Source organism: Liolophura sinensis, chromosome 6 (assembly GCF_032854445.1).
Source record: "Liolophura sinensis isolate JHLJ2023 chromosome 6, CUHK_Ljap_v2, whole genome shotgun sequence".
NCBI lineage: Eukaryota > Metazoa > Mollusca > Polyplacophora > Chitonida > Chitonidae > Liolophura > Liolophura sinensis.
The window spans coordinates 39,341,363-39,629,720 of NC_088300.1; the positions used below are offsets into that span (position 1 = coordinate 39,341,363).

Below are 288,358 nucleotides of genomic sequence, written 5' to 3' on the forward strand. Positions count from 1 at the left end.
AATTGTCAATATTTAGAAAAAGAGGAATTACAAAGACTATGGAAATATTTTTGTATATTTATTTTTACTGGTTTATTTCAAAAAATCTTACAATTATTATTATTTCTGTCTTGTTTTCTGTATCCAATAAATTGGCGTGTGTGTATGCCTTATATGCCTCGTTCGAGAGATCTCCAGGCACCATACAGAAAGTTCCCTCCAGATACTAAAATACATGAACAATGTCTCCCCAGTAGAAGATGTAGCTAAATGAGATCAAGTGAGATGTTAAGCAAAGATGCGGAGAAGGTGAATTTCTCATCCTCGCTGGATATCCTTTTAAAGTTCACAGCGGAAGTCCACGTGTCCATCGTACACCTGAAATCCGTATTTGATACTAACACATTGTTTTCAGAAGAATTGGCATGGTAACGCACTGAAGCTCAGACTGTCTGGCAATATGATTCTTAAGTACTGACTCCCCTAATATGAAATGCAGTGTTCAACATGTTTGGTACTGTGGTTTCAGGCATGTTAGGTTGTTTTTGCACTATGAATTTCTACACTGTTAGCTTGCGCCTAATTAGAATATAGCAGAATTTTGCCTGATTTTGATAGAACTGAAAACTTTTTGGCAGTGTTAATTCCCACTCTCCTGGAGGTTACCAAGGCAAGAAAGTGCCATGACTTCACTTCAAGCAACCACAGCTAAAAAATGGCAGTCATACTAGGGTGATTTCTTTGTACAGAAAAGTGCAAGCTGCATGTGGTGGTATGGCATTGTACCACACAAAAGTTAGGGGATATATATTTTAAAAGTTGAAGCTGACAAATTTACTGAATAAATAGTAAGGAAAATCAATGCGGTTGTGCAACATACACTTCTTAGCATGTTCCGTAGTAACACACTGACGTCCAACATGTTAGGCACTATGGTTCGTGGCGTGTTCCATAGTAACACACTGACGTTCAGCATGTTAGGCACTATGGTTCGTGTCATGTTCCATAGTAATACACTGACTTTTAGCATGTTAGGCACTATGGTTCGTGGTATGTTCCATAGTAACACACTGGCGTTCAACATGTTAGACACTATGGTTCTTAGCATGTTCCATAGTAACACACTGACGTTCAGCATGTTAGGCACTATGGTTCGTGTCATGTTCCACAGTAACACACTGACTTTTAGCATGTTAGGCACTATGGTTCATGGTATGTTCCATAGTAACACACTGGCGTTCAACATGTTAGACACTATGGTTCTTAGCATGTTCCATAATAACACACTGGCGTTCAACATGTTAGACACTATGGTTCCTGGCAGGCTCTGAAGGTATGGCGTACACATGGACTTATGCATTGGTATTTAACACGTACGAGGCGTAATTAATGTCAACGATTTATTATTTATTGTTTATTGGAAATAATATTTTATTTCTTCATTTCATTGGTGTTTTTCACTGTAATCAAAAATGTTCACATTCACAACTGTGGTAAGGTTTAGGCGAGGAAACCAAGAAGCTCTGAGGGAAAAAATACCGCTGTTCGTACACTGTTCCTGCTCAGGCCCGCAATCTATTTATTTATTCCATTGGTGTTTTACGCCGTAGTCAAGAATATTTCACTTATACGACGGCGGCCAGCATTATGGTGGGAGGAGCTTGAACTCACAGCGACCGCATTGGTGAGAGGCTCCTGGGTCATTACGCTAAGCAACTGAGCCACGAAGGCCCCCGGCCCGCAATATACGGAGTGGAAGAGCTGGTTGTCTCCATGTAGATCCCATTAGTCCGTATAAGCAACACCTTCCTTCTGTATTTTCCCATGTCTATTAGAGTGCATGTTTCCGAACACCGTCATAAGACGTCTTTGATTCAAGAACTTTTCACCTATATAACTGCAGACAGTTTTCTTTACGGAGGAAATAGGAGTGCCCGTGAGAAACCGTCGAATTTTGGCAAGACATTGATGAAATTCCCCACGAATGAAATACAGATGTGCTCAAGATATTGGTGGAAGACAAGTGGTCTTGTACGAATGCTAGACAGAGCGGGGGTACACACAGAAATATATCCCTTATACAGAGAGAGACACAGAGAAATCCGTCGCGTATACAGAAATACACACATAAATCCATCGAGTACACAGAGACACACACTGAAAACTGCCGACCATACACAAACACACAATGAAAACTACCGAGCATCTGGAGATACACACAGAAAACTACCGAGCATCTAGAGATACACACAGAAAACTACTTAGGTTACAGACAGACACTGAAATCCGCTGAGTTTAGTGAGAAAAACACAGAAATTATATAGAATTAATTCGGCTGTCGGAGGAGTTACATCAATCTATTTGATTATTTAATTGGTCTTTTACGCCGAACTGAAGAATATTATATATATATATAATATATATATATATATAGCAGAGCAGAGCAGAGTATATATATATATATATATATATAGCAGAGCAAAGGGATATGTATATATATATGTATATATATATATGACTGAATGTCGATGAGTTTGTTTGAAAAAGATGCCATTTTTGCATAAGAGTACACCGAAGAATATTATTATAGTCTGTTTCCTTTACCCAGTCGCTTATATTCAGCTGTCTGTAAAATCAGTCATACTCGTTACCAAAATTGCCTTCGTTAGTGACACGAACCACCACAATCTCTCCGTAGTGACATGTGGCATGTTTGTATTATTGCAAGAACAAATGCAGTTATTATACTTATTCTAATTCATAATGTTAAAGTGGATAGGCTTGGTTCCAACACCAAGAACTCCTTGCCTCGTGTGATGTCATAGTTATTCAAGAACAAATGGCCTGCTGGTCAATGGGCGTGAAGAGTAATTTATTTTACAACATCTGCACCAACATGCGGTTAGAACAAAAGTTTAGGTAACTGGTGTCAACCTTTGTCAAAGATATCGAATTCTCCCCAGTATAGAGCATGCCATTGAGTTTTTTAAAATAATTATGACGTCACCCGAGGCAATGATTTCTTTCCGTCGAACCCGAGTTTATGCAGTTTAACATTATGAATAACAAAAAGTGTTCTACCTCCCTTTTCTGTGCAAGAATATGAACATGCAACATATCCATGTGTAGAGCTTGTGTTGTTACGTGTCACGAACGACAAGCAAGATTTTAGCGAGCAATTTTACAGATAAATGTAGCTAAATATACACGACGGGTTACAAGAAATGGATTACAGCACCCAGTGCTATTCAATCATAAGCGGAGGCCATGGCTAATCTTGTATCCCGAATGTTCTAGATAAATCAATTCATGCTAACCCTTACAGACATGAGGTGTATACGTTATTGTGAGGAATAGATGAGATGTATATGGGATGTACGCTTCATGTACACCTTAGTGTGAGGTATAGATGAGGTGAACACCCCATCTGTATTATCTGAGGTGTACTCTACCACAAGTACACCCTGTAAATCAGATGTACCTAAGGTACACCTTAGAGACTTTGAAATTTAAAAACGAAATGAATGATGTCCTCAGATGCACCTAGAATCTTTGAGAATTTTTGAGCGGTTTTTGAACACAAGATAATGTACCTCAACTCCGCCTCAACAAGTTTGAAAAAAATCAACACTTAGAAGATGGCACAGCTTAGAAACTTTGAAAATTTAAAAAATTGATTGATGCACCTTAGTCACATCTTAGAGATTTTGAGAGGTTTTAATTATAATTTAGAGGTACACCTCAACCACTTTTTTTTAAGTTTTAATACAAGAGACCAGATTCACATTTTACTTCAGACAAAATTGTGAGCACAAAATACTTTTGTGCAAAAATGTTTTGCTTGTATCTCAGCTATACCTCAGGTGTACCTCAGATATACATAGCTAGTAACAGGTTGATATGTTTCTCACGAAGGTCTTTGATAGGACGTTGGCTAAGTGACGTCACCCAAACGGCGAAAGGTCGCCCTGGGCTGAAATGAGATCCATCACCTGAGCTGTCAGTGGGACATCAGTGAGAGCAGAGGAGATTTCATAACGAACACACGCTTACTAAAACTTCTATTTATCATAAGATAACATAATAACATGATGTAATTAAATATTATTAAAATTCTGAGTGCGTAACTAAAATAGAAAATGTGACTGACAACGTAATAAATGCACGTTTTTTAATTTCTTTTGACTGGTTTTTAACTCGACTTCGAACAACTGTTTCTGTCAAATCACGCTTGTCTTGCGCTTGTATCGAGCCAATCCCAGCACTGTTTCTGTCATGTCACACAGATCTCTTCCTTGTAACAAGCCAATTCCAACACCATTTCTCTCGTGATCAACGGTCTAAAACCTCAATTGAGGTAAATTAACAGGTAGTCACCGGTTACGTGTGACCATTTGCCAACTACTACAGTGTCGTTGCTGCTCTGGCTACTATGCTGTACGTCTTTTACTGCATTCCTGCATAAAACAGGACTCGGTTGGTGGACTAGGCATCCCCGGTGCCTGACCCCTTTACATTGTTTTAATGTTACTGTATATTAAATATGATGGAAATACAGCAATTTGAGTAATTCTAGACCAGTGACGTCTAATAAATTGTAAATAACATCACTGCATTTTTTTTCTACCTAATTCTGCTCAAGTCATGGAGCTAGGGGTCGTGTAATTTGCTACTAATTATGCATTTACATGAACAGTTAGAATAAAACCCTAAATGAGGTAAATTGACAAAAGGCCATATTTCCCCGATTTCGTGTTACCATTTTTAAGCTATCACACTGTCGTTGCTGCTCTGGATTTACTCTATGCTGTACGTCTGTTATAGTATTGTTATAGTATAAACAAGGTATCATATACACACGTTTTAATGCAATTCAGTGGTGATAATCAATGATTATGCATTATGTAGTTATGATTATGATTATGAATATTTAACTACTGTTGATAATGTTTTCTTGCGGCCTTTGGTATATAGTGACACTATGTGACATTTACCACGGTCACTAAGTGCAGTCTGGACTCAACCCAGCTGTCATCACTATTTGGGTTTACCTCCCTCAGAAGTGGTTTGATCAAGGAATGGTCACTTTGATGTCATTTTTAAGCTATCTATAAATTCACAATGTGTTCAAGGCTAGCTTTCTGATTTAAATACGAACCATTTGTGTGGTCAACCTTGGGAACGGCTCTGTCCTCCACAGGGTATACAAAGAAATTCGGTTTAATAAAGAATGAGTAGTTGTTTGGCATGGAAACTGTGCGTTCGTCTTATTATTTTTCGTTTTGTTCAGCTACATAATGTGGCGGAAAACCTAAATCCCGACTCAAAGCAGAGATTACTTTCACATCTACATTAACATGGCACATGGAGGAGTCAGACCCAAGCCTTTCGCCATCTGGCAACAGAAACTCCCATGAACCGACAGTCAGTCACACTCCATCCCATGACGATTCCTCCAGTGTCCATCTTGAGCTTGAGACTTACTTAAATTTCCCCTTACTAAGAAACATGGATACCGTGGCGGGATATCCTGGTAAATTTTATACAGGGCTTGCCCGCAAACCTGTCATTGGTTCCTGAAGGAAGTCCTACCGGTCACCATTCAGCCCTTACACCAGCGAAAATGGGGGAAGCGTATGGCTAACGGACCCATGTGTAAGGCACCGCCATCTGTGTCCCATCGCCGATGACCAACCCACATGCTACCTTGAAAGATAAGCTGTCCAGCTTGAAAGACCAACAAGCCCAAATTCCCGCACAGTTTCAGAAACTTGGTACAGGGGCCTGGGGAAATTCCGTGTCACCGATGCCCATTTATAGAGGGAAGAATTTCAATGGCGAACAACATAACTAATTAAATATTCGGAACAGTTCAGTGACTGTATCAGAGCCCACAGGTAAGCAGAGAGTCCAAGTGTATGTGTTACCTGACGCTTCTCACCCTTTTACTCTTGACTTTCATATTTACACAGTAAAGGCATAGGTTTTATATTTGAGCGAAGCGTCATCAAACTTCGTGTTAAGAAGCCTCTATCTATCGCTCCCAATTTCGAACTTATTACATAGTGTAAAGTACCTGGTCGACTACCCATGGGTACGCCGGGCAAATGTTTTAGTTCTGGTCAATCTAGTGATATCATTGTGTCAAAGTTTTCATTAAAGTCTTGAACCTCACTAATGAGATGATATATCTTCTAGATGTCGCGTGCTTGGTCAGTTTGTTGCCCTCAATAGTGAGTAAAGCTTAAAGACCAAATGGTAAACATCTGTGCCACGACAACTCAATCCTTTTTGGTTGAGAATCCCAGTCCATTGATCACTAAAGTTTCGAAATATGATTTTTGCTTGTCATCATCTCCTTGTCTGATCTCTTCCTTGTAACAAGCCGATCCCAAATCTGTCTTTACCATGTGACTCTGACCTCGTCCTTGTAACAAAACGATCCCAACATTGTTTCTGTCATGGCATGCAGATCTCGTCTTTGTAACAAATCGATCCCAACACTATTTTTGTCATGTCACGTTGATCTTGTCCTTGTAACAAACCGATCTAAAATTGTTTCTGTCTTGAAACAAGCCAATCCCAATACAAGAAGATCTTGAGCATGACCCGTCCCGCGTCCTGCCTAACGAGGCGAGTATGCAAAACTTTCGACCACCGCTGGAACACAGATAATCATGAGTACTTAAGAAGGCGCTATATTATCGCAGAAAACTTTTATTGACTCACTAGCACAGTGCGTTGTAAACAGGTCGTTAGGCCATACCACTTGTCATGCACTGCTAACTGTCATTCGCTTGTTTCTTTAAAATATGGATATCGGTCGAGAAAAACTGTTAAGAGGGTGAAAATGCTATAGCTCATTAATGAAGAGTCCGGAGAGAATAAATGACAAACGACTGACACATTAACCTATATTACCGTGAAGGGGCCTGCTAATGAGTGTCGCCTGCACGGTCTATTACGTACCCACAAAAATGTAGTATGCTAAACATCATCTCCTTAACTTTCCACTGGCTCTTGGCTTGATCTTTACAGAGCGGAGAACACGTCTTTACACAGGCAGAAGGAAAGAGGACAATTCGAGTGATGGAGTTTAAATTTTGAACTCCAAGAATGAAACACAGATCTTGTGAAATAAAGTCAGTTATAGTTTATCTGACAAATAATATATGAAGATAAAGGTCATGAACGGCATAGAACAACGAGTATGAGAACCAAGCGAATTCGGCAATTTTCAGTTTTCAAAAGTTTTTAATTCTTCTTCTTCAACACACACTGTGCTCACTCTGACCTCAATAATATTTCAGCCATGTTGACATTAGTTTTGCCTGTGCATGATATAATGGTTCAGTAATGTACAGATAATAATTTTGATTCAAAGAAGCATCTTGTCTCACATATGTCATTATCGTAGTGATTATTATGAATTCTAATAAGCTCGGAAGTTACCTTTAACACTAATTATAATAGCTGAAAAGATTCAAAACCCCAAAAGGGTAATCAACATCCAACCATACAATCCATCTGCATGGTCTGTATTGCCACAATACACACGGATACAAAGTCAGCATACGCCCGTGCTGATTGTTTTGGGTAACTACATATATACTGTCCTCATTTTCAAATTCAACCAGGATAGCGTCTGCAACATATAAGACTGCGTTATTTCGGACAAATACCTTTCTGAAAATTCACAAAAGCAAACCAGTAGTTCTGATAACATCTTAACCGTCCCTGTAGATAGGAGAGCACTCAGATTAACATCAGCATAGCAGAAAGCACTGAACTTAGTATCAGGATTAATTAATACGAAGACGCCATAGGATAATACCACAAGCCTACACACAGAAAGAAAAAGAACATAAGCTCTTTTCGGTCACATAAGCCCCGAGGCCCTCTAATTACAGATTTTACATGTACTGTAGGATACATGAGACAAAAACAGCGCCCTGCTCGGTGATGATCAAACACGACGCATTATTAAGCGGAAGAGTTCCCATCCATTTTTCCTCTATACGCCCACAACTTTACCTCTCAGTCTCTTGACATCAGACTATATATATATATATATATATATATATATATATATATATATATATATATATATATAGTCTGATGTCAAGAGACTGAGAGGTAAAGGTAAAGTGTTATTTTGGGATATAGCACATGTAGATTGCCATGAACGCAAGTACAACATTTTGTACATTACAGAAGTCGTCGTCGAGACAGTGTCTATACACTAGGGAATTGTGACCCTAGATGTAAATATTATTCAGCGCTCGCTTTAAAAAAAATCCTAGCAGTCCAAATAGCTAAACGAACACAATGAGAAAAACACGAACAGATTTGTTGGAAGTAGTAAATCTGCATGCATTTCCGGTTAGAGGTTCAAGCCATTCATGCATGAATCCCCATCGTATCTTTCGGGATTATTAGTGGATCAAACCATTCAGGCTTGAATCCCTATTATATCCGTTGGGATTATTATTATTATTAGGGATTCAAGCCACTGAGACTTGAATCCCTATTACATATCTGCTGGGATTATTATTCTAACTAAAATTGTGTACCGTTTTTTTTTTTTTTTAGAAAACAGGGAAATAGCTAATTTAGGTGAGGACCTGAAGTGTACACGTTAACTTCTGGACACTTTTGATCTCGTTACTTGGCCACCATGTTGGGTTTTGTGCAAATCGAAAAAAATCTTCTCCAGAAGAGCCGATGCCATTGGGCTGGACTGAAACTACAGTTGCTCAAAGCCTATAGCCATGTTCACTTTGCTCATAAGAATTTTCTCGGCTGAAAATGCTCATAGCTAAGAGCGCTGATTGGGTGTGTTTAATTTGTTTATTTATTTGCCGTACGCAAGAATATATCACTTATACGAGGGCAGTCAACATTAGGGCGAGAAGAAACCGGTCAAAGCTCGGGGATCGAAACCCATGGCCACTGCGCTGGTTGCTTGCAGACCTTTCTACGTACGACCGGAGAAGACGCCAGCATGATCGAACAGGTTGTTGGGTGTGTTGTAGTATGTACTAACGGCATTGTACGCAATACAAAGGAGACTGAGTTTTCTCGGTTGAAAATGATACAAACTCACTAACTGTGTGTGTTTATTTAATTTGTTTATTTGGTGTCTGTACTTTTACACGGAAACCGCAATTTCGCCCATGTTTTCAGGTCACGCGACAGAAAACTGGTACAGCTGTAAAGCTGAAAATCGCTGAGTGAGAATGGTCATATACATGTATGTACTGCAATGCTGAAACTCGCTGAGTGAAAATGGTTATATATGTGCTGTAAGGCTGAAAATCGACGAGTGAAAAGGGTTATATATGTACTGTAGAATTGAAAATCGCAGAGTGAAAATGTTTATATATGAACTGTAGTGCTGAAAATCACAGAATGAAAATGGTTACATATGTACTGTAAGGTTGAAAATCGCTGAGTGAAAATGGTTATATATGTACTGTAATGCTGAAAATCGACGAGTGAAAATGGTTATATATGTGCTGTAATGCTGAAAATCGTTCACCCCTGCTTTAAAAAACGCAGGCCTTGCAGTCCATCAAAAGTTATCTAAAGGCCGATTAATTACATTTGGCACATTTACATCTATATGCTATATGGTGTACAAAACAATGTACTGATTGCTTAGAAGAGTGTATCGTATAGATTCCTGGGTGTGGCCATGTTTTATATGGTTGACGAAAACCTAAAATCCTGATCTAAGACCATCTAAGCCATCCTACGAACAAAAAAAAAAACACTTGCGATGAAATCTAAAACAACAGCAGTGTTGTTTTCATTCAACACAAAAATTTGTCACTCCAACACCAACATGTGTTAAATATATGTAAAGTACACCTGTTTGTGTTACAAAATAGGAAAAGATAATGTGTTACGATGTGTTAATTCAACACAAGACACAGTTGTCCAAATATGACACAAGACTTTTGATGGAAAGAATACAAGTGGGAGTTATACAACACAAGTGTGTTTTGTATGTACGAGATTGCCACCAAGGCTCGTAGAGATTCTCTCTCCGTTCGTTCGTAAGCCTCCCTTCGAACCCGAGACGAGATTGCCATCGTGTATCCGAGAACTAACGTTGGAGACCGGAAAATCATAAAAATTCCCTATTGGAGAATGGAGTTGAACCAACACATCGACTGTCTGCAGGATGGCCGCTGTTAGTGGTCATGACCTGAATATTACCGTTGCCGGACAAATAAACCCAGATATTAAACCATTGTAACCCTCGCTGGTCACACACAATTCAGCAAATCTGGTGCACTTTTGTGTGAGTTTTTGCGACACCTGTGACTTGAGCTCCAGTATCGTTTCAAGTCATTAAGCTTTCAAAAATACATCTAAAAGCCGACAATTGATCTGAATGCTGCTCTACCGCAAATGTCGAATGTTGTAGCCTGGACATAAATCCTTTTGTTTATGCCACGTATGCAACTTTATGTGCATGCGCACTGATGCGATCACTCAAAACAGTTATCTCCTTTGTTTATCTATTTATTTGGATGGTGTTTTACGCCGCACAAAAGAATATTTCAATTATGTGACAACGGTCAGCATTATGGCTGGAGGAAACCAGACAAGACCCTGGGAAAGCAACCGATTATACACAGGCTGCTAACAGACCTTCCTACATGCGACCGTAGAGGAAGACAGCATGAGATGGATTTGAACTCAACGAGCGCATTGTTGGGGGACTCCTGGATCATTGCGCTGCACTAGCACGCTAACGAATAATTCCCTGTTGAATTGGAGCACATTGCCAAAATCACGGCTATAGTACTATATAGACCAGTAACACCATCAACGCACATGTGCACGTAGCTAAAGGTGGCAGCAGGACTACTTATGTGTTACAACATCATAGAGCACATAACCACATGCAGCCTTTATACACAAGTAGATTACACAGCTACCGTAAGATAATGATATGGTTGGCGTGTTTCCCGCGGGAATATACAAGAGATATATTCAGCATTTTGACGGACATACTGTATTCATTGATGAATACGAACCCTATACAGACCCTGGGCCCTGAAATACAAACACGATAGAATAAATCTGAAAAGGCCATCGTTTCACCTGACTGCCCACTTAAGCGATTGTATGACGGTGACAGGTAAAAACCTGTTTCGTATAGAAAATCATATATACAAAATGTCATCCAATGACATGCATTTTTGTTGATGTACATACTGGGTATATACGTTTTACAGTCTCTTTAGAGGTGATATATTCTACTGGAAATGATGTCAAGTTAGGTACGCTTGCTAGGTGGACGGAAGGTGTTGGACAGCAGCACCATCAGAGTTAGTCAGGTGAGATGCTATGCAGGTGATGTAATTGCACATTGCGTCAATCTTTGCTTACCATAGGCACACGAATAAGGTGTCTGATGTGTAGGCCTATGGACAAATTGTCTGGTGTGTAGGCTTACAGACAAATTGTCTGGTGTGTAGGCCTATAGACAAGGTGTCGGGTGTGTAGGCCTTTAGACAAGGTGTCTGGTGTGTAGGCCTATAGACAAGGTATCTGGTGTATAGGCCTATGGATAAGGTGTCGGGTGTGTAGGCCTATAGACAAGGTGTCTGGTGTGTAGGCCTATGGACAAGGTGTCTGGTGTGTAGGCCTATAGACAAGGTGTCTGGTGTGTAGGCCTATGGACAAGGTGTCTGGTGTGTAGACCTATGGACAAGGTGTCTGGTGTGTAGGCTTAACATATGCAATAAGAAATCTATGTATGGAGTATAAATTGAATGTTTTGATTTAACCAGCCTTCACGTTGTAACGTTGTTTGTAAATCCTATTATATATTCATGTGCATAGACTAGAAATTACTCTGGTGATGTAGACACGTTTAGGACAAAGAAGCGTGACAGCTTTGTCTTTGGTGGACATCACCAGTGGGTTGTTTCAGGGAGGGTTACCAAGCATCATCATGTCGATCTTTTATTCGGACAAATGACACGGGTTATATATTTACACCTGGATGTGAACACTGACAAACCCGTGACGTGGTGGTCTACACTGCAGCCTCAGCTTTCAGCAGGTTCTGTTCAGTGAAACGCATGCTGAGTGACAACGCAGTTGTAATTAAAACGCAGTTTGTGATACGTAGTTCAAAAAGACATGCTGAGAGTGGATTTTGTCATAAATTATTAGTTTTGTAACATTTTGTTAACTTCGTAATATCAGCAGATACACTCTGAAAATCGAGTCGAATCACAACAGAATGTATTTTATTGGCATGCAGCTCATAAAATAGTCTTACTTCCTGATAAGTGTTATTGTCAGTGAACTAGATACATCAAGAAAAGGCTTACGACAATATCAGTTTGTTTGCAAACCTGTGTAGATATACCCTGATCGATCATATATCGATGGCGTGGATGTACATTGGAGAGTTGATGCGTATGGGGGAGTTGATGCATATGGGGGAGTTGATGCGTATGGGGAACTGAATGCGTATGGGGGAATTGATGTGCAAGGAGAAGTAGATGTGCATGAAAGAGTGCATGCGTATGGGGGAGTTGATGCGTGTGAGAGACTGTGTGCGTATGGGGGAGTGGATGCGTATGGGAGAGTTGATGCGTATGGAGGAGTGGATGCGTATGGGGGAGTGGATGCGTATGGTGGACTGAATGCGCATGGGAGAATTGATGTGCATGGAGGGGTGGATGTGCAGGGAAGAGTGGATGCGTATGGGAGAGTTGATGCGTATGGGGGACAGAATGCGTATGTGAGAGATGATGCGTATATGGGAGTGGATGCGTATGGTGGACTGAATGCGTATGGGGGAGTTGATGCGTATGGGGGAGTGGATGTGTATGGAAGAGCGGATGCGTATGGAGGAGTGGATGCGTATGAGCGCAGGTGAGTGCTCGTTTGTCGAAAGAATCATATGAGACTGTCAAGCTGCATAATTGTTCCTAAAACCACCTGTGATCACTGGTGATGGTAATTTATATATCTGCTGCGTATTCAAACAGGTTTCAAACTTAGCAGTATTACCGTATTTTAAAAATTAATAGCGGAGTATGTCATGAGAACACCATGGTGATGTAAATACCTCCCTATATTTACAAATGACATATACCCTGGTTTGATTTAAAATTTTGCAACTTTTCATTTATAACATTTGCAAGTGCATACCTTGTTGCAACTCTTATTGAAACCATTGCTGCATTGCTGTAATGCTTGATGAGATCATTATTTCCATAAATGTTACATTGGAAATAATAATGAAATCATTATTTTAATGAGCATTGCAATGGCAACCCTTATTGAAATATTACCGATTTTATTTCACTAAAGCACATTTATAGGCCGTCTATTTAAATATCTATTATTGTTAATATCACTATTAAGGTTATATTATACTAGAACGCGTAAACAATTTCAAATGTAGCATTTTCAGAAACAAGGTTTACACAACAGTTGACAGCAGTTTAAGTAGTAACTAGTGTCGCCCTTCGTACAGTTCAAGGTTGAGTTCCTCTAACTGGGGAGACAACGTTGTGTGTTTCATTAGTGATCTGCTAACAGATAAAGGAGACCATTCAGTGAATTTTCATACTAAAATATTATTTCAGTAAGGGTTGCCCTTACTTATTTCGTTAAGGGTAACAGTGTAACGCTTTTTGAATACTAGCAATTATTTCAATACGAGTATTTATTCCGATAAGAGCTGCAACAATGTCAGGATCTTGGCAAGATGGGACAATTACAAGTTTTGGACTAAAAAAGCAACAGCAAGATGTCTTTATCGTCATAAATGACGGATGTATCCTAAAACAACAGCTAACACACCACTAACTTCTGAACGAACGCCAAATTAGTTACACTGTATATTCATATCGCATCCAGTATTCGTCAGATCGTCTTCTGTTTCTTTCAGCGCCATCATTCTTCGAGACTTGATAAACTGCGTAGACCAACCATTATTATGTGTGGAAAACTGATTTCCACAGTCTTCTTCCTACTGGCCATATTCGTCCTTGTGAATGCTCAGTTAAAATGGAGACTAGAAGACGACGGCCAATCAGTGGCTCCAACACGACGCCGGGACGCGGGGTTAGGCTATGAGCCTGAGAGTAATGTTTTAGTTCTGTTTGGAGGGAAAGACATCAACAATAAACACCTTGATGACACCTGGATATATTCCATATACAGTGGTAAGATGTAATTAATAGAAATAACTAATAGAATATCTGAAGAAACACCTATGGGGGTCACCGCTTTTCAACTTTATGATCTTCAGTGCAGCATTCCCTGGGAGAACCACCTGTAGAAGTGTTCATTCTATCCATATATTTATATTCATAACACTAGTAATGACAACTATTGATGTAGGTTTGCTGTTCGCCGAAGAGAAAATAAACAGGTCAATGTGGGTAAAAAATTGGAAATTTTAAGCTTGAATCATATTTAATGCAACTCAATGTTACATGTAAAGGCAGTACCGGCACGTTTGGTGTCAATGACAGTAATAAGAAATAATATGATTGACATGTTTCAACAGCCGAGTGACAACATTGGTAGGTATATTTATTTATTTATTTATTTATTTATTTATTTATTTATTTATTTATTTATTTATTTATTTATTTATTTGATTAGTGTTTTACGCCGTACTCAAGAATATTCCACTAATACTACGGTCGCCAGCATTATGTTGGAAGGAAACCGGGCAGATCCAGGGGGAAACGCACGACCGTCCTTGATAGGTATGCATGCATCTATCGTTGACCAAAATTAAAATTTTAGATCAAAAGAAATTGGCTCTGATTTCCTGAAATATTTTACGTATATTATTTTGTTGCGGTAATGAAATTGGACACGCTTGGATGTATGACCAGAGCTTTATTTACATCCGTGCCACCACAGGAGCCTTACAGCAGTATACAGAACCTGATGTCTCGCCACAATATTCTGCATTTGCCAGTCTGTGAAACACCGGGGAGCATTTTTCTACTACACTAGCGTTTTCAGTCTGGCAATCGCGAGGATAGGTTAATAAACATAAAATTAGCTGCAGCGAACCGGCAAACAGTATCGTTGAAAGACGTTGACCGGCGTAATATATAGCAAGGTTCAGTGTTTTTGCAATATAGTTACATCAAGAAGATCGTTGTAAATAACAAAATAGATTGCCCGGCTTTAAGTGTTCGAGGACCTTTGGTGACAGTAAATGGTCGATGACGCTCCTGTGGCCGTTTGCACAGTCTATAGTTCGTTGACGACATTGAATTATTTGGGGTTCAACAACAATCAAGCAATTGTAATAGGGGTGGGGTCAACACCAAAGCTTGTTCATGAGTACAGATTGGCGACGGTTAGTTGGTTATTCATTTTGTTTATTTGGTTGGTATTTTAACCAGGAATATTCCACTTAGCCGTACTCAAGAATATCCCACTTAGACGACGGCGGCCAGCATTATGGTGGGAGGAATCCGGACAGAGCCTGGAGGAAACCCACGACCATCCGCAGGTTGCTCAGACCTTACCACTTACGACTGTAGAGGAAGCCAGTATGAGCTGGTGAGAGGCTCCTCGGTCACTACGCTGCGCTATCGGGCTAACCGACTGAGCCACGGAGGCCCCTCGGTTAGTTAGTTACCCCTGGACCATTTTGAAAGGCAGCATGCCAGTTTACCTATTTAGCACAGCGATTTAGAATACACCTTTGAGCCAAATCTTTTGAAGAGCTGGTTGGTTCTGAAGTGTATGGAAGCCGGTTAAGGCCATCGTCGTCCTATTGTACTATCCTTCCGGCGTCGGCCGATGGACAGAAACGATGGAACGACATTACATTACGATGACACGATAGTGCGAAGCGATGACACATTACTGCTAAGCGATGGAACGATCCTAACATCGCTTCTTCCATCAGTGTCATCGCTTTAGATAGTACTATCGTTTCGTCGCTTTGATCCATCGTCCCATCGGCCTTACGAAAAGTGAGGCTACTGGTGCATGACGGGATTTTATGTCAGATACATGGCCGAACGGCTGTTCTTGTTTTATATCTTGTTCCAAAGTGTTTATATATACAATACATGTATATATATATAACCTTGATTTATGCAAAACTGATAATATTTGTTGTTCCAATTATCAGTTATCTGTAACATTAATATACAGTGTAAACACGTGGAAGTGAACACACGCTGAAGCTCGTTGTAATGATCTGTAACGACAACGTGGCACAACACCAAATTTGCACCTACAAATACCCGTATTGTCACTAACTACCGCAGTACACCTGAAATTTGAGATTTTAGATTGCCAGACATCAGTTGTTTTATCCCCGTCTACACACGTTTTTACTGCTACATTGAGCTTCAAGATCACACATAATTCCAAAACTGTCTTTCACTTATCTGTATCCGCCAGAAAAGCTGTAGGCAGGAGTACAACGGGGAGTCCCCGAATGTGCGCGATCTGCAAAGCAGCAATTAACATTTTTCTCTACTTTATGTGGAGGCTTTTCTTCTCTTTAACACGGGTATAGAGAAAACCGTAATCATAAAAATTCTGTTAATGTTTAATGATTGAATTTCCCAGTTATTTTTAAGTTTCACTTAAGACTGCTTTGCTATCCTGGAGTCGGAAATTATAATATTATGAGATTGGGCTACAATATTTTTTCAAAAGCATACTCCAAGATAAAGTCAAAATCAACTTGAGTCATCTATGTTTTACACTCTATAGAATTTTAGACAATATCAAGTCGAGTTTGATTCCACACATACCCTGCACATTTGAGAGTTCCTATTATGGTCGCCTTGGGCGTTTGACTGACTTGTTAAATAGGTCGACATTCTAAAAAATCATTAATATGTTGTGTTAAACTCAAATGTGACGACATTACATGTCTTGAAAGTTTAATACTTCCGTGGAATACAGTTTCATTGCTCGAAATTCAGTCACCATCAATACATCATGTGATTCATGCTTTATAATCAATTTCACTATTTTAACTTTTTCAATTAAGTACCATACATTAGGTAACAATACAGGTGTCCACTAGAGACCACTATATACTGTTTAGCAAACGTGTGGATCCTTGAGAGGGAGGGAAGCGATGGAAGGATGGCAGGATGGCAGGATGGAACGAAGTGATGGAGCGATGGAGCGAATTGCAGTATTGTTCCATCGATTTCGGCGATGGAATCATAGTACGAAGTCTGGAATTGTCTGTGTGCTTTTTTTTATTATTTTACGCGCATCCGTCAAATAATGTTTTTGTTACCCAGTATTGTTTTTCACAGGACGATGGCGCAACGCTACATCAACTGACCGCCCGCCTGCACGACGAAGTTTTGTGTACGGGTCTGTCGGAAAACGGTTCTTCATCGCCACAGGTGAAGGAAAGCCCTTGCTTAACGACATCTGGGAATTCAACTTCACGTAGGCATCCTACTTACATTAGGATTGGCTCAACAGCGTGAAGCCCAAACAGCCCGCTACAAACCGGTTCTAAGCTGTGCACTTGTTTCCTATGACCTGCCTATCTTTTAACAACCAGACCAAATAATTAGAGCACAAAAATACGAAGTGACTGTGAAGAAAACTTAATATTACAGGTGGACTGACACCTCTAATGCCCGGTGGGACACATGACTGTGAGACTAGCTGTTTGGCTACCAGTTTTAGCTTTATTTATTAACTTAATCAGTGTTTTTGTGCAGCATACTCTGTACAGAATAATTAATTTATATGACCAGGTTTATGGCCAACTTAGCAAAATCCCGATCCAATCTCTTCCCATTTCATTTTACTTGAACTTATTTCAACGGTACCCGCAATTCCACTGGTTCAGACAGAAATGCTACGGCCATACATAGTAAGAAAACGAAGCTGTGTTGAAGCCTTACTGTTCATCTGTACCGGAGAATACATACATTTTTATCAGCTCATTTACATGTATCGTCATGAGTAATATAATGGTTATACAGGTTTGAATCTACATGGTTCCATTGCTGTACGTTTAATTAAGGCATGATTCGTTACTTTTAGTTAGTCATATGTAACAGACTTGTGAATCGTTAAATTAAGAATTTTACCTGTTGATTAATATGTTTGATTGAAAATGTGTCGATCTTTGTGTAGTTTGTCGAAATAAACCATGGAGAATATTCACCGTCGTTGACGTAGCAGAAGTATAAGATAAGAATAAGATTGGCGCTATACATTGTCATGCAAACTGAACAACACCAATCTCTTTTGATAGGTTTTGCAATACTTTTGCGTGATATATATATTATCATTCATTTCAACTACGCTGTTTTACTAAATATTTTTTCAGATCGGAGTCGTGGAAACAACTCCCACAGTAAGTAGAGCGCATCTTATCAATACACAGTGGAAATATCGAGCAAATATCTATTGTGCTTTTCCTGAAATATGTAATGCAATCTTATGCAATCATTCAACTGAATCAAATAAAGGTTAAAACGTATAAATTATTTCAGCTTAAGGGGTTAAGGTCTTCGGTTTTCGGTAGGTGGCGTAAACTCCGATAGGAGGCCTCACAAAATAGGGATATTTCTCTGCAGTGAATGTCTTCTTTAGCACGTTGTTGAGTAAAAAAACAAGATAAGCAAGTGACCGTCACGTAAACAGTCTTTATAATATGTTGTTTTATTTTTTACTTTTTATTTATTTATTTATTTATTTTTTTGGTAACACTAAGATTTAAACATCTGTTTAAACACGTCTCTAAGGTAAATTAAACATGCAAAGAAACTAGAAATGTAAAAGCAGTTTCTTTATTTCCCAGTTAATTTTCAAATGGATAATACTTCCTTATGTTTTTCAATCACAGGAAAACTTGCGATACAGAGTCACAAATTCCGCAGCCAAGGTATGGCGGAGCAGGCGGTATTCACCCTGATTCCGATCAGCTATACGTGTCTCTGGGTTTCGGCAAGGTGCGCTACTTTGACACCTTTGTCTACAATATTTCAAAGAAATGCTGGAAAGAAGGTAAAACACTGTGCAAAACTCAGCTTCAAAACTAAGACGAAACGCTAAGTGATGGTGTTACATTTTAGTTTTCAACCTCTGCCAATCTCTTGTGCCTATGAACTCAACCTCCAAGGACATTTGAAAATAATTTTTGTACGGTGGGTAGATCAATTTGGGGCCTTTGGTATAGATATTTTTTCATAATAATGTTCCATATTATGATTTGATGCATGTCTAATAAATTTGTTTGAATGTAAATTTGTTGGTGGTATCCAAACTATTGCAATAAAAAAAATCTGAATTATGATAATGTTTAGGAATATATTATAGATATAAATATGATCAAAATACGGCAAAGACGATATATACCAAGGGTCAGTCCCAAATACCCACCATACAAACATTTTTTAAAAGAAAAATCGGAAAAAATATTGATTATTATATTTACAAATGATTTTTCACATCTTTTTTTGTCTGACGTTTACTTCATTTTTACACTTTCTCCACCTTTAACTTTGATGATGCCGTTAATGAACAAATGATACAGTTTCTCTTTATAGCACATGCGCCGCTCTGTACGCTCGCTTTACATCACTGTAAATAATAGACAACGTTGCTGTTTAGAGCTCGACGACACACGTGGGCTTGTTTAGACTTAGACTAACTAATAATGTCCTTGCATGGAACTATAATGAGCATTTTCTAATAAAATTACATTCAGTATCAGTTGTTTATACTTTACATAAGGAGAATGTAGCAGATATTGATAGAAATAACGGTGAGGATAATGTTTTCGCGTGTTGTAGCCACTTGCTGCTTCATGACCTTGATCACAGTGACCATGACGTTGTTCAGGACATGTGAACAAAAGTGTTTACTGCAGTCATTTAACGCGAGCGTATGGAGTGCGGACTAGCCACATTACTAGGCTGTGTTGCATTATTTACTAAATACTTTCAGTGACGTCAGGGGCTTCCAATGTGTACAACCCATCCTACCCGCATGCTCGATGCCTTCACGGTGGGGCTATGACGGATAAAAACGAGCTGGTGATATTCGGCGGTTGTCTTGGGTGAGGACAGAAACTGACATCTTGCTGGGACGTGCTTACAATTGTTTTCCCTTATAAGCTTATTCGGCCTGTTGTTAGTTTCACAAATTATCCAAAGTTAAGAACCAAACGGCTATATTTATCAAAGAATGAATGTTATCTGTTACCGAAAAGGGGCCTTTTGTGTAATATCGGATGCAGGATGATGAAGTAAACTGAAAATTTGACAAATCCCACAGGGGAGGGGGTGTAGCCGGCCCCTGCCCAACCGGAGACACGTGGATGCTAAGGAAGGATACACGCGGTGACATGAAGTGGACTGAAATGGAGTATTGTCCTCTGCCCAGGTAAAGGAGGATAAGTATAGCTTTTTTTTATTGAATTTGGTATTTTATGCCGTACTCAAGAATATTTCACTTATACAACTGCGGCCAGCATTATGGCAGAAGAAAACCGGGCAGAGACCTGCTCAAAGACCTTCCCACTTAAGACATAAGCTGGACTTGAACTCAGAGCGACCACATTGGTGAGAGGCTTCTGGGTCATTGCACTGGGCTAGCACGCTAACCACAGACTCACATAGGCCCCCGTTTTAAAGTACAGGTTAGTACATGAGATGTGTGGGCCAATCTTTTTTTAGCTTTTGCACCTATAAACAAGTGGGTTCGAAGCTGTGTAAATCCACACCGGTGTCTACTGTTACACTGTTTCTGAGCCACATTGTCAAAGAACACCGAGAGAAATTATTTAGATATGAATCCTGCTGAATCCAGCAGGGTCTGTCTTCCGTCTTTCTGTATGACAAGAGTAATGAACAAAAAGTATCCGCTCAGTTCACTGTGCTTATTACGTATTAGATCTCAAATACCAAGTCATAAACTGTGTGATATTTTTACAATATTCCTAAACTCCTATCACTGTTGTGAAATATAGAACACATTAACATTTCCAGGATATACACAACAATGGCCAAGTTACCATCCCCAAGCCGTAAGGCCGTGTTATACGGAGGAGTAGAGAAAAGTAAACAAGTTCTGACAGTAAGTAAAATCCGATAAATCCGCTAAACATCTCACGTAAGACACATGTAATTAATCCAAAGACTGAAATCACTTTGTACTCAGCACTTTGTTATTCCATCACCAAGACAATCAATAATATATTGGTCCTGATGAAGACATAATGAAATGCTGAAATATTGGGTGGAAAAGAATCGCATTGCTTGCGTCCACGAAGAGTAATTTGGGAGACTCGAATGCTTGATACAGTGAACAACAAACATAAAAAGTAGTATACAAACCACGATGCAAAGGAAAGCAAATGCCAAAGGCCGAACAGAAATGTTTATTTATGTCATATATGATGGATATTGTCGCATTGTTGTACACATACATTACTGAATGTTGCATTCCTGCGTTCGTCAGATATTACCTTGTACATTAAACCTCCTTGCCTTCAGTTGATTCTCCTCTAACAATGTTTTATGTTTCGTTCACCTTTCAGACAAGTGAAATTCCACCCAATGAGATCGCCATCTTTGACTCTCTCAGTAAAACGTGGACTTTAAAACAGACACAGGTATAAAGATCTTCACCCCACAAGATCAGATACTCAAACACACTGACGCATTACTCCCGTGCTCAAGTATGAGGATCAGGTATCCACACATTACAAGACCAGATACTCACACTCACTGACGCATTACACCGTGCTCAGGTGTAATGATCAGGTATCCGCAATTTACAAGACCAGGTACTCACATACACTGACACATTACCCCGTACTCAGGTATCAAGATCAGGCATCCGCATATTACATTAGAGTGCATGTAATGTGCCTCCTTGTTGCAGGAAGGATTTACATCGCTCACGGAGACGGCTTACCGAGCCGTTATACTGATACGGGTCAACCAGCCGCACTATCCCCTTAATGCTGAACGCCAATCGAGGGGTTACAACTTCCTCTTTTAAGGTCTTAGGTGTGACCCCACCCAGAATTGACCCTGGATCTACCGTCTCCCGAAGCGGACGCTCTACCAACTGTCCTTACAGGGCCGGTACTCACACACAGAAACATTAGCTAGTGCTCATTCATTCAAATGAGTTATCCGCACATTAGCAAATGAGTTATCCCCACATTAGCTAGTGCTCATTTATTTAAATGAGTTATCCGCACTCCGCATAAAAGACCAGTATAATTCACTCACAATGAAACATTACTTTAGTTATAAAGATTAGGCAACACACAACACCAGATGCCCAGGTATAGTGAACTGGTATCTGCATCTTACACCAGACCAGACACTCTCACACAATGACACATTACCTTTTGCTATTTGCTAATACTCTGCTGTGAATGTGATAATCATATCAGATTGTTTACTGCTCAGCTCCATTTTTCCTAACTGCCATGCCTGAGGTTCGAGACTTGTTATTCATAGTTTTAGTTATTTATTTTTTTTTTGATAGTTGATATGGAAAAGAAGAGACTGTTTAGAGTTACTTGCAAACCATCCACCCATCGCAACAGCGATTTGTTCTTGAACAATGGGGATCCCTTCCTACAGTATCGTTTTACGACAGCCGAGTAAGATCCCCACGCTGAATGACGTTGCCTCTAATGACGGTCCTGATAAATTATCTGTTCACACAAAAGTGATAACGTTGACTCCTTCCTCGATATTCTTAATTCCTGGCATGCTAAAATATCTTTTTTATGGAAATCATTGATCACCATCTAAAATTTCTTGATATACTTGTTATTCAGAAAGAAACTTTCATAAGTACTGATATCTATAGAAATCCCACCGATACACAGCTATACCTATTTTTTCCTATAACCATGCAAGGCATACTTGTGAATATATACCATATTCACTTGCTAGACACATTTACACTACGGTTAATGAAAAAATACCCGTGAGCTACGACTAGAAGGACTTAAGATTGCCTTACAGGCAAGAGGCTATCCAATGTGCACTCTACTTTCCACCACCCTGATGACCGAGTAACAGGGTATAGCCGCGTATACGACCTATGTGATAAATAAATGCATAATTAAAATTATCGCCAAGATGTGTACATCGCATTTGTATCCCTCCAGTTTTGGGATTCAGTCGAGTGTTTTTGTAATGAAACAAATATAGAGCACCATAATACAGATCTTTAATCTTTCGTAAAATGGAAAGTTTGTCTTTGTGTTGTTTACTTTTAGGAAAAGAATTCCCCAGATAGGCGAGCCTCGGCTGTCATGGTAACAGTAAAAGAAGGTATTTATATGTTCGGGGGAGTTTCTATGGAGAGGTATGTGCAATTCCTTTATACCTTGTAGTTATTTCTTTGACATCAGAAATGAAAAGGTCTTTGAAAGCAAAGGTAAACATGGATGGAAAAAAGTACAACAATATAATAGGTCTTTAACTAGGTGTCTGCCAGGCAAACTAAAATGTTAAATGTTTTTTAATCAGTTTGCTTGTATCTTCCATTCTCATGAATTCATTCATCATCCGCAACAACCCCTTGTCAATTTTAGAAGCATTTTTACATGAATGTGACAATCTGATATACACAGTTACCGAACTAGAACTTTAAGCTACAATCATGTTTTTGCTTCATATCGTCATTTATCAAACATCAAGAGTCTGTGAGACTGGAGTGTACAAATTGGTCGTACGGTTGGTCATGGAGTGTACAAATTGGTCGTACGGTTGTTCATGGAGTGTACAAATTGATCGTACGGTTGTTCATGAAGTGTACAAATTGGTCGTACGGTTGGTCGTGGAGTGTACAAATTAATCATACGGTCGGTCATGGAGTGTACAAATTGGTCGTACGGTTGGTCATGGATTTCCCCCGGGCTTTGTCCGGTTTCTTCCCACCAATTGCTGACCGCCGTCGTATAAGTGAAATATATAAGTGTAAAAGTACGGCGTAAAACACCAATTAAATAAATATATAGATCGAGACTGACAGGTAATTTACACGTTAACTAGCAGTCTGTTTCCTGCGTTTTACCTACCTCATTGTCCCATATGAACCTTATTCACATTGTATATTTGAAATTGTCACTGTTAATGTTTCCTGGCCGTTAGATAGCACAAGTTCGAATATATATATATAATGTATACTGCTGTAATCTTAATATGTTCAGGTACTGCTATATCCCACTCTCTACCCAAATATACATGTAGCTGAACGTTTACATTTGACCATACAAGACTCTTGGTGATTTAAATTATGTTTATTAAATCACTACTTTCTTAAAGCAAATAGGGCTGTATGTCTACTGCGGCAAGCAAATCTAGATTGCATCTTTTGAGTAAATGTTTCTGTATGGGTTTACTTCTGACCCTTAAAATTTACTGAGATAAGTATTTACCTGCACATGTACTTTACAAAAGTAAACGTATGCTTTTATGAGAAGTGAAACTTTACTCAATGTGTAATATTGAATCAATATTGAATCAATATTACAGATAGATTGAATCAACAATATTGAATCAATATTACAGATAGATTGAATCAAAAATATTGAATCAATATTACAGATAGATTGAATTAACAATATCGAATCAATATTACACAGAAGTTGATGGTGTATGTGAAAACATTACTGAATTGAATATCTCCTTTGACAACAGTGGCGGGCTGATGAACGACTTGTGGCTACTAGAAGGGGATGCGGACAAATCTCCCACGCTCGACACCTGTAACCGGTTGTTCATTAACCACATTGCGGTACACGGAATACTGATGTTCCTGGGATGGGGAGTGTTTCTCCAGCTTGGGGCCTTCGTTGCCATGTACTGCAGGGGCAGCAGCAGTACTTGGTTCCGATTTCACTTTGGACTGCAGGTAACTCGAAACTGTCAAAGTTGTCTGTAACTTTAAAGTAAGTTTAGTGTAAGATATAACACCTACAACGGACACATGACGTAGTTTAGCCAGCAGCAGCTGTGTTATAATAAAATAAACAGTGCAAGTCTACTCCATTGTGTTAGACCAAACTGTTCACAGATTGTAAACTGAAAAGTGTTGTTAACAAAATTGTCAGTTTTCACCATCATTTTATGCTAAACATAGATTTTTATAAATCTATGTTTAGCAGGGTCATTTCCAATGTTCACTGATATCTTGAAGAAGGGTTGTACTTTAAGGCGTTGCCCTTTTCACGTGCGAGATAAAAGATTCACAGCATGGCTATGTTACTAAGATCGGGTATCCATGACCATTATGGCGTCCGGCAGGATTGTCTCCCTTGCACGTATACTGCTTGGTTAAATGGTTTATGACCATTTGAGACGTCATCATTTTCTGTATTGCCTACCCAGTTCAAACTGTTTGAAATACTGACCATTGCACTTTCGTGTGTCTCCAACAGCACACCCGGCAAATGTGAAGCCGATAGGATGAATAATTATGGAGATATGGAGTGTCACACGCTCTGGGATCACGAAGCGATCTCAGACTTAAGTGAAAATTCTAATCATTACATTTGGCATGTTCATTTCCGTTATTTTAGCCGAAATTTACTGTACAATAACTTTAGCAGAATTTACGTTGACAAGCAATATTTGACCTGGTTACATCAGAAATAACGTATTTATAAAGATTTGAAATTTTGATTTAAGTCTAAAATCGCGTCATGATCCTGGGACCATATTTTTTTTATAGTTAAATGGATAATCCGTTGAAGTTTCAGGCATTTATTGTTTTTTTCAGAAGGCCACAGTGAATTAATACGTTTGCAAATCACATGTTGCTATTCCTGTCCCGTGGGAGAATACCTCTACTAAATTATCTCTGAACTGTACGAACTTCCTAGTTGTCCAATCCTACCGCAAATTCCATCTAGCCGACGTAATCGATATATAACAACCCCAAATCGCTTAGTCACAAGAACATACATCAGACTGAATACTGAAACCGAATGACGCTCCAAATGCGTTTTTGTCTACATTGGGAGATAATAAAGAGATTTACATTTTTGACTGTATTATATAAGTTTCAACTAAGTCCAGACCACATCCGGATCTTCTCGCATTCTTACCACTGCATAACTGCAGTATTGTAAATATCCATTCATTTATTACTCACTACTTGCTGAGCACTTGCTTTATGATTTCATTATGTTTATGGAATAAAATATGTAATATAAAATCTTCCCTTTCCCCCCAGACATTTGGCCTACTCCTCAGCCTAGCGGGCTTGGTATTCGCTGTTTTATCCGTTGATATCTTCAAGACTCACTTCACCCAGGCCCACAGCGTCATCGGCCTAATCGTGATGATAGTGGGATGTCTGCAGCCTTTGAATGCGGTTTTGTAAGTATTTTGCTCGTTTCTCAATCGCATGCATCATCTAATATATTTTTTAAAACCATTTCAAATCGACGATTTCTGCATCGTCATCTTTCATTGTTCGGGAGGCATATGCGAAAGACTCTTTCCAGTTTACATCAAAGCTTTTCGCCACACTACAAAGAGCGTGTGCATGTAGCTGACTGGCCAATATAACACTAAAACCTCACTGTGGGGCACTTCAAATAGCGGGACATAGTTTGTGGGGTTCGAGCCTGGTCTTGGATATCGAACGGGATAACCCTTTTCATTCTTCCCGGGTTCTTGGTGACAATAAACAGTCACTGTAGTTTCCTCAATCCATAAAACTGATCGCCATCGCCTGAACCTCATATGAAGATTTTTTGTACAGCATTTAGCACTTTTAAATTGAAATCTTTGACTGACTCAAAACACTATCCGTAGTTTACTAATCTGCCGTCTGAGAACAGTCAGAGCGGGACATAAGGGTTTGAGATGATAGGTCTTACAAGTGGCAATGTTTTACATTTGAAACATTTTTTGTTGTACAAATATGTAGGTAAATACATGCCGTTGCAAAGGTGACCTACTATTGTCTATCATTACAGCCGGCCACATATTAGTAAGGTGAAGACAATCAAGCGAAGAGTGTGGGAATTCTTTCACAAGAATCTAGGCCGTATTGTTCTGCCTTTGGCCACTGTGAACATCACCCTGGGCATGTTTGTGGGTGTGGTGCCTCGTCCAATCTGGATCGCCTGGGTGGTGTATTGGGCAGTCCTTGCCTTTATGTGCATTCTGGCGGAGCTTTGTAAAATGCGACGCGTCAAAGAATAAAGTTTTACAGGCATTCTCCTTAAAAATCATTTAATTAAATGTTACGACATTAAAGCACAGAATTGTGTCACTGAAATGGGCCACCGGGTACTCTTTTGACTTGGGTGAGCGAATAAATAAAACATAGCTTTTTGTTCATACAAATTTATGTGTAATAAAAACAGAGTAAGTCCCATTGTAAATACATGCGAGCGAATAAATGACAAATGACAGAGAAATATATGTACTTTTGTTCTACATATCAAGTTTTTAGAATACGCTTTACAAAATGTAAGGAGAAAAGCTGATGCAATGAATTTCTTATAACGTTAACATCTTTGATCCGAAGATGCTGTTTTGGGGCAACATCTTTTATTTTATGGGTATCCAGTGCGCTTGTATATACTAGATATATAATGATAATCCTGAACGAAAAAAAAAATGAAAAAAAGCATATACTGGGTTTGCAATAAAACAGAAGCATTTTTGGCTGTGTTTTAACTGTGTTAAATACTTACACACTAGAACAAAGTTTGGATGATTCTGGCGAGATACATGTAGAGTGTGCAGGTGGAAAATACCTTCATGTTTATAGCCCAGTATAGCTTGCAATTTGCAGACCAACACAAAAGCAGTATCAACATGTGAAGATATTCCAAGGAAGGCACATTTGAGAATGCAGTCGGGGCCTCCGTAGCGCAGCGTAATGACCCAGGAGTCTCTCACCAATGCGGTCGCTGTGAGTTCAAGTCCAGCTCATGCTGGCTTCCTCTCCGGCCGTACGTGAGAAGGTCTGCCAGCAACCTGCGGATGGTCGTGGGTTTCCCCCGGGCTCTGCCCGGTTTGCACCCACCATAATGCTGGCCGCCGTCGTATAAGTGAAATATTCTTGAGTACGGCGTAAAACACCAATCCGAAAAAAAAAAAAAAAAAAAAAGAATGCAGTCTTTTCGTTTGGTTCTTCATATATATTTATTTGTGAATTTAGGCCTTTATTAAGGCCACATTGTTCTAATATATTAACCACTGTAACCCACCACTAGCCCTGGACCATTAGGATCCAGGTTCGAATCCAGCTTCCTTCTTGTTCGGCCGTGACAAGAAGGTTTGAAGTATAAGACAACACCTGTTTATTGTTTGCTTTCAATAAAAGACTCGTATTCAAAGTATCTTAAACCGACATTAAAAATTTTTGGAATTTTTTCAAACAAATTTTCAAACAGTTTAATGAAACTTGATTGTGACAGGTCTTCAACGCGTCGCCATTATCGAGAGCATTGTGACGTCACGTATACTCTAGCTCTTCAGTGTCGGAGGTACTTTCCGTATTATCGGCTGGGCAGTATAGGTAGAAAAACAGTTGTAAATGTTGGCGATGAAAGCCCAACTGACCAGCCACTTAATCATAGACTATTTCTAGAAATTAGACACCCAGGAAATGCATTATTTCTTCCACCGCTAGCACTGTTGGTGCAGTCGTGCATATGAACGTCTGTCAGCATCCTCCGGATGCTCGAGGTTTTCGCCCTGGATCTACCCGATTCTCTTATCATAATGCTGACCGCATTTGTATAAGCGCAATGTGCTTTAGCAGACCCAAACGCAGTAAACTCTCGATTTCTAACGGTTGGTACGGTACAGAAAATCTACTACCACTTACAAGGATCGTCAGCTGATTATATGCGGATTCCTCAGTTGCAATGTACGGTAGAATGTACGCCACTGGGGAAGGGTTGACATGCGACCCAATTCAAATTGCCTGTAGACGGGCTGTATGGTTCACGTCGCCGTCTCCCTCAGGGTTTATGCTGGCGACTTCCCCCCCCCCCCCCCCCCCCCCCCCAGTAGATGTGTACAAAATTACAGCAGCATTGTTGTAAGCTTGAATTCACGTTAAATTGTTAAAACATGGAAACAAATCTGAGTCCAGCTGAGGCTAATGACATTAGCCTTCTCATTCAGGTGCGGGGCCTCCATGGCTCAGTTGGTTAGCTCGCTAGCGCAGCGTAATGACCCAGGAGTCTCTCACCAATGCGGTTGCTGTGAGTTCAAGTCCAGCTTATACTGGCTTCCTCTCCGGCCGTACGTGGGAAGGTTTGCCAGCAACCTGCGGATGGTCGTGGGTTTCCTCCGGGCTCTGTCCGGTTTGCACCCACCATAATGCTGGCCGCCGTCGTATAAGTGAAATATTCTTTAGTACGGCGTAAAACACCAATCAAATAAATAAATAAATAACATACAGGTGCACGTCGCTGGTTCGTTGTCTTTCGTTGTGAACAGTGTCGCTATTTTACGCATTAAATAAATATTTGGGAGGTTGAACTCGGTACATATAAATTTGCTTGTATGGCGTTCGTCTGATCCGAACACATGCTATACGGTAAAACACATGTACATATATCAGCAGGTATGGACCATCAGAGTGGAGAGATAGGATTGATATATTCTTATCAAAACTTAGCTGTATAGCTGTGCTCAATAACCATTAAGTCAGTGTTAAAGAGATACAGCTGCATGGTTACTTTTTAAGGGCCAGGAATTGTATCAACTCTGGCCATTATATCCGAAGTGCACTGGTGGTAGATTGTAAAATCAGCTTTCTTGCTGACCTAGTTATCGCGGAGAAAGCACCACGGCTCCACATCGCGCTTGAATAATTTTAGTTTTATAAAACTAGAGAAAAAAAACACCATTGGTGTGTAAGAAAGAAAACTGAACCGAATTAAAATTCTTCAGTCATATCAGTTATGATAAAATTAGAAAAAAACTTATTACTTCGGAAAATTTAATACAAACGCTGTAGGATGAGATACAGCGATGAGACACTCCGAAGTGAAAACCAGAAAGTACGAAGTGTTGCCAGCTTCACATTGTCATCGCTGATGTGGATTACTTTCTGTGATGTAGCCTACTTTTTCACATTCTAATTCAAAATGCCATTTGAAAAGTCAGCACCATCTAGTGGTTTTGGAAGTGAAACTCTAAGTCCCCGGGATATACTGACACCCGCCACTGCCCACCTGTTTTCGTCTCTTGGCATATATTGTACTGACGTCTTAAGGATGGTAAAGTAAATTAAATGTTAAACAACTACATATGTAACTCTGGAATACACGACTAACAAAAACTGTTGGAAGACGTTTATGTCATTTTCTGTGGCATTTATTTTAAGTTGGATTCAGAGCAACAAAAATATATAATGGTGCATTAAATAATAAAGGGACATAAAGGAAAAATCTACAGCTTGTATATTTGACGTCAACATGTTAAACAACATGGCAAGCAGTGATTAGTTTTTAAATTAGAATGAAAGTGTTCTGATATGTAAAAAAAGTTTACATTACACCATACGAAAACGAATGCTTTTGCTCAAATTATTTCTTCATTTTCATTTATTTCATTCACTAAGTGCTGGACGTGGTAACCCTACGTTACCTTATACACGCAATCATCTTAGTTTTGAACCAGCCATATTAGACAGGTATAACCCAAACTGGGCTGCTCTAATGTCGGTAACAAAACTTATGCCATGGACAAAGTGCCGGCGCCCTGTCCGAAGCCGTAACCGCTTGGGCCGAATTGCTTACCGTAACAATCTGAAACACGAAATCATACACTAAGATCAACTCAGTGGATCATAATACCGTTAGAATACATTATATAAAGTATACGGAAGTCCATTTGTTGGGAGGACTTTATAAACATCATGAACTTTGTTATATCCTGTGTTCTTCCTCGTTATAATTTTCTTATTTGGAGACATCCTTGTCAGACAAATGTATAAACTAAGGGCCTGTCTCACAAGGCCATTTTAGGATAATGTCTAAAACTTTAATCTTCAAAAAACAAAATATTTGAAGCTAAACGCTGGAACTGAAATTGTACTACCAGAGCATGGAATACAGCAGCTAACATTTCTCTTTTGAGGGCTGTGGTCATCTCTGTGACGACTCATTGCACTGCACAAGTCTTTTTTAGAAAAACTGTGTTGGGTAACCATGCATTCTGCAAATAATGTGGATTAGAGACGGTTGAACTTACTTTTACAGTAGATCTCGGTTTCGTGTTTGTTAGTATTGGTAGAGTCGAGAGACTTGTGGCAGGTCGCGCAGTTAAAGCAGGTCTTGTGCCAAGGCTGAAACCGAAAAACACAACGCTGTCAAATCTCTGCTTTCACTCTTCTTCATATGTAGTCTGAAATCAATCTGAAACAAGATCTGTGGACTCCCATATTGTAATAAAATTCCTCAGTGTAATAATTATTACACTATTGGTAGAGCTTGCCAATCGTAAAGAGCTGGACTACGGACATAGAGATTCTATTTCAAATCCTGATGAGTGAAGAAGAAAATTTTTAAATGGAAACAGAGAAATTAGTATGTCACGCGAACACCTGATACGCATCACTTGAGCACGTATTACGCGTCACCTGAACACCCGATATGTCAGTTGAACACCTCTGATCCGCTAGCAAAAAGGGTGGGTACGAATGATGAATGACCCGCGGCAAACAATGGAGCAAGTATCGCAAAATGGGCAGAATGCACTTGACCAAGGTTATTCATAACGTAATAATTGTTAACCTATGGGCTGCAAGTGCTATCTGTGATGTAATAATGTTACACTATGGGAGGCACTTTCTACCAACAAGACATTACGAATAGCAAGTTTTACCCAGAGTGTAATAATTTTTACATGACAATATTTTATTACACTAATCTACAAATATCATAGGTCATTCAGAGACCTGTTGATTGGTTGACAAGGATTATGAGTGTGTCGACACATACATGTGTCCGGCATCAACTCATCATCCTGGCTGGCATGTATTCCTTGTCGAAAAATGTCAGTTTTAACATATTATCTGTATATTATCTGCACAGTCGACGTTTTCAAAACATTTTCCTCGTTAGCACGTTGGCCATGATGACATATTCCTGGGTGTCGATCCATTATCCGAGACATTTCTAGTGTAAACGCTTTTACCGTGTTGGTACATTACTAGTATTTACGTTAGGCACACATTGCTCAACTTTACTAGTGTCGACACCTTCCCGGTGCACAAAGAAATTCGAAAAGCTTGTTTCACTCTGGATGACCATGGTATTAAGGTTAGTAAAGATATACATCAGTACGACTTACCACGGTGGACCCAATGGCCTTCTCGGCGTCATAGACTCTCTTGCCACAGCGCGGGCAACCTCCCTCTACGGGGCCAGCCGTCGAGGCACCAACATGCACTTCAGTGGGACGGTTGCTGGAGGAACGAGAATGAAGAATTATAAACCGTTTCGTCAAAGTAAAAGGCTCGTTTAATTTGTATCTTTGAAGCGGTTCTCGTGCTGTATGGTTTGGTAAGTGGTGAAGCGCACCTTTCGACACACTAGAGGGTATTGTAAAAGCGTTTGTTTCTATTACAGGTAGATTAAAAGATATCAATTTAGATTTAAATTTAAATCAAATTTAAATTTCTGACTACCATGTGCTATGGTACACAAAACAAAACAATCATTACCGTTACACAAAAGTGTAGTTTTAGCCCAAAAATGAAAATATACACCAATATACTCTAACAGCAAATGTTGGCAAACGAGTGCAAAATAGTTTCATTTTTCGAATAATTATCTTTAGCTATAAAAACTTGAGTACATTCAAAAGGGGGGTCGTCGTAATATTGACTATAACTTTTAACCATTAAGCATTTTTACTGAGGTTAAATACTGCCAACTTACGACATCTCACTTTCCTTGTTGCCAAACTGACCCCCAGTGTCCATGCTGAGTGCGCCTGCGCCGCCGCCGAAGCCGTAGCCCTTTGGCCCGTACTTCCGGCCGTGACAACCCTTACAGTAGAGCTTGTCTTCGTGAGTGGCACTGTTTGTACTGTCAAGCATCTTGTTGCACATGTCTGGTAAGAAAGCAAAGATACATTTTTGAAAGAATAATCAATTATGCATAATCTTCAATGTATTATTAAAGGAACAAATTCATAGGTGTATGTATACAAGAGAGCTACATGTAGACGACTACGTCGTACACGGTCATATTGTCTCAATATCCATTCTTCCAGAAGATAGCTCTAGTTGGCTGTTTCCTGCAATGAGTATTTGGACCGAACCCCTTTGATCTATCGGGAACGTTAGATCTCTGGCTACTCGGCAATAACACACTGACCCACCAGCTGCACTCACGGTGGGTATGTGCATGTCTATCAAACTTAATGTACATATATGTGGTGATCTACATAAGTGTTAACTACATTCGGACTATACAGCTGTTTGAAAGGTATTAGGCGTTCAAGCCTTTGGCTGAACAAAACAAATTAGCACGTGAACTTGCGTGAATAAAGATTTTGGGTGTCAGTGGTCATATTGGAATGCATAATATCTCTTAATGATAAGTGTGCGTGGGCCATACCTAGTGCCGATTGGCGCATGTGTTAACCAATCAAACATGTTCATTCATAAGTCTATCGGATGTATGTATGCTTCTTGGTTACTGATTGGACTACAGAGTACACCTATCATTATTCGTGTTAAATTAAAATGAATATATTGTGTTCTCCGAAAGATTGGTTTAAGACACGCGCGATTACTAATACAGTATACAAGCAATATACCAATCATTTACATTGAAACTCTCTTTATGCACTTTAAACCTGAACTCGGCATTTGAACATTTGCAGTCTTACCACATTTGAAGCAGAACTTGTGCCACTTGTAGCCTCCAGCCAGCCTCTCCTCCGCAGCATACACGGACTTCCCGCATTTCGGACACTTGGGAATTTCCTGAGGCTTGAACGGCATTTTCAGTCAGGAGAATACGACCTGTGATGGAAATACACACAGAATAACAGTTTCCCAAAGGCACTTTTGGCTAGCGATAGATAATAGATGTGAAAGACTCTAAAATGGTTGAAGTGCTGTCTCGCTCCCATTATCAGGCCCTTGACCAGTGAAGTTGCGCGCTCCAATCCAGCTCTAGCTGTTTTGGCTGCGGCCTCACTTCAGGAAAAGGTGGGTGCTTTACTTCAGATACTCTGGTTTCCTCCAACCAATAAACCTGACCTAAGTCAGGCGAAAAAAGTGAAAAATAAATGAACAAGGCATTAAACACCAATCATTATAAATAAGTACAAACATGAAAGAAACTGTATTTTGCTATTCTGCTGACTTCACTCAGAAATTCTAAGAAATTTTTTAAAAACTAACGAAGACAACTCGAAGCACAATGTGCTTACCTTTTTGAATGAATGATTGAATGATAATGGCTTAACACCACATCGATTACCGTTTTGAAAGAACTTGTTTAAATGCATGCTAACAAACATTTAAGCTTTCACACTATATATACTGTCTACATACATAAAAGGTAATGATTAAAATCTCAGAAAATATTGCAGTTAAGACATGCAAATAGGGAAAAGTAGCAGTGAATGAATGAATGAATGAATGAATGAATGAATGAATGAATGATTGGTGTTTAACACGAAACTGGCAGTATTTCTGTACACTATCCAAAATACCTTGTAGAGCACAGAAATCTATTTTAGTACATGACTTCGTGTCTTTCTGGAGAAAAATATAGACCATGTATGTAAACAGACGGGAGAAACTTTAAAATACTGTTAACACATGTGCGGAAGAAACAAGTAGAGATTCCTGTCCAGTTCAGAAAAAAACCTTTTGGATGAACGCGGCAATATCGTGAAAAACCCTTGCCAAAATAGTTTATGCTGCTATGATAAGCGGTATTTTGTGTTACAGACATTGGATGGAGTTGCATCGCCTTGCATAACGGTCTGTAGCACGGACATGTACTACTCCAGTGAGTAGCATGATGCTCACTCTCATGCAACCACACACACGTACTGGAGTTGCATGACACTCAGTCTCTGTAGCACGGACACGTATTGGAGTTGCATGACGCTCAATCCCCGTAGCACGGATACGTAGTGGAGTTGCATGACACTCACTCCCTGTAGCACGGACACGCACTGAAGATGTATGATGCTCACTCCCTTTAGCACGCTCACGTACCTGAAGTTGCAGAACGCTCACTCCATGTAGCACAAGCACGTACTGAAGTTGCATGAAGCTCACTCCCTTAAGCACGGATACGTTCTGGAGTTGCATAACGTCCACTCCCTGTAGCACCGGCGCGTTTTGGAATTGCGTGACGCTCACTCCCTTTATCACGGCTACGTTCTGGGGTTGCGTGACGCTCACTCCCTGTAGCACGGGCACGTACGGAGTTGCATGACGCTCACCCCCTTTAGCACGGATACGTTCTGAAGTTGCGTGACGCTCACTCCCTTTATCACCGCTACGTTCTGGAGTTGCGTGACGCTCATTCTCTGTAGCACGGGCACGTACTGGAGATGCATGACGCTCACTCCCTTTAGCACGGATACGTTCTGGAGTTGCGTGACGCTCATTCCCTTTAGCACGGATACGTTCTGGAGTTGCATGACGCTCACTCCCTGTAGCACAGGCACGTTTTGGAGTTGCGTGACGCTTACTCCCTTTAGCACGGATACGTTCTGGAGTTGCATGACGCTCACTCCCTTTATCACCGCTACGTTCTGGAGTTGCGTGACGCTCACTCTCTGTAGCACGGGCACGTACTGGAGATGCATGACGCTCACTCCCTTTAGCACGGATACGTTCTGGAGTTGCGTGACGCTCATTCCCTTTAGCACGGATACGTTCTGGAGTTGCATGACGCTCACTCCCTGTAGCACAGGCACGTTTTGGAGTTGCGTGACGCTTACTCCCTTTAGCACGGATACATTCTGGAGTTGCGTGACGCTCATTGCCTGTAGCACGGACACGTATAAAAGATGCTTGAAGCTCACGCCCTAAAGCACAGACACGTATTACTCCAATGAGTAGCCATGAGTCACTCCCTGTAACATGGACACGTGTTGGAGTTGCAAGACGCTCTGTAGCAGGGACACGTGTTGGAGTTGCATGAAGCTCACTCCCTGTAGCACAGACACGTATTACTTCAATGAATAGCATGATGCTCGCTCCTTGTAGCACGGGCACGTATAGGAGGAGATAGGAAAGCGATATAAAGCACCAAGTGAGCAAGTGCGGTGTTTTTTTTCTTCTGTGATATAATAAAACATATAGTGTATGCTGGGGAAAGCGATGTCAGGTAAAGTGCTGACAATTCCTGATATCTTATCCTTTAGTATATATGAATTATCAGTATACAAGTTGATTCCTGGCTCACTGGGAGAGTAAGTATTACAGAAATTGTCAATGAAAATCGTTTAGAAAACATTTCTTTTATTCCTGATTTCTACACAGACAATAAATGGTCCACTCAGAGCAAGTGTAGAGTTAACTGTAAATCTTAAACGGCTTCTGTCAGAAATGTTGCCTAGACTCTGTATTGTCTGAATATATATGTCCTGAAGTATAATTAAACAAAGCATGCAAGTAGATAACCGCTTCACTATGTGTGGCTATGTGTGGAGACAGAGTGGGTGTTGGAAGGTGGGGGGATTTCTGTATCAAAGATAATATACGAAAACTTATACTCGTATTACTCCGATAAGTATTTTACAGCAGTGGCGGTGTGTGCCACACAGCAGCGGCGGTGTGTGCACCGCGATAACCGCACTGGCGGTGTGTACCACACAGCACTGGCGGTGTGGGCCACACAGCACGAGCGGTGTGTGCCGCACAGCACTAGCAGTGTGAATGGTGCAGTTTAAACTGTAAATAGTGAATCAACCACAGATGTTCCAGTCTGTGCTTTCACCTCTCGATTGACTGGTGTGCTGCCAACGGTAATTAACATTTTTTCTTGCCTTAACATAAAACACAGATTAGGAAACAGGCAGGAAAGTTGTGTGCAGTGCGCTTTTCAAGATGTGAATTTGTGTTTGTGATTGCTGTATCTATCACTATTGCAAATGAGCAGTTACGGCAGCATGCAAATGTCTGTACAGCATGGACCTACGTACATCTGAGGCTAAGTACATCTGGTAAATCTCAACTGTCTCAGTGCATATTCTGATGGTGGCCATAAAAATACGGAATCGAAAACACACCGGTGTTAGCAAAGCAGTCATGTAACGACGAGGAGTCTTTTGGTGTGTATACATACATACACTATGTCTTCTTGTACCAGGGCGAGTCCATGCCGCCAAAGTGTTGCCGCCACTGAAGTAGCCCAATCATGCCGAAGACACCAGACAAGACATCTCAACCAATCACATTACTCTGAAACAGGGCCAATCTGTCTTGTTGCTGCTTCGCTGAGCACCAAGCCGCCAGCCAGCATCAAGTACCACATTTGACAGTTTTGTTACTTCCGACACGGGTTTGATCCCGGATCATCCCTGGTGGATATTTTATAACCGATAGGTCACCGAAGTCAGTATATTTGTGAGTTCTGTGTAGATTTACTTTTCAGTCAAATAGATTCTCCATCGACATACAGCTGTATCAGCGACAATTTTCACCCGAATCTGCAGATTTAGCTATTTGGATATGTCTATGGAATATTTACAGACTGAGAAAACAGGAAGGCAATGGTTTGTTGAAGGACCATACAAATTACAATACCTTATCTATCTTAATCGCCTTTCGGTTAATTTAATTTCAGCTAAACGAATTTCATTTCACTATTGAAAATAAACAGACGTAAACAGTCTATGATTGTAATTATAAGCAAGGTAGAGGTTACCTATGATTCCACAGAGTTTACTAAATGCCATTTATCAAACACAAAACAAAACTCTGATATAAGAAGGGAAGGTTGTGGTTTCTGTGGTACTCCTGATTAATCATAGCGCCAGTTGTCTGCTATGGTAAAAATTGGTGAGTAACGTGATGTCGGTATAGAGAATTGTCCAGGTGTGAGGAGGGGAGACTAACCACATACGTTGGCAGGGAGCTGAGGGAATTATGACAGGCTGTCTCTATTGGGAAAGAATTCCTTTGAGCCACCATCAGGTATATTAAGCAACCTTTGGCGTTCCCGATATCGCTGATGTATAAGCTTACAATGTGGCTGGGGTGAGCACTGGCTCGTTGTTGATAAGACATGCCAGACATCCTGTGATAAATTTAGCTTGTAATTCTTAACAAGGTTCAGGCTGACCGCTTGGCCAGACCACGTGAGAAAGCCGACACGACGATAGATGGTTCAGTTCAAGTCTAGATGTACAGTTTTATAACGACAGAAAGACACCAAAATTTGACTTTCAGTACTTTTGTCCATTGTAATGGACGACTGATTAAGGTAGATGATGCAGGTAGGCCGTTTTTTTTAATTTATAGGAGTATGCTATACAGAAAATAAACATAAGTGGGATGCTCTTGAGAAGATTTTAGAACTTGTCACAACGAAACAGATATAATTCTATAATTCTTTTATTTGATTTCATGAGGTATTTTATTTGCCACTGATATATTTTATGGGTTGAAGCGGAACGCATAGATCCCACTAATAATTCCCACCCGATTGATCCACGCCTAAAATCTGAAGCTGTAATCGACTCGTAGCAACATTTACACTAATCCCAAATAAAAGCCAAGAAATGTTAACCGGTCACGTCTTTTTACTTCAACAACCTGCCAAAATATAGGTGTATATTTTCAATACCGTAAACAAGAAATTATTTTCACTATAATTTTTTGTTCAATGGTATCCGCTTAAAAATTGAAGACCCCGTAAGTTACTAAGTGTAATGATATTTGTCTTACCTGGCGTTGGGGATACTTGCGCAGTCCACGAGCCTGAGGTATAGTTAAACCACAGCCCAGCTTCCCTATAGACATCTTCTGCACACGACTCTTGAGAAGCAAGCGTCCAATCGATGATAGACTTTACACACGGCACTTTAGAATTTCTTAGACAAATTGATGAGATGGACATTTTGGGAAATTTCTTTTAGACTTTTGCACACAGTGCTGCGTTACTTTATAACCTCAGTCTCATGAGCTCCCATCGAACGCGTTTACCGTGCACCTAGGCGCCCGTGTGTAAACAAAACAGGAGTCACGTGATTTGTTTAGTTTGGCACACGACATGCGATACCTCGTCTAATTTTTTCTCGCCCGACATGCTGTCGGTCCGAAATACGAGCAGTGTGCGAGATGATACTGCCTGTGTTCTAAATTTACCACGGCTCTGATACTGTCTTAGTCAGCAAGCATCTTGCCTCGTTTCCAGATGTGTGTCTGTGAAAAGCCGATCCGACGGCCAGTTCCTGCTGTGAATTGGAGGATAAAAAGAGATAACATCTCCAAACTCACGCCAGTGGAATTTTGATGAACAGTCAGCATCTAAAAGAGGCGTTGTCTTGAAGTGTGGCAAGAAGTGGTGTAACTGCCATGTTTATTGTTAATTTAGGTTTTAAGCTGATTCGGGAACCAAACTCTCTAAGCTGTCCATGTATTGATGAAGACTATCTATATCACCATGACAACGATTTTGTGGCGCTGAATCACGTTTGGTTATACTCCTGGGTAAACACCTGTGATATACTGAACGTGGTAAATTCTGACACCTGCTTTTATTTATTAATTTATTATATTCACCAATATAACCAGTTTCATATCAGAGTATCGTGCATGTCATGGCTTCGTGACATCGCCCTCCCAAGAATACTCAGGTGACCACAGGAGGGTACTGAAGTTTTTATTTTCATTTTCCTCTACTGCTACTTGTACAATTTTGTTTTCACACATACCCATATGGGTTTATTTAGCGTCGGGCGTTTATCCTTAAGCGTGTACACACAGGAAGCGGAATAATATTATATTTCCTTTAGCCAGTCAGCTATATTTAGCTGTAACAACATTTTATATTTTACGTAACAACACAAGCTCCACATATGGATATTTTGGAAGACCATATATTCTTGCAAAGAAAATGAAGTTTGAACACTTTTTCTTACTCATAATCTTAGAGAAACGAGACAGCACCTGGTTAAAATTAATTCAATGGAAAGCAGGATACTCAAGCTTTCTAAAAAGTATCATACTTTGTTATTTTAAGGACATTTCACCGAATAACATCTAGAACAAAATGACAATACTGCACAAATGGCTGGTGAATCGAGGCAGCGGATCCTATAGCAGTAGGCCTACTGAGACACGCTGTTCAAATTATACAGATACGTTTTTTGTCGTTCATTTCAGCGTTTAGTCAGCAGTTTCTAAATAGTAATTGTCAGCGCAAAATTCATTTGGGATGCCGAAGGATTAGAAGACGACATCTCACCGGACAACGCTTAAAATTAATTAAATCTTATGGCCTTTTTTTCTCTGATTTATTACAACTGAAGAACTTAAATTTTGCTCCTTCGTCTACGTACAAGGGGTGTTTTTCTGTTTGTTTTTATAAAGTACAGTAAAATTATTGAAACGCCGTGTTCAAACCGAAGCGCTTTCTCTGACGTCCGCGATAACTAGATCAACACTGCTTTCATCTTAGAAGCCACAGCCACAAAATTGAAGCATGAAAGCCAGCGACAGTCGAAAACCTGCATCAGTCTCAGTGGTGCTTAGATTTATTTCCATTTGTTTCAGAATTGAGCATGAGTCTAGTACATCAATTATATTGTAATTTCGTAAACATTTGACGGGGATCAAAATCACCAGCCCAAGCCCTCTGGGGGCTACGACCTGAACAAGGAAAACCCCGGCCGTGCATCTAAGGCTCGATGGAGTTCCTTGTAAATGATATAGTAGGCCTATTGTATCAATAGTTCAAGCTGTGGAAAAAATATTCTTCCAGTATGCCCAATTTTCGAGAAAACTATATTCATCACTTGGGCCTTCATCGCCAGTACACAGCTTTTATCTGCCACAGCCTACTGCTTAGACTATTATACGGAAAATACCCTCGATGCTAGAGTATAAAGGCACTCGAAACGTGACGTCATCTTGCTCTCGCTAATCGAGACTTACTGAATGTGTGTCAAGCGTAGTTTCACTAAACTTTTACCGGGTTGAGAAAAAAGTCTAGAAAAATATTTAATGCCGGTTTAAGATACTTTGAATGGTAGTCTTTCAGTGGACATAAACATTAGTCAGGAACTGTCTTTCACTTTAAGCATAAGCTCGGCTTCAACAGTGAAAGTCATGCCTGTTGCTACCTCGTTTGGCGCTGGGAGAATAGAGCAAAGAAACAGGACTGGTTGACCCGATGTCAGTATAATGTGACTGGGTGGAGCGTCATGGCTGCGTGACGGTGTCATCGGCATGATACTTACGTGGCTGCAGCACTTTGGCGGCATGGACTCACCCTGCCACAAGAAGACAAAGCATATGTAGTCCTACATACACCAATATGACTCCTCATCGCCATATGACTGAATGATTGTTAAGTAAGAAGTTAACCCCAACCATACATACATACATACATACATACATACATATGTATAGCATTAATGAACCATATCCACCGTGAATTTCGCTTGTGGAATAATTTTCGAGACATGTTATAACTAGTGAAAAGCTACACATGCATTATGTAACATACTAAAACTATATGTCTACAAGAAAAGATTTTCTTATGTTTTCAAGTTTGACGGAAGTTATACGGGGCAGATGGGTTAAATGTCTTTCGCAAAAGTTGTGTAGGTGCCAAACAGTGTAGGCTAAAGGGACGTGTGCTAAATCTCCTATTTCCTCCCTCTACCTCACCCTAAGCGAAAAACCCCGAGACCAGCATCATTTAGTTGTAAGACTTGGTTACTCTACCAGTTCAAACTACCGGTACTTCAGTCTGAACCGGTTGCTCAGAGCAATCGATGTATGTTTAATAGTTATTGAACATGTATGTTTAATAGTTACTGAACTGTGTACAAATAAACCCCCTTTTCTTGCAATGAGGTGTCAATTTTGGAATCGCTATAGATGGTACAGGGAACTGAATATAGGCCCCAGTGTTCAGAAATCCACTTGACAAAAATAACCGCCACCTTTGATAAAGATGTTACAACCACGGAGAACGGATAATATTTCGGGGGAAAAGCGCGAAGAAAGCGTTAAATACTTAAAACTATTTACACCAAGTAGAAAACCTTAGCACCAGAGAGAAAACTTTTACACTAAGGAGAAAACGTTTACATCATGGAGAAAACGTTTACACATGGAGGAAACGTTTACACCATGGAGAAAACGTTTACACCTTTGCACCGTAGTGATAAAAGAAAAACTTAGGCCGCAGAGTAAGCGATTGCACGAAAGAGAAAACCTTTACACAGTGGAGAAAACCTTTATACAGTGGAGGAAACCTTTACACAGCGGAGGAAACCTTTACACCGCGAAGAAAACACGTGTACCCAGATAAAAAGTTTATACCTTGGAAGAACCAATTATATGTTTTTCAAAATTTATAGCTGGATTTATGAACTTTTATGTTTCTTGTTTCTGGATTCGAAGTTGTGGCACCATTGTCCAGTGGGCGATCAGCTCATCAATATGTATAGTACTGACCGTATTTAATTGCTATTTTCGTTTATACATGTATAAAAAATCATATATAAAAATCGTATATAAAAATGGTATATAAAAACCATATATAAAAAATCGTATATAAAAATCGTATATAAAAACCATATATAACAATCGTATATAAAATCATTCCATTTGTTCTCTATTAATTATTTTTATGTCATAATGTTTGTTTTCACCTCGTTAGCCGTCAGATAAGGCAATTAATGTGCAATTTCTCTCTCAACACTATTTACCGTCTTCCCCTGTTTACAAGGTTCTACATGAGAACAAAGCCTTGATGGATGTGAAAGAATTTTATTTATTGAAAAATACAAGCATGTATTAAATGGAAATCGCCGTCCTTGATTCGTATTTAACATATAAAACTATATACTTTGGCCTGTTTATAAGGCGTGACAACCATATAGTATTTTACTGGGATTATCCTATTTGATTTCTGAACTGTGTTAAATGTAAGTGTATAAATTCAGGTCTTTGATCACTGCTTCTGGCTTTGCGTTGTTAAGCGACCAGTGATATCAATTAAACACTGACCATACTGTAAATAAACCATGTTAAATAGATCATACACCCATAAACATGCCTTTACACCACTAGCACTCAGTATCCTTGATGAGAACGAAAATTAAAAACTGCAGTAGGAATACAACGATGTAGAAATTTAAGAGTGTATACATATATTTATATATATGTACAAGACATCCTGGTACAAAATGTGCAGTAGGTGTCCAGGTGCATCATGCGCATGTCTGTCACCGTGCCTGCCATGCGGGCTGAACTGACCAGGGCATTATAAAGACGTAGGCCCTATCCAAATAATACAGCAATTAAGCAAGTACACCCATGTTGAGACGTGTCTAGAACGAAAACTGGCACACACCAACACTTACAATCTTCGTTCAACCAAAAGCCTGCGCTTACAAAAATAATACAAATACATTTTAAGACTTTTATTCAGTGAAATTTCTCTCTACATAACATAAATTGGTGAAAAACAGAATTCAGCTATCGGTAGGATTTGGAGGATATTGGTAGGATAACACATGGCATCTAATTTAATGCTTACACCAAAATGATCAAAGAACATGCATGTGAAGATGTTGCATTTATTGGCTTTTTGTCTCAAATATGATTCCTCGTAATGTACAAGTGAGATACTTGCGATTCCATGAACTTAAAATGTGCTTGTCTCATCCAACGACCGACTGGTAACTCCACATTATCGAGTTAGAGGATAAAAAATCATATAATATATCGAACACTTCATTCAAGACAGCTGATTTGTTGTCGGTGATAAGTGAAGCTAAATTAACGTATTTCAAACATGTGTGAATTATTTAAGTGTGAGCTGCATTGAAACTGAAAACGCGTGATATTGTTTGAAACAGTCGTGTGTATTTGTGATACACGGTGCGTGATGTCTGTTTGTGGCATGGTGTTGGCAAGATCTTAACAAGTATACTCGGTGCGGATTCGCGTCGACAAAGGAATACCGCGGACAGTGATGTTAGTTTTAATGGATGTAGTCAACTATATATACTTTCGCTGTTATAGTTCGAAATAATTATTCACATTTATATCACGCCATACTCAAGAATTTTTCACTGATATCATGGCGACACTATACATATATATTACGTATGGATAGAACAAACCGGAGTGTCCGGTGGAAGTTAAACATAATCGCCTTCAAATAAATGATGTTAAGCACGACGTGAAGCCCCAAGCACACGCTCAAATAAATGATGTTAAGCAGCAGGTTAAACCTCAAGCACACACTCAAATAAATGATGTTAAGCAGCAGGTTAAACCCCAAGCACACATTCAAATAAATGAAAAGTTCTTAAGCACGGTGTTAAACACCAGCACATCCATAAATGAATCAATCTATCAGTCAGACAACTAACAATGCATACAGTAGAGGCGTTCAGCTCATTTTCTGAGTTTCCTTCCTTTTTTTAATGAAACGGTAAAAAATGCTATGAAATACATATGCATGTAAGCCTTATATGATCTGCCCAATATATGAACCGTTCAGTAAACAATTGAGGGGAGAAAACTCTTCCCGCTTTACTAAACAGGTACACACCATCAACCAATAGGCCTCCTCTGAATTATCTCCCGTGTTACACGACAGCGACTATAACGTAACGCCAAATTAGTTTTTGAGGCGTGAAAGTACGAGAAGTGGGCTCTCCCCTGTTAAAGTATGCAATATGAAGGTTATGTCACGACACTGACAAATATTTCCTAAGCAACAGAGTGTGTAAACAGCATTATATATATATATATATATATATATATATATATATATATATATATATATATATATATATATATATATATATTATATTATATTATATTATATTATAGAGTCGCAGAAATGTCGGGAGATCTTAAATGAGGTACATATTTTTCAGCGTAAGAGTTCCCCGAAGCTGTTTATTGTATTTAACTAGGGCTAGAAGTTTAAAATCATCTAAGAATGGACATCAGCAAAAGAAACGATATTCCCCTGTAATATTTTGATGATCTCCAAAGCTGTGTATGACGACCATAGTAAGTTGAGTATGCGCCCATACATACTGGCCTACCATACATTAATATACATGCCTGTGTACTTTTGGTTGGGTCAGGGTAAGATGATACAGGAGCACAACTTGCCCTGTACTCGTGTCACATTCCCGGTTATCCATGTCACATATATTTCAGCAGTTTTACAACAAACCCAGATTTCCGCCTCCGTAAACAAGCATCACCATATCCAGTGACGTGTGTGAATGGTATTGTCGCCATTGATTGGCTGCTTGGAGACAAAGACGTCACTGCGTGTTTACGTGTACAATAACTGTCCGTTTTTGATTCGCATTTTCCGAGAGCTGCTGACTAAGGCTAAGACAGAATTTATACTACTGACTTGTGTGTTAAAACCGTCAGGGTCAAACGCGTATCAAATGTTAAACCGAAATTTGTCGATCAGTCTAGTGTAGATACATCATTAATGGGCTGCATGAGATTTGAACACTGATTAATGTTCATACAGCCAATCATGTTTAGGTCTTTTGAACTTGACCCACTGTTGATTGACCTCTGCACAAAATGTGACATCAGCAGGAGATATATTGCTGATTTAATTTAAAAATTAATTTTAAAATGTGCTAAGGCAATTTTCCCCACGGGTAATTGTTTAATGTCATACAATTACAGACATCTCAAGACAATCCGAGCACACACTCAAAAACAAAACAACCCAAGGCGATTTATCTTTTTTAATTTTTTTCAGAAATCTAAATTGTGCCCATGTCAAGATAAATTTATTGATTTCATTTTTGTTTAAGGACATAATCAAGAAGTTTTCCCTTCGGTCAGTTTTATGGGTGGAAGCAAGAGCTGTTCCCGCCCCAATCCACCTATCACTGGCAAGTTACTGAAGGACTCCAACATGCGACGTACTGTTATGCACACCACGCATACTAGTGGACAAACCTATAAATTAATTCACCTCGTCGTTATATGATTCAAAAATTGTCAACTACGATGTAAAACCACAGGCCCTATATATATACTTTAAAAAAATACAAATATATATATACGCATTGGTGGAAGAAATGTACAAACACGTATATCGTTTGTCTCGGATTGAAAGACAAGCGTCCACTACCTGCTCCCATCTCAAGATATTTTCATTCATGTATTTTTGTAGAAATACACATTTTACTTTATCAGTGTACATATATTTATTTATTTATTTGATTGGTAATTTACGCCGTCAGTGTATATATACTAGTATATAAGTTTTGATTTCATTGTTGTTTAACACCACACACAAGATTTTGCCACTGACATGTTCAGATAAGGAGGCAACTTTCACACTATATAACATGACTTGTGGGTGACCAGTGTTTCCCACCCGCACGCATTACAGTACTCGCGGCTTCCGTTGTTGACTGAGTGATAGTTACTATCCCCCCCCCCCCCCACCCCAACTTCCGTTGTTAATGCGCGTAAGCTGAACGGAATGACCGAGTGATTAGCCATAACAGTATACAATCTCACAACGTGTTTTCACTGTCCTGACTTTGTACCATGTCACTACCATAAATACAATGGCTCACACTGTGTATGTATAGGAGTACATTATTGAACGGGAGATACACTGTACACATGTGCACCGATGAAATGTATTGAATATGCCCATTGTGATATACAAATGCCTGATCTGGAGTGAGAAATTAAGGCAATTTGTAGGCTTCTTTAGCCATCACTATAAACCACCAAATTTAGCCATCACTATAAACCACCAAATTTAGCCATCACTAGAAACCACCAAATTTAGCCATCACTAGAAACCACCAAATGTAGCCAACAATATAAACCACCAAATGTAGCCAACAATATAAATCACCAAATGTAGCCAACAATATAAATCACCAAATTTACCCATCACTAGAAACCACCAAATTTAGCCATCACTATAAATCACCAAATGTAGCCAACAATATAAATCACCAAATTTACCCATCACTATAAACCACCAAATTTACCCATCACTATAAATCACCAAATGTAGCCAACAATATAAACCACCAAATTTACCCATCACTAGAAAACACCAAATTTACCCGTCAATACAAATCACCAAATGTAGGAATGATATCTCAAAGTGATATCCGCCAGGGTTGACTATTGATAAAAAAAAAAAAACAAAAAAAAAAAACGTTAAACAATTTTTTCGTAGCTTTTGGCGTAAATGAAGTTTTCAATCTTTATGGCATTTTAGCCTATACTCAAGTCATTTATATATGTAAGCAGAAAATTTACTAATAAATGGATTTTGCGACGGTTGACCTATCCAGACCTATATCCAAAGGAACTACTACTATATATACATGTATCTGTCGACGTACACATGCAGAATCAACTGGATATGATAGCGTTAACGTGTAATCAGTTATGGATGCATGTATATACATTTTGCCATGCCAAGGCCAATTAAACAGTCAAGTCCAGCCGTCAATGGAATTATAAATATAAGCGTATTCATGGATGTTTTGAAGGTGACAGGCAATACAAGACATCCTGGTGCAAAATGTGCAGTTGGTGTCCAGGTGCATCATGTGCATGTCTGTCATCGTGCCTGCCATGCGAGCTGAACTGACCAGGACATTATAAAGAGGTATCCAAATAATACAGGAATCAAGCATCCATGTAGAGACGTGTCTAGAACGAAAACTGATATACTCAATGGTAATTCATCGATCTTCGTTCAACTGAAAACCCACGTTTGGAGATCGACCATACTTAAAAAAACATAATAACAACACAACTTTAAGACTCGCTAAGCGGAATTTCTCTCTAAATAACGTAAATTGGCGGGAAAACAAAACAAGTTATTTCTAGGATAACATATCGCATATAATTTAATGTTTTATACCAAAATAACCAAAGAACATGCATATGAAGATGTTGCCTTTATCGGCTTTGTCTCAAATATATGATTCCTCGTACTGTAGCCTACAAGTAATTTAGTTGTGATTGCCGGAACTTATGATGTGCTTTTTTGTGTTTGTGTTCTTTTTGTCTTTTCATAGGGGCCATAATATATAAATCAACCAAAGACGGTCTCCAAGGTATCGAGTTTCAAACATGTATGAATTATTTTATTGTAAACGCTTAAAACGCGCGATAATTTGACAAAGTAACGATATGAAACAGAGTAATGTCTGTTTGTGGCATGGCGCAAAGAAACACAGTGCATGATGTCTCTTTGTGGCATGGTTTTGGCAAGATCTTAACAAGTATACTCGATGCGGAAGCACTTCATAGGAATACCGTGGACAGTGCATGATGCTAGTTTTAATGGCTAAAAATTTATTTATTTATTTATTTATTTATTTGATTGTTTTTTTTACGCCGTACTCAGAAGTATTTCACTTACACGATGGCGGCCAGCATTATGGTGGGAGGTAACCCACAACCGTCCGCAGGCTGGCTTAAACATTAAATGGCTTCTTAACATTATAGCTAACTTGCATTGATAGACATTGTCAAGTAATGTTTAACAGGGCACATCTTGGGTAGAAAACAATATGTGGTATGTCTACATTATAGGTTTCTAAGCTTCATATATACACTGAGCCAAACGGGTTGATGTGGATGTATTTTATAGAACTTGCATGAGAACACATAAAACACTTGTTTTTTGTTTTCAGTAATGTTTGATGATATAAATAATTTTCTTATTTCGGCAAAGAACTGAAGGAAGAGTTTGATACAAATCTCTTATTACAACGTTCACATTTCCGTTCTGCTCTCTCAGTTCTGTTGCCATGTTTACCTGTTTCAATTAGTTGTCTGTGAGAAGTTTTCAAGTTCAGTTCTGTGATATACGGGAAGATTCTTAAATGGTTTATAAAGTATCATGTAGAGAATCCGAGCTGAGCATACAAATCAGCCTGAGTTAGAAACAAATCTATCATTAGTAATTTAAAGGCGGCAAAAAAACACGTTCCTTTGTTGAATAAGGACACAAACTTCTCCAAACCCAGAAATATTTAACAAATATCCGACTAGTCATATACCCAGTTATCAAATTTGCATTCACACTCTAGTTTCATATATATAAATGTACACTACTATAATTGTACAATTTTCACTGTTTAATACTTTAATCTATAATTTCACAGTTCTACACAATCTTGAGTATACTGAGATTCTGCGTATAATTCACCCTAAACAACCGCACTTAACAGTTTCCCAGTATTTTCAGGTAAATTTCAAATATATCATCGTTCATATATGTCTTAAATTCAGTTCAGATATAGATATAAATAACTAAATAAAAACAAATTATTTCACTTAACTACATGTGCCTTTCCACCATACAGCATTGAATTTACCTATACACACACATATACAGACTAAATGCGGAATATAATTAAGGGCCTAACCATGCTTTCGGTATTCCGATAGCTCAGTTTAATTTATCTCCAACACTTGCAGGCCTACATCTAAAGGACCGACATAGCCCCGAAAACCAGAATTAATGGGTAATACAGACGTTGCCATTTAAGGAGAGCTCGGAGGTGTGGGGCATTGTTCAGGTATCAATATAATCATTGGAACGGTGACGGTAATCTGACTTAACAAATGCATGCCATTTTTATCACACTAATGCAATTTGAAGCGTGTCAAATGAATCTCACCGGTATGAAAGGAACATTATCAAATGCCTTGTACAAACTGTGTTACGCGCCGTACTCAGGCGTATTCAGTTATGCCTTTGATTCACAACAAAAGACTACTCTACAATATTACATTACTCTCACGACATGAGAAAACAAGCGGTTTTATTCAATCTGGAAGCACTTTCAGTTTCATGCTTAAAACGTGCTAACATTCCTCCTGTGACGAAAATCAGCGGGAGGTAAAAGGAGCCGCCGTCTATGTCACATGACATGACATCACAAGGCCGAAGGTAGCTCTCAGAGTTTGTGTACAAGTGCCCTACGAGAGAAAAACTACGATTTCTTACATGTGTTTAATGGAGTTATGATACTGGCAGATTTCTTGATTTAACGACACAAATGGATGTCACTAGCGATGGTCAAGTTCTCCACGACGTCTGCAGTGAGTATATGTTGAATGACTGATAACTGATAACTTTTTCTCGAACTTGCCGTCTTTTCGTTCCGCCCCACTCGGTCAGTACAGCCGACCCTGCGCCAAGATGGCCACCGTCCACGGAATTTTAATTGGTTAAGATTAAAAAAAAAAATATAAAATAAAAACTTTTGTATATGAATATGGAAGTCAGAGCTGCTTGTCTCTGAACAACATTGTTTACCTAACTGTCGATATTGTTTTGTTCATAAGTAGGCCTGGTACAAAATAAGATACAGATATGTACGTTGTTACCGTTGTGGGTTAGTTCACAGTGAAGATATTATCATATGCCCAAATCATGTCGTCAGCGTTGTCGCTGTCACAGGGTCATTTCAAAGCTTCAGCTAGCTATTAACATGTCATGTTTTCATGTTACGTGTTCATGTTACAACTGGATTATCTTACAACACCAGCGTGTCGTGTATAATAACAGTTACGTACCGGTACATTATAAACTACGTGTTGATATAGGTAAAGACATGAGACCTTGAAATATATAGAATATGAAGCAAAACCCTTTAGCACTATCTTGTACTATTAAAAATTGTGCGCAATATACTGATGATAATTTAATTGCCCAAATATGAAGTCGTCATTACAGCCTTCGTTTTTCTGGCATACACTACTTCTTTTTCTAGTCAAGGGTGACAACATGTGTAGGCCTAGACATGGCTGGGTCCCCTTTAGCCCAGTAGGATAAATTGTCAAATTTCGGAAAACAGTCAATTACTAATGTGCCTTGCCCATCCAGCCACTCCTTTAATATGCTTAGGGCCATAGGTACCTGACTATTAAAATCCTGAGAGGTGGATTTTTCCCAAAGGTAAATACCCATCCATATTTATTAAAGTCCCCCTTTTTCATCCAGGGCTGTTGTGTGTCTAGATACATACCTTTTGGGGACAACTGTGCTTGTACCATGTTGAAAGTTTTGCACATTTCATGAAGTTTGTTATCTGCTGATACCCTTTGACACATATATTATAATATAATAATAATATGTCAATTTGAAGGCAAATCTGCATAATAACCAAACCTTGTCTATGTGCAAAGAAGATACAAAATCTGATGGTATTCTGCAAGGAACTTATTTTAAAATATGTACATATGTGTGAAAACAACTTGATGAAAGACTTGGGTTATACATTTGTAACCGTGTTTACATTGAATCGTGTTGTAATGAAGAGCGTATACAGTACATAATAAGCTTAAGATGTAAGACCTGATGTATTATTGATGTTTTCCTAACCTAATATATTATCCTTTAAGCTATCGTTTTAGCTGTGTTCTATAATAAACCTGAATATTTGTATCATTTTTCCACTGACATTCTGCAGTGGATAGGAAATGTAAAATTAACTTTCGGCAAGGATGCTACATCAAAAGAAAAGTACATAGTGTTAATAGAAAAAAAGGGACTGGTACATGCACATATTATGATTCTTGGGACAAACGTATTTCCTATGTGCACATGTACATTTACTGATTGACAGGGTATGGAAACACATTTATTTGGGGTTTACTGACCCCATACATTTCCATATTTTGTAACCATGTAATGAATATATCTCACAGACGACCCGTACAGGTAGACTGTGACCTGTTTCTTGAAACATGGGAGTGTGGTGTAATGTGGGGCCTTGGTGGCATAGTGGTTAGCAGGCTAGCACAGCACAATTACCCGGGAGCCTCTCACCAATGCAATCACTGTGAGTTCTGGTCCTGGATTTCCTCCAGTTTCCTCCCACCATAATGCTGGCTTCCATCGTATAAGTGTAATATTCTTGAGTATGGTGTAAACTCTAATCAAGTAAATAAATAAATTGACGATGTGACATTTGATTTGTCTCATACTTTGTGATGGTAGATCACATTGCGACCATTTTACCATTACATTGTCCCCATTGTTGAGTATATTGTTTAATAGTATAATGAACAAGTAAAATGCATTTCCATGCAGTTTTGCTTCTTTACTTCTTCATTACTCCCTGGGATCATGCAGAAAAGTATGAGGGGTTGTGTAGTCAGTTTAAGGGATTGTCAAACCTTACTTGTGGTTGACAGGATTATTGCCCTGTATTCTAACCTTAATTGTTTTATTGTGCCCGTGCCTTGTCATTGATTGCACAATAAATTAAAGGAGTGTTGGGTAAAGACTGTGTGAGCAGACCTAGACATTTCCTTACTCTGGCTTTAGCTGGCCTGCTTTTTTGTAGCAGCTGTGTCCTGTTCAAATTTTGTGTGAATTTATAACAGGAAACCAATATTTGCCGTAAGCTAAACAATGTGTCTGACAATTAGTGATTTCATGAGATTGATCACAGTTTGATTCAGCGACGACAATGTTCTTGATTCATGCTGTTTATTCCGTTGGTGCACTGTGGGTGCATGTCGGCTTGCGGGGAGAGCTGAGGCTGTTAACTGCTTTGCCTCCTCAAACAGTTACCTGAGCTTCTCCTCTTGGCCCAGTAGAAAAACAGGCAGGACGTCTTGCTTCTCTTCCCACCGTTTTATTGATGCATGCCCCACTCCTAGATAGTGTTAACTTTCACAATCCTGAGCCTGTGCCACTGACTGAGCATTGGCAATCAATAGTATCCTAGGGATTTCCTATAAAATTCTCTCCAATACATGGCTGTGTGAGATTTGGCTCCTAAAACACAGGTAATTATAATGATCAAAAGAGTTTTGCAAATATTGATTTGGGCTGAACTACATGTAGCTTGAACATTTTCAGAAAAAAATATATAAGCCAAGAAACAGTAGTGTCATAAAAATCCTTGGAGAAGCCTTTTTTGCAAGCTGGAGATGGGAATTATCTCTATTATGGATGGAACATAAACATGTATTTTGGTCTTATATTTAAGAAGTTGGGCCTAGGATGGCCCATTTGGCTGCCACTCAAGAGTTTATGTTGCTGCAGCTAATCAGTCCATGACTATTGAGGGTGCATGCTTGAGCTGCAGATTTAACTTAGTAATTGTGTATAATTCCTGATGATAGAGGGTGTTGCCAAGTGTCTTTCAACCATAAATGTTACTTATTCAAGTAGGAATAAAACTCCCATCAGATAAATTAATGGATTTTATAATACATCTCCAGCAAACATGCACTGGTAACCTCATACTGTAGACTTACCATGTCTATAAGAACAAGTTATTTTCACTTAATAAATGTGTGTAAATTTTTATAGTCATTATTAATACATGTACAGTAATACATGAAATAATGAAATAAATTGACTAAAGTGTTGCATATCTCCATGTTAAATTTACATTTACAGTTTATGTTAAGCAGATATTTATGTGTGTGTATATATATGTATACACGAAACACATTTATGTTTGTATATATATATATATATATATATATATATATATACACACACACGAAACTATACATATACATGTATACAAAACATTCACACTTATAATAACATGTACCTGTACAGAACTAGAGGATGTGAGCAGAAGAACTTGTTGTACATTTCACAACTAAAAGCAGTAAGGTACATATAGTGTGATGTTTGATTTTATATGTGTACGTGTACATCTAAGATCTTGCTGTATCAGTGGTGGCTTCAGGTTAGGGGATTTCTCCACTAGGCACTGTAGTCATGGTAGTGGTTCTGCTAGATGTTCATCACTTGATTATAAACAAAGTTGTGCATGGTCATACAACTTCTGTCATTATTCAGATAATGGATAAATAAATGGAATATCAGTAAATACAATTGGTTTGAATGATGTTTACTTTTTACGTTGTTTGGTACATGTACGTGTCTCATGTATTACGGTATGATATGTTTGTCTACATAATGCTGATCTATTTAAATCTAGAATTTTGTGACATTCCAACAGGTTATGTGTCACAGTCATGTAACAGATCAGGCAGTCTTTATGATAAAAAATTCAGAGCAATACATGTACATGTACAGCAATGATGTGCTGTAGCAAAGCTGTGTCACAAAACATGAAATATGTACATGTACAACAGTGATGTGCTGTAGCAAAGCTGTGTCACAAAACATGAAATATGTACATGTACAACAGTGATGTGCTGTAGAAAAGCTGTGTCACAAAACATGAAATATGTACATGTACAACAGTGATGTGCTGTAGCAAAGCTGTGTCACAAAACATGAAATATGTACATGTACAACAGTGATGTGCTGTAGCAAAGCTGTGTCACAAAACATGAAATATGTACATGTACAACAGTGATGTGCTGTAGCAAAGCTGTGTCACAAAACATGAAATATGTACATGTACAACAGTGATGTGCTGTAGCAAAGCTGTGTCACAAAACATGAAATATGTACATGTACAACGGTGATGTGCTGTAGCAAAACTGTGTCACAAAACATGAAATATGTACATGTACAACGGTGATGTGCTGTAGCAAAGCTGTGTCACAAAATATGAAATATGTACATGTACAACGGTGATGTGCTGTAGCAAAACTGTGTCACAAAACATGAAATGTGTACATGTACAACGGTGATGTGCTGTAGCAAAACTGTGTCACAAAACATGAAATATGTACATGTACAACGGTGATGTGCTGTAGCAAAGCTGTGTCACAAAACATGAAATATGTACATATACAACGGTGATGTGCTGTAGTAAAACTGTCTCACAAAACATGAAATATTTACATGTACAACAGTGATGTGCTGTGGCAAAACTGTCACAAAATATGAAATATGTACATGTGGTTGATTTTTATGATGGATGAAATATTAATGACTGGCAGTTTGCTTTAGCCATTCCAGCTTTCTTCTCTCATATTGCCTCACCACTGTCTTAAAAGAGAAAGATTCTTGAACAAAGGGTTCTTCATCAGTCTGATTATGTGATAAATAAATACATTTATACGTTTTCCTGTAGGTACTGATCTGGGAATTGACAATGATGCCTTGGAGATACAGACACTGGAGCAGTACATTTCGGAAGCAGAATATCTTGGCCTGTGAGTACCTTTAGAATTTTTCCCGCTTTAAATGGATGCGTCAACAGCCGTTATGAATTGTATAAAGTAAGCAAATCTTGTGTAGAGTTGCGTACAGAGACTTTTCCATCATAGCTAATAGGTTTAGGAACAACGAGGTAGCGGCCTCGAATGCAGCTCTCCTTCATTTAACTGCTTCTTTAAGTCAGGTTTGGTTAGAAACATGTAGATGTATCAGGCAATGGACTGACCATGATAAAGTCACTCTAAAATATTTGTACATGCAGGCATGCCATTCATTATGTTAAGTCATCACCCATAAGATCATGTCCAGTCAATATCTGAGAGATCTACTGTGCACTTACATTACATGTTCATGTAGGTTGATTTACCTGTGTTACGTATTTGTTTGTACACTTTTATCTATATGTGGCTGGTACAGATTTGTTTTTTGTGTAGATATAATTTTGTGTGCATGATAAGAAACATTTAATGATAATAGAAGTACAGCCAGTAGTGTAGTTTCTGCAGACTGACCTACATGTACATAGCTCTTGACAAGCCTTCAGGGCAGTCATTATTAATTCTTTCTTAACTTAATATAAATAAAACAAATTACTTCCACCTTAAGAAACACCGTGAGGTAGTAGATACATGGCTGTATAAGACGTGAAAATTCTTAAGGTGGTGTGTTTAAGTTATAATCCTAATTTTTATGTTTGCTGGCATTATTTAGACACTGGTATGAACATCCTTATCTTAAGGACAAATATTGTGCTTTTTAGTTGGAAGCATACCCTGTTCTTGTCTATATATATATATATATATATATATATATATATATATATATATATATATATACCTGTGTACATGTATGTATATATATATTAATCTTGCATCACATTTACATGTATAATGAATAAATATTGTATTTGACCAAATACTGTCCATGGCTAAGGTGCTCATTTTCTCGGATTCTATTGAATTTCTTTGCTTCGGGAATGTACATGAGGGGCTTCCATGGCTAGGCTGGTTATAAGGAATGACACAGGAGGCTCTCACCAATACAGTCCTTGTGAGTTCAAGTCCAGTTCATGCTGACTTCCTCTCAGGCCGAACATGGGAAGGTCTGCCAGCAACATGCAGATGGTGGTGGGTTTCCCCTGAGGTCTGCAAGTTTTCCACCCACCATAATGCTGGTTGCCGTCAAATAAGTGAAATATTCTTGAGCACCACGTAAAACACCGATAAAATCTAAAATAAACCTGTGTACATGGATACATATTAACAATCTCCATTTTATTTATGTTTTTAATTCTGCGAATGACAGTTTGAATGTCCATGTTGGATGATAAAGTTTTGAGAGAGAGAGAGAGAGGAAAGATTACTGTGTATGTTAATTATTTAACAATGAAGCCTTGTACTGTTTGATTTATACTACATCTCTTTTCTCTACATTAAACATAGGCAAATCAAACAGCAGTTTTTTTTGGTTTTTTTTGTTTTCCAAGTAAAAGTTATGCTAATCTACAGTGAATTGCCCAGATTAAAAAAAAACAAAGAGGTTATTAGATCGTAGTTGGTGGTTTGTCTTTTCAAGCTGCCTTAGGATATTGTGTTGAAGATAAGCAGAGGGAGGAAAACACCATGGGTAGAGGTACATTAAACTTGTAATGGAAGTGTATGTGGAAGTATTTAGCATTATATCCCCTGTCTGCTGAGAGCAGTTCATGTTCTTACCCACATAGATGAGTCTTTTCAGCTTAGTGAGCCTGACCTATTTTCCAGCAGATTTAAGTCAGGTGTGTTAATATTCACATATGTGTGTGTATATACTTACATGAACAGGTACATGTAGACATACATGTATAGATGTAGGACATACAAGTAATCATTTTTGGTGTCATGCAGTAGTTAACCATCATACATACACAAACAGCATTGCTCTGAAATGGGTAGGCCATATGTTCCCAGTAGTTATACTGTTTATAGAAGCCTCTCTGTCATCAATCCAGAATATGTGTATGTTTGCTTGAAACCTTTACAGGTATAATTTACATGTGTATTGGAGAAGATAGAAAGTGCCCTATTTAATTATACTTACACTTATTTTATGTGAAAGATAGGCAATTTTCAGTATTACAACTGTTAGTAGAAAGTTTATTTTATTTGATTGGTGTTTTATGCCGTACTCATGAATATTTCACTTATACAAGGGCGACAAGCATTATGGTGGGAGGACATTGAGCAGAGCCCTGGTGGAAACCCATGACCATCTACAGGTTGCTGGCAGAACAGTTTATCAGTAACACCAAGATACCTGAAGGAAATCATACACGGACAAGCTGTTGTGAGGATTTTCCTCGGTCAAATCTATAGAAACTGACTGACATTAGTTGTGGATGCGTACCTCTGCAAAATGCCTGCGTGGGATTGGTGTGTTTTAATGAAAAGCCTGTATCTACAAAATGTGACTGTTCTTTATTCCATCCCATTTATACAGTAATTGTCTGGAAAGAACAGCACGAAATGGGATACTGACTTTTTCAAAAATAGTATCTTACGTTATTTTATTAAGTAATCCAGTGAAGTAACATTTGGTACTGTAGGTTGACAACATGTACATGTATCTAAAGAAACAAAGTATTCTGCATGTATGTGTATAAAGTAGATAGAAGAAGGAGGATCTAGTGATGTGAATTGCTATCTCCTTGTAAGCTGTAAACATGCCCCCTCAAGGCTAGGATTTTTCATGCCAAGCAATTTGCATTGTGCAATGTGATTCTCGTACCAGGGTTCAAGCGCAGTGCACTGGCTGTCACTTTATGACCAGGCTTAAGGCAATAAAATCTTTAATTTTAGCCTCAAATTTTCAACAGAGGAGGAAAACTGTCTTCGGTCATTCACATCATGACACACTATTCCTATGAAACCAGGGCCAACTTCCTCTTTATTGCTTGTTAATTAGGTCACGGTCACAATGATTTTTGAGCTGAAATTTTGTTTATGAATAGTACCTACCTGAGGATAAATGGTTAACTTCGATAAGATTTTATAGTACATGGCTCGGGATGCTGCTTCCTTTACAGTATGATAAACAAAAATGACATAAAGCTACATGTATATACCATTAAGACAGAGATACAACGTGAATAGTTACATGTATACATATACATGTACACACTTGACCAAGCAAAATTTGAAACTTCTACATATGCAGTTTAATGTGACAAACTAGGTGCTATCTTCATGTAGTTATTGATCCGAGTTTAGTTGTTGGCTCAAGATTGTTTTTCCCACACTGCCCAGTTGTGGAGAGTGGCTATTTATAAAATGAAACCATAAACTGCCACACTGCCTAATCGTGGAGAGTGGCCGTTTATAAAATGAAACCATAAACTGCCACACTGCCTAATCGTGGAGAGTGGCTATTTATAAAATGAAACCATAAACTTGCAAAGTTTTCTCACTGTTAAAGTATGCCTTAGAAATTTTAAAGCAAACGAATAGATGTACATGTACTGGAAAGCCTGGTAAAACTGAAATGTTTTGATGGTTGGCTGTCCATTATATTCTTGTTTGCATTCTGCTAGATGCATTAATTTTGAGATTGTGGGCTTATATAGCAACAAAATTTTATTATATTAACAGACCAATCAAGATAACTGAACTGTTAAACCAAATTGCTCTCCTTGATAGTGTTAAATATCTGGGATATTACATATACTGGAAAAAGCCAGATTACCATATAGATATTAATGATACTTTGGCCGGGACATTCCCTTAATCAGGTTCGGTGTCCAAAAACTGTCTTCAGAATTATTGAGATATGCACATATTCTGGAACTTTCTTGTACAGGTATAAATCTTAATTCATACATGACATACATGTAACTAAGTGAAATGTAACATTACATTTAATTTATGTAAATTTGTGTAAAGATTTATGTAACACAAGGTGTAAAATACATGTACTTAGTCTTGACAGTTGTTTTTGACAGTTTTGTATGCATATTTATCTTGTATGCACATATATATGCATGTGTATATATATAATATTCTTCTTCTAAATGTGACTTCTCACAAGATGATGAATGATGCTTATCTCATTTTCATAATATACAACAAATATACAGGTTTTATATATTTCAGAGGAGGTTGAGAAGCCACCTCAGACATGCTTTGTTTACTCTGCGATGCATTAGTCAAGAAGGGTGTGTTAATTTACTTCATTTAAATTTTATTTCCGCCATGCTTGAGTGCAGCTAAACATTACGGAAGTCTCATGCAAGGAGGACATTGCCCTATGCCCATATATGAAATGTGTGCTGTTAGAGGAAGCGTAGAGAGCAGAGGATGACTTTGTCTGGTTAAGCCTGTGTATAATTGAAATCTAATGGAGTGTTAGTGTGAGCACTGTGCCATATCTTTGCCCTTAAGATGCTCAACAGATCAGATCATACAGTCTCTGTGACTATTAGTTAAACTAATCAGACCTTCTCAGTTCAAGCGAGATCAGACAGGATTTTTTTCCCTTTAATACAAGACCTGTTCTGTGTTTTTTTGGTTTTTTTTTTCTTTTTTTCAGTTTAAGATCTAGACCGATGAAGTAGGCCTACATGTAGATCATTTGTGAGGATTTAGCTGTTTTGTGATGGATGCACATGTTCCCTCCTTTTGGGAATATCTGACAGTCTAATTGAGAACCTTTTACTACTTTGTCTGTTTGTTGTGTACATTTAGATGTCCATGGCATCACTTACTTGTGCATGTTTTAGATTTGCTTTATACCATTTGTTAGATTTAGACAGTTCAAAGACGTGCAATATGTAGAATACTGCTAATTTTCTTACACGTAATTACATGTTCATTTTTTGGTAAAGAAATATTCTTTATCTTCATGTACACATGCATTTATATACATGCTGGCGTGAAAAGTTCATCGTTTCTGTTGGTATTGGGTGTCATAAATTTGAGTGCAAAAATTCAAATGCGAGGCTGACGAAAACCTTTGTCATTATCTTACTGTTAAAATGTGAAAGCCCTTTGTCATTATCTTACTGTTAAAATATGAAAGCCCTTTGTCATTATCTTACTGTTAAAATGTGAAAACTTTGCTTGCCCATATCTCACATTGTACAATAAACCTCATGGACACCTATGTAAATGTAGATAGGTTAGATGCATTGACCGCTGGGAGTTGTGAGGTCTCCTCCAGCACTTCATCAAACATGGTCTTTGAAGGCTACCCTAGAACAATGCCAGGAATTACACATCCACTGTCTGACCTTGGTCCTTATGGCTGGACAGGTCCAGCTGAACAAAGGCCTCTGTCATCTGGCTAAATTGGCCCCATGTTGAGCTGATGTGTGAGTTGTTATACAAACTTTGGTCTGATCCCACTTTGTATGAAATGCATGGTGATTCCCCCTATTCCAAGCTGGGTTATCACACACAAAACTTGAGAGTGAAGCAGCCTGCCATCAAGTTTGGCCAACAGCTCTAAACCAATCAGGGAGATACTGGTTTAGTGTATATATGCATCTGTAATCATGGTGAGGCAGAGATGAATTTGATACAGCTAGAGGTTGTGCACTTTATGCACTCAGTGCTTCAGGCCTGTTTTGTGACTTTTGCAATGGTCTTATTTTGAAATTTCTAACTTCTGTTAAATGTACATGCACGTGTTTACAAAAGACAACTTTTTAAAATATAGAGAGTAGGTGTAAGTCCATTTCCTCAGCGAGAAAGTGATTTCATCAGCTTGTGTTTCATCTTCTTTCGAAAGCTTGTAAACATAGGCACAGTTTTAAAAAGAAATCACAATTACCAAGATCTTGAGTTCAAAGTGGTTATAAAAGTTTAATTCAAATGTGATGATTTGAGAACTTTACACCTTAAACCTCAGAATGAATCGATCTTTCTATTGACTTGATTTTCAAATTCTTGACATTGAATTGTTGAACCATGTTAGATGAGGTCTATTCCAAGTTCATACAGTCATAGTCCACTCTTTAGAGAGACTGATCTACTGATCACTTGCATTTCTCATTTATCCCCTGGAATAAGGAAATACCTGTTGACCCACATTCTATTATTGATGGACCACCTTTAAATGCTTTCCTCTTAAAATAGCTTTTGTTGACTTTGTTCCTAAACAACAGAAGGTTGACCAGAGGATGCGAGATGTGAGCTGGCCTGCTGTGGTATGTACATGTAGTTGCACTGTAGTTGCACTGTAGTGTTATTTAATGTCAAATGCCTTTGACCGCGAGCTTCTGCTTTCCCTCTGAGTGGTTTAATAATAGGCTAGCACCAGTATACGTCTACCGAATAAAATGTTCACTATTGACACAACTTCTGTTTGTCTTGAAGAAACTGAGCATTGGTTGTTCTTTATTTATCTAAACAACATTTTACGTACATGTACATTCAACATGTCCTCTGTATTTTGTCTTCATTATTGTTACCACACTTTTCAGTGGTGAGATGATTAAAGAATAAACTGGACTTATTCTGCAGTTACTTCCAGTTTGGTACTCACATATAAAATCATGTGTTGTCCAGTGATGGTTTTTTTAATTTCATATTAACCTGGTTATCCCTGGACATGCATAATTTGTCATTCGTATGAAGAAAACCACAATGTTTAGTCCATGTCAGATCTGCTAAAAAAAAAAAAAAAACTAAAAACCCCAGTTCATACGGGTATGGCTTTGCCCGTTGGTATCATTGGTATACAACATCATTGGTATACAACATAGCTGCTAAAATATTATGGTTTACTTAAGTATTTTCACTTGTACATGTATCTAGGCTGTCGTTCAAGCCAAAAATCTTGTCATTGGAGGAGCTGTAATCAGAATCATTGGGAAAGAGGTGTAAGCAGTGGTGTAATACATTAAGGCTACATGTAGTTGGGCTCTGAAGGACTGTTGTAGAGTGAGTGCCTGGGGTTTAACGTCGTACTCAACAATTTTTCAGTCAAATGACGACGAAGGAATCCTTAGGGTGCATGTACGTGTAATGTGCCTCCTTGTTGCAGGACGGATTTCCACCCCTCTTTTATCTAGTGCTGCTTCACTGAGATGACTTACCGAAGGCAAGTAAGCCGTCCTGCCCGAGCCATTATACTGATACGTGTCAACCAGGCGTTGCACTATCCCCTTCATGCTGAACGCCAAGCGAGGAAGTTACAACTTCCTCTTTTAAGGTCTTGGGTGTGACTCGATCAAGGATTGATCCTGGATCTAGCGGTCCCAAGACTGTTTTAGAAAAAGGCATCCCCATCTCACCCAGTTGACCAGAATAAACACATCTGGTTGGACCTTATCACAAGTATATGTTAAGAAGATATTTTCTTCTTATGGACCTGTCAACCTGTATATTTCATCACTTCACATTAAAATCATGCTTGTATCTAAAAGGCTCTGAGTATAATCTTCAGTGAAGTTACATGTATGTACCAACTTGAATATCATGAAACAATAGTGGATTGACTGATGAAAAGCCATAAACTGGGACAGAGTGGTGATGTGGTGTGAAGCCTCCAGAGCATTACTCTACTATAACAGACCTGTATTGTAACTAGTGGAGCACTTGGACTAAGACCTGGAGGCACCATATGGCTTCCTGCTCCACATCCTTCATGTGTACACCGTGCAGAGCTATTGCTATTTGTACATTAACCCTTATTCACTGTACCGGTACTGACAAGTAACCAACATATATATATCATTCATATTGGAAAGTGTAGTAACATTGAACAGTTTTGGGTAAATGCAGTTTTGAGTATTGTAAACTGAAAACATCATTTTGATAAAGCTGGTATAATTAAACTGACGTGAGTCTTATTAGACCAAATGGCGATTCTCTGCTTCGGCAAAGTTATTAGTTGGCAAATTTTTATTTAATCAAAGCATCGCTGATTTGCATCTGTGGACCATGAGATTGTATTAGAGACAGAAGAAAAGGGGTGTTACGGAATTCCAGTGTAAAGCGAGAAGAAACTGACACAGTTTTGGACAATACAAACCACCATGAGGCACACTGCACTAGCTGCCATAATAACCTTAGTATATATTTATTCATTGGATTGGTGTTTTGCTCTATGCTCATGAATATTTCACTCATATGATGGCAGCTAGCATTATGGTGTGCGGAAACCGGGCAGAGCCCAGAGGAAACCCATGGTCATCCGCAGGTTGCTGACAGATCTTCCCACTTATGGCTGGAGAGGAAGGAAGCATGAGCTGAACTCACAACAACCGCATTGTTATCATTGCATGCAATAGAAATATTACACATGCCTTAAATTTCCATGGCCTATTAGTTAGGATGCTAGAGAGCCTCTGACCATGGCAGTCGCAGCTTGTGTGCAGTTCTTGTGCGAGTTCATACATTTTAAACAAAAAGGTTGAGGGATTATGGTGACTTTTACTTTACAGTGTAGATGATAATTAGCTCTGCAAGAAACACCAAAGACCAAATTTTATTTAGTTAAATGCCATTGATACTAAAATTATTACAGATAAATCGGTTCCCATAGCAGAAATTGTTGAGAACAGAATAAACGTTTTCCAGTTAAAAAGTACACGGGACCAAAACAGTGTTTCCCAGCAATTCGAAATCCTCATGAGTGCAGTAACCTGCATATGGTCATGGATTTCCTCTGTGGTTTGTGCAGGTTCCTCCCTTTGTAATGCTGGCTGCCGTCTTATCAGTAAAATATTCTTGAGTGTGACTTAAAAACATCAATGAAATAAATAATTAAATAAATTAATTCGTTTGATGCCAAGCAAAGCCTGTCAGAGTATCTTTCCTCCTTGTCATTTGTCCATGCACGTGCAGTATTCTAAATGGTGCCAAACCACTGGTAAGCTTTATAAGAAGGAATTAAAATACATGTACCAACTAGATTTACATATAACTAGCACTCAATGACTTTTTGTGACAACATTGCGGCTACATGTACGTGTAGCTTTTCGGAGAGCATGACATGCGTTATGAATTTAAGGGAGTGTATAATCACAATGAAAGAACTGTAAATAGATATGATCAAGAGATGAAAGCGGCCTCGATGGCTCAAGTGATAGAGCGTCCGCTTCAGGGGTGGTAGATCCAGGGTCAGTCCTGGGTCGGGTCACACCTAAGACCTTAAAAGAGGAAGTTGTAGCTTCTTCGCTTGGTGTTCACCATTAAGGAGATAATGCAGTGACTGGTTGACACGTATTGGTATAAAGGCTCAGGTGGGGCGGCTTACTTGCCTTCAGTAAGATAAAAAGAGTGATGGAAATCCGTCCTGCAACAATGAGGCACATTACAGGTACATGCACTCTTTAATAGGAATCCTGCATCATCATATGACTGAAAAATTGTTAAGTGCAGCAATAAACCCTAAGCACTCGCACTGACTCAAGATATGATAATAGACCTAACATATACTCATGTATCCTGCAGGTCCCTCCATTGGGTTGTTTTCCCACAGCCTGGAATATGTGCGCACATTTTTCAGAGCAGCCATCTAGGAATAATCTGGGGGCCAGTATATAAATGCTCTGTGATTGGTCATTATTTGCACACAGAATAGCAAATCAGCATAGGGTGAGACAGAGGCTTATACTTATTTAGTAAACATGTTTTCTTTTGCTCAGAAACATTTCTAATTTTGTACTCATAATTTTGTCTGAAATAAAATGTCCAAATCTGATCTCTTGTTTTAAAAAAAGTAGCTGAGGTGTACCTGAGGTACATGACCACTGAATTATACTCAAAAACTCTCAAAGTTTCTAAGCAGTACATCATTTAATTTTTTAGGTGTAGCTATGGTACATCTTCTAAGTGTTGATTTTTTTCAAAGTTGCTGAGGTGAATTTGAAGTACATTATCTCATATTTAATAACTGCTCAAAAACTCTCAAATTTTCTAAGGTGTATCACCTTAACCACAGTGTACACTTCATATTAACGTGTACACGAGGCGTACACCTCATACACGTCATCTATACCTCTCACTGAGGAGTATACCTCATGTCTGTAAGGTCAGCTTCTTGAGGCCTTCATTTGTTATTGCATGTGTAGCTAGCCAAAATCATGAATTCGTACAGCAAATCCTCTAGCTTTTAATCTTAGACATACATACATTTATATTTACCTCCCGGAATTCTTCACTTTGTACATTGTACCTTGACAGACCTACAGTACATGTACAAGCGTCCGATATTCTCTGCCAATTTCTTTTGTGCCCTAAATTGGTTTATTTTCCATCCACAGTTCCATGTTTGTTAAGCAGAAGTACATACACAATTGTATTCACCAGCCTCTTAGACGATTTTGAGGTTGTATGTGATGTAGGTGCTTCGAACGACCACGGTTATTTCGAGCTGTATCATATTCATGTTTGCTTCCTCGCATCAAGGAAGAAAAAAATCAATCAAACACATTTGGGAGAACTCTTAAACAGCTCTAAAATACATTTCCTTCACATTTGATCTGGGATTACAGGGTTATTAATGATTATAAATTATTTGTTCACATCTAATTGTTCACCAAGGATTTTGCACCCAGATGCTAGCTTTCATATTTTAACACTATTTTCCATAAAGTGTGGAGAAATTGGGTCTAAGTTGTGGACTTGGCCTAATGAACCGGTGCATACTGTACTTCTGGAGAACAAACTTTTGGCACAAGTAAATTTATTTATACTGATCTGGCATATACTGTGCACTGTGCATCTAATTTTGTCAGCTATTCTGTTTCCTGCATAGCCAAGATGCCCTTTAATTACAGCACACAAGAAGAGGGATTATGTAAGAGTTCAGTATTTGTGCTGGAGGTCTGTGATAAGGGATTATGCTGTGGGTGAAAGTGTGTACAGTACAGACAGGTTGGTGTAGCCAGCAAATCTGTGTGTATGTGGGGGGTGGGGGAAAGGGACAAGTGTTTGCGTGGATGTGACCAGGTCACTGCTCCACCACCCTGCATCGCCCAGCCAGTTGACACTTTGCAATATGCAAACGTGAAAAAATGTCTAAAAGGCGTCATCGGTCTGCGTTGGTATGGATAGCTTCCCATGTGGGAAGATGAAAAACTGACCATGTCAATAAAGTCCAGAAAGCAAGCAGACCTGCAGTGGACATGCTGGGAAGACTTTGGTCCTGCTAACCACTTTCTTGACCCGTACCTGCTTACATGGATTTGTCAGGAACCACATTGGATGAGAGGTTGATCTGTAGAGAAGAATTGTGTTTCTTGTAAAACCGAGTGTATATTAACAAATTGGCTTATCAATGTGAAAATGCAATGCTTATCAGCAGCTGATGGCTGCATTTGTTTACATGCATTGCTGGTTGCAGTTTTTGAGGTGTACGTATTCACAAATATGTGTATGTACACAGCTACATGTAGAAAATGTCTTATGTATGTGTTGTGTATGTAATTCAAATATTTTGATAGATTGTTAGGGTTCAGGAGTTATCAAGCAGCAACTTAGTTAAGATTTTTTTATTTGTTGTAAATTTATTAGCAATAAAATTTATGAGCCAGTGTTCTGACATGTACCAAACTTTAAGATACTTCTCTGGACTGAAAAATTGCAAACAACAGAAACAGTCAAGGAGTATCTCCTTCTTTACAAGTTTGCAGTTCGCTCTCAGATCGCTCTTCTTAAAATGCTATCGTTACATGTCCTGGGTTTTTCCCAGGGCTCTGTCTAGTTTTCTCCTACCATTATGCTGGCCACAGTCATAAATTTATTTATTTATTTATTTGATTGGTGTTTTACGCCGAATACTCAAGAATATTTCACTTATACGACAGCAACCAGCATTATGGGGGTAGAAACCAGGCAGAGCCCGGGGGAAACCCACGACCATCCGCAGGTTGCTGCCAGACCTTCCCACCTTTGGCCGGAGAGGAAGCCAGCATGAGCTGGATTTGACCTCACAACTGGACTTGGTGCACAGTTGTAAAAGTGAAATATATTATTGAGTACGACATAAAACACTAATCAAATAAATATGTCTTGATATTGTCTTCAAACATTGTTATCCCTGTTTTTGTTTAATTTCAGTCATGTAAATCAGCTTGCTAACATTAATGCTTTTGCCATGTTTGATAAAAGGTGACCTTGAACTGCAGGAGGAGATCAGAGTTTGCTATATGTTTTGGTGAAAAGTACACAAAATGTATGGACAATTGAGAGATTCAGTCCAGGCCTACTACAGTTGGGTCAATACAAATGACACAAATTCTGACAGCACAAGCAGGAGACTTAAACTAAGACTTCAAATTCTTTACACCACAATTGGCTATCGCTTAATAATGTTGCAACCCTTCTGTTTGCACGCTGCACACAAGGGTAAAACAACTTTGTAACTCTTGGAAATCTCTGCTTCCTGCTCTGCTTCAGGTGACCCACAGTTTTTTGCAGATTTTTCTGGAAAACAGTGAGGAATAGAAGCTGTACACAAGCAGCGTGTCACAGTTCATTTTGATGTGTGTGAAAACAACACCTTGCAGAATGTCACCTGTAAATAAACACAAGGACTTAATGAATACTTGTCATCTTAATGGTTACTGTATTTTGGTACTTGCCAGCCAGGAATATCTACAGTTTCAATTTTGAAATCAAGTTTATCTAACTGGTAATACATATATCAATATTCATTGATGTGTTTACACCACAACCAGTGGTATTTCAGGCATACACCAGCTTGTTTTTGAAACAAATAAACATTACTTAAAATATGGTTACTTATGTATTTTGAAAATAAGTTTTGTCGCTACAAGAAGATTGTTAAAAGTCAATATCAGATACTGTTCCTAGCATCTCTACCTTCAGGCATAATGTTAGCGCCTCAAATGTAGTGGTGTCTTCTCTTCCATTTTTTATCTTCCAAGAGATATGTTAATGGACGAGTGCAACTCCAGTAGTGAAACTAAGGACCATCCTGCTTCACAAGGGAATTTGTTTTTCCCACCTGTGAGTGCTGCCACTATCTGTTTAAGGTTCAGGATGGGCTTTTGTGCTTCGTCACCAAACACTTTGCCAAGCGGAAAACTTTGATGAATTTTTTTTTTAAGAACTGGGTCACACTCGCCATGCGCTGGAAGGCAGAATGCTTCCGCTTAACTTGCACAGATGCGGCTGCGAAGGGAGACAACCACGTGGCATTTAGCCTATGACCGCCGTGTACAAAGGTCTGTTTTGGCAAATTTAATACGACAGACAAAATCTGGCTGTGTTAAAACTCTGCGCAGTGTCGTTTTGCTCTCAAATGTTTTAATTCAAGCAGAAATAAAAACAGACTGCAGAACCACGTCAAACACAAGTTAACTTATGCCGATTTTCGCCCAATCCCTAAAAAAAAATTGTTCTGAACAGTCTTAGCAGTTCTCAGCATCAGTAGCGAGTATGTCAGTACACACTAAGTATTACTCTGTGAAGCAGGCGTATTAATGGCCTTGGGCAGTTTGGTTCATGCATCAATGCGTAGTGTGTTTACATTGTCATTTCCTCAAAAATTCAGAGCAATATAAGGTACAATGTTAAAGCTTAACATGAGCTCATTGATGTATAACTTGTAGAGCTCAGCACCAGCCATAAATCTAGCGTCTGTACAACCAGGTTCCATCGCAGAAATTTAATTACACAAACAAAATTTTGCTACTTTTTCTTACATGTCTTGTCCATGCTAGAGTGACAAAATTGTCGTCGTAACATAAGTTTGCAAGATGGAGACTAGGGTGTCCTCTCAGTCTGAGGAGTTTGACTCTGAGGATTTTGACTCTGAACAGTTGGGTGGATTTGAGAGGTAAAGTCCCAGTATGCAGAACTGATATGTTTTCTCAGATTATTTCAGAGTCCAACAGATTCTGGTAACTTTGTCTCTGGGAATCCATGGGAATTTGATTTCATATTTCTGTACATGTATATTGAAATTATTCTTAAATGACTTTTATTAAGGTAAATAAGATATACGTAAGCTGTATCAGTGGTAAATATCTAATGCTTATCTAATAAAGGACTTCATTTAAAATAATAATAATTTTTTTTGGTACAGTTTTGTTGAAAATCTAGACGCATTTAGATTTCAGTAACTTTGATGTATGGGAATGTCTTGGGAACAGGAATCCTGATGCATCTTTACATGTGGGAAACTTATTTTGTGTTGTAGTGAGCATGAGTGTGAACATCTACAGTGTACATGTACTTGTATTATTGTCAGTCAGAATGTATTCCTAAAGCTTGGCATCAAATATTGGCATATTTGTTTTCTATCCATTATAATCATGACATGATCTAAAATTCATCCAGGGGCCTCTATGGCCAAGGACTTTGCGAGTTCAAGTCCAGCTCATGCCTGCAACCTGTGGATGTTCGTGGGTTTCCCCCAGGCTATGCTTGCGTTTCTCCCACTATAATAGTGGTGGCCATCCTAAAGTGAAATACTCTTGACTAAGGCATAAAAAAAAAAAATCAAAATAAATCATACTATAATTCAGCCAAGCAACGAAAGCCCAGAGTGGAAGGTGAAAATGAAATTTTATAGATGTGGCACAAATTTTACTATTGATGTATGTAGAAAATGTGAGCCTTAGTGATATATGTCAGTTTCATGTTGCATGTACATTACATATATATTTCTACACTGACTTAATTCTGTACCAAATTATAGGACAGACTTTTTCAGAGTTGAAAATACTGCATGCTCCAGTGTCTTTCATTAGATGCATACATGCATGTACATGTATTAAGCAAAACAATTCACAAAGATCACCAAACTGACCTCATGTGTCTTGTCAGATATCATTTGGCACATGTATGTTGCTGCTGTATAAAGGGAATAAGTCCAGCTGAGGAGTCTTGGCTCTAATTATTGACAGAAAAAAGTCAGCTGGCACTCTTTGTTCTCCTCTCAGGATTTCATACAAATCAGGCTTTTTGACATTTTTTTTTGACTGGTTGTTTATTTAGACCACAATTTTGGCAACTGAGCTCAGAATATACATGAAGCTGTCTGAATTGACGTACATGTACATTATACATGTAGTAAAGCTTAAGCAATATACATGTAAAGGCACGTGTGTATGTGTGTCTGTGTGTATATATATATATATATATATATATATATATATAGGAAAAAAATAATCAGATGCCTTCTCAACTTTCTACATTCTGTTTTATTCCAATTGCAGTTTCAAACTTCATTTTATTTTCAATATTACTGCATATTACTGAAGTTGAGAAGGCGTTTTATTATTTTTTCCCTGTGTAAATTCTCCTCACCAGGGGATCTTTCTCTATTTCTTCAAATATATATATATATATATATATATATATACATACAAGTAGTGTTTTCTTCCTAATTTAGAGATTGTTTCGACTTTACAATTATTAAGAAAATCAAAATGTGAGCAATGCACTTTCAAGCTTTGTCAAACTTTTGGTATCAGTAGGTAAGATAAAAACAAAAATGATGCATCCTGACTATGTACAGACTTATTTAGCTTCATCATGTACTTGTACATGGTTCAACATGTTTTACAGCAGGCTGAAATAATGAAACTTTGTAAAGCCACTTTGTGGTTTTTGATTCCTGTCCACATAGGTAAGAAACTGACTTCAGTAAGTCCCTGGCCTAAAGAAAAGAACCTCATGGACTGTCTTTTTGTGCCAGCTTTGCAAAGTAGTCTCCCTTGATACGACCCCCCCCCCCCCCCCCAACCCCATGAACTGGAGTTTTGCTTCAGTCCATGTCTTAAAGCATACAGTGTACACCTGTTGTTACCACAGCTAATTACCTGAATGCATGACAATGTTTGTTTTCCTAAAGAATTTGCCAATTTGTTTATGGCAAAGTGAGATGTTTGCGGAAGAAATACTGCCCCATAGTGTAACACTTGAAAACATCAATGGTTGTAGACATGGAGGAGCTGACTTCATATTGGATTACACTGTTCATGCAGTCTTGTAGGAAACCTAGTCTTTTGAACTGTTGCACAAGTCAGTGACTGTAATACACTTTTTATACTGAACTATACATATACTTGTGCCATTGTCTAGTGCTAGTGCTTTAGGATAGGGAAGTTGTAGATTTCCTGGCTTATATTGTAAGCAAGGTATTTGTGATGTGGGGTATTGGTGACGATAAGCACTTGAAAATGCTAGAGTGACTTGTCGTGCATATCAGTATGTCTCATGTAGAAAAGCTTGTGAGTAACTTGCCAAAGGTGGGTGGTTTACCCAGGGGACTGCAGTTTTCCCTGCCCATGAACTGACTGCTTTCATATTCATATTATGAGTACTGTTTTCAGTTGTTATTCTTCAGCTACGTATAGTTGTCAAAACACCATGGTGTAGCCCAGTATTATGATGTGGAGTTGCACGTACTTGTGGGTGAATACTTGTAGATGTAGTATAATAACTTGATAGGCAGTACATGTAGACCTTCTAATTTCTGCTAATTGTTGATCCCGTGAAATGACGTGTGTGTGCAAGTCAGCCAAGCGTTTCATTCATCAGAACGTACATGTAGCTTTTGTGGCTGACCTTGTAATGATGGCTACAGGGCTTTGTACCGTGTCACCTACACTTCCTTTTCAGGTCTTGTTCTACAGTCTACAGTCCATGTCTGCTCCACATAGCTCCATCAATGGACTGTATTAAATACATGTAACATTGCTGCAAGGAATAAAAAGTTTTAAGATTAATGTTGTTGTTTACGTAAGTTTTGTTGGTGGGTCGTTTTTTATTTGGCAAGTATATGTGTGTAACTGGCACTCTAGATACATGTACAGTAACCATTTGTGATCACGCATCAGGCTGTTCCATTGATGTGCTGTATGCTAATTTGTGTAAATTTCAAAATTCGCTACACATTCTCTTGTGTATAAAAATCCATGTTGTTGTATATGTTATTAGAAAGGGTGATGAAGTGTACATGTATCTCAAAATGGACTTTGTGTTTAGAAATCTGTTTATAATCTTTCTGCCATATCTATTTTCAATTTTTGCTGTGAGTCATGAACATTTTGAAATGTCAAAAGAAATTTCCAGTTGTAATGCAGGAAACCTTATTAAAACTTCAGGAGATTGGACACATACTAATAGCAAGGAATTTGTCCACTGTGGCCTTAACTGCGTTATCTGTTCTGATGGCACATCTTTACAGCATATTACATGTACTGGTGCAATATATATCAGACTGTTCCATCAACACATAACATTTTATGGAGAGAAATAAGTTCAGCAAAATTGATGCACAGTTTACCATTTGTTAGGGTTCACTTTTAATCCAGATTAACTGCCCAATTCAGCAGATTATGTATATATTATTTGACTTAACAAGCAGTTTAAGTAAGACATTGCATGTTAGCAAATTCATTAGGTTAATTTAAAGTGAATCCGATTAACTAAGGTTAAGGTAAACTACATGTATAATGCAACATGTCATTGAATTGACATGGCAAGAATTGACTGCAAATTCACCTGTGTTTCACAGATTTTGATATCACAAGGCAGAGGTGAAGGATAGATTCAGTAGTGATCAAGCAGAGGTCTGTTAAAGTACAAATTCAACAATAAAAACTTCAGATATTTTAAGCAGAAAATCATTGGATTTGCTCAAATTTTTGGTCATTTGATTGCTTAGACAAGTCTGTGTGACGGAGACAACGCGACCCTTTAAAGTTGCTAGTTTAGTAGTATATTGGAGATATGTATTGTAAGCACAGCACATCAGCAGTGTACATGTACATGATTAAAATGACTCATTATTGTGATCTAGGCTTAAAGAACTCGGCTAAAGTTTGGCATATGAAATTGCTCTTTCAAAAGAACATAAAGATCTTAAGATCGTTAAATTTTAGTGATTAGAAATTACGAACACTGTACAAATAATTGTCAACTGTAAGGTGTAAGAATCATTCAGAATCAAGCAAAATATTTTCCCTGAAAAACCAAAAAAAAAAACCAGATAAAAAATCTTCTATGGGGAGATACATCTGGTAAAGGTGATATACAGGTAGTAAAATATACATGTACATATATGTATGATTATGGTAATAAACGTTCTCCATACGTGTGCCAGCACGCATATAAAGGCAACTATGTCTGCCTTCAGCTGTTTTAATTAGCAAATGCTAGTATTCCTCATGTTAAGGATATGTACATGTGGTTACAGAAAGTCGTGTCTGTGTGCTTGGCCTTCAGATAACAGTGTATATGTTTCTTTGGGGAGAGGGAGGTGGACTAAGGGGAACAACTCTGGATGAAGAGCCACATTATAAGAATCTGCTTGAAGTTACATCCCAGAAATCATTAAATTGATCTCCCTACATATATATGTTTACATGTACCATAAATATTTGTCTCCTGCATACCATTAAAAGTATATGTCTTTGACTCTTTATGCAACTAACAGATACAGCTGTACTTTGGTATACAGATGGCATTTCTATGTCATCAACACATCATGTTGTTGACTTAACTTGTGTATTCATGTGAATAAGAGACATTCTGTAATTATCTTCACTTTTAGTAATGCTCAGTCTCTGACTGTGACCACTGCAACCAGTTTGAATTATGATGACGTCAGCAGGGGTTCATAGAAGTCATTTTTATGTGTACGGACCCCCACTTTCTGGGTGAAATTGAGTTTTTCCTTTAATTGAAAGTGAGTTTTTTTTTTGGTTTTGTTTTTTTTGTTTCGACCAACCGTTTGAGATACTAAAATTGAATATTTTTGTACTTTACTTGATTAAAGTAATTATTACTGCTTATATATCAACTCAAGCTGGCCTCCTAGTTTATACTGCCAACTGATAATTGGTATGATACCAGGCCAGGTAAGTGTGAAGAACTGTCCAGAAAGCTTATAACCTAGTCTAGATTGACTGAAACTCACAACATGAGCAATTGCCACATCATTTTAAAAAATATTCATTAGTCATGAATCAAGACTGAATGATCATGCATTTCTGGCTTATGGCAGATGTGGTTGTCACTCTCAGTGTATGGGACATGTCAGAAATGATCTAAAGAGGAAAAAAAAACACTTGAGAAAAATGAAAAAGTCATGTAACACCTTACATGTATACTAGAACCTAACCTGAATAGTGCATCCAGATGAATGTTCTGTGCATAATCTAAATTCTCTTGAACTATTATCCTTAGTGGTCAAAATAAACATTCATATCTGGCAAAGAAGGTTTTAATTTAGCTGCTATTTATAAGCCATTCATCAAACTTCATACTCCCGAAAACAAAACCTGGATGCTTGCCTTGATAGGAGCAGAATATATTAGCGCCATCTGACGTCAGGGGGAGACATTCAGTGAGACCGTGTGGAAGCCGAAATAAGTCGAATCATTTTTGAGGACTGAGGCTTACTATGTGTATGTTTGATTTCATACGCCCCACCAGTTCCGAGAATTACCTTCTTAAATCTAATCATTGCACAAGGTCAAGAAGATTTCCGTGAAATGGAGATAACTCGCAGAAATTTGGATATGTTCATATTGAGTTTATGTAAAGGTGTGAGTGTGTATTTAAAAAATACAATCTCTAATTGAATAAATATAACCAGTTATTGAGTTGTTTATTCAATAGACGGACCGAATATCTAGACGATTTCAGTGAACCCCTGGTGAGTTATAAGTAAGAGGGGTGGGAACAGATCTAAACAGGCGTTGTAGATATATTTACGACATGCTTGGTAACACCATTAATCAACTTTTAATCTGAAAGCTGAGGCCATGATGGGATGCACGATATTGGAGCGACCAGAAACATGTTATCTCATTACTCCATGTACGTGTACATATGTTTAGAAGGCAAACGAGGGTTAGGATGACGTCTCGGGTTATATTAAACCCGAAAATGACCCTGTCTGGATTCATTAAAACTGATAAAATGTTGGCGCTTTCTATTGTCTCAATGAGTGCAATTTTGCTTACTTTGAACTTCCATATTTAGGTTGTGCAACATTACAATAATAAAAAAATTATGCTTTTTAAAACTTTCTGTGGGATACTTTATCCCTAGTGCTGTCTTGTCTTTTAAAGAGGTATTAAATTGGCATTCTTTAGACAAGCTTTATAAAAGAAAGCTTTTGACTTAAAACTTCAAATGTATGATTGTCACACGATGATGCACATTGTTCATGTATGTCAGCTACATGTATAAATTTTGGAACTAAATTCATGTCCATGTATTTGTCATACATGTCCATTCTTACTGCCCTAGAACATGGATGCAGTTAAAACTATGCACTCTATGACATTTCATTGTGGGTAGCTGTGGTTATTTCTCTGAGGTAGTGGTGGTCCATTTACCTGAGGGATTAGAGAGAAATGTGCTTACAGTAGGACATGACTAGCTAGCATTGTAGTATGGTTAGGACAACTGGTCTTTCATGTAAGGAGGAATGTAAATGACTCACTTCTCAGGGCTGCGTGAATATGGACATCTGGCATTTATATATGTACAGGTATATATTGAACAATTAGGAACCAAGCTTTACGCACCAGTCATCATTATGTTAGAAATTTACAACTGTTAACACTGCACTGTCAGAGTTCTAATTTCAAGTGTTTCTTTGCCAAGAAAGTCTTGATACATGAAGCTTTTCTGACTTAATGTTATTGGGAGAAGGTGATGATCCATTAACCCTTGTAGGCTGTGTGGCAGAGAAAGACCGGTCTGCCCTGGCCTTGTTGGTTTAGAGAGCCTGTGTGTGTTTAGGGGTTGTGTGAATTGACAGACCAGAGTGGTGCTGCTTATAAAGGTACCAGCTGGGAAGGTACACCTATTGATGAGCCATGGGGGGGGCCATGTGTTTTGTGTTCCCTCTCGGATAAGCGCCTCTCCTAACAAAGGCAAAAGAAAGATTTGTGCTTCGCAATTTGCTAAGCATTGGTGAAATTTGTCCATGTTAACTTGGCTGTATGTCTTTGGAGATAGGCGTCCAGACCAGTTAAAGGGCAGGCTGTGGTGTGATCTGGCAGGATTACTCAGTTTCTGTCTCTCTCAAGTGTGGGGCTGTTATCTCCTAGCTCTTACGGAAGACTTGCTAAGGAAGTGTACCTGATATTTTTTACCCACTGAAGGTTGATAAGTGATCATCACTAGGAGTTTCGTGCTTCACAGTTTTTGTTCATCGCGTCTCTTGTATTGGCCTGCTGAACAGTTTGAATTTTAAGTTATTCTTTGTACCAGAATGATACATGAAGGATTTATTTGTTACACCTACTGGAGTGGAATTCACATGGACAAAGATTGAGAGGGCAGTTTGATTTCCTGATAACACAATGCTCAGGTAAGAAGGATCTCTCTTTGTCAAGCACTGTAAATGTAGGTGGTCTGATAAGGGAAATGGGAACTGACTCAGAAGGGTTATTTGAATGGTGTCATGCCTCATTGCATTGCGGCACTGGCATTTTAGACGGTCTAAAGGTGATAGGGGTGTTCACAGTTCAGCAAGTATTAAAGAAGTAGCTACATATGCATTTAGGACAAGGAACTTCAGTATTATTGGAAAGGAATCAGAATTCCCTCCCCACCCCTTCCAAAGTGTACATGAATTTTGGGGGCCATTTTATTATTTATTTTTCTTTTAATAATCTTGTGTGGTGTAAAGGTTGTTTCTTCCGTTGCCTGCTATGTTGGGGATTTTTTTCTTCTGTTTTATAGATTCTGTTTTTAGCCTGAATTGCGTGTAGTGCCAGATTTACATTCTAGCCTGACATAACAGTTCTCACAACAGTGCCAAATGGAACCCTATGCATTCGACATCAACAGTACCCAGACAATCCATGATATTCAATAATAAAATGTTCGGTATATGTGCATGTTTGCCAAACCCCGTGATTAGGAGTGATTACTTTTATTCACCCACAGCAAAGCCTTTCCTGATTGTCCATCAGATACATGTAAATGCAGTTCATTTGGTGGATGCAATATTATCAACTGTTATGGTGATAACAGATAATCAGTGTAGGGTATGAAGTATTGCAAGAATTTGTGGGTTGCTATTGCAAGGACAACTTCATCTTTTGGTCCATCATGTGATGCAATTTCATATCATTCAATGATGTCTGGCTGTGACTGGAAACAACCCATCAACTATCCCTGGTGTTAAAAATTTATCAGTCTGCTTAAAACAAGGTGATATTTTTCTGTTATGTAAATATCATATTTTGTAGAATATGGTATAGAAAACTAAATGGTGGCCTCCCTTGTGAGTGTCAATGAAAGTAATCTGTCCTCTGCAGCTGCCAGTCAGAATAGTACAACAGACAATTAGAAAAACATTTTAGCCCACCAAGCCTGCAAGTATCAATGGGAACATGTTTAGTGGGAGTGGTTTGTATTTGTATTGCTGGTTTGTCGATTGCTCAGTTCAGATAAAGGTGTTAATGTTTACAGGGATCTTTGTGGTCTCTTACACCAATCAATAAATAAAATAAGTAAATGAGTGTTTAAATCCCAGTATCTTGTGAACCATTTACATGTTGTTGTTATATGAGAAGATTGACAATGTACATATAATAATGTGCAACAGCACATGCATATTTATGTAGCAGTTGCCAGTGTTGACTCTAAGGATACATTATTGATCATGATTTTATTGTTCATACATACATATACTTTTACAAGTATGCTATCATGATCAAAGCATTTTCAGTTGTTGGCTGTTAGATGGATATTAAAGTGAGCCTCACCTCAGATCACTGAATAGCTTTGACCTAATTTACATTGCCTGTGTAATGGTTGAAAGATTTCACTACGTGGGTCACACAAGGATTCGAACTCGGGCCTCTGTAGCCGAAGTCCAGCGCTCTACCAACTGAGCTAAAGGGAAATTCCCGCTAGCTACTGCTAGTATGAGCACTGGAAACTGCTCCCGTTACACCTGTAAAATACTTATACTTCAGGAAGAGAGGAGCCAAGATCGTGTTGTGATGCATGAAGTTTAAGGGTGAAATATCTTGTCCTTGTGTGGATGTGTAAAATGCACCTACTGTGAAAGGATCAGTAAAAGGATACCTTTTCTGTCGACCAAAATTACCTTGGCATTATTGGGTTATTGATTGTCACTGACAGCTTGGGAAAAATCATGCCAATGACTTGATCCCTGACACACTAATGACAGGGAAAAAATTGTCCCTGCACCTGACTGTCATTGCACCTGATTATCCTTGCACCTGACTATCCTTGCACATGACTATCCTTATGGGTTAACATGGGTTGTCCCAAACAATACATTTCTGGGCGCCAAAACCAGGGGCTCAAGTAGGGGCCGCAGGCTGGGGATTTTTTGATGATGTGATAGGTTTGATGTCTTTTTAATTTTCAGCCTGTTACTACAAAATTTAACATCTACATGTACATGAATCAGTTTCAGTTTATCACAATGAGACTAAACTAATTTGAATAACAAATAGTAAATTCACAGAGTACATGTAGATTTAGTAATAGCTGCCTGCTCCCTGTATAAAACCAAGGCGTGCCAGCTTTTTTCTGTGATACACAGTACTTTACACTGTACACTATTTTTGGAATACGACGAATCCGTAAATCGTAAATACATCCTTGCCTGTGCTTAGGGGACAAAGTTTTGTGCTATTACTGAGATGCGCAGGTTAACATGCAGATTTAAGGAGGCAGACATGCAGATTTAAGAAGGTAATCATGCAGATTTAAGGAGGCAGACATGCAGATTTAAGGAGGCAGTCATGCAGATTTAAGGAGGTAATCATGCAGATTTAAGGAAGCAGTCAATAAAGTTACTCAAGGTAGATGGTTATGTGAATATCATTATGTGTTAAAAGGATGTTTGGTTTTAAATGAGGACAGTGACAGACTTATGTGAAGGCATGCCATCTTTGAAAACTGTAGGTGGTGGATGCAACACAGCATGAGTCAATTTAGTCAAGCCTTGTCGGCAAAATTAGGCAGTCTTTTTACCATCTTGGCTATGAAAATCACGGCTGACCACTGGCTTGTCACAGATGCAGCCATTGACAATTGAAGTCGACTGCTCAACGCTACGTGTATACTTTCAAATGCAATTCATTTTTTATCTGAAAATTTGAGTTTTCTTACCAGAAAAACACTTAATTGGTTTTTTTTAAACTGCAGTATTTTCAGTTTTTAACTGAATTTTACTACCAAGTACAGAGGTTTAAAATGGATGAATCGAGATACGGACTTCTTTTTTTTTTTCTTGTGCTAAATAATTCATTTGTTCATGTTTGTGTGTGTTTTTTCCGTACACTTCTGAATACGTGTACAAGTAAATGTATGCATCAGTATAAAGAGTTTTTGCACTTACAACTATGAGATGAATGAAAAAGTACAGCATGTAAAATTGCCACGGAGCAAATGCAATGTAATTGTATTTGTGTTTTTTCTTAATTACAGAAATTTGACAGATGAACCAATCCAGGCATTAGCGTTTTCCAGTGGGCGACCTCATGACACATCACTGCCGGACCCAACCTTGACGAGGGTGGGGCTACGCCCAGGGCTCCATCAGCCCCACCCCACCCAGCAGCTGGCCTACTGCACAGAGGCTAATGGGGTTGTAGGTTACACCTCCCCACACATTAATATGTAAGTGGACTATATTTTCATTTTCATTTACTTGGATGTGTTTTGTGTTCCCACAACAGTTCTGTCATGATTTAAGAAGTAATGTTCCTGCAGTGGGTGACGAAGTTCTTATTTTAGGTCGAAGGCGTAGCCTAAAATTTTTTAACCTCGTTCCCCTTTTTGACTATAAAACTGCCGCTAGTCACCCATAGCAGGAAATGTTATTTCTGTGTCATAACCGTCCCCAAAACGTCTAATGTGGGTAATCTTGTAATTAAATACAGATAATTCCAGTCATCTTTACACTTTCACACCCATACGATGTAGCATTGGAAAATCTCAGTAAAGTTATTCTAAATTGCATGTGGCCTTAGTACATGCTCGATCTTTCTGTGACGAAATTAGCGTCACTGGGAATGAAATACAAAGTTGACAGTTGTCTGCTGTATACTTAATACTACATATGTTTAACCTTTCGCCGTCACAGTAGCTTTCGCCCAGGATGGAGTGATATTAACAATGTCTTGAGGCATTGTTCTGTTACACATGACATGTGATATCTCTCCATTCATTTCTGTCAGCGAAAACAACATCCTGTTTTATGATAGATTCGCCCGTTTTGTTTACAGCACCAAACAAGTGTTTTGCCACATCACAAGGGAGTAAAACACGAAATTTATAGTCTTTGATTGTCATTTTTATATGCAATATGAAAATATCCGAGGGTTATAGAATTATTTATTTATGTACTAGATTGGTGTTTTGCACCTACTCAAGAATTTTTTCACTCATACAGTGGCAGCCATCATTATGGGTTTTGTTATGATAGTTTGAATGGGATGATAAGTCTTGACAAGACATAATGTATTTGTACCAGTTTATAAAGTGTTTGTAGTTTCACAGACCACTTAGGAATTAATGAGTTTATTACCATGTTGGGTATAGCCTCATAGGCTCATGTACTGCACAGTTTGTACAAACATTAAAGATCTATGCTAAGCGGGTAATTCTGTTAGCGCTGTTAAATATAGTCACCTGTTATCCCGGAAACAGCGATAATATTATAAACATTATTTTTGGAAACAGTATTTTGTTTTCTGGAAGTGGAAAAGAAATTAACACTAGTCACACACATTCTGGTTTGTAGGTTTGTTGAAAAGGGTATGTATGTACATGTAGGGGAGGAAAAGTGACTTGATTAAATGAGAAAAAAACTTAAAATTATGACACTTATAGGTTGAAAAGAGCACATTTTTTTCTGTCTTGTGGTGCCTGCTGCACAAATTTGCGCTTTACATGTAAAGCCTGAAAACAGTAAAGCTGGCTTAAATCGCATCCGCCATCTTTAACACCCTGTAATTTATGCTGGGGGTGTGTTGCCTCTCAGCCAATGGGAATGGTTAAAACTGGCAGCTTGTTTGTTTTAACTTGGAACCCACATCCAATATTCTGGTTTCCCGATCGTCAAGCAGAAAACGAACTGTACTGTTCGCTACCGTCTGGGAAGAAGAGTTCCACTGGAAATATATGAACTGCACTTTGGCGGTTTCCAACCTCAATTCTCCTCCTAACACAAAAGACTTCAGCACTAGTTCTTAGGCAAAGTGGAGTCGCCCACAGCGGATTTTGGCGCCTGACTTCATGTATACTTTATCAACTTGAGGTACATTCTAGAATTTTTTTTAAGGCATGCACCTGGGAGAAAATGCACACTCTTTTCAATGGTATTTGTTTGATATTTAAGTTTTCTTCTCCTTTAAGTGCCCATATGAGTACATATCTGTATTTCGAGATTAGCATGATTTTGCAGCCATGTCTTTTTTTGTGTACATGTATAGATACATTTATCTCACGCTGATGATTAATAGCATGTCATTCAGTATAGTATTACCTGTTCTTACCTGTGTATACATATAGTTTACGTGATCAAGTACTTGTACCAGCTGTTTTACTGTACTGCATTTCAGACATGTCAAGTAGCGTACAATTCGAGAGAAGGATAAATAAATATGAACAAGTGTGACCAGACTTGTACACAAAGATTAAATAAGCCTCCTCATAGATCTGTGTCAGTGGTTATGCTGTGTGGGATCTTATTTGAGTTTATAGGCCTGTTGAGGAGAGGTCTGGTTTATTATTGTTTTATTGAGTATCCTTGTTTGATTGTACTTGTTTGCAGGGCTGGGTTATACCAGGCACCAGGCACTCGTCAGCCTGCTGACTTCAGCTCACCTTAACTCTGCTACACATTATTTTCCTGACGCTCTTCCCCTCCCCCCCCCCCCCCCCTCTGGTGGCTGTTTGGCTGGTGTTGCTTTTCACACCTAGCAGTATTGATTAAGACTGGACTGAGTTAGACCTGGTTATAGCTGTCCCCGTGTCTCACCACGTCCCAGCAGCCTTTTGAGTCCGTAAAGCGCATGCCTCTTGTTAGCATTGCTTGACACTAGCCATAAATGAGCCCAATCTTGCAAAACATTGACAAACATGGCTTAGTGTTAATTGTTAAATCATTATTTACCCCTGAGCTGATCAGTTCTCGGGTTTTCTTCACTTTTCTCTCACTGTGTGTGTGTGTGTGATGTGCTTAGAATACTTTTCTGATGTCTAAAGGGAACGCACTCAGCAAAGCTTCAGTCTGGATTTACTGGGTTGGCTTGAACATGGATTTATATTCTACCTTCTACTGGAAAGAGGTGAGAACATGGTCACACTTTTTGTTTGGATGCTTGCCATGTAGGCTAGAAAATTTGTTTGCAAACTTGTTCATGTGACAGGAACTGATATGACTGAAATGAAGCTATTTAGCATGATTGTCTGAATAGTCCTAGGGAGAATGTTTTGTGTGTTATGGAAGCGATGAGCAAAGTTTTGCAGAACATTATTATACCTTTAGATGTGTGTACAAAAGACTGTGGGAATTTATCAGACAGATTTTATTGAACATGTTCAGATAAGAAGCCTGAAGTAGTGACACAAATTTTGGGTCATTCACCCTATGTTAGCTTTGGTCGGACACATGTACTGTACCTTGCAATTTGCAATAGTGTCCTCCACTATTACATGCATGTGTACTGGCGGTCAAGTAAATGTGAGCCAAATGTTATGGCATAAAATATGAGTCAGAGTGATCAGTATTTTAGGGATGGGCTTTATATTGCCCTACGTGTGACTGTGCTGATGAAGTGTTGCATGGTTTCTCAGAGTACATATTTGACTTTTGCCATTCCATTTCAGACAGCTTTCTTTAAAAAACTTATAGTTCATAGGCATGCGTGATAATGTACGGTATTTTGTGTTTAAGGACACAAGGGGTAATAATGACAGACAGAAGTAATACTTTGAAGTTTAATGTATCTGTCAGGAAAAAAAAGTATGGTGTGTGTTTTCTGAGCCATTGTGCCACATTCTTCATCTTCACTTGAAATGTTTTGTCATGATGTCAAAATAAAGTCTGTTACGATTGTTGTAGACGTTATTAGAAGGGGGAAGAAGAAAGGGAATAAGAATTTGAAAAAAAATGTCTGCGGCATTCTATGTGTAGTTGACTTTCATGTACATATGGGCATTGATTCCATAGATAATGGTGCATCTTGTCCACACTGCATGGCTTAATACCATCTCCCATCTTGTTTTGCAACACAAGATGTCTGGCCATTTCATACATAGGGTGTATAAAGTTTTTCTTGTTGATGGTCAGAATAAAAAGGCTGATTGTGGAATGTTAACCAGCTGTGATATGTGATGAAGTAAGAGTGGAGAGAGGTGGAAGCTGTCAACCATCCCCCATGTTGGAGAGGGGGGGTGGGTATGGGGAGCAGAGAGCTGTGTACCCTGTGAAGCTCTGTGTACAGTAACGAGGATTGTCAGAGCTTCTTCTGGCATTCCTCGCTTCCTCTCTTCCGTTGGCCATCTTCCGTCTCTCTCTCGTCTGTTTGATCAGATGACTCTTTTGTTGTCAGCTGCAGCCTGGCAGTTTGGATGGCTGCAAGCACTCCTCGGGCGTGCCATATTTGAACATGGGATGCTAGTCTCCAAGCTCCTGGTCACTTCAAAACACGGGCTGAGTGTCCCCCTGGTGCTGATTTCTGTCACTATCTCTCCTTTATGGTTCCTTCAACACAACCGTTCTGCCATGGAATACTGCCACTAACGTCTGTACTCCTCTCCTTGCTGGTGTTTGTGCATTACCTGTAACGAGCACCAGACTCGCTTCCCTGGAGGATTTACTTCTAAATGTATTTATGATTAATTAGTGGAAAATTGAACTCACCTGAACAAGTGGATATTGAGGTTGCTTAATTTCTTTCTATTTGTGACACATGGCATCATCAGTTTATCCATTACTATATGGGTAAGTGGATATTTTCTGCAATGTTTTCAAACAGGTACACTGCTTGCTTGTTATGTTATTTCATAAAATATTTTGCAGTGCCTTGCAATTTAAAATTGCATGTCATGTGATTGAAATACATGTACGTGTATGTGTGCATGTATATACCTGTATCTTGTGAATTTTCGCCCTGCATGTGTCTCATCAGACAGATTGAAAAAGTTGGTATTGGTGTTTCCGGAGATGTGTCAGAATGTTGGTTTGACATCTCTGAATGTGGATATTTAGTAATTTTCATGGACATACATGTTATTTTACAGCACTTGTTTAAAATTCATTTGTGTATGATGTAAGTTGCTATGTGGGCAGCTCTGCACCTTGTGCATGAAGTATAGCCATTAGCCATACAGTGATGCAAAATTACAAAATGTACGTCCTTAAACCAGAGACCTGTAAAGGGACTTCACAAGGGACTTACATTAAAACATACATCACAAGTGTAAAGTATTCATTTTCTGCTCATTTCTTCTCACTCTCATCTAAAATTTGATAAGTGAATTATGTATGTGTATATGTAAAACGCGTGTACTTGTATGCCTTCATGTATAAGGAAGACAAAGACGATTTCTCCGCAAATATAAAAGAACCTGTGAGAGAAATCTCGCAACATTTTTCCATTCATAAATTTACAACAGTGTTTCTGATAAATATTGTACATGTATGTGCATTTTGTCATATTCATTCTCAGCGTGCATACATGATAATACATAATCTGCATGAAATGTCGGAATTGAATCATACCAAAAGTGTACTTTACTGTGAAGAAACGGTGTCATATACAGAGTTTATGATTGAATAGCGTCCATGTGAACAGGCCATGAGGCATTATTCAGCTGTTCTCATTTCTGGACATCATATGCAGCGTCCACAAAGTTTCCTCAGATTAGGCCCATGCTGTTAAACCTGAATCCATTTTACATTTCTAGGCAATAGCTATATATATGTACATGTGGATGTAGATCTATAATATGAGGTAAAGAATTAATGTTCTATACCTTTTTTAATATATTCAATAAGTTAAGAAAACAAGAAATTATGTATGATGCGTGTTATGTTTAGATGAATGGGTGTGAAGAGTTCTTTTTAAAGATTTTTCTTCAGTATCTTTTTTTTTATTTTTATTTGAGGAGAAAGGATTCTTGAAACTAATTTGTAATGGTGAATAATTGGGACCACCTCTTATGTTCTGAGGATATGATGCATGGCTAATAAATTTGTCTGTATTGACCAACTTTTTTTTTCTTTTGAGAAATTTGCTAAAACAGAATTTCCTTAATTGGGAACATTATTATTGATTCTGTGAAAAAATAGAACAGTCCATTTCTACTCAGCTCCATTTCTGTTGTTTATTACTTTCTTTTAAGACTGATACAAACAAAATTTTGCAAGTGACTTTTATATGGTAGATACATTTAGATTCTAATAGTGGAGCCTGTTCAACAAGATACTCAGAATTTCCAATTATACAAACAGTGGCATTGAGGCTTTTGAATTTTTTTGAAGCTTTTGTTTCCAGATGTTATGCCTTTTCATTCTGCAGTGCTTGTGACCTTCAATTGTTCTTAATGACTTGCTGAAGTTCACATTCGTTAGAAAAGTTTGCATACTGTGTCAATGTACATAACCGAAGAGAGCATGGGTGAATGTAGTGGAGCTCTCTGCAGGCTGTGTGCCCAACGTGCAGTCCCTGTCAAGCTACATTTATGCATATCCATGATCTGTCCTGCCGGTGAAGTCTGCGCACGATAGCACGCGGTAGAATTTGGTGAAGCAGACCTGAGTAGAGGTTAGTTACACAGCCCTTTGCTAAGGACCGTGGTGCCAGGCTGTGGGCTGGTACCGTCCCCCCAGACTTCATAGAGCTAATGTGGGACGGCTCACTGACTGTTTACACAGTGACTGGTTGAGAAACTTCACTTTAAGCCTTCTACTCCAACAGAAAAATATCTACCTGGACATAAGCTCTGGCTGGCTCAGTGCCAAGCTGAGATTGATTCAAAAAGTTCTGAGTTACTTACTTTCCATATATTGGTTTTAAGCTTCAGTTGTGTTTGTGCTGGTCATAAATATGGAAATAGTGAAATATTAATGGTAAAAACATGTACAAGGGAGATGCACAAAGCCCTATTATCCTATGAACATCATTAGGTTGTTCATGCATATGATATGACAAGGTTGGAAGTTTATGATGTATATATGTAACCTGACTTACTAGTTGGAACTGTTTTAAGAGGTTCAGATAAAAAAAATGAGCTAACTTTTGACTTCCTTATTATAGTGGTTTCTGATGCTCAACTTAACAGTTTATGCCAGGAAGTACATTGACTGAGATACACACGCTTTCTAATGCCAAGGCTCTTCTATTACTGTAGACATGAAGATGTTCTGAGCAGAGAATATCATTTCAAAATCTGAAGTATTTGTGCTGGATGTCCAAAAGCAGTTGCCACCAGCTTTAATACATTAGGTGGGGGAATTATGTAGAATGACATTCATACGATTAATGATTTGTAGAATTTGTGGGATATTCCTGTTGGTAATCAGCCACTCATATTTGGGTCTTCAGTGCTATCTAATCACCAGCTGTACATATGTATACATGTATATACATGAGTATGCAAGCAGGCGACCTTCTGAAGTTGAAAAGGGATCTAACAGACTTTCAAGAGCTTGGATCACCCCAAACACTTCGTCTTAAGTAGTACCTCAAAGTAGACTTTGGTCATGTCCCCAAAATACACTTGTTTGTCATGCATGTACATGTTATTCTGAACTGCACCATGAAACATGAATCAAGTAAATGAATCAATAAAACTACAAGCATCTAAGTTTTGTCAGATGACATAATAGCTATTATACATTGAACCTCTATATGATATTACCTGATTTGTAATACTGCATTTCCATGTGTATGTCTTTAATCTGAATGAGTAGTTGGACAGGAATGATAGACATTTGTCTGTCTGTCTGGTCGTGCAGCTTCTCTGCCAACCAGCCAGTCAGGCCAGCACTTAACTGTTGTATCGGTCCAATTGCTCTTACCGACAGAATGGTGTGAAGCTCACAAATATTATGAGACATACTTGAAACATGTACATAGTACTTAAAGCTTTTTTTTCTTATTGAAATAGGTGGATTCTTATTAGATAAGAAATACATGTGCTGATAGTCATTTGCTTCTCTGAGTGAAAAGCATGTTTTGGACTCTTTCTCCGTGTAAATTTTTTGCTTTCAAAAAATGTTCAAAATGGCAAAGGACAGATTTGTACTACCTGAACTATAAATGGTACAAATTGAATGTTCATGCATGTTTTCAGATGGTGTGCATATATTTATTTATGTTGTGTAAGAGAATTCCCCTGAATGTGCACACGACATTAGTGAGAAATCATTGTTGTTTTTTAGATGGTGTACTTCATGAATGTGCATGCTGTTACTTTAGTTAGAAATCTCTTCTTTTTTTTTTTTTTTCTTAGATCATGCATAGATTGTGAAATTTTTTTTAGAAATCTTTTCACTCATTAGAATTTCTATTTTTTAATGCTGTGGATTTGGTCATAACCATCAAGGTAACCCCCCAAAAAACTTTCATATCCTTTAACGGAACTGTAAAACTTCTGAGGTCTGTTGTCATAAACGTTTTCAGTGTCAACTCGTAGACTGAGTTTGACTGTGAGATGTGCAGGATCTGAGATGACATTACCTGATACTGCTCCGCACTGTGGTCAGAGAAAATTCCTACAGAAATGTTAACTGTTGACCTTTTCAATATGCATCCTTTTGTTCAGATCTATCTTTATGTTAGCTGACTTCATATTAAGATGTGGCTCTCTGCTGTAAGTTAATGAGGTTGAACCATCGCAGCTTTTCTCACTCAGATCATTCCATTGGGGTACTAGATTTCCTACCACCTGGGCATCAGGCTGGTCTTGATGGTCAGCTATGAGTTTGGTTGGGTCTGTAAACCTGTTGTAGTCATAGTGTGTGTGTATAATGAAGGCTGCTCATGCGGTTGTGTTGTTGAAATCCCTGTCCACTGACCATATTGCTGTGTATTTCCTCAGGCCCCTGCCGGACAGTCCGCCCGAGTCCGAGGGTTCCGAACCGTACTCTCCTCCTGATGGTCACAGACATTTACACATTCAAGGTAAGACTTACATGTAAATTATCAAATTACCCTGTGTTTTATGTGAAAAAGGTAAGCTGTGGAGACTAGTGAGTGATCCCAAGGATGAGATACTCATACACTTCATCACTTTCCAGGACCGACTAATTCTTCTAACTACGTTACAACACAGGGACAGAACCCCAACAAAACATGAGACAAGCTTACATAGGGACAGGACCCCAACAAAACATGAGACAAGCTTACACAGTTACAGGACCCCAACAAACCATGACACAAGCTTACACAGGGACAGGACCCCAACAAAACATGAGACAAGCTTACACAGTTACAGGACCCCGACAAACCATGACACAAGCTTACATAGGGACAGGACCCCAACAAAACATGAGACAAGCTTACACAGGGACAGGACCCCAACAAAACATGAGACAAGCTTTAAACTGAGGATTTTGCAGTACATAGATACTTAGGAATGACAACTTCTGTATAACTGTATTTCTGTTAGAACTCTTCTTCTAAATGCCACTTACAACTATCCAAATTTTTGCAGTTTACTGCTGTACATTGTGCTTACAGAAATGGACATATATATGGTCATGATTTGACAGTAATGGTCACATTGACATCTATCAATGTTTTTCCCCCGAACACGGGAGAGTGAATGGTGCATTTCCTTTTGATGAAGAAGCTGTATGTATTCTGTTAAATTTTGTATATCTTTGTATTAAACATGTGAATGTGACCAGTAAATTGCAGTGAAAATTTGAGTCGCTTTTTTTTTGACAGGTTTCAGCAGTGCTAAATGCTAAAGGGATTTTCAGTATTTTGAAAAATATATCTGTAATCATGCACAATTAAAATCTGCATATTCATGTAAATGTATCTGTGATTTCTGCATGTTTTATTTGTGAATACCATAGTTATTAACTGTTTCAGTGATAACTGACCTGTATTTGCTTACTTGATCTGGGACACATATATATGGACACATATATATTAGGCCATATGTTACGTATCAACCTGGTACTGACGTACCAGTTCATGCAAAGTTTGTTTGTTAGACAACCTCCAAGTGTTGGACAAACTTTTATACAATGGGACAGATACATATAATACATGTATATATCTCTACATCCACTTGTGCCAAACTTAACCCAGTTTTGGGCGAGACTTGATCCCCAAACATGCATGTAAGCAGGACAGATGACAGCAAAAAGAGGTCTATATTTAGAGTTGGGGTGTAACAGGGTCTATAAGATAGCCCTGGGTAAATAGACCGACAAGGATCTGAGCTTAACTGTTGACACTTCATTGGCAGAATGATCGTTGCAAATAGCCTAGATCATCACAAAAACCACAGGAAGAAATATTTGTGAACCACAATGATTACCTGTGCTTCCAAGAAAGAGAAATTTACTTAATGGATTCCTTTTTACATGTAATATATGGAAATATCCGGACATGTGTATAATAATATATATATATATATATAATTTTTTCCTTTGATTAATGCTACGTGGGTTGAGATATTGTATGTTGGACTGAAAGGTACCAGACTAACCGTGTCAGTACCACCTGCCTTCAATCACCAGTGGAAGGTACCTTGAATCATATCTCCGGGTTTATTTTGATGATCAGTGTTCACGGCTCTACCTGTCCTAATACAACTTTTTAAGTGTAGCTACTGTGTTCTGAGGCCAGGCAGTGGACTGTGTAGTTAGAGATGCTTAGAGGCCTGAATGGCCAGCTAATGACAGTGTGCTCCTGGAGATACCAGCCTTTCTCCCTGGTGGTGTTTGTCTCTGTGTCACCAGCATGTCAGACAGAACATGTCTCCACTGATGACCCTTGATAACAGCACAGCTCTACAGACATGTGGTCAGCGTCCTGGGCAGTTCTCTTCCATTGTCACACTGGAAACAGTAGCCACAAAGAGTGACTGGTGTGATTTTTACATTCCCAACACTAGGTTCAACCTGTATCTTCAACATTATCCACAGCTTGCATGTACCTACTTTCCAGGGCTACATTGTTATTGGAGAATTTCATACCATTGTGTTTGACTTTAATTCTTTCTGTTTGAGGTAGGTGAAAAAGAATTTATGCTCTGATGCTGTGAACAAAGTATGTGTACATGTGCATGTAGATGTCAGTTGTTCTATATGAAGTGTAAGACTTATAATATTTTCAATAAATGCTTTCATCGGTAACTTTGCCATATGGTAATGAAATGGTATCATGTACATTGTACATGTCCATGTTTAAAGGGAGAAAAATCAGTGTGAAGTGCTTAATCTTGGAGTGATCATGCATGTACTGTACCCAGTTGATTTAAGGATGTACAGGTTGATATGCAGAGATATGTTTGAGATAATTTCTGTTGTCTCTGATCTTGACACTCCATTTCTAACTGTTCCAAACTTTTATTCATTTAACTCATCTTCTTATCAGGTCTCCTTTTCACTTAGTGTGCAAGTGTTGAAATCCATTTTAAAATTGTAGATTGGAGACCTGCATGTAGTACCAGAATATTTCTGAGATTCCTGTTGTTCCATACTTGCATTGGGATAACATCATTGTCAGTTCAAGGCTGTGAATTCTGTCAAAGAGCTGGGTATTGCTGTAACAGCTGATGTGATTGCCAAGCTAACAAATCTGAGGTGTCTTCTTTAGATGGAGGAGTGTTACAGAATATTTGTTGATGGCCTGACTCTGATCTTGTCAAATCTTTGTCAGGAATGGGCCTATGCTGTAACAGATTGAGATGAAAGTGGGCTTTGTTTGCAGATGCCCAGAAAAGGAAGGGAGACATAACTTAGTTGGGTGTGAAGGGCTTTGCTTTCTTAGCTCAGCCAGCAACAGTCGTGTTTTAACAAAACTGTGCATAATTATTTTGAGTCAGGGATTGTAGGTTGTGTAAGAGTGACCCATAATGGATTAGCTACAGACTGTGAAGCTTTGCTGCTCTATTCTGTCAGATTTGATTCACACAAAACAACCCTATTGAAGATAAATTTGCCGTATGTTGATCTTCAAGTAGAATCTCTCTGCCATGGATTGTCTTATTACAAAATTCATGACTTAGTGCCTTGTGTATTACAGTTAATGTTGAAGTAAATGTAATTTGGAGTGGTTTCTTAAAAAGTACAAGTACTTCATCAACCAAGCTTTAAACACCAATAGGGAAGTTTGGAGTTCAAACTCTCCTGCCTTCATGGGTAAAAATGGTTATTCTGTTTCATGTTACTTGTGAAAAATGTTAGGCTACGTTTGTAGCCATGAATTCACCGATCACTTGTCTCACCGTGTTCATAGGTATAGATGACACCTCACCATTGTTTGCCTACTTTAAATGATTTTTGGCGTAACTTCTTTCAGACTCCCATGTTATAGTAATTGTGATCCTGCAATAGTTGCTTAACATTTTGACAGGTCAAATGAAAGAATAAACAGATGTTTGGTCTGTGATTATGTGTAGTTTAAAATACACGAGGATTGTTGAGTTCATTTATTCCGTTACTATGCTGTGAGGAGTGTTTATGTTTTTTAACATTTTAGTACTCTTTACTTACACGTACATGTTGTTTGGTTTTAATCTGATAAAATAAAGTACAAGTATGACAGTGAGCTTTTATTACATGCAGTAGGTAAGAGATCAGAAATTTGAAACTATTGACAGGGCTTGTGTGGAAGTCACTTCCTGAAATGTATATTCATCAGGGAAGCTGAACATGTTAGTTCAGCTTTATTTACTTCTGTAGGTAAACTTGCATTGACATGCTTTTATCTTTTCATGAGGAAGTACATTAGAAGTTTTAGTTATTAATGTAATCAGTTTTGGATGATGTAAGTAAAAAAAAAAAAAGTGGGTTCCTTCTAGGGAGTATTTTCATACAAGGTACATGTATATTGTTATGTAGGCATGTTTATTACCTGAATTTAAGGCTCTTGGATATGACCATGTGCCGGAAAGTTTTAAAGCCATTTTTCTGTGAGAAGAACAGACCAAGGTTTGGCTGGTCCTTGTTGTTCCCTGACCACTGGTTTTTGAGGATGTGTACTTTACATGTATAGCTGGCTAAACATCTGGCTGTTAGCTAAGGCTCTCTGATGTTAGGAGGTAAAGGTGATTTTGGCGGGCAGTCTGTTCTGACAGGGCCAGCATTGCTGGCTGTGTTATGTGGTTCCCTGCGACTCCACTTCCAGCTATCTTGGCCTGGTACAACTATGTACCTAGAAGACAGGGGAGCAGGCCGGAGGCAGCCTCTGATCACTGCCGACTGTTGACACAGCTAAACCTCTCACATCCACAGGAGGTCACATTAAGTGTGAAATGTACACGGCAGGAGCCCTGGACCACCAGCCGCAGAATTAGGCAAACCGTCAGAAATTGAGGGAAAGCCTTGTTGTTGTGTAGATGTAATATTTTGAACAAAAGTTTTGAATATTTAGTAAAAGGAAAACAGAAGAAGAAAAAAAGCAATAGTTACAACTACTTTATGACTGTTCCAAAATATTTAGTGTAAAAAGTGGATTACCTCTGCATGCTCAAAACAGCATTCAGGTTGACTTAGAGGATACCTGAAAAGGAGATCTGAAACAAAGATAACTTTTCTATGCCAAATAAAGAAAATTGTGCCCAGAATTTTTGTTAAAAAAAAATCGTTTTGGGGGTATTTTTTATACCTGTTCATTACCCCTTTATGTTATACATATTTTCCGTCAATGGTCAGAATTCTCCATTGTTGATTTTGCTCGGAACTCGGTGAACACCCCTGAAATGCCCTGAGCCCGGTAAACTGTGTCGCTATAGTGTGGATACGGTGTCATGTATACCGATACCACATGGCTTCTTCGGGACAGCCTAGTGCCCCCTCTGCGCCCTTACATCCGCTCCGATTAAATGTGTTCCCCATACTTCTGCCCCCATTCAGCCAGACTCATTCAGTCCATCCTCCACAGAGTTCTTTTTGAAACAGGGATCATCGTTGACGTCACCGCTGCAAGCCACTTAATTTCCCGACTGGCCACTAGAGCCTTAAGAAAACTGTACTTTGAAGCCATTTTTATCCCCCAAAGCGAAAGTTGAAAAATTTGTTCATCCTGTTATATGATACCACACATCATAATATGCACATTAAGAATTAAAACCAAAGCATATCATGTATCCTTAAGCTGTATCTTTCAGAAGATTTAAATTGGGGCAGTATGATTTGCCAAAATTTACACATAAACTAAGACATGACCTCCAGATATGCATAGGGTTATTTTTTAAAATGATTTTTGCTTTGTATATTGCTCAGAAGAAGACCCATTTTTTTTACAAACTGCAAACAAGATATTTTTTCAAATAATGTGTAGGTGGTATTCTTTTGTGTTTTTCCTTTATGGTACAATATCCTGGAGGACAACAGTTCCTTTTGCCAGGTTTATGGAGTCTCTGCATCTGGTTAAGGGGAGATAACCAGTTACAAACTATCATGTTCATTTAGTTCAAATATCCAGGAAGATTACATGTAGTTATTTCCCTTCACATTCTCATCTTCAAATCACCTACTTGAACAAAATAAGTTACATAATTTGACCCATTGTGACAACCTGTAATACAAAAGGTCTGGTGAATCATGTGATTTACTGTAAATCACATACAATTTCACCCTACCTGTATATGAACTGTAGTACAGAAGGTCTGGTGAATTATGTGATTTACTGTAAATCACATACAATTTCACCCTACATTTATAGGAACTGTTGTACAGAAGGTCTGGTGAATCACATGATTTACTGTAAATCACATACAATTTCACCCTACCTGTATAGGAAGTGTAGTACAGAAGGTCTGGTGAATCACGTGATTTACTGTAAATCACATACAATTTCACCCTACCTGTATATGAACTGTAGTACAGAAGGTCTGGTGAATTATGTGATTTACTGTAAATCACATACAATTTCACCCTACATTTATAGGAACTGTTGTACAGAAGGTCTGGTGAATCACATGATTTACTGTAAATCACATACAATTTCACCCTGCCTGTATATGAACTGTAGTATGGAAGGTCTGGTGAATCACGTGATTTACTGTAAATCACATACAATTTCACCCTACCTGTATATGAACTGTAGTATGGAAGGTCTGGTGAATCACGTGATTTACTGTAAATCACATACAATTTCACCCTACCTTCATAGGAACTGTAGTATTGAAGGTCTGGTGAATCACGTGATTTACTGTAAATCACATACAATTTCACCCTACCTGTATATGAACTGTAGTATGGAAGGTCTGGTGAATCACGTGATTTACTGTAAATCACATACAATTTCACCCTACCTTCATAGGAACTGTAGTATTGAAGGTCTGGTGAATCACGTGATTTACTGTAAATCACTTACAATTTCACCCTACCTTTATAGGAACTGTAGTATGGAAGGTCTGGTGAATCACGTGATTTACTGTAAATCACATACAATTTCACCCTACCTTTATTGGAACTGTAGTATGGAAGGCCTGGTTAAATATCCTGTCGAGTTAAAGATGGTTAATTGTAAATCACATATCATTTCAACTTTTTTACCATTTTAGTACAACAGGGCAAATAGTTTTTGAAAAGCTCGGTGAAATTATAGATGGTTTTCTGGTGCTTGTTTCACAAAACTTGTGTAGCCTTCTTTGGTTTGTTAGGCGGCTAGCCAACTACCCTAAGTAGGCTTTCAAAAATTAACAGTGTCTAAGGCTTAGCTATCTTACCATAGCCTACTATCAGATTGCTTAATTTTCTGCAATTTAATTACCAGAATGATAATTGCAATGATAATTGTTAAATTGGCTTCAAAATATAAATAAATTAAATATAAATAAAATAATACAGAAAAAGGGTAACTTCTTCTTTTTCATTTTTAACACAGTTTGCAAACAAAGGACAGTAACTCTCAGTAAAGACCTTCATTACTGATAGGAGCTGATTTATTCCTATTTTTTTCAATCAAGAAATGAACTTTCAAAATAGGACTCATAACACTTCTTTTGACAAATATTTTCTCTTGCCCATCTTTGGATGTGATTATGGGTTTTGGGCTATATTTCAAAGTCTAAGACAGAAGTGTAGTGGATAACCAAATATTTTCTTTGTAGAACATGTTAGACAAAGCCTCTAGTCAGCTGAGTTAGCACTTTAGCCTCTGCCAGCAATTTACCTCTGCCAGCACTTTAGCCTCTGCCAGCACTTTAGCCTCTGCCAGCACTTTAGAAACTATTCCATGTGGAAGGAGATTTATATGTTCATTTAAGTTAAGTCTGCTAATATTCTGGTTATTCTGTTGGAGGCAATGTGTCATAGCGTCTCGGATTAGGTATACTTGCCAGTATGATTCATATTAATTTGAGGCCTCCGTGCTAGTACAGCTCAATACTCAGGATTTGATCGCTGTTTGATCGCTGTGAGTTCAAGTCCAGCTCATATTGGCTTCGTCTTTGGTCGTATGTGGGAAGGTCTGTTGGCAAACTCCAGATGATCGTGGGTAGAACCCGGTTTCTTACCCACTATGATGCTGTCTGCCACCATATAAGTGAAATATTCTCAAGTTTGGCATAAAATACTAGTCGAATATTTGTAACAAATATGTCATATATAATCCACATCATTTTATTTTTTTAATTCTGCTTACTTGCACAAAAAAAGGTATTGTACAATAAATTGCTTTGCTTCATTTTTCTGGACAGATTCCAAATCCAGCCTGGCCAATGGGATGAGTGGTTTGTCCCAAGTGCAGTCCCAAGTTCCAGCTCAACCTACCCCACAACAGCAGCACATGTATTCACCCCACCACCGACAGCATCCTGCTCCCCACACTAAAGGTTTTACAAGTTACCTGAGCAATGAGCCACCCAAACTCAACCATCTGCCCAGCAGCACCCAGCCATCCTCAGCGGGGTTACAACAGATGCCTCATCATTACATTCACCCTCCAATCCTACCACCTCATTACAACACTGCGGGGTGAGTATTTCAATTACATGTATATACATGTACATACGTTCTTGTATATTCTGAACTTTCAGAGTTAGAGTAAGTAGTGTCTGTATTTGTTAGGAATGGAAATCCCAGGGTGTCAAATCTGTGGTTCTGCTTGGCTGAAGCTTTGTTTTCACGAATAAGAATCAACTTCACAATCAGGCTGGAATCCTAGGGAAGGGTGTGGCTTTTAATCAGAAGATGTGTCACATACCTGGCTAATGTTCGTGGTTTACACAGTACACTGGTCTCTTTCACCCATAATCCTGTGGTCTTTGGATTGAAAAACTTTTGAGCCAAGCTTATAACACCAATCCATGGTTAAGAGCATGAATTCATGTGTTAAGTGTGTTAAGTGCATGAATTCATGTGTTAAGTGCGGGAATTCATGTGTTAAGTGCATGAATTCATGTGTTAAGTGCATTGAGTGCATGAATTCATGTGTTAAGTGCGTGAATTCATGTGTTTAACTGACATCCTGAAGGTTACTTAGCCCATGTGAATGTGTACACGTGGGCTGGCAGTGTGATGATGTTTGTGTAGTTGAAACAGAATTGTCTGCAGTGTTCTCTGGTTTGTCTGACAGGCTCCCTCAGCAGCAGGCTGCCCCACCCCAGCCACAGCCTAAAAAGAGGAAGCATTCAGACTCCCCCAATAACACGGTCACAGGCTCCATGCTGAGTGCCATGAATGGCGTCTTACCAAACATCAAACAAGAACCTCCAGGTAAGGTATAATAAGGCCACTATATGTGAAACATTTTCCCTGAAAATTATAGTTCTAAAACTTTAAGTGAATGGGAATTAGTCACAGATAAATGAGAAATTGCCGCCTGGTATTACTGTTCAGTCATCTTTGAGTACAGCACTAACACAGACGTTAATCAGTGGAAAGTTTCACAAAGTGATTTTGGAGTTTTGGCCTAAAACAGTAATCCAAGTCTCAGGGAGCACTATGGATAGTGAGCGTATACATCCCGTACAATTGGCTGTTATCTTGTGGTAGGTTATCTCCCTGACTGTGATGATGACTACAGTTCTTATGACATGGGCGATTCCCCAGGCAGCTTTCTGGATGGTACCTACCAGGTCATCAAATGGCAGGCCTTCCAGCCCACAAAGTGGTCTAACTTGTGTGATGAAAACTGCAAAGAACTGTAAGTGCACATGATCTAAGCTTCTGAGGAAAACTGACATGCTAAAAATCAAACTTTTTTAAAAACAATTTTAAAGGAGTTTTTAGGTATAGTATTTCCTAATTTCTAACCTTCTTTCTTTAAGTACCACATAAATCCCTATAAGCATACATACATATATTTTTTTTTCTTAAAAGTACATTACACGAACAGTCTTTTGCTTTAATTTGCCAAATGTGAAGATCTAAGCATGTTTTGATTGTGGAATGATTTGTGCTTTTCAGCCCCACTCCCAGCTATAGAGTGGACAGATGTGAAGATCTAATCATGTTTTGATTGTGGAATGATTTGTGCTTTTCAGCCCCACTCCCAGCTATAGAGTGGACGCAGACAAAGGTTTTAACTTCTCGGTACCCGATGAAGCCTTCGTCTGTCAGAAGAAGAACCATTTCCAGGTGACAGTACAGATGGGGATTGCAGGTCACCCCAAGTATGTGAAAACACAAGATGGCAGCATTAAGAAAGTGGATAATTACTTTCTGCATTTCCATGGGATCAAAGTGAGTACTGTATTGCAACAAACTGGTTGAGCTGAAGAAAAGTTTCCTCCAAGTTCGAATGATTAGTATAAGTTCATATGTACTTCTGTTTTTGTAATATAAGTTCATATGTACTTCTGTTTTTATAAGAGTAGTGAAGTTTGCTTGAGGGAACTATTACTTTTGATTTATTTATTTATTTATTTGATTGGTGTTATACGCTGTACTCAAGAATATTTCACTTATACGATGGCGGCCAGCATTATGGTGGGTGGAAAACCCACAACCATCTGCAGGTTGCTGGCAGACCTTCCCATGTACGACCAGAGAGGAAGCCAGCATGAGCTGGACTTGAACTCACAGCGACCACATTGGTGTGAGAGACTCTTGGGTCATTACGCTGCGCTATTGCGCTAACCAACTGAGCCACGGAGACCCCTATTACTTTTCATGACTTCTGAGTAAATATTGATTTCATGTACAGAAAAGTAACATATAGCAACATGCACTTGGACATATTTACCTGTACAGCTATGTTTTGTGAAGAAAACTAATACATGAAATTGAAATTCCTGGTGCAGGCAGAAATGATTTTAAGGGCCTGTATTAAGCCAGCTTTTCTCAAGAAGACAGAGAAGACCTGCACTATAATTGGATTTTTCCATTTCAGATGGAGTCCCCAAGCCAGCTGATAAAGATTGAGCAGTCACAATCAGACCGAAGCAAAAAAGCATTTTACCCTGTGAAGTAAGACAACGATATGACGCATCCTGACAATTTTGTCAGAGTAAAGTGTAGTAAATTGTACCATCAAAAGTACCGATGACGTTAACGCACAAAGTCATCTTGATTTCGTTGGTTTACAGCGTAGCAAAGCAAAATATTTTTACTCCCTGCGAGGTAAGACAGTGATAATGGTCAGGGCAGAGTGTAGCAAATCAAAACATTTTTACTCCCTGTGAGGTAAGAGAGCGATAATGGTCAGGGCAGAGTGTAGCAAAGCAAAACATTTTTACTCCCTGTGAGGTAAGACAGTGATAATGGTCAGGGCAGAGTGTAAGCAAAGCAAAACATTTTTACTCCCTGTGAGGTAAGACAGTGATAATGGTCAGGGCAGAGTGTAGCAAAGCAAAACATTTTTACACCCTGTGAGGTAAGACAGTGATAATGGTCAGGGCAGAGTGTAGCAAATCAAAACATTTTTACTCCCTGTGAGGTAAGACAGTGATAATGGTCAGGGCAGAGTGTAGCAAATCAAAACATTTTTACTCCCTGTGAGGTAAGAGAGCGATAATGGTCAGGGCAGAGTGTAGCAAATCAAAACATTTTTACTCCCTGTGAGGTAAGACAGCGACAATGGTCAGGGCAGAGTGTAGCAAAGCAAAACATTTTTACACCCTGTGAGGTAAGACAGTGATAATGGTCAGGGCAGAGTGTAGCAAATCAAAACATTTTTACTCCCTGTGAGGTAAGAAAGTGATAATGGTCAGGGCAGAGTGTAGCAAATCAAAACATTTTTACACCCTGTGAGGTAAGACAGTGATAATGGTCAGGGCAGAGTGTAGCAAATCAAAACATTTTTACACCCTGTGAGGTAAGACAGTGATAATGGTCAGGACAGAGTGTAGCAAAGCAAAACATTTTTACTCCCTGTGAGGTAAGAAAGTGATAATGGTCAGGGTAGAGTGTAAGCAAAACATTTTTACTCCCTGTGAGGTAAGAAAGTGATAATGGTCAGGGCAGAGTGTAGCAAAGCAAAACATTTTTACTCCCTGTGAGGTAAGACAGTGATAATGGTCAGGGCAGACCGTAGAAGATCAAAACATTTCACCTGTGAAATCAGATAGTGATAATGATCAGGGAAGACTATAGCAAATGAAAACATTTTACCTGTGAAGTTAGATTTTGCCCTACACCTGTCAGTGTTGATGATTTTGTCAGATCATATTGTACATGTGCCATTTGTTACCTAAGGATATTAGTTGGTTTCAGAAACACTGTAGATGTAGATGTGAAATGTTTTCTAGACACGTGATCCTCTAGATAACAGTGCAGTTTAATAGTCGGAGTTATATAACATGCTCGATTGCAGAGTATGGTGCAGTACAGTGGCAAAGTGTAACCTCTGCTTTAAATACCATTATTTGTTAAAAATGTGAATGTATACGTGAATATCGTGCAGCTGGCTTAATGTTCATATGTGTCACTATAGCTGTTTTTGAATCGTGCACAGTTGTTTAAATATGAATAGAGAAAAAAGAGAGAAATGAAAGGGGTGAGGAAGTACGAAGTCAGTAAAAAAAATACTTGTCAATGAAAAGATATGAAATCTTTGTTTCTCAACACGGATCATATGTTTTAGGGTGGATTTACCAGCTGACCAGTTCACGAAGATCACAGTTGGAAGATTACACTTCAGTGAAACCACGTCCAATAACATGAGAAAAAAGGGGAAGCCTAACCCTGACCAGCGTTACTTCAGACTAGTTGTCTCCCTTCATGCTCACAGTGGGGACCAGTCTTGGTGTATTGCCTCGCATGTGTCTGAGAGGATCATTGTCAGAGTAAGTTTTTCAGGACGGTCTCGCTGTCAATGAACGCCTGTGCTACTTCTTATCTTTTTGTGCATAAGCTTAAGACATTTTGACAGAAATAACTTGTTTCCAAAACTTTATTGCATATAGGTTTCGTAATAGGTGGTGCATTTACTTTTTGATTTGAACGTTCCATAAAAAGTTTAATTTAAATTTTTAAAGACTATTACACCTTGTTAAATTGAAAATATAAGGCATTTGAACATATTGGAACCCCAGTGTTCCATTGATAATTCAACTAGATTTTTCAAGCTTTCCATTCAAAGACTCAAGCTTAAGTATCGAGAAATTATAACGTATGGTTAAAATACATGAGAAAATATGTAAAATATTTCAGACCTACTTATTCAAAATCATTTTATGCCTCTTATTTGCTAAAGTTTGCTTTTCTGCTGACAGGGTTTTATTATTTTATTAAAATGCCCGTAAAGCAGTTTATTAATATATTATAGGTGACAAAATCTCAGACACAGTACAACCCCCAGGTTCTAATGTTTTAAATGTGTTAATAGTGCTTTTGTGCTGCTCTGTTTAATATTGACCACGGATACATTGTATGAGGTATACTCACAGAAATTCATATTCACATGTGTGATAAATTGTTTTCAGGCATCAAATCCTGGTCAGTTTGAGGGAGATGTGGATGTATTGTGGCAGAAAGGTCACACAAATGACTCGGTGTACCATGTGGGACGTGTTGGGGTCAATACAGACCATCCTGATGAGGCAGTCACTGTACATGGCAACTTGAAACTGACAGGTCACATTATCCAGCCCTCTGACAAGAGAGCGAAGGATGATATCACAGAGGTAAGACAAGATTTTCCTTTTGTAGGGATAGAGTTGTGTGAGAATGCTTTTTGATAGGCAAATCCACCGTTAACCATCTCTGTGAATGAGATTTGAAGAAAATGTGCCGCAATGAGTGACTATATTTGGGAGGACACTGTTGTTGTTGCTGTTATGGATTGTGCTCATGATCATGGGGTGCATTTTTGAAACGTGCACAAATATTACTACTCATCGGTCATTTTTTGTCATTATTGGATGGGTGTAGGGAATAAAGTAAAATAAAACATGAGCAATTTTGTCCGTCTTACCGTGTGTCCGTGTCTTGTGTAGGTGGATTCCAAGGAGCAGTTACGGAATGTGTCCCAGATGCGCATCTATAAGTACCAGTACAGTGAGGATTTTGCCGTACATGCTGGCCTGGAGGAAGAGGACCGTGGTGACACTGGGGTTATAGCCCAGGAGGTGTTAGAGGTGCTGCCTGATGCAGTACGTGAGACTGGGGATATCATGCTTCCTAATGGATCACGTATAGAAAATTTCCTCGTGGTCAATAAGGGTTTGTTCCCATGCACAATCCTTTTTCACATGTCTTGCTTGCTTGTTAATTGGATATACCTTTTCTCGCACAGTCAAGCAGGATTTGATATTGTTCTCTTGTAATACATAAGTACTGTATTAACAGTTAAATCATGACCACCAAAGACAATGTACAGTAGACTGCTCAGGTTTAGCCTGAATGGCTTCAGGTAGCAAACGTTCTTCATTTTGGGGGGCCTCCGCGGCTTAGTTGGTTAGCACGCTGGCGCAGCGTAATGACCCAGGAGCCTCTCACCAATGCGGCCGCTGTGAGTTCTGGAGTACAGCGTAAAACACCAATCAAATAAATAAATAAATAAATTCCTCATTGTGCCAGACTGCATGTGTGTGTGTTTGGATGTCACTTAACGAACTTAATATAAGTACTTCATGAGTTCTTAAATACATGGTAATCAGCCCTAAAATTGACCGCCTAGTAAAACTAAATTCAGCGTATGAAGAACTTTAGTCTGATGTAGCCATATTCTTTTAGAATTATTAAAAAGTGCTGAATGCTGTTCATTCATTCAGTTAAAACCATCTTGATAGACTAGCATGTTAAAATGTGACGTTTTGAAAAACTCCAGGAAACTCCTGTGAGTGCCCGCTTTTCGCCTATGTAAGTCTTGGCACCAAACTTCATCGTAGGTTTGTTTTCCTGGCAGTGTTGTGATGTAATACTTTCGGTCAAACATAATTAACAATTGAATTTCATCAACAAGCACACATGCATACATACATATATACATATTCAATGATTTTTCAGTTCCTGATGTGTTTCACACTTTTTATCTCAGGACCGGATATTTATGGAGAACGTAGGGGCAGTAAAAGAATTGTGTAAGCTGACGGATAATCTTGAGATCCGTATAGACGAACTTGAGAAAATGAACACTAAGCTTGCCAAGTTGAAGAGATACGACAGTTTGAAATCCACAGTTAGCACCAAGTCAGGCTCCAGCATGAGTACAGTACGGTATGTATTTTAATCCTCATGTAACTACTACCTCACAGTGTTGAACAGTCAATTTCCAGTCATGTTTAATTCTTTGTGACACATGTCCTGTAGTTATCTCCCTTTACTGCCCAAATGTCAGATGAATGTACACACGATACACGTTAGAAAATCTATTTAGATATGGAAACCTAATTTATGTTCTGTTGACAATCAGTCAACCTAACCTTCCTCTTGTTACCTAGTTTCTTAACTGTTTTTTTTTTTAATGTTATCCTTGTCAAAAGATTGTGTAGCTTGAAAAATATATTCAAACATTTCCTGCTTTATTTTTGAAGCAGAACAATATAGTTTCTGTCCATTTCTTTACCCTCATGCATCCTGTAAGGAGTTGAAGGTCTGTGAGCAACCTACAAATTGTCGTGGTTTCCCTCTGGCTCTGCCGAGGTTTTTTTCCACCATAATTCTAGTTGCCGTTGTATAAGTGAAATATTCTTGAGTATGGTGTAAAACACCAATCAAATAAATAAATAAATAAATTCTGTTGTGTTGGCATTAAGACGAATAAATGAACAAAGATTGAGGAGGAACTTATGAGTTGTGTTGTTAGTGTCCTAACTATGGCGGCAGTTTGATATCCACATGGTGTTCTGTTGACAGGGGAACTCTGTCGGCCTCAGGGAGGAAGTCTAATCAGAAGAAGGCCCCAGCAACTCCCCAGACCAGAGAGAAAAACTGGTGCAGTAACAAATTCATCCAGATCACCATCATCGCCCTTATCCTTATCATGGCCTTTTGGTGAGTACACCACCATGCCATCACTAGACTTAGCCTCAGGGGAGGTAACCATTGTTAACTAGTGTGATGCTCCATTTTTATACGTCTGCCCTTGGTCAGAGCATATAATGTTATTTTGTCTGTATTCATATCCAGGTTATAACTTCAACTGTTTTCTGCATAGAGCTTTAATTTTTGGTGGTCACTTTCATACACAGATAACAATGTGTCGCGATCTACATTTATCCATTCTGTGGTTGCCATGGTCACCAGATTGCTATTTTCCTGATATCGACTCCATTTCTTTGCGTCATGCCTAATATTTGCCCAGTTTCACTGTTTCTTTGGTAACCAGTTTGCCATCAGTCTTACATATACAACATAAATAGATATGATTTCGTGCCTGGGCTACAACTCCAGTTGTTTTCCACTTTCAGTTTTAAATTTTGGTAGATACAGATACAGATGTGTCACAACTCAGATTTGTTAATTTCCGCAGTTGCCATGGCTACCAAATTGTGGTGTTGTATGTACTATGTTGATACATCCAGCTTTGTGTCCTACAACTCCAAATGGGGGCCTCCGTGGCTCAGTTGGTTAGCGCGCTAGCACAGCGTAATGACCCAGGAGTCTCTCACCAATGCAGTCGCTGTGAGTTTAGGTCCAGCTCATGCTGGCTTCCTCTCTGGTCGCACGTGGGAAAGTCTGCCAGCAACCTGTGGATGGTCGTGGGTTTCCCCCGGGCTCTGCCCGGTTTCCTCCCACCATAATGCTGGCCGCCGTCATATAAGTGAAATATTCTAGAGTACGGCGTGCACCAATCAAATAAAAAAATAAATAAATACAACTCCAATTCACTTCGATATATTGGTGAATGCATAGATACAGACATGATGATCTATGGCATCTCACATATGTCAGTTTGCACACAGTTGTCCTGGTAACATACCTATCATCAGCACCCCTGAAGATTCCCTTCAGGGATTATACTCACTGCTTGTCTACATTTCAAACAGATGTGTTTGTCGGGGCATAACTCTTGTCCATTATACCCGAGCAGTGATTCCTTTCAAACAATTGAAAGCTGTGTAAAGCATTGTTAATTATAATAAATATGGTATTTGGCCATACATTTTGCCTCAAAAGTGCATTTTAAAAGCAAATAAATGTCATAAAAATTAATTTTGGCGCTCAAAAATTAAGTATTCTTCAGTTGAACTGAAAGAGGCAAAATTTGTGCTTAAGAGATTATCCCGAAGAAATCAGATTTGCACAAAGGAAACCCGATACCCTATTTCTGGAACCTCCCCGCTTGTTGAAGAGCTTCCTGGAAAGTATTTTATCTAGCTTGTTTTTGACTGTGGTGCTAATTTTTGTATGGTTGGTTTGCCAGCAACAGGGCTTCGCAGAATTGTAGCCATAGAAATTACCTCAATATGCTGCTAAAAGAAATTCAAATTTTTTGAGTTGGCTCAGCTATATACAAGTTGGTGGGTTGCATTTGACTCTAAAGTAAATGCCTGTAGACCTATATTTTCATACTTTAAAACAAGAGCACCCGGTTTCCTTGCACCATAATCCTGGCCGAAGTTGTAAAAATGAGTGAAATATTCTTGAGTACTGTGTAGAACATTAAACAAATAAATAAATAAAATAAAACAAGCAGGTTAACATGTGAAATGGTTGAAGAAATAGGATGGTAGCAGATCATGGATACATGTGTAAACAAGAGCAGGTTAACATGTGAAATGGTTGAAGAAATAGGATGGTAGCAGATCATGGATACATGTGTAAACAAGAGCAGGTTAACATGTGAAATGGTTGAAGAAATAGGATGGTAACAGATCATGGATACATGTGTAAACAAGAGCAGGTTAACATGTGAAATGGTTGAAGAAATAGGATGGTAGCAGATCATGGATACATGTGTAATACTGATTTGATCTTTATTTTCATACTGACAGCCTAGTCTCCATCACTGTGCTGTATATCTTAGAACGGCACAAGGCCCCGTCTTCAGCTGGCAGTGTGAAGCAAACACACAATCCCATGTAAGTACCACCTTTCAGTTCAGATTTACAAAGTGTGGGAGCATATTTGTGTATTGACTAGTGGTGTTAGGCCAGTGGAGCATATTTGTTTATCCAGCATGAGACAAAATGCTCCACTTTTCATTGGACAGCAGTGGTCACATGGGGTACAGATGTATTCTCGGATCCTGCAGTTGACGTCAAATGTGTCTGCTGAGTAGGTTATCTCCCTTTGTTGGGTTGTGACTGCTATGGTCACACCGCTGAAGCGATTCACCTATGCATTCTGAACTCAACTGATTTTTAGTAAATTAAGGCTTCCTGGTTTGTAATATCACAGGTTTATTATGTCCATCTTGTTAGTCTTAAATAATCGACTGTTTGATAACACAGGTACTATGTACTTGTATCTAACGATTCTAATTCTTCTGCAGACAAACTGGTCACACATTGAATCCATGGCCCCATTCATCAACCACCACGACCAGAGCCACCCCGGGCGGGGGTACCTCACCCCATGATTCAATAGCAGGAGCATCATCAAAATCAACTTCACCCTCCTTCTCTCCAAGTAAGTTATCCATTTTCTCTTTATCTGGAACAGAGAGAGTTTCAAACCATGTGTCAGTTGTCATTTGTCATGCAAGAATTACCTTTTATATAAGACATCAAGGCTCTTATTGTATACATGTATAGTGCATGATAAAAGGCATTGTGAATGATAAAATGTGTTCCTGTCAAAACAGCTTTTATCTCATCTTTTAACTTCTCTGATACCTTTTCTGTTTGCGGACATTAGTGACATATTGACTGTCAGGCACAGAATTGGTGCTACATAAAGTTTATCACCAATGAATTATTCTTTCTTTGTAGCAACTAAGAAACAAAGTTATATGCCTTTGCCATCTGGCTGTGTTGAGGGGTGTGAAAATTTCTGCTGTCCAGCACCCCAGGAAGATCAGCCTGGCCCAGACAGTCGATTTGCATTTCCCGATGCTAACAGTAAGTAAGGCACTTGAAGGTCACATGTATAATATAAGTGCTGTGGGTAGTCATTTACAGGCAGAACATGTACTATGCTAGGCCTTGGACTTGTTTGGCCACGTGTGAACAAACATTCATTGAAGACCTGGGTCACAACCTATGTCGTAGTGCATATGACCATAACTTCTGAGTACATGTATATGCTGGTTCCTGGGTCACAACCTACATCAGTAATGCACATGACCATAATTTCTGAGTACATGTACATGCTGGTTCCTGGGCCACAACCTTCATCAGGAGTGCACATGACCATAAGTTCTGAGTACATTTATGTGCTTGTTCCTGGGCCACAACCTACATCAGTAGTACACATGACCATAAATTCAGAGTACCTGTATATGCTGGTTCCTGGGGCATAACCTACACCGTACATCCTGCTAGAGCTTTAAAATTACGTTTTCAAAATTTGTATAGGTATGTAGAGAGTAGTTTGCATTGATGACCATTAATTACACATACCATGCCATTGCCCTTAATGCTGAAAAAAAAAAATATTCTCTGCTTTATCAGTGTGAGCTGATTGTCCAAAGTATTGTCCAAAGTAGGAAACAGAGTTGAAATTTTGATGGACAGAGACTATTATTTGCCAGATTTCATTAGGGGGTGATCAGAATGCATTTCATACCTTTACTTCAGGTATATATTATTGAGTAGCGGGTCAGGTATATGACATATACAGTTGATTGACTGGATTTGAGATCATCTGACTTTTTATGAAAATGTCTTCTCTTTCTCACAGGAACTGCTGCCAAATCTGGACCGGGTCCTAGTGTGTCACCCACATATGAAGTTGGCACTGTAAGTATTTTTGAAGACCTGTTGAAAGGAATCTTTCATTTGTCTCCCTTTGAACTGGTCAGCAAACAAATTTTGTATACTTACATGTAGTTGTGATGGCTACATGTATCATTGCTATCTTTCGTTTATTGACCATAGCATAGTGGCCAGTTTATTAATCGGTAAGAGACAGATCTCTGATATCAGCTCAAACCATTCGGCAAGACGTTTTCCAAAAAAAAATTGGAATTATGATGTCTGCTGATATTAATTTCTTGTGTGTTAGGTGTGTTATGACAAACAAATAAATAAATACAAATTTATTCCATGATCTCAAGCTGTGACATCGCTCTCAGAATAGATTCATTTGGAGCCTAATGTACATACTAGTATTACATGTATATACTATATCTGTGTTTGTTACTAACAGTGTATACAAATTAAATCCATTGCTAGTCACCTACAGAACATAACAATAGTGTCATTGTGTTTGATTGACTCTAGACCCAGCCCATGAAGGTTGCAGTAGTGACTCTTCCCAGTGATAACCACCATCCAGTGGTAGTTGTCAACAACAACCCACCTTACAATGTTGTGGGTCACATCAACAGAAACTACCTCCTTAGGCGGCGAAAGAGGGATGAAAATAACGGTATGTCGATTGAGGTACATGTATGCACATGTAGATACATGTACCTGCTAAGTTAGATTTACAATGTTTGTAAATAATATTTTCTGAAAAGAGAAAAAAAGAAATCATGTCGTCATCATATGGTTACATAATTCAAAATACCTTAGTTTGTTTGAAACCTTCTTGCAAGAGTTTAATGGATTGGTGCAGGATACCTTGTGTAATAATATGTAGAATCGGAGTGTTCATTTTGAATGTTAAACTATGGGGTTTCTGTTTTCAGTACCGGTGGATATCCGATTTGAGAGGTTGAATTACACAGTCAAGTGTGAAGCTTGCAGGGACTGTCAGAATAACTTCACCTGTCACATCCCAGTCAGCAAGACCTTCAACCCCGAGATTGAGGTCACCCTCCAGTTCAGGTGAGCAGTGTACTGCTAGTTAACCTGCCAGGGACTGTCAGAAATAGGCACCGTGCTGGATATCTAACTTTCATGGTCCAGGGATCTTGGTGAAAGGCACTCATGGGGAAAGCCCAAGTCATCATTCCATGGTACTGTTATTCAGCATGATTCAGTGTGCTCATTTGTGTGTACACAATGTTCATTGTAAATCTACCTGTTTTGTTGAGGGGGTGGGGGTGGTGGGGGGTGGTGGTATACTGGAATCACTCTATCTGTCCATCTGTCTGTCTGTAAACACCATTTTGTCCATGCATCACATCCCAAACTACAGCGCTGTTTTTTTTTTTTTTACGAAACTTACCAAAAATCTAAATGTTTGGGGATGGAAGGGAGGATATTTCGGACATCCAAATTCTAGTTTATGGTTTTTATTTTGTGTACAGTGTGGAAGGACATTACACAGTGTCCTTGTGTGATCATTCATCAGAGAGAGCTTGTGGGACGTCCAGATCAGACTTCATCAATACCCCGCCTGACATTTCCGATGGTGCACAGGTAAAGTCACATCACATGTCTCTGTAACTCATTTGTGAAACTGTCAGTGGTCTTTGTCTTAGGTCTATGGAAATTTTGTAAGTTTTGTCTGGAATTTAATGAGCTATTACAGTTTTGGGAAGGTTTGCAGTAGTATTCAGCAGAATTAATCACAGTGGAAATTTACATCATAGTTTTTGAATACCATTTTAGCAAATTGTTACTATCTTTATTTTACTAGTTTTTTTTTATTTATCTATTTATTTGTTTATTTGATTGGTGTTTTACGCCGTTCTCAAGAATATTTCACTTATACGACGGCAGCCAGCATTATAGTGGGAGGAAACCGGGCAGAGCCGAGGGGAAACCCACGACCATCCGCAGGTTGCTTAAAGACCAACCCACTGTTTTTTTTTTTTTTAAATAAAACAGTAATATTAAATAAAACTTTTCTTGTTATTGGTATAATTTTCAAAAGAGATATAATTATATCACCATGATCCTTTGTTTTTTGTGTTTTATAGCAAACCACTGTGGCATGGAAAGTTCGAGCGGGATATAACTTCAGATCACAGCTGAGATTTCGTGTTTCAACATCGGTATGTTTTGCAGTTTGAATATATTTTGAAATAGTAGGATCGGAAACTGTTGTTAATGGTGATAAGAGAAAAAAAATTAATCTTAAGGACTGTTCACTGAATTCCGTCATGTTTGAAACATGCTCCGGAATGCTCAACCAAAAATCTTCCATGTTAGTAATTGTAACTATTGAGGTGTACAAGTGCTGTTGTTGATGTAAGGTTCATTTATGATAAGGCCAGGTTAGTCTAAGTGCAACGGGCAAAAGGGCCTTGGTTACAATAAAGAAGTGCACAGTAGTACATTTGTTAAAGACCACTTGTCGTGCACCAGTAGGTCATTCAAGTCTCAAAGTGGCAAAGTTCATCAGTTTCTTGCCAAATATTGGTGGTTTACTGCAGACGCTCCACTAATGAAACTGACTGCCATTGTATAAGTATAAAATTTTTGTAAACAGCAAAAATTCAATAAATCACTCACCCAGCCCCCCCCCCCCCTCCCAAAATCCCTACTACACTCACCCAATCCCACATGTGTGCACATCTGCAGGTACATGCATCTTGCTGTATATCATTAAATGAGTAAAGCAACCCTGGTGTTGGTAAATAATGAACATTGAAAGCGTTAAAAGCGTATGATGCTTTATCTTTTGTGACAGGAGCAGCCATGTACAGCTTTGCCAGGAAGAAGTGAACCTTTCCTGGAGTACAACCTGATATTCACTCGTCAACCATGTGACTCACACACGTCATAAACCGTCTAAATCAAACTCGCATCAAAATGAAACTGCTGGCTGGATAGTGTATGAAAGGCTCACGACAGGTGAATCATAGCCCAGCATCATTTAGCTCTGAACAAAGTGGATGTGCCTTTGAGAATAAGAACTCTTGTGCTCTGAAAGGGAATGCCAGCATGCTCGCTTCCTGTTTCTGTGTCTAGGTTTGTAAATCATGTTGGATAAGCATCAAATTTTGTACATTTGCTACCATTTTAAAGGTGTATGGTTCACATGCCATGTAAATATAATTTCACTGATAGAACCATATGATATATTTTGTTGTTCATGTGATCTTTTGTTTTTTGGAGACATAAATTATGTAATTAAGACACCATATCCTTAATCCGGTGTCATTAAGAATTTGTTTTCATTGTATTAGAACTCATCATATGTTGACTTTATTACCCTCGAGATGTATTCTGTGTAAATGTAAACACGTATATATGTCTATGATTCGCATTCCACAAGTATGTCAGGGTTCATTGCAAACAGAGTATTACACTTGCTTTTCTCATCATTTACTCATTATGTTGAAGATTAGTTGTTTGAAGTAGTGAAATATGTGACCGTTTACGTAGTACTGTAATATTCAGGTAATTGCTGCTGTGTCAAACAATAAGCATTTAGAATGTGGAACGGTGTGTGTAAAAATGTTGTTTTGTTGAAGAGATGCATGTCCGTAAATGTTGAAAAGTTGAAATTGGTGAAACCACAGCTGGCTATATTTCAACTCCTCAAAACGGTTTAGACTACACTTGGAGCATGCCAGTGTTTTGAAGAAAGGCTGGAAGAGTTATATACATTTAGTTTCTGCAAAAAAAAGCTTTTATATCACATTTGTTCCCCATTCTGTATGTGTAGAGTGCATGTAAACTTTATTTGTAGTATATGATGTTTAGTAACACGTATGGCTAGCAGTGAATGGTGCTGGACTATGACCTGTATACTCTGGCTGTCTAAGCGTGATCAGATAGTGCTATTAATACTTACACTTTGGAGAATTACATGTCAAGATATTCTTAAGACATAAGAATGGTAGATTATTGCTATAGTATTTATATATTTTGTATGATATTAATATTCTGTAATTTCTTTCTATGTTGATGAGGTGGTTAAGAAGGGAATTGCAAGTTTACGTCAAGTGTAAGAAAGATAGTGTTTTCAAGTTTACAATTCAGCAAAACACTTCCTGGCCATTTTGATGTTAAATACTGAGTAGACTACCAGAATTTCTGTGTGATCACATGACCAGTGATGGAGGACTCAGTTCACGTGAAATGAATCTACAGGCACATTTTGTCAAAAATATAGGACCATTTCTGGCCATTTCCTTAATGACTAAAAAGCAATTTTAAACAGTGTTCTCAGTCAAATGTGTTTAGGGTTGTTGTGGTTTGTGTACTGTTTATGTACATGTAGATGCATGCACCAGGTAAGTTAGATTCTAGAAAGCATTAACACATTAAAGTCAGTGGACATTTAGTTACTAATCCTCTTACTAGTTTCCTCAGTAGTTTGTTATCTTCAGTTTGTGTTGTGCTTGTATATAGGCGTGTGTGCGTTGATTTTTATGTGATGTGTAAGGTCACATATTTTATTCTTTTCAGATGTGTTACTTATGCTTACTCAGTTTTACATATGTTAACTATGGAGTATACTCTGTTTTAAGACTTTGAAAATAGGCTGTTTGTAGATACATTGCTTCCTATGATAGCAAAGTTTTCTGCCCCGATCAAAAAGTAATATTTTTATCCGCACTATTTGAACTCGTCATGGTGACAAAAGACTGTTGATAGTTCTTGATATTAGAGTGTGTCCTTTTATAGATGTAAATGAGATTCGGACCAAACAACAGAACTCATTTCCATACGAATGTCTTATTGGATCAAATAACTCCCAGACTCTAACAAGAATTACTCATTTTCTCAAGGCAGTATTTTTGCATAATTAGTGTTAGAAATTGGTTTGCTGATATTATGGTGACTGTGAGATTGTTTAAGACAGCTGTACTTAGCCCCAAGCTTGGGTGCTGACTTTTCTTCTGTAACTTCTGCGACCCCATCTGCCCAATACTCGGAGGACTGTTGTGCTGCAGTGGGGGGGGGGGGGGGGGGGGGATGGGCAAAATAACTCCTGTAAATTGTTTTACTCAATGTGATTGTAAGACCCATTCAAACATCACTGAAACTGAAAAATTTGTTGTGTGAATTTTATGCGAAATTTATTTTCCAATGAAATTTAAAAAAAGAAAAAAAATAATTGATCATAACATTGTATACATTTTCATGGGTTTTAAGTATACCACTTATGCTAAAGTTTTGTATTAAATCTATTCTGTACATTTGTGCTGTGTATCAGCTTGATCTCCAGTGAAGATAGTTAAGGGCGTTTGTGTTGAAGTGAATATCACTGGTTATAAAGATGTCTGTTGTTAGCGCTATTATAGATCACTTGTCTTATTCCATTTGGAAACAAGTCAACATGTCATGCTAACCCGTTTGCCTTGTGTTTTGTATAAAGTTGTATTGTTGAGGCTTACAAAATGACAAAAAGAACTAGTTAGAAACTTTAATTTTAGAAAATGGGTTTTATATTTATATACAAACTTCATATTTTTATTTGAACAAATTGCCTAGTGTTTGGAGCAGATTGTTTACTGAAGATTTTACATGTTAAATGTAAGGTGTTGTACACAGATCTGGTGAGTGAGATGTGAAAGAATTACACCGTGGCGGCCTGTATTGCCCAGGTTCTCTGTACAACACAGTCTTGTTACTGTTAATGCCTGATTACCTTGTTTACACTCTAGCTCTTAGAGTGTGCAAACTTCTTACTGGACATTCGAATTTACCAAATATTTTTATTGATCTAATGTACAGAACAGGGCTGTGGGACTTTAACGACATGTACACAGTTGTATGTATACACAAACATATACATATATATATATATATATATATGTGTGTGTGTGTGTGTGTGTGTGTACTCTCATATATACATATGTTAAAATACATGTATTACAAGGTTTTGAAATAAACTCAGTTTTTAACATGCAGTATACAGTCAATTTCAGTCTTTGGTGAAACATCTGAGGCTATCTAACTGTAAGTCCTGACACACATTGAAACCTTCTGTATGTAGAAGAAGGTTCGAGACATCCCCTAGGTAAGTAATGAACAAAGTCACTTTGGAGGAGGGTGGCCCGAAGCGGGGTGGGCTTAATGGCTTTATCAGCTGTACCCTTGCTTTGTCATAGATTGGGCCCTTGACCAGTGAGGTCGCAGTCAATACTTATCCAGCTCCCACTGTAGTTTTGTCATGGCCGTAAGTCCGGAGGATTGTAAAGGTACCTACATGTAGTCGTGGTTTACTCTGGTTTCCGCCAAAAAAAATGTTAAATATTGATCCAAAAGCTTTGACAAAAAAATACCGGTACGTGATTTGGTTGGAAACAGCATGTTCTATTGACAGGATTGCTAGTGTCAGGAAGATCCATGTGCCTATAGTCCATTTCTATTCCCCTTGTCAATAAAATTAGTCGATACCAAAATTGCCTTTAGTCAGTGACACGTAACAACAAAAGCTGTACACATAAGTAGGTTGAAAGTCATTCTTGCACAAAAAACAAAAATAGAACCCTTTTTCTAATTCATAATGTTAACCTGCATAACATCAGTTTCGACGGGAAGCACTCATGGCCTTGGGTGAAGTCAAAAAAACACAGTGGCATGCAGGATATTGAACGGAGTTCAGTATGTTTTGACAAGGGGCGACACCAGTTACCTAAACTGCTATCGACCTTAATGTAAACCCTGTTTCTGACTATGCCATATTTGACGTTTGCGCGGTTTAGTGTAATATAAGCCTTATAAATGAATTTTATATTATCCTTTGTTGTATATGATCGTACAAGGGTGGATCTAGAGGATGAATGTGGGGTGGTGGGGGTGGGGGGGGGTCGACTACTTTCTGCACAACAGGCTCTACAATCTTAGATGGTCGGAGATGCGTTATCAGTCGTTCAGAAGAAATTAATTTGCATTGTGTACGATAATATTTTTGGCCTTCTTTGAGCTCCCGTTGGAACATATCGGGCGTTACAGAGCTATTCAGAGAAATTGTTGTGGACAACAGTTCCTCTGCCAACGTATTCTTATGTTGGAACCTACGATCTGTCTCTACCGCAGATCAGCTTATTTGGTTTTGATTTGTTTTCTACACAGTATACTGACATTTGTATAAAGATGGTATACAGAGCATGTACTACTGTATTTTTACTGTAAGCTCTAGTGTCGTAACACTGCCTTCCTTTATATAATTGCCAATGTATTGTATAGAAAATATCAAATAAACAGGCTGGATGTGAAGCATTTCAGTTGAACTATGACAGTTATTTGCAGAGATTGCAGGCATCTGAGGAAAACCATGCACGGACAACAGACCACGGACTGAGGCAACACACTGATAATCTGCGCCATGACCAAGCTCTGCTTTGCCGACGCTAAATTTTAGGTATGGTACATGTATTCAAGGCTGCAAGATTTAACCCACAGTATCCTACCTCAACTGTCAGCCAGTAAAAGCCTGTTCTATATCCACATAAAGCATACAAAGCAGTAAAAAGATTAATTGTTGGGGACCATTAGTAGCTTAACAGCCTGTCCGAACACATTAGGTGAGGCTCCAGGGGCAGTGTAGATGCAGGAAGCTCCACGACCCTAGTTTGTTTAATGTTTGATTTGGTATCTCGATTGCATAGTTGTCTTCACATGTCAGTAAGAAGGCATGGGAAAGCAAGTCAGACAGTAACAGTCCTGATCCATTCTGCGTAGACAGTGCTTTTGTAGGACAAGGGACATTCTGCGCAAGCATTTGGGAGCAGAGTGGAGATATTTCTTTTGAATCGATCCCCTCCTATGATTTATGGTTTTCCCCAGCATTGTCACGACCATATAAAATACACTGGTGAAATTTCAGACATGTGACTGCAATTGTCAGGAATTCCTTTTCAATTTGATTGGGGCTTTAGGCCATACTCAAGAATATTACGATGGCAGACATTTTCAATCTGAGCATAATTGTGTTCAGTGGCTGTAAGTGAGAGGCTGGCATATGCAACAGCTTGCACATTCTGTAACAGTGCTGACCAAGCCAGTAGGTGAAGAATTACACTGAAGAGTTACTTCCTCTTGACTGTTGAAGTACATGTATTTAAGGATGGGGGTTCGAGTGACAGCTTTTGTGATGTCACTGAAGGCTTTTTCATGTTCCTCCATCCATTGGAATTCAACACCCTTTTCAGTTAGTTGTGGCAGAGCCTCACACATGTCAGTCCTTTGAAGAATTTGGACAATTTTGCGTAACTGGCCAGTCCAACAACTCTACGAAGACCAGATACATCACTTGATTACAGCATCCGAAGAACAGCTTCGGTCTTCTTTGGATCAGGTTGAAGTCCTGAAGCAGAGAAATCCTGACCATAGAATGGGGCTTCCTGTCTCTTCATTCAAGTTTGTGAAACAGTTTACTTACATGGAAATCTGACCCAGGAGCCTCTCACCAGTGGCGTCACTGTGAGGAATCTCGCCCAAGAGCCTCTCACCAATGGCATCGCTGTGAGGAATCTGTCCCAGGAGCCTCTCACCAATGGCATTGCGGTGAGGAATCTGTCCCAGGAGCCTCTCACCAATGGCATCGCTGTGAGGAATCTGTCCCAGGAGCCTCTCACCAGTGGCGTCGCTGTGAGGAATCTGTCCAAGAGCCTCTCACCAATGGCATCGCTGTGAGGAATCTGTCCCAGGAGCCTCTCACCAATGGCGTCGCTGTGAGGAATCTGTCAAAGAGCCTCTCACCAATGGCGTCTCTGTGAGCTTAAGTCCAGCTCATACTGGCTTCCTCTCCTGCTCTATTTGGAAAAGTCTATCAGCAACCTGTGGATGGTCGTGGGATTCCCTGGGCTCTGTCCGGTTTCCTTCCACCATAATGTTGGCCGCCATCATATAAATGAAATATCTTGATTAAGGCGTAAAACACCAATCAAATAAATAAACATAAGGAATCACCTAGTTGAGTACTTGGTTTCAAACTTCTTGCATACATGCAGTCTTTTTATCTAACATGATCTTAACCAAAACCCGTGATAAATGCTGATTAAACAATTCCGTGCCAGGAGAGGTCGTGAGGCTAAGCCTAAACAAGCCTATGTGCGTATTAAAGGCTCCATAGGTCAAGCTTAGCTTGTGGTGGCAGTGCTGAAATGGAGCATGAATAGTGCGTTAAAGGAGTATGTCCTATAGCAAAACCTTACCATGTCTTCAGAGTATGGAGGCCTAGGTAACTAGCTGAGCCAGTTTTGACTCTAAGACAGAAGAACAAGTCAGTCAAAGTGTATACACTAAAAGAAGCTTTATCAGCACAAATCTATCCAACATCTCATTGTTAAAATACATAAAACACATGTACATGTCAAGCAATGGCAGATGTACACTTATGTCAAGCTCTTCTTTGAACATCTAATAAATAAAATAAACCGTCAAAACAAAACAATTAACAATGTGATATTTAATATCTTATACAACATACATGAGCAGCCTTGTTACAAATTTGAAACATTTGTAAAGATTGTATAAGAGATCAGCCTAAAATTTGCATGGACCCATATAATGATTTTTTGTGCAGGACAAACTGGCCAGTGTAATGCAGCAATATGTACAGGGTATACAAATATAGGACATCATGTCAATGAGTGAAGTCAGACATATTCCAACTGCTTGTTATACCAATATATCACAGTCTTCCTTGTGCACAAATGTGCATTTTAAAGATATTCCATCAGAGTACTCTCCCCTCCTTCTTACAAATACTCTGGATTTTTTTCTCTAACACAACTAAACTTCACGCTTCAGCATATCCCTCTCTCACCTTCTAAAAAATTATCAAGCAAATCAAGTACAAAGCTGCGATTCTGACATCTGTCAAACATCACTGTCATCAAAGAATGGTATATTTCCTTCATTTATCTTAGTATTATTATCAGATGAACTCTGTAACTTAGTAACTGGAAGTCTCAGGGCTCACATCTTCCTAATTTTGTAAATTATTACCTTTCCTCATAAATCACATCGCTTTATGGCACAATAATTATTAGACGTCCTTAATAAAAAAGTTACAAATAATCTGTACTACACAGTTTTGTGAAAGTGTCCCCTGATCAAGTGTCCCCTGATCATGTGTCCCCCTGATCAAGCGTCCCCCTGATCAAGCATCCCCAAATGTTAACAGTGTAACAATGTAATACATGGATACATGCTATTTTTAAATACATGTAAATTATACATTTTTGGTTAATTTATAACAAAACAAAAGCAGACACTGTACATGCATGTGTCTAACTGTACAGCTACAGGTATATTATCATAATCAAATACCTATGTCATTACGTGGTAGCCTGAGGGAGAGCTAACAATACCAGGCATTGAAGAAGGCACCTTTTATCTACATGTATACACTGTATATATGTATATATGTATTACATAACAGCTTCCCCGTTAATTTACACATATGTACATATTTATTCATTTCTTTATGAACTCATTCCTTCACATAATTACTTATTGATATGTACATCAAACTTGAGAGTTATTCACTTTTTATGACGGTAATAAGTGTGGGTAGAGGAACGCGATTGCCAGGGTTAAACCACAAAGTCACTGATGAACATTCAGAGTTAAGCCACAGAAACACCTCATGCATGGTATAGCTAGTGCCAGAATGTACACATTGACTCACACATATACACAGCAGTTAACAAAAACTGAAAAACCCAACAGGCAAATTCCTAGTTTCAGTATACATGGTATGTAAATTCACATTCCCAGCTGGCTTGTTACAGTATCTTTCTGTTATACACACACTCCCAATAGTTTGTCTCAGTATAGTGACTCTCGGAACTTCATGACATCAACACTCATGGAATGGAGAGCTATCCTGATTAAGGAATAAAAAAGTTCTATAATTCCCGTATTTCTGTTCACTGTTATGTGGCCATAAAAAAAGTTATATGACAACAAAAATTTAACTCCACAAAACGAGCAAGGAATGTTAAATTCTACTGTTTCAATTTAATAAACCATCAAGGGTGCTTTCTTTCCTCAAGATGGTTTACCAAAGTACAAAATAGAATTCAACAAATATAAATCAATGATTCTTTCGATACACATCACAAAAGTTTTACAAACATTTTGGATATACAATCAGGAATATTGTTTATGGGGCCAATGTGCTTGACAGTAACATATGACTGTATACATGCCAATGTCCAAGCTATCAAGCATATGAACCAGACATGCCTTATCACAGATAGGTTATTATTATTTTATTTACTCACATGACTGCTGATTACAGTAGCAGGAGATGCAGCAAAAGATGAACAACATGTGTGTGTAACAGGGGCTGAACAACATGTGCATGTAGCAGATAAACAACACGTGCATGTAGCAGGAGGTGAACAACGTGCATGTAGCAGGAGATGAACAACATGTGTGTGTAGCAGGAGCTGAACAACATGTGCTTGTAGCAGGACATGAATTTGAACAAACAACCTCACTGTGCAGCTTATTATCTGAATTGAGACGGTCTATAATGCTTGACCCTCAGTCCCACCAACAGAACATCTTTGTAAGTCAGTCCAATGAAGAAACTCAAGGAAAGCAATAATTACAAGTTACTGCCGAGAAATATAATGAAAGCACAAACTACGTCACTAAAACAATAACTTACTTGTACAATCCACAAACATTCATTGTCTAAAATACTTGAATATTTTGGTGCCTTAAAATTATTCGCACAAAAATGAATACATCTGAAGAATTGTGAACGCCTCACAGTTCAACAGGGGAGATAACTTACTGTGGACCATTATATAAATCATCCATTCCACATATGGATGATTTATTTTCTTATAACAAAAACTCACTTTGCCTAACATTCCAAACACATTTGTGTAGGCCTATAACAAGCTTGTTCATCATACAACCATATCTAACATTATTGGTGCCATAATTAAGCCATCTTAGGAAAATCTACAATGACTAGGTTTCTTCACCATGTTGTACCTAAGTTAGCAGTGTAAAGCAAACAACATTCTACTCTGAATTGTTATATATAAACACAAAACCAGTTAATTCTTCCATGTGTAACACAAAAGCTGCTGAATTGTTGTATGCAACACAAAACCCAGCTGAATTATTCTATATAACACAAAACCAGCTGAACTGTTGCATATAACACAAAACCAGCTGAATTGTTGTATATACCACAAAACCAGTTGAATTGTTCTATATAACACAAAACCAGCTGAACTGTTGTATATAACACAAAACCAGCTGAATTGTTGCATAAACCACAAAACAAGCTGAATTATTCTATATAACACAAAACCAGCTGAACTGTTGTATATAACACAAAACCAGCTGAACTATTGCATATAACACAAACCCAGTTGAATTGTTTGTACATACCCACAAAACCAGTTTAATTCTTCTATGTAACACAAACCCAGTTGAACTGTTGTATGTAATACACAACCAGCTGAATTGTTGTATATAAGACAAAGCCAGCTGAATTGCTGTATGTAACACAAAACCATCGGAATTGTTCACATCTTAAATAAAAAACATACGCTGGTAATGAAGCCCCCACCCAAGGGACATCCCGGAAAGCAGCAAAATCCATTCTAACTCAATTCACACAATATTATCATAGACCACTCTTACCAGTTTTGCTGTCGGTAAAAAATGAGGAAGCAGACCTTTCTCAATTCACCTGATGCTGTTACACTAGCTGCCAGTGAAACACCCCAACAATCAATGCCCAGCCTACCCTGAGTCTATGAAGACTGTGGTCCAGCTTCATGTAATAGGTTTTACCATAAGTCTATTACCTAAAAGTAGGCAACTTCCCTATTGCTAGTCCCCAAGGCACTTTACACTTTTCTTCGATCTCTAATACATTATCTTTCACATCAATGTATCATTTAACTCTCTGTTGTGCAGCAAACATTTGAGAAACAACTGATGCATGGTGGAAAAAAAAGTTTCATACGTTATTGTGGTTGAAATAGACTTAAAAAAAATTAGGACAACTGGGAGTTTTGTAAAAGGACAACAATGTCTTTGATAGAAACTGCTTTTGTTGCTTTGTGGGAGTTGCTGGGCAATATAAAAATAGACATTAGGTTCTGCATAGCAACAATGATCAGCGAAATCCTAGTTTTTAAATATGAGTTTCCGTTTCAAGGTATGGGCAGTTCATGTAGGAGCCGTTAACATTAGATTTCCCATGATTCAGTTCACAATTTCCACCCAAGAAGCTGGCATATTCTCCACCCGGGTGGCGCAACCTTCTACCGATGACATAACAGGTGTAATAAGCTGTGGAGACTAGCTATAAGGAAGTTGCATACTTCTAGGTCATGGGACTTCAGGTTTTCACATGGACATACTATTAGCTAGATGTGAAATATATGGTATTAGTAACTCTATTATGAGGGATTTATGACAACAAATATTTTCATATTTTGTCACTAAGTAATGGTGTAATGAATCTACCTGAAATATCAGAAGGCTGACATTTCAGCAAATCGCTTCCGCAAAAGGAGAACAAAGGGAGATAACTTCTTCATCAGAATGTGGCCTAGTCCAATGAAAACCGGAGTACCGACTCCCATGGCAGGATAAAATCTACTTCATTCAATATGATTATATCCTGGAAGGAATTGTTCTCACTTGACTAGGTGGTACTGTGGATCCCACCAATGGAATACACGTACATTCAGCACAGGGTCTAAGACAAGCTGTGTAATCAGAGTCCCTTTCTGTGCAGCATTTATCTGTGAGTCAAATACAAGCCTCAGCTTATGGTGCTTCATATCCTGACTCACATTAAGGTACACCTTCGTCAGAATGAGTCCCATGACCATGGGGTGAGTCATAAAGTTCTGACAGGACACCTGCAGGACACAGCAACCCTCTAGAGGGTTGTAGAACACATCATCGTACCCGTTCATCAAGTCCACGCACCCATTGTTGCTGTAACACAGACGTCTCTTACCCAGCCCTTCTGTTCTCAGCTGAAAGTTAAACCTCCAGACATTGTCAGAGACGTGGTGGTACCAGCACCGCTCGCACCGTTTGCCCTCTAGCTGATGGGGCTCATCGTGGAAGACCCTGGAGAGTTTACATGTGCTCACAAAGGGAGGGTAGAGGTAGTACAGAGCTTGGATGACCCTTGCTCTCAGTCCCTGACACCGCTCAACACAGGCAGGACCCAGGGCTTCCGGAAGAGAAATATCCACTCTAAAAAATCTGGGGACAACAACAAAAAGAGCCTAAAATCAAATGCACAAGAACACATTTACCACAGCCGAAAATAAATAGTCATGGCGTTATTAGTCATTTACCAATAACAACAGAGGAGTGAGTGAGTGAGTGAGTGCTTGGGGTTTAACATTGTGCTCAACAATTTTTCAGTCATATGATGACGAAGGAATCCTTAGGGTGTATGGAATGTACCTCCTTGTTGCAGGACGGATTTCTACCACTCTTTTATCTAGTGCTGCTTCACTGAGACGACATAACGAAGGCAAGTAAGCCGCCTGGCCCGAGCCATTGTACTGATACGGGTCAACCAGTCATTGCACTATCCCCTTCATTCTGAACGCCAAGCGAGGAGGTTTCAACGTCCTCTTTTAAGGTCTTATAGGTGTGACTCGACCCAGGATTGATCCTGGATCTACTGCTCCCCAAGCGGACGCTCTACCAACTGTGCTATCTGGGCCGGTACCAGGGAAGACTGCACGTACCAGCCTTGGTTTGCAGTGAAGTCTGTCATTAAATATGGTTCATAATAAATAAATTAAATGGTTTTACCATGACAATTTACTGATCAAGTTTAATTTTTAGACTGTTTTTCCAATTTCTGACAACATTATGGCCATTTTTGTTTGGGGGGGTGGGGGGGTGTCCAGTTGTTTACATACTAAACTACTAACAAGCAAACATCAGAAATACATGTAGACTCTATACTCTACATTTCACTAAAAATGTGAAACATTTTCGGCAAAATGTGTATTTTTTGTCTGTTGATTCCTATGCAGTCATATCGACAGTGTTTGTGCTGACTTACTAAAGCCTCATGCCTAGAACACCATATGTGACATCCAGCTCAGACTAGTTTACATGTACCACATGTACACGGAAGAATAACATGTTTCCTTTCATCATGCTTATATTGCTTCATTTATTTTATAGGTAGGTATCTGTACAAAAGCACTTAAGCCACTCGTGCCAATTTCAAAGTTTTGCAAACTTTCCCTGTAGATGCTTGAATGTATGTGTGTGTAGATCACCAAATAAATGCTGTTAAGTGCTGTGTCAGTGGTCGCTATTAATTTCCTTAAAATTTTTTCATAAATGACATTGCCTTTGTTATATCACCTTATTTAGTCAAGGTAATTTTGTGATCCATGAAATTTTGTGAAAATGGGTTTTCAAAACTTTCAAAGCATAGTCTTTAAGGACTGCATGACATATTATTGCCTATATGACTGTGTTGGCTTACATGCCTACCTGTGGTAAAGCTGCCTCCAGAAATGAGCACTATGTACAACAGTATACGCTGAGTGACAGAGTCGTGCAAACGTGCTTATTTCTTCTGGCTGGATGTAGTTAGATAGTATATACCAGATGTCCAGAGGGTACACATTGCCAGCCTTCTGTGTAGAACACTTGGATGTCTTCACTGTTTTTATGTTACCTGTTAAAATAGGAAAGGAGGCATTAATTAAATATTCACCATAAAATACATGTATACGTATACATCGAACTCAAGACAAGGGATCTTAAATGCACCTGCCAGTAGTGGCAATTCTTTCTTTGTACATCCACTGAGGTGTGGCACGTAAATTGTGTTCACTTTTCTAAGAAGTTAGCACCAATGGTATTACCATATACACCAAGTGAATGGTCGCTTGGTTGGTCAGTTAGTCGTTTATTTATTTATTTATTTGATTGGAGTTTTTAGTTATTTGATTGGTATTTTACATCATACTCAAGAATGTTTCGCTTATACAACGGCGGCCAGCATTATGGAAACCATGCGGTTGGTTGTTTATATATTTGACATCCTCCCTTTGAGTGCTAGATGACAAATTTTCTGCGTGATGTCCCAGCTATTGTGAATTTGCAAATTCATTTCAGCTGAGTTTTGATACTTTGATAATTACAGCACTGTCAAAGTCAACAATAGTTTTGCTTGCCATGATTTTTGGGGTCTTTCAGAGTGGCAAGTTCTTTTAAATGCATTTTCTTGTGTAAACAAACATCAAGCCTGATTACACAAGACAAAGCATAAGACACTGATAGAGGCAAATTTTGGGAGCTGGTGTCCCATACAGCAGCATTCCAGCCGAAAATCCTATGTCTATTATGGCTCCACGGCCAGTGTATGGTGGGCCTATCATGGCCCAATCATGTTCCTTTGCATGATGGGTATACAACTCGACCAGGAACCAATCATTTTATGACATTCCGTGCTGACTGATTTTACGACAAAAAATTTTTACGAATTGCTACATGTGTATGTTCTTAGGGTGAGTCAGTGTGAAAGCACTACACAAAGTAGTTGTTTGCAGGTTTATTTACTGTATTTACAGTAAGTAATGATGACGTCACTGCATAATGTACCTGTGTTCCCGATCTGTACAACTTTAAAATCTACAATGTATTATATATGTTTTGTGTATGCTATAAACTCGAATTTTGCGGAAATTGTCATGCAGGAAAAAATACTTTGTCAATACATGAAGACACAACGGAAATGCTGTAAATAAGTTCGCAACAAACACATCATGAACACTGGCAAACTCTGATGAAAATCACTGGATGATACGTCCAAAATGGTACAATGATAGGCCCACCCCAGAAGATGGCAGTAAGGATCATGGTCTGTGTATGCTATGTAGATGGCCCGGCCATGATGGGAAGAGGGTATTGGGTTGGGATCCGGCCGTACTGCTCCTAATGGGTAATACACTTACATGTAGGTATATAGTGCTACTTAGAAAAAAATAAATGTGGCCATATGTGAATGTACCTGTCAATTCCAGCCCAGACTGGTCAGCTGTACCATTTTCCTCCAAGCCTTTGTCAACCTCAGCTATTTCAAAATCATCCAAGTCTTTCTCAAACCAGTCCAGATCACCTTCTGCATTCTGTGGGATTGCCAGCATTTTAGCTGCAAAACAAATGGGCAATGTACACTGTTTGAACTTCATGAATTTTCATAAAATTTACATTCATGGATTCTGATTTATAAACCTGAGCAAATCAATCAGGCTGGGACACGTAGTTCAAGACATGAAAGTTGATATGGGGCTTTGGAGCCTTGAAAAATTATAAAAGGTCAAGAAGAAGAAAAAAATACACTATTTGATTTATTTATTTATTTGATTGGTGTTTTACGCCGTCTCAAGATTATTTCACTTATACAACAGCGGCCAGCATTATGGTGGGAGGAAACCAGGCACAGTCCAGAGGAAACCCACGACCATCCGCAAGTTGTTGCCAGACCTTCCCATGTACGGCCCGAGAGGAAGCCAGCATGAACTGGACTTGAACTCACAGCTAACGCATTGGTGAGAGGTTCCTGGGTCATTACTCTGCGCTAACCAACTGAGCCACAGAAGCCAAAAATAAAATAAATAAAAAAATTGGTAAATAGTATACCTTGTGACTGAGAGATTACTGTTGCTCCTTTCTTCAGTCTCACACAACCGGCCACTGGTTTATCAACATGTGCATAATCATAGACTGTTACGTCTGCAACAAAAACAATGTACACAAACTTGGTGACTATAAAACAGTAGATCATGGTCATGACTGTTCCATGAAGGTAACACTCGAAAAGCTGCATTAATGATTCCAAATAAACCATTCCGTCACAAATGGTTAGAATCTCCAACTGCCTAGTGTTTAAACCGAGGTAACTACATGTAAAAAATCACACCAAAAAATGTAACTTACTGGCCATGATCTCTCTGCCATCAAAGATTTTCATCTTCACCTACCATTTCTTCACGAGTTTTTCTGGAGATATCTGATTTCACGAACAATACGGACAGCTTATTAAGAATGAACCCTAAACATATGTGTACCTACTGATGAACTGCCCAAGAATTGTTTACCTTTTTTTTCATATGCTGGTGGACACCTTTGTGGGTGGAGGAAACATCATACACTCAAGTTTTGACTCAATTAAACAATATTGGCAGGGCGATACCGAGTCACTTTAGTTCTGGAAAACGTTAGAAGCCCAAACTAAACAAGCTGTATTAAAACTAACAAGTAAATTCAACAGAAATATGAGGGATTACCAATAAAAAGTTATGTTTTCATATACATTTCTGTCATTCACAGACTTAAAAGCTCATAGAAAGCATAATTTTGAATTGCATGTATTAAATTTCTTTATGCACAGTCACAGTGTCACCTTGTTTTTCTAGATATGGCCCGGGTTGGTCATATTTAATGGAGGACACTAGAGAGCCTCTGGTAAACTATCAACCTTTGGCACACTACTAAATATTCTCCATGTGTGAAATACAAATGTGACAGAAAACAATGAATGCTGGACAGCAATCAGTGATCTTCAACTAATCAACTCCTCTCTTTATTCAAGGCCGCGATCATCCGGGCATTTCACTTGTACATGGCAGCAGCAAGCAGACAATGAGGTGAAAGACAATAAGGGAAATAAAAAACATCCGAAGATATTCACGGAACAGCTGATAATAGCCAGAAATTTAGTATGTTGGACAACATGCACTGCATATATAAGTTGTGAACTTCAACAAAACCTAGATTTTATCTAATGAGGCCATGAAGCAGAGTTCTGTATTAACGCCCATTTTATTTAGATAATGATTTCACCGCCGTATACATGCGAGTGAATAAGCGTGTTGGCGTGAGTAAAACAACAAATGCCCAAATGTATATGGTATCAAAATACTGGGCTGGTGGAGTAAAGTTATCAGGGATGAAACAGTGTATGGCTTACAAATGGTTGCTGCTGCTATGATACTCTGCCAGCCCAGTATATAGAGAGTTGAAATAGCCATCTGGGGCTAGTCTTCCACAAATTTGCATCACTGGGCTGGCATGCATTGTGAGCTTCTTCTTGTTGTCATACAAGCTCCCACAAACAATCGCAGCAGGGAAATCTAGAAATTCTGTGTCTTAGGTTGGGGTTGAACCTGCACCCTGTGTGCCAAATGAGTTTGAAATCACCTACACATGACCACTGAGCTACATGATGTACACATGGATGATGTCTGTACTCTGCCTGGCCACTTGATCATCAGTATACATTTGGATTCCATGTGATTACAACATATACCTATGAAGAGACATCCATCCCCTAACCACCCACATTCTCAGAGCAGACTGTTTTATAGTGAAGTACCAGTACCTGCACTGTTAATCTATCCAGCCTAGTGCTTAGAAATGGTAAATCTTGATGGTGCATACTTAGTAATGTGGCACTGTTTTGCTTCATTACCGGGTACCCGTATATGTAAATGGTATCATCATTTACATAGTGTCATTCCTTCATTCATCATTTTCATACTGTCATCCTGTCACACCGATGACCACAAACATGGGTATTCAACCCCATCAAGACAATCTAGGTCTACATACCTGAGTAGGCGACACCGCCGGATCCGCCGCTGCGAAAAGATTGTTTAGTCTTATAAACTTTTCGCATGCGACCTGGCATTCTATGAGGATGCAAAACAACTAATGAGCGCCCCAATCATCAACAAACTCTGCGGACACAATACAAAACCGCAGATTTTGAGTCGTTGATGGTGTCACACAACACTTCCACCACGAGTTCCTGACTGTGCAGGGGAGATAACTTTGGATAAATTTGGGGGAATTATGGGAGAAACTTTGCATTATGGGAATGACACAATTTGCCAGGGATGAAAATGGCTCCCAAAATGGTGAAAGCTGCGGTATGATAGCCTCTGAATGACAGGCTCGAATCATCGGAAGTAGAGAGTGGATTCAGTAGGAAAGTATAACACAACCTCATCAAACAATGTAGCTTTTGTATCCCCATCGTTAAACATGATTGTTTGGAAATAACGGCGGGGTTTCGTTCGTGTATCCACATGTGCCTCGCTCGCCGATTATCTTGGAGTCGGACATCATTTGGCCGGTCAGCCAAGACCTCAGGCCGTGTAGCATCTTTCGCCGTGGTCGTTGACATCATCGGAGGCTGACAAAATGATGTGCGACGTGATGCCCACGATATCCGAGGATGGATCCAACGATAGGGAGCAACATGGCCCAGGGGACGACGCGAATTTCGAGCAGTTGATGGTTAACATGCTGGATGAGAGGGATAAGTTGATGGAAAGCCTCCGTGAGGCTCAAGACGCTCTCACAATGACGCAAGTCAAGCTCCAAGATACAGAGAGGGATCGGGACGCACTTCAGAAACAAGTCTCTGCCACAACACCACAGGTAAGTGAGAAAGGTTTATCCTGCTGTCTGTCACGAGCTGTCAAACCGACCTGGCTCACACTCGGGCTGTCACTGACCCCTGAAAGTGGTTCCACTCTTGAAATATAGGCAGCCATTTTGTATAAATTAATGGGATGAAGTGAACATCACAGCATCCGTATACCAGGAATTAGCAGTATATCACCTACTCTCACCTTCATATTCAGTTTGTGTGCAGGTACCATAGGGTACTGGAGAGGTTGACTCATCTTTGGGGTCAGTCACAGATACAGAGCATACAGATTCAGGATGCCCTTATTGAATGGATGTGTTTAGTGCTGGAATGTGCTGGGTAGGAGACTGTATTGTAGTGTTCAGGTGTTCCACACATGTGCTGTTGTGTTTTGGGAATTGTGGAGAATTTATTTAGCCACCTGCCAGTCACTGATGTTTTTAACATACTGTTAGTGTTCAATACTATGTTTTAACTGATAAACTACAGAAGAGTCTCTCATTGAACTGGCTGTTTCCTGTAACACGCTGCCTTAGTTCAACAGGGGTAATTAACATACCTCAGATAGGGAGAAAGTAAGGAATAAACCTGGAACAAAATTTACTGAGGTATGGTCGGGAGTTGTGTAACTGCATCATTGGCAGAATAAATGCATCCTACACCTGTTTTGAAATTAGATTTTTTTTACATGCTGCTCACAGAGAAAGTTGAGGAAAGAAGGCCTTTGTTTTAGCCTCAGTGGGAACAGAGCTTTAGATAGTCCATCTGATACAAGATAAAGCATGTGCTAAAAATTTTTCCCAAATTATGTAATGTAAACCTTAAACTATTTTTGTGTATAGATTGTAAAAGTTACAAAATAGTCACTGATGCTTTCGTAACTTGTAATACCATAATTAGGGCACGTTTACCCATTGCATTTTGTCATGTCGCCTTGTTAGTAGTCAAATGAAAATGAGACATATACTATAATACTCTGGTAGTTGATACATGTGATATTCTATAAGACGGGTCGGAAGCAGGAGGGCAGGTGACCACCCTGTCATGTCAGAAACAAAATGGCCGCCCAATCTTAAAGCATTCAGGAAAAGGTCAGTTTCTGCCACTTTGCTAGCGGTTAAGGAGGGAATTCATTTGGTTGGCTTATTTCCTGTATTGGATATTATCTACATGAAATGCGTGAAAGTGAAAAATAAGTGCTGGGTAATATAGCAGCTTGAACATGGTAAGATACGTATGCAGTGCACGTGCAGATTTTAACACCATAGTGCTCAGAGATTCAGATTGCATATGTACATTCCTGTTCCATTGATATGTATATTCCTGTTCCACACCATTAGATGTGGTCTAATCATGATAATCAGAAACTTCACTTTCTGTGGTCTGGTTGTTAGAGGTGCATGCCTTTAAATCACCAGGGTATAAGTTCAAAACCAGTTTTTGGACAGGGAATGTGTAGATTTTCCCATCTCATAGCTTGTAGGGCTTTGGTAACAAAGTACCTTGCCAAATGTTGGTGGTTTGCCTCGGGCCCAGTAGTCCCCCCACACCCATAAAACTGACTTTCATTGAAAAAGTGAACAATTGTTGAGTATGGCATTAAACAACAATCAAATAAGCAAATAACAAGAACATGCCTATATGCCTATGTGTATATAGATTTCTAACACTAATACCTACATGTACCTTACATCTGCTATTCTTATAGAGGTGAATAAATGATTGAATGAAGGCTTGGGATTTAGATTTCTGAGGTGAAAAAGGATATATGAATTACTTATACTGTGTACATGTACATTTCTCATTAGCAGGTTGTTTTTTGTTTTGTATCACTCACACCGTCTCAGATTTCAGACTTTATAGTTTAGTGTTAATAAATAATGTCTACAAATGTAGTTTGTTTCCTCATTTTTAATATTTGTGTTGAACTGGTCAATTTTCTGTATTCAGGGGTCAAAATTAAGCCCCTGCTCCATATTAGCTGGTCCCCCCATGTACATGTAAAACTGAATAAAGGGAAACAATATCAAACTGTTCTACATTGTTATCTCTGTAGCATCTGGTGGAAGTCATACATTCAGAAGATATTTCATAAATGTAAATGGAGACATGTTCACTGGTAACTGAATTAAATGTTGTCACACATGCCAGTTGAACCAGTGCTTGTTCGTCTCTACTTGCTTGACCAGAGTTGGTGTTATACCCTTAATTCGGAGTGTGTTATGTTTCACACAGGTGTACACTGTTCAAGAACGAATGGCAAGCTGTATAAGTTATGGTGCCTTATCTGTGTATATATATATATATATATATATATATATATATGTACATTATGACATGCTTATCAAGCTGATAGACTCTGTTTAAATCATGCAGCTGATGTTCTGCAGTATTAGTGGTTGTCTCCCTTTCTAGAACCTACTTCATATGCACCATGCCAGGATGAGTTTGGCTTCTGGGTACCTGTTATTTCCTCAGTTAGTGTTACATATATTCGTTTTTCTTAGGGATAAATGTATGTATGTTTTCAAAGCAGGGAGGACAGCTAAACCTAAGAAATGCATGTAGTTGGCTGTACATATAATATGTTGATGTTGGAACATGTCTTGGAAGTGTATCTTGGTTTAAATCACTGCTTGCATCAGAAATTCTTGAGTTTGGCATGGAGTAACAATCAAATAAATAAATAAATAAATAGTAGATGATAATTTTTTTCTGAGAAGATCTCTTCACAGAAAATTGCACTCTATCATTAATCTGAAAGCCACTGATCTAGCATGTTGTGATACAATGCAGACAAGAAGGAATCTGTTTAACTGGCAAGAAGCACTGGCAAGAGAAAGTTGTGATTTTCTCTCTCCTCAGTGTTTTCCATCTCAGTTAGGAACTAAGCAGTGGTATACACATGTAGACATCCTTCCGCAGTGGAAATACGTGTACCTGTAGGTTCATGTAGCTGTAGTCATTTTGAAAAACGGGGCTGTCCTGCTGAGTGGATAGCTTCCAGTCGTGGATGAGGGATATATTGTTGTTGTTGAACCTACATATGTATATGTATGTGCATTTAAACAGTTTGAAGATGCTGATAATTAATATAACTGTTCTATCTACACAATTGCCTGTCATCAGATTTTATCACAGACAAATTTTAAATGTAATAAAATTGGTAGAGATTAGAATATATGTCAGAGCGAGATCATATTTTTTAATGCATAAATAGCAGTGTGACAGTGTCTCATCACAGTATGGCTGTAATATTGCTGAAGTAGCAGTTGGTGATGATCATTCGTTTAGATGTAATTTAGGAGAAGTTACCTGATTAGTGGAAGTTTTGTGAATGTGTACCAGAATTACACTGTTTGATAGATGACAGGGACGATTATGTATCACAGGTGCCCATTCTGATAACAACTGCTATATATATGTATAGGGCATTATCCACAGATTTTGGGAAAGGGCCTGTGGGCGCACAAGTAGTAAAGTTTTGATGCAAACCTGCATATTTTTGGGAAAAAGTGTACCAGAAGGCTTTGATTTTGAAATTAGAACCCCAGATGTGGGCCTTCCAAAACTGCACAAAAACATCAAAAGCGAAAGAAAAAAAATACTTAAGTTAATCAAAATCAACACGCAAACCTTCACTGCTCATATTATACCTTACCCCAACTGTTCAAACGGTGGAAGAAGGTGTACCTATCTGAGAAATGTATAAATGTATTTTAGGAAATACTGATTAGTACCCAGCTGGGACATTTGTGGCTGCAAATTGGGAAACAGACCATTGGGATTGGGCCAAAGAGCGACCCTGGAGCATAGGTAGATTATGCCCCAATGTACATGTACATTGTAATTGATTTACATAAGCACTGTCATCAGAACCTCACATCTTAGTGCATTTATGTGCCTGTACATAGATGGTGGATTAGTTGTGTAGGAACATTGAGTGTGCGATGTTCTGTGGCACAGTATCTAAATCCTATGTACAACCATGTATATGAGATTTGTGGACAATAATTTGAAACCACATGCTTCAGCATTATTGACATTAAAATCTGTGTGTTTACATTTCTCTAGTTTTAGAGTTTGAAGGGAAAACTATCCAAATGACAGTGATGAGACTGCTCAGTCTAGCTACAATATTACTAGACATGTAAACAATGTAGGTTACAGTGGGAATCATGGTATCTCAGATATATGTAAATGTTTCTAACTCATACTTAAACAGCATTAACCAGGCCTGTGTTACAGTATGCCATTATTTTATGTCATAGATTATTCAAGTGACCAAGCATAGCAGTGGGATAAAAAAAAATCAGTTCACCTTTGTTTATAATGCCTTTGAACATTGTAATGCATGGTTATAAAATGCTTTCATGCTTCCTGTTCAAATTTAGGCCTGTCAGCTGGTTTTTTAAGGGACATTAGCAGTGACCAGCCTTAATGCCAGTGGTCCTCTCAGAAATTTGTGTGGCATCTTTGGCTAAAGCTGTGTGTAACAGGTATCCTAACTGTTGGGTTTTCTTAGAGGAGATTATCAATTGCTGGAAGGTGATTTTGCTGTCAGGTGTTTGTGGCATTTGAAGGATTATTAGCTGGAGGCAGTATTTTCTCTCCTATCATTTCATTAACAATCTGACGTGTGATCAGGCTGTTACGTGTAACCCACATCAGCGCAGATGGGTTTACCTCATTCAGGGCCTGTGCATTCTGTGGTGAGGTAGTGAGGTGATCAAACCTCAGGCTCTTCTCCCTCCCTAACCATAACCTTATGAGGGCTTGTTTAGCTAGGGGAGAACTCAAGCAGTAGGAGGTAATCTCCAGCTTTGGGGGTGACCATCATTAGGTTAGGCCATCCTGAAAAATATGTCAGTTAACCATCACCTGACTGGTTGTCTAAACTGTGCTGACATGAAAATTTTTTGGGGTCTTGAAATCTTTGTACCCTCCTGATTGCAAATCTAACCATGAGTAAGTTAGCTTTGTCTGGAGAGTTTTGTGACCTTGTGATGCCTCAAGTGTTCAAAACTTCCCTGTCATCTCCGACTCAAATCTCTTTGAAGTTGTGCCCAGAATGTGGGGTAATACATGTAAAAGCATCAACCTCCCTTACGTACCTCTGTGGGATATTATTTTTCTTCAATGTAACATTAATGTACAGATCTGCCAGCAACCTGGCTTTGCCCACTTTATACCCACCATAATGCTGGTTGCCATCATATAAGTGAAATGTTCTTAAATATGGCATTAAACACCAATCAAATAAATAAATTATTAAAGTACATGTAATAATTTCTCAAAATACATAAATAAATTATGTCAACTCAAGGTATTTTTACACTCAACAATCATACAGCATTACATACTTTCAGGAGCGTAAAATTTGACCTAACCATTTCTGATTTGTGAAAAACAGGGTCAGGTTACAGCTAACAAACATATTTTAAGGATGGCCTCAGGACATGTAGGACATGTGTATAGACAGACCTGTACAGGGTGGTAGGGTGGCCCTGTGTGTCTCTCCTGCCCAGATGGAGCTTCCACTTTCAGCACATTGCACTGTGAACCCTCAACCCTCTACCTAGACCTTTAGCCTTCTCTACCGCACCCCCCATGGTCTAAATGTACATTCTGTTTTGATTTGCCCCTGCTAATCGCCATCATCTGTACAGGCAAATCTGCCTCTGCCTGTCCAAATGTTTAAGACTTGTAGAGTTGGCATCTGCATCTAAATGTACATATTACATGTAATAAATCATGCTGCATGAACACACAACCTACTTAACTGTACCACCTGTTTGAAATAACCTTAGGCATGGTAAGTTAAAAGCCAGTGCATAGAGCACTTAGATGTCCAGGTAGAGAAATTAGTATTAATCAATGCTAGTTTTCATTGTGTACAGTGTACATGTAAAGCTGATATGCCCAGCCAGTGCATCTACACATGAAGCTTTAACACAAATCATATATTTTGTCCGTTTCTTATTTCATATTTTAATTTTCATGGTGTGCACATTTGTGGTCTATTTGGCAAAGGTGTAAGTAGGCTTTTGATGTCATAAATCCAGTGATAATGGCTTTTCAACAAGTACATGTATGAAGCTATTTTAGATTCCAAATGATGCCAATTTTTGTATTTTTAGCAGATTCATGTACACATTCAAAGCAATGTGTATATTTTACTGACCTCTTTTCCTTTTTCATATCTGTACAATTTACAGTCAAGTAAATAAATTAATCCTTGCCATTTCGGCCGCAGCAACTTAATGACTCACATTATACATGCAGTGTGTAATTCCAAGTCATCAGTGTGCGAGAGTACATGTAGGTGTTCTAACACTCTGACAGCCTGGTATAGCACTGTAGGATCATCTTATTTCCACCTGATGCCATTATCTAGGCTCAGGGCACAAACCAACTTTTCTTCTGCTATTGACCAGGAAACCATCACTAATGCCTCTGCTGGGACAGATTGGCCTGCTCCAGTCATCTGTTGTGCAGCTTCGGCCATGCATGCTACTGGCTCTGGTACTTGCACAATTGTACTCAAGTCAGTGTACTGTAGGCTCCCCCACAGGCAACCTCCAAAGTTCATGGTTCATTGGTCAGGCCAAGTTATACTTTGAAGCATACACATACATGTACATATAGTTTCTTTATCTCACTGGTTAGTCAAACACTTTATCCGCCACTTTATCTAACTGGCTAGATGCCACACATTGGTATGGTGGAAAGTGATGACACATCCACTCATCTAGTTTTTCTGTCTCACATATATCAGGTAACATTTCAGTAGTCTACTATACCATCAGAGATATGAACAAGGAACTGTCACATTAAAAGGGTGGAGATACTTGTACATGTGTTTCACCAAAAATCTCACCCCAAAAATCACTTCTTAAGGGGAAAGTAAAGGTCATAAAACATTACCTTTAATGGTTAAACTTATAATCCAACATCTTTCTAAAAATGGTGGCTTCCTCTCCGGCCATAAATGGGAAGGTCTGCCAGCAACCTGTGGATGGTCGTGGGTTTCCCCCGGGCTGTGCCCGGTTTCCACCCACCATAATGCTGGCCACCGTCGTATAAGTGAAACATTCTTGAGTACAGCGTAAAACACCAATCAAATAAATGAATCTTTCTAAGAACACAGGGAATTCATGCACATCGATTTTAGACCGGTATTCAGTGGTATAATTCGGTTAAAAACTGAAAATGCAGGTAAAAAAAAACTCAATTCTGTGTTTTTCTGGTACAAATACACAAATTTTTGGATGAAAACTGAATTGCATTTGAAAATATATGCGTAGCGATGAGCGGTCGACTTCATTCGCCAACAGATCCATGACAAGCCGAAGTGGTTATGCATTTATTGGCTGTAATTAAATTAAAATTAGGCCTTAAATATATTTAAATTATGGTGATAAGGTTTAGTGGATAAAACAAAGTAAAAGTCCATTCATATTTAGTTTCACTTTGATCAATTTTCGGTATGCCAACTAAAGTGAAAGAAAAGTTCAGCACGTGCTGGCTTCCAGTGAATGTCGCTTTTATACACGTTATTCCATTGGCTGTATGTCTCCTGTGAACCAATGAGTAAACTTCTAACAAATTAGGAACTGTATACATGTACAGCAACCCAATGGTCATTTGACAGCTACACAATGTTAGCAGTTTCTGATTGGCTAAACAGTCCTAAACAGTCCAAAATTAAAACTGTTATGTTCCTTACAGCATTACCTGTGGCCAAGCATCAAGGCCCAATTGAATGTCAAATAAGAAAACAATATGAAAGTAATGCGCTGAATTTGACATGGTCAGAAAAAAAAACTTTGGAAAACATCTGTTTACCAACAGATGCTAACCCACATAACGACAAATAGCTTTATTCAACTGCCAAAGTACAAAATGCAAAACACTTTCAACCTGCATGTACAAATTGCAACCTACACTATCAGATATTGTATACAGTGTGTCTAGTGCTGAAAACCACCACAGCGTCTTGATCGAGTTAGGCCTTAGGGGATCACCGCACGTGGTTAAGTATGTACATTTCAGGTTGCTCGCCACATGGTGTATAATCACCCCACTCTAGTGTCCCATCTGGTTTACCTGGGCTCGGATCAGTTTTGAGAGTGAGCGAGGACAAAGTGCATGTAGAAGACTATAAAGATATGAAATTTTGGTCTAAAGCGGTGTTGTGTGTTGTTTTCTTTAATAAAGACCCTCAGTCCAAAGCCATGGCATACTGTTTCGTAGTTACTTTTCTGTGCGGCATCCCAAAGCCGATCTCTTCCTTATGAGCATGTAAGATCTTAACCTGAATAAAAACTTGAAACTGCGATATTTCTTTCTATGCTGGTATATTATATATACTTTCACATTCACTATTGAACTGAATACCAGGTTATGGTCGGTGTTTAAAATATAAATGAACTCAATCTGGACAAGAAAAAAATTCAATTTTGAGTTTCCGGTTGTAAAAATTTGGACTTCTATGAATCCCTGGAACAGATTGTTAGAATCTGGCAAAATGAGTAATTTAGTCAAGGGTGCTACTGTAGGTAAAATATAGTGCTTTCAGTCAAGAAATTATATAAGAAAAAGTTAGGAATGACATGTACATTACACCAAGGCTATAATTTGGAGGTTTTCTGTCATTTTCCAGAATTGTGGTATTAATAAACTGGAAATGGTATGAATTTGTGCCTGTATTAGCCTCTGATAAATTTTGTAAATTTTCAACCTTTTTGACTTCTAAAGCACTATTTCAGTGGAATGTATGCATGCAATTATTATGAAAATTTGTGCCAGAATTATTATTTTGTGTTACTAAAGATGCAAGCTTCATAAAACTGTGCAGTGTACTTCTCTACACCCCATAGTTCTCTCGGAAAATTTCAAAATATTGGTCATTGGTGGTTGAAAAGGTGAAAGAATAAGCTGGAGTCATTAGCCTTGAAACTTGCGCATGTACAAGCAGTCTGCAGCATGGTGAGACTGATGGTACATGTACATGTAGCTTTAATAGTATCCTTGAGGGACTTGGTTAGGAGATTTGTGGATTGTGGTCAAGTGTAATCAATGGCTACATGTATCAGGCATTCATGTCCTGTCCAGTTGCCCATTACAGTCCTTCCTTTATGTAGGTGGTGGTCAGACTGAAGTCTACCTCTGACTCTCTCCCTAGCTACACACACCACCCCATTTCCAATCTTGTCTGGGCCCTGCTGCTTTAAAAGCCGGCTTTGTGCCTAGCACTGTGTAGCATTTCCATGTACACGCCTCTACATTCCCCAGTTAATTCTCTCATTTAACAATACTTACCTGGATGACACCTGAGATCTGGCCTGCTACATGTACATCTTCACACTACACACTGGCACACCCTTTCACCTGAGAACCTGTTGTCCTAGTATCGTGTACAGCATAGGAGGAAAGACAGTCAACAGACATCTCTAAAGAAGAAATATCTGAAACAAAAGCTTAAAATTATTTTATTCAACAGACTTTCCAGTTATAGTTGTGGAAAAAAATATGAACATGTTCAAATGTATTATTTAATTATGTATTAACATGTATTATTCAAAATATACATAAAATGAAAGTGACATGTAATGTTTAATGTATGGCATATTTTTTAGTAAGATGTGAAACACCAATCAAGTAAATAAATATGTTGTTAGGTTGAGTGAGTGGGAATATATAGCTACACTTATACGCTGTTGGCATACTGTCCTACTGCACTACTGTAAAACTTTATGTGCACCTTTTTGGTGTTTGTTTTTTTGGTGGAAATATTCATCACGCTTGCTTATATGATGCACAGCTTAAATTAATGCGTGTCCATTTTATGTAAATATTCAAACAATCTGATTTTACGAATTTGTATAATGTGACAGTCACCAGTTGTGATGGAGCTCAACCCTGGAATGTGCAGAAGGGCTTCAGGGGGCTGTTTCTCAAAGGGTTCGTAACGTTACGCCGGCCTAATCACCATGAGGTCGCATACTAACAGAATATGCCGCCTTGGTATTTACGACAGGCATATCGTTACGACCCCTTTGAGATACAGCCCCCAGATTCTTTCTGAGGCTCTGACCTCATTTTATCACCTTTTTCAGAACAAGAGTCAACAATTACCTATTGGATAAAGCTCTTGTTAAAACTGTGAACATCGTTAATATCAGCACACCAAGTGGTAGAGGCAGGTGAAGAACATGGCTGGTAGATACTGACGAGTTAATTATATTTGGTCACTCCACCCTTGACGTCGTGACCTGCACTGTACAAATGTTCACACGCATGAGCTGTAGAAGTAGAAGATCCTGTACAAGTGACTCTGCAGTATCAAATTTATTAAACGAAATTTTTGACTCAAGTTTATTCGATACTTACGGTCATAAGTGTGGAGATTCTGTTTATCCTATAAATGGACAGTCGAAAACCAGTGCAAAATTATGCCCCAAATTAGCAAGATGATTTCGTCTTGTTTCTCTGTTGGTACAATCCCTTGCAGAAGTGTAGAGTAATTTAAGGTTACGGTGTCAGTCAATCGTCCTCAGACCAAAGCATAACATTTATACGCAAGATATATATGCTACACCAAAGAGCTCCACACGAGGGCCGTCTTTATTGACCAAAATTTGGTTTTATATCCATTTTTAGTACTTGAAACTGCTTCATAAGAGTTTAGGAACATGTTTTTCAGTCAAAGACTGAAAATCAGTCATGGTGACCCCAGTGTGTAGTGTGCACATCAACATGTGTGAGAACGCAGCAGAAATGTGACTGCATATACCCGATAATAGCATGCAAATACTTACAACGGCAATATCACTCTTACGCAACAGATGAAACTGATAAAGGAATTTCTAAAGTATCTATGGCTATACAATCAATGTAATTTCATGGGTTTTCACTCATTGCATATGTTAATGTCAAGTAGTAAAACAAAGAAGGTGTAGCTTTTGATTGGCTGCAATTAACTGCTGTCAACCTATCAATCACCTGTAGCTATCTCTCAAGACTCTCTCAAAGGATATTTGTCTCACCCCCTTTATCTCATGTTCTGGGTCACATTTATGGGATAAATATATATATGGATTAGAAATTAAAACGTTCCTAGTTTCATGGCAGCAGTTGTGTTATAATTAAGATGGTTTATTCAGAGCTATCAAAATAATTTATGTACACCTACAGTGTCTACTGTGTTACATAATATGCACACACTTGTACAGGTATTCATATTTCCTGAAGTATCCATTTCACAGCTCTTCTCGGCTTATCTCCAATACTCTAGTCACATGACCAAAATGTGCGCTGACGATTGGCTCAGAGCAGCTATGATCTGACACCAACGTTACTCATACGAATAGATAAACCTTGAGACTCAGACTTGTGCATCGTACATCATCCAACTGAAACTTACGGAAGTTCAATCTGTACTTGTATGGACTTTGTATTAATGGGAAATAACCTAAAAAAAGCATACTTTCTGTGTGCGTTAACATATATGTGTGTGTATTGAGTTGCTCCCCTTTACGCCTGTGACACCAAGTGTAGCCCTGGAGTGGGAAAAGTTTATATTGCTTTAACTCTTTTGAGGAGATAGGAGAGACTGGGTCTATACATATTAACTTCACATTTTATTATTTATTTATATCACTGGAAGATTTCATCTGTATGACACCAGCCAGCATTATTGTAGGAGAAATATACGGTCATCTGCAGGCATACCTCCGCAGATGAAGCCAGCCTGAGTTCAAAGAACTCACAGTGCTGGTGAGAGAGACGTGAGTGATTGATTCGCTACTTTGCTTTGAGTTTTCAAGTTGTGAATTTTGTTTTGACTATATAATTGTCAAAATGGCTAAAAAAATTCTGACCAGGTAAGCCACATTGGTGAAAGGGAAAAAAAACATCATTTGGAATAAGTCTAGTTTAAACTGTATGGTTTACAACAGCTTGTATATGCTTAGTGTTTGTGTTGTATTAAGTGACAGCACACTTGTATACATGTATCATATAGCAGTTGTGCATGTATGTTTGTACACAGCGGACTTGTGTACATGTATTGTATAGCAGTTGCACATGTATGTTTGTACACAGCACACTTGTATACATGTGTCATAGGGCAGTTGTACATGTATGTTTGTACACAGCACACTTGTATACATGTATCATAAGGCAGTTGTACATGTATGTTTGTACACAGCACACTTGTATACATGTATCATAGAGCAGTTGTACATGTATGTTTGTATACAGCACACTTGTATACATGTATCATAGAGCAGTTGTACATGTATGTTTGTACACAGCACACTTGTATACATGTATCATAGAGCAGTTTGTACATGTATGTATATGCGCTCATTGCACATTACCTGCATGCCTGTAAGGTATGACAATTGTGAGCAGGTAGCTTTGATTTTACCTGTCCTACACTTACATCTTACATGACTGAGTGGAGGAGCAGGTGTATTTTGCCTCCAAGGAGTGATATATTTACTAGCTGAGAGGGCTCTTCAGTGGCCAAACTGACAAGCACACTTCTTCTCTCTATGACCCAGTAATTGATGCCTCATGTTGTATCAGAAAGGGTGGGGTGGGGGGGGGGGGGTGGAGGGAGAGCCTAACAGATGTGGGTGTAGTTGAGAAGCTAAACATTACAGGAGGAGTCTGATACACCCAGCTTCTCTGCCATGAGACTAGGTCTGTGACCCATCATGTACACTGGGGTCCCTGTTTCCTATGTTATCACACCAGATCCCAGTATCTATGTCCACACACATCTTCATGCACACTGGTGAACCTAACTGGCTGCACTCTCCTATGTATATACATGTACATTGGATTGCTATTTGCAAAAAGTGTGTAATTTATTACTGGCTATAATTGGACTACCCTAACTCCTCAACCTTTTTGCATATGAAAAAGCAGCATTCAGTGCAATTTATGTATATTTGTAATTTCATTTTGGAGACAAAACTACAGTGGTTGGATTGGACATAAAAAGTATAATTTTATCAATGAACATGGAATAATGCCTTCAATATGTGCTTGAATAATAACCGTGCAAACATGTGAAAAGGTTGAATTACAGTGAACAGAGTTCTACTTTTAGAATAGTTCATGGGCAAATTTGACTCTATTATACATACAGTACGACGTGTCACAGGTTCAGTCCCAGCCTTGGATGAAGAACTGTAGACTGCCTCTCAGCTTTAAACAAGGAACTGTAGACTGCCTCTCTGTATTGGACAAGGAACTGTAGACTGCCTCTTTGTATTGGACAAGGAACTATAGACTGCCCCTCTGATTCGACAAGGAACTGTAGGCTGCCTCTCAGTATTAGACCAGGAATTGTAGGCTGCCTCTCTGTATTAGACAAGGAACTGTAGACTACCTCTCAGTATTAGACAAGGAACTGTAGACTCCCTCTTTGTATTGGACAAGGAACTGTAGACTGCCTCTCTGAATTGGACAAGGAACTATAGACTCCCTTTTTTTATTAGACAATGAACTGTAGACTCCCTCTTTGTATTGGACAAGAAACTGTAGACTGCCACTCTGAATTGGACAAGGAACTATAGACTGCCTCTCTGAATTGGACAAGGAACTATAGACTTCCTCTCAGTATTAGACAAGGAACGGTATACTCCCTCTTTGTATTGGACAAGGAACTGTAGGCTGCCTCTCAGTATTAGACAAGGAACTGTAGACTGCCTCACTGTATTAGACAAGGAACTACAAACTGCCTCTCTAAATTGGACAAGGAACTATAGACTGCCTCTCTGTATTGGAAAAGGAAGTATAGATTGCCTCTCTGTATTGGACAAGGAAGTGTAGACGGCCTCTCTGTATTGGACAAGGAACTATAGACCGTCTCTTTGTATTGGAAAAGGAACTGTAGACTGCCTCTCTGTATTGGACAAGGAACTACATGTATAGACTGCCTCTCTGAATTGGACAAGGAACTGTAGACTGCCTCTCTGTGTTGGTCATGATGACTGGGTGACGACATGTGTGGTTTGCTCTGTATTGGTCATGATGACTGGCTGACAACAAGTGTGGTTTGCCCTGTATTGGTCATGATGACTGGGTGACAAGAAGTGAGTGAGTGAGTGCTTGGGGTTTAACGTCGTACTCAACAATTTTTCAGTTATATGACTATGAAGGAATCCTTAGGGTGTATTACTCTTCCTCCTTGTCGCAGGACGGATTTCCACCGCTCTTTTTTTAGTGCTGCTTCACTGAGATGCCTTACTGAAGGCAAGTAACCCGCCCCGCCTGAGCCATTATACTTATACGCGTCATCCAGTCGTTGCGTTATCCCCTTCATGCTGAACGCCAAGTGAGGAAGTTACAACTTCCTTATTTAAAGTCTTAGGTGTGACTCGACCCAGGATTGATCCTGGATCTACCGCTCCCGAAGCGGACGACAACATGTGTGGTTTGCATGTATTTATATCATCCTTGTATACATATGTGTACGTGTGGGAAAGTTTGTCAGTTATTTCCCACATCTAACTCAAATGCTTCACCCTTAAAACTAACATCTATCACATACATGTAAGTGAAAAATCATTGAGTAAGATGTTAAGCTAAACAATCAAATGAATTAATCTCTACCCGTAATATGCTACGTTAGAATTTCTTCGTATTTGAAAGGCATTACTTTAATTGCATACTTATTGGAATCGCCACCTCTTCATTAATTTCATTTTGTCGCTACAATCATACATGTGTTGGAAATCAAACCCCTATGATGTAGTGTACTTGTTTGTACCATCCCTATGATGTAATGTACATGTTTGTACCGTCCCTATGATGTAATGTACATGTTTGCACCATCCCTATGGTGTAATGTACGTGTTTGTACCATCCCTATGGTGTAATGTACGTGTTTGTACCATGCTTCTCTAACTAGTCACAGTAAAGAGTGATCATGGGAGGACTGGGTGTAGAAGAACCAGCCATGTTTAAATACATGTGTTAGTTGTGTGTTTGTGTTGGCCGGGGAGAGGGGGAGGGGGTGCTCTCCTCTTCAATGATGAGAACAGTCCTTGGACAGCACCATGATTATTTAATCCAGGCTGATGTATCAGGGAAGGGTTGAGCATTGAGTAAGGCTGTAATCAGGGTGCCATGTCTTGACTTAATCTATCATTATACTACAGCTTTGATATAATGTGCCTGCTTGCTGCCAGTGTAAGTTGTGGTCATGCCTCTACATGTTGTAGCTGTGGTAAGATAGATGAATCATGCATGCCGGGGAGGAGTGGGGGGATGTATTCACAGGTTAATGATATAAATAAGTACATGCAGCTCACTCGATGAGCCAGAACTTAGCTTCAAGGGAAACAACTCTGTTGTCTCCCTTCAGTGGTTTGCCTCCCTTGTGTATAGATATGTTATGGATCTTTATTGCTTTATAATCTCATGTTGGGACAACTGTACTTGCTATGTAACTCTCAGAACTGTTATTTCTGTTTTGGTGTAAAATATTTACATCTTTGCCTGGCCACATTCTTTCTGAATTTTCTTACAATAACTTTTGATGAACTCTAACGATCAGGTTTAGGCATGTTTTGAAAATGAAACAGCCTCAGAAATATCAAAATTTGTTGTGAGATCAAAATTTGTTTTGGGGTCAGGAATGATTTCAATAAGGAAAGTTACATACATACATTCACATACATTTTTTTGCCTGTTGATTATACTACAATTTGCAGAACTCACCATGTAATTTTTTATCCTACATATGAAATGTTCAGCATTATTCAGAATTTCAGATGACATATACTCTTTTACAACTATTTTTCCTTTACTGGGTCACGAGTAACATAAGCTGGACTTGCCTATCAATGACCTGTATAGTTTTCTAGAGCCTTTGGTTTGATTATGTCTCAATTCTTCACAGTTCAACTTGACTAATGATGCACAGTACCAAAGCTACTTGTGCATGCAAGTGAGAAATGCTTCAGTAAAAGACCAAAGCTGGAATAAGCTGCAGGATAAGTGCCAGTTTCCAGCACTGGAGAGTATTTTGACATGGGTCTGTCAGGTGTTTGGTACAGGACAAGACTGCCATATGAAGAACAGTATCTTTTCATGATATTAGGTAATGTGGGTATCTTAAACGAACTTAAAATGACAGGGTTGCAAGCATGGCAGTAAACATGAACCAAATAGAAAATGACGCCCGGGCTTGCCAGCATGGCAGTTAACATGAACCATATATAAAATGACGGCCGGGCTTGCCAGCATGGCAGTAACCATGAACCAGATGGAAAGATGACAGCCAGGCTTGCCAGCATGGCAGTAAACATGAACCAGATAGAAACTGACGGCCAGGCTTGCCAACATGGCAGTAAACATGAACCAAATATAAAAGTAATTAGATGAGATATGTTTGCTGTTGACATACTTGTAGCTGTATAGAAATGAAAAAATAAATGTACACAAGCCTATTACAAGGTTATGGGTGTAATATACGTGTAAGAAAACGTGTATCATATGTATCTGTCAGAATAAAGTAGGGAATCACAGATGTTTAAAAAAAGTTAAATTTGCATTCTAATGGCATGATTGTACATGTAGTTCATGCTGGTATCTGTAAAAAACTTCCATTGATAAGTGTACTACAGGCCTTACAGACAAGGCTCGTCTGTAGATGGGCACCATCAGCGCAGTGATTCCCCCCCCCCCCCCCCAACCACCAACCACCAAATTTGGGGATAATTGTTGACTAAGGAGTATTAGATATTTAAAAAATATTTTTAGATTCCTTGAATCTAAATCTGTACCATTGGTAAAAAATCAAGCAAGTACCTGCATCTCAATTAATCAAAAACATCCAAAATAAAAATGAACTATTTACTCGCATACAGTATTAGCTAATGAATATTATGATATTCAACATGGCATCGCCCACTAAAGACGGCATGAAAAGAGAGTTGAAAGAAGAAACGGGGTATGCAAAGGCAAGTGGTGATGTTTCTGTAGAATTAAAGGCAAAGCCGGCATATGGGAAAAGAGATGTCATTGTAGTCTGGGTATGGTCAAAGTCTTGTATATCAGCTTATGCCTTTGATCATCCAGCGTTGAGAACACAGTGAAGAACTCATGATAAGTATTGTTGTATCCCAATGAATTTTGTTGGGCAAAATCAAGTGGTAAGTGTGTAAATATATTTAAATTGCCATGGTTCAGCTTGAGCATGGACGAAGATGATGATAATTTCCATGAAACGTGTAAATACAGCACTGCTCAACACTTCGGTACATTCGCCATCATGTGCAATTGTTTACAAAACGCGAAAGTAGTCATCTCTGATCAGGTGGTGTAATGCACGAGCCTCGCTTTCGTTGTTGCTGTTGTAAAAAGTATGGCGCCCAAGTCTATTAGAGATGTAGTCTCAAGGGAAGCATTAGGTACATCTCTATTTTAGAATGTCAGAATATAAGGCCAAGGGAAGTAACTCTCCTTATAACAGTTTGTGAAAGAGTACTCCACTATCTCCCCTGTGATGATTATGTCTTCATATGTTGTTTGTAACAGAATTAGAAGTCTAGGATCATAAAATTCTGTGGGTGTATTGTGAAGTCTGTCGTGTAGATCTTTTAACTGCATTTTGGAGTTAACTTATGGTACTGTCTTTCTGAAATAATAATAATGAAAAGCAGCATTGAATCTTGTTTATACACACATGTACATGTATTTTTGATATGACTCAAACAAAGGACGTGGTATGGTAAGGACGGGAATCGGCCACAGTGCAAGAAACTGGACCTCGAGTAGTGAAACAGACTATAGCTGTGAATGACACACTTGAAAGGTTACTTCTTTTTTCAGTTCTGTTCTACGCATCTTTTCCTGTTGTATGGCAAGCATATGGCTTATAAAGCTTCAAACGTGCACCGAAGCGATATATAGGACATAAAATCGAAAAATTGTGAAATGTCTTTTTTATTTATTTTTTTTTTTTCATTAGACACTGTAGAGTTATGAAAATAACTGCACTACAAATGTAACTTTCAGAAAAATTCTTGAGCACGCAGTTATGTAGTAGTCAATTAAATAAATGTATAACAAGTGTAACTTTCAGCCTTATACTTTCTCTACCCATAACATGTTATTGTTAATGATAGCTAGTGGACCACATGTGTTCTCAACCAGGATTCACGTGTGGTGTCGCTGTAGTAGCCAAATGTCACCATAGCCTACCCATTCTAATTCATGATAAACTTTTTTAATGCAAGAAGGTCTTTGTTTTTACTCACACAAAAGTATGTAAAAAAAAAAGAAATGCCACAAGGATTCGAACTCTATCCTGATATACAACCTTTTCTCCGCATCGACTTTGTTAGTCCACTGTACTATAGAGGATGCCTGATAGACCAAGGCAGAAATACAGATTTTAAACTTGCTCAAATATAACAAAACTCCTCACATTGTAAAGTTTACGTTTTACATATGAAGACAAATGTTAACCAAAACTTTGACAGCACGCAGAAATACACACATGAAAGTTTCGGTAAAATACTTTTTTGGTAAACGTTGATCTTCATACAGTAAATTCAAAACGCAGTGCCTCGCTTGAACGAAATATTGGAGTTTTTGATCGAGAGTGCATTTTTGGAGGGTTATTTCTAAGCAACCATCTCTTTTTATGGCATTATTACTTGCATGAGTGCTTTGATCAGGTTTTATACTTAGATTCCGAAATTTATAGAATTGTGCCGGAATTTTGAAATTTACACTTTGGTGTCGTACGTACCTGGGGCCGATTCTCCACCTTACTGTACCAGGTCATTACTACACTGATCCATAACACTGGCATCAGTTGGGGTTGTGCTAAAGCAGGAGAGTGTACATTTGTATAGTACATGTAGGTAAATGTCAGACACAAAGAATAACATCAGATCCATTATTGTTCATTTGTAACATATCAAATCACAACACATCCTCTGCCACATGTTAGCAGTGCCAGAGGCCTCTTTTGGCACATTTCGTTTCATTCTGATTCATTCATTCATCTTATAGGGCTATGTAAGACGCTTTTTGTGAAGTTCGATTTATTTTGTATACAGCAAAACTTATGTGATGGCAATGAAACTGTCATTTTTGTACATCTTTATGTGCTTTTAAAAGTACGTATTTAAAGGGCAGTGAAATACAGTAGTTTATTATTTAGCTTTTTATTTTTTTTTTTTAAATTTACACGTAGGAGAATCTGCGAGCTTGTTAATCACAGGGAACATGACTTCATGACAATTGTCATTCAGTTTTCATCAGACGTAATGTCTTAATTTTACCTGTTAGTTGAAGCAGGCTTACTATTAACTTATAATGGATTGGTTGTGCTGATGTACATGCACATTTATATAGCTACTGGTCATTTTAAAACACAGGGGCTTTTTTTTTTTGGCTGGGCTTGTTTCTTTTTTAGTAGGTTATGCCGCACTCAAGAATATTTCACTTATACAATGGCAGTCAGCATTGTGGTGGGCCTGGGCGGGAACTGCACAGAGCCCAAGGGAAACCCACAGCCGTCAGCAGGTTGCTGGTAGACCTTCTCATGTAAGACCCTGAAGCAAGCCAGCATGAGCTGGAATTGAACTCGCAGCGACTGCAACAGTTATCGAAAGGCTCCTGGGTCATTGCTGACCACACAAGCAGCAGGTGATAGAGTACATGTGTCTTGGAACTTTATGTTCGGAAGACAATATTTACTGTGTACAACAGTTTCTGTATAAATGAAGAGTTATTACAACTGAGAATAGTAGCACAAATATTTGAAGAATATGTGTATTTTCTGTGAATTCTTACGCTTTTCATTTTAGGCTGAGTTTATCAGATCTGAATCTAACATATGAGCACTGTTCTTTATACAGATGAAAACTGCCTCTAGGATATAAAATGTCTCATCCCATGCATTATTTGCAGCTGTTTATATAATAGTCCAAACACCTGATTGATAGATATTTTGAAACTGTCTGATATTGACTTTGCCATGCCTGATGAAAAGATAATCTTGCGCTGTTCATTTGAGCCAAAAATGGACCTTTTATATCATCCTGTCAGGCTACCTCATACAGAATTTTTCTGTATACAGGAATACAGGGTTTTTCTCTTCTTTTTTTTTCTCCCCACTCTTTTCTCATTCACACCTTGGTGGAAGCTACATGTAGTGGAGAAGCAGCTTGGAGGCCTTATGTAGAGCAGTACACTAAGGAGAGAAAAGCTCTGTCAATATTTAGCCCAGTCCGTGATATTTCCACCTTACTGTCACAGATTGTTAATCAATTTTCACAACAATGACAATAATCAATCAGTGTTAGCTTCCCTGAGTTAGGGCATTTGCTGGTTCATGGAATATTGTGGGGTTTTGGGGGGTTTTTTTTCTACTGTTACACCTACGTTGACAGAATAAGGCTGATGTCTGGGCTATAGACATCAGCTTCACCTCTGAACAGTCTTTTGTACTGTTATACCCATGTTGACATAATAAGGCTGGTGTTTGGGCTATAGACATTAGCTTCACCTCTGAACAGCCTTTTGTACTGTTACACCCACGTTGACAGAATAAGGCTGATGTCTGGGCTATAGACATCAGCTTCACCTCTGAACAGTCTTTTGTACTGTCACACCCATGTTGACAGAATAAGACTGATGTCTGGGCTATAGACATCAGCTTCACCTCTGAACAGTCTTTTGTACTGTCACACCCATGTTGACAGAATAAGGCTGAGGTCTGGGCTATAGACATCAGCTTCACCTCTGAACAGTCTTTTGTACTGTTACTCTCATGTTGACAGAATAAGGCTGATGTCTGGGCTATAGACATCAGCTTCACCTCTGAACAGTCTTTGTACTGTCACACCCATGTTGACAGAATAAGGCTGATGTCTGGGCTCTAGGCTTGAATTCCCAAACTTTTGATTGTAATTTAATATTAAAGAAGATAGGCAACAGCAATTCTGGGACAGTGATCATTTACAGGTTCTCAAAGAATATAATGGCAAACAGCAAGCAAGAGCATAAGTTAAGCATAGATGATAACATCAACCAGAACACATTATTTACATTGCAGTAATGAAAAGCCACATGTAACCAGCCTTATTCACAGACACATTTATGTACGTGTATACTGCAGACAGGCGGTAAAGAGGAGCATATATACAAGTTCAGCTAACATGTTATGGACAATCACAGTCTAACAACAGGCATACCTGGACATCATCAAAAGGATTGCGCAGCGCCTGAGAAGTCAGGCACGACAGGAGAGCAGGGATTCCTGTTCTCACAGGAATGAAAACAACCGCCCAAAAATGTTTTTTAGATTCCATTAGGGAAGGATGAGGGTGTGAGTGCAATAACTTCTTTGCCAGCTACTTCAAATCCTTTTACATTCAATTATATTCATTTGAGGTTTAATAGAAGGCTAAGGGTTTTTTCACATTTTGTATGTTTTGACCATCAAGAAATCCTCAAGACAACAACAATATAAGAATCCAACAAGTTGCAGAAAATTGTCAAAAACACTCTTCAGTCAATGAACATGTCTAAAAATGCACTTTAAGAGCAAAAGTTTGTCATTTACCATACATGTATTTCTCCTCATTCTTACAGTATTAGATAATGGGCAAGTAAGATTTATTTATTTATTTGATTGGTGTTTTACGCTGTACTCAAGAATATTTCACTCATACAACGGCGGTCAGCATTATGGTGGGAGGAAACTGGGCTGAACACAGGGGGAACCCACAATCATCCACAGGTTGCTGACAAACTCTCCCACATACGGCCGTAGAGGAAGCGAGCATGAGCTGGACTTGAACTCACAGGCTCCTGGGTTGTTACGCCGTGCTGGCGTGCTAACCCCCTCTCTACGTGTACATCTATATTGAAAGCACTGGTTTGTCTTGTTCTTACAGTTCATCATGATTTATGCAGTTTTTTGTATGTTTTTGTTTTTTTTTAGAAGTAAGCTTTGGTGGAATTATACTTTTGGAAAAGTCAAGTTTCTTTGTGTTGTCAGGATTCATTCCTGTTTCTAACCTTTGACTCTTGATGCCAAATCAAAAAGATAATGGTACAAATGTCGTTGAAAATAGAGTGACCCCATCTGATTAATGATCAGAGCGTTGATAGAAGATCAAGAGGTTACCGAGGCGATGCCATAAGAGGATGTGGGTGGTGGTGATTTGAATCTGCAAATGAAATTTAGTATAGCCTACATTTATCGGTAGCAGTTTTGTCTATGTCTTTGTAGGACATACTTAGAGAATAGTAATGTGACTTGTAATCTCCATCCTCCAGGTGTCTGGTATCATACTGCCTCACATCAGTCAGCTTTCCTGTTCTGACAGCACACACCTGACATAATCAAGAGCCTAGAGAATAGGAATTTACATGTAAGTGTGCCAGTCATCAATTTTCAAGGAATGTAGTAATCAAACAGCTGCACTAAAACAGGCCTGTGTTAATATGAAATAATGCTGTTATTGGCATTAATACACATGCCTACTGGTAAGCAGATATATGTGTAATGCCTCTGCATATCGGGCATCAAATCTTGATTACATTAAAAAATGTTCATAAGGATAACTTTTTATCCACAAACTTATGTGTAGTGTATTTCATGTATTTTGTAACAGTAAAGTTGTCTTGTGCACCTAGTTTCATTTGTACATGTACTTCAGTGAACATAACAGAACAAGTCTAGGATTGTTTGGGAAGCATGTACATATAAACTGAAGAAAGGTTTTTCTGAACCCTGGGGCTACATGTATATCCACAAAAGCTGTTATTACCTACATGTACATGTGAATGATTTGATAGAACCTGAGTATAATATACAGTTTATGGCCCTAGAAGTTAAAATTTGGGCATTTCACAATTTTCACATTTTAACACCGGAACACAAGTGCTGAAATCATATCCATGTACATGTATCAAGTTTTTGTTGAATCACCCCCAGAAGTTGCCTCTTACTGGCAAAGTGGTACAACTACAAAACTGCGTTTAGACTGCTGCAGACCTCTTGTACTTCACCGATGATTATGAATTCATATTCCAGTCTTACTCTGGCTGGATTCGCTATACCGCGCTGTGACACGAGAGAATTGTGAGGATCTGAAGAGATTCCTTTACAATCTGCTAGGCAATCTTCACTCATAACCCTGACTACTGTTGTGTAAGTGAAATATTTTGGAGCATAGCATATAGCTCTGTTGAAATTAATTCATATAAAATGTAGCACCTTAGGGGAAGGATGATTTGTTTCTGCTTATTGAATTGCCACATGTTCTGGTTATTGGTTTGATTCCATCAGCATTCTACTGATTCTTCTGTCATTTATATTGATTCTGTTCTCACATATTTTGTCTGAGCAGGTTTCACATTGGATTGTATAACACATTGTCGGTTGTATATGTACATGTATTTGAAGGCCGTGATGGTTTGTCCTGTATCGTTTGTCCTGTGTCATTTGTCCTGTATCATTTGAGATGAAGAATACCGAAGATTTCATGGACGTGAACACATGCATAGGGTTAGCCTGCTATCTGAAACCTGGTGAAATTGGTACTGTTTGTTTCCAGCACTTTCAACATGGGAATGGCAGGAAAAACTGACATCTGGACACCCTGCTAAAAAAAAATGGCCTCAAATAAGCTGTACACCTTTTTTCACACTACGTGCCAACCGAATGCAATGTTAAGAACAAGGTCTGAGAATCCTTGAGGATTTCTAAAAATTCAAATTGAGAAAATTTCCGTAAATTAAATAAAACCTCCCTGTCAGAATGAATTTGTTAGCTGAAACTTTATACCCAATGCAGTTTCAGCTGTGGTACACAAACTATGGGTTGTGTTAGAGACTCTTGATTTATTTATCTCGTTTTCTGTACTTACCTGATGAATATTTCAAGGTAAATGAAAGCAGTTTTGTCAGAGTACATGCCAAAACTGTCTTCCCTCTGTGCAATACATGTAGCTGTACCCTTTGATATGTACATGTACACTTGTTCGTGTGTAGTATGTTAAATTAGCCTAGGCGTCTTATTGTAATATAGGTGTAATAGATGTTGGCTTTAAAGTCTACCCATCAGCCGTTGCCTGTGTAGCCTGTTGGCTGAATGGTCCAGAGTGTTGATGTACTCCTGGTGATAAACGGCTAGACTTTGATGAGGTCAGAGGTTTGAAACTTGGTGTGGCTGCCACGAATTCTCAGCACTCTGACTGTCCTAAATAAAGCCAATTACATTTGACTAAAGGGTAAAATGACATCCACCAATCTGATGTAAGATATGCAGCCTAAGGCAGGAGATCTGGAATTCTTCATCCCTGAAGGACATGTATATGTACACAGTCAGGAGCAATCGTCTGTGAATTTTTAGTTTTGGATTTTTTTCATATCAGCTTTGTTCCAAATAAACATGTAATTGTTCAAAAAATAGTGTTATACATGTATGTTTTCTAAGAATTCGAATTTTGTATGTTATGAACAAGTTGTTCACATTCATGTCTTTCACATCTCCTGTGTTCAGAGCTCATTGTGAACTGTCATGTGTCTGTGTACACAGCTCATTTTGAGTTAGATCCATGTTTGTCTTGGAAGTTTTGCCTCGCTATGGCCCAAGCTACATTAACTTCGCCCTGAAAAGAGAAGTAGAAAGGGCTATTGATCTCTGGATACGTCTGTGAAAAACTGACACAAGCTGCTGTAGCACGGTATTTATATTTCTACACGTGGAAGACGGTTGGAAAGTGTGCTGATTGCAGAGCCAATTTGAAGTAGAAAAGGCCCGAGCTCCTTCCTGTGCCGATGACATAAAATGCCTGCACCATTATTGAGTGGTTTTCTGGTAACGTGTATACATGTACAGGTACAGTAGTGCCCTCTAAATATAGAGAGGTGACTATTTGAACAGCCATGCTGTGATTAATGTAAATAAGATTGCTGTTTTATAAATGCTTATGAGAATGTACAGATACAGTGCTGAAGGTAAATTTGGAATAGTGAGGATATCAATACTGAAGTCAGGCTAGATAGGCAGTGGCCAGATAAGTAGGCCGGGCAGCAGTTGAGCTGGCTGGCAGGATGAGGCTAGGCTAAGGCAATCGCCTCACGTTGACACACTCCCTGTCATTTCTGCTCACCTCAGTCATATTAACAATCTGACAGGATATGAACACATAGGTTTAATGGGCTGCTCAATTATAGACCGCCTTGTCCATCATATTCGGATGTAATCATCTCTCCCCAAAGTCTACCCCGAATAGTCCTCATGTGCAAAGGGCCAAGGTTAGAGCCTGAGCAATGTTTCTCTCCCTGATAATGTTTGATATGCAAGGATGCCGGCCACGAATAGCACTCGCTCACTGCCATTAGTTGGAACGAAAAACTTGATAAGGAGGGATTGCTGCCTATCAAAAACTATGGGAGACTCAAACTGGCATCTGTCTGCTCACTGTCCAGTGATGAGCTGAGCTTACGTGTACCCGCATCTTCACAGGTTACCGGTGAATTACGTCACACGATCAACGGTGAAGTTTTCATACTCGCCTTATTAAAGGCTTTAGGCAGCACCGACAAGTGAGTGGCGTGAAGTCAGTTGTAACCAGCTTAACTAACACTCAGATTGACCTGTCTGCCATCAGCATTGTCCCGTGTCTGGCATTGATTGTCCAACATCTCCTTTCTGCTGTGTGTTGTAGAATTGTTGCTGCGCTTGATTGCAAAATGCAAATGCCCATACACTGAACTGTCCTTAACAGTAGAGGCAAGGTGTTTAAACTTTCATGTAACATTCCCATACCGCGTTTATATTGATTGATAATAGAGATTGGGCAGGCCTCCTAAACTGGACCAGATATATTTGCTGGATGTATAGGAAGAAATCACCCACCTTCACAACCGCGGGTTATTTATGGCCAGAAGTGATTTAATCGGCTTGTGCTGGACTTGTTTTAGCGGGCAGTTTTGTTTAGTGCCTCAACTCTACGTGCCATAGAATGGGTGGTCCATGTGAAGGAATGACTTGTAGACCATGTGTGTGATATGTGAAGGACTCTTGTCCAAAGTAGCCTCTCCTGATGGCTGAGTTGTACTGGTGACTGAGCCAGTGGGGTTGGCTCTATACCTACTGCTCCCTCTCTCTCTCTCTCTCTCTGCTCTCCTGGGAGAGCAGGCTGTGGTGTTAGGCTAGTCTAGTGATCACTGACTCTCTTGTCCTTGTCAACACACACTGCTCATAGCTCCTACCATTGGCCTCGCTGTGCCACAGTTACCGTTTGTTGTTGTTGTTGTTTTTTTGTTTGACCTGTGTTTCGGCAACTACTTCATGGCCAACGGGTTCAACATACACTTGGAGTTACGGCTAAGAGGACTGGATTATGTCGTCTCCTATCTTAAAGGCAAAAATGGAGATAGAAGGCTGAGATATTTTGTGCAGGTGAGATTGTTTGTGGTATGTTTTTAGTTTCCCAGGACTTTAGAGTACTAGCGATGAATATTGGAGATTGTATTGCCACAAAGTTGGTTCAAGAATGCAAAGCACCATTTTTTTTTCATACTTTTAGTAGTGGTACATTATGGTTTGTTGTTTTGTTGTGCCCACTTGTAGCAAGTTTAGGTGGAGTTTTTTTGATCTGATTTACCTCAGTGAAAGTTACAGGACCTCCATTGCAAGAATTGTTTTCCAGTGTAGCCATCAATTACAAAACCTGTTCGTAAAATTGAATGCTTGATTATGGCTTAACATCTCAATTTGCAGCAATATGTTTCAGCCGTATTGTGGCCAGATCATGCAGATATATTCACTTCACATGTTTTGAAATTTCCATTATGCTTGTTATATATGTTATTATTTCTATGGAGGCTTATTATTCTCTCAGGATCCTGATCCTACATGTACAACATGCACTTTACATGTATTTCACATTTTGTTAGATATTAGCCTCATTCAGCATTGTTTGGGTATAAGTTTTCTACCAGAGCCTAATACTAAATTTAACAGCACTTTTCACGGCTTTCTGACTTAGGATATTGTTAATTCATTTATAAGAAGGTACATGTACATACTGACTTGCATAAATGCTTTTGGCCATGTTTTAAGATCCTCTGATAGTGGTGGGTTTAAAAGCAGCTGTTGCTGCCAGTTTTGATCATGTTAGTTATGACATGACATAATGTGCTTTGCATATATTAATGAGTCTCTTAAGTTGTTTTCCATTAGAGCTAGCTTCTATGCATTTTTTATGAGGCCGCAGATACTGTTGGCACAAGAGATCTACTACCAAAGGTTGAATTAAGATGTGACAGCACCCATAGGCAAGCTCTGTCACTTGATAATTAATGAATATATTCTTCTACTTTTATGTGTACAGACACGTGAGGATACCAACATACATGTATACCTATGTATTGCATGTAGTCATGTCTGTGTATGTACATTGGACAGATAACAGTTTACATGTACGTCTGAAGTTCCATGCAATGTGTACCAGCAGGCACCTGTTTGTATTTGGTGGCAATTGTTATGTAGAAAACCAAAAGTCTGTGTTGCCATGTTTTGTGGATATAAACTCACCAGTTACGCTGTTTTCTTTAGATTTTTACAAATAAAAATAAAATTCTTTTTGTGCTTGACAATTATTTGCTTCATGCTGAAGTCAAAGACCAATTAATATTCATAGGAAGATCTCAAAAGAAACTGGTCCTGTTGGTCAGTGATGTTTTGCTTTTCATTTTGACCCTAGAGTTCCCATGGATTCCCATGCAAGCAAATCCACTGCTTTCAAGTAAGCTTATGCTATGCCCAACAAAGAGAAACCTGTGTCACCAACTAGGACTGATTAAAATTGAATGGGATTGCATGTTTGTTTACAGTCTCTTCCCACATGTACATGGTGCATTTTTATATGTGGTAATCAGACAGGTCTCGGTGCCAACAATACTGTTGAAATGTCCCTAGAATTGGATGCAGTCAGCTTGTATTGTCTATGTTGCGCTGTTGTGTTTGTGAAGGATACATGTACAGGGGATGTTTCCTCAATCTGGTTTGGGTGGGGAGTGGAGTGTGAATATTCTGAATTTGAAACTCAGTTATGTGTAAGCAACAGCTTCTGATAATAACAATCAAGAGTTGAAATGCTTCAAGTAACTTGCTCTAAGCTGTCCGTATGGGCAGTCACATGCTTATTCCTCAACCAATTCCCCACCCCCCCACGCCATTTTAATGAAAATGTTACTAATGGAGTCCTTTAGCTTGTGTTTGTTCAGTGATAGCCCTTGCATGCAGAATCCTAGGTACATATGTATTATACATGTACATTTATCAAAGCTGGACTATGCTGCCTGCTTCTGTATTTTTCTGCTGACTAATTACTTTTATTTATCAAGCAGGTACACATAGGTGTAAACCTGTGTTAACTAGAGGTACCATTGATCCACATACTTGTGGGATTATGATGGATATTTTTCACAAAGTTTAACTATTGGCTGTTTGTCAGTTACATGTACACATAGATATACTGGAGTTATATGTACACATAGGTATACTGAGAGTTACATGTACACATAAATATACTGGGAGTTACATGTACACATAGATTTAGTGGAGTTATGTATATAGATATACTGGAGTTCCATGTACACATGGATATACTGGGAGTTATACGTACACATAGATTGGAAAGGGTTTTCTCCTTTGTAATGGCTGTTACCCAGGATTGTGATTACAAGTTTGTTCTTGTTGGATTTGGAGGAACTACGTGTGGTTAAGATGACAAACATGTACATGTATACTGAGTATTCACTGATCTTCTTTAGCATGTTCACACATGTTACATCTGAGATTGGAATTGCAGCTAATCAGTAAATCAATAAAGCCTCTTGTAATCTTCCCAGAATTGATCGCATCTGGCATACCAATTAAAGGTAGGTTATATAACCAGACATAGAGAACCTTGTCTTTGATGTGAAATGGCACATGTTTTATAGCATACAGCATAATGATTTCTTTCCTAGAAGGGTATAGTATATATCTACATCTATATGCTTTGCTGTGTGGTAATTGCAGTTTGTTTTGCTTTGTTTTATTTTGGGTTTTTTTTCGTCATTCAGTCAATAACCTGAGCAGTAGACCTTGATCTGATGGCTAACATTCTGGCCTTGTTACTGTCCAGAAAGGCAAACCAAATGAAGAAGTTTATTTGGTACAAAAATCAGATAACTCTTCTGCCAGTATGTACAGGTAATGTTCACGTTACTCGGTACTCAGGGTTTGTTCTGTGAGCTTAGAGCGGAAGATTGTTTATTTCAAATGATAGTATTAAATATCTGAAAACTATAGAGCTTTTGTCCCTTTAGGAGAAAGCCAAACAAGTCAGAGATAAAAGTTTTTAGCATTTATCCAGAATTTTGTGTCTTGTGGGTTTCTTTTGTGTTTTTTTTTTTTGTTGTTGTTGTTGTTGATATAATTGGGCAATTTTGGATGTTTGTCAAATCGAAAGTTCCAATGTCACTAGTTATAATTCAACAGTTTGAATCTGAATAGCAGCTGTATGTGTTTGTAGCGAGAAAAGAATTAAGAAATTTCTGGTCATTTTAGAGGAATTTTAGGATTCAGGGAGACCAGGTGAAAAGAATAGTTTGATGAGAAAAAAGTTTAAACCAGACTTTGGTAAAAAAAAAATTAATTTTGAAATCAAGGCCAACATTTTGGATTGATTGTCATGATTGTAATTTGTGCTACATGTACGTGGAACAACTTTAATTGTCATTTGTGAAATACAGTGGACAATTTATGTAACTACATTCACATGACTTTCGTTACCCATACAGGTACATCTAAGTGCATTCATTTAATTGTTTTCAGTTAAGGTTTTCCATGGGAAGAATTAGAAGTTGTGTATTGACTGAGAAATCAGCTGATCAGTACATGTGCAGAGGCTAAGGAACCAGTTATTATTGTACATGTAGTTTACCAGAAAGTGCATAGGTCAGTAAACCAGCTCATGAGAAACATGTAGAGCCAGGGAAACCAGCTGATCAGAAAGTGTGTTGCTTGATGGCAGGAAACCAGGTTGGGAAACCTGTTCTTCGTGTGCAGTGTTCTTGAAATTTGAAATCTATATGCAGCTTGCTGCTTTAATGCACAAGCAACTGTTTGTTGAAAAATTCATCCATTTATGAGCATTTGAGATGTTTGCTGTGATACAACTGATCTGTTGGTATTGAACATAGAGCTAGTTGCCTAAGCTGAAGTGTGGAGAACAGACTTTTGACTTGTCCATGATCCTGTCCCTCCCCGTCAGTTTGTGGGGGTTTCATGGTTTGAGCTGGGCAGATCTCAGAAGTACATGGACAGTTTGTAGGCATTGTGAGATGTCATCAATTATGGATGTGGTGACCCTGGTAACCTTTGTTTACCAGCTGCTCTGTACTCTACCCACTCTCTATCCACTTGTCCATTATCCACTTACAAACGGTTCACAAATAGGTATACTTGTTACTTGTAAAGCTCTACTTGTTACATCCAGATCCAGTCAGACAGAGTAATTTTCCTTCCCCTAAGTATTTCATGGATCAGGTATGATTTGGATGTGAGGATGATAGGCCTGATCTCACTACCTATTATGTCTTGGTACTGATTTGTAGATGAATGTTCTCTCCATGCAGTCTACACTGAATATGAGTATACATGATACATACTTACTGTAATGTACTGTAGATCAGGTAAAGGTAGCATTTTTCCACTGACACATTTTGCCTCATTCTGATCCTTTCACCTGATACAGTGTTAGTTACTGATATGTAGATGGATGTTCTAAGTATACATGATACATACTTACTGTAATGTACTGTAGATCAGCTAAATGTGGCATTTTTCCACTGACACATTTTGCCTCATTCTGATCCTTTCACCTGATGCAATGTTAATTTGGAATCAGAAAAAGTTGACATAAAAGGTGTCATTTTAAGGCAGTTGTGTTCTTCTGAAAGAGCGGTTTTAGAAGCCAAACTTTAGGTGAAGCACACGTAATATACTCGATGCACATGTATAAATTTGACCTTGAAATTGTGGGTGCCTTGTAACCATCATGTAAACCACACTGTGAACATCTCCTTGAAAAACTTATTGCAAGGTTTGTCAACTGATCCTAGTGTCAGTCCCATTTGTGTTAAAATACACTGTTTATTGGTGACCCTTTCTTGGTTTGGGGGGGAAAATGTCAGTTTTTAAGTATAGGAAGTTTTGATCTGGAATAAGGTTCATTTAGATCTTCTTCAGGTGCATCGTGATCCATTTCACATTGTACTGATAAAAAAAGGTAAAAATAGCTTACGTATGATGTTTGAGTTGTCATCTTTCTGTCTTACAGGAATATTTGTGAGGAATTTGTAATTTATTTTTCACATGTACAAGCCTGGAAATAAGCAGGAGGGTGAGAATGATGTACTGCACCAAATAGTATAGTGACAGAGGCCTACTGTTTAGTACAGGACAAAACTGCCATGTAAATAAGTTTGTAACTTTTTTGTTAATATGAACATCTGCAAGATTTGCCATTATGTCCTGTACCAGCTTAAAAATTATTTCCAGATTTAATTTTCAGTCTGACCATACACCTCATGTTTTACATGTTTACATAAACAAACCATTGCATGGACACCCAAATGGAATTCACAAACTACTGTTTAACTTTTTAGAAAGCTGAAATACATGCATGTAATGTGGCCTCCACGTACATAGAATTTTTAAAGTCAATTTGTCTAAATGTTAGTAATTGTGCAGAACATACATCATGTTTATACAATGAAGGTCTTTACACGTACCAGGGGCCTCCGTGGCTCAGTTGGTTAGCATGCTATCGCAGCGTAATGACCCAGGAGTCTCTCACCAATGTGGTCGCTCAAGTCCAGCTTATGCTGGCTTCCTCTCCGGCCGTACTTGGGAAGGTCTGTCAGCAGCCTGCGGATGGTTGTGGGTTTCCCCCGGGCTCTGCCCAGTTTCCACCCACCATAATGCTGGCTGCCTTCGTGTAAGTGAAATATTCTTGAGTACGGTGTAAAACACCAATCAAATAAAATAAATCAAATTACATGTACCACATCAAGGGTTAGACAAGAGGATACTCATCACACAGGTTCACGGATGACATCTATATATATATATATATATATATATATATATATATATATATATATATATATATACATGTATATGAGACCGAAATCTAAAGTATCTCCTTCAAATAAATTAAGTACACATTTGTGTCTGTTTTGCTTTACTCTTGCATTGTCTACTAATATTTGCCTGTATGTATGTGTTTATGCAAATGTATGGGTCATATATAATTCCATCATATTTTAATTTCCATGATTAGGGCTATAATTTATTTGTTGTGGTTTGATTCCCTTAATAACAAAAGTGCTATTTGATGTCATCACTTTAGTGCAGCCCTACATCAGCTTATGTATACCTATTTTTTAAGGGACATGTGTCCCTTGGGATTGTTTGAATGTGTTCTTGCTTGCATTGTGTTGACTCATGTTGTATAAGCCTGACACATTTTGCCTGACTGGTGGTACCTATATTCCAGATGTCCGCTGTTAGTAGAGTGGCATGCATGTAGCAATTTTACTGTTCATACAGTTTTTCTCATCATTTCTCACACAGTGACACACACATATTATCAAACTCTGACCTGGCATGGCTAAACTCAAAACCAAGATAATATGATTTTGATGATAAGACTGTCAAACATTAAATATTGATGTGTTAATATTGTCAGAGAATTCTTTATAGAATTCATGCCCTCAATTACATTGGACTCGCAGCCTGACGATTTTATAAACTGTACACATGCCTGACTTGTACTTGTAGCCCTAACTGCACATGTAACTGTAGCCTTAACTGTACTTGTGCTTACAGCCCTTACTGAACATGCACCTGCAACCTTAACTGTACTTGTGCTTGGAGCCCTAACTGCACATGTACCTGTGCTTTGAGCCCTAACTGCACATGTACTTGTAGCATAAACTGTATTTGTACCTGTGGAATTAACTTTACTTTGCTTGCCACCTTAACAGTACTTGTACTTGTAGCCCCAACTGCACTTGTCCCTGTAACCTTAACAGTACATGTACTTGTAGCCTTAATTGTATTTGTACTTGAATCAACTTTACTGTTGCTTACATCACTTGTACTTGTAACATTAAAGCATACATGAAGAGCTTGGTTTCTATGAGCTTACTGGGAATGCAGGACCAGCTTAGCTCCCCCATTCTAGTGTCTCTCTCCCATTCTAGTGTTTCTCCTCCATTCTAGTGTCTCTCCCCCATTCTAGTGTGTCTCCCTCATTCTAGTGTCTCTCCCTCATTCTAGTGTTTCTCCCCCATTATAGTGTCTCTCCCCATTCTAGTGGTTCTCCCATTCTAGTGTCTCTCCCCCATTCTAGTGTCTCTCCCCCATTCTAGTGTCTCTCCCCACTACAATGTTGTTTTGACATCTATCACTGTTGACATCACAGCTGCATTCTAGTTAATTTCCAGACTGTCGGCTAGGCCCTTTGGAAAGATTGTAGTTTACGGCCAAAAAAGAAGACTAGAAGCTTTTTTGTATTTTTACATGTACATGTGTGTGTAAGGACATCCTAAACCTATAAAGACATGAAAATGAACCATTGCCATGTATCCTTTTTAAAAAAAACAAAACAGTGTGGGCAAACAAGAACCATTCTACTAATGAAGGTGGAGTACTGGAATCTAGCCCTCTGCTTGAAAGGTTTTGTAAGGAGGGGGAGATATTAGGGCACGTAATTTCCACGACTCTCTAGGGTTGTTAACAGTGATTGATATCTAAAGGAGTGAATGACCATGTTTTTTGTGCCAGCGCACCTCTCCCTGATGGCTGTCTAGATTGTTGTAACAACTACATGTGCAGACTTTACATGCTTATGAGCGTTAATCGAACAAAGTTTCTCTTGTCTAAAATTCCACAGTCATAGAATATTTTTTATCAGGGAAGACTTAACTCAGTGTTCATCTTCAAGTGCTGGGTTAAACCCCAATGAAGTTAATGAAGAGGGAGATCACTTGGCATCAGTGTACATGTGCTTCTTGCAGTCCAGCCTAACTGGGTAAATGTACATGCAAGTAAATAGTGGAACAGTGCTTTTATAAGTATTGCCCTGTCTGTCTGCTGGTTTGTCCATCTGTTCACCCCTCCATATGTTCATGTGCCATAATCAAAAGATATATCAAAAGTCATAATTATAATATACTTGAATTCATAAAGAATTTTGAATGAATGAATGCTTGGGGTTTAACGTCGTACTTAACAGTTTTTGCAGTTAAATGGCCAGGAGGAGTCATTATGTGTGTGTACATATACTGTGTCTTCTTGTGGCAAGGAGAGTCCATGCCCCCAAAGTGCTGTCACCACTGAAGTATCATGCTGAAGACACCAGACATGACACTCTAACCAGTCACTTTATACTGGCATCCGGCCAAGCAGTTCTGTTTAATTCCTCTAACCTCTCAGTGTCTTTGGTATATGTATAACCTGACCCGGGTTTGATCCCGAGTCTCCTGACTTCGAGGTTGACGCTCTAACGATTAGGGCACAGAAGAGGTCAAAAGAATTTTGAATCATGTCTTTTCTGGTAGACTGCAAATAAATCGAATTTGTAGCATGTACATGTGGAACAAGACGAAACAGTGTTAACCTAAATCCTCAACACATAAACTTCAAAAGCCATATTTATTTATTTATTTATTTATTTGATTGGTGCTTTAGGCTGTACTCAACAATATTTCACTTATACAATGCCAGCCAGGATTATGGTGGGAGGAAACCGGGCAGAGCCCGGCAGAAACCCACAACCATCGGCAGATTGCTGTCAGACCTTTACACTTACAGTCGGAGAGGAAGCCAGTATGAGCTGGACTCAAACTCACGGCGACCGCATTGGTGGGAGGTCATAACTTAATGTCTTGTGTGTAATAGAATCAGTGCTTAGGTACATTTAGGGTTGGTGTCTCAAAAAGAAGTGTCTGTTTTGGGAGCGGTAGATCCAGAATCAATCCTGGGTCGAGTCACACCTATGACTTTAAAAGAGGAAGTTGTAACTTCCTCGCTTGGCGTTCAGCATGAAGGGGATAGTGCAACGACCGGTTAACCCGTATCAGTATAATGGTTCGGGCGGGGCGGCTTACTTGCCTTTGGTAAGTCGTCTCAGTGAAGCAGCACTAGATAAAAGAGCGGTGGAAATCCGTCCTGCAACAAGGCAGTACATTCCATACACCCTAAGGATTCCTTCGTCATCATGTGACTGAAAAATTGTTGAGCACGACGTTAAACCCCAAGCACTCACTCACTCACTCAAAAAGAAGTGCATGTATTGAGCTCAGGTTTTATATAAGTGTAAAGTCCAATTACATTGTTTTGTTTTTGTTTTTCCAGTTTTGATGCCCTGCATGTGTGTTAATTACTGTAAATTACCAAAATCATGTCAAAAGTTGAGTTGTGGAGTTACCAAGCTCATAAGAATAAAATTGCTGTGACCGTTTAGGACTGCTTCCACCTCTGTTCCGAAATAACTAAGGTTAAATTATTTGGTGTCTTTTGTTTTAAAATATTTCTTTTTTCTGTAGTATAATACATATTAGGTACATTTGCTTTTAAACAGAGATTCGAAACTTTGCGGTGAAACAATCATCTTTCAGTTCAAACATGTGTACGCGCATGATTGGCTAGAGTTATATCTTGCACATGTGCAGAAGGCGCCCCATTTAATTGTTCTTCACCAGTTTAATGTATTCCAGTTCATAGAGTTGTATACATTTGCAAAATCCGTCAAACTGAAACCCTACAGAAACTGTACTTTGGACATGACCGTTACGTGTGTGTGGGCATTGATATTGTTCCAGATGGTATCATTTTTCTGAGGCATCTTTTGTTCTTGTGTGCAGTTTTCTTCTATGTGCCTCCAGTGGGCCCCTCCTCCTCTGTTTTATGGGACGTATGGTGGAGCCATTTTTTATGAATGGCTTCTGTATATCAATTGAAGCAATGGCGCAGGAGTTGTTGTGGAATAAATTGAGAATTGATTTTTTGGGGTGGCATTCTGAAGTTGTTTTGATTAATGATGGCTTGATGCCATCATGGCACCAGGCCCCAACACATGTTCTGCACTGCTTAAGTAAACTTGTTCATCTTGCGAGACAAGTTTCCAATCACTTACCTCTGTAAATTAGCAGATCACTGACCGATCAATAAGCGATGTGTGACACTTGGGCCTCTTGCTTTACCTGATTAGACCTTAGCAGCAGGCTATTGTCGGCTGGTTTATGACTCTGTGACTTCTCCATGTGCTGAAACATGTGGGTCAATTATCTGTAACAAGGAACAGGCCTTTGATCAATGGGAGGCATCTGAAGAGTGAAGAAAGACCTTGCCACTGTTATTATCCTCTCTGTTTTTAGTTGAAATCTGATGAATTGTAACATTGTGACAAAATGGTAGCCAACCTACCTTATTAGAGACTGTCCTTGCCAGTTTAACATTCTTGTGAAATAGTCTGTTCATATTTATACAGGTAATCTCATACCCATGTTCCAGAGAGATTTTTGAGCAAGGCTCAAATATTAATACCAATCCTGTACAAATATGCAGTAATAGGAGTTTAACACACTTGTGAACAACTGGAGTCTGCTAAATACTTGTATTTACACATCTTCAAAATACATGTTGTGCTATGAATAAAATTGTATGTGAAGGGCCAATTTGATCCATTATGATATAATATATACAATTTTGAAATTTATATTGTCTTATTAAAATGGTTTATTCTGTTGTTGTTTTTTAATGCTTGTCTAATCATGTCATGGGTTAGAAATAATTTGACAGTTAAGTGGCATGTTCTGTAATGATGTGAATATTTTGCACGTAAAAACATGTAAGCTTATGTAATATTTGTGTGGTAATCGATTTGTTCCAGTTTTGAAATTTTACTCGGTTATATTTTGTTATCTGTGCTTTTTCTTCTTTCAGGAACTAGCCACACTGACAAAAGAGCTGAACTTAGTTCGAGAGACACTGTTGGAAAGAGAAGAAGAAATTACAGAGCTGAAAGCCGAGAGAAATAATACTAGGGTAAGCTGAACCAAAGTCAATATTCTTACTCCTGTGTATACCTGCAAGTAGTTTATTTGACCTGAAAATTCACGGCGAATAAAGGTCAACAGATTTTACACCTGGTACTAAAACTTATGTTTTCCTAGTAGGATATAACCCTACCATCCAGACGAACCCAAGAACACTTTTCTAGCATCAGTAGGTCTTTCAGTATGAGGCGAAATAGTCGTGACGAACTTTTATGTCAAATACAGTACTGTATGTAATGATTCTGTTCATCTCTCTCATTGTAGAGTTGCCCTGAGGGGAGAATCCATTGCCTCGCTCTTCTCCATTAAACTTAAGTTGATAATCAAATGAGTAAAACTTGGAAGGCTTCATACAAAGCTAAAATAAGCAAGTTCACTTCCAGGATTGCCTTTTGAGAGCGCTCTTTAAAGGAGTCTGCAGGGTATTAATCAGGCATTTTTGTAGTTTCCCAACGGTTCTACATGTGTATGCTTATCCCAAACTTGGTATACAGGAATATGTGCACCCAGGTACAGGTGCTGGCAAATGTAGCCTCGATGTGTATGTATTTGTACTCTACAGCTTTATGTGAAAGATTTTTAATATTTTTGATCGATTTTGTGCATTTTGTCACTTAGATGTTTCAATATACATGAAAATATGGCTGTTGAGGAACTTTTCGGGCCTAATCTTGCTGTGTCATCTTGTTCAGTCCTGCATTTGGCAATGGTTTCTGGGAAAACTAGTAACATATACATGTACAGGGTGTATTAATCTCGCATTCCAAAGGGACAGTGGTCATTATGTGGAAAAAATACCCGATTACAGTATCCTGGACTTCGTATGTTGTCCTGTGTAAATTACTCTCATCCTGTAATCATGTACATGCTATAGTACAGAGGCCTATGCTGCAGTACATGGCATAGAGTCAAGCCTGGGAGTCCGGATAATGCAATTTAGTTCATTGTCCAGACCTTTGACGTTATCATCCAGTCTAAAACTGAGACACTCTGAGTGATGCCTTCTGCTGTATAGAGAGAACTGTTCATGAACGGCCAGACAAACCAAAACTTGTTGACATTTGTATGTCTGTTCATTGAATGGCTCCATATTTTTTTTGGGAAGATTTGGCATTCATGTACATCTGTGAAACAGTCTTTTTTTGTTTTTTTTGGATAATAAGTTGATGTTTAATTAATTTATTTGTGTATTGTAGATAACATTCTCTGGTCTCTTAAAGTTTTAGTTATTCATCATGAAATGTTCAACTTTAATTAGTCTTCACTTAAGGCTTCCTGGTGAAGCAAATAATGCGTTTTTAGAGGCAAATGAAAGCAAAGAAATATTTGTTCTGGTGCCCAATACTTTTGCTTACCTAGATGTACTTAATACTGCCAACAACACAAGGGAAATCCAGAAAAAAAAAAACCTCTGACCTGTAATCAAAAAAGTTTGTGAACATAATCTTGACATAATTTCGTAAGTGTTCAGGAACCAGGATTAAATTTGTATTTGATTTAAGCTGTCGGAGGGACGACATATTGATCGTTCCCTCTTGGTGCCATGGGACAGTCAAGCTAGCCGCCCTCCAGCACATCGTGTCCAGACAATCTTCATCAAGGAAACCTCTCCTGCGTGGAATTGACGTAACACATTTTGTTAAGTGCCAATAATCCTGCCTAAGGAGCAATACTAATCTGCAAAATAGACACTTTGTGAACGATTAAGAAGGTGTTAACATTCAAGTTCTGCCTAGAATTGGTGAGGCTGTGCTGTAAAAGATTTGTTGTCAACATCGTGGGGCCCAAGCATGAATTAACATGACAAAGCTGACTTGTGTTTGTTTCATGTATGGACATACAGTGCATGTTGCAAATTATACAGCACTGTGTTACCAGTAAATACTTATAAGGCGACTGTTTGATCGCCTTGGTTTGTTTTCTGTTTTTTACATATTACAATGTATATTACAATGTATTACATTGCATATTTCACATATTACAATGTATTACATTGCAGAAAAATGAAGTGGAACCTTTAGTACATACATGTGACTGAAAGAATGTTTAAGCGTTATAAATATGTAACACAGAGGTCAATTTTTCTTTTCTTTTATTTTTGTTTGAAACTGACTGAAAACAGTAGCAAGAATACATACCTTTCATAAAATATAAGGCAAAAGATAAGTCCATGATCATGAAGTTCACAAATTAAGCTTTGCACTTGAAATGCAACTGATATAAATAGGCTGCTGTCTTGCGTACGTTATATTTGGACAGACGATTTAAGGCTTCCTTTGAAACGATAAGAAATTCATTGTAAACCAATTCCACGTACAAATCGAGTTCACAATTTGAATAAATCTGTTTCCCAAATGGACTGTTGATACTGGATATCCTTGTGGCTTGCATTGGGCGATAACTGTAAGAGACATGCATGTCCAGATAACATTTTACTGCAGCTTTAACTGCGGAGGTTTGTCAGATTCCTGATCAAAGCCTGTGGTTTTCTTCAGGTTTTGCCCACTTTCGTCATCTCATGAATATAACCACCCTTTGTCTGATAAATACTTCCGTGAGTGTGTTGTTACTCTTGAAGTAAATAACACACATGTGAATATGTGTAATTCCTTTGTACAGTTAAACTATATCAATGTGTTAGTGTCTTAGACTGGGACTGTCGACCCAGCACCAAACTTGCATGTAGATATGTCAACAGTGCACCAAGAGTCTGAGAATGTCGACCCAGTACAAAACTTGCATGTAGATGTGTCAAGAGTGAGCCAAGAGTCTGAGACTGTCGACCCAGCACCAAACTTGCATATAGATGTGTCAAGAGTGAGCCAAGAGTCTGAGACTGTCGACCCAGCACCAAACTTGCATGTAGATATGTCAACAGTGTACCAAGAGTCTGAGACTGTCGACCCAGTACAAAACTTGCATGTAGATGTGTCAAGAGTGAGCCAAGAGTCTGAGACTGTCGACCCAGTACAAAACTTGCATGTAGATGTGTCAAGAGTGAGCCAAGAGTCTGAGACTGTCGACCCAGCACCAAACTTGCATGTAGATGTGTCAACAGTGCACCAAGAGTCTGAGACTGTTGACCCAGTACAAAACTTGCATGTAGATGTGTCAAGAGTGAGCCAAGAGTCTGAGACTGTCGACCCAGCACCAAACTTGCATGTAGATGTGTCAAGAGTGAGCCAAGAGTCTGAGACTGTCGACCCAGCACCAAACTTGCATATAGATATGTCAACAGTGCACCAAGAGTCTGAGAATGTCGACCCAGTACAGAACTTGCATGTAGATGTGTCAAGAGTGAGCCAAGAGTCTGAGACTGTCGACCCAGTACAAAACTTGCATGTAGATGTGTCAAGAGTGAGCCAAGAATCTGAGACTGTCGACCCAGCACCAAATTTGCATGTAGATGTGTCAATAGTGATCCAAGAGTCTGAGACTGTCGACCCAGCACCAAACTTGCATGTAGATATGTCAACAGTGTACCAAGAGTCTGAGACTGTCGACCCAGTACAAAACTTGCATGTAGATGTGTCAAGAGTGAGCCAAGAGTCTGAGACTGTCGACCTGGAAGCCATCTATTCCTTTCCATTTTGAATTTGAACATTTTTTCAGTATACTGGCACCAATTTTTACTTAACTTGCGACTGGTTAATTGGTCTTAATGTTAACCATTGTAAGTAGCATGTAATTTAAAGCCCTGCTTGATGATAGTGTAAAGCAGCAGTTAGTTGTGAGGAACATAGACAGATACATTGAAGTTATAGCCTGTGTCTTAGAATTAAGATCTCTAGTAAAGGTTAAGCGATCATTATCTCATTACCAAAGAAACTTCAGGGTCTGTTGACCTTAATCACTGTGATATATTGCAACAGGTAATTTTTTTGTTCGAAAAGTTTTTTTGTACCTTTGCTGCTTGTAGTTATCTTCTCTATGAGCCTTGGTTCCAAGAGTTTTTATGGCTCAACAAGAATATTCTCATTTTAATATGACACATCTTCAGTCAGTTCACTTGTTATCTTGTCATGTTTGTTTCTTGCTAAAATCACTTAACAGTCGACTTGTAATTACGCTAAAAGCTTTTGTGGTTATCTGTGCTTTTGGTGTCTAAATTAGTTACAAGGCTTGTCATTTTAGAAGTAGTTTTTGGTGTGAACAACATTGACTATTGCAATTATGCCACCAGACTGTTGTTTTATGTCACCATTGGAAAATAGCATGTGTGATTGGCCACGATATTCCCTAAGGCAAAATCATCACAACATCAAGTCATTTTCCTGTTAAAGATTGGCTCCATACAAAATTGGCAGTTGGCATGGAGCCCTACAAAAACTAACCTTGCCATTTGTCGTTTTATGTGAAGGTGATGAGGGCTTCTTTTTTTTTCTGTATCTTGACACGAAACTAATTGAGAAGGACTGAAAAAAGGTCTTGAAATTCAAACCAGTTCATGTAGCAATCATGTTTCTATTCTGTTACTGCTGTGCTCTATGTGTTATGGGTTATACCCTGAATGAAGGGGGACTTGTCATTAGTGTAGTGAAGGGACTGGACAATAGGCAGGGCAGTTTAATCATTGACGGAGCCCAAGCTCACCTGGGTGAATGTCTACAGAGAGGCCGAATGCCACTTTGATGTGATTCTGTGCAAATCAGACCTGGTGGAATTGAAAGCTTTGTGGCAAGAACCTTCTGGTATCCTGTCAATCACAGCTCCTGTGTCCCTGCTCGTGGCTCATATTTGCCCCTCTTAATTGTCCACATCAACCAGTACTTGAGACTGTATGAAAGTAACAGTTAAGTTATTTGTAAATAGTGTCCAGGTTTGTGTGTGTGGCATAGGCGCTTAACCGGCAGAACGGAGAGGGTCTTTTATCGTTTTTTTCACACCAAGCTCAGTAGACGCTCCTAGCTCAAAAATGACTGCGGGCTTTATGACAGATCATTATGTGGCATAAATAGATCTCCATTTGCGGGAAGGTGATAGGAAAATTACAGGAACATTAAAAGAGCGGCTGTGACCAGGAGTGAGTGTCTGAAGCAGGCTGATACATGTGCTGAGGCAGGCAAAGGTTACCATCCTGAATTACTTCTCCCAGGAGCAACAGGGATTATGTCCTGATAGCTGAATTGGAAAGAGATGACCATAAGGAGTTTCAGTTGCAACAAAGACTCTTACAGTAAAACCCCTCATCAAATGATTCCTTGATATTTAAGATAGATTTATACCACCCACTGGAGTTTCTTCAAATGATCTATGGAAAGATTGCTCTGTCTGTTTCCGAGGTTGGATGGTTTTTTTTCTCTGCTTATCCTCTGATGTGCATCTTGTGATGTGACTATTTGTAGATTTGAGACATACAGTAAAAAGGGGTAAAAACATAAGGCAATGGCAGTGACATGTCCATGAGACAAATAGATCACATTAGATGTGTCAGAGCAGAAACAGCTTCGCCAATTCCTCACTCCTTTGATTTGCTGGCTACCAGGTAAATTTGATATGTCTCCTGTCTACATGTAGATGGCTGGAGAGGTCTAGTAGAACTGTCAGGATTTCCCAGATGATGCATGGTGTTATGTTTGAAGGAAGTGGGATTTTTTAAATTGAGCTATAGCCCTTTCTTGGTCACACATGCAAAAAAAAAAACACTCCAGTTTCTATTTGCTGTCCCTTTTCTAATTGACTGGCCAGCCTGGGAGGACAGCTGAGGATAAGTTATTCTCTTGGTAGGTAATACTGGTGTTGCCTTAGTAGATTCAGATTGCCTGAAAAGGTAAATGTTCATTGTCTGGCTGTAAGGATATGGAACAGCCTGTAAGATTGGATTACGGTGCGTGAATCCAGTAAACTTCATTGTACCAGTGGAACAGTCTTATATAATCTCCTCCTTTCCAATTTGTGTCCGAAATAACTAATTTGTTGTTTATAGGTTGTAGTGAACAGTTAACATTAAAAAATTAAAGACAGGGGACATAAATTATTAGGACAGCTCTACAACGTTTGTCCATTTTTGACATTTTTGTCACAGTATTTTTAAAAAGTTATTACATGTTTCTATCGCACACGTAGTTGTCCTGAAACCAAGCTGCTTATGAAGGACAGCAGAGAGATGTGATGGACACCACAAATATGTTAATTGTAATTTCGTGAAAGAATTTGCATTCGAAGAACTGGTCTATCAAGAATCAGATGGAAGGAAAATATTATACAGTGTACATGTATAACATTATAAAACTGTTTGACCCTATGAAATGTACTTTTATCTTTATATTAATGCGGGGCCTCCGTGGCTCAGTCGGTTAGCGCACTAGCGCAGCCTAATGACCCAGGAGCCTCTCACCAATGTGGTCGCTGTGAATTCAAGTCCAGCTCATGCTGGCTCCCTCTCCAGCCGTAGGTGGGAAGGTCTGTCAGCAACCTGTGGATGGTCGTGGGTTTTCCCCGGGCTGTGCCCGATTTCCTCCCACAATGATGCTGGCCGCCGTTGTATAAGTGAAAAATTCTTGAGTACGGCGTAAAACACCAATCAAATAAATAAAACACCAATCAAATAAATAAATTATATTAATGCTGATTCTTTTGTCGTGAAACTCTGAAACATACAATACATACAGCTACTTTCTCTCTCCCACACAGTTGAAGTAAGCCTGTGTTTAATTATAGTTAGAATGAATGACCAACAGACAAAACAAATGTCTACTGTATCTTCTAAATTTATTACTGGCCAACTGTTGGCCATGTGGGATTCACATACTTTGTTTTCTGAGCATTCTGATGGCTTCTAATGGTTCCCGTATGAGTTAGTTTGCATGTTATGTTATCCTTAATTCTCCTGTCTGGTTGTTTCTCGTTTAACCCAATACATGTATGTTGCATGTCTAAGTACAGTTGTGTGAAGAGTTGTCCTGCCAGTATTTTGTCACGGTTGTCTTCCTGGAAAGGTAGACATGTTTTGTGTGTGAAGTATTATTTCCTTGTCCACAGGGATTGATGATTGTGAAATCTGGCTGATCTGGAGCCGCTTGAATTTGTTGTTCTCCACTTCACCTGTGAGGAGAGTGACAGCTTAGCTCTGAACTGAATAAATCTACATGATTTGGTGTTTCAGTAGATCTATGTATACTTTGTCATTGCGAGACAGGGCAAATCCCAGAAACCAGGAGAATCCTTGACCAAAAGCTACAGATGGTGCTTCCCTATAGATTGCATGCACACCTACATACATTTAGGTATGTGCTCATTGCAAGTTGTTGACTTTCTTCAAAGGAAGCTAACATTACTGCATAAGGATGTAAATAGCAAAATGTGAGAATTCTAGGAATCATAAAAATCTCACAAGGAATTGACAGCAGAATTGAGGAAGCAGGTCAGCTTCATGTCCATTGGGCGTGAGCGTGTGCAAAACATATGTTATTATTTACAGTACGAGGCTTGCATGGAATGAACAGATGAATGAAGGCTTAGGGTTTAACATCGTACTTAACAATTTTTCAGTCATGCGAGTCATTAGGTTTGCGTATCTTATGAAAATAAATACTGTAGACATTACAGAATTCACAATTTTACAACTCGCATTGATCTCTGCAAATTCAAGATGGTACACTTGTAACAGGATGAGTATGTTGCAAAATCAAAACAGTTTGCAATTAAAAACTGGAGATTGGCTATCAACACCCCCCCCCCCCCCCCCCACCAACGCCGCCTTGATTTCATTTTATTCTGCTGTTCAAGGTAGTATGTTTCACACATTTGACCGTACATGTATTGTGCATTTGTCCATCATTTATTTATAGGTTCATTTGTATTATGGCACTTTATCAGCCAGTAATTACATGTATCTTGTCCTTATGGTGCCCAGAACTGCTACTTGCTAAACCTGCAAACTTACACATACATTTGGTGATGTTTATTTGCCATTGAGAAGGCACTTCTGTGGTATATTTTTAGTTCAGTTACTGTGTACATGGACATGTATACATGCATCTAGTAATTAAGTCTGCCTGATTCTATGCCTGCATATATGCACACGCGTCAGGGTTTTCTTTGTCGTAAATGATCATTTGCTTTACTTTTGTCGTGTATTATAGATAACAGGTAAAACAGGATCAAAGCATGGCAGTCTTGAGGATATACGCATGTCATGAAATCAGATTATCTTTGATGTAATGAAACAGATGTAATGAGGTGTGATTGAAGAGGAATCGGGTAAATGTCGACAGGCAATTATAGGTGTGTGTTTCAGGAAATCAGCAGGTAGTTACGAGTATCACTGACAAAGAGGCTGGAAGCAGTTGTTTGTGGTTATGACACCTGTCCAGTAATTCTATAGCCTTCAGCTTAAACCGGCCAATCATAGCCTCTTAATAATTTATTTACTTCTAGTACTAATTGGATGCAAGCCTGTGTAGCATACGTGTAAGAATAGTTGTTTGCATTTGCTGAATGTCAGACATATATTGTACATATAAATCTCTCAACAGAAGACAGCTGCAGTTACATGTACATTTAGTGTTTGACCAGTTTTATCAACTCAAGGAGGCCATGATGTGAGTTGTGGATGTCACAACAACAACCTCTCTATTTGCACGCATGAGTTGTTAAATATTATTACCTTATTAAACTTGCTGGACAAAGTTACCTGAAGTAAAAAACCATGTTCATACATGTTCATATGCCCTGTAAAGACAAAACATCATTGTTGCATTTCTTGACCTTGATGATGGTAGAATTTGATAATGATAAAGTCACTATACTGCATTAATTTAATTTTAGTTTGATGGAATGTTTCCTCCAATCATCTCTCAGCCATAGTATTAAAGTTGCCGAGAAATCATGTGAAATTTCATATGGTTATTAGAATTTCACACATACATGTCTGGTCCAGATTATGTACACATACATGTCAATATCCCATAAAGGTGCCCAGATTATGGCATACCCTTAAAAAAGACAAATTATGGACATTTAGCTGATGTCTTTTAATATCTGAAAATATTTTAACCCATATTAGCCTACTAAAAGGGTGCCCCAAAATTAAGAAACTGCATTCAGTCCTACATGTAGCATTTGGAATTCATGTGATTTTTTCAGCAACTATTCACCTTTGATAACACCATGTGTGCTTGATCCATTTGTTCTTGCTTGAACCTTTTTGAGGAAATACACTCTCATCACACCTAGTATAATTAACATATAAATGAGTTACAAAGCATATACTTCAGAAGGAAGTAATCCCTGCAATTTCTTGTTCAGGTTTTCCAGCTCATACAGAGATCCTCTGTAGAATCATGAAGAGGCTCCAAATAACATATCTGAATAATTACCATACTCTACACATTTCATACAGTACTTTCAAAAAATGTCCAATTACATACCAGCATAGTACGATTTAAATGATTCAGATAGATCTAAATAGACCTGTTTAGCTGAAAGATACTAGTTGTCGAATCACATTAGGGTGTCAGCATCAAGATATCATCGCTGTTTCACAGAGACATATGGTTTGATTTATTTGATTGTGGAAGGAAGTTTTCACTTGTATGACGGCAGTAAGGTTTATGGGTAGAGGAAAAAGGTGTTCCCAGGAGTAAACCACTGACCTCTGCCAGGTTCTTGACCAAGGCATAACAGACATGTGATTAACAACTTTGGAGTACCAGTATACTGCATATGGAACAGTTTCCTGTTTGTCTTTTACAAAGTGACAAATATATTGATGAAGATAAGCACTTGCGTAAAATTATGTGGATCAAACCAGATTTCTCAAAATATTAATAAGAAGTCTTTTAATCCTTAAATGTTTTCAATGTGTAGGAAAGTAAAACCTAGAAAAATATATCCTATAAATATAATAAGCTGTACATTATTTGAATATAGTAAAATTAAGATGAAATTAAATAAGTTATAATTAATCTACATACACATAATTTTTATCTTAACTGACAAATCTGCTTTCATCCTTACCAGTACATGAAATGTAGGCCAACAGGAAATATGGGGAAAATTCTAAATTGCATAAACTTATTGGTCCACAAAGACATCGGCACATAAAAAACATGAGTGTCTTTCATGGAGAGAATACAAAAAAAAAGAATAGAATTAGCTTGCAGTTGAGCTATGTGGTAACAGGCATCTGCTGCCTGGGTCACCAATAAGTGTTGTGTTGGATTCGATTGGCCGGGTAAGGCCGCTATAGAGTTTGGATTACACTGAATGAGGGCTGTGTTAGTCTTGGCAGCCATCTCTTGCCATCCATCAACAGTAATGCAGCAAAAATTACCTCATTAACATAGGTACTATTCTGGTGGAGTGTTCACTGTATAAGGCATGCCTTCACATATCGATAAGGTGTAAAATCCAGGGCGCTGGGCATGGCCAGGGGAAGCACACAGAGGAGCGAGGCATTGGCACAGGCTAAAGAGGTGTTCCAGTGACGCCAGACGGCGGCAAAGTAAATAGTACTTTGGCACAGTTATACCAAAAGCATCAGTCTGCTAGTGGCCGTGAACTAGTCTGGTGTCCCACCACACTGATTGATTTGTACCTGATTCCAACTGTGCCTGTCAATTAACTGTTAGCCCAATTGTCCTGGCTAAAGTCACTTAACCCTGATCTGTGTCCCAAGGCTACAGCAATCACCTAATGCTCTTAAACCAAGGACACTTACATGTACATACACAAGCTTTCCATTTGCCTCTTTGTTCTACTTTTCTTTTTAGCAGTGTTACAGTGAAACTATTAGTAACTATTACAAGAACATGCTTTGTACATGTGTCTGCAAATGCATGTCCACCTGCACGTGATTCCATAGATGGTAGTTATCCCAGTGTAGGTGTATATGTATTTAATAAGGTGTGGAGCTTGAAATATCAAGATTCCCATGCCATAACATATTTCCACACCGTAACATGTAGTTGACCTTTCGTGTGGTCTTAAATAAAGGTTTTGCAAGCTGAAAACAATTTCCTAAAATATTTATTTATTTATTTATTTGATTGGTGTTTACCCCACACTCAAGAATATTGCACTTGCACAGCGGCAATCCCTGAAATCAGCTAAATCAGTCAATGTATCCGTTAAAACTGTGCTCTCCTTCAGTAACATTAGGGACTAAAAACAACCTGTATACCTAAAAGCATAGGTTACATAGCACTTTTCAAGTTCCATATGTTTAGTGTCAAAGATTTTTTTACCCTTGTGCTACAAATTTCACTGCATGCTTTTGCATTTTGTGTGACATTTTATCTTCGTTCACTTTTGGCTTTTTGTGGGTGTATACTAGTAACACATTGATACTCACCGACACCCCACCCCCACCCCCACCCCACCCCATCACACCCTAAGGAGAGAGATTGGCAGCAGGTTAAACTGATATATACTCAATCAAATCTAGCTTTTATTTTGAAGATTGGTGTCTAGGGACTCTGAATGTGCATGTACATTTATGTACGTGGGGAGGGGCCAGTGTTTACCTTCTGATCAGTCTAGATCACAAGAGATGTAAGATCAACTTCAATCCCATTCACGAACAGTGAATGTAAGATTGTTGTTTCTTTTGTTTTTGAGACCTTGGGCGCAAGAACTTACAAGTGGTCGGTGACAGTCTGTGTGGCCTTGCATGTAGTTTGCTGGAGGCTGCTTACGTTCCATCAGGATGACAGTTACATGAAGTTTGCTAGAGACTGCTTACGTTCCATCAGGATGACAGTTACATGAAGTTTGCTGGAGACTGCTTACGTTCCATCAGGATGACAGTTACATGAAGTTTGCTAGAGACTGCTTACGTTCCAACAGGATGACAGTTACATGAAGTTTGCTGGAGACTGCTTACGTTCCATCAGGATGACAGTTACATGAAGTTTGCTAGAGACTGCTTACATTCCATCAGGATGACAGTTACATGAAGTTTGCTGGAGACTGCTTACGTTCCATCAGGATGACAGTTACATGAAGTTTGCTGGAGACTGCTTACGTTCCATCAGGATGACAGTTACATGAAGTTTGCTGGAGACTGCTTACGTTCCATCAGGATGACAGTTACATGAAGTTTGCTGGAGACTGCTTACGTTCCATCAGGATGACAGTTACATGAAGTTTGCTGGAGACTGCTTACGTTCCATCAGGATGACAGTTACATGAAGTTTGCTGGAGACTGCTTACGTTCCATCAGGATGACAGTTACATGAAGTTTGCTAGAGACTGCTTACATTCCATCAGGATGACAGTTACATGTAGTTTGCTAGAGACTGCTTATGTTCCATCAGGATGACAGTTACATGTAGTTTGCTGGAGACTGCTTATGTTCCATCAGGATGACAGTTACATGAAGTTTGCTGGAGACTGCTTACGTTCCATCAGGATGACAGTTACATGAAGTTTGCTGGAGACTGCTTACGTTCCATCAGGATGACAGTTACATGAAGTTTGCTGGAGACTGCTTACGTTCCATCAGGATGACAGTTACATGAAGTTTGCTGGAGACTGCTTACGTTCCATCAGGATGACAGTTACATGAAGTTTGCTGGAGACTGCTTACGTTCCATCAGGATGACAATTACATGAAGTTTGCTGGAAACTGCTTATGTTCCATCAGGATGACAGTTACATGACGTTTGCTGGAGACTGCTTACGCTCCATCAGGATGACAGTTACATGAAGTTTGCTAGAGACTGCTTACATTCCATCAGGATGACAGTTACATGAAGTTTGCTAGAGACTGCTTACATTCCATCAGGATGACAGTTACATGAAGTTTGCTAGAGACTGCTTACGTTCCATCAGGATGACAGTTACATGAAGTTTGCTGGAGACTGCTTATGTTCCATCAGGATGACAGTTACATGTAGTTTGCTGGAGACTGCTTACGTTCCATCAGGATGACAGTTACATGAAGTTTGCTGGAGACTGCTTACGTTCCATCAGGATGACAGTTACATGAAGTTTGCTAGAGACTGCTTACGTTCCATCAGGATAACAGTTACATGAAGTTTGCTGGAGGCTGCTTACGTTCCATCAGGATGACAGTTACATGAAGTTTGCTGGAGACTGCTTACGTTCCATCAGGATGACAGTTACATGAAGTTTGCTGGAGACTGCTTACGTTCCATCAGGATGACAGTTACATGAAGTTTGCTAGAGACTGCTTACATTCCATCAGGATGACAGTTACATGAAGTTTGCTGGAGACTGCTTACGTTCCATCAGGATGACAGTTACATGAAGTTTGCTGGAGACTGCTTATGTTCCATCAGGATGACAGTTACATGAAGTTTGCTGGAGACTGCTTACATTCCATCAGGATGACAGTTACATGAAGTTTGCTAGAGACTGCTTACGTTCCATCAGGATGACAGTTACATGAAGTTTGCTGGAGACTGCTTACGTTCCATCAGGATGACAGTTACATGTAGTTTGCTGGAGACTGCTTACATTCCATCAGGATGACAGTTACATGAAGTTTGCTAGAGACTGCTTACGTTCCATCAGGATGACAGTTACATGAAGTTTGCTAGAGACTGCTTACGCTCCATCAGGATGACAGTTACATGAAGTTTGCTGGAGACTGCTTACATTCCATCAGGATGACAGTTACATGAAGTTTGCTAGAGACTGCTTACATTCCATCAGGATGACAGTTACATGAAGTTTGCTGGAGACTGCTTACGTTCCATCAGGATGACAGTTACATGAAGTTTGCTGGAGACTGCTTACGTTCCATCAGGATGACAGTTACATGAAGTTTGCTGGAGACTGCTTACGTTCCATCAGGATGACAGTTACATGAAGTTTGCTAGAGACTGCTTATGTTCCATCAGGATGACAGTTACATGTAGTTTGCTGGAGACTGCTTATGTTCCATCAGGATGACAGTTACATGTAGTTTGCTGGAGACTGCTTACATTCCATCAGGATGACAGTTACATGAAGTTTGCTGGAGACTGCTTACGTTCCATCAGGATGACAGTTACATGAAGTTTGCTGGAGACTGCTTATGTTCCATCAGGATGACAGTTACATGAAGTTTGCTGGAGGCTGCTTACGTTCCATCAGGATGACAGTTACATGTACATATCACACAAGGGAAAAGGTCATCATATAAGTGAAAGTACCAGTCAAAGAAAAAATTTAAAATATTTATTGATAAAACTGGTAGTGTAAAAGTGAACAATTCTTCAGTATGACATTATAAACAACAATAAATAGTTAAACATTTGGCCAGTAAGATAGAAATAGATATAGTCCACTGTATTTTACAAATGTGCTTTGGCATCTAAATGTGTATGTGTGCATTTCCTGAAATTTGTGTTAAATACTTGTGATATTCAGGTACTCTTTAATACATCCCCATGCAATTTTACCAACGGCTATGCTGGTGTACCAGTTTACAGTGGTTAAAAAAAAAAGTAAGAGGTAAGGACCGTACGTATGAAAGAAAAGCAGGACAGAATGAAGGCTTAGCCTATTGTGTGGCTCATGGATCATGGTCTTTATCTGATGTATTAACTGGGCATGGTCTGAGATGACAGGTTGATGGGAGACTGGAGCTCTACTGGAGTAAGAAATTATATTTGGATAATAAGGATATGATTGTCTGGCCATTTCCCTCATGCAGAATCGCTCAGATTTTGTGTGCCCGCAGGTTGTGTTACGCAAGGCCATGTGTGGGTGCATACAAGCTGTCTCTCATGGTTGGTTTTTGTAATGTCTGCATCCAGCTGCTCAGTTAAATACAGTATTAATGATGGCTTTTATCCAGTGTCTGCATGACAGTCAGAATGGTGCGGAGGCAATCAGGCAGAGAATGACTGTGGGCTGGAAAGTGCTTTGTGCAGCCTGCGGGAAAAGTCTTTAGATTTTGTCAAAATTTATCACATTTACACATGTGACATGACATTTGCATTAAAGTTTGAATCGCCTCCGCACGGACATACGTATTTAGCTTTTTTAAAAAAAATCCAAACCTAAAAGATCACAACAAAACTGTCGGTAGTCAAATTGTCAGCGTGACATTTTATTTCTGAAGTTGGCTACAATTAGCAGGGTGGCATTAGCTGTAAGATTTATAACATGTCCGCATACACTTGAGCTCAGATCTAGAATCACAGTTTTTATTCCTGTTGCATATAAATTATTTACTCTGTACAGAAGAGGTCTCTGTACATGTACACGGACAGGACTTGTTTAAAGGGGGCTTGGGCATTGGTTGCTATGGATCTATTGACAGGCTGTCAAGCAAAATGTCCTACTCCGAGAACTTCATGGTGGGGCTAATGACGTTAGGGCTGAAGTCATCTGCACACTTAAAGCTATTTAGAGTTACGTACCGTCTGTCGCGATCATCACTGCGGTAATTCAGCTTTGTGGCTCGACATCATAGATGTCTCTAAGTCACAGTGTCATGTTACGTGGAAAGCCATATGTGATCATGTTATTTTAAGCCTGCTTAATTATATCCAGTGCTGTATTAATTAACCTAAGGATTTTGTCCAGTTACCTCCCTTGCATCTCATATACATGTATAAAGTAGATATATTGAGTAACACTTGCAGTCTTAACTAATATATGCAGTACATGTACTTGTACCACTTGAGTCAGCTGCATGTATTTGATACAACAATTGATTTTTTGGACACTCTGAGTTAGTTTTTATATTAACATCTCCTGCTACAAGTTTTTTTTTTTTTAGAAAAACCGCTAGACACGTTGTGTGTTCAAAACCCTGATTACATGGATGTAGAACCTATACTGTGTCATGAAACCATGGTCATTCATTTGTCTCTTTTCTTACACAGCCGAAGGCATTAGGCTAATGCTGCCATGTTGCTACATGTAACCCTTACATGTAAACACAAAAATATCTTGTTGAATTCATTTATTTTTTTGTGTGTATATACCAGGATAACTTTTATTCATTCATGTCAAATGTACATGTACTAAGGTTATAGAATTGGTGACCTGGTTATTATGTCCTCTTGAAATGAGTTGGGCATGTAGCATGTCACTTTTGCTTTGGCCAGGCCATGGGCCAGTGGATCCGATTGGCTTTTATTTTGAAAACTATACCAGGGAAAATTTTTTCCTGTTTACACACCATGATGGTAATGATGATGTTTACACACCATGATTGTAATGATGATGTTTACACACTATGATGATGATGGTGATGATTGCACACCATGATGGAAATGATGATGATGATATTTGTTGTTTTCAGTTACTCCTGGAGCACCTAGAGTGCCTTGTATCTCGACACGAGCGCTCTCTCAGAATGACGGTTGTAAAGCGCCAGGCGTCATCCCCTGCCGGTGTATCTAGTGAGGTAGAAGTTCTAAAAGCGCTCAAGTCCCTGTTTGAACATCATAAAGCTTTAGATGAAAAGGTGGGTATATCTTCTTTGCTTTGTTTATACTTATAGTAAACAAGAACTTAAAGCACTGGCCACAATTGTGCCAAGCTGAAAAACATTCTTTGTTCAGCATAACCTGACCCCCTGACAAAAATTGCATTTATTGGTTGAGATTTTTGGATTTTTTTCTGGTTGATGAAAAAGGTGAGGAGTTCCAAAAAATTTTCAGGAGGAAATGTAACAAATATCTATCCAAATCCAAATAATAACTTAAGGGTAGGTCACTTTTTGTGGAGAGTCAGTCAAGGGGACGCCAAACAAACATTTTAATGATGGCGTTGTCATTAGTCAGAACTTTGTTCAAGGTTTTTGTAGGTGATGCAAAGGTATGTAAAAATGTAAAACATCGATGTCATATATGTTCATAAATTTTACCTACAGCCATCTCTCGAGAGAGGAAAAATATAAACATGATGAGCCACAATTGTTAACTCATCATAACTTGTCTGATGTTTTGTTTGATAATACTTACTGTACGTAACAGCATGTACAACAACCATCCCACTGTGTGTATTATACTGCCCCATAAGCAGACTGGCAACAAGCCTGCCCAGGATACCAGCTGCATATATACACATACACAAGTCACCCAGGAGACCCACACTGGTTACACTTAATGATGTGCTGCCCCCTTTGAAACTTACAGCTATCTGACACTCCTTAGCATAATGTGGCCCTTATATATACAGAACACCAGGGGGAGCAATGGTTTGTGTCGAAAGTTCATTACCCAGTATAGAAGTCATAGGTTCAAATATAGCTTTTGACTGGTTTGTCCTGAAGTTTATCAGGTATGGTGCCTAGTTTTCACCTGCCAGGGTTTTTGTATTTTTGTTTTTTCACTCATTAACCTGATCACTCTCGTGTGTTTTCGGCATAAAACAATGATCGAAGAGGTAAAAATTCAGAAAGTAGAAGACTTCAACTTCTGTCAGATTTGTTATCAAACAATGTATGTTGAACTATGTCTCCATGTAGATGTTCATGTTTGGACACAGTGTAATTATGTTCGTCAATTTGGTCTGGACAACCACCTGTGATGTTAATCTTCATATTGGCTGTGAGTATTTCTTTGGTGTTTGTGTCACTGTACCTGAGTCCTGATGTTCGGAATGGTCTTAGTTTCTTATGAAAGGTAAAGCTTCTCCTGGACTGACACGCACAAGACGACAGAACTCAAAGATTTTGCAGAAAAGTTGCACCATCTGTTCGTGAAATACTTAGGCTCGTCATTCTTGTCTCTGTCAGTCGTTCCCTCCAGATTTTTCAGCCTGCTGTCAGTAAAAACAAGTGTTTTCCATGATCAGTTAATGGATCAATCCTGTTTCTAGTGAAACAACCACTTTTAAAGTGGTTTAATCGTTAGCCAAGTTGATGGTCATACGGACAGATACATTGTCAAGGTGACTTAGCAATGTCCTTTTAGCTCATCAGTTGTCTGTCATCTGACTAATGCATCCTGATCACTGTGTTTATACCATTAGCAGTTAACATGAATGGGGCATACATTTCATTTCATTTGCATTAAAATTGATTTAAGGGTCTGCTTATGACAAATTGTGTAATTCTTGTGCTGCTAGTGATATTGTTGACATTTGGGTGTGTACATGGTTCTATGCGAACGTATCTGATTGAAGCTTTGGAAAAGTACTTGAAAAGTTTGTCAATGAAATGTGAACTTTCATTTTAGAAATGAAAGAAACAGGATAGTGAATGCTGTATTTTGACCATTTGTCCCTTTGCCCAGTCTGGTTCGACTGTTTTGATGCAGTTTAAGTCAGGAGGTTTGTCAGATTCATGTACTTGCACCTGGTGAACATCTACTTACTCCAGGCACACTCCCGTGTTAAACACAAATGAAATAAAATAATTAAATGTAGCTCTGAATAATACTTTCAATTTGTTTATCTCGAAAATTAATTATTTCATTTTGTCTGTATTTCTAACTTGTTGTAATCAAAATATCCTAATGATGAAATTCAAAACTCACTTGGCCTTCTTTTACACTCGCTATGTACCAGTAATAAAATAAAGGAATTCATGAATGTGCCCCTTTTCCTTGTTGGATATAAACTTCAGACTAATTGTGCTAAATTTAGACTTCACAGTACACTAGAATACAAGGTATTTCTAAGAGATATGTCTGAACCAATCTGTGTTCAAGTTGAATGGATATGGCCCTTTGATTGGATAATATTAGTAATGGACAGGGCCAATCAAAAGTTGATTGTTCCCAGGATATACACTTACATTTGTTTCTGAAGTGTTGGCTCAAATGGAGAGGAGTGTACGGCTTGGGTGAATAATACAGGTGTTCCCATATACTGGTGATTTACGTTGAGAATGATGGATTTCTTTGTATTTAGATACCTATACATTGAAAATCCTTGTGCATCTACTGCTATGTCCGCACATGACACGTCAAGAGTCGGAGTCAAGTATGTACATGTAGATCCACTGCCCCTTTGTCACAGCTCCGATGGTACTGAGGGCACTGTAAAGCCAACACATCCATAGAGGATGTATGGACAGCTGTTGGCATTGCATGGTGCAGAGCAATCAGTAATTTACATGCCAGCTATTCGAAGCACTTGTTGCCCTCATACCCCCGCCCCCAGTGAGACTATTGGGAGACTTCCCTTCACACATGAGCCCATGCATTGACTCACCCAGTCTTCCTTAGTGATCTACACCACTCTCCAAATGCCCCAGCTGATCTGATAGGTCGACTATCAGCAGAGCAGACACTTCAGTCCTGGTCATACAACCGCCAGAACCTCGTCCCCAGGGGTTCTGCCTCAACTACTATCCAACTGTTAACCATGCTCAAGCCTTCATTAAAAACCACAAGACCCAATTTGTGGGAAATGTGGAAAGTGCTTGTATGAATTTTTTAAGGGTATTGTGTTCTGGCAAGCTCGGTCCAAATTACCAGTGATGATAGAAGGTACAATGGCCTGTCACTCTTGAGGCCTTTTCCTGATTCCCAAATGTCAAAGTCTGTTTTTCCTAATTTGATCGTGGGCCGGCCAGCTATATTTTGACTTCCTGCAATGGCAGCTGATGTAATAGTTTTGTTTCCCCAGTTTTTCTGGGGCCTGAAGGTAAGCCCACTTGTACCTGAAACATTTCTCTCTCTTTCCACACCCTTGACGTGTCATGTGCGGACATTGGTCGTCTAATTATGTACCGTTACCTCAGAATACAACTCTGTCACTTTTGCCTAGTGATGAAATCAAAAAATCTAACTGATGACCTTGACTGTGTCACTGCGACCTTGACCCAGAACTTGTCACTGGTTGTTGTTGAACTAGTTCACCCTTTGGCCAGTTCTATTTTCTACATCAGTGGATAAAAGGTAGATGGATTATGTTAAGGCACATCTGCAGAAAGTAGTTATGTCATATTCATATAATAAATTCTATCCTATTTGAAAGAGTCAAGTTATTATGTCTGTATCTTAGTTTAATTAAAAATGAGATACCTGCCAACCAATTTTGTATATTTGCTATCTGGTGACTACAATGCCGATTTATGCATATGAATTAAAATCAGGTTTGAAATGACTGAGACATGCATGTAATCCAACCTCTCCTGTTTCACCCCGGAATACATTTGACAGTGATCACAATCTCTGTCACTCTGATTTCGCTTATTAACTCTTGAGCTAGCAAGAGCTGATGATGTTATCTTTGAAGCTATTTTGCTAATGTTAAATGACAAGTGCGATAAACTAAATAAAGATTACCGGAAACATTGCTTGTCGTCCGTCACATATTAACATGATTGCTCTCATTAGAGTACAGCATGAAATACAGAAATTTTTTTCGTGCATAAACACCTAATGTGTAAAAACGGCACCATCTTTTTATCATTTCTTGTGGAAGTTCAAAAAGCGAATAGTGAGTTTAATTATAGATATTTAGAATTAATGGCCAATATTAAGCAATACTGTATATGGACTTTCGGAAAATTTTGAGCTGAAAAAGTTTCATATAGTGATGTCCTATATATTCTTATAGCAATCTTTGAGATACATCCAAAGCACAGTTTCAAATGGATGTTGGATTTGTGACGAAACATGATTCTGTATGAAATATTTACCTAGGCCATTTGTCGATGAAGGGCATTGTGATGTGGACCCCAGCATCTTTGTGCATGCATGTGGCACTTTGCCAGTCAGGGAATCCGGCTAAATTGAACCTGTATTTGGAAATGTTGAGCCAAGAACAGGCCTCTCAATATGATTGATGTTTTACATAATGGCAGCTGTTTAAATGAAATATTTCTCTGCATGTCACATGGTCTCTGGCAGTAATCCTGCTGCTTTAGTGTGAACCTTCACCATCTAATTGTCTCTTAAACAGGAATCCTCACATATTAAAAGGCCATCTAGATTTTCCTCCTTAGTAACCATTTTTTAAGTCCTGTCCATTATGATGCGAGGAACATGGTCCCCTACTTTACCCCATTACCACATACAAGGAGCAGAACAACTTCTATAGGAGAATTGCCTGCCCATTTCTTAATGTGGATTTCCATCAGAAGAGATTTTTTTTACAAATGGATACTTGTATGTTATGTTATCTGCACTCCCATTCAACCAGTGTGAGGAATCATGTAGGTTATTAAAGTTTCAAAAATTTTGTGAACTACGTTCTTATTATGCGAACAATGCAAGTGCCTACAGTCTAAGATATTAGCTGTACAGAAATTAAATATCTTACACAAAGCAGTTTGTTCCTTGTATATAGAACATTGGCAGCAAGATTTTGAAAAGAGATGTATATAGATGCACCTTATGAGAAGGTTATTGTGAATTGATTTATGAAGCTAAGTTGTACATGTGTTGATTGATCAGTTAACATTTTGTTTTCCAGGTGCGGGAACGGTTACGGGTTGCGTTAGAACGGGTAGCACAACTAGAAGAAGAACTGGCCATTGCTAATCAAGAGGTAAGTACATCACCACCAACCTGCATGCAATATATGATTACAGAGGAGAAAGTAGTTCAAGTGTGTGTCATTTAATACGGCAGTTTCAAGTTCAACTCGTCCAACTTTTGTTGCTAAAAAAAGAGCAGAAACAAAAAAAAAGGACACCTTATCCTTTGGGAACTTCTCAGCAAATTTTCAGCTCCTCAGTTTTCTCAGTCGTTTCTCTACTCATAAATAACTTTTTGTGAAACTTTTTCAGACACCTAAATAGTAGTAAATGTAGTCACAAATAGTTGAGACAGCTCACATGGCACAGTGGGACTTCTTTGACCTTCTGCGATAAAGATTCAGACTCGAATGTCTACCGTTAAAAACACACACACAAGGTGCGGGTTCAAACATTCCCCTTGACAGGGAATTTGTATATTCCCATGTTTTTGGGGGTGTTCGGGATAATAAGTGATGTGTATGTGTGTGACGGTTTCATAGTTTAGCATTCGTTGAACACTGCTTGTTCTCTGATGATGTGGTCTGTTAGGCTCAACTTTACACGCAGGAAAGTTTGTCATTTACCCAGCAAGAATGTAATAAGTTTAAGAAAAAAAAAATTCTTGGCTTTACCTGACTTTCCCACTTTCATCCCACTTTTGTGGCATAAGTGAATTATTCTGGAGTATGGCTTAAAACACTAATCAAACAAATAAATAAAGTTATGTTTTTATGTTGACAAGGAAATCAAATCATATGCATGTTTGTTAGGAAATGTTTGTAAAGTGTTGTATTTTATTTAGATCAGATAGAACAGTGGGAATGTAAAACAAGGCAGGTCAAATCTCTGTTACAAGACGAAAGTCCCTCAAAGATTCGCAAAGGGCATTTCGTAATAGCCTGAATTAGCCACTTAGGCGATTAAATCTGGTGGTTGAGTCGGCAGGAGAGCAGCAATGTCGTGTTAGGCAGGCCCATCAGCGAGCGGAGCAGGCAATGGCAGACGGAGGCTTCTCTCAGATCTGATAAATCGGCACCATTTACAGTTGTGAAGAAGCTGAGTGCCATGTAGAAGAAGCTGAGTGCCATGTAATGACCTCTCTGCACATGCTGTCAAGGAGAGGCAGCCCTATCGGATGATATCCCATTCCCCCTGAAGATGATGTGGAAATCGCTGTGATGGCATTTGGCCTTTTCACTTAGACATTTTTTTCTGCTGTGGTTTTAATTTCTCCTATTTGCTTTGAAATGATTGAGGACATGAAGGAGTGGAAACGATGATCATGAGTGACTTAACAACGGTGAAAGAGATTGAACCTATAGCGGATACGGCATGATGCTACTCTTTTTTTTTAACATACAGTACATGTACGTGTTTGCAGACTGTAGATCACACGTATTGTGAGCTGCTTCTTGATCACGTTGCCCATGTTTAGCCAAGTTCAGAAGTCTTTGAGACCACAATAATTTACGTACATGTACGTGTATGCAGACTGTAGATCACCAGTATTGTGAGTAGCTTCTTGATCACGTTGCCCATGTTTAGCCAAGTTTAGAAGTCTTTGAGACCACAATAATTTACGTACATGTACGTGTATGCAGACTGTAGATCACCAGTATTGTGAGCTGCTTCTTGATCACGTTGCCCATGTTTAGCCAAGTTCAGAAGTCTTTGAGACCACAATAATTTACATACATGTACGTGTATGCAGACTGTATATCACCAGTATTGTGAGCAGCTTCTTGATCGCGTTGCCCATTTTTAGCCAAGTTTAGAAGTCTTTGAGACCACAATAATTTACGTACATGTACGTGTATGCAGACTGTAGATCACCAGTATTGTGAGTAGCTTCTTGATCACGTTGCCCATGTTTAGCCAAGTTTAGAAGTCTGAGACCATAATGATCTACATGAATGTACATGTAGCAGACTGTACATCACGAGTATTGTGAGCAGCTTCTTGATCATGTTGCCCACGTTTAGCCAAGTTTAGAAGTCTGAGACCATAAAAATCTACATGCATGTACATGTAGCAGACCGTAGATCACCAGTATTGTGAGCAGCTTCTTGATCATGTTGCCCATGTTTAGCTAAGTTTAGAAGTCTTTGAGACCATAATAATCTACATGCGTGTACATGTAGCAGACTTTTTGTATGCGCAGTTTTGAGTCCAGCTCAAGTCTGGACTGTGCAGGCCAATACTTCCTTGTACATCTTTGTACATCGTCATCCACCTGACATAAGGCCATCTTTGAAAAATTCTTTGTGGAAAATAGGGCCTCATGTTTCTCATTCTTTAGTCCTTCTTAACACATATAGACTGGCCCTGATGCTCTGTCAATCCCAGTGATCCTATGGACCCGTGTAAGTATAGGAAGCAAGCCTTTGTCTGGCGTTGAAGGTGCTTGCCTTTCAATGATAAGGACTCAGGAACTCCAGGTTTAAACCTGGCCATGTACAGGGAATGTGTAGATTTCTCCATTGCTCTAACGGCTTCTTAGTCCTTGACCCTTGACCCTTGACCCTTGATGACAATAAGCAGTGGACAACACTGTTGTGGCAGTTTGCACAGTTCAATGTTATCTAAAGCTCTCTTGTTTTTCACCAATAATTTTAACTATATACAAAAATAGTCCCTGTAATATGTGCAATTTTGATCATCATGATGCCCAAATTTATACTTCCGTGCTAAGCCTTAGTCTCCACAATTACATGACAATTGGAAGGCTATGTAAATAGACAGTTTTTCTTTGATGATGTTTTTTGCTGTTTCAAAATGTATTAGCTGATCCATGATAAGCGTGTGTGTAGTAAGCAAGCCACAAGCTGTCCAAAAAGTCAGATCAGATTAATCTTCCTCTGTGTCAACATAGTGAAGCGCTGTTTTTAGCTGATAATTGCATTTTTATTCCATTCCGAATTAGCAGTCGAGATTGCAAGTGAAGATAGGCATTGCTGACTTATAAAGAAGCAATTCCTATCCTGTTTATTTGTAACTGAGAAAGTTACACCATTGAAGCCCCTGCGTGCATCCAGTTGATACATGAAAATGGATGTTTGTTGCAAAAGAGAGCAAGGAAATTTGATGGTATCCTGTTTATTTGTAATTGTTGAGAAAGTTACACCTTTGAAGTCCATGCATGCATCCACTTGATACATGAAAATGGATGTTTGTTGCATAAGAGAGCAAGGAAATTTGATGGGATACCTGAAGTACTGAAGTATACGTGTGTGTATATATATGTATATATATATATATATATATATATATATATATATATATATATATATATACATATATGTATAGTACTTCTGCTAGAGGTTCTGATTGTTAATGGAATACATGGAAGATTTCATTAAGAATGAAGTTGGGAATAATTAAGGATTTTAGGCAGGGAAAAGAAACCTGGATAACGTGAGCATGCCTCTTGCAAATATTCCGAAAATACATGTTGTGGAATTCTTACCCTGGATGTTGAATGAATAATGAGCTGTATTGAAAATCTGGAATGTCAGGAGAAAAAAAAGTGATCCCTTGTGATGTTGAAGCAGCTGGTCTTAGTGCCTACAAGGCATGGAAGTTGCTGAATATTTATGAGCTGTTGAGGACGTAGAATGTTTGTGTGCCTCCTTATCTCACTGAGATAATTGCTGGAAGATTGAGGGGATTGTGCCTCATTTCCGCCGCTGGCTTTAATGTCATTGTCTTCAGCATGATTTGATTTGGCTGCAACCCCTGCCTTCATGCTTCAACCAACACTTAAGACAAACATCAGCACTCTGACATAAGCTGTCCTGAAGGAGTACCCCTCTCATCCAAATAAAAAAGTCAAAAGTCAATAAATTCAGCAATTGCCTGATGTTTAAGGTATGTTAATTATCCGTAACTTGATGAAAGGTTTCCTCAGGATGTATGTACCTCATGCTTTGACATAATAGTGTATCTGTGCCTATCCCTTGTCAACTTTGTCAATGTCAACATTTCCATTCACACATATTAAGTTCAGTATTAATGTTTTAGTATTTACCAGTCGCATTATTATTGGTTTACATAGCTTCATCTCAACATTTCAGGCTTTTTATTAAACTGTTTTGCTGTTGAAGTTTTTTTTTCTTATCCTTAGTCACCTTTGGTCAAATGGCTGTGTCAGTCTTTCCATTGCTGTAAAGTCTTAAGAACCAATAATAATAATATCTTTCTTTATTGAAGGTAGCTTGGTCATTTTACAACAAAATTGCTCTTCCTCAAGGCCTTCACAGAGTAAACAATATATAGGAATCTAAGAAGAGTTCAGTAAAAAAAATATCAGTATATATATATATATATATATATATATATATATATATATATATATATATATATAAACAAGATATAGTACCATGTATTTTGAAAAGTGAAGCAACATACACAACCAATGGTGCTGCTCCCATAACTGTCCCAACAAGCAGGAGAAGTAGGGTAGTGGGGATTTAATTGTAACTGAAGTTTATCTCTCCTTCAGTAGAAGGCCTATGAATGTTGTTGTACAATATTTTACTGACCTTTGAGTTACATTTCATATACTCGGGTGAAATGCTATCATGTATACACATCCATACATACACATACTGTGGCTCAGTTGGTCAGTGTGCCAGCGCAGCATAATGACCCAGGAGCCTCTCACCAATGCGGTTGCTGTGAGTTCAAGTCCAGCTCATGCTGGCTGTATGTGGGAAGGTCTATCAGCGACTTGCGGATGGTCATGGGTTTCCCCAGGGCTCTGCCCAGTTTCCTCCCACCATAAAGCTGGCCACTCTCGTATGACTGAAATGTTCTGTAGTACAGCGTAAAACACCAATCAAATAAATAAATATGAACATGCATACGTACGTACGTACACACACACATACATACACATATGCATACACACACAAATACACCCACACATACATGCATACACACACACATACACACACACACACACACATATGTACACACACACATATATACATAGTTTCCTCCCACCATAAAGCTGGCCACCGTGGTATGAGTGAAATATTGTTGAGTACGACGTAAAACACCAATCAAATAAATAAATATGAACGTGCATACGTACGTACACACACACATACATACACATAGACACGCACACAAATACACACACACACACATACATACACATATACACATACACACACGTATACAAACACACATGCATACACACACACATACACTCACACACATACATACATACATGTATTTGTTAAATTATTAGAGGATAACACTGTTTTAAATGTTTCTGGTATTTATATATTCTGAGAACTGTATGTCTACGTTAATAAGTTCTGTGATCACTTCGCCCTGCTGGGTAGAAAACTTCGCTTAGCTGTGAAGCTGTTGCTCATTCTTGTCATGCTCAGTTCCACTGTTGTGATACATTCAGCCATGTGTTGTTATTAAACATATGGATTGTTGTGTCATGTCAAATGACAAGTTCATCCAGTGGTTTGAAAGCACCTTGACATTCTAATGGGACAGTATAAAGCCACCTACCCCATTGTGCAGTCTGCTATGCCTGACTTGATCATGGGAAAATTAATGAAGATGTTGTGGTAGACCTTAGTGAGGGATTTTTCTTCCCAGTGTTATGGCATGGCTGTACAACGCCAGCTTTCATTGGACTCCTTTACAAATGATAGATGGCTGGTCAGTATATCATTCATGACATGACATTTGGCAGGAATTTCCATCTGGTCCATCACAGTGCCATTTGTGGAAACAGTTTGTCAAATTTGATTAGGCGAATGATAACAGAGCAAAGGTTATTTCGTACAGTTTATGCATACAGCCTATCCTGTAGGTTAGTAATCAGGGCCATCTGATCTTTTTAGTGATATACCTTGTGTGATCAAATGTTTAGAAAAGATTCCCTCTGATTTGTTTACTATGAGACGCGTTTTGATCAAATTTTCAGGGGAATAACCTATTGTATCTGTTTAGTGTGAGACATGTCTGATCAAATCTGTGTAAGAGAAGAACCTATCTTATTTGTGTAGTGTAAGATGCTGTCTGATCTAATCCTGTGTAGGAGAAGAACATATCTTATCTGTCTAACGGAAGTAACCATCTGATGTGTATCATAGCTGGCGACCAGGCATGATTTGTTAAGCTTAAAGTAACCATCTCATCTGATCTGATCAGTGGATGGAACCTACATGTACATGTATCTGAAGTACTTTAATAGTTTAGAGTAACCATGTTATCTGATGTGTTTACCTGGAGATCTGATCTCAGCTGGAGAATTGAATCATTCAGTTTAGAGTAACCATGTTATCTGATGTGTTTACCTGAAGATCTGATCTCAGCTAGAGAATTGAATCATTCAGTTTAGAGTAACCATGTTATCTGATGTGTTTACCTGAAGATCTGATCTCAGCTAGAGAATTGAATCATTCAGTTTAGAGTAACCATGTTATCTGATGTGTTTACCTGAAGATCTGATCTCAGCTAGAGAACTGAATCATTCAGTTTGGAGTAACCACTTGATCCTTTTGGCTGAAGAAAGCGTATGATCTGTTATCAATAGTACCTGATTACTATCAATGCTGCCTGGCATACAGACCTCTAGAGCAAGGCTATATTGGTACGTGTACAGTTGTAGTAGTCTGGTTTTAAGTTGTATTGGCCGAGCTGATGGAGTGCAGCTTGGAGATGCATGCATGCAATTTTTTGACAGCAAAACTCCTGAATGTATCATTCAGTTACAACAGAAATGTAATGATCTCACTGCAATTCTCGGATCCTAACATACAGATCAGTTCACACAAATATTTTTGAGTCTTGCCAATTTCCTTCATACTGTTAATGTTAGGGAAAGGTTTGGTATAAGCAGATAATGAAATAAATGAATTGTGATTTGTTTTATTTTTCAGTTATTCACCTTACGTGAACAGCAGACAAAGTCTCGGCATTCAAGCGGCAGCACAGAAGATGGGAGGCTAGCCAAAACAGGTTCCGTTGAGTCGGCCCAACAAGATGGCGACAATAAAGATGCTCATCCAAAGGTAAGCTGCAATAAGTGTTTCTAATTCCTCATGTACAAGCCTATTGACAATGGTTGTTTTGTTCACTGTCAGGATTTGCGATGTCTTCGTGGAGTTCACATGGTCCAGTTTTTTGTATCAACAAATTCAACTAGTGATTAGCAAATAGGACAAATGCCATTTCATAACATGCAATCTTTTTTGGCGATTTGTCAAATTCTACAAATTGTATGAAATAACGTTTTTTTTCTGTTTTTATTGAATAATCAAATACATCAGTTGATACAAAAAATCTTCTGGTAGCTTGAAAATATCTGCTTGCCTTATTGTATACAGCGCTCTGGTGTCTTAGACCCAGAAACCCTTCATATAAATGAAAAATTCCTCTGTGCAGCATTTAAAAGCAAACAAGGGAAAAAATTGTATATACTCTGTTTAAATCCAAAGGTAAGTAGAAATAGTGAAATAGATTATAGATAGCTAATACACCAATGTAAGGCTAATGTGGAAATAAGCTCAAGCTGATTGTCTTAAGTTCATATTTTATGAGATAATAGCATTTATACATAGTTAAATTTTGGGGGCCCCGATGGCTTAGTCGATTAGCGCGCTAGCGCAGTGTAATGGCCCAAGAGCCTCTCACCAATTCGATCGCTGTGAGTTCAAGTCCAACTCATGCTGGCTTCCTCTTCTTCTGCCGGCCATACGTGGAAAGGTCTGCAGCAACCTGCGGATGGTCGTGGGTTTCCTCCGGGCTGTGCCCAGTTTCCTCCCACCATAATGCTGGCCGCCGTTGTATAAGTGAAATGTCTTTGAGTACGGCATAAAACACCAATCAAATAAATAAATAAATAAATAAACAAAGTTAAATTATGGTATCTTTTGTTTCACTTTCAGAGGTTGTCAAATGGGTCCATTGACCCTGATTCAGATGTTAATAGGGTAATAGAACTACAGGAGACTATAGAAAAACAAAACAGTGAGTTGACGACAGCACGGTCGCGGCTTTTAGAGATGACAAATAAATGTAAAGAATTAGAAGACTCGCTGACTTCCACGCAAAAGGACTTGATAAAGTCTCAAGAACAGTTAGTGAAACTTCAGCGTGATTTGAGAGAGGTGAGTTGGCTGTTCCTTTGACTGATAATGTTCAGGTTATTCTTATTTGATGCTTGCGATGTTTGTAATCACTACCTTTTATTCAGTGCACAGACCATGACTTACCTGTCCAGCCATTTTGTAAACCTGGATGGATTAGTGCGCCAAAATTTTTTTTTTCTAACTTGACCCCTGCACTTCAGCTGTCCAGAACTAGTTCATATTAATTCTTCAAAAGAAATCTGGTTTTGGAGTCAAGCCTGTAGTGCGCAGTTATAGTCCAAATGATGTAGTGTCATTACAAAAATCTACTTGTATACGAATGTTTGAATGTTGTATAGCCAATGGTTTCAAGATGTCTTTTTTTTTTTGGGCCCGGACTACTGATAAATGTTTTCAAAAACTTTACCTCATGTGTTTGAACACTGTACACTTTGCACATGAACATTTAGTCAAGCTCTGATGGCTGTCAGTTCCCCCGGGCTCTGCCCGGTTTCCACCCACCGTAATGCTGGCAGCCGTCGTATAAGTGAAATATTCTTGAGTACGGCGTAAATCACCAATCAAATGAATAAATATATGGCTGTCAGTTGTGACGGAATGATGTCATAATGTCAACTGCCACTTGAGAATTTTAATCAACTCTGTCTTGTATTTAAAAAATTTCCATCAAAAAATTTCCTGATGTGTTTATCAGATACCCTTTTGTAGCACTGCAATTAAGCTTTTCAATGTTTCTGTCTGGAAAGTGGAATTCTCTTTTAAGCTACACTTCATGCTACTCAGTGTAATAGCTTGATCATAGATTCAGTGGCACTGCCTATCGTAATAGGCCGCCTAATTGCAAAAAGACACACATCTGTAAAGGGTCTGAAATTAGAAATTAGTGAACGGTGTCACAAAGGGAGGTGATTGTAGTTTTTTTAGCAAGGAGGCCTGTTTTTTTAGAATATTAGGCTCACCAAGCCAGGTAGACAACTTTGAATGGTTTGAAACATTGATATTTTATCAACTTTTAAACATTGATGGTCTATCGTGATTGAAGAGAAAAGTTTAGAAGAAAGTGGCAGCCAAAATTCTGAACAGGGGATAGGAATCTTTTGCAAAATTCATCCTCAACTGGCACTGTGCAGAGCCAATCTTAAATAGCACATATCTGGTACACTTTAAAGACTGAACTGGCATGTTTTTAAACGGCAGTGTTCAAAGTTTCATACTGAATACTGATTTGCAGAATTTTATTACATCATATTTAGAGCAATTTTATCTTCAGTCTTTTGGAAAAAGATTGCTATATAAGTGAAGCCAGTGAGTGGTCATAATTACCACCCACCCACCCACCCTTAGCTTTTATTGAGGGCTGTATAATGTTAGCCTCTGTAAACCCATCCTATAGATGACTTCGTGTCATATCAAAGCTAAAGACAGGCTGTTTATTGTATGCTCTGTGATGGTTTCCTAACTATTTTAAAGATTTGGTTTTAGTCGTGACTATGAACTTACTAGAATGGATATTTGAAATTTCTAGTATTTTTTGCATTTTGTGACATTGTGCTGAAAGCTCTCATTTTCATGAACCAGTCACTCCTCAACTATTGAAATGTACCAGTTTGGATTATTAAGGTGTAATGTGACCTTGTATTTCTGTTCACAGTCAATAGCTCAAAGAGAGGACCAAGAAGAGAGGATAGCAACACTAGAAAAACGCTACTTAAATGCTCAGAGAGAGTCCACATCATTGCATGATTTAAATGACAAATTAGAATCTGAATTAGCTATGAAGGAAGGACATCTCAAGAGTGTAAGTATGTTTTTTTAGGTTCCTAGGATTTTAACGTCGTTGAAGTTAGCTGATTTACCAGCACTTATGTCATCCGAGTACCTGTTTTAAGAGAGGCATGGATATATCATCTGTTAACTAAATAATACAAATAAAAGTGATCAAAGTGCTATGGCAAAAGCAGAAAAGTTTTTCTCCGTTTCTCCAGGGAAAGAAAAAACAGTGTATATATACTTCACTTGTGTTCACAGACTGAAGATAAAATGAGAAATGTCCAAGAACGATTGGAATTGGCTGAACAGAAACTTCAACAGTCGTTGAAGAAAGCAGAGGCTCTTCCTACAGTAGAAGCTGAATTAGCTCAGAGGCTTGAGGCCCTTACACAGGTAATGATAACTAGCTCAGAGGCTGAAGGCCCTTACACAGGTAATGATAACTAGCTTAGAGGCTGAAGGCCCTCACACAGGTAATGATAACTGGCTCAGAGGCTGAAGGCCCTTACACAGGTAATGATAACTAGCTTAGAAGCTGAAGGCCCTCACACAGGTAATGATAACTGGCTCAGAGGCTGAAGGCCCTTACACAGGTAATGATAACTAGCTCAGAGGCTGCAGGCCCTTACTTAGGTAATCATAACTACCTTTTGGTCCCTTAAAAGGTAATGATAACTACATGTAGCCCAAGCTGGATCCCCTTGTACCAGTAATGATGTCAGGAAATTGGCTGGGAAAAGCACAGAAATATGAGTAAATATTCTCAAGATTAGTTATTTTTTTGAGGGCTTTGTTTGAACAGTATGCAAATCTGCACAGAAGTCCTGGAGAAATTCAGTTGTGTGTGATGTGGCTGGCAGATATGTTGAGCGTTGATGCTGTTGTTGTTTGCAGGCAGAAGAAAGGCATGGATCTGCTGAGGAGAGGCTTCAGCAGATGGAACAAAGGTTGTCAGAACAAGAGTCGGAATTGAAAAGGGTGAGTCTTAAATCACATTGGTCTGTATGTGTGGGCCAATAGTGAAATTGTGAAAGTGGATGGCTGGATGTTTCATGAATCATGGCTCTGAGCGACAGTTAATGCGTTGGGTTTATCTCCTTAATGTCGTTGTGTCATTGTGGTGCCGCGAGTACAACCTTCATACAAATGCGACACTGCTGTACGCCCTCCCCATAAGCAAGAAACCTGCTTTCTGTCCTGAAGATGGTCATACAAATGTCATAAAAAAACAGTATGCATTTGTGGCACTTCATTGAGAACAGACTGTGTTAGTTGGCTTTGTTTCAAGATACTGTAATTGGGTTGGACATCATGTCATGGGTCTTCGGCATTACATACACGCATTGGTTGGGTGAGTTGGGAAGGGTGTGGGGTGGGTGCTTCCATGGCCAAGGGAGTTAACATGTGAGCGCGGCGCAATGGCCCAGGAGCCTCTCACCAGTGCAGTCATTGTGAGTTCAAGTCCAGTTCGTACTGGCTTCCTCTCAAACCGCAGGTGGTCATGAGTTCCCCCGGGGCTCCACCCAGTTTCTTCCCACCATAATGCTGACAGTTGGCGCATAAGTGAAATATTCTTGAGAACGGCGTAAAACACCAATCAAATAAAAAAATACAAGCATTTGGATCGATAGTTGGTAATTTGACCAAATGAAACGTACCTAATCAAACCTATTAAGTTCTCCTGTTTGAAGAGGTTATTTTTGAGTATTTTGACAGCTAGATTTTAAAATGATGGGTTCCTAAATTTGACAGTTTTTCTCTGTTGGTTTTAATGCGATCTCATTGCTTTTAATCCTCAGGCAAGGTTACGAGAAAAAATGAATGAAGAACATAATACAAGGTTGTCTGCTACAGTGGATAGATTATTAACAGAGTCCAATGAGAGGCTACAGTTACATCTGAAGGAGCGCATGCAGGCATTAGAAGAGAAAAACCAGCTTACTCAGGAATTAGATAGGATACGAAAAATTTTAGATGAAACACAAACAGAAAAGGTAAGTTGTCGTTAGCTTGAAAGTGATAAATGCTGTGTGTGTTTTTCTTTAATTTAGGGAGGACATTGTGTCCCCAGCAATTAATCTTCATGGATGTAGTAAAACACTGATGGAAATGTAAAGTATGATGCATGTTAAAAGGGTGTCAGCAAGTTAATAGTAGTGAGTATTTTGGGAGGCAGTCTTAATTGGTTTAGTCTTAAAGATGTTTTGATTTTTGTGAAATGGATCAGTCAGTTTGATCCCTAGACTGCTTACAGTTATGAAATGAATGATCCATAGCCCAGTACAAACTCACCTTAAAACAGCTTCATCAGTTTGGTGAAATTTGTGGATTTAATGTGTTGTAACTGCAGGAAGTGAATTACTTGAGCAGGGATAGGATCTGTTTTAACCTGTCTGTTTGTAACTATGAACATCATAGTTGGACCTCCCCAAGGGGATTAATCTAGGCCTGGTGATATTTGCCCTGAAAAATGCTCTTTTTGGGAGGGGGAGGGGGAGAGGAATTGTTAGGGAAAATGACTAAACACTGAAGATATTTGCATGCAGTGAACTCTCATGTGGGTGTGTTGACAGCACATGTATGCATGCTGTCATGTTCATTGTGATGAAATGAAATGTATCATGATTTGACAGTCATTAGACGTGTATAGTCTACAGAAAAAAATCTAATTAAATTGGTAATCATTAAGTCATTAATTTTTTTTTCTTCTGGTATGGTAGGTGTTAAGTTAGGTTCAAAGGCTCCAAGGGTGTGCCGGCACTCTAACATTTTGAAAAAAATCTGCTGTTTGTCTACATTTTAGTATTGCTCTTGATAGCATTTTCAATTGTATTACTTGAGGCATGTTTAGTTTTATATGACCACAAAGTACTCTTTCAGATTTTGATTGAAGACTTCAGCTGCGGGGTTAAAAAATAGTCCACCAGCTATTTAGTTGTATGTTATGATCATTGATTTTGATTTTATGAGTAATTTTTGGCATTTATATAGCTGCGAACGATTCTATGATTATATTTGCGGCTGATATTACACCTAGGATGAGGTGAAGCTTTCTCTCCGCTCAGTCAAGAACATGACATAACAGGGTAATATATTCCACTTGAGACTGATGCGGCCCGCCATTGAGGCTGATATGACAACGTTCTCTAATTAATTTTGCAGGAGTAATGGAGTCCATTCCAGCTGTTGGATTTCACATCTTGTTTGTCATTGGCGGGAGAATCAGCTGTCTGTGTATATCAGCCTTGCTCAATTGTGCAGCTAGCCTAAATAATACAGAACAACTTAAAATTGTAACTTGATTTTCTGCCAAGCTTTGACGTGTACTTATTGATTTATCGATGTACTATTTTTTTTTTCTTTGCAGGAAAGACTATATAATGATCTACAGAAATGTAAACGGGAAATAGAATCACTACGGCAACAAATAGAACAATATAGGTAATATGAATACCTTGTGCCTTATTTTCGTGGTGAAATGATACAGTGTGGTATGGCAGGTGTGAAGTTGTTGTGTGAAGGAGGTGGCTCTGTGCAAAGGTTGATGGCGTCAAGATAATGTCTGTATCAAAGCTTTAAATAACAAATATGTTTCTTTTAGCCATGGTTATGGGTACAGGTTTAGCAACATACATGTAGTCTTTGTGATTGCTTTTATCTGGATAAAATAGGATTTTGCATTGCTTGAAGAATGAACCATGCCTTAAAGTGTCCTTTTAATTGATTTTTTCATTCATTGTCAGGAATACATATTTGATTAATGTTGTCTGGATGTACACATCGTTCTTCCTTTGATTGAAGGGGTGGTGGGCCTTGGGCGAGTGCGGATGCCCTTTCATTCGCTGCAGGTCATGTGACATGTGGGTTTAATTCCATTCTATGACCGGGAATTTTCTAGATTCTATGCTTCCATTGGTGGCAGTCTGTGATTATCTCCCATGTGGTTTTGTTTGAAGTTCAGTGCAGACCACTGGCCATTCACCTTATGACGTAACAAGTAGAAGAGTGCATTAGTAACTCGCCAAAGATCGGTGGTTTTCTCTAGGCATTCCAGTTTCCTCCACATATAAAACTGGCTGCCAGATAAGGAGTGAAAAATTCTCCAATATCAATCGTCAGTCAGATAAATAAATAAATCAGAACTTTTGTTCAGTGCAGTGTGAAAAACTAATAAAGATATAAGTATTGCAACAAAAGTAAGTTTGACACAAGTAGATCCTAAGCTCATCCCAAGCATCACACACTGTTTCAATATTCAAACCAACCATGATGTATATTAAAAGAATAATCCTTCTGGATGCAGCTGTGTTCGAATGAGCATGCACAAACGTGAACGTAGTTCAATCTTACTTTGTTGCACAGTTCAGAAGCGTGTTCAGGAATTGTTATTGTGTTAAGCAATAAGGCGCTCAGTGCTGAGCTGAGTTTTGTTGTTGTTGTTTTCAGGTCTAGTATTAGCTCTGGTCACTACTCGCTGTCTCCCAGTCTAGTTGTACATAACCCTCCAGACGCTGCAACGGACAGCGTCAGTCGGCGGCAGCAGAGGGGACGGGAGCAGGCACTCCTAGAAGATCCCACCAAGGTACAGACAGGATTACCTCCCTTATTTTAAGAAAAACAGTTTTTATACGCCACTTCTTAATATCAGATTTTATTATAGTACGACATTGTCTAATTGTTTGCCAGTCTGTAAACATTTTGGTGTTACCACTAAGTTATCTACAAAACCAAATTCCTGACTTTTCTACTCGTCTACCAGCAGAGAAGAACCCTCCTCCCACCATAATGCTGGCCGCCGTCGTATAAGTGAAATATAAAACACCAATCAGATAAATAAATCAATAAGAGAAGAACCGTGTGGAAAATGAGTCACATCAACTTTAAAATCTGGTTGTTTTTGTGTGTGTGTGGTTGTGTTTTTTTTTGTTCGTTCATTTGAACACTGTATTTGAAGAAATGTTTTACTTAAGAGTTTGAATTGTATGATTTTGTGTATGCTAATGATCAACACCAAAGGTGAGGACATCGTTTGTAAGTCATCCTGCTATGACGGGTGTATCTGGAAGTGTTGATCCAATTTCTGGGCTTGTTATTATAATGGGTGTCGTCCTATGCTTTAACCCTGATCACAGCTACACTCTACCTAATGGAAACCATTTTTTTTTGTTCTGTATGTTTTCTCTGTCTCAGGAGTAAAGTGGTAATTGTGATCTGTTTTAGGTGAATACATTGAATGAGCAAGAATGGGAAAAGTTGCAGCAGGCGCACGTGCTGGCAAACGTTCAACATGCGTTCGATGCCAGTGACACAGAAGGAACGGACGACAATGAGTCCATATTTGGTGCTGTTGACCTCTTGTCTCCTACAGGTCACACAGATGCTCAGACTTTAGCATTGATGTTACAAGAACAGCTTGATGCTATCAACAATGAGATTAGGTATGTCGCATCAGTTTGGCATTTGTGACAGGCAGGGAGTTCAATTTAAAAAACAATTGTGTAGGTTGATTTGATTGGTAAAGTTTGTTGTGTTGAACATACATACACAATTATTTAAAATTTTCACCTATATTTATAGAATGTTTTCTCACGGGTTTTGTTAATATTGTTACGCGAGACAGAGCAAGGCAAATTGCGGAATATTTTATGGCTTCTTGTGGCAATGGCTTGAAGTTATTTTTGTATTAATGTTAAAATTTGTAAAGAAATGTCATGTTGATGTATAATGGCTTAAGGGGTTGTTTATTTTGCTATCCAATGTCCCAGAGGGATGCCATCGTGCCATTACCTGGACTTAATTTGTGGTGCAGTTGCAAGTTTTCTTAATGCATATGTTGAAGAGGTTTGGGGCAGGTAACTAAGTAACTGTAAGAATATTGATTTCCTGAGGTGTGATAAGAGAGGATAAGGCACTTAGTTGATGACATCCTGAGGAGATGTATTTTTTGGTGTATCTGATGGAAAGACTTTAATTGAGAATGAAACAAGTTTTATAATGACGGGAAAGGGTAAACTTTTTCAAAAAAGCTGTTTTAAATAGAGTGCAACAGGTGTCTGCGTGGTTGACAGCGTCCTCCAGTGAAAAGCAGTTTACTGTTATATGAAGGGGTACATAGTTAACGTGTGGTTGGAAATGCTGTGTCACCTTAACTTTCCACAAAAATGGGTGCAAACTAACAGTGTCCTGAATATCTCAAAGCCAAGTAACATATATGTGAATCTCATTATACAGCTGTTGCTAAGTGAAACTGGTGTAAACAATCGTCTAATGTATTTTATCCTATGTGTTTTTTTGTTTTTTTTTTTTTGCTATGTGATTGCTTTGTGATATAGGCTTCACTTCCCTGCATTTATAAATATTTATTTCTGTCTGCATGGAGGCTTGATTGTTTACTGCTGTATTAAGGGGTATACATGGCAATTAGTTAATGGTGCTGTTAATACTTTATGGTTTAAGTACAATCGTTCAGACCTGTCACTGGGTGAAAAAACGAATGGCAAATGAGCTTTGTTGAATGCAGAGGTCCTGGCTTCTTCATAGGGCTGGGGCATTCTTATTGCCTCGGATGATCTGCCGTGATAAATGAGGTCACAGGCGCGAACCCAGCTGTGCTGGAGATGGCTTTAATGTGAAAGTTTACTGGTACCTGGCTGATAGATCAGGCTTCTTCCTAGATTACACCCATCCTCATTGCTGTCTTAAAATTGAAGTGTACACACTGTATAGAGTAGAGCTTTATGACTGATTGATTGGTGTTTGACGCCATGCTGAAGAATTCTTCCCTTATAGGACACCAGAGAAAACCCCCAACCTTTCCCAAATATCTGACAAAGTTCCGGATGTCAGGTTGCAGCAGAAATTACAAGAACTGCATTCGAAAAGACAACCTCCTTGTTTAAGGGCATATGATTGTCACTGTGAGCCAGTGCCTTAGAGGCATCACTGACATGAAATATATGTGGCATGAAAAACCAATGAACACAGTTTATAAAAATATGGGCTATTTGTTTTTTTTTAAGAATTTTATGCAGTGTAGTAAAATGCATTTGAAACTTTTGACCGTGCATCTCATCGGGTTTTTGTCACAATACTGCATGATCAAAATGCATACACATATAGATGTGTGAATTTCGATGAATGGACCACGAAACAAACTGTTTCGATCAAAACATATGGCTGTAACATCATTAATACCCTCTGTTTCACTACATCCCATTATAGAATCTGTTGTTTAAAACTGTTTAACTATATATTTGCAAGAAGTCTAAATAAAGTATATCACACTATTTTCTGGTGATTAGTGGCCTTCATATACTTCATTTTGGTGTTTTCTTTGCCCTTAACTCCCTGAGCCAGCGAGGTGTGTTTCAGTGTTTTGCTGCCAGTGATGTGTCTCTGAGTTGGAAAGTAACATGTGCCAGCTAAAACACACTTAAATTGTTCTCTTAAAACAGGTATAGTGGAAGAATGTTCTATATTTTTCTACATACACCTACATATTTGGGTTTTGCTTAATCCTTTCAGATTAATTCAAGAAGAAAAAGAGAGTACAGAACAACGGGCAGAAGCAATAGAAAGCAGGGTAGGGAGTGGAAGTCTTGATGCTATTGCCACCAGATGGCGCTCTGGTTATGAGCGGTCGTCCCCTCCGTTGAGCGGACGATCGACTCCGACCCCTAGGTCGTATCAGTCGAGAGACTATCTACAAAAGTACCACACAGTAAGTCAGTGTTTGAGGATGGCCGGTGGGGGTGGCTGTGGTCTGTGACATCGACTCACATGACCTTTGTCTGTGTTCTCCTCAGTTCTGTAATGTCTACTCTCCTATTTTATTATCTAGTCCTCTTCAGTTAATTATTATTATTATTACCATTGTTTGCCACTTTGACTATGGTTCCAAAGGGAAAAAGATAATGTCTTCCTATTTGCTGATCCTTGTCTCCTAATTTTACTATGCTTTGTGCCTGTATGTTTTGTAGTAAATTCTGCCTAACTCCTGCTTTGAGTTGAAGCTTTGGGAATTATACTGGGATTATGTTTTGCCGCAGCTGCAATTTTGTAATCCTCGTAACATTATTAATGCTTGTAGTCTCCATGTGAAGTGGTTGAATCACCCTTCAAAAACAGTTTTCTGCTCTTTATGGCATTAAAAATTATAAAATGTGCATTATCTGTTTCAAAGAGTAGTCAAGAGAGCTATTTGAGCCGTTTTCAAAGGCTCTTAGTAATATTTTCTTCAAGTCTAGATTATCGACATAAAGACCACAACAGTTTTTATCAAGAAGTGTTATGAACATCCACTTCAGACCTGTACAACTTAAGCCAACACTAGAAAACAGTTTGATTGTACCTGCTATGGAATCTCTGCTGGAGTCCAAAACGGAAAATCATGCATTTTGTCTAATGCTTAGAGAACATATTTAGCATTGTGTGGTTTTCTAATTGCCATTAGAATAAGTGAAATGACAAGTAATTCAGGGATTTAAAATTGGATGGCATAATAAGGACTATTTCATGAGAGTCAGTGATAAACTGAAGGATCTGCCAGATTTCAGTCATACCATTTACTGTTATTTTATTTATTTATATTTTGTGCATGTTCAGAGAATTTTGGTAATTTGGGTTGAATTTGTCATGTTTGACGTTCATTATTCTGTGTGCAACAAATTTTTGTTAGCTTCTTAATGGGTCATTGTTATCGTTTTGAGATGGGATGAATTTCATTTAGCGAAGGGGGTTAGTATTGAAGTTTAAAGTACAATATGTACATATTTACAATGCTTTGATACTACTTACTTGTATTGCCAATTTACAAGTATGTCCACACTTGTGTATTATATGTTAGGATTCATTCTGCTACCTATGGAAGCTGTTCCTTTATCGTATTTGACTGTACTGTTCACAGATCCCTCTTTTCGTTTCACTGTTACTGTCATAACCTTGTAGTGATGTCTGTAACAAGCCTGGTTTTACTGCTGATGCTCAACATGGCACTACTATGCTTTAAAAGGTTAATCCTAATTGTTATTGGTAATGTCACCTGCATCCTGATCCTGTAATTTAACACGTGAGCCAAGTTCTGCATCTCTTGTGCTGCTACTACCACTTACTATTTGGTTAGTCTACTGTATGCTTTCCCCTAATCCTGAGGTACCAGCTAATATGCTAAAGCTTTCTACTGACTGTCTTTATACTTGCGTCCTGCCTGGGATATAATACTGTGGACTGGGGTTTTCAATGGGGCTTTTCTTGAAGCACTGGGTGATCGTGGAGTACTAGCAGCGTGTTCTGTATTTTACTTCACAGGCCCCTGCTAGTATGTCTGCCTCGCATCTCCATACTTACTCATCCTCTAGTCCTCAGTTAGCTTCAATGGCCGACGCTGGCTCACAACAGGTAAGACAATTAACCCACCTGTACCCTTTTGTAGGTTTTGCTTTTATACTTACCCTCACAATAGGTGTCAATAATGACAAAGCTACACATTATACATGCCAGTTAGATCACACTTCTCCCATCCAAATATTTGACTGTTCTTTTTATCGTATTCCCAAAGATTGATTTGAAATGTCAAAATTCTAGAATTTACAGTTTACCTGTTCACTGTTCTGAGTAGAAATTCACAAAAATAATGCAACCTAATTTGTATGCATACCAGTTGGGGCTTGGTGAAAGTAAGCCAGTACTAGCAGGCGTGCATGTGGCCCACACGGAGGCGATGAGGAGGATAGGAGCATGTTGTTGTGGGAGGTTGTCACTGTTGTACACACGGTGCAGCGTTGTGATGCGCTTCTGCACGAATCACCTCTACACACCATGTCTAGTCCTGCACCTGATCTTGGGCGCAGGGACGCCACATCACTGACCAATCTCTACATGCGAATTAACCATCGTGTCTTGTAAAAATTCCAATTTGTACGTTTTAAGGCTTTAATTTGACATGATGTCATGTTTAATTAAAGTCTTATTATCTCCTTTTGAGTAAAACAGTTTGTGTGGCGTGGGCTAGTAGTTTTTTTTTACCTGCTTTGTTTTTTTTTTTTCTTAGAGGAACAGCATTTGAGGACTGATACAATTATTGCTAACATCATAATGCAATTTGGATAACTGAATAATGAATGATTATGAAGGACATTACAGCAAGAACACTGTGCCATTTCCTCTGCACTGTCTTCACGAGTAACATGAAGTAATGGTGCTTTTTATTGCATTTGATTTGTTCTCAAGATAAGGTTTTTCCTCTGATTTATGTCGCAGTTCTGGCTGATGAGATCTTAAATCACTCATTGGTGGTCCTCGGAAGAGCAAGTTCTGCAAAAAAAAACGAAGATACTTGTGACTTGCTGCGGGTTGGACCTGTGATGATGTGTTTGTGGTTTCCTTCCTGGAAAGGGTTTACACCATGCTCAAAAATTGAGCTGATAAGTGCAGCTTGTGAAGCTGTAATCTCACACCTCTTGCTTCAGTTTGTGTTCAGTCAGAAGCACTCACAGAATGCGACCATTATTTACTCATCAGCAAGGGTTTTCCCATTCATATTTTAACCTTGTCATTTCAGCACTTGAGTATTTAGAGTATACTAGATGAATTTTCTCTACCTTTTTGGGGATTTTGGTGTCTTTGTATTCTCATTCATTACTACATAAGCTGTTACTTTTCCCAAATATCTGGCTATAAGTATTGGTTTGTATTTTTTCTTGGTTTTTTTTTAGAGGATAACAGTATGAAGAGTTTTTCTACTCCCATCATATAGATTTTAACTGATCAGCAATACCCCATAGCATATATTGAGCAATCTGTATTTTAAAGTAGAAAAAAAATTATCTCTCAGTGTTCATGCATTTTATATGGTATTCTATTTACCGGAACATTTGTGCTGTGTGTATTGAAAAATGATACAGTGGATTAAAGAACAGATACATTGTACATATGCTTCATGGTCAACTCTGATTTGTTGATAGTAAAGTTTCAAGATTGTTCCTGACAAACTATTTGAAGATTTTTAGAATGATATTAAGATTGATACGTATTAAACTATTTTAATACTTGAAAAACAATATCAGGATCAAAACTGAAACACTGTGAATAAACCAGGGAGTTGTTGTCCCTACATGCCATATGCATTGTTCTTTTTTTTTAGCCACCTTCTACATCCCTCTGAGTGAATAAAGGTGGTTAATCTAGGAAACCCTTTGTATTCATTTCTACATTACATGTCACCTAGGAAACCCTATGTATTCATTTCTACATTACATGTCACTTAGGAAACCCTATGTATTCATATCTACATGACATGTCACTTAGGAAACCCTATGTATTCATATCTACATTACATGTCACTTAGGAAACCCTATGTATTCATATCTACATTACATGTCACTTAGGAAACCCTATGTATTCATTTCTACATTACGTCACCTAGGAAACCCTATGTATTTATATCCACATTACATGTCACCTAGGAAACCCTATGTATTCATATCTACATTACATGTCACTTAGGAAACCCTATGTATTTATATCCACATTACATGTCACCTAGGAAACCCTATGTATTCATATCTACATTACATGTCACCTAGGAAACCCTATGTATTCATATCTACATTACATGTCACCTAGGAAACCCAATGTATTTATATCTACATTACCTGCCTGGGACAAGATATTAATTTTCATCAGATTTATCATTTATATTTACAATATTAAGTTCTTGGCCAGCAGATGTTCGTGGTTAGCCAGGTAGCATGTCGATGGTGTCCTGATGTTTGCAAGGCTCAACGGTATTAATGTTGATCACGAGTGCTAGTGCCTCCACATTGTGATTAGTACTCAACCACTCCCTGTAATAATCATGCACCAGCTCAAAAACAGCCAAGGTCTATCCTTCCTAATTGGATGAGAATCTGTGTGTAAATATCATCAGGAAGTAGCGCTGGACTTCTTCACATTCTGCAGCTTGTAGGGATTCTGTTTTTATGCCATAGGTCAACTGTGAAGCTCCGCACTGTAATCAATCAGTATGTTGTAGCGGACCTCAAGTTTTTTTTTTTTTAAAGCTGCTCATTTTTTCTATTTATTTATATTAAAAGGGTCTTTTTAGATTTGTTTGAATGTAGGATGATATCCTATGGAAAAATGTAAATTTAGGCAATATAGGTAATAATTCTCGACATTCTATTTACATTAAAAAAACTAGACCTTTTTAGGCAAAATTTTAGGTCGTTTACAACAGGTGAAACTTAAGCTCATTGCTGCCCTCTTGAGTAATGAGTGCTTTCACACTGTCATTGAATATGGAGAGATTACATGTATGTCTTGTGTAAGACAAGCCCCACTCAGTGTGGCTTTGTGTGAATGGTAAACAGATAGGGAAAGATTAGAGTATGTCTTGTGTAGGACAAGCCCCACTCAGTATGGCTTTGTGTAAATGGTAAACAGATATGGCGAGATTACATGTATGCCTTGTGTTTTTTTTTTGGGGGGGGGGGGGGGGTAGTCCCATGAGTTTTAAAGGGAGGCAAGCAATGATGTTCACACATGTTAAGACTAAGTTAAGACTTAGTTTTTTGTGTAGCCTATGGCACATTTGTAAGGACACATTGTTCTGCTGACAGCTAACAGACGCTCGTTTGCCAAGAGCGGTTGTGGTTAATGAGCAAATTAAGAAAAACAATAAAAAATTAAAGTTTCCTTTAAAGTTTTAATTAAAGTAGATCCATTAATCACCACATAAAAATAGTTTTATTTTTGACATTAAACCCCCATAATTCAATGAATGTTACAATGCTGATGTAAAACAGATAATGGCAGATTTCATGTGCGTATTAATTATTTGATTTGGTGGTATTACAGCCAGCTGTTCAGTATAGTCAAGATGATAGCTCTATCAAAGAGGAGAGTCGGCCAATCAAGTGTGAATCTAGTCCACCAACCCCTCGGTCATTACGGCTTGAGCGTGTCGCAGCCGCACTGGCGCAGAGCAGCGAGGACACTCCGAGGTAAGTACTTATCACAGGTGCAAGACTCACAGCAGGCACATCATAAACTGTGGTTTAGTACACCGGAACTTGCTAGGTGGTTATTCTACCTTATGGCGGTGTAAAATTATAGCAAACTGGGTTTCACACAAGTTGCTTCCTCTGTTTGTGTTTGAAGGGTTTTTTTTATGGTTTCATTCAGGCTTATTTTGCTAACTTTGATATAAAAAAAAAGTACAGTAACAGCCCAGAGAATTAAAAAATGATCATAATATTTGTAGGATATGGTAAAGAAAACTGTTTAGATGTTCCGGATAAATAAGTTAAATAAATCTAGATGTTAATTGTGTATTAAAATGTGTTAAAATTGTAATACCGCTGACAACATGTCTGATTTATGTTTCCTCCAAAGTCGTACATACCAAGTCTTTCTGTATTCATATACCCCTTGTGAATAAAACATCATCAAATTTCTTGAATATTATGTGCATTCTTGCTGCAGTGCTGCAAACCCCACTAGGGACTTGACACAGATAAACATAAACATGACGTTTGTTTGTTTTAGCCCACCTATTGCAAAGGATATAATCGCTAGGTGAGATAGTGTGGCCCCTGATGGTAAACTGTGACTTACTGTAGCCACCAGCTTGTAGGCTGTGGATGTCTAGGAGTTGCTGATAGCAGTCTTTTGTTCACGCCTTTGCGCTGTTTAAATGCCTATTCATGTTGTAACACTGTCATTACATAACTTTCCCCTTCATAAACACATCTCTCCATTTGTTGTATATTCACCCTCTAAGGTCTTTTTCCAGTGCACTGGACTAAATGTCGTTACTGTTAAAAGAAGTCATACAATTTTTTTCTCCACATTAAAAAGTTTTGACATCAATTTACAAATTGGTACTGCTTAAAAAAAAAAAAAAAAACTTTTCCTCAAAGACCTGATAAATTTTTTATGAGTTGTTGATTTTAATAGTTTATTTGGTTCATTAAACCGTCTATTTTTTCCCCAATTGAATTGGATTTTCATGCAGTTTTGCATGAATAAGATTACAGAGATGTTTTTGCAGCTGTTTTTTAGTCTGAACTGATAAATGGCCCAAAATAAACTTTGGTCAACACAGACATTTATCTGTGTCAACCATAGCTAGAAGACTTGTGTACACACTGTACACTATTGTATCTTATAGGTTAGTGTGAAAATTGAACATTTGTGTGTGTCTGTTATACTCCTGCGTTTCTTTCTGAAGTCTCTAGTCTATAATCACTCAGTCTAGGATGTCTGCATGTGTTCATGTGTAGTCAATTCCTGGCCTTTGTATACCTGTTAAGACGTTTCACGGTTCGTCAGAATCCAGGGTCAAACATGCCCTACTGTGATCAGAATACCTGGACAAATGTAAATGGGCAGAAAGCTAACTTACATGTAAATGTAGGGAAAAATCATATACATGATAGTGTTTTTTGTTGTTTTTTTTTTTTAAATTCCCTGTGAGCAGCCTACTAATGACAAAGTGAGAATTTCTGCATTTTTAATGAAGACTTCTGTTGCTGTTTCCTTCTTTTCGTTTCATTTATGTTTTTCAGTTGATGAAGCAGAATGAATGTGCATTTGGGAGTACAGTATACCACATGTATATATATCTTCAGAATTGTCTTTTTGGAAGCTGTTGCATATTCTTTTAAAACAAACCAGTAGATCATAAGATGTATAAAAAAGTAGACAAATAAATTATCTTGAAGAAGCACAGAAATCTGATATGGAAAAACGTTGTTGAGCGAAATTGATCAGATGTTAAAGAGTTGATTTTCACATGTGTTCAGATTTATTTATGTTTGGATTGGAATGGACATACCTGTAGCATAGATTTATGGCATGCATCAAGCATGTGAACTGTCAAATTGAGTGTACATTTTAGACGAGGTGCATGTAATTACGTAGCTGAGTGCAGTGTTAAGGTTAGGTATTTTTGTGGGATGTATTTGGCCTGAGAGCTTTCCTGTTTAGCGTTCATTTCCACCATAACAATGAACACAACAGATTTAAATAACTCCGGAGTTTAAAGAAAAAACTGATCTAGTAAGCCATACCCAAATTAAATCAAGCATACATATGTACATGTAGCCAATCTTGCCAGTGTTGTACTGTGTTACACACGTGTAGTGTATTATTGGTCACTGATATATGTTTGTGAGTATATACGTGTATTAGTACTTGTGAATTGACCATGTTCATTATGTGTGTGAATGATTTTTGTTTCAGAATATCACTGGAAAGCTCACACAGCACACCTAGCCCTCTTAGCAGCACAAACAGCAGTCAGGATTCCCTTCATAAGCAGCCAAAGAAGCGAGGTATTAAGAGCTCGCTAGGGCGATTCTTCTCAAAGAAGGAGAAGGGAAAGACCAAGGAGGGATTGGTCCGAGAACTCATGCCATCCTGTAAGGCTGTTTCCCATCGTTTGTCTTCATGCCATTCTATGTGGCTGTTTTCCATCATTTGTCTTTATGCCGTTTTCTATGGCTGTTTTCCATAATTTATCTCTATGCCATTCTGTGTGGCTGTTTTCCGTTATTTGTCTTTATGCCATTCTGTGTGGCTGTTTTCCGTTATTTGTCTTTATGCCATTATCTGTGGCTGTTTTCCATAATGTATCTCTATGCCATTCTCTGTCTGTTACCATCATTTTCATTATGCTTTTCTCTGTGACAGTTATCCGTCATTTTCTAAAAGTTACAAAAGTATGTCATACATATGTTTGTTGATATGTGCTTTAAAGCCTTTGTAACAATAGAAAATTATTCAAACATGAAGAGGTGTACTTTAAGATCTCAGAGGAGTCCTTATCATGGGAAGCCTTTATCATGGGAAGCCCTTATCACAGGAAGCCCTTATAATGGGTGGCCTTTGGTGGCTCAGATGTTAAGGCATCTTGAGTGTCTTTTATCATGACTATTTTACAGTTCCAAGTACATGTCTTTCATGTGTCTACAAATTACTTCTGAAATGATTGACAGGTCACAAGGTTCAACTTTGTTGAACACTGCAAGTATGCGTGATATATCATGTCATGTGGATGGATATAGGCGGCTTTCAAGTTCCACTGAGATGCTGCCAAGATACAAGATGAATAGAAACCATCTTCATAATAGTGCTGCACGCTGGTCAAATAAAGCATGCAAATTTCAATTTTCTATATAGTTTAGCTGATGTATCTGTTCTGTGTTTTGTAGCCGGAGGAGGTTACATGGACACAGCCGAAGCAGGAGGTTCAGACAGTCTCACTATTGGCCTAGGGCAATCAGAATTTGACAGACGGAAAAAGAAAAAGTGAGTTTAAGCATCAATACTGGCACAGTATCTAAAGAAAAATATTTTATAAGCTGGGTTTGTGGAGTTTTTGCCACATTTTCCTATGATCCATTTTCTCTCTCAGTGAAAACTTTCAAGGTCTGTTTACACCAGAACATGTCAACTCAGCTTTTTAGTGTAAAGATTTTCATTTATCTTTAACTAGTGCTGTGCATTGAAAAAATTTATGACATCATCTTTGTTTAATTTGTATACATAATGTATACCTTGATTTCTTTCTTCATGACTGAATTTCATGTCAGAAACTGTTTTAGTGTGATGCAGTAAATCATTTCGGACATCTGAGGAATGTAGGTTTTGTGTACAAACTCAGCATGTTGAAGATAGTGCCCATTGAAAAGATTTGTGGCAGAATCATTTCTGGATACTCTGCAGTCGGTTGAGTCCTCTGCAAGTGTGAAGCTGACCAGATGCATGGTTTTGAAGGAACTTGAAGGACATACATACACAGAGGCTCCAGAGACTTATTAGATATTGTCCACATTAGCCAAATATATACGTGTACATGTTTACTTAGTGTATGTGTGATAATGTTACTCTGTTTTTCACAGGGAGGAGTTATTAGAAGAAGCCATGAAAGCCGGCACACCATTTGCTCTCTGGAATGGACCCACAGTGGTAGCGTGGCTGGAGGTAAATACCCTGAAAACTCCCGTTCCTTCATACTCATGTACTTGTTTTTTATATGCTTATACTTGTGTTTTTTGTGTACACCTCTTAAACCTTTGTTCTGACGTCACTCTGTTCAAAAAATGTAATTTCTCCCGCAGGAAGGTACGGCAGCCATACTTTCCTAAAGTCTTCTGGCAGATTAAGTAATACATGGAATGTTTTGTCCATGTCACCTAACATGAAGAATCAGAACTAAAACTGTTTTTATCTGTGTCAAGCAGCTTCATAAGTTGCGGTGTCAGTGAGTCAAATTTTGGTCAGTCACAGTGGTTATCACCCTATTTACAAGGTGCCTGTTTTGAAGACGTCAACTTTTGGTACGTGTAGGATGTCTCAACCAATGCCAAGGAGCATTAGATACTGTGTTATATGCCATGAGTGCTGTTATTACTTAATTTTCTGTTCCTGGAAGTGTGACAGAAGCCTTGGTTAATCCCTTAGATGTAGTTCAACAGTGTGCTTGCCTGTGAAGACGTCCATACTGTCCTTGCGCTGGTTTGCCTTTCAGTTGTGGGTGGGCATGCCAGCTTGGTACGTCGCTGCCTGTAGAGCTAATGTCAAGAGTGGAGCCATCATGTCAGCACTGTCAGACCAGGAGATCCAGAGAGAGATCGGAATCAGCAACCCACTCCATCGACTCAAGCTCAGACTAGCCATTCAGGAAATGGTCAGTTTGACCAGTCCCTCAGCACCCAAAACTAACCGTAACGTAAGTTTCTTTACTGGTACTCTGTAGAGATTATATAAATCGGCTTCGTGCTTTGGCATTATGGCATGAAGTATCCTCTAGAAATGTGTACACCTCTGTCTATATTCATGCTAACCTCCCTGGTAGAGTGAAATGCTGATGTTCCTGTATTGTTGTTAACAGTGTATTTTACGATTTCTATAGAGATTAGCATAAAGAACTGAGATCTGAAGAATGGCTTAATGTTAATTTGTCAGGGCCATATCTAGCAAAACATTAAAGATTCCGATCCCAAACTTTAATGGTGACATTGTGACTGTGCATAAAGAAATTTTTAAAATGCAACTCGAACTAATGGTTTCTGAGAGCTTTTAAGCCTGAATGAAAGAAATTTGTATGAAAACTTAATTTTTTATTGGTAAACCATCATATATTTGTTTAATTTACTTGTAAGTTTAATACAGCTTGTTCAGATATGGCCCTGATTGTATATTCTTTTAATTCCTCTGTTTTGTATAATAGTATTGAGTAAACTGGTTGAATGAGTAAGCAGAACACGCAGGTATTAGGGACACTTTTATAAACAATCACTCACAGAGCAAATCATTTTACAGTTTTTAGCATTTGGAGATATGAATCATGAGTGGATTGGCAATGAATGGCTGCCCAGCCTGGGTCTACCTCAATATCGTACCACCTTCATGGAGTGCCTGGTAGATGCCCGCATGCTCGACCATCTCACCAAGAAAGACCTCAGGGGGCAGCTGAAAATGGTGGACAGCTTCCACAGGTAACACCAAGTATACCTGTATAAGCATTCTTGTATGCAACGTATTGGAGGCATTTTTTGTGACATCCCATCTCTTTTGTTTAGAGAGAATCCGGCTCAGGGCAAGCCTAAGACTTGGAAAAATACTTCATTCCTTAAAGGGCAGTTAGTCGGATCAAGGTTTGAAAATTGAAACTCAGTATGATAGAGTTCATTACAGGTTATGTGCCAAATTACAGCTTTCGGCTATGTCCCATATTTGTGGAGTAAGGCTCCAAACTTCCAATTTACGAGCCAATTTTCCAGGCGACAGTGTGTTTGTTTACAAATAACCAGTCCCCGACCACTACCGATGATAGATTCGGATCTATTCGGAAATGTAATGTTGTGGTCATGTGATACCATATCTCTCAATCAAAGTGTCGGTAGACGAGAAAGGCTACATGAGAGAAAATATGAGTGAGTCTGCGAGAAAGAAACGGAGAAAATGCATGCAGGATAGAGAGAGGGATAAGTTTGAGACTGAGAGAAGGAAGTATTGAAAAGAAGAAAGATAAGATGCACTTAAAACTGAAATTGTCAAATAAGCCTTAAAGTGTTTTCTTTAGCACATAAGTGAAAAATTAGTTGAGCAACAATGACCTGTCAGTTCGGTCGCAATTTCTGGTGACATTGATCGTTTTCCTCTGAGTTATGTTGAATACTTGATGTTAATTTTAACCGAGAAAATTTTGTTAACGGACAATAAGGCAAGACTATATCATAATCTACCGGAGCACTCTGTCGATAGCTCTCGTGAGCAACAGGCTTTAGGCTCCACCCAGCCCTGGAAGTGCAGGTGATCAGGAAACACTTACTGCAGGCCATGTACAGGTTTGCCTGTTGTCTGCATACATTGTACCTGTAGTGTGACTGTTTATTATTTAGTTATTATTTATAGACGTTTAATGTGAAAAATCCAGAACATCTAATCAATAGTTTGTAAGTTACACTGGAAAATAAGCTACATGTAGTTTATGAGGAGAAAACTAAGTCTACCCTACTAATGAAATTTTCTTCAGTATTGCCTGAGAAGTTAGTTGTCTTTAAAGACAGAATTTTCTGAACACATGATATATTGAGATATAGATAAGCTTTGTGGATTTGTGTTATAATTATCTTAGTGACATACAGCCTCGAGTTTCTTGTTGATGTCACATAGGTTTTGTGTGTGGGAGAGAGAGTTTGGGCTCACTAATGAACGTTACGTAATTGGAGGCTTCCGATCATTATGCTTACAGTAGTCTCTTTCCTCTAATTGACATGTCATTAAATTACTTTTTGTTTAAAAAATGTATTGATTGATGTAGGACTTTGATCCTGCATGTGTATTTTTTGGTAATTGAGAAAAAAATGGATAGAAAGCGTGGTACATGTAAGTTGAAGTATTGAGGCAAATTCTGTGCGGATTATATTGTGTTCCCTCGTATTGTATGTGTGTTGTTATTATTTAAGCAAAATAAAACAAGGAACAGTGCACACCATGTTATGATTTTATTCTTGGTTAGCTTTATAATGATGTTTATCTTTGTGTTTAACAGAACAAGTTTACAGTATGGCATCAACTGCTTGAAGCGATTAAACTATGATAGAAAAGAATTGGATAGAAGGAGAGAAGACAGTTCATCTGAGATGAAAGGTCAGTTGGCATTGTTTATAAAAAGATGGTTACACCTATTTTTAATAGTGGTATTTGGATTTTTAAAAAATATCAGGGCCTCCGTGGCTCAGTTGGTTAGCGCACTAGCGCAGCGTAATGACTCAGAAGCCTCTCACCAATGCGGTGTGAGGTCAAGACCAGCACATGCTGGCTTCCTCTCCGACCGTACGTGGGAAGGTCTGACAGCAACCTGCGGATGGTCGTGGGTTTCCCCAGGGCTCTGCCCGGTTTCCACCCGCCATAATGCTGCCGTCGTATAAGTGAAATATTCTTGAGTGCGGGGTAAAACACCAATCAAATAAGTAAATAAATAAAAAAATATGTTTTTGTTTAATTATTTATTTATATGTTGTAAATGATGTTCAGATCAGTGCCATATTTGAGAATTTTCACTTATGTGTCTGGTGGTCAGGTCAACGGTTGGAGGAAGCTGGAGTGACCTTCACTAGGTATCTGGCTGACTTACTGACTTAAAGCGATAACCGAACTAGCCTTATCTGGATTCAAACCTGGGGCATCCTTTGTGACAAGATCTACGTGATAGCCGAATAAACCTATTATTGTGTTCTGTCATTAAAATTGGATCATTATTATTATTATGATGTAACGTGATATGACAAGATATGATTGGAATAAATTGTTACCTGTATGGCTTCAGATGGGAGATATCTAGATGCAAAACATTATTGCATATTACATTTTGATTTTGTTTTATGGATCACTGTTGATAATAGGGGAATATTTCATTTGCTAATTGTTTACAGCAGCACTGACATATGCTGTGGTCATCAATCAAATATGTTGTCGTAGAGAAAGTGCTGTTATTTTAACATCCCTTGCGTTACAGTGTAGTATTGATCAGGCCACGGTGTGTATCTTTTAAGGATATCATGTCTACAACATACATGTTGCGACATGTAATGATCTAACATCACCAGTAACCATAAATATTTCCACCATCCAAACACCACAATTGCTGTTATTGGCAGGTATATGAAAAAAAAATATAATGAACTATGATATGTAAATTTAAAGGCTCCGATACATGTGTATCTCTCCTGATTGGGAAAGCATTGACAGTTACATGTAAAACAGACTGAGATTGTAATTGTAGACTTCCTGTATTTGGCACAAGCAACATATGCTAAAGTTTGAAATATTGTATGTTGGCCCAGAACAAATAGATTTCTTGATTAATATCAAATGACCTGACTCCACATAATATATCATACTCATAAATCACATTTAATGCGATATTCAGACTAAACATTTATTTTTGCAAACAAGGAAGGGCATGTTACCTTATATCAGTAGACAGATGGAATGTTTGTTCCGTCTAAAATCTCACAAAATGACAGAGGTTGTAAGCAGAGGTGCTTTACACCTGTAGAAGGAACAGCTATGACATCACTCCATCTGGCATAATCAGTTCATTTTCGTATAGTATTTCACGTAAAGTTTAATATGTAAAAATTTGTTTTTAGAAGTACATGTGCGTACATGAAGGTCTTGAAATAATACTTTTGATGACTACACTTGCTTTTTTTCTGATAATGAATGAACCAAAGTTCACAAAAAAACTTGATCAGTGAATTTGCACAGTGGTTGAATTGATCAGAATCATGTAATTTGTGTCATTTGAAACTTGCTCAGCTGTATGCCGAAATACTGTATTTCTCATGCCTCTTTGTAGTAGAAGACTGGAAGAGAGCTGCATGGTGTCTGAGTAGAAACTACTAGAGGAAAAGTGGGTGGGTGGGAGCACATCACATGCATGGCGTTCAAACTGACTACGGTTACGCAATCTGGCCTTTCCCGTCTGTTCCATGGCATGCCCACAGGGGACGGGATACAAGCTTGATGGCTGACATGATCAAGCCAAATTTACAGCCAGTCTTGTGTCAAGGCATAAATATTTGAGCCGGTCTTGAACTGTGCGAGTGTTAGGTACTCATCCATAATCCACCGAGCCCTGATCAGCTGACAGCCCCTGTCTACTCAAGTATTTCTCCTACAATGAATGGCCCCGTCTAACCTTTTCTACCACTGACATCAGCAATACATATCATGAACACTGAAGCCAAGCCTTGATCCAGGTTACTTCACATATGTAACATCCATCTTCAACATTTCCATCACACGTTCTCCAGCCATAGCAGTCATATATTAAATTCAAATGTTAAAAAATTCTTTAACACGGCATTAAATGCCCTATGAATCAATCCGTCCATCGATCCATCCATGCATCTATCCCAGACACTGTTTTTATTACCACACCCACCTCGTTATCCAAACTCATACTGGCCTTCACCATGTGCGATATTTACCTATACCTGACATACCTGATCCAATTAGACAGTTACATGTGCTTTGTATATGCCTTGTATATTATGTAGAGTCGATTTAATCAAGAAAGGTCTTTGCTTCTGACTGACAGCAAATGTTTCTACATTGAAACGGACATCTTGCTTCTGCCAAGTATGAAAAGTCTACCAAGCAAAGTCAAGGGATTGTCAGGTACCTTGAGAATGTTGCTGAATGCACCTCAGGCACACCTGGATCCTCCACCGTAAAACTGACTGTTGCAGGAGGGAGTAATTCTTGAGCACAGTGTTAACAGTAATCAGCTAATCCATCTGTCCATGTGACAATCACAGATACAGCACTCATTACTTTCTACCCCCACTTGTTCATCTCCTATACAGCCCTAAGCAAATATTGGCCTACTCATTTCATATCTGTTCTAATTGAATAGATCATTACATTGTACATGTATATCTACATGCTTACGTGGAATGTAATAGTGATGTGTAATATTCAGTATGTTATCTGACTTTTACTAGACCTCTTCACTGGTGACCATTAAATGTACATTTCAAAAAAAAGAAGTTAAGTTTGTTAACAATGTGAACAGTGCTAATGTTTTCAATCTTTTTTTATCACGTAAATTACAAATTTAAAAATTTTCTGATGAAAAGTCATTTATTTGATAGGTGTTTACCACAATAATCACAAACTATAAATACCTCCCTTGACATTGTTGAAGCCGAATCAGCAAAAGCTAGATTTGAGCCTGCATCCTTGTAGAACAGGAATCAATAGGCTGGGGTGAAAACAAAGCTATAAACCGAATGGGCCAGTGAGAGCCATTCCTCTGATGACAACATTTTGAGCATATAGTGGTACATTATAGAGGTGATGTGCATTGCTGCCTTCAAGTCCAGTGTATATGTGTGTGTGTATTGCTGATATTCTGCTGTCTCTCCCTATAGATGTGCTGGTGTGGACAAATGAGCGTGTGATCAAGTGGATACAAGGGATAGGCCTGAAGGAATATGCAAACAACCTGCTGGAATCAGGAGTGCACGGGGCTCTGGTAGCCATGGATGAGAGCTTTGATCACAACAGTATGGCACTCGCTTTGCAAATCCCAACTTCATCAGCACAGGTTAGCCCAGATGGGGGGAATTAGGTTGTAATACTGCCAGTTTTGTATTCAGTTTTCTTCTCCTATTTAACCTTCTTTCTTGCAGTGGAATTTTAATTTCTGGAGCGAACGTAGTCTACCTAATAGAATTTGACTTTGGAACTTCACACACAGTATCTACATATTCGTCATGGTTTTAGTGTTCCTGCTGTGTATATGTGTTGTTCGCTGTCTCAGACACAGTGTGGCATTGAGATGATTGAATGGCTATTCATGTACGTGTTATGCCAAAACGAGTGTTTGTGATGTGTGATAGTATCACACTAAGGGAAGTCACTGACTCCAGTGATTCATGAGGCGAAAAATACATTAATATTTATGTTCCCTTGCGAATGCAAACGAGGGGCGTCTTGATTTTTACCTCTCCATGAGTGTATTACTTGTGGACACAATTTTTTAAAAACTTTTTTTAGATTGAAGATTCATTACATAGTTTGTCCTCAATGTGGACATGATTAAATGTTGAACTTTGAGGCATTGCTTTTTCTACTTTTTGTTAATTTTGCAGATTTTCGGACCTTTCCATTTTTGAAACATGCTAGCTTATATGTGCTTATGTACTTCGCACAAAAAGGGGGTATATGTGTTTGATAAAAACATCACAGCCTGTTTTGTCCTCTACCTCTCTCTAGTCATATTCCACATTTCCTGTAAATATAAGGGTTGATGTGATATATGAGGTAGCTGCATCTACAATGTCGGGAAGCCGTTCCAGAAGGATTAGCTTTCACTAAAATTCAGGTGGAATTGGCATGATTTGTGCTTGTTCACCCATCATAAGGTAAGTATCTGAGAACCATACAGGGGTAGCGCTGAAAGCTTTGCTTATTTGCAGCTTCTATTCCCTGTTGTTGTTGCAGGCACGGCAGCTGTTAGAGCGAGAGTTTAACAACCTCCTGGCCATGGGAACAGATCGCCGTCTGGATGAGGTAAGCCATACTGTGCTCTCTTGATTTTCTTTGTGCCGAGCTAGCTGGCCTGAGCTTGGCTTTGTCTCTGGAGTGTCGTGGTACAAGTTATCTTCCCACCTATATGTACACCCACGCGCCACCTCTCTCACCGCCTCGCTCATAGGTCCCTCACTTCTCAACCCGGCATGTACAGGTAGTCTTTCCCCAGTGTTCTCTCTTCTCCTTGTAGATAGCATTCATGTACGTACATGTAAAAAGAAAGAGGGATTTTGTTCCACTTCAGCGGTCATAGTGTGGAAGCTTTAGGCAGTAATGGAACCACCGGTTATATGTGACATTCTCTTTGTATTTTTCGGACTATTGAAAACGGATTTTGTCCTATCGTTACATTGTCTAATGTTAACTAATGTGTATACCTGTGGCAGAATCATGGAACATAACAGGATGCAATAGTTGGCTCTCAAATTGTCCTGTGTAAGAAACAACTAACATGTCATCAGTGTCATTTGTTCACAGCTGGCTCTAAAATCTGTTTGACATTCCTTCTAGGAAATGACCTCATTATGCTCCAGCATATTTGTTAGAATTTTAATTTTAGAGTTTTATTCTCAAACGACCGCAGACAGTAAAAGATGTGAATGGAGAGCTGAAAAGTTATAATTTAGGAAAGAACTTTTATCTGCATATGTTTTCTTTTCTTATACTACATGTATTTCCTACGATAGTGTCTGTGCAGCATGAACTACAGTACTTTGAGGGAGAGAGAACATTGGTATATGTATGTGAATAAATTTCATGAATCTTGATAAATTTTTGCAAAAGTCGTACCACAACAAAGGTCAGCAGCACCTGGAGACGTACATTGAAACTGTTACAGCCTTTGGTTAAATAAAAATCTGAAAGATTTGGTTCACCAGTTTAATGATTTCTATAAATTATTGCCCAGAATATTATTATTTGTATATAAGTATTATATATTGGATCACAGATTGCTTGTATCAGTGTAATCCCACTAATTACCTTACATACCATAATTGTACTTATATTTGTCATAACTCATGGGCACACACCGCTGTTCAGTTGGGTGTTTGACTTTCACCTACAGTTTAATGGAATTTTTCACTAGCTAAGTGCTTACTGTATGTACTGTAGTACCCAAATGTTATTAGTTGGTGAAAAATCGTTTGAAATTTTGTATGAATTTCTGTTAAAATTTCACTTGATTATTCTTCGGCTGAGTACAGTTAAGGTACTTAGTGTGTTAAAAATTCCATAAAATTCTGGGTGATTTGTAGTTTAGTTTCTTGACAGCCGTTGCACTAGTTTCTATACAACAATGCTTTGGCGCATACATGTAGGTTTTCCTTGATATCTGAGTTTTGTTCTTGGATTGGTACTTCTGTTACCATGGGGACTGTGGAGGTTTAAGTATTGTAACAGGGAGCTTCTGCCAGTTAGTCAGTATACCACTATAACTTCTCTCCCTAGAGTAATTGATTCTCAAGTCATAATATAAGGTTGTATCATATTCATGAGTTCTGACACTATTTTCCATGTTTCCTGTGCACTGTGTTTGGAGCTGTTTTGTCATGTTGTCCTTTAGGTCCCAGCAACTCTCAATCACACATCTTATTTCTAGCTTCATTTGTTCCGGGACACATTATGATGCTGTCCTGTATCCCAGTTTTGTTACCTACTGCACATGTAAACCGATAAACACTGAACCATGTAAATCTTTGCCGAAGCCAAAAATAAGACATGTAGTTTTGATATTTATTGCCACATTGATCTACAAATACTTTTTGTGAGAGAAAAATTAAAAGTTGTGGAAGCATGCTGTGTTATCCCAAGTTATGCCCCTTGACACAAGAGTTATCTGCCCATATCACATGTTGTAATAATCCTCTTTTTTGCTGTGCACATCTGAGGCATGATAACATCTACCTGTGCATATATTATTCTCTGTGTATTATACTAGTCTTTTATATACATGTATTTTATATGGTATCATATCATAACAAAACTAACTGCAAGATTTTCCATACTTTAGTACTTGACTTGTTATGTTACTGACATGGTTAATGTTAAATTTCAAGTCCAAGTTGCTGATTACTCTCAAGATAAAATGAAGTGAAAGTTCACAGACATATATAGTATATCTTAAAGAAGTAATATGGTTTAAATTTTTTCTCTACAAGAAAGACTATTGACATAGATTAGAAAACTGACATATCTGTTGAGTATGTTCCAGTAAGAATTTGAAGTTAATCTTGATTTTCTGTAAATTATGAGTCAAGCCCAATTATTTGAATCCTACTCTCCTAAACTTTAGACACGTGAGGCTTCCAAGGGGGTTGTCAGCCGCAATATGAAACCTGATCATCAATGGTATGTTGACCCACACCACGTGACATGTTGTTATTATCCACATTGAGATTCTCATGTAGGGTACCACCAAGCTTTACTGTTATATTTGCATTTGTTTTTTTTTTTTTTTTTTTTTTGGTGTGTGTGTGTGTTAAAGTTCCGTATGCTTAAAAGGATTCTTTAGTTAGTCAAAACAATTTTGAGTCGTTGTCATTTCATGTAGCTGAGATATTTTGACCTCCACTTTCCCATGATGGATTTTGTTTTGTTATTTTTTGGTTAATCGGGATTAATGTGTGAGCTTGGGGGTTTTAATATGGCCAAAGTGTTTGGTGCTATTGTCCTTCCCTTAGTGTTTGTGTGGTCAGAAAGAAGTATCAGTGTGTAGACTCCACGTAGACAAGTCTCATCGCTGCGTTAATCTGCTAATATTGACTGATCAAATGATTTTTTTGGTGTGCTGCCCTGTTTTGGATCAGAGCATTTTGAGGATATTCTGACTGTAGTATATATTGTCGTGTAGAATTTATCTTATTTATGTCATAATGGTTCTCTTAGAAACAGTGTCTCATCGCATTAAAATTCCCTGTGAGCCAATAATGATGTTGTGGTGCCCAGAATACTGTGTTGGATACAGTGTGTAAATTTGTTTTAACATCAGTTGTCCGTTTCCAGTTACCATGTTGCGTGACGCTGTGTTAACAATTTGTATTCTGTAGTTTGGTTGATGTGTTTTATTTAGTGGTTTCTGTCTTGATCTCTTCAGGGTGAAGGGGGTAAATTTAAACGAGCACCATCGTGGAGGAAGAAGTTCCGTAACAAGGACGGCAAAGGTCGCGAAAGCGGGGACGAAGGAGATTCGAGCCAGGAAAATTTCTCACAGCAGTCCCCTCAGCGCACCCAGCGAGAAAGTCCCATGGCTCGTAGAACAACAGAACACATGCGCAACTTTTGAAAAGCTGGCATGGACGTGAACTTTTTAATAAAAAGTCTCATAGGGAGACTTGTGTACTTAATATGTATGAAATACCCTTTGACATCAACTACTGCACTTGTAACATTAGACTCCATTTGTATATGCATTATCAAGTTTTACAAGGCCACAAGGTTGACTGTATTTGTAAATGTATTAGTAGTGGTATTCCAATCCTGATGGCATACATTGTATGTAGATGTTAGATATCGTGGATAAGCCAGGCTGGATTTCAAACCTTCTGGTCTATTTAATTTATACAGTAGCCAAGGCTGTGTATAGCTAGCTTGTTGTAGGCACCACCATTTGCTCTTAATGTATTTATTCGAAACCCACCATCTTGTGATACGTTGTGTAGCATTGCACAGTCTTATGCAATGTTTCAACTAGAATCTTGGAAACAGAGATCTTGTTTCAAATCCGTGTAATTATTATTACAAAAGATTTTTACAAAAAGTCAGGTGGTCAATTGCTGTGAAGATACTCTTATCCACATCAAGTAATGTTGCCAAATATTTGCATTTATCTCATTTCATCTTTCCAACTTGTTCATTTTCATGAAATTTGTCCTTCAAAGACTTTCTTTTTGTCCAGATCTCAAGCAGCAATATGCAGGCCTACAGGTCTTGTGACTTGGGACTCTCCTTTCCTCTCCTCATGGTACCTCATAATGTGGTAGTGATGACACAGCATAAATACTGAATGGTTAATAATGGTACAAACAAACAGTTGGATGGACAGTCAGCCAGCCAGAGTGTAACCCATCTGACAAGTAGTCAGTGTCAAACAAAAGCATACACTCTTCCATTAAGACTTCTAGGTTTTGCCAAATTACATTTATCAACATTTCCATTCAGCATATCAGTGAATAAAAATCTGTAAGCCAACATTTTGAGTCTGTGACTTTCATTTTGTGATGTTCAACCGTGATGTTCTGCTATGAAAAGCTGGTTATCTGGATTCTTTCTGTCTAGGGAGGTTCAGAAAATTCAGTGTCTGTTTAGAGTAGTTCATTGATTGGCTGACCATGATTAACTATGATAAACAATACCATAAAACTCGGAACAGGACACGGCTCTTTTACTGGTTAGGTCTCACTTTTCTATGTGAATTTTCTTCAAAATAATTTATTTTATTTATTTGTGTATTTGATTGGTGTTCTACGACATACTCAAGAATATTTCACAAATACCACGGCAGCCAGCGTTATGATGGGAGGAAACAAGGGGTAAACCCACAACCATCTGCAGGTTGCTGGCTGACCTTCCCACCTATGGCCAGTCTATAAAATAATTGGACTGGCAGTGAACACAAGTCTATGTGATAGGATTCGAATTGCACGCTTAATTGTGATTCTTCCTTACATGAATCTCGCACCTCGTAACATTGAAGAAATACGATGTAATTCAAACTTTGGGACATAGTAACGAGTTTTCTTCTGATAAATGTATAAAGCTGTCAGCTTTGTTGCCCAGTGAAGTGTTTTATTGAGGCAAATCTACATACAAAGTTTTCCTGAAGTGACACCATCAGTACATTTAATAATGCTAAGATTTCTACTGGAAACCAGTTTTGCTTTTTTTTTGTCCTGGAACATCCGTTTCAAGTAATGTAGACTTCTAAAATAACAGCGGTTTAAGCTGTGATCTCAGTGGGTTTTGAGTCAATCCTACATCAGACCCTACTGAAGATATATGTACCTATCAAGGAGTTTCTGCTTGAATCCAGTCACCATGGTGGGTAAATGTGTCTCTTGTGGCAGCATTTTGGCTCTGGGCAGAATTTGTGCATTTCCCTGCCCTCCACAGACATGTGGCCTTGGAGCAATGAGTCTGGGCGCACCCTGTCCAGAGACGAGATTAAACCTGCATGCATGGATTCCAGCACCTCGGCCACATAGGGCATGTTGAACAGCTCATTGTGTTTCTTGCCCTCAGTACTCTTACATGATTCATTGGTTTCATTGGTTTTGCCCTTATAGCATTTTCCCGTCTTCCAGATAAAATGCACTTGTTTTCTGCATTGCCAAATGAGCTTGCATGTACTGGTTCTGATGGCAAGAAATAGAAATATGAATTGAATACTGACAATAACAGGTCCAGAAGGCTGATATAATTATTTGATTGTTAATTTTCTCCCTACGATAAACGCCGCTAATGAGACTATAATCTACAGTTGACTATTACCAACGTAAAACAACAACTTGATAAATCACAAAAGAAATGTAATGTGATTCTTTCGGGTGTAGTAGGCATTATTTTTATTGCTGCTGTCAGACACAGGGTGTGTTTACAAGTATTAATCAAGAATGGGCAGGTGATAACAGAACATAGACAATCATAGACACAAGTATTATCACAAACTAAGCATAAGCAGGCAAACAGATGTAAATACATGTATTTATAGATATATATATATAAGTACATAGGGTGTGGTGGATGGTGGGGAGATTAGAAGTGTACAGGTAACACTGCCGGCCGCTGGCAAATTGTGCCTAGTTACTACAACAACGTAAAAGTAGGTCCCACCCACATTTGTAACTTTTTCTGTCACAACAGCCAATGGCATCAGAGGGTATTCAACAGCTTACAGCTGTGCCCATAAATAAAGATCAAACTCCTAAGGTCCCAAATGAAGCTCGGTGCCCAGTCATGGTTCAGGGATAAGCACATGTTGACCGGCGCATGTTAACCATCTGGAGATGTCATTGCTTTGAAGAAAACATGATTGGGAGTTACACCTACAACTCTGGCCAGATTGTCTCCAGTGCAAAATTAAAATCAGATTAACAGTATAATCCTATCCTAGTTCAATGCCATATTTAAGAATTTTTCACTTGCAAACAGTTTGGCAGTTTTAAGGGGTCAATGTAGGAGATCCAGTAAAGGTATTCCCAAAGAACCACATTTACAGGCACACACAATGACATTACCAACGATTACTAGTGCTGATAATTATAAAATTTACAAAAACAAAAAACCTACATGACAAGGAGACACTCCAGTCATGAACTTTTCTTTTTTTTTAAAGGCACTTTGATGCAACATTGACCACTAATAAATTATGCACCATTCTGACTGAATATTAGAAAAGAAGACAACTCGATTGCGTCTTGAACAAACAGCTTGGAGGCAATAAAGCTCTCCAAGTGGGTCCACAGCATAAAGTAAGGTATTGTTTGATATGTGGACAAACGCGAGAAGGTAGAGAGGCAAAGTTAACATCAGAAAAATAGTATCAACATTTTACTGCAGGGACAGCCTTTCTGTCTGAGGGACAATATTGGTAATAGTCTCTCAGCGACAGGTTACAGAAATATATATATCCATAACCTGTCAGTGAGAACCGTGTAATGTATTTATATTGCAAAAGAGCCATGAATTCAGCGCAGAAGGCTGATGTATCTGAGATGGATAACCTTCAGATTTAAGGATAAGTATTCAGGTTGAGGGACAGCTATTCTGGTGAAGGGATAGCCATTCAGGTTGAGGGATAAACATTCAGGTTGATGGATAGTCATTTAGGTTGAGGGATAGCTATTTAGGTTGATAGATAGCCATTTAGGTTGAGGGATAGCTATTTTGGTGATGGGATAGCCATTCAGGCTGATAGATAGCCATTTGGTTTTAGAGATAGCTGTAAGGAATAACCACTGAGGTTGTGGGATTGTCATTAGGTTGGGGGATAGCCTCTTGTAGCTTAATAACAATACAACAAATTAAGAACCAAGAGCACAAGAGCAAAACATCATTTCTTTAGCCTACCCATACATATACCTACAAACTAAAGAGTACACACATGGAATAACAAAAATACTATCACCAAGAAGAATCAATCTTTCACCGGCGTGCCATCAGAAGAAGTGTTTATAAACACATTTCAGCAGGTTTTGCTCAGAGCTGTCAAGATAAAGCATCAATATTTCATGTAGAAATATAATGTTTAAAATTTTACATCAGTAGGTTGATACATTTACATGTTGACATTTCTTGATGAAAATTAATTTGCAAACAAATTAATGATGAAGTTTGTCACACATAGGGATTGTCAACATTTTGGTCATTTTCTCCCTTTGTGTTTTTGAGAGTCGCATGGCGGAATTCTTTCATTTCTCACTTATTTTTCAACACAATGCTTTGAAATTTGGCACAGGGTGTAGCTAAATAAGTATTCAAGAACGGTCACATACATTTTGAAATTGATCTCAATTAGTTTTAAAGAAAACCAAAACTTTTGAAAATTTTGAAAGTTTGAACTTTGATGAGTATTAAAAACTTGTGGGACAATATTTTTAGTTAATACTAAACATATTCATGTAGGAAACTGGGGTTGGGGGGATACCAAAGCTGTAGGGGTGCTGGGGGAATGCCAAATCTGTAGGAAACTGAGGGGTGCTGGGGGAATGCCAAATCTGTAGGAAACTGATGGGTGCTGGGGGGATACCAAATCTTTAGGAAACTGGGGTTGGGGAGATGCCAAATCTGTAGGAAACTGAGGGGTGCAGGGGGGATACCAAATCTTTTGGAAACTGGGGTTGGGGAGATGCCAAATTTGTAGGAAACTGAGGGGTGCTGAGGGGATACCAAATCTGTAGGAAACTTGGGTTGGGGAGATACCAAATCTGTAGGAAAATGAGGCGTGCTGGGGGGATACCAAATCTGCAGGAAGCAGGGGTTGGGGAGATGCCAAATTTGCATGAAGCAGGGGCTGGGGAGATGCCAAATCTGTGGGAAGCAGGGGTTGGGGAGATGCCAAATCTGTAGGAAGCTGAGATTGAGGAGATGCCAAATCTGCAGGAAGCAGGGGTTTGGGAAATGCGAAATCTGTAGGAAGCAGAGGTTGGGGAGATGCCAAATCTGTAGGAAGCAGAGGTTGGGGAGATGTCAAATCTTCAGGAAGCAGGGGCTGGGGAGATGCCAAATCTGCAGGGAGCAGGGGTTGGGCAGATGCCAAATCTGTAGGAAGCAGAGGTTGGGGAGATGCCAAATCTTCAGGAAGCAGGGGTTGAGGAGATGCCAGATCTGTAGGAAACTCAGGATGCTGAGGAGATACCAAATCTGTAGGAAACTGAGGGGTGCTGGGGGGATACCAACTTTGTAGGAAACTGAGGGAGCTGGGGTGATACCAAATCTGTAGGAAAGTGTGTGTGGCAAGGGATGACTTGATTTGATTGGTGTTTCATGCCATACTCAAGAATATTTCATTTATACCAACGAGGCCCACATTATGGTGGGAGGAAACCCACAACCATCCTCAGGTTGCTGCCAGACCTTCCCACGTACGGCCGGAGAGGAATTAAGCCAGGATGAGCTGAACTTGACCTCACAGTGACCGCACTGGTGAGAGGCTCCCGGGTCAATGCACCGCATCCACGCCAACTCCCTTGGTCACGGGGGGTCTGGTATGACGCCAGGTGGAGAGGAGGATGTAAGAAAATCTGTAGGGTACTGGGAGGTGATAGCCTACCAAATCCATCCATACCCTTGATGTCAAACCTTTGTGCTGTCAACTTTTCACTTCATTCAGAGTGACCTTCAAAAAAATCAACCAGTTCAGTGTGAGATTTGGACATTTGGAGTTTTCAGTGACTGTTGGGCACATTCAGGTTCTTCACAGTCTGATTTATGTACATGTATTCTCCGTCCATCACCCCAGGTCCACTGATCACAAAGACAACGAGGGCAGCGGCTAACAAACACCTATCCAGGCTCATGACTGGGTGAAGCCAGAGGAGGCTCAAGAAGCAGATCATTCCTGGGTGACGCAGTTTAGAGTAGAGACGCCGCAGGTACTTGTTGGTGTAGAACAGGGGATGTCTCCACCCGTTCAGCTGGTACCACACCTGTAATCACGGAGGAACACAGGTGAGACTGGCTATATCTGCCACAACTCAATGGTTTGATTATTTATTTGATTGTTGTTTAACACTACACTGAAGAATTTTCAGTTATACCATGGCAGTTAGTTTTATGAAGGAAGAAACTTGACAGCCTTTGGTAACCACCAGTTTACATATCCACCTACATGTTATGTACAGATATGTGCAATATAATGATGAAAACAAAGAGGTTTTCATCAGATGTTAGACTGCAAACACAGCCACACAAGCATCGTCAACAGCTTGTCACAATCAGTCTCTGCAAACATTGACAGTTGGAGGATTTACAAATTGCTGTCCTACAGCTTGTCACAAACAGTCTATGCAAACGCTGCGAGTGGCAGGATGTACAAATTGCTGTCCTACAGCTTGTCACAAACAGTCTCTGCAAATATTGAGAGTGGCAGGATTTACAAATTGCTGTCCAGGCTAGGATTGAACCCTGTACCTTGTGTGCCCAGGTGATTGAATGACAATCATCTTAGACACATGGCCTGTGCTTTTAATCTGATCTGATCTTATCTGATGAGGACACCCGTAGTTTCTTCTTCATGGCAGTTTCTGTGAAGACTGGCATTAACTGAAGTAAGAAATTCTTACCTGCTTCAAACCAAGAAATTCTAGAGGGTCGAAACTCATTGCTAGGAAAATCAGGCATAACCAGAGGATGGCGTGAAGGCAAAAAAAAAACAGCCAGAGTAATCCCCCTTGGTTTGTCTCCAGCTCCCAAAGTGAGTAGTCTGGAATAGGTTGCCACCATGATATCATTACCTGGAATGTAACATGACTGTGACATATAACCTGCAAACCTCGAACTATAGGCTCACGGGTAATGTATTGAAAATTTTTATTGCAACTTTGTTGTTTAACGCCATACCGTATTCAAGAATATTTCACTCATATGATGGCTGCCAGTGAATTATGATTGGGGGGGGGGGGGTAAGGGGGGGAGCCGGAGTGCTCAGAAAACTTATTCAAACAAGTCACATTGGTGGAAGACAAGTGGACTCCAGAAAACTTCATGTAAGAAAACATGAGAGAACACTACAAGTGTTTACTAAACATATTTCCACTAGAATGTGGTCTTTTCAGCTAATAAATGTGCTAAACCTGGATTTTGCTCATGTTTATATTTTTAATATATTCATAAATATCATCGTAATTAAGATTAAATAATTATGTTTGGATATAAACAAATTTACATTGGAATAAATTCATTAGACATCCTTAATCAGAACATTATTACCTGCAGACGATATGTACTTTTTATGTAGACACAAAGTTTGTTTGTTTCTAAACTTTCTTGGGGTTCAGTTTTGCTATTTTTCATATGATGTACCCTAAAATACATTGACTGGATTGGTCAGTGTCAGAGCTTTCACAAAGAGTACAATTTTGTCTGTCTGCACAGAATAATGCTTTCAGAATATGCTTGAAACAACACTTTGCAAAGATGCAAAAAAATGAAGAATTACAGAGGCAGCAAATATTACCACAGAGTGCATGCCCTTCAAACATGCTCATTCTAATGCTGGAAACTCTTTCACAAAACTTCAAAACTCCTGTAAAAGACGTCGCCTTATGGCACCAATACAACTTCTTGTAAGAAAATATGATGAGAAATAGGAGTTACAAAGTGTTGTGAAAGTTGGCCCGAATTTATTTAAGGCACAAGTGCTGCCTCACACTGAATACAATGACAGAGATACCAGTTTTGACATCCCATTCACTTACTGTATACCAACACAAAGACAACCTATACTTGGCCAATCTCCTTATACCAAGCACCAAGTAACTGGGATTGATAGGCTGCTATAATGCTTCACTCAAGGTCTCATTCATATGAACAGGGGTCAGTGTTAGGTGTGGTCAAGTACGTTAGCACTGGAATGCCTGTAGCAATCCACTGCCCTTTACCAAGTAACTGAAGCAATTTCCCCGCCGTGATGCAATAACGTTGATTTCAGTGAGTATTGTAGCTAGGCCTATGCAATATACATGGAGCTGAAAAACAAGCTTCAGTTGGGCACGGCCACCAACGAGGCCCCTGTGGGAGATATCACCATTTTTTGCCACCCAGGTTAATTACCCTGTGGAGGACAGGAAATCTTTCACACTTCCGCGCTGCAGACTGGGACAGAGCCCAGAAAACTTTGCACAGTTTGATAACTCTCATAGGAACAATGCAGCTGTAGCATCTGATGACATTGATGCTATCATTAATGGGACTGATCTTCAGGTCATGACCTTTGTGAACCTAAGCAGGCAGATGTATGGCTGAGTGCTTGAACAAAATGCATGTAAGCTTGCCGGCAAAAACATTTGAAAGGACAGTTACAAATACACACAAAGATATTTTTTCCACTAGGAATGTGCCCTGACCCCTGGGCCCTGGCTGTTTGTGATTCTTACTTATTTACTTCTGTCTGGGTTGACAGCACAGCAAAGTACATGACCCAGCCAACTCCGTTCCACAGGCTCGTCAGCTTACCTGTAATGAGACAGCTGAAGTCAGATTGTAAACAAGGCGCTCCAACGCCAGTGCCACATCCCCAAACGACATAAATAATTCTTTATAAGCCCTTGTTGCCATCAAGCGATGTTGAACAATAAACATGAGGACAAGCAGAACATCTGTAATCACTCGATTAAACACTGGGGCATCTGGAAGAGGAATTAAAATCACCACATTAAAATCAGGTTTGTTAATAATGGAATGTACAACTACACAGACAGACATGTACCGGTACCAGGTTTATTTTTTTTATTTATTTATTTATTTTTTTTTGGAAGTACCTGTTTGGGACCCCGGCCTTACTGTTTGGCTTGACATCCATAGTATTAAACTGCTAAGAGTCACACAGACATACAGACATGACGTGACTGACACACAGAGGCAAACACACAAAGACAGGATGTTCATCTTCTATCGAGGGGAAGACACGACAAATTTTAAATGATCCGCCTATCCGTGGACAGGTATCGCGAGACGGCGTGGAGTTTTGCGGGACCGGCTGTCAACCTAACTACCACGTGGGTGTAAAAGTGGGCGGGGCTATAGGCCAGGTCCCCTATAGCAATACAAAAAATAGGTCACATCGAGATAGGAGCCGCTTGATCTTTGGTTCAAGACGTGGGGAACATTTCAAGCAGGTATGCACAAATCAATTAATCCACTGCAAGGGGAGTTTGTTTTAGCTCAAAGTGATAAAAAGAGGAGACACTTGACGTCATGAAGCACAGTGTTAAAATGCCCAAAATAATCGGCCTTTTCAAACAGAGAATATATATACATATATATATCCTAGATATCCTACATGTATATAAGTAAATATGATTGATATGCATACATGTCATGTCAAAAATCATGTCCAAAAGAATCGACTCAACTCAAATGTATATGTACAATATTTGAACCAGTCTTGTTAGTAGGCCAGCAGATGTTGAACATGAATAGGCCAAAATTATCATGTATATATTATGTGAACAACCCTCATGTGGCCCATGTGGGCTATATGTAGGCCGGACTCCCTACCTGAAAATATCATAGTTTATATACCACTGAATAAAGTTATAAAGACATATACATACACATGTACGTTACTGACATAAACATAAACTGGGGGCCTCCTTGGCTCAGTCGGTTAGTGCGCTAGCGCAGCGTAATGGCCCAAAAGCCTCTCACCAATGCAGTCGCAGTGAGTTCAAGCCCAGTTCATGCTGGCTTCCTCTCTGGCCCTAAGAAACCTGCAGATGGTCGTGGGTTTCCTCCCACCATAATACCGGTCGCCGTCGTATAAGTGAAATATTCTTGAGTACGGCGTAAGACACCAGTCAAATAAATAAATAAATAAATAAACATTAACTTATTATGATCTGGTTAAGTTGACACTGCTATACATGTTGAGAAATTTTCCTCCAATGGAGCAAGGTGCTCTATATACATTTTAGACTATGCTAATTTTTAGATGCTTAATTCTTTTGAGACTTTTGCATGTTCTATTCCATATGTCAGTTTGTGAATTACAAGATAATATTTATTTACTTATACCTGGCCATCACAATTTCAGTCTGTGTTGTACAGGTAGGCCTACCTAATCTGCATATGCATGACAAAAGGTGTGGTAATGTTACAACATATTTTCCCCATTGGATGAGTATAATTCAAAGCTCGCTGTGCCCTTTTAAGTTATTTCAGCAGATCAGCTCACCAAACATGGCATCAAAGCTGCCACAGACTTTCCACAAGTTGGTCGCTACAAAACTGACTCCAAAATTCAGAGAAGCGGTCCAGATCAAAGAGGTCCCAATGCCAACACCAGGGCCGCATGAAGTGCTCATTAAGAACAGGTAGTTATTGTACAAGCAAAGCACATGAATTGTTTCAATTGTCTCAATTGTTATATAATTCAATGGAGAAGATTATACCTGCTTTTTTGGCGGGGAGGGATGGGGGGCTTCGTGGTTGAGGTGGTTAGCAGTCATCGAGGAACCTCTCACCAATGTGGTCGCTGTGAGTTCAAGCCCAGCTCATGCTGGTTTCCTCTCAGGCCATTCGTGCAAAATCTGTAAGATTGCAGATGGTCGTGGGTTTCCCCCGGGCTCTGCCATAATGCTAGCCACTGTCGTATTAGTGAAATATTCTGAAGTAAATCACCAATCAGATAAATAAAATAAATAAATGAATAAAGAGCTGCTTTAACATAAACAATTGCCTTTCATATTGACTCATTTTAGTGGGCAAATCTACAGTGAAATAATTTTTAGGTCAGATAGATATAGATATGTAATTTATCGGATTAGTATTATATCTGCTTATGCTTTCCAGGTTTGTGGGAGTGAATGCTTCTGACATAAACTATACAGCTGGACGATATGATCCGGATATCAAACCTCCATTTGATGTAGGATTTGAGGTATACATTGTAGTTGGACCATACTATAAACTATACAGCTGGACGATATGATCCGGATATCAAACCTCCATTTGATGTGGGATTTGAGGTATACATTGTAGTTGGACCATACTATAAACTATACAGCTGGACGATATGATCCGGATATCAAACCTCCATTTGATGTAGGATTTGAGGTATACATTGTAGTTGGACCATACTTCATGTCATCAGGAAAGTAAAATTATTAGTATACCATTCCTTTCCTATTTTTTCTGATGACAAATGATGATTTTTCAAAACAATCAGCAAGTAAGAAATTGATTAAAAGCGCGCACTGAAGCATCTACATGCTTGTCAGACATAATATCCTGGCGCTGTTTCCACTAGACGGTTAGTGTATGTCATATAGGCCATGCCTTCTTATTGCTAGGACGTACAAGATGCAGGTTCAGACACGGACTTACATGGAGAAGAAAGTTGTAGAATGCTTGTGGGGTCACTCGGTGAGAGTAAACATTCAGCGACCATTTGTCTTCCACCATATGTTGTGCATATGTGGGCACCACCCGTGGGGAAATTGTCAAATTGGTGGTTTAAACTGGACACTGTGTTTTCCTCTACCCTTGACACTGACAACCATTGTATAAATGAGTACAGTGTTAAGCAGCAATCAAAGGAGTAAAAAAATATATAAATAAATATATAAATATATAAATAAATAAATACATGTACATGCCAAGCCACAGCAAGACAGAGGGAATTTATACACATACTCCTTGTGAGAATGGGGACCATTTTGGTGGTCGAAGGGCTCGAGAATCCACTTCGAAGTCAAGAACCTGGGATCCAACCCAGGTTGGTCATATCAAAGACTTGGTACTTGTTGCTGCCTTGCTTAGCACTCAACACGGAGTGTCTAGAGCAATGAAACAGGACCGGTGTCAGTATGATGTGGCTGGGTGGGGTGTCATGTCTGGTGTCTTCAGCATGATACTTCATGAACTCACTCTGCCACAAGAAGACACAGTATATGTACACACACCTTATTACTCTTCCTCACCATATGACTGAAAAAGTGTTGAGTAGGACATATAACCTTAAGCATACATACGTGTACATATACATTCGTGTCATAATGGCTGTAGAATATTAGGTTAGGGAGCAGCTTTTACTATAGTAAACCATTCAGTGAAGTTATAAGTTGTATATCAAGCTTTTCCTGTGGATGAAATGATCGTGTGATTATTACGTGTACAGGAGACTTTGACTGTTATAATTGCAATGTTTGTTTATTTGTAGGGTGTAGGTGAGGTAGTGGCTGCTGGGGACAAAGCCAAGGTCAGAGTGGGGCAGGCTGTGGGCTACATGTCCTATGGAGCATTTTCAGAATACAAGGTGAGATCAAAGAAAACCTCAGCTGAAGTTGTGGTTCATTTTGCACTCCAGCTGTATAGAATGTACCTGACACTCACGGTATAAAAGATGAGATCAAAGCTGTATAGAATGTACCTGACACTCACGGTATAAAAGATGAGATCAAAGCTGTATAGAATGAACCTGACCCTCACTGTATAAAAGATGAGATCAAAGCTGTATAGAATGAACCTGACCCTCACTGTATAAAAGATGAGATCAAAGCTGTATAGAATGTACCTGACACTCACTGCATAAAAGATGAGATCAAAGCTGTATAGAATGAACCTGACACTCACGGTATAAAAGATGAGATCAAAGTTGTATAGAATGTACCTGACACTCACGGTATAAAAGATGAGATCAAAGCTGTATAGAATGAACCTGACACTCACTGTATAAAAGATGAGATCAAAGCTGTATAGAATGAACCTGACCCTCACTGTATAAAAGATAAGATCAAAGCTGTATAGAATGTACCTGACACTCACGGTATAAAAGATGAGATCAAAGCTGTATAGAATGAACCTGACACTCACGGTATAAAAGATGAGATCAAAGCTGTATAGAATGAACCTGACACTCACTGTATAAAAGATGAGATCAAAGCTGTATAGAATGAACCTGACACTTACTGTATAAAAGATGAGATCAAAGCTGTATAGAATGTACCTGACACTAACTGTGTAAAAGATGAGATCAAAGCTGTATAGAATGAACCTGACCCTCACTGTATAAATGATGAGATCAAAGTTGTATAGAATGAACCTGACACTCACTATATAAAAGATGAGATCAAAGCTGTATAGAATGAACCTGACATTCACTGTATAAAAGATGAGATCAAAGTTGTATAGAATGAACCTGACACTCACTGTGTAAAAGATGAGATCAAAGTTGTATAGAATGAACCTGACACTCGCTGTATAAAAGATGAGATCAAAGCTGTATAGAATGAACCTGACCCTCACTGTATAAAAGATGAGATCAAAGCTGTATAGAATGAACCTGACACTCACTATATAAAAGATGAGATCAAAGAAAACCTCAGCTGAAGCTGTGGTTCAGTTCACACTCCAGCTGTATAGAATGTACCTGACACTTACTGTATAAAAGATGAGATCAAAGCTGTATAGAATGAACCTGACCCTCACTGTATAAAAGATGAGATCAAAGCTGTATAGAATGAACCTGACACTCACTATATAAAAGATGAGATCAAAGAAAACCTCAGCTGAAGCTGTGGTTCAGTTCACACTCCAGCTGTATAGAATGTACCTGACACTTACTGTATAAAAGATGAGATCAAAGCTGTATAGAATGAACCTGACCCTCACTGTATAAATGATGAGATCAAAGTTGTATAGAATGAACCTGACACTCACTATATAAAAGATGAGATCAAAGCTGTATAGAATGAACCTGACCCTCACTGTATAAAAGATGAGATCAAAGTTGTATAGAATGTACCTGACACTCACTGTGTAAAAGATGAGATCAAAGCTGTATAGAATGAACCTGACCCTCACTGTATAAAAGATGAGATCAAAGTTGTATAGAATGTACCTGACACTCACTGTATAAAAGATGAGATCAAAGAAAACCTCAGCTGAAGTTGTGGTTCAGTTCGCACTCCAGCTGTATAGAATGTACCTGACACTGTATAAAAGATGAGATCAAAGCTGTATAGAATGTACCTGACCCTCACTGTATAAAAGATGAGATCAAAGCTGTATAGAATGTACCTGACCCTCACTGTATAAAAGATGAGATCAAAGCTGTATAGAATGTACCTGACCCTCACTGTATAAAAGATGAGATCAAAGCTGTATAGAATGTACCTGACACTCACTGTATAAAAGATGAGATCAAAGCTGTATAGAATGAACCTGACACTTACTGCATAAAAGATGAGATCAAAGCTGTATAGAATGTACCTGACATTCATTGTATAAAAGATGAGATCAAAGCTGTATAGAATGAACCTGACACTCACTGTATAAAAGATGAGATCAAAGCTGTATAGAATGAACCTGACACTCACTGTATAAAAGATGAGATCAAAGAAAACCTCAGCTGAAGCTGTGGTTCAGTTCGCACTCCAGCTTTATAGGATGTACCTGACACTGTATAAAAGGTGAGATCAAAGCTGTATAGAATGTACCTGACACTTACTGTATAAAAGATGAGATCAAAGCTGTATAGAATGTACCTGACCCTCACTGTATAAAAGATGAGATCAAAGTTGTATAGAATGAACCTGCCACTCACTGTGTAAAAGATGAGATCAAAGAAAACCTCAGCTGAAACTGTGATTCAGTTCACACTCCAGCTGTATAGAATGTACCTGACACTGTATAAAAGATGAGATCAAAGCTGTATAGAATGTACCTGACACTCATGGTATAAAACAAGAGAACAAAGAAAACCTCAGCTAAAGCTGTGGTTCAGTTCACACTCCAGCTGTATAGAATGTACCTGACACTGTATAAAAGGTGAGATCAAAGAAAAGCTCAGGTGAATATGTGGTTCACTCTACATTCCACCTGTATACTTGACACTCATGGTATACAAGGTGTAAATCAAAGAAAACCTCAGCTGAAGTTGTGGTTAACTCTGTATTCCACCTGTATACCTGAAACTCACTCTACACAAAGTGAGATCAAAGAAAACTCAAGCTGAGGCTGTGGTTCACTCTGTATTCTACCTGTATACCTCACACTCACTGTTCACAAGGTGAGATCAAAGAAGACCTCAGCAGGAGGAGTGGTTATCTCTGCACTCCAACTGTATTCCGATACTCACTGTACACAAAGTGAGATCAAAGAATACTCCGACTGAAGTTTCGGTTCACTCTGCATTCTACCTGTATACTAGACACTCATTGTACACAAGGTGAGATCAAAGAAAACTCAAGTTGAAGCTGTGGTTCACTCTGCCCTCGACCTGTATATTTGACACACACTGTAAAGAAGGTGAGATCAAAGAAAAGCTCTTTTGAATCTGAGGTTCACTCTGCATTGACACTCACTATACACAGCGTGAGATCAAAGAAGACCAATATTCTTGAGTATGAATCAAATAAATAAATAAATCAAAGAAGACCTGAGACACACTGTGTAAATAAAATGAATTATTGCTTCATCTTGAGACGTGAAATGCCAGTATAATAAGTTATAATATAATAATTTATAATATAATATTTCATGTAACATTCATAATACAAGGGCAGTCAGTTTTATGGGAAATGTACATGCCAGGTGTAAAACGCTGGTTTTTGACAGGTAAATTTTCCTATATGCGACATGTAGATATTTGTCATTTTGGTTGAAGGCAAGTGGATGACCTCCAAGATACTATACGTAAGGTGACCTGAAAGGATGGCAGTCTGCTGCTTATTCCAACCAGCAGAGAAACATTGCATGTCCAGGGTAGGAATTGAACCTGTCGGTTGTATGATAGATGTCCATCTGTCCATCCAGCACAAAAGATGAAATTTTGTACAATGCACTTCCATATACAATTTATACAGTTTGGAACTTTCTCTTTGCTTCCTGCACTGCACCACCGCAACCTAAAACCCAACCATATTTGCTGAACCCCAGTGTTGCAGAGGAGGACAGCAAACTTTGATCCTCTGGATGTTTGTACAGGTAGTGCAATCTGTGGGGTGCTAGCAACAAGTGGTGCTCCACCCTTGCCTTAAACGGACAATTCCTTAAGACCCATACCACAGAATGCATCTTGTTTTATTATTCGGCAAAACTTTGGGGTCTGCTTTCCCCTCCTTTTATGACTCAAAATGACTTGCAGTAATAAGTCACTCTCTCACAGCGATCTCCTGCGCCGAGCACAATTTCACCTGTTGGGGAACCAAAGACAGTGAAATAGGGTTGCGACAAATCACGTTTTACACTGCCGACGGAAGAGTGCGAGTGGGGCGCTAGAGCTGTGAACGTAAAGCCCGCAGGGAGTTGATCCATTTCATGGCAGGTAGCGGTATGGCTTGGGGAGCTTTCTGCAGGAACAGGCGCTCTCGTCTTCTTGTAATTCGTGGAAACCTCAACGCAGGGGGATATCATGACCAGGTGCGCGTCCCAAAGCAGTTGCCTTCATGGTTGCTCATGGTCCATGCCTTATAATTTCAAGATGACAGTGCGGCACCACACCCAGCTGTTTTCACGTAAAATATTCCACAAAATACAGGTATTAATGTCTTGAAGTGGCCATAGAGATTATATCACCTCAATCCTATCAAACACATACGGGATGCTCTTAGAAAAAGCCTTCTGGCCTGCATGGAGACCTCAATCCCAGAATGTGCAAGAGTTGGGTGCCATGTTGGTGGTGGTGCAGTTTGCCTAATGCTGGGTTCATGGATGGTAGACAATCAGTGAGACAATGTTGCCTTGTTGTTGTGAATGTGGGAGGGAGGCATACACAGTACTGAACAAGCTCCAATACAGATGGCGAGTCCCTTTGCTGGAAATCAAAAAGTTACCCCCATCATTCAGGTGCACCATGCAAGCCCACCCCAATGCCTACTCCTCTTTTAGTGTATGCACATTATACATAGACGCCCATAAGCCAGATTCCAGTTCAGTAATATGACATAGGTTATGTTATGGGATGGAGTAGACAGAACCAAATTGCACCATGTCGAGATATATCAGTCATCCACGTGCGGACGTTTTTGATGGATTCTGTCCACATTGTAGATAGTTTTAACAATCTGCTGACTGCATGACAGATATGAGAGTAAAATGAGACGTGATTTATTTCTGAAAACGGCATAACTTTGTTTCTGACCTTGTCCATTTTTGTACTTGTACAGATACACCTATAGTAGTACCAGTGTCATGTCTGTATCTGTAAGTCACTTGTCGGTCGGATTGTTAGAAACTTGCCAGTGGCCAGTGGTTTATGTTGAGCCCTGTATCTTCCACCCATAAAATTGACTGTCGGTGTATAAGTGAAATATTCTTTAATGTGACGTTTAACAGCTGTGCAATAAATGAATATATAATAAACAGATGTATGTGGGGATTCATATAGGGTGTTGGGGATTATTTGATTATAATTTCATTTCTGTCCTACAGCTGGTTAGAGCTGGCACAGTGGTGCCTCTTCCGTCCGTAAGCAAGGCCTTCATACCCCTGATCGTCAGCGGTACAACGGCAGCCATCAGTCTTGACAAGGTATCATCTACTAATGACATGTAGCAAAATGTGTCAAGACATTACAGGGAAATTTTGGAAGAGAAATGTTTATTTATTTATTTATTTGATTGGTGTTTTATGCTGTACTCAAGAATATTTCACTTATACGACAACGGTCAGCATTATGGTTTGAGGAAACCGGGGCCCGGTATATATAACTGGAGCCCGGGGTAAACCCACGACCATCTGCAGGTTGCTACAGACCGTCCCACTTACGACCGGAGAGGAAGCCAGCATGAGCTGGACTTGAACTCACAGCGACCGCATTAGTGAGAGACTCCTTGGTCATTACGCTGTGCTAGCGTGCTAAACAAATGAGCCACGGAGGCCCATAAGGAAGAGAAAATGTCAAACACATCAGAAAAATTTCTGTGCTTGCAGTGCTTGACATACTGTACAGAATGTATATCTAACTTCATAAACCAAGTTGGGAGACCAGGGATCAAACCTGGTTCAGGTCATGCCAGTTCATTTTGTATTTGATGAAGACAGTCTGTTGAACAGTTTTTGAGACGATGAAAGCATTGCCTTTCCAGCATCATCTCTTCCATCAGTACATGTATATTTATTCGCTAATATCATAACCCTCCTATATTTATAAAAAACTTTGCCACACTGTAGATACACATAATAATTATGTTGTTTTTCTTGTTAATGATGATGCTAAGCTTCGTTTTCCAGTAGTTTATCATTTGTTTGTATATTTTTAGGTTGGTGAAATCAAGAATGGAGAAACAGTTATGGTGACGGGTGCGTATTATTTAGAAACTCAATGACCAGTTCTGGCTACAAATGAAAGTCTCTTGACCAGCATGTGCAGATGTTCAAACCCAGCTTTTACTGGTTCATATGTGGCTTTGTGTGAGGAAATTGCTGCTGGAGAGCAAGGTTTTTTTCTGGGCTCTGCCCCGTTTCCTCCAGATATAAACTTGACTTCTTTGGGTGCGATATTTTTGAGTGCAATGTAAAACCCCAATCAGTTGAATAAAAACTAATTAAATTAAAGTAGTTACATTCCTGACTGCGGCACTACTGTGTGCATAGTGGTAATGCAGTCAAAAGTTTCTGTGAAACTAACAAGACTGTTAAAGTTTTATTCTTCTAGCCTTTATACTTTTCAGGATGTTGGTCTTTTAAAAGTGGGAGACATGGAAAGAGTTCTTTCCCCTGGTTACTGCAAGGCAGCATGGGCCAGTTTCATGAAGCTCACTTTACTAAGTAAGCCCTTAACTACCATGACAACTTAAGTTGTAGAGATATAAACTGCACTTAGCTAAGGGCAACTTAACACTAAGTAAGCTTCATGAAACTGTCCCCAGTGTATAAAGGAATAACCTTGCCTTGTAAACATACATGTATAGGTTTTTAGTGCTAAGCACTGGTATAAAGTATATATCTGATGAATGACCATTAAACACTGTTCATAAAAATAGTTCAGTTTTTTTTTTTACAATTTTTTCAACTGAGTAAAATGAATTTGACATGTTCGAAACTTTGGATGCTATGGGAAGATGGATGGCCTTCTCTGACCATATTGAGGCCAGTGACGTGACATCAGGTTTTTGCCACTTAACAAAGACAGCTTGCTAAGTTTCATCATTCAAAATGCACGAACATATAGCAACGAACATTGAAATGAACTATTTCAGGCCCAACGTATGAATGTGACGTCACTGATACCCTTTGGGTCTTTACAGACCACCGTAGAATCTGATTTTTAAAAACCTTTTTACTCAGCTGGAAAAATTCTAAAACAAAAATAAATTCCACAATTTTTATTTTCAGTCTTTAATGATCTTTCATCTGATATATACTTCATGTTAGTGCGTTCTTTGCATTTAAACCTAAGGTTAGCATGCCAGCATAGCATAATGACCTAGTAGCCTCTCCAATGTGATCGTGTGAGTTCAAGTCCGGCTCATGCTGGAAAATAAGTCAATAAATAAATCTTAGGAAACAAATTTAATAGTTTTTGGCAAAGCATATGAAGATAAAGTGTAAGGGGTAATCAACTTTTTCCTGCAACATTTTCTTACATGTATCCATGGCCCTTTTTTGTGTGATTGGGGAAATTGGGTTGATATTGAACTGATCATAACTCTCAAACTGCAATTGGTACAGAGAAGACATACACGCTTAGAGATGAGCAATCTTTAAATCTCTTGGATTTGCAGTGACAGTTTGCTTTTATTGGACTACTGCATTGGCAGGAAACTTTATTTATTGCGTATTATAGTTATATATAAGTTATATTCATTGCAGGGAGTACGTTGATAGCATCAAATAACTCAAAGAACTTTTTTTTCAGCTGCTGCTGGGGGCACAGGACAATTTGCAGTGAGTACAACATGTATGCTGGCTGTTCTTATACAAAGTTTAAGGGTTTAACGCAGCTGTTGATAAGCGGTGTTGTGTGAAACAGTACCTCAACAAACCCCTTTGAATGCTGCACATCCGCGGGATTTGGCTCAGTACTAAAACAAGGTTACACAACAAGTACCAATACAAAGGTGTTAAAGTCAGTTCTACTAAAAAAAATTAAGAAAGAGTCGGAAAAAAAAACTGCATATTTCATGTTGTCATTCTCTTTCCTCCCCTTCACAGAGCTCACCAATTTTAGACCAGTCAACGGCATGTTCAGCAAACGACTTGCAGATATTGAAAAACAAATATTTTGAAGCTACGTATGAATGAAGAAGGTGTCTTATGGTTACATGGCATGTATGTAGGAATGTAAAAGTTTGTTGTTAACGATAGTGATATCCATAAACTATGTGAAATGGGACCGAGGGAAGTCCTGTATATAAGTCTAACGTGCAAACAGGTTCAAATCTGTGATAACCATAATGTTTCCATCATCTTAGTTAATTGCACTGGTTCATTTTTCAGGTCCAGTGGGCAAAACAAGCCGGCTGTCATGTGATAGGGACTTGTTCAAGTGAAGATAAAGTGCAGTTTCTCAAGGTAGTGTTTGTTTATTTATTTATTAGGTTGGTGTATTACACCGTACTCGAGAATATTTCACTTAGAAAAATGTGGCTACAGGTTGCTGGAAGATCTTCCCACGTATGACCGGAGAGGAAGTCAGCATGAGTGGGAACTCACACTGACAGCATTGGTGAGAGGCTCCTGGGTCATTGTGTTGCACGGCTGCGCTATAACCACCTACGGGCAGTAATGCTTATAAAATCAACATTTCGTTAGTTTCTTTAAGATGATAATAATAATGCTTACCATTGCAAGACATGATTTTAAGCTCTCTTCATTTAAGGCAAGCTCTGACATTATCGCATTAATTATACATGTACGTATAGTTATACATATATTGTGAGTTACAATGAGCACGTACCTTGTTACAATGTGCACATACCTTGTTACAATGTGCACATGCCTTGTTACAATGTGCACATGCCTTGTTACACACACGTGTCTTGTCACAATGTGCACTTACCTTGTCACAATGTACATTTGCCTTGTTACAATGTGCACAAGCCTTGTCACAATGTGCACGTGCTTTGTCACAATATGCACGTGCCTTGCTACAATGTGCACATGCCTTGTTTCTATGTGCACATGCCTTGTTACAATGTGCACGTACCTTGTTACACACACGTGTCTTGTCACAATGCGCACTTACCTTGTCACAATGTACATTTGCCTTGTTACAATGTGCACAAGCCTTGTCACAATGTGCACATGCTTTGTCACAATATGCACGTGCCTTGTTACAATGTGCACGTGCCTTGCTACAATGTGCACATGCCTTGTTACTATGTGCACGTGTGATGTTACAATGTGCATGTGCCTTGAACTGAAAAATGGATGTGATGCTATAGGATGAAAAAAATATCTGTGAAAAGGTAAATATTTCTTCCACGTCATTTAGTGATGGGTGAAGAATTGTTGAGCACAGCTTTAAAAACCAATCAATCAGTGAATTCAGCGTGAATATAAACATTCTTGTGGTTTTTACATATACTTCATCCTCAGTCAAAGTCATTTATGTAACATTTTTCCAGAGCCTGGGATGTGACAGACCTATCAATTATAAAACAGAGAGCGTCAAGGATGTTTTGAGAAAGGAATACCCGGTATGTAGAGAGTAATCAGAGGGGGATGTTCTTTAGAAATTGTTTATATTTTCGAGAGTTAAAATTCTGTGGCAACCTGCTGATGGTCGTGGGTCTCCCCTTGCCCACCATAATGCTGGCCACCGTTGTGTAAGTGAAATAAATGTATTCTTGAGTACGGTGCAAAACACCAATCAAATAAATAAATAAATAAAAATCTGTTTTATAAAGCTGAAACAAATTGACATTAATTGAATTTAAAGAAAAACCTTTTGGACACATTTCCATGTTTGGTATTAACTCCAGTCTGTTTGCTGTTCCTTACAGGATGGCTTGGATGTGGTCTATGAATCTATTGGTGGTGAAATGTTTACAACTTGTATAAAGAAGTAGGTTTACCAAAATGAAGAGATCTGAGATACCAATTGTACTGTAATGGTTCAACCTTTTCAGTCACTAATGCCCTTTTTCAGTGGAATTTATGCATATAATTGTCACGAAAATGGTGTCATAAATGATTGGTTTGTGTCACTAAAGATGCAAGCATCATAAAACTGTGCAAAATATTCCCCTGGGCTGTGCCTGGTTTCCACCCACCATAATGCTGGCCGCCGTCGTATAAGTGAAACATTCTTGAGTACGGCGTAAAACACCAATCAAATAAATAAATATTTCAAAGTATTTGGTTACAGAGGCAGTTGAAAAAGTTGAAGAATTAGGATATTATATTTCGTTATTTTCTTACTTACTGTTGTATACGTGTATACAGTGGTTGCTCTCATGATTTTCAAACACACAGGAATGTGTTATATGAATGTCACATGTGGTATATGTCTTTAGATTAAGACTAACTGCATGAAAAAGTTTTGACATGCTGCTGACATTAGTGCGACATTTCATTGGCTTGATTTATATCTGAGAGTAGTCTTACATTATCATGATTACTGTGCTAAAGCTTTGAGACACATTTAGATACCTGCCTGCAATGATCAGTGACTTTTGATCTCCAACGAAAGACATCATTGACCACTTTGTCATCCTGTACTAAAAATTGGGAGTTACCGTAACTTAAAATTTGTAACCAACTTTTTTTGTTTTGGGCTTTTATATGGTCGATTTCAGTTACAAAGTAGAACTTCCCACGTTGTTAGTACAGTTTACTCTAAGCCAATGACCGGCCCCGATAGCACAGTTGGCAGAGCGTCCGCTTCCAGAGCGCTAGATCCAGGGTCAATCCTGAGTCGAGTCACACCTTAGACCTTGGCGTTAAGCATGAAGGAAATAGTGCAATGACTGGTTGGCCCGTATCAGTATAATGGCTCGGGTGGGGCACCTTACTTGCCTTCGTTATGGCGTCTCAGTGAAGCAGCAATAGATAAAAGAGCGGTGGAAATCCGTCCTGCAACAAGGAGGCACATTACATGTACCCTTAGCATTCCTTCGTCGTAATATGACTGAAAAATTGTTAAGTACGACGTTAAACCCCAAGCACTCACTCACTTACTCACTCACTCACTCTATGCCAATGAGCCAAATACGGTCCTTGTGCACTGAAAATGACCTCCTTTGCTTTTGGGATATCCTTTAAAGACTTGCCTTAAATGTAGTTTCTTCAAAACCTATTTTTCAGTTTAGCAAAGAGAGGTCGCCTAATCATCATTGGACTGATAACTTCATATGAGAGTCATAGCAAAGGACTCCGCTCGACAAGTAGCCTGGCTGATCTAGAGTCTATCCCATCAATAGTAAGTGTTAGTACAAGTAGATGCTATTTACATATGAGAGTCATAGCAAAGGACTGGCTGATCTAGAGTCTATCCCATCAATAGTAAGTGTTAGTACAGGTAGATGGTATGTACATATGAGAGTCATAGCAAAGGACTGGCGGATCTAGAGTCTATCCCATCAATAGTAAGTGTTAGCACAGGTAGATGGTATTTACATATGAGAATCATAGCAAAGGACTGGCGGATCTAGAATCTATCCCATCAATAGTAAGTATTAGTACAGGTAGATGGTATTTACATATGAGAGTCATAGCAAAGGACTGGCTGATCTAGAGTCTATTACATCAATAGTAAGTGTTAGTACAGGTAGATGGTATTTACATATGAGAGTCATAGCAAAGGACTGGCTGATCTAGAGTCTATCCCATCAATAGTAAGTGTTAGTACAAGTAGATGCTATTTACATATGAGAGTCATAGCAAAGGACTGGCTGATCTAGAGTCTATCCCATCAATAGTAAGTGTTAGTACAGGTAGATGGTATTTACATACATGTACATGCTGGGATGTAGAACATTGTGTCATTTGAAAGACAGCTACATTTGAGAAAAGCAGTATTGACCTCGAACTAGACTCTCAGTCGATATTGATTTAGAGTGACAGGGATTTATGGATTATTTTCTTATGTCCATAGCTAATAAACCAGAACACAAACTTTACACTGACATGGATTTATCATCAGTTTCTTAAAAAAGATAGTACCCAGCTTTCCCAAACTGGCAAGTGTATAGGGTCCCACATATTTATGTTTTTTTACCCTGAAGGATGAAACCCTTTCCAACCAATAGAATTGGAGCATTACCAACAACCAATCTTATTACACGTAGCTCCACATAAATTTTGAATATTTCATAAGCTTTTGATCAGAAGTGATAAAGATTCCGAAAATGTCGAGAAAAAGAAACTAAAGAATGAATACTGACTGTCAGAATTTTCTGTTTTAGTTGCTGAGCAAGTCTGCCAGGATGTCAGGGTTCTTCCTGCTAGACTATGGAAAAGATTTAATCCCTTATTGCAAGAAGTTGGCTGAGCTGTGCGGGACAGGCCAGTTACAGAGTAACACAGATCAGGGGGAAACATCACCAGGAGGACCTCTGAGGGGGGGTAGAGGACTGTATCAGAGGGGTGGAGGTAAGAAATCTTAAGGCATGGATTTACAGTACATGTATACACAGTGATGTGCTATATGTATATATACACTTGTAGCTAGGCACCTGGATGATAAGGGGCCTCCGTGGCTCAGTTGGTTAGCGAGCTAGCGCAGTGTAATGACCCAGGAGCCTCTCACCAGTGCAGTCGCTGTGAGTACATCCAGCTCATGCTGGTTTCCTCTCTGGCCGTACGTGGGAAAGTCTGCCAGCAACCTGCAGATGGTCATGGGTTTCCCCCAGGCTCTGCCCAGTTTTCTCTCGCCATAATGCTGGCAGCTTTCGTATAAGTGAAATATTGTTGAGAACAGCGTAAAACACCAATCAAATAAATAAATAAATAAATGAATGAAAAAAGAGATAAATGGCCGAAAATTAACCCATTTAATGCTAAGTGGCAAAATTTGCCTGATTTTGTCTTTACCTGTGTGCTATTCATCACAGATTGGTGTCTTTGTTTCAGTGCCAAAAGTAATGTTTACCAGTTATTTGCCTCTGAAAATCTGCTTTATTGGACAAAAGTTCAGGTCATTTCTCATATCTCATACAACGCATAATTTTGTCACTTCAAAGCATAGCCACGAATATTTCTGAAAGTGGACAAATCTCTTGTCTGTATACATGAAGATTCACAACATGCAGAGGTTTAAAGTTTTTGTCTGCCTGACAATGTTATATTGGGATAACATATTGGGATTGTTGGGATGTTATATTTCACTGCAGGGGTGGAATGGGGCTATTTCGGATATCCAGATTCTTGTTATATCTCACCGATCATAGCCCTGTTCCACAAGGGTATAATAGCCTAATGTAAGAGGAGTGGTTAACACAGAGCCCTGTTCCACAAGGGTATAATAGCCTAATGTAAGAGGAGTGGTTAACACAGAGCCCTGTTCCACAAGGGTATAATAGCCTAATGTAAGAGGAGTGGTTAACACAGAGTCCTGTTCCACAAGGGTATAATAGCCTAATGTAAGAGGAGTGGTTAACACAGAGCCCTGTTCCACAAGGGTATAATAGCCTAATGTAAGAGGAGTGGTTAACACAGAGTCCTGTTCCACAAGGGTATAATAGCCTAATGTAAGAGGAGTGGTTAACACAGAGTCCTGTTCCACAAGGGTATAATAGCCTAATGTAAGAGGAGTGGTTAACACAGAGCCCTGTTCCACAAGGGTATAATAGCCTAATGTAAGAGGAAGTGGGTTAACACAGAGTCCTGTTCCACAAAAGTATAATAGGCTAATGTAAGAGAGGTGGTTAGCATAGAGCCCTGTTGCACAAAGGCATGATAGGCTAATGTAAGAGGAGTGGTTAAACACAGAGCCCTGTTCCACAAAGGTATAATAGGCTAATGTAAGAGAGGTGGTTAACATAGAGCCCTGTTGCGCAAAGGCATGATAGGCTAATGAAGAGGAGTGGTTAACACAGAGCCCTGTTCCACAAAGGTATGATAGGCTAATGTAACAGAGGTGGTTAACACAGAGCCCTGATGCACAAAGGCATGATAGGCTGATGTAAGGGGGTGGTTAACATAGAGCCCTGTTGCGCAAAGGCATGATAGGCTAATGTAAGAGAGGTGGTTAGCATAGAGCCCTGTTGCGCAAAGGCATGATAGGCTAATGTAAGAGAGGTGGTTAGCATAGAGCCCTGTTGCGCAAAGGCATGATAGGCTAATGTAAGAGGGGTGGCTAACATAGAGCCCTGTTGCGCAAAGGCATGATAGGCTAATGTAAGAGGGGTGGCTAACATAGAGCCCTGTTCCGCAAAGGCATGATAGGCTAATGTAAGAGAGGTGGTTAGCATAGAGTCCTGTTGCACAAAGGCATGATAGGCTAATGTAAGAGGGGTGGTTAACATAGAGCCCTGTTGTGCAAAGGCAAGGATAGGCTAATGTAAGAGGGGTGGCTAACATAGAGCCCTGTTGCACAAAGGCATAATAGGCTAATGTATGGGGGGTGATTAACATAGAGCCCTGTTGCGCAAAGGGCATGATAGGCTAATGTAAGAGAGGTGGTTAGCATAGAGCCCTGTTGCACAAAGGCATGATAGGCTAATGTAAGAGAGGTGGTTAGCATAGAGCCCTGTTGCGCAAAGGCATGATAGGCTAATGTAAGAGGGTGGCTAACATAGAGCCCTGTTGCACAAAGGCATGATAGGCTAATGTAAGAGAGGTGGTTAGCATAGAGCCCTGTTGCACAAAGGCATGATAGGCTGATGTAAGAGGGGTGGCTAACATAGAGTCCTGTTGCACAAAGGCATGATAGGCTAATGTAAGAGGGGTGGTTAACATAGAGCCCTGTTGCGCAAAGGCAGGATAGGCTAATTTTTGCAACTGTTCATATTTCCAGAGTGGTGATCTAATTCAGTACTACCAATATACAGCCCCTAGCAGAATTAAACTCAGTCATGAAGCAGACTGCCAGAGATTCTGGATGCTCCATCCATATTTACTTACTTGAGACTTATATTCATTGTAAAAGTTAAGAACTTAGAGCGAATGCGTTTGGAGGAATAACCTTGACACACAAGTTTATGCAGTAATAACTTGTGACATTGATTGAAATCGTCACATAGCGCACAGAATCTAACATGTTACAAGGCAAGATATGTATTCACGACCTGCAGGACCCCATTGGCACATTAGTTGTAAAAATATAAGTCTGTTTCTACTCTTATACTGGGTTGTTTGTAAGTACCATGGCTACATGAATCTGTAAAATTGGATACCATATGTTATCTATATAGTCAACTTTAATAGCCTAGTTTTGTGCAAATACTTTTGAAATTTTTTTGTGTAAAGAAAAGCTGTCTCATATTCTGTTTACCTTTTGTGTTTCAGTATTTATACAGTGGAAAAAGCCATGGAAAGGTGGTTGTGGAGCTGAATGCTCTGGAAAGCAAACTCTGAGACAACAGATTTCTCCTAGAACAATAAATGCAGTTTTAATTAAATTTATAATCATTAAAACTCAGGGAGTCAAAATTTCTGTCAGTATGATGCAGATGATGATAACTTTATATGTTCACGGTAAGTGAAAAGGCTTTATCACATTGCTATTTTATTATACAGATGTAGCATATGTGTCATGTTGGTGTGTGTATGGTCTCTTGACCAATGGGATCAGTGTTCAGATTCAGCTTCTTCATGATTGGTTAGAGCTTTATATCCAAGATGTTAGGGGGCCTTCGTGGCTCAGTGGATTAGCGTGCTAGCCCAGCATAATGACCCAGGAGTGTCTCTCTACAATGCGGTCCAAATCATGCTGGCTTCCCATAAATGGGAAGGTCTGACAGCAACCTGTGGATGGTCGTGGGTTTCATTCAGTTTCCTCCTACCATAATGCTGGCCGCCGTTGTATGAGTGAAATATTCTTGAATATGGCGTAAAACACTGATGAAACAAATCAATAAATAAATATCCAAGATATTTGTCATATTCCTATATAACCTAGTCTAGTAGATCCCTCAGTGCTCTCATACCTCTTTTGACCATGCTTAAACATCACTCATAGGAACTCTGTGTTCAGTACCTAGACTGGTTGTGTCTACAAAAGTATATACGGACCCTAGCCCCGAGTAAATGTTATCAAAATATTATCTTTGGTAGTGAAACTTTCAATTTTTCACTAGGATATTATCCTATCTTCCAAACAAACCTATAAACACAATAAAAATCATAAAACTCTGAGAATCAGGCAAAGTGTGCAACTTGAGTCATTTACCGTACTTCCATTTTTGATCCTTTGGTAACAATTGGCATGCTGATGCAGTGAGGTAGCACTATACATGTACATGTACGGCATGCCAACATTGAGAGTAGCCTGCTACAAGGAGACCTCTTTAGCATACAGCTGAAATAAGGTAGCCGTTCCGCTGGCTGCCGTGGTATAAGTGATATATTGAGTAAAGCATAAAACACCAATCAAATAAATAAGTAACGTTGTCAGATTATTTTGCGTCAATTTTATAGGTTTTAAATCTTTCCGATCTAAATAACATGGAGACTTTTTGTAAGACTACATGAAACCAATCACTTCAGTTGAGGGAAGGTATTCTAATTTCTGCCCGTTGTAGATCAAATCCACAATGTCACTGTACATGTGGTCGAACGCTGGTACAGTACCTACTTCCATATGTTTTTAGCACACTTTTGGAAATGGGTGAAAGGTGTGCATTACTGTAATTTTATATGGCCAACGGTTTTCTCACCAAATTTTTCGCATTTTCAGCTTACGGACAAAAAGTTGCTATCTATTTAACCTAAGGGTATCTTAGTGCGCCTTACACGCTCCTTCCAGCGCATGTTGCTGCTGTCTCCGCTCCCTTAACATCATTGCCACCACTAGACAAGCTTGACCTTTTAGAGCCGGTGCGACGCACGTAGGCTTTACACTTGCGCGGACATTCATCAATATTCATCAGCTTTCATCAGTAAAGCTGTGCCAGGTGAACGTTAGGTGTATGTAATGTACCTCCTTGTTGCAAGACGGATTTCCTCCGCTCTTATCTAGTGCTGCTTCACTGAGAGGCCTTACCGAAGGCAAGTAAACCGCCCCGCTCGAGCCATTATACTGATACGGGTCAACCAGTCGTTGCAGTATCCCCTTCATGCTGAACGCCAAGCGAGGAAGTTACAACTTCCTCTTTGGTGTGAGTCGACCCAGGATTGATCTGGATCTACCGCTCCCTCAGCGGACTACAGGAAAAGCAAGTGATATATATATATATATATATATATATATATATATATATATATATATATATATATATGGGATTTTCGTATTTCTCTTTACTTCTTGGAATCAGTAGGTCCGTTGCAGCAACACATGATATACAGTAGATCTGAGTTTAGATCCAGTTACACTAAAAAAAATAATCAGTTAAATTTAACAGATTGTCTGAGTGATGTTAGAACGTATTCTGCTGATTATTCTGTTAAATATAACACACGTGTTCTATTAATTCTATATAATGATTATAATAGCCTAGCAAAATATTATGTTGAATATAATAAGTTTCATTCTTGTACTCATCCGTGACCGATGCCCTTGTTTTGTGCTAATTTTGCCTAAAAAGTGAAGTTTGACCCCTTCTTAAATTGATATGGCAATAAGGCGGAACTTAGGAATTAGCCTTGTAAAATCACTATATCTCAAGGCATCCTTGTGTAAGATCGTTGTTCTCGTACTGACCGATAAAAGTCCTTATTAAAGTCCGTTACTCAGTTTTTATGCGGCCTTTTGCATTAGCTTGAAACTTAGGAATACTGCAGGTGTTCGATGGTAAGGGTGTCATGAGGAACGCATAAAATAGATTGCATCCTCGAACTCAACCGTCACCGATAACATAGTTTGGTCAAAATTGAACCATCATGAGGAATTGCATGGATGTCGCCATTTTGGAGATTAAACCCATAGTTGTATAAAAGTCCGACAGATCAAACTTTTCGTACGCGACCTGACTGGTAAACCTCTGCTGGCCACAGGACCATCACGTCCCTATCTGTGTCGTATCTCGGAAGCAGCTTTGAGAAAACATATACATATTAACGGGATTCTGAGTAAGTCAAAATGGTAAAAAGCACTGTGCCTGATGTTACCTGCTGTTTATGGATGCACATATATGTACATGAATTACAACCAACACGGCCAACACGAGATTTATATAACTGTACGTGAGAAAAATTCATAAAGACGATTAGCTGAACTTTCTCGTTGAAAAAAATGTCCTGAAAATTAGTAGACATACATGTATTTTGGCTATATGTTTAAACGGTGTCCCTGAACACCGTCACTTGTATTTTGCTTTCTCCTCCATTGATGGTCCTCTCTCGGCCTAAACAATAAATAGACGCTTGCTTTACAGAGGAAATAAGGGGACTACAATGCCATATCGATGTGGGTGTGTATCTTACCACGGTTTAACTCATGCAACTCTCTTTATCTGGCAAAAATAAACAGGCTAAGGTGGGTGTAATTTTAAGATAAGCGAGCTTTAGTTTGCTTTGGGTGATAGTGTTCGTTCATTTATCATCGTGCCTTCATTTAACCGTATGATTGACGACAAACACTGCAGAGCGAATGATTATATGGAGTGTGGGCTATACACAAGGCCAAGAACACAGAATAATGAAAGGGAAGTGAACTATGTATAGCTCATCTGGCAACAAATAAGAACTGCACAATTTATGACAGAATTAGCGATAACTGGATTCACATCTCTAACTCGTTGGCAGGTTTCAAATACGCTTCCTGTCGGGTAGAGGATAGCCGACACGGGGCTTGTGGTATTTCAGCGCTTGTCTAGCACATTTCCTATTAAGATAAACCCGGGTAGCAGACCTCCAACAGTGTGAACTACATTTCTAATTTCATCTGAAAATGCCAATTACAGTCTTTGATCTAACGAAGGTTGTCTGCTGTCAGGTTTTAATATTTATTTTCCGGTAAGAATAAGAAAGTATCACAAGTGTGCATCGATTTAAGGGGATATTTTGGGCTTGAAGCATAAGTTGATACACAGAAATCATGACTGAAGACATGCCTCGGGCAGACGCTATCTTAATTACATGGCAATATTAGAGAGATCATGAGAAGACCAACCCCCCCCCCCCTTCCACCCAAACCCCCCAGCTCCCCAATCTGGCGAGGAACACACGGGACAGGGACATCAGCCTTCCTTCAGCTCTCTCAACACACACAGCTTTTGCTTTTCTGTGACTTGTAAAAGAGCTGCTGATAAATTAAAGCGCAATCAAAGTGTTTAGGTCGCGTGGTCCTCTTCTCCTAACTATTATTATATTAAATGTCAGCTACTTTTTGTTCGCTACGGTTTATAAACCGAAGTAAATCTTCTTCAATGATACTAAAACGGTTTTCCATTTAGACCGCGATTTTAGCACCTATGACACCTATGACGTATAATGTAGGTGTCACAGAATGATGAAGTTATTGCATAGTCTAATTTCAATTTCTTGTACACTGTTTAGACTTTGAATGCTATATATCTATGAAACCATGGTCTGTAGCAATCGTAAAATGGAGAACATGTGCTGTTTAAAAATATACACAATATCCTTAAAACTGAAAACAATAATTACGTGATTCCAAACCCTGCAACAAAATGAAATGCTGTTGTATCAAATACTGGGCATCGATCAAACCTCAGATACACACTGCAGGTATACTATTCAACGTTTGACAACGTTTTATTCAAATTACTTTAGTTATTTTCTTTAGTCAATAGACGTGCTGAATTCTAACTGTAAATTGGAATTCATTTAGAACTTAGCGATTATGTTAATGGATGAATAACGGATCATGTTACCGTCATCTACCCACGGTGCCACCTCATTGTACAACGGTTGTGCTTCTGAAAAAGTGCACATTCATTTTATTTAGACGCTGTACACGAGAATTTTTCACGTCCGTGCCTAATTTATGGGTGAGCACCTGGCAAGCCTCCTGACGTAAAGCAACAACCATGCAGCAATTGCGTGCTCAATTCGATTCTCCTACAGTATGGGTCATGGATCGACCATGCGACTATGACCAGAGCGGTGATGGAATCAGTCGACTAGCTGTACAAGCGACTGTGACCAGAGCAGCGATGGAATCAGTCGTTTAGCTGTACAAGCGACTGTGACCAGAGCAGCGATGGAATCAGTCGTCTAGCTGTACAAGCGACTGTGACCAGAGCAGCGATGGAATCAGTCGTCTAGCTGTACAAGCGACTGTGACCAGAGCAGCGATGGAATCAGGTCGTCTAGCTGTACAAGCGACTGTGACCAGAGCAGCGATGGAATCAGGTCGTCTAGCTGTACAAGCGACTGTGACCAGAGCGGTGATGGAATCAGTTGACTAGCTGTACAAGCGACTATGACCAGAGCGGTGATGGAATCAGTCGACTAGCTGTACAAGCGACTGTGACCAGAGCAGCGATGGAATCAGGTCGTCTAGCTGTACAAGCGACTGTGACCAGAGCAGCGATGGAATCAGGTCGTCTAGCTGTACAAGCGACTGTGACCACAGCAGCGATGGAATCAGGTCGTCTAGCTGTACAAGTCACAGTGACGTTCAACATGCTGGTTTATTATTTTGTCTAAGGAATTATTATATGATAGTTTGAATGTTGCGTAGTTTATGGCTCAACAATTTCAAATGGTGATACATCTGCCCAACGCTTGGCCAAGGTAGATGCTGTTCCCAATTTTATCGCCTGGCGTGCACAAATTAGCTTTTCAGTCACATTTGTGACATTTTAAAACACATAACTCCTGGCTCCTTGTCCACAGCATATATGGAATACTTCCTGTTCTTTCACAAATGCCACGCCCGCCCGAAAATGATGGTGCACAGTTCAAGCTGAGTTTGCCTTCAGCTGTGAACTTCAGAGCATTTTGACGATGAGCATCCTTGTCAGTTTTCATCACTGGAGACGTCAAAACGTACCAGCTCTATCTGTTCTCTAGGTTCACTCGGTAGTTTGACCGAACTCCCTAGATCAAGATACCTCATCACAGATCACACATGTTATGATAATTTCTATTACAAGTTACACCATTTTTGTAACGTTTTTAAAACTGGTACTTTGTCAGTAACTGAGTTTGCTTATTAATGGAAATATCTCAGTGAATTACTTAAATAAATTCTTGAGTAGAAATCATTCTGTCTATGATGCTGTGTGCTATTTTAGCGTGGATCTTTCCTGGCTCACAATCCTGACACACTCTAGAGCTGCACTCATCCCTGGTAAGGTGCAGTACATATGTACTGTAAAGCGGAGTAAGGATGATTCTGACAAGTAGGATATATTTCTTGTGAGGTGCAGTGTATGCGCACTTAACAGCGATGGAATCAGCGCTTAACCGGGAGTAAGGATAATTCCTCGTACTACAATAGGATATATTTCTTGTGAGTTGCAGTGTATGCGCACTTAACAAGAAGTAATGATAATTTCTCGTACTACAATAGAATATACTTCTTGTGGGGTGCAGGGTATGCGCACTTAACAAGGAGTAAGGATAATTTCTCGTACTACAATAGGATATATTTCTTGTGAGGTGCAGTGTATGCGCACTTAACAAGGCGTAAGGATAATTTCTCGTACTACAATAGAATATACTTCTTGTGGGGTGCAGTGTATGCGCACTTAACAAGGAGTAAGGATAATTTCTCGTACTACAATAGGATATATTTCTTGTGAGGTGCAGTGTATGCGCACTTAACAAGGAGTAAGGATAATTTCTCGTACTACAATAGGATATACTTCTTGTGAGGTGCAGTGTATGCGCACTTAACAAGGAGTAATGATTATTTCTCGTACTACAATAGGATATACTTCTTGTGAGGTGCAGTGTATGCGCACTTAACAAGGAGTAATGATAATTTCTCGTACTACAATAGGATATACTTCTTGTGAGGTGCAGTGTATGCGCACTTAACAAGGAGTAATGATTATTTCTCGTACTACAATAGAATATACTTCTTGTGGGGTGCAGTGTATGCGCACTTAACAAGGAGTAATGATAATTTCTCGTACTACAATAGGATATACTTCTTGTGAGGTGCAGTGTATGCGCACTTAACAAGGAGTAATGATTATTTCTCGTACTACAATAGGATATACTTCTTGTGAGGTGCAGTGTATGCACACTTAACCAGGAGTAAGAATAATTCCCATTATAACGATCTAGACTCAGATTAGGACCTGTTGTACAGTGTAGTACATGGGCACTTTAGCGTGGAGTAAGGATCGTTCTCATCTAGCAATGTCTGTGCTCACCTTAGAGCTGGACTGAGTCCTTGTAAAATGTAGTACATGGGCACTTCACAGTGGAGTAAGGACCGTTCCCATCCAGAACGATCTACGCTCTGAGTTGGTCTCAGGCCTTGTAAAGTTTCGCTCTTTCAGAGTGTAGAATGTTCAAAAACATATTTCCGGATTTCGGGGCATAATATATAAGTTTAATAATTTACTGAATTAACATGTAATGGTTCTGATTTAAAGTTAATCAAAGTTACTGAATATCACTGATTTTGTTTTATTTAGGCCCCCTATTGCTTCTTTTACTGCTAAATATCAATGTATCGAGATAATTTCAGCGATATGAATGTCCATGGGTTTATTTATGTATTCATTTGATTGGTGTTTTACACCATACTCAAGAACATTTTATTTATTCCACGGCGGCCAACTTTATGGTGGGATAAAAGCGGGTAGAGCCCATGTGAAACCCATGGTTGCTGGATGCTGTAGGACCCACTTCATGGAGATGGGTTTGCGAACTATTCTCTGAAAAGTGCATGCATGGCCACTGGCCTCTGGCCTCTTGACACACAATAGAATGTCAGTAACTTATAATCTACCAGTCTTGTACCCGTCTTTGATGCGATTGACAAGTTTTTAGATGGCATACGCATTCTCGTCAACAAATATTTAACATCATGTTTTTTAGATTGTCAGATATGTTTTCTTCAGTTCATTAAGACGAAGGGGTTTTCGTCCGTCGGAGTTTTCGAGGGCGGGTTTTTTGTCCGCTGGGGCTTTTGTCCTGGAATCTTAGAGAAATGAATTCTTTGTGAACTGCTTGACCTGGACAAACGAATGAGGAGACGGTTCTCATGATTACATGTGGGCGAATAGCATTAGGTGTGTGCGGAAACTCTTAAATTGTTATGGACTGTCAAAACATCGTTAAAGCTTGTATATATGCATTGGATTACGGAAACTGAGAGCACATGTAGATTTACTCATTTCTGTATATACGTAAGTAGAAAAGGAAATATAATCGGGAGCAAAGTCCGAACGATACAATAACCATTAGTGTACTGACATTACCTGGTTAATCTGATTGGTTTTGGAAGATGACATAGTGAGTCGCCTCTATTCACTGATTCTAGTGAAGCATATAGAAAAGATTGTAGCTTCCGATTACCCCAGAGAGAAGACAAACGGCCAGGAAGGTTTCTACAGTAACACGTCAGGCCTTCTAAGTCCCCGTAAAGGTGAGACGTCGTTATTTTGTAGCAGATCAATCAAACATATATAATCCTCTACTGGAGTGAAACTAGAGTCGAAAAATACAAAGAGTACAAATATTAGTATTCATTTTATATTCCAAAGCGCATGTATCATTGACAATGCTTCCAGGAAGAGGGTAGCGGAATGGCGTCTCCACACAACCTTGGCGGCAACGAGTGGAGTTGAAGTCGCGATGAATATAGCCTGTTTAGTCTGTTGTTAAACTTTCTAGTATTAAGAAAATATATCCCTAATCACCTAATCTAACGATCAATTTCTACCAGTTATGTCTCCCTCTATTAAACCTAGAAGCCAATTACTGTTCTTGTTAAACGCGACCCCCGTGAAGCCAAGTCTGATACGGTATGTCGTGGATCGCATTATATCGCCCACAGTCAGATAACAATGATGGAGAACAGCTTATTGATCTGGAAACTAGTTTAACTCAAGCCTTGATACTTGGCCAATCATTCTTCGAAAGACGAATTGAGCACCACAAATTTGCCATCGCCCATTCATTTGGAAAATGTTTTCAAGGACACATTTGTCCATGGCTGTTCTCCAAGTGTCCATAGACTCGGTCTCTATTGTAAGAAATGGTGCCAATTGTATCGCAAATTTAACACAACTTTCCAATACTAGCCAAATCAGACGACTCTTATCGACCCCAAACATCGATACATGGTTCATGGCTCTGTTCTACATCTCTGTGGCTGAGTGGATGCCTGTTATTACTAGTATTTGGAAAATGAAGATATAAATTTGCTTAATCATTTTTACCGGCTGTCAGACCTTGCACCACGGTGGTGTTGAGTGTCTGTGAGCTGCGCAGGACGCCCATGGCAAGGAGCCAACCAGCCGAGCCCAGTTGATGTGATGCTGCTTATTCTTGACACGTGTAAGCGATTGTGGTGACGTGATTCTGTGTCTAGAAATTTTAGTTCCTCAATCCCCGGACACGAATTCAGCCGGGCACTTCCAAAGACGGTGCTAAGATCTCAGGCCAATTTATTTCTGAGTTCGATATTTTGTTCAAGATCAAATCGGCTAATTTACAAGTAGAGTCATCGTGCCTACCGGATTACAAGGACAGCCAACAAACCTTGGGGCTCTACCTCATGAAACCAGCGTTCTGGAGTCCGCTGAGAATATTATGTCTTCCCATCTGTCTTGTTGCCAGGCGAATAAGAAGCTTACATTCATTATCTCCCATAAACAACTTTGTAGAGTGAACACGAGATATCCCGTTACAGGTGGTGTCTGTCAAGTAAAAGATCAGGGAAAAGAGTCGTGTAGTGGAGAATGAACACCCGTGAAAGTTAGGTAGTCAGTTTTCATGAACCATTGCCTGAATCGTCGTAGATGTTGAGGCATGTGAACCTAATTCATCTCAGAGGAACGGAAAGGCATTCTTTGGAAGAACTACCAGGAAGCACTTTTACAGGTATGTATGTCTGTAAGAAGAGCACCTTATGACACAGCGCTTCCCTATCTTCTGTAACATCCTGCACATCAGATTACAGGTATTGTTTGATGTTGGATATTACATACCGTATGGATATTGCATACCGTATGGATATTGCACACTGTATGGATATTGCATACCGTATGGATATTACATACCGTATGGATATTACATACCGTATGGATATTGCATACCGTATGGGTATTACATACCGTATGGATATTGCATACCGTATGGATATTACATACCGCATGGATATTTCATACCCCGTGGTTATTGCACACCGTCTGAATATTGCATACCGTATGGATATTTGCATACCGCGCAAAAGTGAATGATATATTTTGACCACATAATTGATGTAATTAATCCACCAGCCTATTTTCATCTGTAGATAACGCCGCCTTGGTAAAATCATGGATTTTGTTGTAATTTGATATGAAACCAGTTAATGTCACATATCACTGAACTCAAGTTGTTCTGGCCAATTCCGACTTTTGAGGCATCTGTTGCATTATTTTGTTGCTCTCGAAACATGTTTGTGTATGTCGCGTTAAACAGCAATCAAATAAATAAAATGAATAAAATAAAAACAAATGTAAGCTGTCAGTTTACGTACCAATCTTTCTTTGTTTTTACTAAAAAATTATAGTAATATATTCCGTTATATGATTTGTATTCAGCGCCATGGATAAGAATTAAAGTACATGTAAGAGTAAAATCTTCCAGTGTGAGAGTTTAACAGTGCATTGTGATAGTCTTTGGAGGACTTGTTTTTCATCAAGGAAATGAATTTCGATCTTGTCCGCTCCGGCGAATTTTGGGGATCGAACTCACCAATCAAACAACACGGAATTGTGTTGAACTGTGAAATTTTGTGTGAATCACATGGTTTACTGGGTCATATGACATACCCTAATGACCAGGATCGACGGAAAAATCCGATTAGTGGTGTCTACAACTATGCTGCGAATATCGTCAGCGTATTTCGCGGGCGATTAAGTTCGTCCCTACAGCCGAAGACACCCTAGGCGGATTTTTTCGTTTGTAGGGACGAACTAAATCGCCCGCGAAATATGCTGACGAAATTCGCAGCATAGTTGTAGACACACGAGGTTGATTTTTTCGCTGATCGTGGCCACTAGGTTATGGTATGTGACCTACTAAACCATGCGATTCAAACAAAATTTCACAGTTCAACCTAATTCGCAATGTTGTTTGCTTGGTCAGCTCGAGCGTCTCGATCGCCGAAATTCGCCGCAGCGGAAACACTACGTGGACACAGTGAAATCTCCGGTGTATTTCTTTACTAGTATATGACATGTTTGACGCAGGCGAATTTAGGGGCGGGCAATTGCCTGTGAAATATACCGTCTCTGGGGAGGACACACTAGATGGACTTTTAGAAATTCACAAAATATGCCTGTATGAGTGAAAAGATCCGTACATATAATGTGTCCCCGGTTTACGAGAGAAAAAATCCGCCCATTGTGTCCCCCGGCTTACAAGAGAAAAAATCCGCCTATTGTGTCCCCGGCTTACAAGAGAAAAAATCCGCCTATTGTGTCCCCGGCTTAAAGGAGAATGTGAGTAAATTGAAAATACTGATCCACATCATGTTAATATAGGCCTGCTGCCTAGAATTAACATTAGCTGTTAAATACGTTAAGTCCGTTAATGTGAGGTCGCTAGTTTGAGTCTAGCTCACTGGTTTTATATCAAGAGCTTTATAGAGTATCTGGAGAGTTTCCTCTACCCTAACTCCTTAACAATGACATGGAATTATATGTAAACTTCGAGTTGATTGTCTGGATGTAAAAATCCGCCTGCAAATAACCTCAACAGTATGTACGGCAGTGTAACCTGTGCTGGAGGATCGGTTGATACGTACAGTCAAATAATACTTCAAAAGCTTTCAACCATGAAAGACTAAAAGAAGAAGTTCTAACAGACCCCATTCTTATGTCTGACAACAGAGATAGCAGTTCCGTCACTAATATCTTTTAAAAAATTAAACACCTCACAAAACTGCATCAAGAATTATCTGATACAAGTCAACGAAATTCAATATCAATTTGTACAACACAGACTACAAACTAGTAAGACTAAGGTTACCGTTTTCATTGTCCAGGTTTCTGTTTAAACCAGGGTATTTGCCATAAGTTCCTCCTCAGTCTTTGTTAATTTATTCGTCTTAATGCCAACACAATAGAATTTATTTATTTATTATTTGATTTTTGTCTTACGCCATACTCAAGAATATTTCACTTATACGACGGCGGCCAACATTATGGTAGGAGGAAACCGGGCACAGCCCGGAGTAAACCCACGACCATCCACAGGTTGCTGGCAGACCTTCCCACGTACAGCCGCAAAAGAAGCCAGCATGAGCTGGACTTAAACTCACATCGACCGCAAACACAATAGAAACATGGTAATTTGCAATGCATAGCTAACTGATCGGCAGCAGAAAATTAACACTCGACCATTTACAACCCATGCAAAGATAAATATATACTTACTCTGGCCTCATAATCGGTTGATTCAATGATAATAGTTTAAAAAATCAAAGCATCATTTTTGTTCTGTTTTACTGTGTGTATGTAATCCTCCTGTGTCTTCTTATTGATTTCTCTTATTTGCATGAAGTGCTTCATCTATGTCCTTTGTTCTTCTATGTTTCTATCTATGTTTTTGCCCGCCCATCATTCAGTTGAATGGAGGAGCCAGTGGCTTCAACCAAACAACAACCAAACCAACCAACAAACCAACCAGCCAAATAGATATGAAATGTTACACAAGCCTTAGATCCTTTTTCTGGGATCCTTGTCCAGTGACTGACGTGTAATCTGCTGAAGCACCGATATCTTAAAATAATTGATACAAACTGTGGAGAATCGCTGTAACAGTTGTATGATATCTCTTATCGGACGTGATGAAACAGAATCAGAAAGCACGCCATAAAACCATACAACGGACCGCGGATGTCGAGGTTTCTCGGGCCACTCTGGGGCCTTGGATGCAACTAACGGTCGACAAAGCACTCAATCGGCGCGTCTCTTGTTGGAATGTTTGTTGGTTAGGCTACTTGACAAAGACCGGTGGTCTACTCCGGAAACTCCGACTTATATTTACTTATAAAATTTACTTATATTTACATCCACAACATTCATCAAAGTCTGAAGACCTAAAATCAAGCCCTGGTGGAGTTTCGCCAAAGACTTTTAAACGTTATACTTGTTGTTGTCTCGCTTGGCGCTCAGTACCGAGAGGGTAGAGCGAAGAACGGGACTGGTTGGCCAGGTGTCAGTGTAATGTGACAGGATGGGGTGTCATGTCTGGTGTCTTCGGCATCATACTTCAGTGGACTCGTCCTGACAGAAGATGACACACATGCATACCTATTGACCCCTCCTCGCCATATGTTATGTACAACGTAAAATCCCAAGCATATATACATACATACATACAAACAATCCCCACTGCCATATGGGTGAAATATTAAAAACTTCTTCCCATAAATATTACTTTCAAAGTGTAAAAGAATGAATCTTGAACGCTGTACCTTAGCCAGATCTGTGCATGGAGACTTTGTCCACAGCAATGGTCCTGCGCCGCTGATACAAACCACTTCTTGTACGTGATAACTCATCCGTCTCACAACACACACTTCAGAAAGTCTGGCCATATATGTCCGATATGATTTTGTAAGATTAGCTGCTAGCTTTGCCATGACTATATGCATTCAATTACTAATACCGTGTCAGCATGGATACAGACCTGAAAATGAAATATTCTTGAGGTCGGCGTAAAACACCAATCAAATCATTCAGATATTGACCTCTCTCCTTATTTGAATATTTCATTACGTTATGAGCAAGATAAGCTACTAATAATATACGCGTTAACGGCGATTAATACAAGTGCTGCCCTAAAATTATTAACAATACAGCTATCCCACAAAATAGGTTTAAAAAGATGAAGTGTTATTATGGGGTATTCCTGGTGATTATCTATTAACAACCAAGCACCGGGATATGTTCTAACTTTGCAAAATCAGTCGGCATTCAAAGGTATTTCACATGTAGAACTGACAGTTGGTTTTATCTTTTATTTCAGACAAGGTACGGACCACCCGACACCATGGGTTTTATCCGAGACCTCGAGCACTTCTTGGAGGAAACCACCGATTCCTTTAACACCTCATCTCTACGTAATCTCTTGAGACTACATAATTCTACAGGGGCAAACAGCACAGAGGAATTAGTCTCTATGCTACATTCCGGGAATGCTACCGGAAGAACATTTTTGTTGCTGTTTTATTCAGTTATTTTTGTCGTGTCTTTAATTGCCAACTCACTTGTCTGTTACGTCATTATTCGGAACAAGCGACTGCACACTGTAACAAACTTGTTCATTGCTAATCTTGCCATTTCGGATATTATAGTAACTGTTCTAAACATCCCATTTAATGTTGCTCGGTTTCTATTGGAAGATTGGCCTTTCGGAACTTTTCTCTGTCAGACGATAAATCTGTCGCTGATGGCGTCAGTGTATGTGTCGACGTACAGCCTGACGGGTATAGCCCTGGACCGCCACCAGGTGATAATGTACCCCCTCAGGCCGCGAATGGGTATCGTGGCCGCCATCATTCTTATTGTCCTCATATGGATCTTTGCCATACTTTTATCTCTACCTTATGGGATATACACCCATGTCCAAGAGGTGAATTTCTTCATCAAGACAGTCAAGAGGTGCCGGTCTCAGTTCCCTGAGCCTAAGAAGCTTGTGGAACAGTCGTTAACAGTAGTTACGTTCATGGCGCAGTACGTGATGCCGTTAGCCATTATAACGTTGACGTACGGCAGGATTGTACAACGTCTGTGGTCTAGAGCCACACCTGGGGCAGTCACGCGAACGCAACAACTCTCACACAAAAAGGCTAAGCGGAAGAGCATCAAACTGCTGATACTTGTGGTCGCTGTTTTTGCCTTGTGTTGGATGCCGTTGAACCTTTATCATATACTAACGGACATACACCCAAACACCACCCTCTTTCTATACGACAGTACAGCTTTCTTCATCTGTCACTGGATTGCCGTCAGCTGTGCTTGCTACAACCCCTTCATCTACTGTTGGCTAAATGAGGTGTTTCGTAGAGAGGTAAAACGGCGATTGAACTGGTGCTACAGGAAATCCAGCACTGTCCACCCAGGCATTGAGATTGACGGGTTGTTGGTATGTGCTGAGCAGGGGCAGAACTCTCTGAGCCGACTTTTACTGAGTACAACGAGAACAACGGTAAGTCGCCGAGAGCACATTGTGGTGGAAGCCTGCAAACAGTCTACGTCTAACTCCGGTATGGACTCATCGGAAACGACTTCAAGGTGACTGAAAAGCACACAAAAATCCAGAGGAATTTATTCACACGTGTGTTGCCAAACAAAAAAAAATTAGGTCTGCAAGCCGAGTGGTATGAAAGTCAAAGAAGGAACTAAATATTATCAGCTAACAATATAGCACATAATTATACCATTTATTTTATGTAGTTAATTATTTGTCAAGTTCTAAGTGTGTGTGTACGTAAAGATTTTCATTTCATGTGTATACGATAAAACAGACAACCTACTAGACTTTCATCATGATCATATTACGCCTGAAGTCTAGTCCGAATACAATTACAGATCGTGAATGCAATAGGAATACAGTGTATATATAGCTTCCGTGGTCTGAGTTATATGCCTGACTGTAGTTAATCCTACAGTATTATGTATGATTGAATGAAGATGTAAAGGGATTGGTTTCATACATCATTAACCTAAATGATATGATGCAAAGCAACTCAAATAGATTAGGGATCACAGTTCGGCTATTTGAAGCATCCATCACTTCCAAAAAAAATCTGATCATGTTTGTTTCGAGTATAAGAAACGGTACCTTTGAAATTAGATTATCTTCGGGAGTTTACGATTTATTCGAGTTCCGAACCCCAGGCAGCCCGAGTTCACTCAAAGAAGCGCGCCGGGAGATGAGGTCCTGTAAACAGATCAGATAAGATACAATGCAGTTTCTGGCGAACCTGTCTAATTCATTTTTCAAGTCTTCCCCGCCACTGTCAAGGCTAAACTAACTGCTAAATAATATATTAGGCCTATACATATATTCAAGGCAAACAATATAGCTAATCATAGAAATAAGTTTACTTGTTTCGAATTTCTCGAGTTGTTATTCAAACACAGATGAGGCATACTTTGATGGATATCATGAGTACACGTGTATCTACTTGCCCAAGAAGGAGTAACAACTAAGGTTTTCAGCATAACGCGACCAGAAAAACTGACGGATTTCTAGAGTGAATAACGAGCTCGAACCGCATGCATGTGTCATCGTGAATCAGCCAGATGAGCCAGGGCCTGGTCGTGCGTGATGTTTAAGCGTACGCCCTGGCAATAAACTATTAAAGCCGGTTGAGGCCACTCGCATTTTCTGACTAGTATACCGTCGAAAACACGAAAATACGAGGCGAAAGTGAAAGAATGCAAGAAGAAAATCCGCAACTGCAACAAAATCCGCAACATTTTCGGGCTTTTGTTTCGTAAGTTTATCCTAAGTTAATTTCGCTCTTTCACGTGTTCGGCCTTTGCAAAAGGACGTAAAAGTGAAATTACTCTAATAAACCGAAACCCCAGAAGTGTGAGGCAAAACACCCGAAAAGACGAAGCAAAAACCCAAAAGTGTGAAATTTTTGAATTTTATTGTCACTCAATATATATATTTGTTTGGTATGTGTCTTTTTTGTATTTTCACTGTTGTTTAATTCACGTCACGATTTGTCCTATAAACCGCAGCTGTGTACACTGTAAGCTTGACCACTTGTCCACAAAGTTTTCCCGCTCATTGTGTAAAAGACAAAGCACCGCTGTCCAAAGTGGTGACGTAGGCTAATCGATTATTTTGATATTGTTTGTAAAGCAATGAAATAAAAATAACGTTTAACAACTATAGCCTTATGTGTCTTTACAATCACTATAAATTCTTAGTAACACCTTTTGCGAAATTAGAATATAACATAATAAATCACCAGATAGGCTACATGTTCAAGAAACTTGTGTCCTGTTGGCAATAGATCTACTACATGTTGAACTGAATCTGCTACATGTTGTACTAAATCTGCTACATGTTGTACTAAATCTGCTACATACTGAACTGAATCTGCTACATGTTGTACTAAATCTGCTACATGTTGTACTAAATCTGCTACAGCATTAATTAATCAGCGCATATTCGCAATGGCTGCCGAGTTAGACTTGCACTCAGACCGTCGTTTAGAGACTTTCACATACATGTATTAAAGGATATATCAACCTCTCCATACATACGTGTGGAGCTGTCGCAAGTAAAAATGGTGAAGGAAATTGGCTGAACTTAAACACTAAACACCCTCTCAAATATAACCACCTTCATACATGCGGCGCTTACGATTGGTGCGCAAGCCCTTAAGGACCAATCACGTAACAATAACGGCGAGTAACGCCACATGATTGGATACTCTAGGCTGACGACACCGGTGTTTACGCATAACCGTAATTTTCCATGCACTTTCGTTGAGAAAAGAAAACATTTTTTTTCTCCTTGAGTCTTCTGCGCGTCAGTCGTTGTGTATACGTCAGTAGTACTGTACGCCAGTTCTTATGCACGTCAGTCGTTCTATACTTCAGTCGTTCTGTACGTTGGACGTTCTGTACGCCGATCGGGTGTTCTGTACGTCGACCGGGTGTTCTGTACGTCGGGCGTTCTGTACGTTTGTCGTTCTGTACGTTTGTGGTTCTGTACTATAGTCGTCTTCTGTACGTCAGTTGTTATGCACGTCAATCGTTCTGTACGTCGGGTGTTCTGTACGTTGGGTGTTGTGTACGTAAGGTGTCCTGTACGACAGTTGTTCTGTACGCCGATCGGGTATTCTGTACGTCAGGCCTTCTGTACGTTTGTCGTTCTGTATGTTTGTCGTTCTGCACTATACGTCTTCTATACGTCAGTTGTTGTGCACGTCAATCGTTCTGTACGTCGGGTGTCTTGTACGACAGTTGTTCTGTACGCCGATCGGGCGTTATGTTCGTCTGTTCTTCTGTTCGTCGGGCGTTCTCTATGTTTGTCATTCTGTACGTTTGTCGTTCTGTGCATCGGTCGTTGTGTACATGTACGTCGGTCTTTATGTACATGTACGTCGGTCGTTATGTACATGTGCGTCGGTCGTTGTGTACATGTACGTCGGTCTTTATGTACATGTACGTCGGTCGTTATGTACCTGTACGTCGGTCGTTGTGTACGTCAGCCAGTCGGTTGATCAAATTTGTTATAATTTAACACCGGTCTCCTGTTTTTTAAGATGGGTCATGCACTTAACGAGAGTGGGAGACAAGATGAAATCCTACATGTCGGAGGATGTCGGGGGATGCCGGGGTATGTCGGGGCATGTAGGGACATTTCGGGGTGTATCGGAGGAGGGCGGGGTAGGTCGGGGCATGTGGGGCATGTCGGGACATGTCAGAGGATGTCATGCTTGTCGGAGGATGTCGGGACATGTAGGAACATGTCGGGGCATGTCGCAGTTGTTGGACATTCGCTTTCCGTGAACGAGGTTATCAGTATCGATTTCTCCTGTGGTTGTAACGCGCGGCTACAACAAAGGAGATGTCGGCTGATGACAACAGTTGATAAATTAAGTGACTCTGTGCCCTTTATGGCTAACAAATTCGTATCCTCTCACACGAAAACACTGCACTCGGGTTATGGAGTTAAATATAGCCATAGTGGTTTTGTGTTTCATTACTTCCAAAGAGCATGTTTACCATGTCTTGGAATGAAGACGTCAGATGTCACGTGTCTGAAATATAACGGTCAGTGCACGAGTCTCAAAGGAAATATCATTACCGAAAGCATCATTACCCAGCGGGGATTTCTATTTCGGAATGTTAAGCGCTCAGATATTGCCCGTCGATGTGTTTGACTTCGCCGGCTGGTCAACTTACGTTGTTGATTCATGATCTTGTGTTTATAACGAATTACTGCTTCTCAAGTCTAGAAACATTCCACAAGTGTTCGTTTGATGAATGTCGAAGTTAAGTCTGCATGACTGTATGGTTTTAGGAATCCCACATATTCGTTTGAAATTCGTTCAAAGTGTTAAAAATAAGTCGGTGTTACAGAGGCAATTTAATGTTCGTTTGCAAAATTTATATATATAATATATATATATATATATATATATATATATATATATATATATATATATATATAGTTTGACTGAACGATATTAGCTCAGCTCCGTGTCTATAACTTAAGTGCTTTTGTAAGTCAGGGTGACTAGAAACTGTTTGAAAAACGAGGTTAGCGCGCTAGCACAACTCATGCTAGCGCATCGTAAGTGGGGATGTCTGCCAGCAACCTGCAGATGGTCGTGGATTTCCCCCGGGCTGTGCCTGGTTTCCACCCACTATAATGCTGTCCGCCGTCGAATAAGTGAAATATTCTTGAGTACGGCGTAAAACAACAATCAAATAAATAAATAAATAAATGAAAAACGAGAGGTTTGAAAAACAATGTGAGATTTTGTCACTCTGTCATTTAGAACAGACCTCTAGACACGAAGGTATACAGAAATACTTATATTAACAAACACAACAACGAAGTATTCGACTGTCCTGCATGACCACACTAATTGTATACGAGTATTACCAAATACCCTGTAACAAGACTGTAGCTGGGTGACAGACTAATGCTTCATTTCGCGTCACTGCGTCAGTCACTGTTCTGTATGGATACTGTTCAGGATTAAGTATGCGTAGGTACATTCCAAGAAAACGGACCCAAGTAAAGAATTTGTTTGATTGAAATCTGATGCTCGCTGTTCATAATCGGTACAAAAAAATTTAAGATGATGTCTTTCATATAAGGACTGTTATTAAATATATTCAGTATATTTGGTATTTATTTGATTTGTTTATTTTATTGGTGATTTACGTCGTGCTCAAGAATATTTTACTTATACGACGGCGACCAGCATTACGGTGGGAGGAAACTGGGCAGAGCCATCCGCGGGTTGCTGCCGGACCTTCCCACGTATATTTCGTTTTTAAGAGACATCTTCTTGCCTATATCTAGCGTGGAGGGATCTAAAGGAAAATTACAGATAACTAACTTTCACTGTTAATAAAAAAAGACGAATGAAGCATCGTGCAAGGATTCAATCGGATCGACTTGTAATGGCCACAAAATAATAAATCATCCAAATTACTGCACAATTTACCCTATATAATTTAGAAAAAGCAATCGGTATAGGAATAAAAAACGTTCTTCGTAAGATTTATGGTTATAGCTTTTCTTTCAAACAGGATACAGACATTTAACATTGTCAACGTTGTATGTACTTGGATGCTTAGCCAAATACACTTATTTTGTTGATTGCTCCAAATGATGTTTTTCTAACAGAAATACGGAGGCGTAATCTTCATGTAGCAGACAACAATGTAACACAATCTGATTAAAATATTTTTCTCGTTTTAAGAGATAAATCTCTATATACCATTACGGTCATGGGTAGGCCTATATCATTACCGAAAACCGATAGCTTCCTTCAAGGAGTGATGACAGCAGCATGTGGATGGTTGTGGGTTTCCACGATGGCCGCCATCGTGTAAAATATTCTCCAGTATGATTAACTATTCTCCAAATGATTAACTAAAAATAAACAGCAGTGATAATCTTATTATAAATGTTTGAATCTTTGTAACGCATATTGAACCAAAAACATCAATTTAAATTTGTACACTAATGTGATTAGAATGAGCCGATGGCTTTCCTTTCGGATCGATAGTCTTTGACATCTGAGGAGTGGTTTCCATCTTGATCTTGTAAAAAGTGTCTAATATATGGACCAGCAGGAGAGAAAATATTTGTGTTGTCCGTGTACTGATAGACTGGATATTAAATCTTTTGCTGAACCAATGCATTGTTTGCACACCGTTGCCATAAAAGAGCTTATCAAAATTTGTATTCAAAAAACATGTTAATTTTAACTGAATAACCTTTAACAAATTTGTATTCCATTTGTTTTCTGAAATCAAGCAGGGGGTAGAATTTTTGTTAGATTTGGACCCTTCCATTTACTGTTAATAATTAGAAATTATATATTTTTTTTAGCTTTACTAAGCCTACAGAAACTCATTGTTTTCATTTTAGTTCCAACTATGATAGACATTCACAGGAAATTATTCCATATGCACAAGCGAGAAGTGTCTGTACCATTGTATTGTGGGAAAACTACCTAAGTCTCTAGGTGGTACTCAGCATGTCTCAAGAATATTTGATCATTGATCAAGAATATTTCGCTTACACGACGGCGACCAGCATAAACAATAAGGAATCGACTTCCAGAATATTATAGTGAATTGAAAAAAAAATCTTAATTCACCGAACACAAAAAATATTATACCTCTGGTAACCACCTTCATTCCTAACAATTTTCCCGACCATCGTGAATACATTACCGATATTAATTAACAGTGCCAAAATGAAAGATTTAGTATCTAAATCAGATATTATTCGTCATAACTTTCACCGACTGTAGTATACTTCTAATACTAATGTTCCTGAGGCTTAACAAACCCTGTAGGGTTTGTATCCCGCCAAACTTATATTAATAAATTTTTGTATTGTACGTTTGCTTGCCAAACGACCTGAATGTCAAGCATTGTGTAATCAATGAATCAATCAATAGCGAACGGTTTGCAAGTGGTGGTGGGGGAGAGGAGGCACCCTAGCGCACATGAGAAAGAGAGTTATCTACCTTCCTTTACATCCGTTGGAAAGTGAAAATTTTTCACGGTCTGGATCATCTCGCGCAAAGCGTCTCATTTGGACCATGGGGTCTCTGTCTCACATCCATCTTGGATTCTGTAATCTGGGATTTTTTCATCGGCAGTTTTATTTCATTCTTGTTTCTGTTTCTGTTCAAGTTGCTGGTTTGTGTATCAAAGTAGAAATGTCAAACATCAAAATTTTCCTTTTGCCCCTGACATGTTTATCTTCATGTTTATACACACACTAAGCTAGTTAGGTAAATGAGAAAGACACTAGTTTACGTGCAGGTCATCAGAATTAAAGGAAAGTCAGCAGGCTTACTACATGTACCTACATACTGCAAATGTAGGCTATACTGTTTATTTGTATCGTAAACTTTAAACGCATTTGAGCAACAGACCATTATATCCAGTCAAAAACTTTAGACATGAGGAAAAATCACTGAATTTTCAATATTGTAGATCAGAAAGATTAAATTATTGAGAAATCAAAAAGACTTAGAATAACTGGAAGTTATCAGCACATAATTCTAATCTAAATAAACAACTAAAAATAAACAGCAGTGATGATGAAAACATTTTTCCATATGCACAACGTTGTTGCCTATGTGTAAAGACCAACCAAAACAAATAGAGTATAGCAATGTTTGATTCGCTGGTGTTATATTATGAGCTGTAAATAAAAAGATCAAATACCTGGACGGTATACCACCTAGTCTTATATTCTAAATACCTGCTTGACATTTTGGTCATTGTTTTTCATGCGTAAAAAAACAAAATAAAACAGATAAAGTACATTTAACAATCTGTTTATCTCTCCGGTGTTACATTCAGAGGTGTAAATTAACTCTGCAACATTTTGCTAAAATACGTACGTAGGACATAAAAATTAAAAAAGAAAATAATTTCGTTCTTTGAAATGACATAAAAATGACATAGGTTCTTTAATGGGAATTATTCGTTGCAGCAATATTATTGTTATTTTTTTTCTCTGCACATGCGACTTGTACGATTCTACTGAACAGGTTAGAATCGCCTAGTAATATGAAGAAAGTAATTTACAACTTTTCTGAAAACACATAACATGAATGATATTGAACCATCTCTTCATTACTCCATTGTATGTACAGCGGATCTCTACAGGAACGCGCTAGCGATTAAAGGAGCGCTCAAGGTTCCTGTTAGTGAAATGAACCTCTGTGTGTATGTTGCCTCACTTTAACTATGCGACCATATTATCACGAACTATTCGACCATAATATCACGAAGAGGGGAAGCCAAATAAGCTCTGTACTGTCCACCAGTTAGTTAGTTTGGGCAGTGATGTAGAAATAAAGATTCATACAAGCCCCAAATCAACATGAAAATGTGGCAGTTGCCTGAAATCTGTTATGCGGAAAATTAATGGCTGTGGTGAAAAAAAAATATCACTATTTGCACCGCTCTAGAAGACAGAAAACACTTGAGTCTTTCAATATTTCAAAGTTACAACGTATTTGTAATGGGTAAACGTGGGCCTGTATGTTCCCCATGGCCGTTAAATCGGAAGTTGCCTCTTAATCTTCTGGTGTATATTCTGAAGAATATATGAACTTAGAATCATATTAGTATTAATTGTGCTCCACTAAAATGCTATTAAATCTCTTCAAAAATCTACTGTTTTGTACACAAGTTCAATTTCCGGTGGAAAATGGATCTCTTCTGCAAGTATATACCCCAATATGACCCACGTGTATAGCAAGTCAATATGTACAAATATACTTGGAAATATCACAACATGTGTGACAGACAAGGCCTGTTAATAATGCCTTAATATCCCTATCGTTCGGCAGATTTTATTTCTTCGTCCTTGCAAGTACTTTACCTATACATTCACGCAGTTGGCAGGTTATTGGAATAGCGCTGCTGATATACGTACTGAGACGTACTATGATTTTCATTCCAAAAGATGGACCGTTCTGAATACATATAGGGTCATGTGGATGGACAGATATAGTATTTGATGCGTATTTGCACTGTCCAGCTATCTGAATTAAGGTGAAAACGAAATATAGAGAGACAACTACTACAAGCTGGTAGCAACTCGCAAAACGAATAGGTCTATCTGTAATCCTCTGTTTCTTTTTATCCATTAAGCTTTGTTTAGTTTCATTACTCTATGTGATCAAATTGTGTACCTCAAAATCTTATGGGCTGGCCCTTGGCCTCAGGCTAACATTTTCCAAAATTTCATCAAAATCGTAACTGTACGTTACGTGTAGAAAACTTCGGCCTAAGCTTGCAAAAGCTCATTGGTATGTCAAGGGGAATACAGTTCCCTCCACCAATAAAACTGACCGCCATGGTGTAATTGAACAATTCTTGAGTATTCATGGGCATTTATTAATCACATAAATAAACATAAAAGTACACGATGGCGGTCAGAATTATGTCTGAATAAACCCTGAGTGGCCAGCGTAAACCACCGAGATTCCCACATGTGGCCCTAAAGAAATGTACGTTATATTGCTGGAAGAGAACGCTAAGGCCCAGTCGCGCCGGCCATGTAATCACATCAACACCTAGTTGCGACAGAAAATGTTGGAAGCACGGGCAATCAAATAGTAGAAAAATTGTATGACAGATCGCAGAGATTTTAGCTGATCACCATGGCAAAAAAGCGTACAGAGGCCAAAACCCATGACCACACTGTTGGTCATGATATTGATCGTTTGGTTGCGGCACATGTACCTCGCACCACCAGTCTTAAAGAGCAATCGTAACGGCTGCAAATAGTAGCAGATGCTGGTCGCACCTGTACGGTGGCTGATAGCGGCCATCTGAACCTCAGCCTTAGCGAGCCCGTGGAGATTGCCATTGAAGAAAACCCCAACCTTCGTGCTCTTACAGGCCCAATACACCACCCCCCACCCAGACTCCCACCCCCACCCTCACATGACCTGACTGTGACAGTGCCTGTGGTTCCGAATCTGCTTTTGGTCTCGCCGAAATTAAGGAACCGTTAATAACTTACCCAGTAGTCGCATACTTTCGCTTTAGTGAATTTCGTCACTCAGTTCAAAAGAGTGACTTCCCCTGAGGCATGATATTTTTATACTTTAAAGGAGAAGAAAATTTAAATATCAGTCAAATACCATTGAAAAGAGTGTGCATTTCCTCGCAGGTGCATACCATAAAAAATTCCAATATGTACCTCAAGTTTGATAAATTATATATGAAGTCAGCGCCAAAATCCGCTGTGGGCGACTCCATTTTGCCTAAGAACTAGTCCTGAAGTCTTCTGTGTTAAGAGGAGAATTGCCGTCGGAAACCGCCGAAGTCCAGTTCGTACATTTCCGGTAGAACTCTTCTTCCCAGAAGGTAGCGAACAGTATAGTTCGTTTTCCGTTTGACGATCGGGAAAGCGGAATGTTCAACGTAGGTACCGAGTTTACACGAACAAGCCGGCAGTTTTCATTGGCTGAGAGGAAACACACCCCCAGCATAAAGATGGAGGACGCAATGGACTCAGCGATTTATGCCAGCTTTGCCGTTTTCATGCTTTACCTGTATGGCGAGGAAAAATCGCAAAATGATGCAACAAGCACCACCAGATATTTTAAAAATGCGCTCTTTTCAGCCTATAGTGTCATGTTTTTCAGTTTTCTTCTCCTTTAAAATAGCACTTCTAAAGCATCAGACGACTTGGTAATTTAGGCTGTTAAATACTTTAGTGCTGTAAAACATGGAGAAATCATAAACAATCCATCAGACACGATGCTTATTCCTCATTTGTTAACTCTGATATTTTGTATGTATACAGTTTCTTACATAGCGTAGCCGACTAAAGCATCTACTCCTCAGTGGAAAAACAGAAAAACACAAGCTTTCATATTTTAATTATTTTTTTTATCAGATGTATAAGCCTGTGGGACTTGAATCCATGCTATACATGTTTTGAGTTTTATGTTTTGATGATGTTCAGTGAAATCCCTATTGTATCTCTTGCAGCGCTGGACTTAATCCGCTTGGGAGAGTCAGCTGCCAACACTTCATTCATCATTCCAAAAGTAACTTCTATTAGGACATGCTGGATCTGTTTAAATCCAATTACTAGTATAAGCCGTCTGTTTGTTTTACGTCTAAATGGTACTTTTTTTCATTTAAAGTGGTACTTAAAATTCAGTTCATACATTTAATGGGTAAATGTTGACTTAAAATAACTGGAAATTAACAGCGCCTATTCGAAGTACCTGCTTGAATCATTGATCGTTGCTATCCTTATCAGCTATATCATTGCATTTAAATCATATTCAAAACTGACATCCCTAGCTGTCTCATGGATTGTCTCGGAAATCGACAGTTTGTGCAACCTGAAACTGTAATATCGCCTGGATTTGTAAAAAGATAGAATTATACCTCCCCCAAACACGCGTAACCTGTTGTGCCCCCTTATGAGGCGGGCAGTTAGGATTCTACCGCTCCAAGCATGGTTACTCTGTCCAGATCCTTCGTGAGGCGGGCAGTAAGGATTCTACCGCCCTAAGCATGGTTACTCTATTCAGATCCTTCATAAGGCGGGCAGTAAGGATTCTAACACCCCAAGCATGGTTACTCTATCGAGTTCCCTTATGAGGCGGGCAGTTAGGATTCTACCGCCCTAAGCATGGTTACTCTGTTCAGATCTTTCATGAGGTGGGCAGTATAGATTCTAACATCCCAGGCATGGTTACTCTGTCGAGTTCCCTTATGAGGTGGGCAGTAAGGATTTCACCACCCCAAGCATGGTTACTCTATCGAGTTCCCTTATGAGGCGGGCAGTAAGGATTTCACCACCCCAAGCATGGTTACTCTATCGAGTTCCCTTATGAGGCGGGCAGTAAGGATTCTACCGCCCTAAGCATGGTTACTCTGTTCAGATCTTTCATGAGGTGGGCAGTATAGATTCTAACATCCCAAGCATGGTTACTCTATCGAGTTCCCTTATGAGGCGGACAGTAAGGATTCTAACACCCCAAGCATGGTTACTCTATCGAATCCCCTTATGAAGCGGGCAGTAAGGATTCCACCACCCCAAGCATGGTTACCCTATCGAGTTCCCGTATGAGGCGGTTAGTTAGGATTCCACCTCCCCAAGCATGGTTACCCTATTGAGTCCCCGTATGAGGCGGTTAGTTGGGATTCCACCACCCCAAGCATGGTTACCCTATCGAGTCCCTTTATGAGGTGTGCAGTTAGGATTCTAACACACCAAGCATGGTTACCCTATCGTGTCCCCGTATGGGGTAGTAAGGATTATACCACCCTCAAGTACGATACTGCTACACGCGGTAACCACTCGGCCACATTGCACCTCGACTCACCAACTCTCGATGAAGAAAGCCATTTAAAGATTAAATACGCCTTTATAAACAAGGCGCGAAAGACCGTGGGCGAAAAAGCGTACAACTAACAGTCGATGGAAAATTAATTTCCACCTATAAACTAAAAAATTATTGGAGCTAAATGTAGCTGAAAATGCATTTATATGCACATCTGTCTGTCTCACCACAGGCTTAATTCCGCATCTTGCACTGCTGATTCCTATGAATCATAGCCTACACCATCTGGAGATTCGGTGTAGCCATATGAGGCAGACACAGTTTAAATTGTTAATTTGTAAATTTCAGTCGACAAAAATTATTAAGAAATTTCGCGAACAATTTTGTCCATATTGTTTTGGAATAAACAGGTACTCTTATTCCCGAAAACACTACTCACGTGTTACGAATGTCCATTTCTAATGTGGAAGTATGTACAAACATCTTCCAATTTGAATTAAATATTTATCTACTGACTTTTGTGTACACCAACGTTTTGTTTGTGAATCCAGGAAGTAGCCCGTGGATTAGAATGTGTCTTTCCATCACTAGGATATATGACGTGTTTCGTCCAGCGTATGAAGACGACTTATATAGCGTGCATATCTCTACGTTGCAGGTAGAAAAGTTCGTCTGTTCGTCGCCAAATATCGATGGTTTACGCTGGACACTCCAGATTCCCCACCCTCAACCCAACTCCCCCACATCATACCCACGAAAACTAACCACCATCTTTATAGAAGACAAATACTCTTGAGTGTTTAGTTCATTTATTTATTTATTTATTGGATTGGTGTTTTACGCCGTACTCAAGAATATTTAACTTATACGACGGCGGCCAGCATTATGGTGGGAGGAAACCGGGCAGAGCCCGGGGGAAACCCACGACCATCCGCAGGTTGCTGACAGACCTTCCCATTTACGAACGGAGAGGAAGCCAGCATGAGCTGAACTTGAACTCACAGCGACCGCATTGGTGAGAGACTCCTGGGTCATTACGATGTGCTAGGGCGCTAACCAACTGAGCCACGGAGGCCCCGTGGAGTTCATTAAATAACAATCATGTAAATAAAAAAGATATTTATGAATTCAGACAATCTTCCTAACGGGGGCTAACAAAGCTTCAAACAATACCTCGTAATGATTACATAGCCTATAATAGTAATAATCTTTGGTCTGAAAGATTTAATCTCATTCAGCATAATTAATAGCAATGGCTAAAGGAAATACATCCTGCGGCAAACTTCTCAGTGAACCCATTCGCGCATGCGCAAATTTCCATACCAGATGACCTCAATTACGCATGCTGACATGAGAGGCTTGGGTGTATTCTCGGAGGTTGATAAGCCATATAGATATCGTTTTATAAACAAAAATGAAAGAAATGGAACATTTTTTGAACACTGAATAGAGTAATAAAGGGAAATAACTTTGTTTGGAAAATCTCTTCCTTTCATTTCAAACCCGCAACGATAGGCGTCTCCGGAAAGCTGACAGAACACTTTTGTAGCTCCCATTGCAAGACTCTAAACTTGTGATGAGTGAAAAATGACAATGACAAGTGTCTATGACCTAAAACTTCCTGAAGTGGCACATGGACAAATGAGAAAACATAGCGACCTGCCGTGTGACCGAAACAATACAATGAAAGTGAATCAAAGGCAAAACAAACAACGCTTTACTTATGGCTAGATGTCATTCTTCGCTTTTTCCCGATGTAGATAGTCTGCCATTTCCCCTTGTGAAACCTCTTACCACTAACATTTTATACGCACTATGTATTGTCCTGAGGAAAAGCAGTCAAGGATCTACTTGATGACAGTATCGAACAGATACCAGCCGGATTCAGAGACGCATGTGTTAAATGAGTTACAGTTTAGATTTGCTACGAAGAACGGTTGGCATCAAACGCATACTCACTGAAAACACACAATGAATACACAAGATTTTGTCTCCTAAGCAAGAGTGAGTGAGTGCTTGGGGTTTAAGGCCGTTATATGACGACGAAGGAATATTTAGAGTGCATTTACGTGTAATGTGCCACCTTGTTGCAAGACTGATTTCCATCGCTCTTTTATACAGTGCTGCTTCACTGAGACGCCTTACCGAAGACAAGTAAACTGCTCCGCCCAAGCCATTATACTGATATGGGTCAACCAGTCGTTGCACTATCCCCTTCATGCTGAACGCCAAGCGCAAACTTCCTCTTTTAAAGTCTTAGGTGTGACTCGACCCATGATTGATCCTGGATCTACCGCTCACGAAGCGGACGCTCTACCAACTGCGCTATCCGCGCCGGCCCCTAAGCAAGATGTGTGCTTTTATTATTTATATAAGGATAAAAATGGGTGGGTGGGTGGGTCCCGGTGGGTGGGTTACTTGTTAGCGTATCCAGGTGGGTGGGTTCCAGAGTCGTTACTCGTTAGCCTACACGGGTGTGTGGGTTTCGGACTAGTTACTTGTTAGCCTACACGGATGGGTGGGTCCCGGACTCGTGACACCATAGCCTACATGGGGGATGTTCACGAACTCGTTACTCCTTAGCCTGTACCGGTGAGAAGGTACTCGGCTATAGTCAGAAATCCATCTTAAAGTGCATATTTTCCTATTTTACTTTAGAAAAAGCACACTGAAGGGCGGATAATATTTGTACACATAAAAATAAAGAATTGCAAGTGAATAATTGCTAATATACTAACAGTACGCTGTTTAAAATGACTTTTAGTGTTTATTAAAAAGCAATAACCACACGAGGAAATGAACAGCTGGCAGTAGTTAGGCATGGGTGTCGTACATCTTGTTACACAAATGAGATTGCTTGGATTATGTACATGGTGAGTACAGATGTCCTGAGGATGATATCCAATCATGAGGCTCACAGCATTTGTAATAAAGAAGAACTGGACGCTGTTGCTACTTAATCAGACCCGATCACAAAGTTCAGACAGTGTCTATATGATGTGTGTACAAAGGTAGCTGTCGTCCCAAGACAAACTCTTCATCGTATATCATATATGACTAAAACAAATAATATTTTCGCCAGAATTATTCTTGTTGGCAGCTGACAAAGTGCCTAGTTTGATTAAGCTGATTGCTTGCCGGTGATGCCAATCAATTTCATCTAACTAACAGCGGATGTCGACCGGTCGTGGCTGGACATCAACGGGTCCGGCCCTGTGCATGAGGATAGTCCCTGAGTGCACGCAAGCTCTCATATTGACACTATCATAATACGCCCTTGTAAATGTAATTCTACCTTGTTACACTTATCATCAGAGCTGCTGGCATACTTCCCCCGTCTCTCTATAAATACTCGTGTTCGATATATCCACGAGATATGAAGGCTGGTGACTTTTTCATGACATGCAATTTAGTATGATATTTGTGGAAGACAATTTCAGTATTCGGCGCTTGGGTGGTTACTCCGGTATACAATGAGTTATATCCACCTGTACCTATTTCACAATATAGGACGAGTATCCACCTATTCTACGGTACAGGACGACTTGTATCCACCTGTACGTAGTCCACGGTATGGAATAAGTTGTATCCACTTGTAACCTGTTCCACGGTATACGAGGAGTTGAATCCACCTGAATCTAATCTACGGTATACGACAAGTTGTATCAACCTTTACCTATTTCACGGTATAGCTCCCCATCCCTGGTAGTTGCCATGGTAATCAACTGCCAACATTTTTCATGTAACAATTTATTCGTTGCTGACATGAATGCCAGGTTGTACATCGCGATATATCAGGGTACCAGGCGAATGTGTATATAGTTTGTATGGTCAGTTACAATTACAGATGAAGTTTTTGGATTTACACCATAGGTAGAAGGTAGGAATGGCGTGAGTCTGCATATATGGCCGAAAGACGAAAAAAGCAAATTGCATGAAGTGTGAGCCAAAGACGGTACGAAAACGTACACTGCGTCATACGCCTAGCATTTCCGCCATTACTGAGGCCCAGGTTGTTAATAAATGTGTACAACACAAAGTCACGTTGATGATAGCATTAAATCATAACCTGATACGCGCATTATGTGAGCTGCTGTGTTCGTAACCATGGTAAGTTTTTATATAGTGAGGTAATGGCGGGAAATGAGTTTAAAGGCCTTCCACCTCACGACATACAGGCCAGCGCTATGTAAAATAATAAAACACTCAGGGCAGGGAGTAAGAACAGAGCAACGACGACACTGTGGTAGTTGGCAACTGATCAGAATCATGAGGTGAAATATAGCCTTTTGTCAATTCAGTTTAGAACATTAACCTGTACACGTGTACCGAGCCAATTCGGATACCATTTACAATTGTTTAGAACAAAACGAACAATTTTTTTTTATCTAACGTAGCTCGTAATTACAAATGGCACAAAATGTGTAGCTAGCAGCATGTAAACCAGTTTAGTTTTTCTAGATAGTATGAGACTTCCACGTACATGTACCACTGTTGTCTTACACTCGAAAAATTATTCTGTTAAATTTACCAGAAAGTCTGTTGTCTGGGTGATGCTACAATGTATTCTGTTATTATAACACAATATTGTGTCATATTCAACAAAATATCCTGTTAGTCTAATAGAACAGTTATGTTGAATTAATGGAATATGTGTTTTATATTTAACAGAGTAATCTGCTGGAATATCAGAAAATACATCACTAGCATTTCCCCGATAACAGACTTTCTTTTGAATTTACCAGAATAATTTTTGGTGGGCGACTTCCCGCGTCAGTTTCGTAAAAAAGCTGCCAGCTGCATGGCCTGACAATCTATTCGTCCGTAAAGATGATCGAACTGTTCCGCCGAGTGCACCGACTTTCTGTCTAAGCTTTTATTTCATTTCTATATTTTGTAGTTGGAGGTAATAACATCACTAGAATCACAACTATGTGTGTCCATTAACACATTTTGGTAAAGTAAATGTTTTTAAGATTACTTTATTTATTTCATGGAGACTAAACATACATTTCGTTTTCGATCATAGAAAATCTCTCTAAACTGATCTGGGCATAGCCTTTAAGGTACATGTGTTTTGTCCTGAAACATAAAAAATCTTTAAGCCACCCTCACTGTTAAGACAGAAAACCTCAAACCGCTTGTGTTTTGTCCTGAAACATAAAAGCCTCAAGCCACCGTAACTGTTAAGACAGAAAACCCCAAATCGCTTGTGTTTTGTCCTGAAACATAAAAGCCTTAAGCCACCCTTACTGTTAAGACAGAAAACCTCAAACCGCTTGTGTTTTGTCCTGAAACATAAAAGCCTTAAGCCACCCTTGCCGTGTAGACAGAAAACCCCAACCGCTTCTATTGTGTTAAAAATTTGTTGGCCACCTCTTCTTGTACCGGCCTAAAGTCTTTGGTAACTTAAGTTTTGAAAACACATATATAAGAACCTGATGGCCACGTTTTGAGACTCCAGCCCCGGGTTATGCGAAATTAGACACAGTTATTAAATCATAGATTCTGGACACTTCGTCCATAGAGAAATGCACTTCCTTTAAAAATAAAGAAACTTGGAGTTTGGCAGAACGCATGGTTTTGCAGTAATATCGTTTGATTTTGACTGAAATCGCCACATAACACAGAACAACTGACAAATACTAGAAGGCCAGATATGTACACGCATAGTGTTATCCAAGTAAGGATAATTTACAATGTCAAAATTGAAATTATCTGTCTTGTCGTAAATCAGCATAACGTGGGAGTGTTGGGATTAACAACACCATGTGGAGAATCTCACAGATTCGATATTGAGATTCAAACAGTGTTTTGCGGCTGCTGCCCTGTTAAGAAACTTTAAAGTCATTTTATGTCTTCATCGCAACTTTATTTTACTGGAATACTCACAGGAAAGTTACATACGACAAGAGTATAGTAGCTCGAAAATAAACCTCCACAAATCAGCTTCGTTTGTGAGAATCTAGTTACGGTAAAGGTGACAGATGCGACCATTGCTCAAGTATAGTGTAGCTGACTTCGTAGCTCAAGTGACAATGTCTGGCGAACGGGCATCTAACCAGTAGACGCTGCTTTGTCTTGTTCACGGTGTTAGACCCTAACAAGGAGGAGAGGATAGGCGAAAGCAGATATGTCAATTAAGGGTTGGCAGAAAATCAATGGTGACATGTCTGGAAGACAGGCCAAGCAACTTTTCATCGATTCACTTGACCTATTTCCCATAATAGTGAAACACAATTAGGGTCGATGTCAAAAAGATGACAGAGCCCAGTTGTGATGAAATTTTACAAAACTTCATGGACGAGTCACTTGGTTTTTGCAGCTGTAAGGAACAACTGCCGACATCTCCTCGCTGAGAAACTACTTCTTTGGCGTTCATTATTCTCTCGAGGCTTGCGTCAAGAAAGGTTTAAAAGCTTGAAAAGTGTGTATGCAACAGACTTGCTTCCGGAGCATGTTCGCTAGGAATATCTAAAGGCATCTTCAGGATAATATTATATGCTGGATGGAAGTATCGTAAATCAATATACAAGTGAGAATGGTTGAGAGGTTTGTTATCGACGAATGGCTGAAACGTGTTATTGCTGATGGCTCTCTTACAAGCTAGACTTATGCATCAAACAAACTTTAAAAGCTTTCGTTAAAGAAAGAATTTTTTCTAATACTTGGAATAAATGGAAGAAAACGGTAACTTTTAACTGTAAAACTTCAATGTAACATGTGTATAAGAAATAAAACTGATGAAAATTTTGTTGAAAACATGCTCTCAAGATAATACATGTGTACGCATTACACACCTTTTCTTAGAAAAAGGTTACATGATCTGTGTATATTCACAGTGAGGTTGGAATGTTATACTACGTTACCTCACGTAACGCTTACGTGAATACCTACGTCACAGAAATCTCCTACTTGAGTTGATTCTGATAAGTGTTGGCTTACAGACTAGAAGTTCTCGTTCACCACGCCACGCCGCCAACCAGTGTTATCAGCGGAAGTCAAATCATGCAAGTCAGTCTCCTGTGATAATTTCCACTCAGAAGATCACTCCAGCTTCCACCGTTCCTGCAAGTGGAATATAACTGTACATCATACCATAAATCTTAAAATAATTACACGGATATACATGTGGAATACGACTGGCGGAAATAATCTCATAAGAGCTTGTTCTATCCCATGGAAAGTAGACTGTTCACAGAGTGTAAAGGGAATATTTGCATGCGGTGATAATATTACAGAGTGTCATGTATAAATATACATGGCAACAAAACAAATTAACACAAACAAGACTCATAAAAGATGTAAGAAAATGAGCAATCAAACTGAAACTAAAACAAGATAATCTGTTACATCTGACGGCATAAATGTTCTCAAGCAAAACTTCAACATCCAAGTGAGGAACCTCTAACCCCAATCTCACACTGTGCCTGACGTCATGAGGAAAGCAAACAGGTGAAAAACGGAAAAGGACTCATTAGATACTACGATTCAAACATTAACAAACAATGAACGCCTCCTTCGATACACTTCTCCAACATTTCTTTGAACTCGATTACACCCACCATCGATCAAAGGTTAAGCGGTGCAGCAGGAATTACACGGCGTCCACCTCTACTCGGCAGTGTTGTCGTCTTGTCATTATTAGCGTCACAAGTCTCAGTGTAAGTTCGCTGTAGACTCCCCACACTGCCTCTGGTAACGAATACTGAAGTGGTAATTCCGCACTGGTCCAACTCCCAAGACCATCTAACAAGCTGGCCTTGTCGTAATTTGAATCTAAGGGTACACTCCTTCTCAAGTAAATCATGTTCTCATTTTTTGATAAAGATGACATGGACCTCGCCTCAATCTGCGACTCGCTTACCCCATGATCTTTCCTTTTTCCATCTTGCATTTGGGAGTGTATAGCCCAGACAGTATTACATGAGCCTGTATCAAGAACGAAGGACAATGTAGGAGTTGCAGTGAGTTTTTCTTTCAGATGTCGGAACAGCTCTTCTTCTTTCCCCCCACACGAATGCTGCACCTCCCTTATCAACTGATGAGATGGGGCTGCTACATGGGAGTATTCTCTCACATAACCTCTGCAGTAATTTATTCTCTTTTATTTCCATCAGAAGATCTGGTTTTGGTTTCGGCTGATTACAGGCTCTAGAAATGCACTTTGGAAAACGTAATTCTCTAGTTGGTGGTACTCGCCCATCAAGTTCCGGGGTAAAAAGAAGACCGATCCGATGAAACTATCCAACCACGCCTCGAGTCTATTGAGCGGAAGGCATATTTCAATATCATTCTTTCCAATATTGATCATTTTATTCTAGTCCAAAGACCATCCCTCTCAGCCATCTTTCTTGCGTACAAGGACAATTGGTGATGCTGTGTAGTTAACATGCCTCTTCATTCCGTGGCTCCGTGGTTCAGTTGGTTAGCACGCTAGCACAGGGTAATGACCCAGGAGCCTCACACCAATGCGGTCGCTGTGAGTTCATGTCCAGCTCATGCCCGGCTTCCTCTCCGGCCTTACGTTGGAAGGTCTTCCAGCAAACTGCGGATGGTCGTGGGTTCCCCCTGGAAAAACACCAATCAAATAAATAAATAAATAAATCTTCATTCCGGAAAGCTGAAGGCGGCTATCTAGCTGGCTGTTGTACAGGCTTCGACGATCCGGCACTCAGTGGATATGGAAGACACCAGTGAAACACCCAAGTCAGATATGTCTGTGGTAATGATATATGCATATCTGGAAAGGAAGTCAGCCATTTCATGTTTCTGCACAGGTTCGTAAATTTCGATTTAAGATTTAAGATTAAGATTTCTTCGAACACACTGGAGATGTGCGTTTTTTTCTTTTAAACTTGGGACACGTACAGGGATCTCTCGCCTTATCTACATGCACGACCTTATAGGGAAGCAGGACCAAGTTCAACAGTCTTTGTTACTTACCGACTGATGAGCCCTACACGCCACGATCTTTTTACTTCCACCAGGATTGACAACATAAACAATCAAACTATATGCGCTTACCTAAAACTAGGTTGTCCCACGTCAGGCTGTCCACCAGTAAGCAGACCCCATTCAGCAGTAACATCGGACACCTTTGAAGAAGTCAGTTCTTTTTTTTTTCTCGTAATTACATTTCTATTCACGAAACTTTTACCTTGGCCCTAACCGGCTTCCGTACATATCATTTGGTCTATAAAACATCTCAAACTCATCAAATCGACAACTGGGTCAGTGGGTATCTCTACTCACTATCCTTGATTGTGTCTCAGTTTGTTTTGCCTGGGATTCTGATTTTTTTTTCTTTTGGTTAGGCTGTTCCATTGTGTATAACATTAGACTGTACCGTTGTGCATAACATTAGGCTGTACCATTGTGTGTATCTGCTAGCGCAGGGTAATGACCCAGGAGTCTCTCACCAATGCGGCCACTGTGAGTTCACGTCCAGCTCATGCTGGCTTCCTGTCCGGTCGTACGTGGGAAGGTCTTCCAGCAACCTGCGGATGGTCGTGGGTCTCCCCCAGGCTCTTCCCGGTTTCCACCCAACATAATGCTGGCCGCCGTCGTATAAGTTAAATATTCTTGAGTACGGCGTAAAACACCAATCCAATAAATAAATAAATAAATAAATAAATAAATAAAACACTAGGCTGTGCCGTTGTGTATAACATTAGGCTGTACGTTGTGTATAACATTAGGCTGCACCACTGTGTATAACATTAGGCTGTAGCATTGTGTATAACATTAGGTTCTACCATTGTGTATAACATTAGGCTGTACCGTTGTATCAGCATGAAGGGGATAGTGCAATGACTGGTTGACCCGTATCA

At 39.0% G+C, this 288,358-nt stretch overlaps 8 protein-coding genes across 18 annotated transcripts; 5 read left to right on the plus strand and 3 right to left on the minus strand.

Annotated features, from left to right (window-relative positions):
* The first annotated feature begins 11,249 nt into the window (after positions 1-11,249).
* LOC135468528 (uncharacterized) lies at positions 11,250-27,531 on the plus strand. Its single transcript, XM_064746827.1, has 13 exons — positions 11,250-11,333; positions 13,913-14,189; positions 17,289-17,427; positions 18,326-18,352; positions 18,845-19,005; positions 19,948-20,059; positions 20,278-20,385; positions 20,991-21,078; positions 21,542-21,616; positions 23,252-23,340; positions 24,678-24,891; positions 26,215-26,360; positions 26,966-27,531. Exons 2-13 carry the CDS (start codon positions 13,961-13,963, stop codon positions 27,192-27,194), a joined length of 1,617 nt encoding a protein of 538 aa, XP_064602897.1. The 5' UTR covers positions 11,250-11,333; positions 13,913-13,960; the 3' UTR covers positions 27,195-27,531.
* A 2,782-nt stretch (positions 27,532-30,313) lies between these two features.
* On the minus strand, positions 30,314-39,003 carry LOC135468477 (muscle LIM protein Mlp84B-like). Its single transcript, XM_064746759.1, has 6 exons — positions 38,899-39,003; positions 33,864-33,999; positions 32,906-33,080; positions 32,316-32,430; positions 31,215-31,308; positions 30,314-30,769 (listed from the first exon to the last, which is right to left on the minus strand). Exons 2-6 carry the CDS (start codon positions 33,976-33,978, stop codon positions 30,696-30,698), a joined length of 573 nt encoding a protein of 190 aa, XP_064602829.1. The 5' UTR covers positions 33,979-33,999; positions 38,899-39,003; the 3' UTR covers positions 30,314-30,695.
* Positions 39,004-50,144: 11,141 nt separating this feature from the next.
* On the plus strand, positions 50,145-112,664 carry LOC135467711 (myelin regulatory factor-like). 2 transcript variants are annotated; one of them, XM_064745530.1, is made up of 23 exons: positions 50,145-50,292; positions 55,218-55,299; positions 79,705-79,896; positions 88,333-88,415; positions 96,124-96,400; positions 97,002-97,141; positions 97,421-97,571; positions 97,912-98,110; positions 98,760-98,836; positions 100,452-100,653; positions 101,293-101,493; positions 101,806-102,028; positions 102,847-103,027; positions 103,667-103,804; positions 105,748-105,834; positions 106,248-106,384; positions 106,687-106,815; positions 107,597-107,655; positions 108,139-108,286; positions 108,549-108,687; positions 109,113-109,224; positions 109,728-109,802; positions 110,441-112,664. In XM_064745530.1, the coding sequence occupies exons 1-23, from the start codon at positions 50,250-50,252 to the stop codon at positions 110,534-110,536; spliced, it is 3,171 nt and encodes a 1,056-aa protein (XP_064601600.1). In that variant the 5' UTR covers positions 50,145-50,249; the 3' UTR covers positions 110,537-112,664. The 2 variants fall into 2 exon arrangements, with proteins under 2 accessions (XP_064601600.1, XP_064601601.1); XM_064745531.1 differs by lacking the exons at positions 50,145-50,292; positions 55,218-55,299; positions 79,705-79,896 and adding an exon at positions 84,126-84,229.
* Positions 112,665-121,062: 8,398 nt separating this feature from the next.
* LOC135468990 (transmembrane protein 183-like) lies at positions 121,063-127,490 on the minus strand. Its single transcript, XM_064747503.1, has 5 exons — positions 127,315-127,490; positions 125,344-125,436; positions 124,712-124,852; positions 123,187-123,373; positions 121,063-121,923 (listed from the first exon to the last, which is right to left on the minus strand). Exons 1-5 carry the CDS (start codon positions 127,391-127,393, stop codon positions 121,341-121,343), a joined length of 1,083 nt encoding a protein of 360 aa, XP_064603573.1. The 5' UTR covers positions 127,394-127,490; the 3' UTR covers positions 121,063-121,340.
* A 121-nt stretch (positions 127,491-127,611) lies between these two features.
* LOC135468227 (liprin-alpha-1-like) lies at positions 127,612-225,355 on the plus strand. Of its 7 annotated transcripts, none has more exons than XM_064746352.1 (27): positions 127,612-128,148; positions 165,216-165,317; positions 181,539-181,703; positions 186,611-186,685; positions 193,568-193,699; positions 194,576-194,797; positions 196,431-196,577; positions 196,808-196,942; positions 197,444-197,527; positions 198,349-198,543; positions 199,917-199,990; positions 200,996-201,131; positions 201,770-201,987; positions 204,074-204,269; positions 205,856-205,945; positions 209,405-209,550; positions 210,095-210,124; positions 211,793-211,971; positions 212,764-212,860; positions 213,454-213,535; positions 214,083-214,283; positions 214,877-215,052; positions 216,612-216,709; positions 220,003-220,178; positions 221,078-221,146; positions 223,461-223,516; positions 224,262-225,355. In XM_064746352.1, the coding sequence occupies exons 1-27, from the start codon at positions 127,909-127,911 to the stop codon at positions 224,467-224,469; spliced, it is 3,729 nt and encodes a 1,242-aa protein (XP_064602422.1). In that variant the 5' UTR covers positions 127,612-127,908; the 3' UTR covers positions 224,470-225,355. The 7 variants fall into 7 exon arrangements, with proteins under 7 accessions (XP_064602422.1, XP_064602424.1, XP_064602423.1 ...); XM_064746358.1 differs by lacking the exon at positions 127,612-128,148 and adding an exon at positions 154,517-154,607; XM_064746354.1 differs by lacking the exon at positions 223,461-223,516.
* Positions 225,356-229,884: 4,529 nt separating this feature from the next.
* On the minus strand, positions 229,885-233,183 carry LOC135467188 (nurim homolog). Its single transcript, XM_064744953.1, has 4 exons — positions 233,165-233,183; positions 232,838-233,010; positions 230,947-231,117; positions 229,885-230,310 (listed from the first exon to the last, which is right to left on the minus strand). Exons 1-4 carry the CDS (start codon positions 233,181-233,183, stop codon positions 230,050-230,052), a joined length of 624 nt encoding a protein of 207 aa, XP_064601023.1. The 3' UTR covers positions 229,885-230,049.
* Positions 230,289-252,794, plus strand: LOC135467848 (prostaglandin reductase 3-like). 4 transcript variants are annotated; one of them, XM_064745742.1, is made up of 13 exons: positions 230,289-230,332; positions 234,536-234,696; positions 235,175-235,262; positions 236,544-236,639; positions 241,757-241,855; positions 242,587-242,626; positions 244,185-244,213; positions 244,766-244,840; positions 245,896-245,967; positions 246,274-246,335; positions 247,577-247,691; positions 248,677-248,863; positions 251,720-252,794. In XM_064745742.1, the coding sequence occupies exons 2-13, from the start codon at positions 234,563-234,565 to the stop codon at positions 251,914-251,916; spliced, it is 1,194 nt and encodes a 397-aa protein (XP_064601812.1). In that variant the 5' UTR covers positions 230,289-230,332; positions 234,536-234,562; the 3' UTR covers positions 251,917-252,794. The 4 variants fall into 4 exon arrangements, with proteins under 4 accessions (XP_064601812.1, XP_064601811.1, XP_064601813.1 ...); XM_064745741.1 differs by lacking the exon at positions 230,289-230,332 and adding an exon at positions 233,434-233,499; XM_064745743.1 differs by lacking the exons at positions 230,289-230,332; positions 234,536-234,696; positions 235,175-235,262 and adding an exon at positions 235,297-235,350.
* Positions 252,795-265,510: 12,716 nt separating this feature from the next.
* On the plus strand, positions 265,511-266,758 carry LOC135467189 (G-protein coupled receptor 83-like). Its single transcript, XM_064744954.1, has one exon. The coding sequence runs from the start codon at positions 265,511-265,513 to the stop codon at positions 266,756-266,758; it is 1,248 nt and encodes a 415-aa protein (XP_064601024.1).
* Positions 266,759-288,358: the final 21,600 nt, after the last annotated feature.

Bases quoted from the DNA above. Each gene is read 5' to 3' on its own strand.
- LOC135468528 (XM_064746827.1), top strand. From the start codon at position 13,961: ATGTGTGGAAAACTGATTTCCACAGTCTTCTTCCTACTGGCCATATTC. The intron at 20,060-20,277 runs GTGAGGACAGAA...CAAATCCCACAG, and splicing joins ATATTCGGCGGTTGTCTTGG to GGGAGGGGGTGTAGCCGGCC. The intron at 26,361-26,965 runs GTAAGTATTTTG...CTATCATTACAG, and splicing joins CAGCCTTTGAATGCGGTTTT to CCGGCCACATATTAGTAAGG.
- LOC135468477 (XM_064746759.1), bottom strand. From the start codon at position 33,978: ATGCCGTTCAAGCCTCAGGAAATTCCCAAGTGTCCGAAATGCGGGAAG. The intron at 33,081-33,863 runs GTAAGACTGCAA...CTTTCTTACCAG, and splicing joins CAAGTTCTGCTTCAAATGTG to ACATGTGCAACAAGATGCTT. The intron at 31,309-32,315 runs GTAAGTCGTACT...TTTCGGTTTCAG, and splicing joins AGGCCATTGGGTCCACCGTG to CCTTGGCACAAGACCTGCTT.
- LOC135467711 (XM_064745530.1), top strand. From the start codon at position 50,250: ATGGATGTCACTAGCGATGGTCAAGTTCTCCACGACGTCTGCA. The intron at 97,572-97,911 runs GTAAGTGCACAT...TGTGCTTTTCAG, and splicing joins GATGAAAACTGCAAAGAACT to CCCCACTCCCAGCTATAGAG. The intron at 100,654-101,292 runs GTAAGTTTTTCA...AATTGTTTTCAG, and splicing joins CTGAGAGGATCATTGTCAGA to GCATCAAATCCTGGTCAGTT.
- LOC135468990 (XM_064747503.1), bottom strand. From the start codon at position 127,393: ATGCCAGGTCGCATGCGAAAAGTTTATAAGACTAAACAATCTTTTCGC. The intron at 124,853-125,343 runs GTATACTATTTA...TTTGTTTTGCAG, and splicing joins AGTAATCTCTCAGTCACAAG to CTAAAATGCTGGCAATCCCA. The intron at 121,924-123,186 runs GTAGGCATGTAA...TGTTGTCCCCAG, and splicing joins TGGAGGCAGCTTTACCACAG to ATTTTTTAGAGTGGATATTT.
- LOC135468227 (XM_064746352.1), top strand. From the start codon at position 127,909: ATGATGTGCGACGTGATGCCCACGATATCCGAGGATGGATCCAACGAT. The intron at 165,318-181,538 runs GTAAGCTGAACC...TGTTGTTTTCAG, and splicing joins CCGAGAGAAATAATACTAGG to TTACTCCTGGAGCACCTAGA. The intron at 214,284-214,876 runs GTAAGTTTCTTT...ATCATTTTACAG, and splicing joins CACCCAAAACTAACCGTAAC to TTTTTAGCATTTGGAGATAT.
- LOC135467188 (XM_064744953.1), bottom strand. The intron at 231,118-232,837 runs GTAAGCTGACGA...GTTACATTCCAG, and splicing joins CTTCAGCTGTCTCATTACAG to GTAATGATATCATGGTGGCA. The intron at 230,311-230,946 runs GTAAGAATTTCT...CCGTGATTACAG, and splicing joins AATTTCTTGGTTTGAAGCAG to GTGTGGTACCAGCTGAACGG.
- LOC135467848 (XM_064745742.1), top strand. From the start codon at position 234,563: ATGGCATCAAAGCTGCCACAGACTTTCCACAAGTTGGTCGCTACAAAA. The intron at 241,856-242,586 runs GTATCATCTACT...GTATATTTTTAG, and splicing joins CAGCCATCAGTCTTGACAAG to GTTGGTGAAATCAAGAATGG. The intron at 244,214-244,765 runs GTGAGTACAACA...TTCATTTTTCAG, and splicing joins GGGGCACAGGACAATTTGCA to GTCCAGTGGGCAAAACAAGC.
- LOC135467189 (XM_064744954.1), top strand. From the start codon at position 265,511: ATGGGTTTTATCCGAGACCTCGAGCACTTCTTGGAGGAAACCACCGAT.